The sequence below is a fragment of the Aquila chrysaetos genome, chromosome 5 (genome assembly GCF_900496995.4).
Source record: "Aquila chrysaetos chrysaetos chromosome 5, bAquChr1.4, whole genome shotgun sequence".
Classification (NCBI taxonomy): Eukaryota; Metazoa; Chordata; class Aves; order Accipitriformes; family Accipitridae; genus Aquila; species Aquila chrysaetos.
Genome location: NC_044008.1, coordinates 61,566,351 through 61,806,123, shown reverse-complemented (window position 1 = coordinate 61,806,123; position 239,773 = coordinate 61,566,351). Strand labels below are relative to the sequence as shown.

Genomic DNA, 239,773 nt, shown 5'->3' with positions numbered 1-239,773 from the left:
GCCCAGGTTCCCCCGGCTCCCCCCGACCGCCACGCACGGTCCGGTCCCACCTGCCGCCGACCGCAGCCCGCGCAGCGCCGCGCCGCCGCCGCCGAGACCGCAACTGCAGGAGGCTCAGCCAGGGGCCCGGCCCGCAGGCACCCGGACGAAGCCGGCCCGCGCAGTCCGGCCGCGGCATCGGCCCTGTTAATGCGGGACCGCGGCGGGCGCGGCGGGCCCGGGGGGCAGCGGCCGGGGGGGGGGAGGCGGTTGGCGGCGGGAGCCCCGTGGCGGGGCTCGGCCTGACCGGCTATTTTTGCAGCCGGCCGGGCTAATCCCCTGAGCGGCTTCCCGGCGTTAGGTAAACGGCGCGACGCGATGCGCTCGGCGACGGTCCCGGCCCGGCGGCCCGGCGATGGGGCAAGTGGCGGGAGCGGGCGGGGCAGGCGGCGACGCGGCCAGGGGCGGGCTGGGGGCCGCTGGGCGCACCGCCGCCGTCGAGCCCCGGGGGCGGCACGGGACAGAGGCTCGGCAAGGTAGCAGGAGGGCGGCGAGGCGGGCCGGGACCGGGTCATGCAGGGACCCTCTCCCGGCTGGGGCTCCCCGGAGCGGGAGCGGGGCCGGCGGGCGCCGCGGGGCACCCCCCCCGGTGGGGCAGGCGGGGTGCGGTTCAGCTGCCCCACACCGCCATCGCACGTTGCGTCGGTGCGCGAGGAGGAGCCCGGCTCTTCTACCGGCCGGGCTGGAGGGCGCTGGCGGCCCCGGGCCACGGCGGCTTCGGGCCGCTCTTCGCGGCCGAGGCGGAGACGACCTGACGGGTGAGGCCCGCGGCGGCCCCGGGGAGAGCCGGGCCTCGGGACCCGGACGGCTCTCCAGGGCGCCCCCGCCCCGCAGAGGACGGCTGCGGCGAGGAAAGCGGCGTGGTGCGGGATCGGGCAGGGGCGGGCCGCGACCCAGCGCCCGGGCCAGGAGGTGTCCGTGAAAGGTGCTGGCGCCCTGGCGGGCGGGCGGGCTGGTGGAGCGGGACCCGCGGCTCACCTTCGTGCCGGGAAACGGCGACGTCGGAAGGGCAGTCCCGGCCGGGGGCGCGGTGAGGGCTGAAGCGCCCGCCGGTTGCCGCGACCGGCCAGCCCCATCCCGTGCCCGCGTCACAAGGCCCATGGAGATGCGGCGTCCCCACCATGCAGCCGAGGAGGTATCTTCTTCATCGACGCTTTCCCTACGGATACGGCCGCGGGCAGGTGGGCGGACAGGGGCAGGGGGGGGCCGGGGCGGGCAGGGGGCTTTGGGAGGGGGGCAAGGGGCCGTGGGCGGGGGGGGGCAGGGACAGGTAGGGCCGGGGGCCGGGCAGGGGGCTGGGCAGCCGGCCTGGCCCGCAGGAGCCCGACGTGCCGCCCGAGGCACCGCTTGACCTGTCGAAGTGACGCTGCTGGAGGTGCGGACGCCCGACCGCAGCCGCTGCCGCCCGCCACCCGCATGAGCATGGGCTCGCCAGCGGAGGGAGCTGGGCAACTTCACTTCGCGCGGGGCGACTTGCGGCGGCGCTAAAACAGAGCATGTTGGGAGCTCAGATGTCTCTTCTCTCTCCCCAGCTTCCCCACCATCTATTTTGCTCCAGCTGGCAAGAAGCAGAGTCCAAAGAAGTATGAGGTGAGTCTTTTGCTGCTCTTGCTGCTTTGTATAGAAGTGAAGTAGCATCCCGGTGTCCAAATAATGCCGAGCATCTCTGGAGTTGCAGGTGGCACTCTGTCCCATTAGTTACCCTGGGAACACAGCCGGTGGTACCTGCTGGGAATGTTCTGCTGCATGCTGCAGGCCCATGGGGAGAGCTCTGTTTGCAGTCACCTTGGCCTCTTGCCTGGCACCTGAACCCAACCCCCAGTGAAGGGGAAGCCCACAGGGAGTACAGGCACTGCCTTACTGTCTTGTGCTTTCTGCAGGGCGGCAGAGAAGTGAGTGACTTCATTAGCTACTTGAAGCGGGAGGCAACCAACACTCCTGTGCTGCAGGAGGAAGATAAAACCAAGAAATCCAAGAAGAAGGTGAAGGAGGATTTGTAAAGTACCCACTCACTATCTGGTCAGGATGAGCTCCATGTGAATTGGGGAAGCACTGGGCAGACTGGGGCCAGTTCTGGGTTGTGGAGAGCCAGTGACCATGTGGGCCAAGGGGACCCAGCTGCTGTATCTAGTTCTGTTTAATTTCCTGCCGTCTCTTAGCTGCACTGTTGTGGGGCTCCCCAGACTGGTTTGTTTTGTGGTTTGGGGGGGGGTGGGGGGTAGGGTTATTTTCTAATTTTTTTTGTACATTTGGAGAAGTGAAACAATAAAATGACCCCCTTAAGACCAAGTGTGTTTGTCCTATGGAGACCTGTCAAACCTAACACCAGGATCCTGCTCTTCATAGGCAGCAACCTCCTACTGTGAGTCTAGTTTCCTTCAGTGAGCCTTTAGAAGTCTGTTTGTAAATATTAAGTTCAGCCTTTAGCCTGTTCTTCCTCAGGTAAGGCGAGTCCTTCCAGACCATACATAGTAGCAGCAGCTGTCCCAACATGCTGTGCTTCAGGTGCTACGTTTATGCAGATTGTGGGCTTAGGGACTCTGGTCACAAATGCTTTTGCTGTCTGTATGCTGCCTCAGCGAGTTTAGAGGTATGTGGTACTTAAATCTGACTGTTGGATCTAGACAAGTGCAGGCATACAGAGCAGTCTGGCATAGGATTTGCTCAGCAGCATACAAGCAGCAGGAATAAATCAGCTTTTAAGCTGGTGAAAAAGTAGTCAAGTGTAGGGGAGGGGTGCTACTAACCACATACTCAACCCAAACGCAGGTAGGGCCAGTACTGAGGGTGTTTCTCACAGCCAGTAGGCTTGTCTGTGGCTTGTATGTGGTTAGGACAGTTAAGACCAGTTAATTGTAAGATCATTACTTCTCTTGGTAGAAGGCAGGCTGGTAGCTGTGGCTTTCTCTTCAGGAGAGAGAGGAATAGGATCCTGTGCTGCAGTCAGATGGTGTGGGCACCAACCATCCTGGGGTACAGGCAGTCCTAACTTCCTTTGGCCCAGAATGCGCTGACTGGGAAATGCAGGAGCGAGATGGTGGGTGAACACACACGGGCTGTTGCCCCAGCTATCTGAATTTTTTGGGCTGCATGTGCATTGAAGTGAGGATCAGCAGACTTGTAAGGCACTGCTGTGTTGCAGCAGTTGCCATGGTAAGAGCCAGTGCTTGCTTTCTCTGTGGATTCCTCCCCCACAACTCCAAAGGCTGTGTACCAATTATTTATTGCTGCTGGAATTCTCCAGGTACAGTAGATCATACAGTGCTTAGCACATGGTTCTGTGTCTACAGCAGCTATGCAGTACAAGAATTTCTTTCCCAGCTACATTAGTAGTATCTTAAACTGCATCTACCTTTTGCACTCTGCTGCTGGCTAGCAGGTGCTCCATGTCCCAGAATAGACATCAAGACACCTTGCAGGGGGAAGCATATGTGTGACATTGGGTGGTCCTGGCGCCTCAGGCTGGCAGGACCCCTGCACCTGGCTGCAGACTTGAGATGCTAGCACAAGGAACAGGGGAATACAACAGGGCCTGCTTCTGACTGCTGATGAGTACCTTCTGTAAAACCAAACTGGAGCACTCCGTCCTTAATGAGTACTGCCCTGTGTCAGGCAAGGCAGAGCCAAGGGGAAGCTTTTCTGATCCTCGCTTTGCTCCCTAGTCTGTGACTTCAGAACTGGTGGCAGATGGGCCCTAAGCACAAGTAAAGTTCTTCAGCATGTTTGGCCCAGAGCCCTGTCTTGGTAAGTGTTGGTGCTAGTGCCCGAACCAGTGGGGGTGAAGTAAGCACAGGCTTGGTGAAGCTTTCTGGCAAGAGGGACAAAGGACCTGAGCAAGGGCATTGTGCTGGGGTGTGCTGGTGACTGTCCAGGTACCCCTTACTGTGTGCTGCAATTAAAATGAAGCTAATGAGGCTTCAGTTGAGGAGAAGCAGACATCTGAGGAAGGATTCATAGGTTAACTCAGCAAACATGATTGACACAGGCCTTGCTTTCAGCAGCCACCCCCCAAAGGTTTAAGTAACGCATCCACGAGGGTTGGCTCAGGCCTTAGCAGAGGGTTGCTGAGTGCCTGGCTCTGCCTCTCCTCTGCAGCCAAGGCCTCCTGCTCTCCTGCAGGGAGCAGAAAACAAGCTGGCTGCAGGCAGCTGGAGCAGCCCAGCAGCTGGCCTGTGCACTAGCCACACGTGGGCTGTGGGGCACTGGGATAAGCACTGATGGCAGCAGGGCACTCCTGAACCCTGTCCTTAATCTCATGCACCCTCAGGGATTTGTTTCCTCCACCACTTCAGGGACAGGTCCTGATAAGCAAGGAAAAGAATTGCAGCAACGGTTTGCCTAGGAGCTCCCGCTTCCTTCAAACTGTAGAATCAGGCTTTTGATATGAGACAGCTTCTGGTGGAGGTATTCACAGCGCTGCTTCTCCTGCTGGTAGCTAGGATAAGTCTAGAGGGGGAAAAAAAAAATATATATGGATCAGCTATGGGAGGGAACCTAGTCCCTGCCCTGCATCCAGCCTCACCTTCTTGAAGTGGCTGGACTCACGCACAATTGTAGCTTCAAGTGCCTGAAACCCAGAAGCAGCTGGGTGAGCAGAACTGGAACATGGCTGTGTCGTGCCATTATGCCCCAGGTCTCCCTCTTGCCTTGCGTTCCTCCGTTCCTTGTTTCAACATCTTCATTTTGGCTCCCAGTTGAATAAATTTCCAGCTCACGTTACCAATGCAAGCGTGCAGATTGCAGTACTCTGTGTAGTCTGCACTAAAAGCTGCCTCATAAGCTCTGCACTGCTCCACTGAGGAGATGGTACAGTATTTCCTGCCGCGACCAGGAGAAGCTTGTTCTCCCTGGGCCTGCAAGACCTCTGCAGCAGAGCAGAGCCCTTGCTCTTGGCAGGGCAGGGGGCTGGCGGTGCTGTCGTCTTGCCGAGGCCCTTTGGTGTGAGGGACAGCAAGTAGGCAGGGCTGCGACCTGGCTGTGCCTGGGGCCCGGCTTGCAGCCCTTTTGCTGCTGTTGTTGGAGGTGAGGCAGGTAGCTTGTCTCAGCCTGCCTGATGCTGTGGGGCTGGGCCAAATTACACTAAGCCAATGGGGAGCCCCACAGCAGTGAGAGCCAAGCTCTCTTACCACAAGTAATCTGGGATCCCTGCTAAGGAGGAGCTGCTAGCCTGGGACCTGGCACCTGGCAAGGAGCAGAAGATCACGAGGGTTATAAAGCTCTCTGGAGCACCTCTGCTTCACCTCGGCCAGGACTTGTCCTGCCCCTGGGCTCACTGGAAGGCCCCTTCTCCAAAGCTAAGACTGCAGTCACACGGCTCTGGTGGACATAGAGCCCCTGGCCCACCGGCGAGATCTGAGGGGCCTTTCAGGGACCCCTGGGGGATGCTGGCATGCAAGGCGCGAGGGGTGCCCTGCTTGGCCACGCAGCTGCAGCAGAGATGGCCTCAGGTCACGAGGCTGGGTGGTTCACCCAGGCTTGCACTGTCCCCATATTTGCCCTGGCCTCCCAGCCAAAGCCTCTCTGCTTGCCAGGAGTCCTGGTTTGGGCGACCCACCTCCTCCCAGGGCTCCCTCGGGTCTGGTCCAGCTTCTGCATGAGCTGGCAGGGCCGTGCACCCTGGGGCTGTCCCTGGCTGCTTGCCCCAGGCACCCCTCACCTCTGGGGGCAGAGGGGTGCTGCTCTGGGCTTGGGGCACTTTCCTCCCAGTCATCGCCTGCCTCCTCCTCGCTCTTGGGGCTCTCCAGCTCCCCAGCATGGCTGCTGGGGGGCAGAAGCCCAGCTTGCTGCTGGCCCTGTGCTGCTGGGTGGCCCGCGCTGAGCATCTGTGGGCAGCTCCGGTGCCACTCTCATGAGCCAGGGCCAGATGCCAGGGCCCAAGACGTCTTGCTGGCTCTCAGATCTGAGAAATCTAGCAGTGCCAGGCGTTTCTGAAAGACAAACTTGCTCTGCCACAGGCCTGTCCTGGGCCCCTGTGCTGGGACCCGGCGCTGGAGGGTCCCCTGCCAGCTTCAGCCCACACAGCCCAGGGCTGCTGCTGCATCCCTCACTTCATGTCAGTGCTCGGGCGTGCCCTGTCCTTTGGGCTGTAAGGGGTGGGGGGGGGTGTCACAGCAGGGCCAGCCCCCCCCCACTGCTGCACCATGCCTCCGGTTGGCCAGGGCACAAGGCAGGGGCAGAGTCCAGAGCTCGGAGTGTTTGGGCTGGGGGGCAAGGGGGGCTTTGCTGGAAAGGAGGCGCAGGGAGGAAGAAGCCCAATGCCTTTGGGAAGCAGGTACACTGAACTGGGGTCTCCCCACCCACACCCCCCTGGGGGCTTTCTGCTGCTGGAGCTCATGAGCACCTACCACCCCCAGAAGGTTTCTGCTGGTGGCCTGAGGGGAGCTGGGTTCCGGCGGCTGCTGCAGAGGCACCAGGAAGGATGGGGCCGAGGGTCTGCGATCCTGGCTCCTGGGCATGACAGACAGTAGAGACCAGAGACCAAGACTGGGGAAAGTGTCTCCAAATGCCAAGTGCCTGGGCAGCAGAGGGCTGGGTCCAGTCTTGCCCGAAGGGTGCTGAGTACGTGGGAGTAAATGCATTGTGCCCATGGCCAGACCCCAGCAGCAACCAAGCACCCCCAGACCCTGCTGCTCTCACTGCTGCTTGTCCCAGGGCTCCCGCTCTACCTGCGCTGCAGCAGGGCAGCCTGCTGCCGCTCCTGCACCGTGTTCCCTGGCCAGTTCTCTGGCACAAGGGCCCCCTTCAGGGGGTAGCAGCAGCAGGCAGCCGGCTCCAGCTCGGCGACCTGGGGGGAGCGCAGCCAGGTGGGCATGTTGCAGTGCTCTCACACTCGAGCAGGCACCGCAGCCGGCACCCTCACCTCCTCCAGTGCTGCCAGCAGCCGTGCCCCACTGCGCCTGCCCGCCGGCATCCCCTCCAGCCGCCGCAGGAGCTCGTGCTTGCGAAAAGGCCGCAGGGCCCGGGGCTGAACCAGGCTTTGAAGAGACGCCCTGGGGCTGGCTGTTGCAGGTCTGTGGTTTCTGCTCTCGGGGACATGGCAGACAGAGCCCTTCCCTGGCAGGCCCGTCACGCTGGCCTTGGGAGCCGTGACACCTTTGCCTGCGGACACATTGGAACAGAATGGGGTCAGCCCCCGAGGAGAATCACACCAGGTTCTGCTTTCCTCCCCCATCAGTCCTGGCACACAGACCCCTGAGCCTCTGCGCCCCCAGCCTGCCATGGCTGCCCCCCCACCACTGACGGGACAGGGACACTACAGCTCTCCCGGTGCTGCTGCTGCCTCCTGCTCACTGGTGCAGCCTGAGACCCCCAGACGTGCGGAGCTGCTGCCCTGGCCACGGTGAGCAGCAGCTGCCGCGTTGCAGGGCCAGCTGGTCCCGGAAGAGGCAGCACTGTCATCCCAGGGGGAAAGCAGGGCCCCCGCAGCCAGCAAACCCCAGCCTGGCAGGGAGCGGAGGCTCAGCACCCGCTGTCATTCAGGCCAGGGCCACCCATGGCACCGCACTAACTGGAGCCAAGTACGGCTGGATCGGGCTCAACAACTGCTCTGCTGCAGGACTCCTCTGCCAGGGACACAGGCTCCTGCAGCAGTGGGGAGCAGCTTCCCCAGGCACAGACTATGATTTTCTCCTGGATACTGCCCAGGCTGTCCAGCTGGCCCTGACCAAGCCTGGGAGAAGACAACACCTCCTGCCAGCCAAGCCCAGCCTGCCCCCCTGGCCCCATGCAATGTCCAGAGAAGGCCCTGCAAGGTGGGCACCCTGAACAAGCAAGGAAGGAGGGAATCCATCCCCAGACTGTCTCCAAAGACCCTGTCTCCAGGGCTGATGCTGCCCCGGCACTCTGGATGCCCGTACAGGGACCAGGAGCTCAGGATGCCGTGAGCTCGGGGAGGGTGTCGGGGACTTCTAGACCCCGAAAGCACCAGGCTGCTTGGCCAGGGCCATCGGGGACCGTGACGAGAAGAGCGGGAGCGAACCCGACTGGTGGGAGCGCACCCCTGGGCAGTGCTCCCACCCGTCTGTGCCTGTGGCTCTGCCAGCGGGAGCAGGGCTGGGGCTGACCCCGAGGTGGTGCCGCTGGCGCAGCGCTGAGGGGACCGGAGGGCCGGCGACCGGGACCGCGGGGCTCAGCAGGCTCACCGGGGCACGGCCAGCCGCGCGCACTCGAAGCTGGCCCCTCGTTCGTCCCGGCTGCAGCGGGAGAGGGAGAAGGCGAAGAGCCGCGGGGGGGGGTCCCGGGGCCTGCCGGCACCGTCAGGCACTGCCGGCGGGACGGGCCGTCAGGGCCGCGGCCCCCCCCCCGAGCCTCCCCGTTCCCCCGGGGCGCGGCAGATCCACCCTGCGGGGCGGCCCGCCACCCCCCGCTCCCACCGGCGGCAGCACCGGCGCCACCGGCACGGCCCGGCCCGCGGGGACCCGGCCGGGCCCTCCGATCTCCCCGCTACCCCGATCCACTCACTCCCGGCCTCCCTGGTTTCCCCGGTCCCCCGGTTCCCCCACGCCGTGGCCGCCCTGGGTTTCCCGGTCCCTCCCATTCACCCCCCCCGGCCGCCCTCGGCTCCCCGGTCCCCTGGTCCCTCCCGGTCCCCGCACCCCCCGGCTGCCCGGAGTACCCCGGTCTCCCCGGTCCCCCACTCACCCCCGGCTGCCCTGGAAGGCGATCGCGGGCCCGGCGCCCCCTTCAACAACAGCGGGCACCGATGAGTCCCGCCTGCGCCCGGTTCCCCCGGCTCCCCCCGCCCGCCCCGGTCCGGTCCCACCTGCCGCCGACCGCAGCCGCGCAGCGCCCGCGCCGCCGCCGCCGAGACCCGCACGTGCAGGAGGCTCAGCCAGGGGCCCGGCCCGCAGCCCCGGTACCGGAGCCGCCCGCGCAGCTCCGGCCGCGGCATGGCCCTGACTGCGGGACCGCGGCGGGCGCGGCGGGCCCGGGGGGCAGCGGCGGGGGGGGGGGGCGGTGGCGGCGGGAGCCCCGTGGCGGGGCTCGGCCTGACCCGGCTATTTTTGCCGCCGGCCCGGGCTAATCCCCTGAGCGGCTTCCCGGCGTTAGGTAACGGCGCGACGCGATGCGCTCGGCGACGGTCCCGGCCCGGGCGGCCCGGGGCAGTGGCGGCGGGGGGGGGGCGCGCGGAGGGGCGGGGGCTGGGGGCGGGGCGCGCCGCCGTCGAGCCCCGGGGGCGGCCCGGACCGAGGCGGCAGGTAGAGGCGGGCGGCGAGGCGGGCCGGGACCGGGCATGCCGGGACCCTCGCCCGGCGGCTCCCCGGAGGAGGCGGGGCCGGCGGGCGGCCCGGGGCCCGGTGGGCAGGGGGTGCGGTTCCGCCTGCCCCACACCGCCATCGCCGTGCCGTCGGTGCGCGAGGAGGAGCGGCTCTTCTACCGGCGGCTGGAGGCGGCTGGCGGCCCCGGGCCCCGGCGGCTTCGGGCCGCTCTTCGGGCCGACGGCTGGAGCGACCTGACGGGTGAGCGCCCGCGGGGGCCCCGGGGAGAGCCGGGCCTCGGGCGACCCGGGACGGCTCTCAGGGCCGCCCCCGCCCCGCAGAGGACCGGCTGCTGCGAAGCGCGTGGTGCGGGACGGGCAGGGCGGGCCGCGACCGCGGCCGGGCCAGGAGGTGTCCGTGAAGGTGCTGGGCGCCCTGGAGGACGGCGGGCTGGTGAGAGCGGGACCCGCGGCTCACCTTCGTGCCGGGACACGGCGACGTCGTGCAGGTCAGTCCCGGCCGGGGGGCGGTCGGGCTGAGCGCCGCCCGGTTTGCCGCGCCCGGCCAGCCCCTCCGTGCCCGCGTCGCAGGCCCTGGAGCTGGGCGTCCCCACCATGCAGCCCGGGGAGGTCTCCTTCTTCCTCGCCGCTTTCCCTACGGCTACGGCCGCCCGGGCAGGTAGGGCGGACAGGGGCAGGGGGGGCCGGGGCGGGCAGGGGGCTTGGGAGGGGGGCAAGGGGCCGGGGCGGGGGGGGGCAGGGACAGGTAGGGCCGGGGCCGGGCAGGGCTGGGCAGCCGGCGCGCTGTGCCCGCAGGGAGCCCGACGTGCCGCCCGAGGCACCGCTGCTGTTCGAAGTGACGCTGCTGGAGGTGCGAGACGGCCCCGACCGCAGCCGTGCCGCCCGCCACCCGCTGCGCCTGGGCTCGCCAGCGAGGGAGCGGGGCAACTTCCACTTCGCGCGGGGCGACTTCGCGGCGGCGCTGCGCTCCTACCGCCTGGCCCTGCGCGCCCTCGACGGCCCCGCCGCCGGTGAGACCGGGCGGGGGAGAAGGGGGGGGAGGTCGGGGGCTGAGTCGGGGCGCTGAGGCCGCGCTCCCCCCGCAGCCCCGCCCGGGCCGCAGGAAGAAGAGGAGCTGCGGGAGCAACGCGTCAAGTGCCTCAACAACTGCGCGGCCGCCGAGCTGAAGCTGGAGCGGGCGGGCGAGGCGCTGGCGGCCTGCGAGGCGGCACTGCGCATCAGCCCGGACAACGGCCGGGCGCTGCTCCGGCGGGGGCAGGTGGGTCCGAGGCCCGCGCCCCCCCCACCCCGCTCCTCTCCCCAGCCCGCCCGCCCGCTCCCGCCCGCTCCTCTCCCCGCAGCTGCTGGCGCAGCAGGGCCGGGACGCGGAGGCCGCGCTCGACCTGAGGAGAGCCCTGGAGCTGGACCCGGCCAGCAAGGTGCGGGGGTCCCGCAGGAACCCGGCTCGGGGTGGGGGGGCGACACCGGCACCGTCGGGGGTCCCGCCGGAGCCGCCGCAGCCGCCTCGTCGCCCGCAGGTAATCCACGCCGAGCTCTCGCGGCTGGTGAAGCGCCGGAGTCCCCCGGCCCGCGCCGACCCCCAGGAGCCCCGCCAGGACCGACGCCGCAGAGCCCCGGGTGCGTAGGCGCGGCGGAGGGGCTGCCCGGGGAGGGGCCGTCGGGGGCCGGTCGCGGTCCCGCCTGGCCCCACCGGCGCGGATGGCGCTCACGGCGGTCCCTCCCCGCAGAGCCCCAGCACCGCCCGCGGCGGAAGGAGAGGCCTGAGCGGCGCCGCGGAGCCCGCCCGGAGGAGCCGCCGCCCCCCCGGGGATGGAGAAGAGGCTGCGGGGCCGCCGGTGGCCCGGCCCGGGGGCCGCAGCGGCTCCGGGCGTCGGACCGAGGAGCGGGAAAGGCGCCCGCAGCGCCCCGCCCCCCGCACCGGCCGCCCCGCCCGCCCCTGCCCGCCCCTCCCCGTCCTGCCGCGCTGTCTCCCGTCCCGTCCCGTCCCGCCTCCGCGCCGCCCCGCCCCCCGCACGGCTCACGCCCCAGGCGTCATGGCGGGGGGCGGTCCCGTCATGTCCCGCCCCCCAACGCGTGGGCGCGGCTCTGGCGCCTGCGCCCCAGCTTCCGGCTTTTTCGCCCCCGCCGGCAGAATGGCAGCCGTAGCCCGCGGCCAATCAGGCGGGGCCTAGCCGGAGCGGCGCGCCAATAGGAGGGCGGCAGGGGCGGGCTCGGCGCGGCGATTGGTCGTGCCGCGCCCTTAAAGAGCGGGGCGGGGCGGGGCGCGGGGGGGGTCCAGTGCGGGACGTGGCGGCGGAGCGGAGGGCGGGAGGGAGCGGGGCCATGACGGAGTGAGGGCGGAAGGGGGGGGGGGAGAGGCGCCGGACCCGCCCTGCGGGGCTGGCCTGGGGGGTGGGGGGGGGGGGGGGGGGGGGAGCGGTGGCGCCGTGACCCGAGAGCGCGGGGCCGGGGCGCGGGCTGGGCCGCGGGGCCCGGGCTGGGCCGCGGGGTCGGGCCCCGGGCCGGGCCGTTCTGAGGCGGCCGCGCCGTCGCAGGCGGGAACCAGCGCGAACTGGCGCGGCAGAAGAACCTGAAGAAGCAGAGCGACTCGGGCAAGGGCAAGCGGCGGGACGACGGGCTCTCGGCCGCCGCCCGCAAGCAGAGGTGAGCGCCGGGCCGGCCCCGCCGACCCGCACCCCCCCCCCCCCCCCCCGATCCCCGGTCCCCTCCCGGTGGCGGTGCCGGTACCGCTGCCAGCCCGGCGCCGCGTTCTCCCGCAGGGACTCGGAGATCATGCAGCAGAAGCAGAAGAAGGCGGACGAGAAGAAGGAGGGCGCCAAGTAGCCCGCGGCCGGGCCGGGCCGCCACTGCCCCGGGGCCGGGCCGCCCGCCGGCAGGATGCCCAGCGCAGCCCCGGGGCCGGGCCGCCCCACCGGGGACCCCGGCAGCCCCCTGCGCCTGCCTCGGGTCCGTCTCCTATTAAAGTAGCTTGTGGAGCCCTGCAAGGCCCGTCTCCTCCCTCCGTGCGCCCGGGCGGGGGGGGCTGGGGCTGCCTGGGGAGCGGGAGGGGGCACCGGCGCCGTGCCCCCGCGGCCGGGAGGGAGCGTTCGTGGCCGCGTTTCGTGCTGGTGAAGAGGAGGGATGGACCATGCACGGCTGTTGCGGTGTGGAGCAGCTGCATCTTCGCGGTGAGGAACAAAGATGGGGCCTGGTCTGGGAGGTGTCAGGGGGTAGTGCCTGGGGGGTCAGGGCGGCCAGTGGGACCCCGGGCAGGAGCATGTGGGGAGAGGGGCAGAGGGGCGGTAAACGCCCTGGGGAGGGTGGGATTGCTGGAAGCCTGGAGGGATGAGACCAGGAAAGGATCACAGCTGAGAGGGATGGGTTGCAGTGAGGGTGGGAAGGAGCGCTGGGGCTGGCGGCAGGCAGGCAATGCGGGTCTGGGGTGATGGCGGCTGGGCCTGCGCGTGGACTGGATGGCTCCTGCAGCTGGTGGGACAAGCAGGCGGAGGAGCTGAAGCAGGGTAAGCTGCTTGCTCCGCAGCACCTCTGCGGGCACAGTCAGACTGGGGAATTGTCTACGGAGAGGACACAATGCTGGTAGCAGGCCTATTTCTTGCGCTAGGTCCAGCAGCAGCGTGGAGCTGCCCTTGGGACGCTGAGGTCCAGTCCAGCGCTGTGGCCTTTGCTCTGGCCCACTGTTGTCTTCACTTCCCTGCAGGGCCAGGAGCAGTGGCATCAGCTGGTCCCACCACCCTGGTAGGATGGGGCCCGGTGGCTGCCGCAGGCCCTGCGTGGCCTCAAGCTGGGTGCCACAGCAGGCAGGGCCCCTCGCTGGGCAAGGTGAAGCACTGCCTCCACCACATTGGTGCTGTCCTTGGCGCTGGTCTCTCAGAACAGGGAGCCGTGGGCCTGGGGGGAGCAGGGGGTGTCAGTGGGGTCCCTGCTGCCCTGGGGGCCCTGAGGTCCGCCTGCTCACCATGGCCAGTTGCTGCCTGTGGGCTGTGTGGACCCCCGCTGCCTCTGGCAGGCTGTGCCGCAGGTCTGTCTTGTTCCCCACCAGCATGAGTGGCACCGGCCTCTCGGTGGCCTGTGGGAGGGAAGGGCGGCTCAGGGCTCCCTGGGTCTGGCAGCCTCCAGCTGCTGCTGTAGCCCGTCTCCTCAAGGAGCCGCAGAGCTCTGTCACATGCACCGGCTGCACGCTGTCACACCTGTACCATGCCGAGGAGCAGAGTGCAGTTCCAGACCCAACACAAACACCAGTGAAGGGGAAGAGCTGGGGGGAAGAAATCCTGCTGCTCCCAGAGACTGGCCCCCCACCTTGCTTTGCAGGCAGCCCAGCTCGCTCCTGTCTCGTTCCTGCTCCCCTAGGACTGTCTGGGGCATGGCACAGCCCGGCCCCAAAACTCCTGCCCCTTTCTGTGGGGGCTGGGTGCCTGTTGGACCCTTCCTGCTACCTTAATGTCCTCAATCCACTGGTGGACGCTGAGGAAGCTGCTTGGGGAGCTGATGTCGTAGAGGAGCAGCACGCCGTGGGCTTTGTGGAAGTAGGACTGGGTGATGCTCTGGTACCTGGGGCCAGGGGTGTCACTGCTGTGGGCCTGGGCCAGGCCCACTGCCCCAGGGCTGCTCTGCTGCTGGTGCAGTGACTGCCAGCCTGCGGGGCTGCTGCCAGAGCAGGACCTGGCCCTGACGGGCCTGGCATGGTAGCAGGCACCCCAGCCCCTGTGCTCTCACCTATCCTGCCGAGCTGTGTCCCAGATCTGTAATGTGGTTTGCTCCCTGTCTACCAGCAGCTGCTTTATCTGCAAGTCCACCCCTGCTGGGAGGGACAGTCAGGTGCTGCTCCTGTGCCTCTGCCCCAGCTCGGTGCCGAGGGTGCTGGAGATGTCTCCTCTGAACTTGTTTGTGCAGAGGCGCATCAGGAAGCTGGACATCCCTGTGTCCCTGTCCCCTGCCAGAACCAGCTGGTACATGGGGCAGGGGGATGTGGGTTCCTCTCTCCTCTCACACTCCTGGAGAGACAAGCAGCGGTGGGGTGCTGGCACAGGGTGTGGGTGTGCCCCGGTTCCCCCGTAGCCTGGCCCTTTGCACCGGATGGGGAGTTGCCGGTTACCTCCGGTGCAAAGGCAGGAAGCTTCCTCTTGCTGAAGTGCCTGGGAGAGCCACTGGGTCTGTCTGCTTCACCTGTCAGGGGGCCAGAGGCCTGCTGGGTGACAGATGCCATGGTGAGGGGCCCAAGCCTGGGAGCTGTGGGCAAGCAGCCCTGTGTCCCTTTCCCTAGCCCGTGGTGCTGGGCTGGGGGCAGATCCCTCACCTCGGTGCCCTCGTGGGAGCTGGAGGGAGGACTGTCCTCCAAGCTGTGGCTGCCTGCACTGCTGAGCAAGGAGGCTGTGTCTGGGCTGGAGGCCAAGCTCTGCTGTTGCCCGAGGCCGGCACTGCTGCAGCCCAGGTCTCCATCAGCCCCAGAGGCTGCATCGGGGAGTGGGTGGTGCGGGGATTTCTCCCCCCTGCTCCTGTGCCGGTGGGCAGTGCTCAATGGGGGGGGGGGGGGCTGCAGCCTGCGCTGCCCCTCCACCCTCCATCACTCACCTGCTGTGGGTGCCCTCTGGGTGGGCAGCAGGGGGGCATGGCTGTGGGGCAGAAGGTTCAGCATGGAAGCACCCTGGGGGAGGGTACCTGGGGGGCACTCTGTGGCCTCCAGCTCCAGTGGCTCATGGGGGTCCCAGAGTGCTGGCAGCAGCCCGTGTGCTGTGTCCCCATGAGCCAGGGGTGCTGGCAGGGCAAGCGAGGGCAGCTGAGCCAGCCAGCCGCTGTGCCCCGCAGCATCAGCCAGCACCCAGCATCCCTGCCCTCGCGGGTGCCAGTCCTGGCCCTCCCCTCCTGCATGGGTGCCAGCCCCATGCTCTGCAGCGGCTGCAGGGCTCACTGCTCGCGGGTCTGGTTGCGAGCCGAGCAGCAGGGCTGAGCGCAGGTTGTTCCTCTTGCAGAGGCTCCTGTTTGTCATCCTGGTGGGAGGGAGCTGGGGGGCAGCAGGGGCTGACCCAGGGGAGGGCTGTACCCACAGCAATGGCAGCCTGCAGGCAGCAGCACATCCCCGGCTGTCCCAGTGACTGCTCCCCCTCCACTGCCTGGCCGGGCTGGGACATACTGCAGCATCCTGACGTAGCTTGCGAACGCCAGGTTCTCCTCCGCCATCTCCCACAGGGCCAGATGCTCCCTGCAGGGACACAGCAGCCTCACGGCAGGGCCCCCATGGGGACCTGCCCGCTCAGCGGGCACAGGGGCTGCATGGGGCCTTCCAGCCCCAACCCAGCAGGCACCCCATGCCTGGGGTGGCAGAGGTACCCGTGGAGGTGCTGAGACGGCCAGGGAGTCCCAAGGACACCGAGAGCTTGCCAACAACGGGCCTGGAGGGATGTGCCAGCAGCTCTGGGCAGGCTTTCCAGCTGCCTGTGCTCATGACGGGGCTGAGCAAGGCAGCATTTCCCCAACAGGCGCCTGGCCTTCACCACAGCAGCAGGGCAGGCAGGAGCGCACAGGGTCTGGCAGAGCCTCCCTGCCTGCGGCCGGGCTCGGCGCGGCACCTGCCGGCCGTGCCGCCTGCTCGGCTGCTGGAGCAGCACGCGGGGCTGGCGCTGGGCCACGTGCAGGCAGGGTCTCCCGCAAAGCTGGGTACAGCCCCACCATCCCCCTCCCACAAAATGCCACTTCTTGTGCTGCTGGGCCTGCTCAGGAAAGTCCCCCCGCAGCTGCTCCAGCTCTGCCTGCAGCTGGGAGACGCTGCGCTCGGCCTCGTGCAGGGTGCAATGCAGCTGATCGTTCTCCTGGGCAGGGCGAGACAAGTCCCTGCTGGGGCACAGCCCGGTGCACCGGGGAGCTCTTGGGTGCCCGGGGCTGCAGGGGACTACTGCCTGGGCCCCTGCCCAGCCCTACCTGGGCGATGTCCCCGAGCTGGTGCCACAGCCGCCCGGCTCCCGTCCCTGAGCCCTGCGTGGGTCCCTGCATCTCCTGGGGAGGGAGAGGTGTGAGCCGCAGTGCCCAGCGCAGGGGTGCTGGGCGCTGGGCACTATAGACCCCCATTGCTCCCAATGCAGCCCCCGCTGCTCCAGTTGGAGACCCCACGGTGGCTGCACTGCCACATCAGGACAGGGCCAGACCCCAGCGTCGCCCCGCAGTGCCGCCCTCACCTCCTGCGGGACCGTATCCTGCTGGCTGCGGCAGGCTGGTGGGCACGGGGCCTGGCGGGAGCCCTGGCCGCAGGTGTCAGTCCCCATCTGGCACCGGCCGCCACCGCTGCAGCGTGGGGCCTGTTGGGTGCAGCTGGTGCCGTGGCCCTGCAGTGCTGCTGGGCCCCATGGAACCACCCTGACGTGTCTGCTCTGCGGGTGGGGGCCCGGGGCTGGCCCGTGATCCTGCAGCAGTGCTGGTACCGCGCCCTCCTGGGCAGCAGGGCTGGGCCCCCCCGCTGCCGATGCCCTGGCTCGGTCTGGTACCTGCACTAGTACCCCCACCCAGTGCCTCGGGCTCCCCCCAGTCTCCCCTCCCACTGAAGCACTGGGTGCTGGCAGGTGCCAGGGGCTCCGTCCGTCTGTCTGCCTGTCCATCCATCCTCCCCAGGGCTTTGCCCAGCCACAGAGAGCAGATGGGGTGGAAGGTGGTCTGGGGGTGCTGTGACCACGGTCCCCAGGGAGAAGGGCAGCTGCTGTGGTGGGGGACAGGAGCAGCTGCAGCCAGGGCTGGGCATGGTGCCCATGGGACCCCACGGCCTGGCATTGTCCCCAGCATCCTGGGGCAGGTCCTTGGCCAAGCGGCTTGGGGCAGTCCCTGCTGCCCGGGAAGGTGCTCGTCTGAGGGTCCTGTCCCTGCGCTGGCCCCACTGCCAGGCCAGGCTGGTGCCACGACGCCTGGCAGGCACCTTTCGGGCCAGTGCACCCAGCACCGCGTCATGCTGGAGCCACCCGCGTCCTGGGGGTGGTGAGCTGGCTCCTCCAGGGGCTCAGCTGGGAGCATGCAGGGAGCACCAGCCATGGGCTGAACGCTCTTCTGGAGCCCGGGATCCCAGGCCAGCGCTCCCTCCTCTGCCACCCCCAGCTTGTCCCCCTTCTCCAGCAGAGCTGTCCCGAAGGCACCCTTGGCCATGGCTGCTGCATGGAAGGGGCCTGTGCTGTGGGCACCTCCATGCCCAGCCCCACGGCTGCAGCCTGCATGGGGGCAGATGGCACAGGCTTAGCTCAGAGTTTTATATAAAAATGTATTGAAGAAGTTATTTACAATAAGCACACCATCGGTGGATGAGCTGAGACACAGAGATGGCCAGGGCAGAGCCCTGCTCGCCTGGCAGACCCTGGGCCAGGGCAGCCAGACTGGTAGCCGGTGTGCGGCAGGAGCTGCCTCCCTGCCCGGAGGGAGCCCAGCAGCAGCCAGGGCTGAGCACCCACCACCCGGCTCACTCCGGCCAGCCCCTCGGGTGGCCCCGGCTCAGCGCAGGACCGGTGTCCCTGTCAGCGCCCACCTCCTGGGTCCCCCTCAGGCTCTCAGATGCCGCCGTCTCCTGGGATGGGGGTGAGGGAGTCCAGTGGAACCCAGCGGGGCCAGGGCACAGGCACAGGGCATGGCAGGCACCAGCCCCTGCTGCTGCCATGTGAGCGGCTGGGCACAGTCTGTCCCAGCAGGGACTACGTGGAGACGCTGATGCGCTGCTGAGCGCGTCGTCGCCGCACGACGCGCAGGGCCGAGCTGCTGCGCCGGTGCTGGGGGGAGCCGTGGAGGCAGAAGGGGCTAAGCAGCAGCCACAGGTAGAGCAGGACGCAGGCCCAGCACGAGGACATCTTCACCCAGAAGGTCGACCAGCTGCCGTGTGTGAAGGTGGTCTCCAGCACCGCATTCTCGTAGCTGGTGGGAGAGGGCAGCTGTTGGACGCCCGAGGGATGCCGACACGGGGGATCCCAGCACCAGCTGCACCCACCAGGTCACCCCGTGTCCCAGCAGCTGCGTGGGCCTGGGCACGTCCCACCTGCCATGGAGCCCCCTCAGCCCTGCAGACCCCAGCCTGGCTCACTGCACTGCCATTGGCTGCCATTGGCAGGGGCTGTTGGTTGAAGCGGTGCAGGTCTGCGGGTGCAGAGCCATGTGCTTCCCCAGCAGGCGCCAGCTCAGTGACACCAGCACGGCCTGGAGCAGAGGGCCAGTGAGGCAGCCTGAGCCTCCACAGGGAGTGGGTCGGAGCCGGTGGGGTGTGATGATGCTGGGAAGGGGGTGACAATGCTGGTGGGGCTGCAGGCCAGGCTCAGCGGCTGCACTAGCAAGAGGGAAGGGGAGCAAGAGCAAGGAGGGTTGGGCAGCAGCACGGGGCTCTACCTGAACCAGTTGGTGAGGGTCATCATGACGTAGAGCGAGGCGAGGAAGAACACAAAGTGGAAGGCTGAGTAGCTGTAGACCACCCGGTCTCGCTCATCCTGGATGATGCACTGTCCCCTGGCGGTCTCCTCCGCTTGCTCGCACGTTGGCTCGGCGCCTGGGAGAGCACAGGGGCACGGCAGCTCCCGCACCCTCTCCTTGCCAGCACCCCCTGGGCTGGGACACAGGCACTCGAGGGCAGGCTCTGCCCACCCACCCGGCACCCACCTCTGAGCTCCTCCTCCATCTTCTCTGGGCAGCAGAAGCAACAGGAGGGTTTCTGCAGAGAGAGGAGTGTGGTGGCAACTGCTGCTGGGGCAGGGCAGCCCGGCCCCATGGCCACCACTGCTAGGCTGAGCCCTGCCGCAGGACCCGGCCCTGCCTGGCACTGGGGCTGCCTGACTCTGAGGAGCCGGTGCAGGCAGGGGTGCTCTGTGGGAATTCTCCAGTGCTTGGCTGGACAAACCTGCCCCAGGCCTGGGTCCGGGGCTTGGAGCGGCAGGTCTGGGGTGTCCATGCCAGGAGGACACAGGGCACAGCGGGGGCAGGGACAGCATCCGTACTCACTTTAAACTCAAAGCTGTAGACTTTGACCATCCAGAGGGGCCCGAAGACCTCAGCAAGGTAGGAGGCTTCATTACTGTGCCCAGGAGAGAGGCAGAAATCGTAACATGGGCACCCACCGCCCTGTGCCAGGCACCCAGCCCCCCCACCATGGATCTGACACGGCTGGAGGACACCTGCTGTGCTGTGCCTGGGGTCACCACGCTGCCCCTGCCCATCTGCAGATGTCCTGCCTGCTCTGGGCCTGCCATCCCTCGGGACATCCCCCGGCTCTGCTGGCTGTGCCACAGACTGGGGACAGGGTCCCCTTGCGGTGCCTGTCAGGGTCGCCATGCCCAGAAGGGCCGGTGCTGCAGGCGCCCTGCCTGCCCCATGCCGTGGGTACACGCACCATGCGAAGAGCACGCAGGCGTACATGATGGCGGCCCCCAGGACAGCGACGGTGGTGTCCTCTGTCTGCAGCTCGTCCTGCCGGATGCCCGGGAAGCAGACGGTGAGGTTCTGCCCCTTGTAGAGCACTGCGGGGAGGTGGAGGTGAGACCGGGTGCATGCCCCGGTGGGGGGCTGCCGGCGGCAGGCGGGAGCACCCACCTCTCTCTGGGGGACGGCTGGACAGTGCAGAGAAGGTGAGGTACATCACGTAGCAGCTGATGATTGAGGACTGCAACAGCCCCGACCGCGGCTGCTCTGCAGGGGTGAGGTCAGAGGTGTCACCAGAGCCCCTGGTGTGCCACGAGCTGGCAGATGGGCTCTGCGTGGGCCCCAAGCAGCCCCCTCCCACTGCTCCCTTGCCCCGAGGGACAGGAGGGGCCAGCAGGAGCCCTGGGGAGCCCACAGCCACCCTCCCAGCCCCAGGACATGAATGGCCCTGCAATGCTGCGGCCCATGCCGTGCCGCGCCATGCGGTACTCACTAAGCCGCACGCAGGGCGTGATGGAGATGAAGGACATGATGCCGCAGAGGCTGCCGTTGATGGTGAGCAGTGCCTTGTTGAGGCGGCAGGCGGCCGGGTGGGTGTAGTACTTGTAGAGGAAGGAGAAGGCGGCGGAGGCGAGGGTGTAGAAAGCGGCCGTGGCCAGCAGCACGGCCAGGTACCAGCGCTTGTCCTGCGCGGCGCCCGTCAGCCTGCCGGGAGAGCGGGTGAGAGCCAGCAGCAGGCAGGTGCCCGCCCAGCACCCTGGCACTCACCAGTTCTTGTTCCAGGTGTGCGCAAAGGCGGTGATCAGCACCAGCTGGATGAGGATGAAAGCGAAGCCCCCACAGACGCCCGTGTAGTGCCAGGCTGGGGGGAGAGGGCAAACATGGGGGCTAGCACAGGGGCCACGTAGGTGCCACAGGTGGGGGCCCAGGATGCCCGCTCGGGCAGGGTGGGGGACGCACCTTGGATGAAGCTGTCCTCAGGGATGAAGAAGCTGGCGGCCCAGAGCCCCACCAGCACCAGCACCTTCAGGAGCCAGAACCTGCGGGGCAGCGAGCATCAGGGCGACGGGGCCCCGAGCAGCCCTATCCCTCCGCAGCGCCCGGCAGCCCCATCCCTCGGCAGCCCAGCCCAGCCCTGCGCCCCATCCCTGTACCCGTTGTGGAGCTGAGCGCGGCAGTCGGTGCTGGAGCGCACGTTGAGGAGCAGGGCGGCCTGTGCCAGGTGGAAGCAGGCGGTGCCGAAGCAGACCCGGTACACGGCCGAGGAGCCCACCAGCCGCTCGCAGTCTGTGCCCCCAGGCAGGTGTTTGCACAGCACCACTGAGAAGGGCACCTACAGGCACGGTGAGCGACAGGACAGGGCTGCTGGTGTGCCTGACACGCCTCAGTGCCCACGGCATTCAGCACCCCTGGAGTCCTGACACCGGCAGCATTCCCAATACCTTCTCCATCCCCAGTCCCCCTAGGACCCCCAGCACACGGGGCAAGTTCTGCATCTTCAGTACCCCTGGCACCCCTTCCCTTTGGCACCTCCAGCACCCTTGGTACTCCCAGTAGCCCTGTTGCTCCCAGTATCCCCAGCGTCCCAGTACTCCTGGCTCCCCTGGCAATTCTGGGATCCCCAGTGCTCTTGGGACCCCTAAGTCCCCCTGGGATGCCTGGCACCCCGGCATCCCCAGTGCCCCTGGGACCCCCGGCATCCCAGCCTCCCCATCACCCTGGGTGTCCCAGCTCCTGCCATCACCTTCTCCCTGACGGCCTGGGCCACGGTGCGGGACAGCATGAGGCAGCACACGGCAGAGGCCAGGACATGCAGGAGAGTGTAGAGGATGCGGGTGCTTGTGGACACACGGAGCCCATGGCAGGAGCTGCAGCCACAGCCGCAGCACAGCTGGGGGGAGCATGGTCAGTGGGGACCCCGGCAGGCCAGAGCTGCCCCCCAGCCTGGCCTGGCACCCCCACCCCGGTCCAGCCCTGCCCCCAGCCCCCTCAGTCCTACCTGGCAGAGCAGCGAGTGCAGGAGACGGCTGTGTGCCCGTGTGCCCGCCATGGCCCAGCTCGGCTCCGCTTGGCCCCCACTGCCCTGATGGGATTAGGGGGATTGTCGGCTCGGCCCGCCCTGCCATCTGCTCACTGCTACCTCCTGGCAGCCACCATCGGGGCGCTCTGCAGGGAGCCTGTCCAGGGTCCACCAGTGATTCCTGGCCATGGGGACCCCTGCCTGGGATTCTGGCCCCTCACTGGGCAGGATGAGGCTGCGGCAGCCGGTTTGGGCATGGGCTGGCACGGGGGGCACGTGGTGTCTGTGGGGGTGCCGTCACCTGCATGGCAATGGCTGGTCCCCTTGACAAGGTGCGGGTGTTTGGGCTGTGGCTGCGCAGGGCTCGCCCAGCATCAAGGCTCTCCCTTTTCCCATTCTTCCCCGAAGTGAGGAGTCCAGGGTGGGCAGGAGGCCGGGAGGGGACAGAGCCAGGACAGCTGACCCCAGCGGCCAAAGGGACGGTCCACGACACAGCATTGTCCTCGGCAGCAAGACTGGAGGCAGAGGAAGAGGAAGGGTTTTGGCTCCCAGCATGGCTGTTGCTTGGAGACTGGCTGGGCACTCGGCTGCTGGTGGGAGGCAATGAGCGACTGCCTTTACAGCGTTGGGGGTCGTTTTATTTTTCCCCTTTCCTTCATGGCTTAAAGTGTCTTTAGCTCAACTCATAAGTGGTTTTGCTTTTGCTTTTCCTAGCGTCTCCCCATCCTGCTTGTGGGGGGAGGCGTGAGCGGCTGTGTGGGTGCTCGGCTGCCAGCCGGGGTCAGCCTACCACCGCCCCTTGGGATCCCAGGGAACATCTTGGGCAGGCTCATCCCCACGCACACATCCCTGCATTAGGAGTGGTGGGACACAAGGAGTGGGGAGAGGGGAAAGGGCCCTGGAGGCTGCCGCAGAAGCAGGTGCAGCACGTGGTACAGCAGGCACAGGAGATGGAGGAGCTGGCACAGGAGGCCGCTCTGGGGGCAGGTTTCTTATTTGACTCCCTGGCAGGTTTGCCAGGCCAACGTGGCATGGCCAGACTCAGCCCCAGGCACTGTGGGGACAGGGCAGGTGCTCAGGCTGCCGAGGCTGGAGGTGCCGCAGGGCCAGCGCGAGGCCCCAGCTGGCAACCCGGAGAGCTGGAAGCGGAGTTGGCCCCTGACAGCATGGCCAGCCGATGGCAGAGCCCGGCAGGGACAGTGGCGTGGGGTCTCCAGCTGCCTGGTAAGGCCAATGAGTCAGGCACAACCTGTGCTCACCCACCTCACTCCTGGGCACGCTCCCGGTGGAGAGGGCCCAGAGCAGGGCGCTGCACCGCCCTGGTCGGCAGCACCTGGGTCACGGCGTTCTTTTGGCTACACGTGTACAACGTCCCATGGGCTCAGCGCACTGCAAGGGCAAAGCAGTGCAGGGGCTCAGGCCAGAGAGCTGGGGCGGCTGCTCTGCCCAGTGGCGAGAATGGGGTGGCTGCATCCCACAGGGACGCTCAGCAGATCAGGGTGGGGAGCGCTGTGCCTGTGACACTTTCCCCAGGGGTCTGCAGGCCCCACATCTCCTCACTGCTCCAGCCTGGGCACCCGGCCCGGCCAAGCAGGCACGGACCTGCCACCATGATTTGGCCCCCCAGCGCCACGGGCCGATGGTGGCGTCGATGGCACCGGGGCCGGCTGGCTGCCGAGGCGGCCCCGGCAGCCGTGTGGCCGTGCAGGGAGGAGCGCTCCTGGCACCGGCAGCCCTGCGTGGCCGTGCACGGCAGGGACCCCGGGGCCCACCTGAGCACCCACTGCCCCACAGCCGCCCGTGGCGGGGACACATCCCTCGGCCACGCGCCTGGGTCTGCCCGGGCTTTTGCCTTCAGGCGGCAATGCCTCGGCTCCTGCCCCGGGAGCTGAGGCAGCCGCTCGGAGCAGTGCGGGGCTCCCCCCGCGGCGGGGGTGCAGCCTGTCCCGAGGGGACCCTCAGGGTGCGGGGAGGGAAGCGGCGGTGGCGGACCCGGCTCTCCCCGGCCGGTGCCCCACAGCAGCCAGGCGCCATCCCTGCCGGGCTCCGGGGGCCGCGCTGCCGCTACGGCCTCCGCCGGGGGCCCGCTCCGGCCCGGCCATCCCCCGCTTCCAGGCAGCGCCCGGGGAAGGCGGTTCGGGCCACTCCCGTCCTTCCACCGCGGTGACGGCGGCGGGAGCCAAACCGGGACCCCGAACCCTCCTTCCCGGCCTAGCGCCTGCTCGGCCGGCGGGCAGCGCCCAGAGCTGCGCCCTCCCCGGCCCGGCACCGCCGCGGGCCCGCGTCCTCGGCAGCGGCAGCGCCCGGCAGCCGCCAGCACCGAGCCCCTTGGAGCCGCCCCGGGGCGGCGGGCAGCGCCCGCGGAGCGCCAGCCCCAGCCGCCGGCCCTGCGGGCCCGCTAGGCGCCGCACGGCGGCGGGTCGGGGCCGCTGCCCGGGAAGCCGCCGGGGGCCGGGCTCCCCGCAGGGGAGGGGGCCGGGGGCCGGGCCGGGCCCGGAGTCTGGCGGGCCGCGGGCGGGGCGAGGGCCGGCACCGCCCCCCGCCGCCGCTCTGGCCTGCAGGGGCGCGCCGCTCGCTGGTTCCGGCGGACGCACGTGTCCGGAAGCGGGGCGCGGCGGCACGTGACCGGAAGCGGGGCGGTGGGATGGCGGCGGAGGGAGACGTGGAGCTGGAGCTGGAGACGGAGCCCAACGGCTCCGGGGGCGGCGGCGATGGGGCGGGCGGGCGCGCGGCCGAGAAGCCGCGGAAGCATGACAGCGGGGCGGCGGACCTGGAGCGCGTCACGGACTACGCGGAGGAGAAGGAGATCCAGAGCTCCAACCTGGAGACGGTGCGGCGGGCGGGGCGGGACCGCGACCGGGACCGGGACCGGGCCGGGGCGGGGAGCCGGGCGCTGCCTGCGGGGGCGCCGGGCCGGGCCCCGAGTACCGCTCTTGTACGGCCGCCCCGGTGCCCGCCCTGCCAGTCGCTGCGCTGACCCGCCCGGTGCCGCGCAGCGCGGTGACTGCGCTCGTCCTGGCAGGCCATGTCGGTGATCGGAGACCGGAGGTCCCGGGAGCAGAAAGCGAAGCAGGAGAGGTAACCAACCGCCCGTGCTGGCTCAGGGCTCCGGGGATCGGCCCGGTCCGTACCCCTCCCGCGCCGGGCCCCCCCTTGGAGTCGGGCCCGGGCACCGGCCCACGGCTTCCCGGGCTGACGCCCCAGCCGCCTCCGAGAGCACAGCACACCCCGCGCTGCTGCGAGGGGTCGCTCCCGCCTCGGCAGCCAGAGGTGGGGGGGGGGCTGTCGGTCACCGGAGGTTTGTCTGTCTCTCGCCGTAGGGAAAAGGAATTGGCGAAAGTGACCATCAAGAAGGAGGACCTGGAGCTGATTGTGAGTAGGGCGGGACGCCGGTGGCGTGTCCCAGGCCTTGGGGCACAGCCGGCGTCCGGTCACCGAAACCGCACCCCAGGCCGCGGCTAGTGCGCGCTGGCCTGCGGTGCTGGGGCCAGGCGGCCCCCGCTGGGCTGTTCCGCAGCCGCTGCAGGGGCTGTGGCTCTTTCCCTGCAGATGACTGAGATGGAAATCTCGCGGGCAGCCGCGGAGCGCAGCCTGCGGGAGCACATGGGGAACGTGGTGGAAGCGCTCATCACCCTCACCAACTGAGCGCCGGGCCCGCCGGACGAGCGCGCACCCTCACCGGATGCAGGGCTGGCTGGAGACGCGGTGTGTTCCCTTACCCAATAAAGGCACTGGTGGGAGTGGGCTGTCGCTGTGGTCTGTGCAGCACCGGGCACCTGCCCGGCAGGTCCCATGGGGCATGCGGTGCTGACGAGCAGGGCCCAGCCTGCGGGAAGATGTGCGGCATCGTGCTGGCAGCGCCCCAGCACCCCTGCAACCGGAGCAGGACAAGGCGACCTGCCCAAGTGCCAAGATGCACCATTCTTCTTGCTTTTAACCTCCTGTGGCCCAGGAGCCACAGCAGGAACCTCAGCCTCTCCCATCCTCGGGGAGCGCAGTGCGGCCCCAGGCGCAAGGGAGCACCAGTGAGCCAGGCGCAGTGATGGCTGCCTTCACCCGCCATGCCTGGGCCAGTGCAGTGCCTCCCAGGCTGCGCCAGCCCGTCCTGGCTCACAGGAAAGCACAGAATGGGACAGTCGCATTCCACAGCCAAAACATGTAAGAAAACAACTGCTTTAATCAAATCAGCAACCCCCCCCCCTCAGGTAGAAAAGCCAAGCCCTGCAGAAACGGGGTCACCGCTGTTCCGCACTGAAAAAGGGCCCAAACTGACAAGGGGGAAGGTACAAGCAACAGGGAGATGCTGTGGCCCAGATGGGTATAAAAGTCTCTTAATTCCTCCCAAAGTGGGTGCACTGGAGCCAGGGGTGTTAGACGCGCTCCCACACAGCCCTGTCGGATGCTGCCGAAGCCTCAGGGCGGCCACGGGCCTGGCCAGCACGGACAGGCCATTGTCCTCTACAGCGCCCGGGCAGGGAGCCTGCCAGGTCTCAGCAGCGCCAGGAGCAGGGCACCGCGTTGACAGGGCAGGCGTGGCACGGGCAGAGGAAGGGCTTGTTGCCACACGAGTCCTGCACAGCGCTGAGTCCCTCCTGTCCCTGCCCAGGCTCCGGCAGCTGGCAGAGAAGTGCCCTCCTGCCTGGCCGTCAGCCGCGCCATGCCTTCCTGCCCGCTCCCTTAAGTGGTTTTTCGCTTCTTGGCCGAGGGTCTCTCAAAGACATCCCGTACGCCCGCTGCTTTCTGCTTGAAGAACTTGGTGTTCTGCGCGCTCTCCTGGCCCCAGGCAGAGTCGAAGGAGGTGGTATCCTGGTCCACCAAGTGCGTGTACTTTGTCCGCCCTGAACGCCCGAAGTTCTTGACCTGGGGAGCAGAAGACCTCGTGAGCGGCCGTCCAGGGAGGACGTGGGGAGCCGCTGCTCCCCCCTGCTCCCGCCAAGGAACCGCAACCCCTTGGCGCAGCACCCGGGCCAGGCACCCTCTGGCCAGGACACCCACCTGCATGACTTTGGGCAGGATGGTCTTGTTGAAGTGGTCCTCGAGGGTCGGGGCACTGAAGTCCCTCTTGTACACCTCCTCGTCCTCATCCTGCAGGAGAGGGACACGCCTGCTCAGCCCGCAAGTTTCCAGCAAGTGCCAGCAGCGGGCTGAAGTGGGGGAGAGCCACCAGAAGCCTGTATCGCTGTTCTGCCGGGGGCTGCCATAGTGCTTGCAGTCCTATTAACCTACTACCGAACATGGGGGATGCGAGCACTGTCCCCCAGGCCTGCCTCTTGCGGCCCCTTGGGCCACTTCTCCAGAGCCCGGGCCGTAGCCCACAGAGAACTGGCTCAGTTCCAAGTGGATCTGTCAGCCCAAACAGCAGCACAGGGACAGCTCTGCGGCTCCAGCTCAGCTAGGACCCCTCAATCTAACATGCTCCAGGTGGAACTGCGCCCATCCTGCTTGGGCTCCCGAGGGCGGCTGCAGGCCAGCACCTGGCAGGGCACCATGGCATCACCCTCTGCCACCCTGTTGGTGTCACCGCTCACCCTCTGTTACGAGAGCTGGCTGAGATCAGATCACCGCCATCACTTCAGTCCCGTGCTGCCTCTGACGGCCGGCTCTTGTCCCAGGGCCTCCAAAGCCCCAGGGCACCGCGGGGGGAGCTCCCCCCAGGGAGACGACATCCCCGTGGTCTCCCACAGCCCCGTCAGTGCGCAGGGCCAGCCCCGGCTGCCAACGTGGCCGTGCCCAGGCCCTCACAGCACCACTCACCATGAAGAAGGCGCCACGGTGGTAGTACTTCTGCAGGAACTTGTATTTGCCCTTCACCGCCTTGTTGGTGATGACCTTGCCGTTGGCCCGAAGCTCGGCGCGGCGCTCCTCCTCTGTCAGATTCCGCATGCGCTCGATCTCTGCCTTCTCCTTCTCCATGCTGGGCAAGAGAGAAACCCCTGAGACCCTGCGTCCCCACAGCACCTGCCCGGGAGAGCTGCTGTCGCCAGCCACCCTCCCATACATTTACTGACTCTGTAGGGGAGCAAAGGCAACCCAAGGGTGGGCAGGAGGGGCTCTGGGCACTTGGTCTAAGACCACACTGCCAAAGGGAAGCCTGAGGAAGAGACACCTCAACTGCCCACAGGGCCTGGGGCTGTGGGACTCAGCCTTGCGCCTACACAGATGATACTTACGCTTCCCGTTCCTCACGGTCCCGTTTGATACGCTTCAGCTCGCGTACTTTCCAGGCCTCGTACTCCTCCTCGTCGTTCTCATCATCTGTATCAAGTGCATCCAGTGCTGCCAGTGAACGCTTGTTCTCCTCCAGCTCCTTCTTCGCTTCCTCTTCTACGATCTGCAGTAACGACTGAGCTAAGCTTGCTGTACCAACTGCCCCCCTGCACAACCCCCAGCCCGCCCCCAGCACCTTGAGTGTGTACTTGCGCCTCTCCTCCGCCAGCCTCTTTGCCTCCTGCTCCAGCTCCTTCTGCTTCAGAGCTTCTGCTTCTCGCTCCTGAACTGTGATCCGGTCCTTCCTGCAGGCAGGGACCACAACAGCCGTCAGCCCTTCCATGAGCCAGTGCAGCCCCTCAGCTCCTCACAGACTTCCCCTCCTGCACCACAGCCGCTTTCAGCCTTTGCCCTCTCCAAGGATGGGCCACAGCTCAGGGCTCTCCCCTTTCCGGCATCACCCATGCCGGGGCTACCACGCCATTCCCCTACAGCTGCACACGAGCAATGGGAGACCAAGCCACCGGCTGTGGGGCACGGCCCGCCGACGGCTTCCCTTTGCCACCGTACGGCACTGGCCCAAGGGCTCCTGTCAGACCCTGCTACGACTTCAACCCACAGCCTGATCCCGCAGCAACCCGAGGCGGCTGATACGGGGCTGTCGGTGCAGGGATCGCCCCTTGCTCGCCTGCTGTGCCCTGCCAGGCTGCAACTGTCACTCCTGCCGCCTGGGGAGGTGAACTGCCGCCCCACTGCGAGGAAGAGGAGACTGTGGCAGCGGCATCTGCTTGGCTCCCAGCTCCCATGTCCTTGCCCAGGGCTGACCCACGTGTCACCCACTTGCGGATGAAGACAGGTTTGAGACGCGGCTCCATTTCATCCTCGCTGTCCGTGTACTCCTCGTACTCGGACTCTGACTCGGATTCTTCTCCGGATCGACCCTCATCTTCCAACTCCATCACTTCCATCTCCTCGGTTTTCCTCTCCTGCGCTCGCTGACGCATCATCCCGCGCCGACGCTCGATCTCCTAATGGAGACAAACACAGAGGAGTCAGACGACCAGCCTTGCTACCGCTTCCCTCTCACTCTTCTGTCCAAAAAGTGCGGCGTCTGCAGTGTGGGCTATGAAACAATATGCCCATTGCTCCAGACACACAGTGGGCTCTCCCAGCATCCTGTCCCACGCAAGAGGACAGTAACCCACAAGCGAAGTCACAGCCAGCTGTGACACTCATCCAGCTCTACCAGACAGCCACAGGTCTGTGCAAAAGGCAGCTCCAGCCTGTGCCATTCAGGGACTTCCCTAGGCCCGTTATTCGGCTCTGCAAGCGCACCTCATCATCAATCTCTTCCTCTTCCTCTTCGCTGGTGTCCTCCCGCTCCAGGCGCCAAGCTTCCCCCTCCACCTCTGAATCACTTTCTCCAACCACTTCGGGCTCCACGATTTTACGGTGTCTCGCCAGCCTGCAACAGACCCCAATTACATGACGGCACTTCAAACACGAAAAGGCTGCAAGAAGTTGACTACTCATTAATCGCTCCTAACGAGGCCATGGTAAATGCTGGAACTACTGGGTGGGGGCAGACCCCACAGGTTCTTTTCCAGGATGCTGGAGTGGCCGGGTGCCAGCTGCTCCTCCCTGTCCGTGCTCCAAGTAGGAACAGAGCTCCCAGCGGGAAGCCTCCCCGTTACTGGAAACAAAACCAGCAGCAGCTCCATGGGAGGAGGCAAACGGCACTCAGTTACTCCCTGCCCACTTCACGTGTCACTGTCCCTTCCAGCTACCCTGAGCTCCACCGCACTGCTTTAATTTTTATTTTGGAGCCTGTTTTCACCTGCACCCCCCCAACCGCACCTGGACATGAAGCTATGCCCTGGGAAATGGTGACTCCTGGTTGGAAGGGCCGCTCACAGCAGAGCAGGAACTCAAGGCATGGTGCAGCACAAACGTGAGAGGAGCCAGAGGCTCTCCCGCACTGCCTGGAAAACGTTCTCCACCTTTACCTGGTATTCCGGCAACTCCTCACTGCACTGCAGCAGAGGGGGATCTGGACTCCCCAGCGCCCTGCAAGGGCAGACCTGCAGGGGAGCACGGTGGGGGCACGACTTCTTGCCAACCCCCACACTCACCGCTCCTCCACATCTTCGGCGATGCGGTTCTGGAGGCGCCGGAGCCGGGGGTCGTTGGCGAGCTCCTCCTCCTGCTCCTCGGGCTCCACCTCCTGCTCCTTCGCCTTCTTGATGAACTGGAACTCCTCGTCCTCCTCCTCCGAGGACTCCATGGGCGCGTAGTCGGGTCGCTTCCCCGACACGTACCGCTTCACCTTCACCTTCTCCATGGAGAGCTCACCTGCGGACGCCCGGGCCGTCACCAGGGGCCCCGCGGGCGCCCTCCCCCGCCGCCACGGCTGGGCCGGCCCCGGCCGCGGCCTCCCCACTCACCCTTCTCGTTGCGGACGGGCACGGCGCCCGCCGTGGACTGGATCGGCGGCTGCTTCATGAGGGCGCTGGGGACCGACATGGTGGCGGTGGCGGCGGGCCGAGGCCGGGACAGAGTCGAGCGGCGGCCGCTAAGAACGGCTCCTCGCAGCCGCTCACCCGGAACTGGAACCGCGCTTCCGCCGGAGGCGGAATTCGCTGTCGGCCCGCGGCCGGTGACCGGAAGTAATGCTCGGCGTGAGGGTCACTTCCGGGGCGCCGCGCGGCGCCGGGGGCAGTGGTTTCCCCGGTGCTCCGGGCGGTGGCGGGGCAGGGTTCCCGCGGACCGGCCGGAGGAGCCTGGCTCCAGACCCGGCCTCCCGCCTGGGGCGCGACTCGCCAGGGGCCTCCGGCCGCGCCTGACGGGCGCCGCGGCGGCCGGGGACCCCGGCGTTGGGGCCGCAGCCGCCGCCTGTCGCCGCTCCGCCTGGGCACGGCGGCGTTTCCTGCGGGGCCGGGGTGTAAGCGAGGAATCGCGGAGCCCGTAGCCCCCGCGGGGCCTCGCTGGGCTGCGGGACGCAGCCTGCGCCTGGCGGGGCTGCCGAATTCCCCCAGCGCAGCCTGGGGGAACCGCCGCTCCCTCAGTGCTGGTCCGCGCTGCGGCCTGCCACCGGCGCAGCAGCTCTCGGGGCAGAGCCGGAGCTGGGCGGCTGTGGCCGTTGCCTCCGCCAGCCAGAGCCGAGCCCCGGCCCTCCTGCTCTGCCTGCTGACAGCCGGCCCCACAAAGCCCCGGTGCCGCCGCCTGGCTCCTCATCTGCCAGGCAGCGAGGACGAGCAGTCCTTGCGCAGCTGCATGTCGCCGCAGCCGTCAGGATGGCTGGTGCCGGGAGGCAGGGCTGCTCCGCGGGGGCTGGGGGAGCCCCTGGGCTTCCCAGTGGCACTGGTGGCGGTGTGTGTGTCGGGAAGGGCCGGGGTCATGGCTGCTTCGTGGCAGGCGCAAAGCGTTTTCCGTAAGCGGCCGGCCACTGCCCGCGTCAGCACACGTCAGCACCCAGGAGGTGCGAAGTTTCGCAGAGGAAAGTCGAGGGCAGAGCTGGGAGCGATTGGCTTGCATGAGTTGCCCCTGCTCTGGCATCCAGCCACAGAAGATAACACTTCTCTTGAAGTTGGGCAAAACTGGGTCACAAACCACCGCAGCCACATCTGCCATCCTGTGCTGCCTTCTCGAAAGGAAGAGGTTTTATCTTCCAGGAAGTCTACCCTGCAGCAGGGGCATTTGGGAAGCAGAGAGGCCAGCGCCGTGCCGCTTTAACCCTGCGCTGCTGGGTGCCTGCCCTGCCTCTACCGGAGCAGGTGCCCTCGTGGCCATGCAGCGGAGGCTGCATGGGGTGAGGCCAGCACCGGAGGTGGCAGCTGGGAAACCCCGAAGCAAGCATGCCTTTCCAGTTGGTGGGTCAGCGCTGGAGCGTGATCCCAAAGGAAGCGCAGGGAATTCTTTTCCTTTCAGTGTCCTTGGTTCCAGGCTGGGAGATGTCCTCCTGGGAGGATCTCATTCAGCTGGTCTTGGGGAGCACAGACCCAATTCTCAGCAGCGGTACCACTCCCTTTCTGGGCTGGAGGGTCCCAGCAGTGGCTGCAGAGGTCCTGAGGCTGGCACGAAGGCAGGCTCTCTCCTGGGAGACTCTTCTCGCCCCAGCACCCCTGCGGGCCAGGGCTGGGCTGATCCAGTTGGGTAACCATGACCCTGCCGGGCTGCAGGCAGGGCATGGCCGCCCTAGGTATGGCGGGGATGGGTGGACCTGACCCCTTGCAGCGCTGGCTGGCTGTGCCCGGCTGTCCTGGGCTGGGTCCTTGCTGCGGCACAGGGGGGAGGCTCTCCCTCCAGAGCCTTCCAGGAACTGTCTCAGAAAACCCAGTTCCTGCCCCAGTCAGACCTGCGGACTCTCCCTGGGTCCCCCCTGCTTCAGTGCGTCCTTGCAGCAGCTGGAGGAGCTGGGACAGCCCTGTTAGAGCTGTGTGGGGAGGAGGGATGGAGTGTGCGGCAGGACCCTGGCTCTGAGGGCTCCTCTGGTGCCTTGTAGCTTGTGGTTTGCTTTAACAACCCAGGCATTAGTAGCTTTATAACCCTGCAGCAACTGATGGTCCTTCCCAGGAATAAGCAAGAGCTCATTCATGCCTTTCTGGCCTTTACGCCTGGACGGCAATTAGAGCTCCTGCTCTGCATTTGGTCATCTGATGAGATACTAATCTTGAGGGTTATCACAGCGTGTTCCCACTTAGCGAGTCCTGTGCCACCGTGGCAAGGAGTGAGCTTTGACATAGGACTCGGTGAAGCAATTAGACACACCAGTTAAAGGAAAGCTTGGGAATTGCACACAAAGCACATAATGTCCCGTTCAGGTGAAGCAAAACTAAAGACCTCAGCAAACAGGGAAATGCTTTCACAGCCTGGCTCGGTTCTGTGACCGCAGGCATTGGAGGCCATGGCAAGAACCGGCCCTTGGCCTGTGACGTGTCTTCTCTGCCCTGCATCCCCTTGAGAGGCACAGCCAAGCTGGAGAAACCGAATGCTGGCATTGCCCGAGCTGGCATGGGGGGCCCCAGCCCTGCAGGCAGGGGTGCAGGAGGTCTCCTAGGGCAGGGCCCTGCATCACCCGTCGCTGCACGGGGTGTGCGGGGGTGTCATGGCTCTGTGCCTGCCCTTACCGGATCCCCTGGGGACGCAGCAGACGGACTGCCAAGAGCTGGTGCGGCTGAGGGCAGCCCCAGCCCCCTCTCCCCAGCGCAACGGCTGCTGACGTGTCGGCCCTGCAGCAGCTTGGCAGTCGGCAGCCGGGCTGCGGCAGGGGCGGGGAGCACTAAGCCCCCCATTCCTGGGGTGGTGTGAGGCTGGCAGCTGCTGGCGAGAGTGAGCCCGGAGCCCGGCCAGCGCCCGGCACAGGCCAGGCTGCTCCTTGGTGCTCTGCCAGCTTGCTGGTGAAAACCTGCACCTGCCAGGCTTTGGACTAGATTTGTGTGTCTGTATCTGGGCAGCCCCTCCCAGCCTACCTGTCACTTTTTGGGGCTTTTGCTGAAGGGCCACAGGTGGGCTCTCTGCCTGGGTGTTGCCTGCACACGTGTCTACTTGTGTTCCTGCGCGGAGCCCCCGAGTGCCACAGGCACCTTATGGTGCTCGGGCGGGCAAGGATGTTCCTGCACCCGCACAGCTGCAGTTGTGGGGGGACAGGCGATGGCAGGGTGCGACATGCCACAGCCCAGAGCAGGGCCAGTGCTGTGGCAAGGCTGCGGGTCGATACCTTGGCAGCATTACGGCTGCTGATGACAGAGGCAGATAAAGTTACAGAACCACCCTGTGCCACTGCTGTTTGTGTCTGCAGCTGTACCGCAGGGCAAGGTCAGGGTGTCTGGGATGGGCCTTGAAGTCCCCTGCGTGTGACCACAGTGAGATGTTGTGTCTGGGAGCATGGCTATGAATAGAGCCTCTCCAGCTGGCAGGACCCTGCGGAGCGCAGCTCCCGGCTGGGCAATGGAAGTCCCAGCTCCGGGGGCGCTGGGGCCTTCCCAGGAGCCTGCCGGTAGCGTCCAGCGGTGAGGGGAGGAGAGGAGAGGGACCAGAGAGACTCCAGGGTAAGGGGACTGGGGGCTGAACTGTGGGAGAGGGCACAGGCAGGGCAGAGGGGGGCTGGGGACACATGTTCACAGCACAGCAGTCGCTGCGGGCTCACCCCTGCGCCAGCATAGGCATGGGGGCAGAGCGGGTTGCTGTGCTCCAGGTAAACATTTAGTTACTGATTTGGTCCTTCTGGATGTCCTCTGCCTGCCGTTGCTGCCCGTTATTTGGTTTTCTCCACTGTTTGTGAGGGCCCTCTGCCCTTCCTCTGCTGGTTCCCTGCTCACCGGTCTGTTTTCGCCCGCAGTGGGGTGGCTGCTGGGGGGCAGCACTGCCGCAGTCCTGCTGTGTCCCCGAGCTCCCCCCAGGCTGGGTGTGCCTGCAGGCAGGGGTGCAGCCCCATCACTGCTCTGCCTCCTGGAAAGCTCGGGCAGATGGGCAGTTGCATCACTGTTGGAGCTTGTGCAATCTCTGCAACCCAAAAGCCAAAAGTTGACCTGATTTTTCCATGAAAGTAGGTTTCTATTGATTGTGTGTGCTGCCAGGCCACACCACACAGTGTGCTCAGTGCGGAGGAGCACGGCAGGGTCTCCCCCGGCCCCAGTGAGTAGTTTGGCCCCTGCACCTACAGTGTGGGCTCCAGGGGATGCTGTGGGACATCGCCCGGAGGGCAGGCCTCGTGGGGAGCTGCTGGCTGGCTGGCGGTAGCACGCTGCCCGTACGACGGTGCACTGGGAGTTGCTGTGCCGAGTGGCCTGCTCCTGGTGGTCTACCCGGAGTGGGCTGATGTCTCCAAGCGATAGCCCCCAAGTCACTTAAATGTCCAAGAGGAGGGTTCATGGTCCTGGCAGACGGTGCTGCGGTAGCTGCTTCACCCCCTTAGTGCCCCATAGGCAGGGGCTGAGCAGAGGGAATGCCGAGCAGCCCCCTAAGGTGTGGGGGGAACAGCAGCCCTTCAGATGCAGCCTGACAGCCCTGCTCTCTGCTCTGGCTGCAGCTGGCCCCCGGCCCTGGGGGGCTGCTGGGAAAGCAGATGCCGTTCACATCCGTGGCATTGTGCTGCAGCCAAGTGCTCCCCGGTTACAGGCGTTGTCTTTGGCAGGGGTGCGGGGTCAGCGCGCGGGTCCAAAGGCAGTAGTTTATGTAAGAGAGGGGTGCTTCCTGCCTGCCTGCCCTGCGGCACCGAGATAAGCCCCGTGGTGACAAGGGCCCTTTGTCAGCTCCTCTCCCCTGCGTGACATGTCACAGGGGCCAGGTGCAGCAGCTTGTCACCTGCCCGGGCACGACTGCCAGCGCCTAAAGGAGGCATCTGAAGACAAGGCGCGCGGGCGGGGGCCAGGGGAGGCAGCCCGCCTACCGCCCTCCCTCCCACCACGGGGCCAGGGTCCGGCTCAGGACCTGCCCCTAGCACAAATATCCCCCATATAACTCTGCTGGGCACTCCTGGCTCGGCTGCGCATCTAGGGGCCGGCCTGGGCTCGCTGGCTGCCAGGGACGACTCACGACCAGGCTGAGGTGGCGCAGGGGTGAGTGCTGCACATCCATGGGGTGCCAGGGCCCCCCCAGGCTGCCTGGTGGCACCGTGGCCCCAGAGGGTGGACCTGGGGTACCACAGCCCCTGCGGCCGGCGGTGCCCGGTGGTGGCTCTTGGGGCCGGAGAGCGGGGTCAGCCCGGCCTGAGCCGCTGTCCCTGGGGCGACGCTGCAGCCAGGTGTCTGCCCTGCAAAACTAACCCAGTTTAACAGAAAAACCTGCCCTGTGCCAGATTTTCTGGGCTGTTCTCAGCATCTCAGTTACCAAGGTGACTGTTTCCTGTGCGATTGCTAATGCTTCACGATCTCGATCATGATATCTGAGCGACTTCCTTTTCTCTGTAAGGAGCTGTAGGACTCGCTCCTACCCGGGGCTGCCCAGACCCCTTCTGAGGTGCGGAGGAGTCAGGTCAGTTTGGGTTCTGCTGCTTTTGCTTTTTGCTCTTGACCCGGCTTTTGCATCACTCTTGACATGGTCCCATGCACACAAGGGACAAGAGTCTATTGTTTTTTACGAACGACCGCAGCCAAGATGAGCTGCAATTCACTTCTCACCTTTTCTCCTTGGTGGAAGCCTCTCTCCTGAAACCTGAAACTGGGCTGATGGATTTTCCTTGTGTTGCTGCTTTCCAGACAGTTTCTCCGTCAGGCTGCGTGCTGGCCCGGGGCTGCAGCACCCCGCAATACGGCCTTTGCGGGGAGGCCAGTGCCGCTCCTGTCGGCTTGGTTGAGGAACCCCCTGCTCCGGCGGCTGCCGGGGCTGGAACGAGCCGCTCTGGGTAGGCTCGTGTCCCGCCAGCCCCGCGCCGCAGAGCGACCCGCCGCCCGCCGCACTGGGCACGCGGGGATGCGAGGCGAGGCGGCTTCTGGGCGCCCTTCTCTGCGGGCGCCCTCGCACCCCCCGTCGGGTCCCGGGGTCCACGGGGGGTCTGGGCTCTCACGGGGCAGATCCAGGTCTCCCGCTGGGCCGGCACGGGCGGCCCCGCGTCGGGACGGGGGAGAAGCTGTGCTGAGTCCCGGGCCCTGCCCGGTGTTGGCGGAGGGCGGTTCACCCCCGGCCGGGAAGAGGGGGAGCGGCCCCGGCTCTGGCGGTGCCCGGGGTGGGGTGGGGGGGAGCTGGGCCCAGCGCGGGGCAGCGAGGCCGGGGGCTGCGGCGCGGCGCGGAGAGCTCGGCGGCGCCGGTGCGGCGGCGGGACGGGCGGGGCGGGCGGCGGTGACGGCATCCGGCGGCGCCCGGCGGAGCGGCGGCCGTGCCGGGCCGCGCCGCGCCGGCCGAGCGGGAGCCGGGCAGGGCCGGGTCGAGCCGAGCCGAGCGGGGCCGGTCGGTCGGTCGGCGCGGGGCGGGGCGGCGGGCGGCGCTGACAGCTGCTCGGCGTAAACAAGCGGCCCCGCCGGCCGCCCCGGCCGCCCCTGCCTGGGCCGGGCCCGGCTCCGGGGCGGGCGCTCCGGGCGCCCCGCGGCGTGACGCGGCGCCGCCGACAGACGGGCCCGGCCGCCGGCGGGGCGGGAGCGGGCAGGCCGCGCGGTAAGGGCGCGGGGGCGGCGGCGGGGAGGGTGCTCGACCCGCCGGCGCCGGCGGTTTGACAGCTGGGGCGGCCCCGGCCGGGCGGGATCACGGGCGGCGGTGGCGGCGGGGCCGGGCCGGGCCGGGCCGGGCGGGGGCGGGTGGTGGCGCCGCGGCCGTTGGGCAGCCCCGGGCTCGGGGCACCGCGGGCTGGGCCGGGGGGCAAGGTCTGCCCGCCCGGCGGTCACCCGCGGACGCGGAGCTCTGGCCGCCCCGGCGCCGGCGGGGGAGCTGGGGCTGGGGCTGGGGCTGGGGGCGACCGCGGGCGGGGGACCGGCCCGGCCCGGGCGCGCTCTGGGGCTGGCGGTGGGGACGGCCGGAGCAGCGGCCGCGGGAAGGCGAGGGCGAGGAGGCAGCCAGGCCTCGTCCCGTCGCGCCAGTGGGGCCAGCCCCGGCCCGGCCGCCCTGGCAGCCACCCGCGGCTCTGCCGCCGGACTCGCCCTGCGGGTGCGGGGACGGCCGGCGGCTCCGGCCGTGCCGCGGGGCCGCTGCCACAGCCTGGGGATTGCCGTGTCGCTGCCGTGCGGCGGCGGGGCTCGGCTCGTGGGGAAGCGCTGGTGTCCGTCGGTACCGGAAAGGATCCCGGCCAGCTGCTGCCCTGCGCGTGCCAGATGCGATCGGCAGCGTGCTGCTCCTGGGGCTGTGGGTGCGGAGCAGAGAGCGTGACCTGGGAGCTCGTGGGGACTTGTTTCCCCGCTCGCACCCCACCGTGCAGGTTGGCCTGCAGCAGCCCGAGGCTGTCCCTCCTTCCTTCTGCTCCCAGCGTGCAGGCGGCTCTGGGTGCCTCGGCAGGGTGGCCAGGCCCGCAGCCGGCTAAGGTCTGGTCATGGAAGGGGAGCCGCAGCATGCCTGAATCGCGGCACTGTCTGCGCTGCAGCTTGCGGCGAGGTCTCAGGTGGCTGCCAGGAGCTGCTCTCCTCCCCTGGCAGCACCGCAGGCTCCCTGCTCGCTGGGGCCACTGCTTGCCGGAGGGGGATGGGGCTCCCCTGGGCACTGCCGGCTCTCACCTTTCCCACTGTCTCTGAAACACGACCCGGTATTTCAGGGTGCCTGTGGAGCTCCATGTGCGGAGCTCGCACCGGTGCTGTCGTGTTACAGGCTCCTTTGCGCTGGGTGGGTCACTCCCTGCTCTGCTCCCCACCTGCCTTCCCAGCTTCTTGTGTTTGGCCTCCGACATGGAGCGAGCTGTCCCCAGGCATCCCTGCATGCAGGTCCCTGGGTGGGTGCTGGAGGTGACGGTGTGCCCCTTTTCCTGGTCCCTGTGCCGGTTTCCTTTCTGTTGTAAAGATGAGTCACACCGGTGTCACCATGTTGTGCTCCAGGGGAAGGGCAGAGCTGAGCTGCTGGTGGTGACAGGCAGCACAGCACTCGGCACTGCTACCAGGCACTGCCTGGTTGATCACTGACTGTGGAGGTGCTGGGGCCTGGGGCTCCAGAGAGCCCCAGAGAGCAAGGGCTCTCCCTGGCTTTCCTCATTCCAGTCTCTCGTTTAGCTGGGGTTCCTCACACAGCATCTGTGGGCATCTCCTCTGGTCTCCCTTTGGGACTGGAGAGGCAGGCTTCCCACCCCAGTTGCTCCTAGCTCCGTGCCCAGATAGGCCCGTCCCGGTTGGAGAAGGGGCTCCTGTCTGCTGCAGACCGTGGTGGCAGGAGGCATGGCTTCCCTTGCCTTGCCTCTCCCCTCCTTCGGTGCCCTTCTCCCCTCCTGGTTTGTTTCCTGTGTTTGTAAGCACAGAGCGTAAGTACACATTGGGCAATAGGCAAGGTAAACAGCAGCGGCGTGCTGGGGCAAGCATGCCGGGGCGGGCGCCCTACAGAGCCAGCTGCCACCATGGCTCCTCGGGGCCCCAGGTCCCATGCAGCTCTCTGTGAACCACGGTGGACAGTGGCTGCAGTGTGCCAAGGCCCCCTTGCCCGGTGCCGGAGCTGTGCCTTGGTCGAGCAGAGCCCTTCCTGGGTTTGAGGAGAGGCACCCCAGGGCCTGACCACTCTTCCATCTCTCTGCAGATCGTGCTGCTGTCCCAGACGGTCTGTTCCTGCTGCTGCTCTCTGGCCCGGCTGTTGTGGGCTCGTCCCCATGCTTTCTTGGGCTGAGCAGGGGCCAGCAGGGCAGAGAGGCCGGCGCGCCTCAGGGTGCTGACACAGGGAGGCCGCTGGACCCACCGCTCCTGGGACCCTCCTGCTCCCCAGCTAGAGGAACTCCGATACTCTGATGGATCTGAGACCCTGCTCGCTGCTCCTGCACTGGACTCTGGTGGTTGCCCTCGCTCTCCTGGCGCAGGAGGTGCTGGCCCAGCGTATTTACACCAACACCTGGGCTGTGCTCGTCCCCGCGGGGCCCCAGGAGGCTGACAGGCTGGCCAGGAAGCATGGATTCCTCAATCTGGGCCCGGTAAGTCCCCTGCTTCCCTCTCCCTGTGGAAGTGGTGTCCTCTGCCATCTCTGCCATGGTCTGGGCAGGCACTGGGCTGGGCCCTGGAGCTGGCTCGGGGGCTGCTCTTTCTGGCAGCAGAGCTGCTGTGTTCGCACCCGTTTGCTGCAGCCTTTACCATCCCTTGTGTTGACTCAAGGGTGGTAATTAGCTGGATGGGGCCGGGGCCTTCCCCTGCCAGTGGGATGGTCTGGTGGCATGGCACGGCACAGCACACCCTGCCTGTTGGAGGGGGAAGGAGGAAAAGCCCATCCCAGCGCAAAAAAATTGGGAGTGCTGTGCATTGGTGGAGGAGAGGAGGGCTCCCGGTTCCCGCTGGTGCTCCCTGCAGCGAGCTGCTCCAGTGCGGCACAGCCTTGGCTCAGCTGGAATGGCAGCAGCGCCTGCTGGGTGTCCCCAGAGCAGGTGGTCTGACAGTGGCCGTGTGTCCTTGGCCCTAAGCTGCCCTTCACAGAAGGTGTGTCAGCAGGTCCTCACCACTCTCGGCTTTCTCTGCCCTCGGCCAGTGGAGGGACAGGGCAGCGTGCGCAGCTGTGCTGGACCAGCGCCTCCATCAACCCCCTGGCAGCAGGGTGGGGAGAACGGGGTCATGGCGAAGGAACCGGGGCCCCTTGTGTTTCCTGTGGTCCTAGCTGTTCCTGGCCTTGTCCCCAGTGTGAGGAGCTCCAGGGTGCTCTCCTCCTGGCAGCCTTGGCAGGACCCAGCTTCCCTGTGCTCCAGGCCCAGGGAGCCGGCTCCGCTTTCCCTGGCCGTCTGTGGGCTGTGCGCTCGTTGGTAGCAAGGGTGCTCGCAGGTTGGGCTCCTGAGGCGTCAGCGTGAAAGCCAGGCCTTGGCTGAGAACTGCAGGGCTGGTGGGCCAATGGCCAGGCTCCTGCTTGCCAGTGCGGTGCTGCAGGCAGGACATGTCTCTGTTGGCAGGCCGCTTCTCACAGGCCAGCGCTTCTTGACGCTGCTGTTGTAGCACAATGCCGGCTGCCCCATGCTGTTGGTGCAGGCTGATCTGTGGGGCTTTTCTCTGCCTTGTGCCACAGGCAAGGCACCAGCCTCTGGGCTGGTGGCAGGTGGGGGCTTAGCCGATGGAGCTGGCGCCAGCACGGCTGCCATGACCAAGGCGGGGGCCAAGGGGATCCCATGGGAGCGGGTGCAGCAGGGCTGGCCCAGAGGGACGGCCCCCGCGCAGGCACGGGGAGCTGGACAGGCACTGCTTTGGCGAGGTGAGGCTGGCGCTGGCGGAGCAGAGCCTGCGTGTTTCTGCCAGCCCCTGCTGGGCTGCCTGCGTGCCCGGGGGTCTGTTGCCCGGAGAGTGGGGCGCTGCCGCCAGGCTGGGCTGGCTCTCCGGGAAGGAAGCGAGGGGCGAAATCCCAGAGGAAATTGCATAACTCGTGGCTGCTGTGTCAGGACCTCGCTGTGAGCAGCTGCCGCGAGCTGTGGCGGGCGGAGAAGGTGGCCACCACTGAAGCTGGTGGGTGCCTTGTCCTGCCACTTGAAAGGAGCCCTGCACGGGGTGGTGGGAACGCAGGGCTCCGGGGACAGGGAGCCCCAAGTCCTCTGGGATTTGTGCCAGAAGAGGGAACTCTGTGGGGGCCAGGGCCAGGCCCTACTGAGGGTGTCTGTGCTGGGGGGGCAATGGGGTGGCCTCACACAGGTGCTGTCTGCGGGAAGTGTCTTACGGCCGATGTCAGGGCAAAAGACGTGTTGGGCCAGGGCCATTGCCATGCAGAGGGGACCGGGAGAGCGGCCCAGGACATGTCCCGCTGGGCCAGGTCTCTGCCGAGACCCCTGGGAGCGGGGACAGGACTGAGGTGCCATCAGCCTGCTCCTGGCAGCATTTCCCATCGCACTGTGGTGCCGTGTCCCAGGCCCAGCTGCTAGGGCTGAGGGGCACTGGACTCTGCAGCCATGTCTCCACTGGCCGAGGGGTGCCCGTCAGGCCCTGGGCTGCAGCACAGAGTCGTGCAGGACCCTGTGGCTCAGTGGGGAGCCCAGGCCTGTTTGGGGTCCATCCCTGTGAGGCATGGAGGCTCTGCGCCAGCTCTGCCCAGCAGTGCTCACCTTCTCCCCGCACTGTTCGTTCTGCGGCCAGAGGCTGGCATCTCTCCCCCGGCTCTCCCAGCCCACTCAGCTGGCGGTAGAGCAGCAGTGAGGCAGCACCTGCAGGCAGAGCCCCGTGGGCTGTGGCAGGAGCTGCTGGTCTGGGCATGTTTTCTCCTGTTCTGGAGCCTGTCTCGGTGTCTGTGCTGTGGGATGAGGCTTGGCTGGCCTGGGCAGCCCACTCCTGCAGAGGGGCCGTGGTGGCCTGGTGCAAAGAGCAGGGCTGGAAGGAGCCGGGCTTTCCCCCTCTGGAGGTTTCTGGGCTGCTGTTCCTGGGGGGGGGTGTGCTGCTGGGACAGGATGCGGCAGACAGGCTGCAAGGGGGGGGGACCGGGTGCTTCTGGCAGTGCCCCAGTGAGAGGCCCCCAGGGTCCTTATCTGAGAGGATCCTGGCCTCAGCGTGGGGTCTGGACACTGTCCTCGGAGGCGTGCTGTCCTGGCGTACTCCCTGCTCTGCTGCTGCCTGCAGAGCCAGGGTGGGCAGTCAGTCCCCTGGGTCAGCGGTGCCTCTGGCAGAGAGGTGCCAGGACCTGTGTCTGGTGCTAGTGGCCTTGAAGGGGACCGAAAGGACAGTGCGGGGGAGGCGAGTGTCAGAGGAGAGGGACAGATGTGGTAGTGAGGCGGGAACACGGTGGTTCATGCTGCTGGGGCTGGTGCAGATTGGGGTGTGCGGGCGCTGCCTGCCCCAGCTGGGGATGGGGAGCACCAGGGAAGGGCTTGGCTGCTGATGCTGGCCTTGGGCTGCAGTGGCAAGACACTGGGGCTGAGTGGCCCCAGCAGCACCAGCCCAGGGAGGAGTGCTCTTACCTCCTGTACCACTGGGCTGCAGGTCCCCGCTAGCCCCTGCTGCCACCCAGCACATTGCCTGCTCCTGGGGACGTGGGCAGGAGCATTGACAGGCCACTGGCCCCGGGGCTGGCCCTGGTGGCCATGAGCTGTGGCAGGAGGTCAGGGCAGGAGCGGCGAGCTGGCACCACTCTCCACAGGATCGGTGCTGCCCGGCCCAGGGGGACACAGGGCTGGGGGGCAGCTCTGCCCTTGCTGAGGACAGGGACTGCAGGGATTAGGGTGGAAGCGTGTGGGCTGGCCGGCTCCTGGCTGCCACTGCAGTGTCTGTGCAGACCTAATCCAGTCGGATGACCAGGCAGAACCACGATCTGCGTGCAGGAACAATCGGGGCTCTGTCCTTACCCCTGGAGGGGGTGAGGGGGTGCTAGGGGAGGGCAGTGAGCCTGCAGCTTGCTTTCCCCTCTGCCAGCCCAGCGCAGAGGCTTTTCACCTCGGCACTTCCCCAAATGCTCTGAGCTGCTGGGTGTCCCAGGCTGTACTGGGGGCACACGGTGTGCTGCAGGGAACAGGCCCAGGTCTGTCCCCAGTGGCTCTGGCAGTGCTGGAGTCACTATCCTGCCCTAACAGGCAGGGCTGCAGCTCTGCAGCCGGCTGTACCAGGGCTCCAGCCACCTGCCCGTGCCCCACAGGGAAGGAGTGCAGAGCTGCAGGCCAAGTCTTGGCCTTTCCTCCACTGGCCCAAGGGCAGGAGCAGCACCTAGCTGTCACTGGCACCAGGGAGTGCAGCCCCATGTCATGAGCACCACATCTTGGGGAGCCAGCATGGTCTGCGGCTTCCCTGGATAATGCCAGCTGGCATGGCGTGGGGTTGACTGGCAGGCTCTGTTGTCCCCCACCATGAGCTTGCTCCCCACCATGGTCCAAAGTCCAGGGAACACATGCAGAGAGAAGTGGGGTCCTGAGTTGGCAGCCAGGGGCTTTGCCTGCCCCTTCCCTGCAGACTGACGTGTGCCGGTGCGCTGCGAGCACCAGACTCCCATGGAGGTGGAGCCATGGACACAAGTCCTGACCCCGTTGTTTGGCTGCTGCCATCCTGTGCCGCCAGTGCTGGGTTGCCGTGAGTTGAGTCCATTCCCTTTCCTGCCCACAGAGAGAGGCTGGTGCACGGGGTTCTTGTGCTGTGGGGGGAGCCCTGTGGAGTGGAACAATTCCCCTTGGGTGGGTGGGGGCTTGTCCTGCTGGCAGGCAGTTTCCCCCGAGCAGGGGTGGTGGAGGCCTGGCTTCAAGTGCCGGGGTGCGTTTCCCGTGCCCCGCAGAGCACAGTGGGGGCTTTGGGGTGAAGCGCATGACTTGGAGAGCTGCAGCCTGGATTGCCTTGCTGCCCCAGGGCAGGGTGCCAGTCAGCTGGGTGCACCTTTCCCCCCCTGCTCGGCTCCAGCTGGCTGCGTGGCTGGCCAGGGTGGTGGCACATCTGCAGAGCTCTGATAAGCTTGGGGGCGTTTGTTAGCTGCAGCCACACTGTTTTGCGGCAACCTGGGGCAGCGGAGGGTGAGATGTCCTCTCCCTCGTGTTCCCGCAGCCCTTGCAGCCCAGCCCTGCAGGCGATGGCGCAGCCTGGGCAGCTGGATCCTGCCGGTGGCCACTGCCCAGGCTTTGCGGCTTCCAGCAGGGCAGGGTGGGCACTCAGCTCCCTTCTCCCCAGTCCAGGCAGGCTGCTGGGCTGGGAGGCCCTGGGCGGCAGGGGTGGGGCCGCCGCGGCCAGGCCAGCCTCCGAGACATGCAGGAGGGGATAAGGAAATGACAGCACTAGAGAGGGTTTGGGGTTTAAAAATAACCAGCTGGGCGGCTGCATGGCCTTCTGGCCCAGCCGGGCTGTGCTGGAGTCCCGTCCTGCCCCAGCCCCAGCTGAGCCATCCCTATGTGTGTGGGAGCTGAGCCGGGGCCATCGCAGCATGGCTCCTCGGCTGGTGGCTGCCCCACCTGGGGTTGGATGCCTGCGTGCCCCCTCTCTTTGCTCCGCTGGAGCTGGCTGTGCCCTGATGTTGAGACCAGCTCTGGGTGGGTGCTCCGGTGGGGTGCTGGCCTGGGGTGCGTGGGGAGAAGGGCTCTATGAGTGGCCTGTCTGGAGGAGCAGAGGCTGGCCCAGAGTCTCCCTGCCCTGGCTGGGGCCACCTGGGGAGTGGGGCCTCAAGCCCCCTGGAGTTTCCCCTCACCAGTAGCAGGGGGTGCTGGTTGGCTCTGGGAGAGGAGCGGTGGTTTTGTCTCCTGAGGTTGGTGCCTCTTCCAGGCTGGCTCCGAAAGGCCTGTCCCTCTCTGCCACTGCTTGCTTTAGGTCTCCCTGCCAGGGCAGCAGCTTTGTTAGACAATTCGGGACTTACTGCCATGTGGACGCCTGTGGGAGGGTGAGGTGGGCAGAGGCTGTGTCACTGTGGCCCCAGGGCCTCCCCAGCTGCCTTGTCACCAGCTGCCGCAGCCTCTCACAGGAGATCCTGCCCCACGTACCTGGACATGAGCGCCAGCAGCTGCTCTGGAGTCGGGGCCCAGCCTGCCTGTGGCAGCCCCCGGGGCTCGGGCTTGCAGGTGGGGGGATGGGGAATCAGAGAGACCGGGCTCTCCTGTCCATCCTGCTCCTTTCTCTGTTGCAGATCTTTGGTGACTATTACCACTTTCGGCACAGTGGTGTGGTGAAGCGTTCCCTCTCATCCCACCAGCCCTGGCACAGCCGTTTGGCCAGGGAACCGCAGGTACGTGCAGCGCAGGGGTCCTCCCTGCCATCTGCGGGGGCCTGTCTTTGATCCTGGGCACTTCACACTGCCACGTGAGCCAGTAGTGGGCTGAGCTGCCTTGAACCAGCGCCTGGCATGGAGACCTATGGCAGAGCCGGGTGGGAGCCCAGCACGTGGCTGGCAAGGGCGGGGGGTCGACAGAACTGGCATCACCACCCTGTGGGCTGCTGTGATCGCAGGGCACGGGGCAGCCTCTGCTCCCTGCAGGGCTCTCCGTCCTTGTACGCAGGGCAAGGTGTGCAGGGCAGTGCCGGCAGTGCCAGATCCCAGCGCGGCAGTGTGGCAGGGCTGCCGTGACCTCTGGCCCCTGGCTCCAGCCCAAGGGCCTGGCACGCTGGCAGCGCAGCGGGGCGTGCAGCATGTCGCGGCGGCTGGCAGGCTCTTGGCAGCCTGCTGCTCTGCAGAGCTCTACGCTCTGACCTGCCCGCTCCACTGGAGCAGAGTCTGTTGTGGGACACCCGGCACTGCTGCCCTGGCATGGCTGGACAGGGGAGGCCAGGAGGGATGGTCTGGGTGCTGCGGTGGCTCTGGCAGGGTTGGATGCTCTGCCAGCATGCTGGCAGCTGGCTGTGAGCTCCCCAGGGACAGCCCCTCTGGGCAAGTTGCTGGCCGGAGGGCAGGGGGCCTGGGGAGCTGCTGGCACAGGCGAGAGCTGCCAAGGGGGCAGCGAGGGAGCCCCATGCCCTCTCTGCCCCCAGGTGCAGTGGCTGGAGCAGCAGGTGGCAAAGCGCAGGACCAAGCGAGACGTTTTCATGGAGCCCACAGACCCCAAGTTCCCGCAGCAGTGGTACCTGGTGAGTGCTGGGCAGGGGCTGCACGGTGCCAAGCGAGGAAGGGAGCCGCACAGTTGTGACAGCGAATGCAAGTTCTGGGTATGCGGTTGTGTTATCTGAGGGATGGCTGTCAGGTGGCTGCTGCTGCTGCCAGCCAGGCTGGCAGGGAGGAGGAGGAGGAGGAGGAGGAGGAGGAAGGCCTGAGGCAGCCACTTGGTGCTGTGTGTCCAGGAACACCCCAGGGAAGAGGCTGTGCACGTGGAGCTGTGGCTCCCTGCCAGGGTGCTGGCAGGGCTGGGGAGAGCCTGGGGCTGGGCTAGCGGGGAGCAGCCCTTTGCCTGGCCCAGGAACAGGGTCTGTGCCTGTGCCTGTCTGTGTCGTTGAACTCTGGCACAAGCCTGATCTCTGCAAAGGGAGCCATGTTTACGGGCCCCAAACGTAGTCTGGGGCTCAGCCTCCTTTCAGAGTGGCCCTCCTCAGCCGGCTGTGCCTGGGTCCCCTGGGGTTTCCTCATCCCACGCCACAGCAGAGAGGGGTGAAGGCTGTCTCTTGCCTGCCCTTACAGCCGGGCCTGGGAGGGGTCCGGGCACACCCCAGCTGCAGTGCCAGTGACTGGGCGCAGTTCCTATTGCCAGCACTTCTCTCGGCAGTACAACACAAACCAGCGGGACCTGAACGTGCGTCAGGCCTGGGAGCAGGGCTACACGGGCAAGGGCATCGTGGTTTCCATCCTGGATGATGGCATTGAGAAGAACCACCCTGACCTGGAGGGCAACTATGTAAGTGTGGGGCAATGCTGCAGGGCGGTGTGCTGTGGGAGCCTGTCGGGATGGCTGTGTTTGCTCAGTGCAGCCCTGGAGCTGCAGGGCTCATGCCTGCCATGGCGGGACATGGAAAGAAGTGATGGAGGTGGGAGTCGAGCCTGCCCCCCTGCTCAGCCCAGCCTCAGGGCCATGGAGCACAGGCATGGCCCCAGGGTGGTGGGGCTCAGTGGCCAGGGTGGATGGTCTCTAACAGCCAGATCTGTCTTCCAGGATCCAGGGGCGAGCTTTGATGTCAACGACCAGGACCCAGACCCACAGCCCCGCTACACACAGATGAATGACAACAGGTGAGGCAGGAGGCAGAGGCGAGGGTGGCAGAGCCCAGCTGCAGCAGGGACTCAGTGGCAGTGCCAGCCCTCACAGACTGCAGGAGGGTGCAGGGGTGGTGGCATGCTTCTGCCCCACAGAGAAACACCCTGCCTCCCTTTCTGACACAAGCAGCATCCTTTGGGGCTGCCCAGTGCCAGTCCAGGCCATTCAGTCCCCCTGCTCTGGAGCGGGAGAGTAGACAGAGGAGCCCTGCAGGGCCTTTGTCAGCTGCCTGGTTCAGGAGGAATGGGAGGCAGCCTGGGTGCTGGTCCTTCCAGCTGCGGCTTGTGCCCAGCCCTGTGCTCCTTGTGCCTCATCTGAGCACACTTGGTCCTGTTTTGACTGCAGACATGGCACACGCTGCGCCGGGGAAGTCGCTGCTGTGGCAAACAATGGGATCTGTGGTGTTGGCGTGGCTTACAACGCCAGGATCGGAGGTAGGTGCCACCCTGCCCTGCACCAAAAGCAAAGCCTGCGCTGGGCTCTGCGGGTGCCTCGCGGCTGGAGGAGTGGGCTGTGCTGGGGATCTTGGCACTGCTGGCCACGGCAGCCCTGTGACGGCTCATGGCATGGGCAGCAGTGGATGGGAGGGCTCTCACCAGTGGCACCACTGCCCTGAGGCACGCGGCCGCCCTGCCCCATCCTGTCGCCTGTGACGTCTGCTCTCTGGCCCTAGGCGTGCGCATGCTGGATGGGGAGGTGACTGATGCTGTGGAGGCCCATTCCCTGGGCCTCAATCCCAACCACATCCACATCTACAGTGCCAGCTGGGGCCCTGAGGACGATGGCAAGACTGTGGATGGCCCGGCCCGGCTGGCGGAGGAGGCTTTCTTCCGAGGGGTCAGCCAGGTGAGCAGGAGAGTTTGCTGGGGGAGCACTGGCTGAGCTCCTGCCCCTTCCCCCAGGTTTTCCTTGCTCTGCCTGCCCTAGCTGCTGTCCCAGCCCTCCTGCGATGAGCTGTCTCCCAGCCCATCTCCAGGATCAGGCTCTGTTGGTTTTTCCTGTTCTTCCTGCATGATGGCTCTGAGTCAGGGCTCCTCCCGTGCTGGGTACTTATCTCGCCTTTCTGAGCAGCCCTGTCCTCCCTGCTCAGAGGACTCCTGCGCAGCCCCATGCTGGGACGGTCCCTCCCTGCTCTCCGAAGCCCTGTGCTGGTCCCTGCCTGGTTTCATGCCAGCTGCTCGCCCTCCCTTCCTCTGCCTGTCCGCCCGCTGTCCCCGTGTGCTGTCAGTGCAGCCTGTGCCTTGGCATTGCTGTGGTGCAGCCCACGTGGTTAGCTGTGCCCCATGTTCTGTCTGGGAATCCCTGCATGGAGAGATGCGTGTGCTGTGCAAGGCATGCTGGCAAACCCGCCTCGCAGTGCCATGCCAGCTCTGTCACACATGCTGTGAGTGGAGCTGTGGCTTTTGGGTGCTGAGCAGCCGGTTGGGACTGCTCTGCTGAGCTCCCGCAGTGCTGCCAGGCGGCTGCAAATCCCACACAGGCAGAGTCAGCCTGGGTAATTTCCGAGTGGAAAAAGACATCAGTTTTTGGAAGCTCTCCTTCGACAGAGCCTCCTGCCACCCAGTGCCTTGCCTGTTGGGGAAGCCCCTGTAGCCTCTGCAGAGGTGCCCCAGCACCCTCCGTAGGCATGGCGGTGGTGAGGGATGGCAGTGCCGGGCGCCCAGGCCCGTGGGCCATGACTGGTGGCATCCCGCTGTCTCCCAGTGTCCCAGCTGCATCTTCTCAGTCTTTCCCACTCAGGCTACAAGAGCCCTGGGGCTGGCACTGTCCGCTTGTCCCCAGCTCCAGCCTGGGGCTTCCTGCCCTGCAGCAGCGCGGGTGACACTGGTGCTGGCCCTCACCCTGCCTCTGTTGCTAGGGCCGAGGGGGGCTGGGCTCCATCTTCGTCTGGGCGTCCGGGAACGGGGGCCGTGAGCACGACAGCTGCAACTGTGACGGTTACACCAACAGCATCTACACGCTGTCCATCAGCAGCACCACGCAGTATGGTAACGTGCCCTGGTACAGCGAGGCCTGCTCCTCCACCCTTGCCACCACCTACAGCAGCGGCAACCAGAATGAGAAGCAGATTGTGAGTTGGGGCTGTTGGTGTCTGCAGGCTGGGGGCTCACAGGGGTGGGACGTGCCGTGAGCTGTGGCTGCCATGGGCATCCCTCCGGGAGCCGAGCGGGCTGCAGTGCTGGGAGCAGGGCTGGCCCCACTCTGCCATGCTGCCGCCCTTCGGGTCGCTCCCAGGGGTCGGCCTCATGAGTTGAGGGCTTCTGGAGGGAAGCTCGTGAGCTGCCCCAGGAGCGGCGGCTCTGCCTCGCCTCCTGCGGCCCTTGTGGGGACACAAGCCCCCGAGCCAGATCCTGGACATGGCCAGCGCCCGCCGCACCTCCTACCCCAGCACTCCTCCTTGCAGGTGACGACTGACCTCAGACAGAAATGCACCGAATCGCACACAGGGACGTCAGCCTCGGCGCCCCTGGCTGCTGGCATCATCGCCCTCGCCCTGGAAGCCAAGTAAGGGCGGGCACAGAGCAGGGCTGGGCTAGGGGTGGCCACGCAAGCCCCATGAGGCAGCAGCACCTGGGCACGGACCTGCCTGGGGCTGGAAGGAGCTGGGCGCAGCTGCCTGAGCCCTGTGTCTCCCCGCAGCAAGAACCTGACCTGGCGGGACATGCAGCACCTGGTGGTGCAGACGTCAAAGCCGGCTCACCTCAATGCCAACGACTGGGTCACCAACGGCGTCGGCCGCAAAGGTACCAGGGTGCCGGGGACAGACCAGGGGCTCCCATTCCCACAAGCATCGCTAGCCTGGGGGTGCTGGGGCAGGGCACCCGTGCATCCCTGGGGGGGCAAATGAGGCAGGAGGCCCTGGAGAGCTCCGCAGTGTGGCTGGGCACATGTTCCCCCTCAGGGACACCCAGGAGTGGCACTGACCCCCTTTCTGTCCACAGTCAGCCACTCCTATGGCTACGGCCTGCTGGACGCCGGGGCAATGGTGAGCCTGGCCAAGAACTGGACCATGGTGGGACCTCAGAGGAAGTGCGTCATTGACGTCCTCACGGAGCCGAAGTAAGGGCTGGTGAGCCCAGGAGGGCATCGCCCAGCATCCGCCTAGTGCACGGGCCCATGCAGGAGCCCGAGCGCCTCTGGGCCCAAGGCAGGGAGTGAGGATGTGGGGATGATGTCCGGGGCTGAACTGTCCCCGAGACCCAAGGCCATCCTCCTGTGAGAGCTTGGGGAGAGCCGGGAAGGGCGCCTTCAGCTGTCCGGCACTGACATCGACTGCTCAGCCTGCCCGCTCTTGCTGGGGCCGGGCCGGGCTGGGCGCCGTGGGGGTGTGGGCAGGCTGGGGCACTGCGGTTTGGGAGCAGCCGGCACGAGTCATCCCCAGACAGAGGGGCTTTTCAGGGGTCAGACAGAAGCTCCTTTTATTCCTGTTTGGCTGCCATTGCTGCAGTGCAATGTGTGCCGAGTCTCATGTGCGGCCGGGGCGCTCCCCAGGGGCTCTCGGCGGGGAGGGGGACATCCCTGGGCAGGGAGGAAGCCAGGGCTGGGCCCTGCGTGTGCCTGCTGCTCTGCCCCGGTCCCCTGGGACCCACCCCTGCCCGTCCAGAGCAGGCACTTCTTGCAACCGGTATCCTGCGCTGACACCAGGGCCGGCGCCACAGGCGACTGCCAGGGGGACGGCTGCACAGGAGCACCGGGATGGGGATGGCCGTGCCCATCCAGTCCCTGGCCACACCGTGCAGGGTGTAGCTGGCCTGGCGGCGGGTGAAGAAAGGGCCCATTCAGGGCTGGCATGGAGCGGCGGCTGGGGAGGCGGCACCAGGCAGCGCGTGCTCGGCAGAGCAAACCCGACCGCGGCAGAGCAAACCCGACCGTGCCTAGGAACTGGGGCAGGCCTGCCTGCTGCCTGTGCCCTGTCTGGGAATGGAGAGGACGTGCTGCCAGCCGCTGTGGGATTGCCTCGCCTCCCACTCCAGCTGCCCTGGGACACAGCACCCGGTTCCCAGGGCAGCCACAAAGCCCGGCAGTGGGCAGCAGGGGCTGGAGCACCCTGACGCGTGCCCCAGGGCTTAGGACTGGGCTCACTCTTCCCTGTCCTTGACAGGGACATCGGGAAGCGCCTGGAGGTGCGGCGGAAGGTGGATGCCTGCCTGGGGAAAGCCAACTACATCAGCCGGCTGGAGCACGCACAGGCCAGGCTGACACTGTCCTACAACCGGCGCGGGGACTTGGCCATCCACCTCGTCAGTCCCATGGGCACCCGGTCCACCCTCCTGGCTGCCAGGTAGGTGCTGGGCTGCGGGGTGCCCCGGGGTGGCCTCAGGTGTTTGCGGGACGCTGGCACCCACCTCTTGCCCCTCCTCGTACAGGCCCCATGACTTCTCGGCTGACGGCTTCAATGACTGGGCCTTCATGACGACGCACTCCTGGGACGAGGACCCCTCTGGGGAATGGGTGCTGGAGATCGAGAACACCAGCGACGCCAACAACTACGGTAGGGCCAGGCTGGCCTCACCCCCACCATTGCCTCCCTCCAAGCCCAGGGTGGGAATGGGAGCAGAGTGGGTGCCCAATGTCCCCCCAGCCCCCTTGAGCAGAGCCAGTGACACCTCAGATGCTTTGCAGTGACCTGGCTGGGGAGAGGCTCGAGGCGATGCAGCTGCTCTGGGGCTGCGGCGGTCTGGGGCAGCAGGTGCCCCCCGTGACAGCTGGCCTGGCTGCCCCCTGCCCTGTGGGCAGCCCTGTGCAGGGGCATGGTCCCACGTCGGGTGCTCTTCCAGGTGACGGGCAGCCTGTGGCAGGGACCAGTGCAAGCCCCCTCCCTGTGCCTGTCCCAAGCACAGGCGGTCCCACGGGTGTGTCGGTGGTCCTCACCCCATGTCGTTGCAGGCACACTGACCAAGTTCACACTCGTGCTGTACGGGACGGCCACCGACTCCCCCAGCCTCTCCAACCAGCTGGAGAGCAGCGGCTGCAAGACCCTGACCCCCAGCCAGACCTGTGTGGGTGAGTGTGGGGCTGGCAGGGAGGGGGCGGGGGTTTGGGGTGCAGGCGGCTCCCCCTGCGTGCGCTGACCCTGCCTTTCCCGCAGTCTGCGAGGAGGGGTACTACCTGCACCAGAAAAGCTGCCTGAAGCGCTGCCCTCCTGGCTTTGCACCCGGTGTCCAGAGCACGCACTACAACCTGGAGAACAGCGTGGAGCCCATCGCGCCCCACCTCTGCCTGCCCTGCCACCCCTCCTGCGCCACTTGCGCGGGGCCCGGCCCCAACCAGTGCCTGACCTGCCCCGCGCACTCCCACTTCAGCAGCCTGGACCTCTCCTGCTCCCACCAGACGCAGAGCAGCCGTGCGTCCCCTGCCCTGGCAGACGGCGAGGGGCTGGCCAAGGCCCCCCCTCCAGCCAACCTGCCTGTCCTCATCGCCAGTCTCAGCTGCATCCTTATCGTCGTCATCTTTGTCACGGTCTTCCTGGTGCTGCAGGCACGCTCAGGCTTCAGCCTGCGGGGTGTGAAGGTCTATGCTCTGGACAGCGGGATTATCTCCTACAAGGGGCTCCCCTCCGACATCTGGCAGGAGGAGGGCCCCTCCGAGTCGGACGGTGAGGAGTACGAGGCCCACAGTGAGAGGACTGCCTTCATCAGAGACCAAAGTGCCCTTTGATGAGCCCTCCCGCCCCTCCCTCCTCCCTGCCCAGCACTGTGGGGCCGGGGCAGGTGAGGCCGAGGGGCCCCGGACTCTGCCCCCATCTCCCTCCTGCACCGCAGCAGCCCGGGGCTCCCCACCCGCCGGCATCGTCTCTTGGCCCTGGCCTGGGCTGCCGGGCATGGCCCCGCCAGCACCGTCCCCAGCTCGGCACCGTCCCAGTCTTGCACCATCTCTCTTGGCCCCGCGTCCATCCTGTACCCTACGCTGGGGTGTTTGATGGCAGCGGGGCCCCCGGCGCTCACTGGCCCTGCACCGGCAGCCGTGTCCCCTGCCCAAGGTGGGGGCAGCTGCTGCTGGGGGGTCATGCAGGTCCCCCGGCGTGGGCAGCATGCGGGGTCCCTGGGTTGTCATTGCTCAGGCTGGGCTGGCCGGGGCAGGAGTGGCTGTGCCCTGAGCCTAGCCCATGGCACGGCATCCCCCTGCCCCTGCCGGGCCTCTGCCCGTGTCCCTGGCTTGGCCTGCTGTGTCCCAGCTCCCCGCCACCTCCCGAGGGCCTGTCTGCCTCCACCCATGCCCTTCAACAGCAATAATGGCCAGGCCTCAGCCTCTGCTGCCTGCTTGCCTGCTGCCTGCCCCTCCCACCGTGGCTGTGGCTGCCTGCAGCGTGGACAGGAGCCCCCCTGCACCGGAGAGCATGGGGCAGGGCCGCGCCTTGCCTTGTGCCCGAGGCTCAGCCCCCCAGTGTGGGCAGGGACCCCCTCGCACAGACCCTGCTCTGCGGGGCTGCCCCGGGCCCCCTCTTGTTTTGCCCCTGGGCAGGGCTGGGTGCGCTGCTGGCTGGGGCAGTGCTGGTGCCTGCGCTGCCCCGGCTCTGCCTGCACCCTGCCTGTGCTGGGCAGAGCCCAGCATCCCTGCAGCCCCAGCCCCCAGAGCGCCGCTGCCCCCCCGACGTGCCTTGCCCCCACTTGGTGACAATCCGTTCCGCTCCCCGCCGGAGCCCCTTCCCGGCGCCGCCTGCCCTCGCTGCCCCTTCCCCACGGGCTGGGGGCCGGTGCCGCGAGCCCCTTCACCGTCCGCCGCCGCACACCGGGGCTGTGGCATGGGCTCCCACCCGCCCCGTGCCAGCGCCAGTCCCAGCCTGCCACGGATGGAGCCGCCGGCCGGGGGCCACAGGACTATTTTTCTATAATAACTTTTTGGTGCACAGTAATTTTTTCTTGTAATTTAATCAGCCGGGAGCTGCCTCCTGAGCCTGTTTTTAATTTAATGGATGTGGATATAACACTAGAGAGACTGAGTTATTAAATGTTCAGAACTATGCAAACCAGCTCCGCTGCCTGTGCTCTGTGTGCTGTGGCTGCGGGTGGCCCTGGCCTGGACGGGCAGCCTGGCCCTGGGGGCAGGAGGGTGCTGGGCCGGGGGCTGTCACCTCGTGCTGCTGTGCTGGGCCTGTGGGGTGCCTGGATCTGCTCCACAGCCGCAGGAGGGGGCCTGAGGCTCTGCTGGCAGCCCTGCCTGCAGCCGGGCTGGGGACACCTTGCTGTGGTGTCTGCCTGCTGTGCAGGCAGGGAGCCCAAGCTGCTGTGCTGCCCACCGTAGTGTGACTGCAGGAGCCTGCAGCGCGGGGTGCCCGAGAAGCCCCCCAGGCGGTAAAGAGCCCCCTAGAGCCAGGGGCTGCCCTGCCCAGGCTGCAGGCAGGAGCTGGTGCTGGGCAGGGGCTGCTGTTTGGGCATGCGGTGGGGACTCGGCACCTGGGCAGGGACCGGCCCCCTCACCTGAGCTATGGGAAGCAGCTGCTTATCAGGAACCCACAGAGAGGAAAGCTAATTTGGGAACCGGATGCGGTGTAGTAGGGGTGGGGGGCAAAAGCCTGGGGAACTTGCTCCCATTTCCCACAGCACATGGCTTGAGCCCCTCCACTGCAGCCTGGGGTCCCGCCGAGCTCGCACACTGCAGCCCGTGTCCAGCACCACCCTGCAGCTGGAGCACAATGCCCACGGGGCAGCCCTGGGGGCAGGGATGGCCAGGCTGGACCTGGGACCTGCTCATGCTGTGGCCAAGCCCCAGGCAGAGCCCACCCCAGCCCCACCGGGCCCCTCGCAGCGTCCCAGCCCCCCAGGAGGGTTTGTCAGGGCTGCACTCACTCGCAGAAGCAGCACCTCTCTGCAGAGCCCCTCGGCCTCGCTGCACCCATCTGTGGCTGTGGTGGCTTCCTGTGGTCAGGAGCGAGTTCCCCGTGGCGTCCAGGCGACTGCCGGCACTTCTCGGCCCGCTCTTCCTTTTCTCATGAAGCCGGGGTGGGGACAGGTCCCTGCCGGTCCTCGGCCGAGGGCTGTGTGGGCCAGAGCTGGGCAGCTCGCAGGCCATGCATGGACAGCTGGGTGCTGCAGGTGGGCTGCGGCCATAGGGTGCTGCAGCGACAGCTCCCGCCAGGGGAGTAGGCAGAGGCCGCAGCCCCACTGGGCTCTGGAGGCTGCAGGAGGGTGGACAGAGGATGTGAAACTGGGTGAGCTGTGGTGTGGCTCACAGCAACCTTCCTGCTGCAGGCAGCGCTTGTGGCTTCCAGGGAACGAGAGCTTCTGCACTCACTGTCGCACCCGGAGCCTTGCAGCACAGTCCTGACTGGCCCAGCACTGCGGGGGGGGGGCGGCCCCCTAGCCCCCAGGCTCGGATACCTCCCACCAGAGGTGCCCGGTGTCCCCGGTGCAGCCCAGTGCAGGCAGGGAGGGGACCAGCACCGCCTGTGAGCTGCCAGGGGGTGCTGGAGGATGCTGGGGTTGGGGAGAGAGAAGAAGCAGCCCCTCGGCCTGGCTTGCAAAACACTTGCTAAGCTTGAGACAATGCTGCAAGTCTCTCTGGAACCGGTGGGGCCTGTGGCCGCTACCAGTGGGACCTGCAGCTCAGGCAGAAAACAAAACTATTCCTGGGCAGGCTCCAGGGCTGGGGCAGAGGGGGCTGGAGACAGGTTGGTATCTGCTGCGGGTCGGGGCAGCTGCAGCGCTGGTGCTAGCAGAGCTGCTGTCACCCTCAAACATGCCATGAAAATTACTGTTTCCAGGATCCTGACACTGGTGGTGCCAGGGAGTGTCAGCAGCACTCAGTGCTCGGTGTGGCTGAATAGGGCACAGGGAAAGCGGAGCCCTCCCCAGCAGGCAGGACTCTGTGGAGATGGGCAGGCAGGGCCCCCCCACCGCAGGCAGGACCCCTTGGGGACCAGGGCTGGTTACAGGGTGACCAGCTGGTAGGCAACTGGAGACCCCAGCAGCATGTGGCAGGTCTCGAATTGCTCATCTGGGCAAGTAGCAAATGGGCCGTTAACTGGGCTCCTCTTGCTCGGAGGGGGGGCCATGGTGACTCTGGGTGGGGATTTGTGTCACTCAGCACAGCTGGAGTGCTGCTTGGGGTCTGTGGCTGGGACACCGTGGCAGCCCCTGGCTGTGTCATGCCATGCTGTGCCATGCTGTGCCATGCTGTTACATGCCGTGCCATTGTGCTGCTCCTTGGCGTGATGACCCAGGCATTGCTCAGCTGTGGGAAGGCGCGTCAGCAAAACTCCCGTCTGACACACTTTTCCCCTCAACTTCCTCTAAAAGTGGAATCAGCTTGCTTGTGTCCTGTAGGTGACCATGACACCCCTCTGGGGCCGGGGCCTCCCTGCCAGGCACAGGACGGGGGGCTCAGCACAAACCACCCAGGAGGTCGTCAGGCCAAGCTGAGCAGAGCCGAGCCAGGCTGCGCCAGCGGCGGGGACGTGCAGCGGTGCTGGGTGGAGGCAGTGGCAGCTGCCCCTGCGATGCAGCTGCCAGGGCTGAGCGGTCTCACCGTGGCACCAGTGGAGCACTTGGAGCGGGGAAGTGCCTGGGGCTGCCGCAGGGAGCGGGGTCCTGGCTGTGTGGGCATGGGCTGGTGACAAGAGCTGGGGCACGACTCCATGGCTGCCCATGCGGTGGATGCTCTGTCCTGTGGCCTTTCACGGTCACAAGGGCCAGGCTCAGGGGTGGTGACGGGATGGTCCTCCTTCAGCAGGGCTGCTTGGAGCCCTGGGGACCCCCCTGGGTACCGCCCTAGTCCCTGCAGCCTCTCAGGGAAGCAGGGGCACAGAGAGGGGCTGGGGGACAGGCAGGACCAGGCATGGCTGAAGGGGCTTTTCTGGGTGAAACCCCTGCAGGGATGGGGCTGAGATCAGGCTCCGCAGGGGCGATGGACCACAGCCAGGGCGAGGAAGAGCCCTGGGCTCCTGCAGGGCCAGATCCTGCCAGCGCCAGGCCTTGATTCGAGGCAGCCGGGAGGGGCAGCGGGGCTGGGGGCTGCCCAGCTATGGCGGCGCCGTGTGCCGGCATCGGCCCCAAGCACGGGGACTGGCAGGGAGGGGAGGAAGCACAGGAAATCTCGCAATGGCTGTATGGTCAGCACCGGGTTTCCTGTTCCTCCTCGGGAGCGGGAGCTGCACCAGGTCCAGACTGCGCCGGCCCCAACCCTGGGAGGACACCAGCGCCAGCCCCACGGCGGGGACCTCGCAGCACACACAGGTTGGAGGGGCCGTGCCCCAGTGGGGCACTGGCAGGGACAGGGGACCCTTTTGTGGGACTGGGAGGGGTGTCTCAGCCCTGGCCTTCTGTGGGGTCAAGGGCTGTGCCAGGGGATATCCTGCCCTGCACAGAGACGTGCTCCAGCACCTCCTGCTCCTGCTGTGCCCTTGCCATGGGGCAGGGCACCGTGGGGCCACCGTTGGGACCAGTTTGGCTCCCAACAGCCGTGCTGGAGTCCCAGGTACTGGGATGTGTCCAGGCTCGGCACCTTCTTCTGGGGCTCGTCACCCCGTCCCCTTCCTGCCGGCTCCCCGCCTGTGCCCTGGCCCCCGGGAGCTCCCCTGTCCCGGTGTGCCCGGCCACCCCTGCCACGGGCGCAGGGGTGACCATGCCAATGGGCAGAACGGGGCTGCACCTGGGCAGGGGGTACAGCTGCGCTGCCCTTGGGGATCAGACCCGTGTGCATGGCAGAGGTGACGCTGCTGTTTTTGACCCCACACTTCCTCCTCCCCGGCACCATCTCCACGGGCACCAGCTGCTGCGGAGCTTGGGGCGTGCTCAGCCCTCCCGCCTGCTTTGAATGCGCTTTGCAAGGCAGATTGCATGGGGCAGGGAGAACTCGGCCCCTCGCCACCAGCCGGCCTGGGCACCACGTCCCCGGTGACAGGGCGATGGGGTGGGAGGGTGTGAGATGCAAAGGACCCTAGCCACCGGTGAGGGCAGCGCGGGGCGCGGGGCAGCAGTCGTGGCTCAGGCTTTCCTGATGCTCCACAGCCTCCTCCTGCTGGGGACGGCGGTGCCATGGGCTTTGGGCCAGAGCTGTGGTGCCCGCAGGGGCACAGCGCACTACTGCGGCTGCAGGACAGCGAGCTGCGCCTCCTGGAGCTGATGAAGAAGTGGATGTCACAGCGCGCCAAGAGTGACCGGGAGTATGCGGGGATGCTGCACCACATGTTCTCCCAGCTGGAGAAGCAGGAGGGCCCTGGGCAGCTCCGCACTGGTGACCACGGTGGACAGATCGGGGAGGTAGGGACACCCTGGTGCGGGAGCGCACCCCGCAGAGCCCAGTGCGGTGTGGTACCGGGGGGCAGCCATTCCCACACTGTCCCTGACACCCCATCCCCACAGTCCTGGTGGGTGCTGGCGAGCCGGACGGAGACGCTGAGCCAGATCCTGCGGCAGCACGCAGAGGAGCTGGCGGCAGGGCCGCTGGCCAAGCTGAGCCTGCTCATCCGCGACAAGCAGCAGCTCCGCAAGGCCTTCAGTGAGCAGTGGCAGCAGCTCAGCCAGGAGTATGCCCGGGTATGCAGGTCCTGGCGGAGGGAGCGGGGGGCATAGCCCAGCCCCGCTCCCCTGACGGCATCTGCCTCCCCAGATCACGCAGCAGGAGATGGAGAAGCTGAAGGCGCAGTACCGCAGCCTGGCACGCGACAGTGCCCAGGCCAAGCGCAAGTATCAGGAGGCCAGCAAAGGTGCCTGCCAGCCCAGCCCCCTGCCTCCCCCGTCCCCATCCCTCTGTGTCCCCTCCAGCTCCCCTCACGGGTCAGGGATGGCCGGAGCACCTGGTGCCCTGTGGGACCCACAGTGCAGCCTGCACTGGGTGGGGGGTCTGGGGGTGGGCAGCATGGGGAGAGCTTAGCCTGGCCCCAGGGGAGCCGGGCACAACTCCTGCAAGTTACAGCTTTGGGACACTGTGCTGTGGGTCGGGAGCATCCCTGGGGGAGGTCTGTGACCGCCCCGGCCCCCCTGCCTGCCCTGGGACCCCCACCCAGCCCTGTCACCTCCGTTGGCCCCTGCCCCAGCCTCGCTGGGTGCCTGTCCCCCTCGCCGGCTGCGTGGGGGGATGTGCTGTAGCACTGGGACCGATGCCACAGTGGCAGCAGTGGGTGTTTTCCACGGCCTCTCCACCCAGACAAGGAGCGGGACAAGGCGAAGGAGAAGTACGTGCGCAGCCTCTGGAAGCTCTATGCCCTGCACAACCAGTACGTGCTGGCCGTGCAGGCGGCCACGCTCCACCACCACCACCACTACCAACGGGCACTGCCCAGCCTCCACCAGTCCCTTTACAGCCTGCAGCAGGAGATGGTCCTCGTCCTGTAAGAGCCCTGCCTGCCCCGTGCCCCACTGCCTGTCCCGCGCCCCGTTGTCCATCCCTGGGCAACCCCATGGCCCCTGAGAACCAGCAGTGCTCCCTCCTCCTGCCAGAGCTCCGCCAGCCACGTGCATCTTCCCTGCCCATCGCCTGCCCCGCACACCCCCTGCCCCTCACGCCGCAGCCCTCACGGTGATGCCCTGCAGCACCATGCGGCATGTGGGGACTGGACACCAGGGCTGGGGCAGGGGTGGTGGCGCCTGGCCACAAGGGCCCTGGGCTGGGGGGCACAGGAGCCCGGCAGCCCCCAGCACCCGCGTCCCCACAGGAAGGAGATCCTCAGAGAGTACTACAGCATCAGCAGCCTGGTGCAGGAGGACGTGCTGGCTGTGCACCGGGAAATTGCCAGCGCGATCCAGGCCATCGAGCCGGCCACGGAGTACAGCGGCTTCATCCAGAGCCACAGGTACGGCCCCGCGCGGCTGCAGCCCCTCTGCCAGGCACAGCCCTGCTGGCCACGGGTGCCGGTGCTGGCACAGGGCAGGTGGGAGGCAGAGCCATGCTGAGTGCCCACAGGTATGGCTCTGAGTTGCCGCCGGCCGTGTCCTTTGATGAGAGTTTGCTGGAGGAGACGGAGAGCCTGGCACCAGGGGAGCTGCAGCTGAACGAACTGACCGTGGAGAGCGTCCAGCACTCGTGAGTGGAGCCGGGCTGCGGGCAGGGGCCACCGCCACCAGCAGCACGGCTCAGCACCATCCGGCACCTGTGTCTTTTGCAGCCTGACATCGGTCAAGGAGGAGCTGGCGGCCGCCATGGAGGTCGTGAGCAGCAAGGAGCAGTGGGTGCAGGAGCTGCAGGCGGAGATCCGGGATGCGGAGCAGGGCCGGAGCCTCGGGGAGCGGTGAGGTGTGGCAGGCAGGGGGCGAGGGGCCAGGGGCGGCGGAGGCTGACCGCCCTGTCCTGTCCTCAGGGTGCACTTGCTGGGCAAGCGGCAGGGGCTGCAGGAGGCGCAGCAGCAGCTCGAGGGCTGCCTCTGCACCCAGGCCAAGCTGCAGGCGCAGCGGGACCTGCTGGCAGGGAAGCTGGCAGAGCTGGGTGCTGGGGACCCCCTGCCCGCCCTGCCTCTGCAGGAGGACCGGCAGTCGGTCTCCTCTGTGGTGAGTCCTGCCCCACTGCGCACCGGGAGCTGCAGGGACGGGACATGCCGGGCTCCCGTCACCCCCCAGCCAGCACACAGCTCACGTCTCTCCCCAGGAGCAGGAGCGGAGCAGGGCCACCACACTGGAGACCCTCAAGAACCACATCTCAGGCATCTTCAGCCCCAAGTACTCGGTGAGTCCCCGGGCACCTCTGCCCACCCTGCCCTCCCAGCCAACTGCCTTGCCGAGCCTCCCTGCCCTCAGCATCCCCTGCCCTCTCCTCTCTGCCCCCACAGCCCCCTCCCCTCTGTGCTCCAGCCCCTCCAGCCTCTGCTCACCCCTGCCTGCTGCGCCCTGCCCTGGGCACAGCTTCCAGGCACCGCTGCTGCCCCCACCTCTGGCACAACCCGGGGGCACGGCTGGACTCACTCCCGTCTCCATCCAGCTGCCACCCCCCATGCCCCTGATCCCGGAGGTGCAGAAGCCGCTGTGCCAGCAGGTCTGGTACCACGGGGCCATCCCGCGCGTAGAAGTGCAGGAGCTACTGAGCTGCAGCGGGGACTTCCTGGTGCGGGAGAGCCAGGGCAAGCAGGAGTACGTGCTCAGTGTGCTGTGGGATGGGCAGCTCCGGCACTTCATCATCCAGGCTGCTGACGTGAGTGACCACAGGCAGGGAGAACGGCCGGGGGTGGCCCTGCGCAGGCCCTGGGTCTGCAGTCATGGGGCCCCTGGTGTGAGTGCACAGGACGTGTGTGTACAGTATGAGTTGTGTGCACCCGTCCTTGCACAGTCCACGTGTGGAGCGTGGGGTGTGAGCCCTGCATCGTGCACGTGAATGCCTACTTGTGCATGCTTGCTGTGCCCGGTGTGCATGCATGTCCTGCACCATGTGCGTGCGTGCACACTCATCCACATGTGCACAGCCATGCACCCCAGCACTCGTGAGCACACCCATGTGTGTGTGCAGGAAAGCTCCTCAGCCTCCCCTCCCCACAGAACATGTACCGGCTGGAGGGGGAGGGCTTCCCCACCATCCCGCTGCTCATCGAGCACCTCCTGCAGAGCCAGCAGCCCATCACCCGGAAGAGCGGGATCATCCTGGCCAGGGCCGTGCCAAAGGTGATGGCAGGCAGTGGGGAGGGGGATGAGTCACCTGAGCACGGGGCAACCCTGCCCGTCCCCTTCTCCTGCCCATGGCGCCTGGGGCAGGCTGGGGGACAGCTCACCGCCTTCTGTGTCTGCTCGCTGCAGGACAAATGGGTGCTCAACCACGAGGACGTGCTGCTGGGGGAGCGCATCGGCCGGGTGAGTCAGAGTGCTCTGGTCCCTGCCTCTGTGGGGTCTGTGGGAGGGCAGGGGTTGCCTTGGGCCACGCTGCGGCAAGCTGGGCTGGTGCACCCGTGTCTTTTGGCAGGGTAACTTTGGGGAGGTATTCAGCGGCCGGCTGCGTGCTGATAACACCCCCGTTGCTGTGAAATCCTGCCGGGAAACCCTCCCGCCTGAACTCAAGGCCAGGTTCCTGCAGGAAGCCAGGTCTGTGCATCTGTCGCTCTTGTCCCAGCCCGTCTGTCCATCCTCAGGACTTGGGGCTGTTCAGACCCCACTGGGACTGCAGAATCCTTGTGCTGAGGGCGGTGTCCCCAGGCCAGCTGGGCAGAGCGTCCTGGGGACGGCACAGAGGTGGCTTGTGCCCGGGACAGCCAGGCTCCCCATGCACTCATGGTGCCCTTCCTTGTCCGCACAGGATCCTCAAACAGTACAACCACCCGAACATTGTCCGGCTCATCGGTGTCTGCACCCAGAAGCAGCCTATTTACATAGTCATGGAGCTGGTGCAGGGTGAGCAGCCCCATCCTGCAGCCCTTGCGCCGCAGGGGCAGCTGGTGCATGCATGTGCAAGCTCACCACAGCGTGCCAAGGCAGCTGCCCGCCAGCTCCACAATCCTGGGTGCAGGGGGAGACTTCCTGAGCTTTCTGCGCAATGAGGGGCCGCACCTGCGGGTGAAGGAGCTGATCAAGATGACTGAGAACGCTGCTGCTGGCATGGAGTACCTGGAGAGCAAGCACTGCATCCACAGGTGGGCTCTGGCAGTGCAGACGGGCACCGGGCAGCACAGGGTGAACCCCAGAGCCCTCGCTGCACCCCATCCTATGCCGGGCGGAGGTCCCTGGGGATGGCCAGAGGCATGGCTGACAGCTCTGGGACGTCCCAGGGACCTGGCCGCTCGCAACTGCCTGGTGACGGAGAAGAATGCCCTAAAGATCAGCGACTTTGGGATGTCACGGGAGGAGGAGGATGGCATCTACGCCTCCACAGGGGGGATGAAGCAGATCCCTGTCAAGTGGACAGCACCTGAAGCACTCAATTATGGTATGGGATGCAGCCGGGCACAGCCTGGTGGCCCCGTGGCACAGCTGGGAGCCAGGAGTCCAGGGCACACTGTCCTGCTCCCATGTGCCTGGTCCTGGGGAGGGAGGCAGAGAGAGCTGGGGCACCCCAGTCCTCATGAGCACGAGCATAGCCAGGGCAGTGGTGCTATGGGTGTCCCCAGCTGCCAGCATCCATCCCACCCCATGTCCCCAGGCCGATACAGCTCGGAGAGCGATGTCTGGAGCTTCGGCATCCTGCTGTGGGAAGCCTTCAGCCTGGGTGCCGTCCCCTACGCCAACCTCAGCAACCAGCAGACGCGAGAGGCGGTGGAGCAGGGTAAGGGACGCAGCCAGGGTCCGGCTCTCGAGGGCCACTGTGGGGTCATGGGCCCTGCACGGTGGGTCTGCGGTGGAGCCATGCCCATGGGACAGGCAGGACGGGGCCGGGGGGAGGGAGGGGCTGGTGGCCTGGGCTGCTGTGTCCCCATCCCTGCCACCCCCCAGGCGTGCGGCTGGACCCCCCCGAGCAGTGCCCCGAGGAGGTGTACCGGCTGATGCAGCAGTGCTGGGAGTACGAGCCCCACAAGCGGCCCAGCTTCAGCACCATCCACCAGGACCTCATCACCATCCGCAAGAGGCACCGGTGAGGGGGACCACCGGCCGAGGGCAGTGCCCCGCCGCTCCCAATCAGGACAGCACCGTGTGCCCCGGATCCATCCCGCTGGCAGCATCCATCCCTTGGGCAGGGCCTGCCTGGGAAGCGGGTGCTGTGGGGCGGCCGGACTGGGCTATGCCCCCACCCTGGCCCAGGGCAGGGGGCTCCCGTGCGCCCCGGGGACATGGCACCCATAGCTCCTGCTGGGCTTGATCCTGTATAATAAACAAATGAGCTCTGCAGCACCGCGTCTGTGGGGGCCACGGGGGGACACGCGCCCGGGACAGGGTGCACCGGGACAGGGCACCGGCACCTTGACCCAGCCCCGGGGCTATGGGGGGCCAGGCATGTCCGGGTGCGTCCCCGGGGCCGCGGGGGGACGGCTGGGCCTGTCCCCAGGGCTACGGGGGGCGCGTTCAGGTGCGTCCCCGAGGCTACGGAGCGTTGACCGGGTCTGCCCCGGGGCTGCCGGGGGATGCCCGGGCCTGTCCCCGGGGCCAGGTGGGGGTGGCGGGGCCGACCCCGGGAGCTCGGGGGTCCCGGCCGGGCCGGGCCGGGTCGGGTCGGGCCCGCCCCGGTGGCCGCCCCGCTGCCCTGCCCGGCGGAGCCGCCTCCCGGCAGGGCCGGGGCCGGGCCCGGGGCCGGGCGGGCGGGGCGGCGGGCGGGGCCTGGCCCAGCCCGGCCGCGGCAGCCGGCGGGCCCGGGGCGGGCGATGTGAGGAGCCGGGACGGGCCGCGGAGCCGCCCAGGGTAAGAGCGGAGCGGCCGCGCCCCCGGAGCCGTCCCGCAGTGGGCGGCCCCGGCCCTCCCCGGCCTTCCCTGGCCCTCCCCGCCCCGGCCCGGGCCGCTCCCCTTCCCTCCCCGCGCCGCGCCGGGCCGTGGCGCAGAGGCCCCGGGCTGCCCGGCTCGGCGGGGCCGCCGCGGCCTGCCCCGGCCCCGGCCCCCCCCGCCCCAGCCCCGCGGCGGGCCGGGCCCGAGGCGCCCCTGGGCCCGTGCAGCTCCAGCCCGGGCTATAAATACCCGGCGCCGGATTAAGCGAAGTAGGACGCGGCGGGGGCGAGGAGGAGGATGGCGGGGGGGTCGCGGTGAGGGACGGCGGTGGGCAGGCGGTGGGCAGGTTGGGCAGGTAGGCAAGGGGTAGGCGCAGGGTATGGGGGCACCGGGCTGCGCTGCCCGACCCCAGGTCCCGCGGCAGGGCTCAGCCCGGGGCGAGGGCGCGGGGCAGGAGGCACCGTCCCCTCCTGTCCCGTCCTGCCCTGTCCCCCCCCGGGCCTGTCCCGTCCCGTGTCTCCCGGCGCCCCGTTCCGCTCCTCCCCTGTACCTGTCCCGTCCTCGGTCCCGGCCCTGTGGCTGGGCTGGCAGGAGCACTGGAACCGCTCTGTCCTGATGCAGGTCTGTCCCTGCGGCTCTCCGGGATGAAGCTGAAGAAGCAGGTGACAGTGTGTGGAGCTGCCATCTTCTGCGTGGCTGTCTTCTCCCTCTACTTGATGCTGGACCGGGTGCAGCACGACCCCACGCGCCACCAGAGCGGGGGCAACTTCCCCAGGGTGAGCGGCGGGGCCGTGGGGATGGCAGAGCGGGCAAGGGGGCCAGGGCCAGGCCTGCTCGGGGCCAGCCGGCACAGCCTGAGGCCTTTCGGTTGCCAGGGCCGGGGCTTGTTCCCTGCTGGTGTCAGTGCACGTGGGGGCCAGGACCCACCTGGCAAAGGGCACCGGAGGCTCTCACCGAGGCGTCTGTGTCCCCAGAGTCAGATCTCGGTGCTGCAGAACCGCATTGAGCAGCTGGAGCAGCTGCTGGAGGAGAACCACGAGATCATCAGCCACATAAAGGACTCAGTACTGGAGCTGACAGCCCATGCAGAGGGGCAGCCAGCGCTGCCCCACCACACACCCAATGGCTCCTGGGTGCTGCCCCCTGAGAGTCGCCCGAGCTTCCTCTCCGTCTCCCCACAGGACTGCCAGTTTGCCCTGGGGGGCAAGGGCCAGAGCCCAGACCTGCAGGTGAGGGGCCGGCATCTCGGCCCAGAGGCTCAGGGCCCATCTCTGCTAGTGCGAGGGGGTCCATTCCAGGGCATCCATGGGGTCCTGGCCCTACTCTGTTGGGGGTCTCTCAATCTGGTGTCGGCCCTGAGCCCTGTCTCCTACCTGGCAGATGCTGGCCGTGTACTCCCTGCTGCCCTTTGACAACCAGGATGGCGGCGTGTGGAAGCAGGGCTTTGATATCACCTATGAGCCTAATGAGTGGGACACTGAGCCCCTGCAGGTGTTTGTGGTCCCCCACTCCCACAACGACCCGGGTGAGCAGCAGGCGAAGGTGGGCAGGGGAGGGGAAGGGCTAGCCCAGCCACTGCTGCCCCACACCGCTGGCGGAGAAGGGCTGGGCCCCGCGCAGTGACCTCCCCACTTGCGCTGGCAGGCTGGATCAAGACCTTCGACAAGTACTACTATGACCAGACGCAGCACATCCTCAACAGCATGGTGCTAAAGATGCAGGAGGACCCGCGCCGGCGCTTCATCTGGTCCGAGATCTCCTTCTTTTCCAAGTGGTGGGACAACATCAGTGCCCAGAAGCGGGCTGCGGTGCGGAGGTAGGACTGCCTGGTGCGGGCCCTGCCTGGAGGCAGGGTGCTGTGGGAGTCGCCAGCTGTGAGCACAGAGTGTGTGAGGGAAGGGCCCTAGGGAGAAGGCAGCTGCCGTGGCTGCAGTGCAGCGGCTGTGGGCTTCACACTGCTCACTGTGGGGTGCCTTGCACTGCCAGCAACCTCTCGGTGCCACGAGATGTCAAAACCACAGCAGTGTGGAGTGAGAGCCAGGGTGCTGCCAGCACTGGGGGCCTGAGGGGCCGTGGGAGTCAGGTCTTGCCCTGCACTGCTCCCTGTGCTCACGGGGCTGGGGAACTCCCTCTCGTCGCTGTAACCCTGAACATGTGAGCACTGCCACAGAGCCTGAGCAGTGCCAGCGCCTTGCAAGGCCTAGGGTACTGTCAGGGGGGTGGGTAACCTGGAGAGCAGGATTGTTTGGTGGGAGAGGGCCCCCTTGTCAGCCCCCCTGCCCTGGGAGGGCTGGGAGTGGAGGGCAGAGGGAACATGGGCTGCAGGACACAGCGGAGGGCATTGGCCTGTGTGGGGATGGGCTCTGGCTGGGGCCTCGGCCAGTGTGGTGCTGTGGAGGGATGTCTGTCCGCATGGGGACGGGGTGAGCAGTGGGGCATGGCAGCCAGTGGTTGCAGAGGCTGCGGGTGGGACCCAGCTGGCTCCAAGGCAGGAGAAGGCTCTGCCATGGACACACAGCTCACCGCAGGGCTCTTCCCAGAGCTGATCACATCTTGTGTGTCCCCCTTGCAGGCTGGTTGGCAACGGGCAGCTGGAGATGGTGACAGGTGGCTGGGTAATGCCGGACGAGGCTAATTCCCACTACTTTGCCATGATCGACCAGCTGATCGAGGGGCACCAGTGGCTGGAGAAGAACATTGGTGAGAGCTGGGCGGGATGCCGGGCAGGAGGGGCAGAGTGCTGGATGGGGGGCTGCTTGATGCGCTGGCAGGCACCCACATCCCTGGCAGGAGCCTCCTCACAGGCGGTGCTGCTGGGCCCAGTGCGGGGCTGACAGGTCTCTGTGCCTCCAGGTGTGACGCCCCGGTCAGGCTGGGCTGTCGACCCCTTTGGGCACAGCTCCACCATGCCCTACCTGCTGAAGCGCTCCAACCTGACGGGCATGCTCATCCAGCGTGTGCACTACGCCATCAAGAAGCACTTTGCTGCCACCCAGAACCTGGAGTTCATGTGGAGACAGACATGGGGTAGGGGCTGCTGGGAGGTGACCAGAGGGGACCCTGCCGGGGCGGGTGGCAGCAGGGAACAGCTACCAAGCACTTTCCTGTGCGGATGGCAAGCTGAGCACCGGGCGCAATGTCTCTACCCTGCAGTGGTTTTGCCCTGAGGGACAGCCCCAGGGTGACTCCCCAACTGCCTCCAGGGGAGGCTGCTGTGCTCTCTGTGCTCCAAGTGGGTGAGCTTGTGTGCCAGGTCTGCTCTGCCCGAGCAGCCGTCTCCATGCCCATGTGCCCATGGGCTCCCCTGCTCAGGGATAGGCAAGGGAGAGCCATTGCTGATGCTCATCTGTCCTTGGTCCCACAGATCCGGATGCCAGCACCGACATCTTCTGCCACATGATGCCCTTCTACAGCTATGATGTGCCCCACACCTGTGGGCCAGACCCCAAGATCTGCTGCCAGTTTGACTTCAAGCGGCTGCCGGGTGGCCGGATCAACTGCCCATGGAAGGTGCCTCCCCGAGCCATCACTGATGCCAACGTGGCGGAGCGGTGAGTGCTGCAGGGGCAAGTGGCTCTGAGCCCCATGGCCCTGTCTGGGAGCCAGCCTCACTCCCTGTTCCGCCACGGCAGAGCCCAGCTGCTGCTGGACCAGTACCGCAAGAAGTCCAAGCTGTACCGCAGCAAGGTGCTGCTGGTGCCCCTGGGAGACGATTTCCGCTATGACAAGCCACAAGAGTGGGATGCCCAGTTCCTCAACTACCAGCGCATCTTTGACTTCCTCAACTCCCGACCCAACCTCCACGTCCAAGTATGTGCAGAGAGGTCCGGGGCAACGCAGGGGGCTGGGGTGAGCAGGGCCCCACAGACAGAGGTTGTGGGGAGGCCACTCACAGAGCCCAGTTGGAGGGTGGGCAGTGCTGGGAGGGCTGGTGGGAGCCATGGCATCTCGCCATTGCGCTCAGGGCTGCGCGTGCCATCCTGCAGGCGCAGTTTGGGACGCTCTCTGATTACTTTGACGCCCTGTACAAGAAGGTGGGCATTGTGCCGGGGATGAAGCCGCCCGGGTTCCCAGTGCTGAGTGGGGATTTCTTCTCCTATGCGGACCGGGAGGATCACTACTGGACAGGCTACTACACCTCCCGCCCTTTCTACAAGAGCCTGGACCGGGTGCTGGAGGCCCACCTCCGGTGAGGGGGAGTGGGCTGGGCCCCGGGGCAGGGGTTGTGGGGGGCGGGCACAGGCAAGGGTTGGCCGGGCAGCACCTGGGAGCCCTGGCAGTCCCCCGGTCTGTGCCCAGCTGCCAACGTGCTGGGGGTGGTCCAGGCACGGCCCAGGCAGTGCCAAACCCTCGCCCAGCCCCAGGGCAGCGCGTGCCCCCACCTGCCCTCCCTGAGGCCAGGCCCATGTGCATGGAGAGCGTGCGGACTGGGCTGGCTGCTCCCCCTCTGCCCTCTGTCCTGGCACTGCGGGGCCCGGAGCTTTGGGGCGCCAGGGCAGGGACCCTCGGTGACTCTGTCCCTGCGCAGGGGGGCAGAGATCCTGTACAGCCTGGCGCTCGCCCACGCCCGCCGCGCTGGCGCTGATGGCAGGTACCCGCTCTCTGACTACGCCCTGCTGAGCAATGCCCGTCGCAACCTGGGCCTCTTCCAGCACCACGATGCCATCACCGGCACCGCCAAGGAGGCTGTGGCGGTTGACTATGGAGTCCGGTGCGTGCGGGGGGCCGGGGTACAGCCCTGAGGGGCCTGTCTTGGATGGGGGCTCATGGGCACAGGGCTGGGAGCGTGGTTGGGCGTGGGGGGTCCTGTGGGGGCCCTCTCCTCGGGGGAGGTGAGGGATGTTGGGGGGGATGCTGAGAGAAGATGGGGGACAGTACTGGGTGGCTCACTCTGCCTATGCCCCAGGCTGCTCCACTCCCTCACGAACCTCAAGCGCGTCATCATCAATGCTGCGCATTACCTTGTGCTGGGGGACAAGGACACCTACCGCCATGACCCTGCTGCACCCTTCCTCAGCATGGTGAGCAGCACCCTGCCCCTTGGCTTCCCACACCCCAGCACACTGGGCCATGCTGGGGCAGCTATCCTCGTCCCCCCGGGGAGCACAGCCCTGCCTGCCCACTTAGTGCTGGGTGGGGGCCCAGGGAAAGGGTCCCAGCCTGTGCCTGTGTCCCTGGGCCAGGCTGGCAGGGGTGGTGGGCACACCCCAGCTCTGACCGCTTCTCTCCCCAGGATGACACGCGCCCCAACCAGGACTCCCTCCCAGAGAGAACAGTGGTCAAACTGGACGCCTCGCCCCGGTAGGGGCTGCCTGCCTTGCTCTTGGGGCTTGTGGGGCTGTAGGGGGGCAGTAAGGGGGGTACCTGGGACTCTGTGAAGCAGTGGGTGGGTGCATGGGACCCGTGGGTGGTGTGGGGCATGGGGCACCCGGGATGCCATGGGGCTGGGGTTGCCATCCCTGTGTGACCCCACCCCGCAGGTACCTGGTGGTGTTCAACCCGCTGGAGCAGGAGCGCCTGAGTGTTGTGCCGGTGCTGGTGGACTCCCCACACGTGCGTGTGCTCTCTGAGGAGGGGCAGCCACTGCCTTCCCAGCTCAGTGCGCACTGGGGCTCCGCCACTGACACGGTGCCTGACATCTACCAGGTATGGGGTGCCCCAGTGCCACTGCCCGCCCCCATCCTCAGCTTGCACAGCCCATGCGTGCCAGCCTCCTGCCCTCGCCCCATGGCCAGAACACCCTGTGAGCCCTTCTCTGTGGCAACAAGTGTTCCCACACCACAACACAAGCTCCCACTGCTTGTGAACCCCCAGGCCCACGTGCATGTCCCCCCTCAGCAGAAGCCCCAGAAGTGCCGAGCCGGGGTCTTTGCCCTGCTGACAGCCAGCAGATCCCCACGTGCTGGCTGCTCTCCTGCGGAGAGGCTGGCTCAGGTCTCCACGCTGCCCGCAGGTATCTGTCCTGGCCCGTCTGCCTGCGCTGGGGCTGCGTGTGCTGCAGCTGCATAAGTCCTTCAACAGCCACGGTGCACTGAAGTCTTCCGTGCGCCTGTACCTGCATGGCCGGGACTTGGCCGTGCGCAAGCAGGAGGCCGTACCAGTGCACGTCTTCCCGGCCACCGCTGAAGACTTCTGCCTGGAGAACCAGCACCTGCAGGCCTGCTTCTCGGGACGCTCAGGCTTGCTGCAGGCGAGTGCAGGGGTCTGATGGGTGGTGTGGGGGTCAAGGAGGGGAGGGGGACACAGCACTCCCTCATGCAAGTTGTGCTCACTGCTGTGCTGGCCCACACCCCGCAGAGCATCCGCCGAGCTGGGGAGGAGCGGGAGCAGAGGGTGAGCAGTGAGTTTCTCGTCTACGGCACCAGGACCTCCAAGGACAAAAGCGGAGCCTACCTCTTTCTGCCTGATGGCGAGGCCAAGGTACAGGCATCACCTCTGCGAGCCAGCTGGCAGCTGTGCCCACGGCCGTCTGACAGTCCTGCAGGCAGCAGCCTCAGCGCAGCCCTCCTTCCCCCATAGCCCTATGCCCCCAAGGACCCCCCAGTAGTGCGGGTGACAGAGGGACCCCTCTTCTCAGAGGTCGTCAGCTACTACCAGCATGTCCAGACTGTGGTGCGGCTTTACAACGTGCCAGGTGAGACAGTGCGAGGCTGTGCCGGGAAGGTCACTGGCCCAGGGGCGCTGGGCAATGCTGCCCGTGGGGCCCAGCCCCTCACTGCCTGCCCACAGGGGTGGAGGGCCTGTCCCTGGACGTGTCTTGCCTGGTGGACATCCGTGACCACATCAACAAGGAGCTGGCCCTGCGCTTCAGCACTGACATCGAGAGCGATGACACCTTCTTCACGGACCTCAATGGCTTCCAGGTATCTGACAGCTTGGGGAGGGACAGCAGCTGCCTGCAGGGGGGACGGTGCCCTGCCACCTGGCACTGGCCACCGCGGGAGCCACCTCCAGCTGCTGACCTCTTTCCCTCGGCAGATCCAGCCCCGCAGGTACCAGCGGAAGCTGCCACTGCAGGCCAACTTTTACCCCATGCCCGCCATGGCCTACATTCAGGACATGCAGAGCCGCCTGACGCTGCACACAGCCCAGGCCCTGGGGGTTTCCAGCCTCAGCAGTGGTGAGCTCGGGCTGCGGGGCCGTGCCTCGGGGGGCCTGCTGCAGAACCGGGGCTGCCCTTGGCATGGGATGCTGGGGAGGAGGGTGCTGCGGGCTGGGCACAGGGTGCCCTGGTCCTGCTGTCTCTGGGGGCTCCCCGGCTGCCCCCAGTCCTGTGGGAGCATTTCCATCTGTGGCAGCAGAGGTGGCTGGCTCCTGTTAAAGCCCAGGGCACTGGGACCCGCTCTCTGCAGGTCAGCTGGAGGTGATCCTGGACCGGCGCCTCATGCAGGATGACAACCGGGGCCTGGGCCAAGGGCTAAAGGACAACAAGCGCACCTGCAACCGGTTCCGCCTCCTCCTGGAGCACCGTGCCACTGCCAACAAGGTGCATGGGCTGTGAGGCCGCAGGACGGGGGTTGGGTGCAGTGCCGCTCGCCCAGAGAGCCCAGCCCTGCCTTGGGATGGAGCAGGGTGGAGGTGTCTGCAGAAAGCCACGCGTGAGACTGGATGCAGGGTCTCCTCCCCTCCTGGCCCATGGCCACCCGGCCATCATCTTGGCACTGCACAGGGTCGTGCCGTGCCTGGAACACAGGGGTATGGGGAGGGTGGGACCATGGAGCGGGGTTTGTCCCGCAGATGGGGTGCAGAGCCACACTGCCCTCGTAATTGCCGTGTTTTTGTCCTGTCCCCTTGCTGCTCTCTATGCATGCGCCATGTCACTCATTCAGAGCTCCAGCTTCTTTTCCAAACTGGCCTCCGTGTTTAAAGCCTTGGGCTTCCCCGGCGCCAGGACTGGCAGCCCAGAGGTAACAGCCGGCCTGGCCCCACTGTCTCTCCCTGTCTCGTGCACTAGCTGCTAGCAACTAGCCTAGCCAGGCCCTGTAGCAGGCCCATAGTCTGACCATCGGCTAGCTGGGGTCCGTGCAGGCTGCCCATCCAGCAGCTGCCCTCCTTGTTTGGGTGCTGGGGAGGGGGTCAAGCCTGGGTGGGTGCAGCTCTGAGTGCCCTATGCTGGCACGTGCCTGTTCTCTGGGCACTGCTAGAGAGGCTGCAAGGAGCGGGATGTCCCATGGGCCCTGTCCAGGCTCTGCCTGACCCTGCTGCTCCCCTGGCCTGCGCTGACCCGTGTGATCTTTGGCAGGTGCAGGATGGCCGCCCGATCAGCTTCCCCTCCCTGCTGAGCCACATCACCTCCATGCACCTGAATGCTGAGGCCCTGGTCATGCCCGTGGCCCAGGAGAAGCCGGCCCCACCAGCCCTGCGCTCCTTCATGCCCCTTTCCACCACCCTCCCCTGCGACTTTCACATCCTTAACCTGCGGATGCTGCAGGCAGAGGTGAGCTGTGCCCCGCAAGTGAGGCGGGCATGGCTTGGGCAGGACTCTTGGGGGGGGGGGGTCTCGCACCCGCTGTCCCCAGCATTGCACCTCACACCCTGGTTCCCTGGCAGGATGACTCGCTACCCTCAGCTGAGGCAGCCCTGATCCTGCACCGCAAAGGCTTTGACTGCAGCCTGGAGGCCAAGAACCTGGGGTTTAACTGCACCACCAGCCAGGGAAAGGTAAGACCAGGCTGCCACCTCCACGTACTGCTGGGTCAGAGCTAGACTGGGGCCCCCGGCACGTCTGGTGCCAGGCCTGCCTCCTGCATCCTGTGCTCATGCCAAGCCAGGACGGAGGCTGGAGGTGGCCCCAGCTTGCCCAGCACCAGCGTCCCAGAACCTGTGGCTGGTCAAGAATCCCATGGTGCAGCCGTGTTCTGTGCCTTGCCCAGGCAAAGCTGGAGGATGTTGGTTTCTCACAAAGTGGGTCTGGAGCCTTCCATGAGCCCTGCATCCCCCAGTGAGGAAGGGCAGAGCCTGGGCTGGGCTGGGTCAGTGTGGTGCCCTGGGTGCTATGGGAGGCCTGTGACCTGGCTGCTGGCACAGTGCGTGTGGGGCTGCCCTGTGCACGGTGCTGTGCTGCCAGGCACCACATGCCACTCATCCGGGCCACCCACCCTTCTCCCTCCTCTCTCCCTAGCTGGCCCTGGGCAGCCTGTTCCAGGGGCTAGAGCTGGGCTCCCTGCAGCCCACTTCACTGACTTTGATGTACCCGCTGGGCACAACCTCCAACAGCACCAACATCCGCCTGGACCCCATGGAAATTGCCACTTTCCGCATCCGCCTGGGGTAGCGTCTCCTGGAGCGGGAGAGAAGCAGACTGGCTGGGCAGCGTGGGAGCGGCTGCGTAGCCCAGCAGCACCAGCATGGCCCGGGAGAGGCTGGGCCAGGAGGCCCGTGGCAGGCAGGCGGGTGCTGGGCAGGAGGTGCCGGACTTGCAAAGGCTGCTGCCTTCTAATTTATTAGTCCTGTGTTCTCGGATAGATTTCAGAAGCGAACTGCTGTGGCAGGGCTGTGCAGAGGCTGCCGGATGCTGCCTGGGCATAGAGGCCACAGGCTGGGCACTGCTCCGAGCAGAGCACAGCTGGCAGGGGCAGCGGGCCAGGTTCTGCCACTGCTGGCAGGATGGGCACAGCTGCCCTGCATTCGCACGGCTGCCCAGGAGGGTGCCCACCCCGGCATCTTGGGGCAGAGGCCCATGCTGGCGCCTGGGCTCCCCCTAACCCACGGGACAGCATGGGGGCTGCCAGGAGCCTGGCGGGGTTGGGGCAGCTGGCCGGGGAGGTGCTGTGGACTGGAGACTGAGCTCGCCTGGAGCTTGTAGGAAACATGAGGCTGTTTCCAAGGGCCCTGCTCTGTGTCTGGTTTGTGGTTCTCGCACTGGTTGCATGGGGAAGTGGGGAGACGGGGCAGCACCCCAAGGCAGCGGGGAGGCAGGCTCGGAGCTGTGGCCAGGGCCAGTCTGGGTGTGCTGGGCAGGCTGCAGGGGCTGTGCCGCGCTCTGCCCCATAGGGTCCCTGCCCCACCGGTGCTCCAGGGACTGAGCCAGGCATGGGGCCCCAGGACACCTGTGAGAGGCCGGTGGCACGGCCAGGCCCAACCATGCTTGGGGGCAGGCAGCGCCTGGTGCTGGCAGGAGCAAGGGGGACTGGGTGCAGACCGAAGCTAGGCAGCTCCCTGTGCAGGCAGCAACATCCAAGTTAAGCATGGGAATGGTGTCTCCCAAATTCAGTGCCTTTAGCCCCCTTCCGGTGTGAGCCTGGCAGCCTGGTCTCCACTGGGGCTGCCGGCGGCTGAGGGGGCAGGTGCTGACAGTCACTGGGGACCTCCTGGCACCCCAGGAAGGAGGCCTGGCCTAGGAGGGAGGGGATGGGGGTACATCGTCTGCTGCAGCACCTGCACGTGCACCCCTGAGCTGCTGGGGTGAGCGCCTGGCACAGCAGTCTCCTGGGGCTGGGGGGTGCTGGCTGCTCTCAGGGCTGAAATGCTGGCAGCTGCTGGGGGAGCCAGACCCTCATCCTGTGCACAGGGCTGTGGGGCACTGCCCTGGGGCACTGCTGGCCGTGCTAGGCTGGCCAGAGCTGAGACAGAGGGTGCTCTGGCATCTGAGGAGCCTAGGCAACCTGTCTGCTGTGTGCCCCAGGGGCTGGGGGAAACCATGTCCCCAGGAGCATCCTCCCGGTTGCTGTGGGGACCGCAGGGGCTGCAGAGCTTCCCTGTCGCCCTCGGGGCTAATTACTGTGAAGGAGTGCCAGCAGCCAGGGCCATGGCCACCTGTGGGGAGGGCTGGGTGAGGAGATAGTGCGAGTTGAGCTCTGTCTTTGTTTCCTGCACAGCCTCCAGCACAGCCCATATCCCACAGGCTCAGCCATGACCCCGAGAACGGGCAGAGTGCATAGAGCCAGCATGGACCGGCCCCAGCAGCTTGGCCCCTCGCACTGCCCCAGGGACGGCCTGGCATGGGGCAGCGCAGCAGGGCAGGACCCCAGGCCTGGTGCATGGCTGGGGATGTGAGCACGCTGTGCCGGTGAGCAGGGGACCACGGCCCCGCGCTGGCACTGTGTGCCACCAGTGGCTCTGGCGGAGGCCAGCTAATGGCATAGCTGGCAGGGGGCCAGGCTACTGGCACAGGGCCCGCTGCCCGCTGGGGCTGGGCTGCCAAGGGGCTGCGGCACAGCCTGCCTGCCCACAGCCCCGGGGCCCGGTGCTCACCCCAGCCTGGCCTGTGGCCCTCGCCCGCGACACCGGGGTCACCAGATGGGCTGAGGTGCCCAACCAGGGCCCATGGACTGGCAGCTGATGCCCCACTGCGGGGTGGGGAAGGCGCCTCCCGTCCTGCACTTGGCCCCCGAGAAGCTCATTAGCGATGCTCCCCGCCTCCCGCCCTGGTCCCTGCGGAGCGGGCAGCGAGTGCAGGAGGCTCTAATGGCTCCAAGCGGCTCTTGATGGGCCGTGATGGAGGCGGGAGCAGGAGGGGCTGTGGTTTCTGCCTCTGCCGGAGCCAGAGCTGCCACTGCCCAGGGTCGGCCGGGAAGATGCTGGGTAGGCTCCTACTCTGGCTGCTCCTCGCCACGGCTCTGTGCCCTGGCCTCCTCGGGACAGGTACAGCCCCGTTCTCGCTCCTCCTGCTCCCTGAATGTGTCCTCCGTGTCCCTGCTGGGGCCTTGTCCCTTGTGGACTGCTCCCCAATGGCCCCTGAAAGAGGCTGGGGGGTCTGTGCTGGGAGGCGGTGGTCCGCGCTGGGGATAGGGACCCAGGTGTGGTGGTGCCTGGGCTGGTCCCACTGCAGAATGTCTGTGGGGTGAGAAGTGCTGTCCCTGTGTGGTGGTGGGGAACAGGGAGGGCGTTCAGCAGGGGGAAATCAGGGCTGGCCTGGGGGCTTTCCCCTCCCCTCTGCCACCATCATGCTCCTCGCCCACGTTTGCCCTTGCCAGGGTGATGGGGTGCGCCGGAGGTCACAGCACACATGGGGTCCAGGGCCGCCAGCAGGCAGTGATGGGTGGGTCTGTGCTCAGCCGGTGCTGCCCGTTGGCCTGGAGCCCAGCCACGACCGGAGCCCACTCTAAGGCCCGAGCCGGGGCTCCTGTGCTGTGGCGGTGAGGCCCCACGGGGCCGTGGTGCTTCCAGCCCAGCCCGGCCCATTGCTGCTGGGGCTGGGGAAGGCTCCGCTCTGCAGGGTCCCTGCAAGGGCCACCTCACTGGAGCTGGCAGCCCATCCCAGCGGCATCGCACCAGCTGCCAGCACACCGACTCGCCTCGATGCAAGGGCAAAGCCCAGCCAGCGCCCCACTCATGGGCTCTGCGGCACCCTACAACGGGGGCTGAGCCCTGGCGCTCGCCAAACGCCCGCTCCTTGCCCCAGTGTCGGTGCAGAATCTGCACCTCTGCGAGGGCTACGCGAGCCCCGACGGCCGCTACCACCCCGGCTTCTACTGCCCGCGGCTGACCGACCCAGCCGGCCACCGCTACTGCTGCCGCGCCAGCCCGCGCGCCCTCAAGTCCTGCTGCTCCCAGCTGGCCCTGGAGGCCCTCACCGGGGTGAACCTCTCCAGCCTGGCCAGTCCGGGCCTTCTCCGGTGAGTGGGTGGCAGCCTGGCCGTGGCGCTCGGGGCCACGGTGCCTGGGAGGTGCTCAGGGGCGGCAGGGGCTCCGGGCTCCCGGCACGGCCCCGGGGGCTGGCGTGGTGTCACCCCAGGGCCCAAAACTGGCCCTGGCCGGGCCCTCCCTGGCGCAGGGGTGCCGGTGGGAGGCTGTGGCCACTCCCTCCTGAGGTGCCCCCCCCCCCCCCCGCAGGAACCCGCTGGCCCTGCCCTTTGTGGGGCTCTACGGGCTCCTCGTCCTCCTCCTCATGGCTGTTGACCTCTTGCACTTCTACCGGACCCGCCGCTGCCGCCTCGGCCGCCTCCTGCCCCGCGCCTGCCGCCCGCCTTGCAGACCCCCGGGGAGGCGCCAGCCCCGCTCCCGGCCGCCCTGCGGCCCCCGCGCCCCCGGGGGGCTCTCGCCGCCGCCCCCCGGCCGGGCCTGCTGAGGGGGGGCCGCGGGCAGGGCGGGGGGGGGGTCCGGGGGGTGGGGGGTGCGAGGGGGGGCTGGGCCGGGTCTCCCTGCCTGGGGGTGCAGCGGGGCACGGGGGGGGCGGGCACACACGCACACGAGGTCGCACGTGGCCGGTGCCGGCACCGCCGGGCCGCGGGGCGGCGCTGGAGGCTCCCGCCCCGCTCACGTGACGCGGGCGGTGGCGTCCAGGTTCCCCGGGCGATCGCCGGTGACGTCGCGGGCGCGGCCAGAGAGGCGCGATGGAGGAGGTGGTGAGTGAGCGCCGGGCGGGCCGGGCCTGGGCCTGGCCCTGGCCCTGGCCCTGGCCCTGGCGTGACGGGGGGCCGGTGCTCAGGGCGGCCGGGGGCGGCGGGGCCCCTGTCCCGGGGCCCATCCCCGGGGCGGCCGCTTGGGGGGGTCGGGTCAGGGCCGTGCCCAGGTCCCACCCCCCCCGGCACACGTGTCCCAGCCGGTGCCCGTCGGCAGGTGACGGCGGGGCAGCTGCGGGAGCGGGGCAACGCGCTCTTCCAGGCGGGGGACCACGCCGCGGCCCTCGCCGCCTACACGCAGGCACTGAGCCTCTGCGACGGCGAACCGGAGCGAGCCGTGCTGCACCGCAACCGGGCCGCCTGCTACCTGAAGCTGGTGAGAACGGGGCGGGTGTCTCACCGCGGGGTTCATGCGGGAACCTGCTCGGCTGCCCCGGCCTGCTGGGGCTGTGCTGCTGGCGGCTGCCCCGGCCCATCCGCCTTCGCCGGCTGCGCTGGGAGGCCCTGTCCGTCCCCGGGCAGGGCGCAGTCGGTGCCATGTTTCCTCCGTGCACCTTTTCTCCTGTCCCTGCCCGCTGTCCCGTGCTGCCTCACCTCTTGGGTGGACTGTCGGGGCCAGGGCAGGGCACTCCCATCCCTGCCTGGGCTGTGTGTATGCGCTGGGGCTGTTCCCCAGGCAGTCACAGCGTCTCTGATCTCCCACCGTGGAACTGTTTCTGAGGCAAGGGGGAACACAAGGAACTTCAGGGGCTCAAGTAGACCGGGAGCACTTAAAAAGCATCGGGGACCCTAGGGCTCCTCAGGGACTCCACAAGGGTTGCGTTTTGGGAAGGACAAGATGTCGTCTGGGCTGGCTCACTGTCCTCAGTGATGCTGTTCTCATCCTCAAACCGCACAGTCCTTTTTCCTGCTCTCCTTTCTAAAGCAGCAGGTGCTGCCTCTGCCTGCAGCAGGCTGGGCTGAGCGAGGCCTGCATGGGCAGTGCATCAGGTGTTTCCCCCTTGCTGCCTCTCTCTCTCTCTGCAGGAGGACTACGCCAAGGCAGAGGCTGATGCATCTAAAGGTACTGTCGGTGGTGGCTGGCAGGGGACTGGCCTCTGTGCACTGCCCATCCGGGCAGACCAGAGCAGTCAAGGGGCTTTGCGATAGATCCCCTGCTTGTCCGCAGCCATTGAAGCCGATGGCCGGGACATGAAGGCGCTGTTCCGCCGGAGCCAGGCGCTGCAGAAGCTGGGCCGCCTGGACCAGGCTGTCAGCGACCTGCAGCGGTGCGTGAGCCTGGAGCCCAAGAACAAGGCCTTCCAGGAGGCCCTGCGCGCCCTGGGGAGCAGCATGCATGAGAAGGTGAGCGGGGAGGCAGCGTGGGGGCTGGGGGCTGCTGTGGCTCCCCTGTGCATGTGGTGGACTGAGGAAAGTGGTAAGGGCGGAGCCACTCTTTCTGCTCTCTCTCAGATGAAGACCATGTCCTGCACGGACTCGAAGGTGGCGCAGATGTTCCAGATCTTGCTGGATCCTGAAGAAAAGGATGCGGACAAGAAGCAAAAGGTCTGAACTTGGGAGAGGAGGGCAACGTGGCTTGGTTGGAAGGCAAGGAGGGGAGGAACGGTATTCCCAGGTCAGCACCGCTGGCTTGAACGGTGCTGCCCAGCGGAGGCCGGGCCTCCTGCCAGCAGAACGTGCTTCCTGGAGATCGGGGGTGGAAGGCAGGTGCCTGTAGCCATGCTGGCTGCCCAGCCGGCTCCTGCTGGGGGGTTCCCTGTGAACGGTGGGCTGCGTTCTGGCAGGCAGGTGACCCAGACGAGACTCTCCTTTCCCAGGCTGCACAGAACCTGATTGTGCTGGCACGAGAGGAGGCCGGAGCAGAGAAAATCTTCCAAAGCGATGGTGTGCGGCTGCTGACGCAGCTGCTCGACACGGTTAAGGCTGACCTGATGCTGGCGGCCCTGCGCACCCTGGTGGGGCTGTGCTCTGGGCACCGCTCCCGGGTAGGTCCCGCCGTAGCCCAGCTCTCGTGTGTGACAGGGCCTGGCCCAGGGGAAATCAATGCTGGGGAGGCTGCGAAGCGTGTCAGGCAGGGGAGTGTTGCTGGCTTCTGCCTGCGGCTGGCTGCAGCCCCACTGAGCAGAGAAGTTCTGAGCTGTCACCTGCCAGGCCTAAGTTTGTGAGAGCCTTGTTGTGACAGGGAACCATCCCGATAAGGTGCTGGGAAGCACCAAGGCTTCCCCAACGTCTCCAGCAGACAGTTGTGCTTGTACCTGCAGACCATGGCCATCCTGGCAGAGCTGGGGGCCCCTCGTCTCTCAGCGGTGCTGGGTGTGGAGCACGAGCAGGTTTCCCTGGCTGCCTGCAACCTTCTGCATGTGATGTTCGATTCCCTGAAGGAAGGGCTGCAGAAGGACTTCCGTGGCAAGGAGGATGCGGTGGTGCTGGGTGAGTGCCTGCCACCCTGGCTGGCTGGCGTGGGGTGGGGAGAGCACTCCGGGGAGGCGCTGAGCTGCAGCGGGTTCGTCTCCTGCTGCCCGCCTTTGTCACTGCTCCCTGCCACGGAGCCAGGGCTCTGGTCCAGGGCTAATATGAGATTGAGCTGGGAGGCAGGAGCCCCTTGTCATGGCAGCAGCTCCTGCCAGCCTTACCACGGCAAGGTTGAGGCTGTGCCCAGGGTGCTGACTCCTGGGCACTGTCTCTTCTGGAAGATTCTTCCAAGGACCTGAAACTGTTGATCAAGCACCTCCTGGAGCTGCTAGCGCTGGAAGGGGCTTCTGCGCATGGCCGTGACAACGCCCTCAACCTGCTCATCAAGGTGGTGCCCAGGAAGTCACCGAAGGAGACCAACAACAGCCTGAGCCTCTGGGTGATCGACCAGGGTGAGCAGAACAGCCTGCAGCATCCCGCTGGGGCATCGTGCCTCTCTGCCTCAGGGTGCTGTGTGCCTCGGTTCCACCTGCGCACCCCGTTTTGCTCTTCACCGGGTGTTTGATCTCCATGTTCTCCTAGGCCTGAAGAAGATCCTGGAGGTGGGAAGTACAGTGTGCGGCACCCCGGGCAGCCTGCCCGTGACGGAGAACAGCCGGATGAGTGCCTCGGTTCTGCTGAGCAAGCTTTATGATGACCTGAAATGCGATGCCGAGAGGGAAAACTTCCACCACTTGTGCGAGGACTACGTGAGGTGACCCAAGGCGTCCATGGGGGCAGAGCGGGGGTTCAGTCTCGTACAGCCAGGAGCCTTCTGGGGAAGTAGCAGCCCCCCTATCCCCAGACCTTTTCATTCTTAGTGATAACAGCAGATTGCAGACCCACCAGAGACCCGCTGTGCTGGGCTTCAGCGGAGGGGGCTGTGTGTGGCTGAAGGCTGTGGGTGGGCTCAGCCTTATCCTTCCTGGTGGTCTTCCCCTGCAGGAGCTGGTTTGAGGGGCACGAGCTGGCTGGGAAGCTGCGGGCCATCCAGACGGTGTCGTGCCTGCTGCAGGGCCCCTCGGATGCTGGGAACAGGGTGCTGGAGCTGGAGGGGATCATGGACAGCGTGCTGTCCCTCTGTGCCTCCGTCTGCGAGGCCCACCAGCTGGTAGCGGTGGAGGCGCTGATCCACGCTGCCGACAAAGCTAAGCGTGCCTCCTTCATCACCGCCAACGGTGTCAGCCTGCTCAAGGAGATCTACAAGCACAGCGAGAGAGACAGCATCCGCATCCGGGCGCTGGTGGTGAGCGCACCGGGAGCATGGTGGGATGGGAGGAGCAGCAGCTGTGCTGAGCCCTTGGGTGGTGCTGGGCGGGCTGTGGCTGCAGGGCTTGCAGCGCTGTCCCCTCCCTGCTGGGGGTCTCTCAGAGGCACCTTGGGGTGACCATGGCCATTCCTGCTCTGACGCCCTGCTCCTGACTGCAGGGACTCTGCAAGCTGGGGTCTGCCGGAGGCACCGACTTCAGCATGAAGCAGTTTGCTGAGGGCTCCACAATGAAATTGGCCAAGCAGTGCCGCAAGTGAGTGCTGCCAGCTGTGGGGCACAGGGGAGCTGCAGGGTGCCCCACAGCCTGGGCTCACGGGGCCCCTCTCCCAGGTGGCTCTGCAATGAGATGATCGATGCGGGCACACGGCGCTGGGCAGTGGAGGGCCTGGCCTACCTCACCTTCGATGCGGATGTCAAGGAGGAGTTTGTGGAGGACAAAGCAGCGATGCAGGCCATGTTTCACCTGGCCAAGGTGTGTGCTGAGCGCCGTGGTGGCGGACCTGGGTGGTGGGCACCATGGCACTGTGGAAATGTGCCGGAGGGGGTTGTGGGGCTCACGCTGTGGGGCTGGGGTGTGTGCAAGGGGCCCAGTGGTGCTGGGTGGGTTTGAGCTCTGGCCTGTTCTCTCCATCGTGTGTGTGATGGGTGCCCTGTTATTGCTGCAGTCAGAGGACAGGAGCGTGCTCTACGCCGTTGCCTCCACGTTAGTGAACTGCACCAACAGCTACGACCATGAGGAGCCAGACCCCCAGATGCTGGAGCTGGCCAAGTATGCCAAGCAGCACATTCCAGAGCAGCACCCCAAGGTAAGCAGGGCACAGCTGTTCTCAGGAGCTGCTAGGAGCCCTGGCCCCAGAGGAGAGCGCATGGGTGGGCAGAGCCTTGGGTCCCGAGTGGGGACAGGGCGTCCTTGGGGCCGTCGGGGTGAGGTCAGAGACCTCGCAGCGGATGGCAGCAGGTGGCAGGCTGGTGGCACTGAGCCAAGCGGTGACCTGCCTCTGGGACAGGACAAGCCGGACTTTGTGAAGCGCCGGGTGCGGAAGCTGCTGACGGCTGGTGTGGTGTCAGCTCTGGCCTGCATGGTGAAGAGCGAGAACCCGGCACTCACCAACTCCTGCCGGGAGCTGATCTCCAGGTATGGGTGTGCTGGGGGGGTGGCAGGGAGGGAGCCGGGTTCTGAGGCTGCCGGTGCGCTTACGTGCCTGTGGTGAATGCAAGCTCCCAAGAGCAGAAAGGGGGTGTCTGGGACTCTGGCATAGCCTGTGCCCACTGTGGGTGTCTGGGTGCTGCTGGGACCCACTGCAGTATGTCCCTGACTCCAGCTGCTCCTGCTTTGTCCCTAGAGTGTTCTTGGCGCTGGTAGAGGAGGCAGAGGACCGGGGCGGTGTGGTTGCGCAGGGAGGAGGCAAGGTGAGGGTACAGGCCCTGCTGTGCTGCTGGCCTGCGCCACATAGCAGGCTCTGGGGAGGGCTGGGGCTCTGCAGGGGTGGCTCTTGTTTGGCAAGGACCGCACTGGCTCCCTCGTACAGGAGACTTGAGGAAGCTGAGGCTGCTGTGACCTGGCTGCAGGACTGGCTGCTGTGTCTCTGCATGCAGGCTCTCATCCCACTGTCCCTGGAGGGCACCGAGGTGGGGCAGACCAAGGCAGCTCAGGCCCTGGCGAAGATCACCATCACCTCCAACCCAGAGATGGCGTTCCCTGGAGAGCGGGTGGGTGTCACTGCTGTGGGCTGGGGGTCTGCCAAGCAGGGCCCCTGCAGTCGGGGCTGCACAGGGGCTCGCATGGGAGCAGCAGCAGGGATGGGGCTGTGGCTGGGGCTGAAGGCCACAGGGCTGGTGAGCCAAGGTGGGATCTGCGCTGCAGGAACTGCCAGCATGGGTTTCCCCTTCCCTGGGGTGTGGGAGGTGGCAGGACCCCTGGTGTTCTCCACAAAGGCCCAATGGCTGAGGCCTGACCGTGGGACCAGTTCTGCCTTTAGTCTGGGCTCAGGGCTCCCTGTGCCCCCTTCTCCACAGGGTGCAGAGTCCCTGCCCCTCGCTCGGGGTTTGAGCCCTGCACTGCCATCTCCACAGATCTACGAGGTGGTCCGACCCCTGGTAAGCCTTCTGCACCTTCAGCGCACAGGCCTGGAGAACTTTGAGGGGCTGATGGCGTTAACCAACCTGGCTGGCATCAGCGAGAGGCTGCGGTAGGGGCGGTGGGGCCAGCACGGAGCTGGACCGGGTGGGGGGAGAGAGGGGGCTCTGGCCTGGAGGTGTGCTGCCCTGGGCAGGGAGTGCTCACGCACACCCCACCGCAGGCAGAAGATCCTGAAGGAGAAGGCTGTGCCCATGATCGAGGGGTACATGTTTGAGGAGCACGAGCTGATCCGGCTGGCTGCGACGGAGTGCATGTGCAATATGGCCATGAGCAAGGAGGTGAGGGCTGAGCTGGGGTGGGCTGGGTGTCTGCACTGGGCTCCCAGCCCCCCAGAGTCCCCCTGCCCCTCCTCCTCTTCCTCTGCAGGTGCAGGAGCTGTTTCTGGCCGAGGACAGTGACCGGCTGAAGCTGATGGTCCTGTACAGTGGGGAGGAGGATGAGAAGCTGCGGCGGGCAGCCTCAGGGACCCTGGCCATGCTGACCGCCCTGCACCCCGCCATCTGCAAGCGGATCCCCCAGGTGGTGAGTGCCTGGCAGTGGGGTGGGGGCACCCGGCACCCCCTGGGACAGCACCCAGTGTCCCATATTCCCTCCCACTCCTGTCCTGGAGCTGTGTCCCGGTGCTGGCCCTGGGAGATGGGGCAACCTATCCTGACCTCAGGCTGATTCTGAGCCAGGGCTGGGGGTGTTGGGGGCCAGCAGGGCTGCGGGGAGCTGGCCCCCCCTCCTGCGGGGGGCAGTGCTGAGCATGGCCCCGCTCCCCCCGCAGACGGTGCACTGGCTGGAGATCCTGCAGGCCCTGCTGCTGAGCCCCAGCACGGAGCTGCAGCACCGCGGGGCCGTGGTGGTGATGAACATGATGGCGGCCGAGCGGGAGGTGGCGGAGCAGCTCATGGCCAGCGAGATGCTGGAGATCCTCTCGGTGCTCGCCAAGGACAAGGACAAGCCGCGAGTGGCCCAGGCGGCCAAGGAGAGCCTGGCGCAGGCGGTGGCTTATGGCCTCATCAAGCCCAACCCCGGCCAGGAGTGAGGGCCTGGCGGGGGGCTGCCCGCACACGCTGCTCCGGGCTGGTGCTCGCTCACTGCCCCGGTGGGGGGGCTGCCCAGGGGGGGTCCCGGCTGCCCGCTGGGGCTGGCACACTGCTTCCCCGGGGCCGCGGCTGCGCCCGCCCGGTGCCCCCGGGGCGAGGGGGAGGACGGGGCTCGCCGCTGCCTCTGCCACCGTCTGCCTTAACCGGGGGTGCCGGGGCCCTGCACGGCGGCGGGCCCGCCCGGTGACACCGCACTAAAGCTGCTCTTGGACCACGGCCCGGTCTCCGTCCCTCCCTCCCGCCGCCGCCCCGCCCCCTCCCGCCCCGTGCAGGCCGCGCCCCGCCTCCCCCCGCGCCGCCATGGCGGCTCCGCGCCGCGCCTGGCTCGTCTTCGGCTTCAGTACCGAGGAGGCGGCGGGGGAACCGGGGCCGGGCCCGGGGCCGCGGCGCCTGGAGTCGGGCCCCGAGGGGATCCGCCGCGTCTGGCCCGCCTGGAGCTACGTGGTGGTGGAGACCGGTGAGCGCCCCCCGGGCCGGTGCCCCGGGTCCCCGTTCCTCCCGCGGTGCCGGTGCTGCCCTGTGCCGGCCTGGCGCCCGGTTCCCCCTTCCGCGCCCCCGCGCTGCACCGGGACGGCGGGGTCTCCGTTCCCCGTGGCGCCGGTCCCCTCGGCCTGTCCTGTCCGCCGCATCCCCTGACGCCAGACCCCCGGGATGGAACCCCCACCCTCCCACGGCGCCGGTCCCCCGGGATGTCCCCTTCCCCCCCAGGCGCCGGTCCCCCCGGGATGTCCCCTTCCCCCCGCGATGTCCCCGTCCCCTGTCTCAGCGCCGGTCCCCCCGGGGTGTCCCCTTCCCCCCCCAAGCCCCGGTCCCCCCGGGGTGTCCCCTTCCCTCCCCAAGCCCCGGTCCCCCCGGGGTGTCCCCTTCCCCCCGCGATGTTCCCGTCCCCCGTCTCAGCGCCGGTCCCCCCGGGATGTCCCCTTCCCCCCGCCAAGCGCCGGTCCCCGGGATGTCCCCCTCCCAGCGCCGGTTCCCCTCCCAGCGCCGGTCCCCCGGGATGTGTCCGTCCCCCGTCCCCCGGCGCTGACGGTCCCGCTACGGCAGGCGCGGGGCTGGAGGTGCGGAGCGCGGGGCTGCGGCGGCGGCTGCCGCCGGGCTGGACCGAGGCGCTGCCCTCCGAGACCCACCTGGTGCTGCGGGGACCGGCGGCGGCCCGGGCCTGGCCGCGGGCGGCGGCGCTGCGGGGAGCGCTGCGGGGAGCGGCCGCCTGGAGCCGGGCCCTGCCGCCGCCGGGGCCCCGCCGCCCGCCGCCGCTGCCGCTGCTGCCCGGCGGCTTCGCCACCCCGCGGCCGCCCTTCTTCGGCGCGCTGCCCGGGGGGGTGCGGGCCCGCCGGCTGGCCCTGGGGCAGGAGCACGTCGTGGCGCTGGGCGCCGCCGGGGAGGTCTACGCCTGGGGTGGCGGAAGGTGAGCGCCGGGGGGGGGTCGAGGGGGTGGGTGCAGGCGTGGGGCGCGCCCGGCCCCGCGGGAAGAGTGCGAGGGACAGGGCGGGGTGCGGGGGAGGGACGCGGGGAGGTGGTACCGAGGTGAGAAGGGGATGGGGGGGCACAGGGGGCTGCAGGAGGAGGGGGGCAGCGGGTTTGCCGGGCGGTTAGGAGGGAAGGCAGGAGTGCTGCGGCGGGAGGGGGGTGTGGGATGAAGGACATAGAGGGGGAGGTGATGCGGGAAGGGATGCTGAGCGTGCTGGGGGGGGATGCAGCGAGAATGATGGGGGGGTACAAAAGGGGTGCCAGGGAGGGTGTGGGGGATGCAGGTGAGAGGATGTCGGGGGCAGGGGGGGATGGCACCCTAGGGCCTGAGCTCTCCCTGTGAGCTCACAGGCTTAAGACAGTCCGGTTGGAGTCTGTGTAGTGTTGATTGATTAGCCAATGTGGTAAAATAATCTAATAAAGTGATTACGCGATCAGTAAACTAATTGACTAGTAAACACACCACTCATTACTTCATCATACTGTTATTCTGTGTGGTGTTGCGCATAATTACTGAGCTCCAATTAAGAACTCTTAAGTCCTCTTGATGATATACAACTGCTGTTGAGTTACAGCACTTTCTCCTTTCCCTCCACCCTCCTGCAGTGCCTGGGGTTAGAATGCAAGTCTGTCCCTCTTTACCTTTCCATGCTGCTTGCTGCTACAGCTGCGGGGGGGCTCAGGGTTAGGGTGTGGGGGTGCAGCAGGGACAAAGGTATTGGGGTGCAAGCCCATCCCTCCTTACCCTCCCACGTCACTTGGCATTAGTCCACCCCTCTTGGCTTAGCTCTCCCACGCCACGTCTTCAGGCCAGCAGTGTGATGGAGGGAGGCCGGTGGGTCACCCCCATGCTCTTCCCTGCTGGTCCCAGTTTTGCTACTTGTACCCGACTTTGGCATTTCTCACACTATCAGTAAGCAATCTCAGCCCTGTACATCATTGCTGATGTAGCGGGTGTGCTCTCCGTGAAGGGTGCTCCCTGCCCACCCCTGGCTGCCCACCTCCCCCCTGCTGCACAGTGTTCACCCCTGTGCTGACAGGATCTGGCATTTGCCCAAGCCAGGTCCTGCTGAGCACCAGCATGTCCCCCTTGGCACAGGCAGCCTGGCTCATGGCTTCTGGGGAGCGCTGGCCCTGCTGTGCCCACCGTGCCTGCGCTCCCATCCCCGCTGGGTCCCCCCCTCGCTGGCCCTGTCTCCTCTGTGGGTGCTGGGGCTGTGGTTTCTGTGGGGCCACTGGCTTGTGGCCCTGTCAGGGTGGCCTCTGAGACCACTCAGGTCTCTGCATGACCCCTGATGTCCCTGCGGTCCCTTCTTGCTGAGTCTGCTGTGGTTTTCATGGTACCGGGGCACATACCCTCCTGTCTGGTCCTGCAGCACTGCTCCTGTGGTGCCTGGCCCTATGCGTGCAGGATGATAAAGGAAGGTTGTTGCAGCACTATCGGCACAACCACAGGATGCAGTATCAAGTATAACACAGCCGCAGGTTTTGGGGACTGTCCCATAAACCTGTCACACCAGTGACGTACAATTGGCAGTTCACTCTCAGTCCCCAGCTGAAAGGTTTTTATTCTCTAATGCACTTGCTAGGCCTGTTGGTTTTCCACTCTCAGCTTCTCTCTGGGTGCTTCAATGATGTCGGGATGTTTTACTGTGTGTCAGGCTGGCTGGGTCTCTGGCTGAGGTTGTTGGTACATCAGCTCAGCACAAATCTCTCTTTCCTGTGGGTGAGTGACGGCCAGGTACCGTGTCTGTGCTCTGCCTTATCCTTCACCCGGCTGCTTCAAATCAGTGTAAGGAAGGTTCAGCTCCCTCTGCTCCTGCTCCTCTGTAACATGTCACAAAGGCAGCCACCTGCAGTCAAAGATCAGTTTGTTTCCAAGATGGACAGTGGTACCACACGTCTGTTAGCACTTCAGTACAAGATCCCTCTGCTAGGGAGAGGAGTAAACCCCCTGGGAAAAGCATCAACCCCTGACGCCCTCTTTCACTTGCCAGCAGTTGCACTTGGGTGCAATAAATAGCCAGCAGGATCGTTCAGTTTAGTCTCTTAAAGGTGTTCTCTGTTAGCTCAGGGTTTGCTTTTGCACATGCTGCCCTGGCTGCCCCACATCCAGTAAGTAACGTTTTCCCAGAAGATGACGGAGGGCGCAGCTCCAGGCCATCCCTTCTCTGGATCGCGTGATTTCTACTGCCTGGCGCCTGCCAAGGGATTCCTGCTTCTCCCTTTGCTCCAAGGCTGAGGTGTGGTTACGCATTTGGCAACACAAGGTGCCGGCTCCTACCTGTGCCGCTGTTTGTGTCGCTTGTACGCAGCATTGCAGCCCTTGCGGCTGCGGCTGCTCTGAGTTCCTGCCCTGTCCAGCTCCATCAGTTCTGGCACAGTGGGCTAAATGCCCCCGGGGCCACAGCACGCGGGGATGCATCCTCTCAGTCCCAGAGCTGCGAAGATGCGCTGGGAGCCATGGGCCGTTAAAGCCCTGTTACTGTAGGGCTCGTTTCTGGGTGTAGCTGAGGCATCGCTGGGTCTTGTCACGCTCTGACACCCCCCACCCCCGCTTGGTAAATCCATTGGTTTGTATCTGTACATCCCCAGTACCACAGATGTACGCGTGAGGCACTGTGTTGGGATGCCGGTGCGTGATCAACTCTGAGCACAGTAACTATTAGTTGTTAATATCCATAGGATGGAAGGGATTATGTGTTCCTCTTTCTTTGCTACTTATGGAAAACAAAACCACCAAAGACTGACGGTTGTACTCAGCAGAGCTGTGTGACTTGGCCCATCGCTCTCCCTCAGTGTATCTGATCGGCTCAGGAGCATTTTGTTCCCCCATTCTCTGCTCACTGCTGGCTGGGGTCTTGGCCAGCTGGTCCTCACAGCAAACCTAAAACTCAGTTTAAATCAGCAGTTGATGCATTTGCAGACACTGTATTACCTTGTCCTTCTTGCTGCCCCTCAGAGGAAAGGTTTCTACACTTGTGAACGTGTATTTTAGGATTAACATTTTTGAAAGAAAACTAAATGCCATGGTTAAGCTTCTCTCCATGGCTGAGAATCCTCCAGCATGTCCTTATGCCATGTCCCACAGTGTCACAGCTCTTCTGTATAATGGCTCAGCACTGGCCCTGCTCAAGCCTTCCTAGCCCCTTTCTTTCTGCAGGCTGTGGTTGCCTTTGCCTGCTTGGGCCAGGAGCCCCTTTCCCCACTGCTGCAAATGCTTCCCTGCTTGTCAGCCCTCTGAGCTGCTGCTCGGTGCCTGCAGCTGAGCTTGGGGCCAGCCAAGAACCAGCCCTGTGCTTAGCCCTGCTGGGTGCATCTCTTTGCCCTGGCTTTCTGCAGATATCCCTGTGAAGGAGAGCAAAAATACTTTCCAGTGTTGTTGCATTACCACCGTTTTTGGCATCCTGTTTCGACACTTTGACGATCCCCAGGACTCATCTGCTCTGTGCAGCTGAGCTGTTTATTTTACCTTTCCAACACTTTCAGCTTTTTCAACAGCTTTGACAATTAAAGCCACTGGTGCGCTATATTCCACTTGCTCGCCACCAACCCTCCCAGTCTGTAACTGTCACGTTTCCAGTCCTGTGCGCAGGATGCCTGCACTGGGCATCGTCCTCCCACCGGCACTCGGCTTTTCCCTATTTCTGGACTCAGCTCCTCCTCTCAGCCGTGGCGATTCCTTCAGCAGCTCAGGCTCTGCCACCCCGAATGGTGCCAGAAGCCACGTGCACCTCATCGCCTTCGCCTTCGGCCATGGCTGCCGCCCCTTGGCACTGCTGTCAGCACCAGTGATGGCACAGCTCACCCACGCAGGGTGGATTTTTCATGTGGGGCAGCTCCCCCACAGCGTGTGTGTCTGGGTCCTGCCCTGCGTAGCCCACATGAGCCTGCCCTCCTTTTTGTGCCCGCCATGTGAAACGCTTGTCGTGGCAATTGGTGCCACCCCCACACCCCAGATGAGCCCCAGCTTGTCCCCTCGTGGGATTCCCCCCACTTTCGCTTTCAGACTTGGGGGGCCAAACTGATTGCCGCCACTGCGCTGTTGATTGCTGGCTCAGCACAGCCCAAGTGAGCTCAGCAATCAGTTAGCTGAGCAATGGACTGACTTGTAAACACATTTATCAGTTCAGACTTGTGTCATTCGCTGCACCGTTGCACAGCGATTGCACGATGACATGGACTCCTGCCTCGCGTTGTGCAGCTGCTACTGACCCACAGCCTCGCGTGCTGCAACCCGCCCGCTGGGCCCCAGGGCCGCCGAGCCCCTGCCAGCCTCCCATGGCCCGGCACCAGGGTGCGGGGGCACCCTCCTTCCCCCTGAGGCTGGGCCCTGTGCCCCCGCTGCACCCTCCCCACCACGGGGGGTCCTGGGGGGCTGGGTCGTGGGCAGCAGCAGGCAGGAGGGGCTCGGTCAGGACCGTGGGCTCATGGCGGGGCTGGGAGGTGCGAGGGCTGGAGGGCAGTGAGGTGCGGGAGGTGTGTGTCTGTCTGTCCATGTGTGTCTCCCCACAGGCACGGGCAGCTCGGCCACGGGACCCTGGAGTCAGAGCTGCAGCCGCGGCTGGTGGAGGCGTTGGCTGGTGTGCCGATGCAGGCGGTGGCGGCTGGCGGGTGGCATTCGGCCAGCGTTAGCGGTGAGGGGCCGTGCTGGGTGCAGGTGGTCAGGGCGGCCAGTAGCAGCGTATGGCCCCGGCAGGACCGGTACCCCGTACTGCTGCCCTGTGCCATGCACGGTCGGTGCTGGTGCCCCCAGAGCACTCAGCCGCTGCCAGGGGTTCAGGGCTGAGCTCTGCTCCAGGGACATCCCTGATGTGCTCCCCCCCACCCCGCAGAGACAGGAGACCTCTACGTGTGGGGCTGGAACGAGTCCGGCCAGCTGGCTCTGCCCTCCAAAGCGCTGGCGGAAGAGCGGGCACAGGATGAGGACCCAGGTGCAGGTGAGGGTGCGGCTGGTCGGGCCACGGACAGCAGGTGGTGCCGGGACCACAAGCAGCGCCGGCAGCTAGGTGTGGGGCTGGTGCGGTTCCAGCCTGCTGATGATGTTGGCAGGGCCCGGTCGTTCCCGGGAGCTGAGGGTCGGTTCTTCCCCAGCGGATGCTGAGCTGACACCCCACCAGGAGCAGCTGGCTGCTGAGGACACCGCATTCATTTCCATCCAGGCATTCCCGGCATTGCTGGATTTGCCACAGGACCTGGAGGTCAGCAAGGTCAGCTGTGGGTCCCGGCACACGGCCATCATCACACGTGAGTGCCTGGCTCTTGCTGGCGAGGAGGCGGGCAGCACCCCTGCTTTCGGTGCTGCCCAGGAGCAGAGGGGTGGCTAACACGGCCCGGGGTTCACCAGGACCCGTCAGGGCAGAGGCGGGTGCTGTCTGATGGGTGCTGTCCTGTTTGCAGGAGGTGGCGAGCTCTACACCTGGGGCTGGGGTAAGTGATGTCTTTGCTCTGGGACAGTGCAGCACCCCCCAGGACCAGCCTTTGGTTTCTGCTTCCTTACCATTGGCTGCTATTACTTGTATAACGAGTCATTTTATCAGGGTGAGGTTTCATAGCAGAGCAGTGCCACAGGTTCCTGGCTGGAGCCATTTGTAGGGGGGGGCGCTGCTCTCACATTTCCTCCCTGCCCCCCCAAGGCCTGGGGAACCCTCACCCTGTAAGGGTGACCACGACTGTGGTGTCTGCAGGTAAATACGGGCAGTTGGGACACAAGGACAATGCCAGCTCCGACCAGCCACGCCGCATTGAGTACCTGGTGGCCGAGGGGTTGCGGGCAGAGGAGGTGGTATGTGGGCCCTGGACCACCTACATCTGTGTGCTGGAGCCATGAGGGCCCCAAAGCCCCCCGCTGTCCCCCAGCTGTCTGCAGTGAGGAAGACACAGGCAAGCTCTGCTCCTGCATGCCTGCTGCTAGGACCAGCCCCAGCACCACTCTGCCCTCAGAGATGGGGCAGGCGATGCCCCAAGACAGGATCTGGCCAGGTTTAGCCCACAGGGAACTGAACTCACACACTGGAACTGGACTGGCACCTGACCCTGCCCAGGCTGCAGCTGTACAAGTGCTGAAGACAACCAATGGAAAGGCTGAACATATTTATTACATCTACTTTTCATTACTCTACATTACATCTACTTTACTACTCATTACTCTACATTTACTTTATTACTTTCATTACATCTACATTACTACCACAGTAATGGCTGTGGTGGTGCTTCCTGTTGTATACAAAAGACTGTCCCGGTCCCAACCCCAGCTAAAAGCCATGCCCAACCCTCCCCAGCTGCAAGGCCACACCGGGGGAGCCGTCAGTCACCCCACAGATACACAAACAGCAGCAGCTATATAAACATATACATATTATTCCATTGAACAGTATATACAGAGTTACAGAACAAGGGCACAGAACCTGGAGAATAAATAACAGCAAGTGGGGGACTGTAGTGATAACAAGGTGCAAACTAGTCATGATCAGGGACAGACACATACATACAGAACTTTGTTAACAAAAGTGCAAACAGGCCCCCCAAGCTGTGCCCAGGGCTGTGTCATACTGCCAAAGCACTCGGCTTGCTGTCCTCTGCTAGATCGAAGTGCGAGGGAGGGCAGAGGGCAGCACTGGACGGTGCAGAGCAGGTCCTAGGGTAGGACAAGCTGGTCTCCTTCCCAAGGGCAGGGAAGAAGGCCTTGTCCCACTGTAGCTCACTTCCTTGCTAGTAATGTGTGCTCAGGCACTCGCTGCCACAGGCTCTGCCTCTCCACTGCTCGGCGATGGGGCAGAGGGAGCAGCAGGATACAAGGGGTCAAGCAAAGTCTGCTAATGGAACCTGAGCTAAAGCAAGCCCCCACTAAAACAAGCTTGCTGTGATGGTGAGAAAGGAAGATGCTTATGGACAATAGCTACAGCAATATAGAGGGTAAAAAAGCCCCTGACAAAAGGCACTAAAGCCATAGGTCCTGTCTGTCCCAGAGCATACTCAGCAAGGCAGAGCCCCTGTGACTGAGCACCAATGCTCACCCCAGCCAGCCGGGCTGCGGCAGGAGCCAGCACCCACCGCTGCACTACCCTAACACAATCTTTAATCATAAACAATTGCAAGAATTCCCTAAATAAAAGCAAGTTTTAAAAAGTGTACTTTTCACACCCTATCCCATTAGGCAGAAACACCCCCCCTGCCCCACAGAGAGCCAGGCTGGCCGGAGTAACGCCCGGGACCCAGGTAAAATTTAAACCTAGAGCATGGGACGCTTTGGGCACAGGGAGAGCTGTATAACACTCTGCCCGAGCGGTGACTCACTACGACTACGAGCAGCTGGAGCCTGGCAGGCAGCAGCTCAGCAGAAGGCATTGGTGGTGGTGGAGTTCAGGATGCGGGAAGTACTGTCAGACCTGGAAGCCTTTGAAAGTTCGCGCTGTGGAAACAAGAAGCAGGAGACAGGGATGAGGGGACAGAGAGGGCAGCTGTGCAGATGGGAGCAGGGACAGTACTGTTGCTTCGTGGCTTTGTGGGAAAGCAGGAGCAGCTCCAGGCTGGCAAGAAGGGCAGGGCAGGCTGCTCCTGCTTGTTTGTTTGAGCTCCGCACCCCCCCCCCCCGCTTCAGAAGAGGACAAGAAAACATTAGCATCAAATAGCTGAGAAAGAACTGGGAGCCTGCCAGCCTCCCAGAAGCATGAGTACTCATTACCCAGACAGCCCCAGGCTGGGAACCACATCCCTCTCTCCCGCAGCAGGCTGTCTGTCCTGGGAAACACTGCCAGATCAGTAGAAAGCAAACAGGCTGCCCCTCGGCGAAGGGAGGGCACGCAGGAGGACAGGGACAGCCATGCCCAGCTGCTGGAGGAAGGAAATACCTAGCAGGAATCTGCCTCCATCACAAACCAGCACCCTCCTGGCCCTGAGGCTGTGCACAAGCCTGGAATCACAGCCCAGCTGCAGGGAAATCCTCAGCACAGCCCCAGGGACACACAGGGTGCACCACACACCAGCTTAGCTGCCACAAGGAAGAGATGCTCGTGGCTTTCTAGTGTCAGAAGATGTTAAAGCTTGGGCTCAGCCCATCCTAATGGAAGGGCAGAGGCTGCTAAGGGACCTCTAGCCAGCCAGAGACAGCAAAGTCCTGTCCATCAGCAGAGAGTACGTTCTTCAGCAGCTGGGGCAGCTCCCCAGGCTTTGCTCACCCAGCACACCACAGAGAGACCAGCGGAAAAGGTGGGACAGATGCCAGGGTCCCTTTGCAGGCTCAGCTCAGGGGGGACAGCAAGCAGCGTCCGTGAGTCCAAGCAGGCAGCAGGAAAAGGCTTCCCCCCCTTGGGGGGTCAGGAGGCCCTCCCTCCCCTCTCCCACTGACCAGGTTAGGACAGCGAGAGTGCTGCTGCTGCCAGCTGCCCCGGCCACCATACTGCAGCCCCTCGGACAGGGTAGGGAGCATCATCACCCCCAGAACACACTGCAACAAGTGACGTGGACCCCAGGGGTGGTCAAGGTGCTTGCTCAAGCAGCTGGAGACAGACCCACCTCAGGAGAGTGGCTGCATCACTGCAGCGGGGCTGTTCCAGGGGGCCTGGGTCATGTACAGCTTTGCCCCTGCACAGGGCTGGGAGATGCCCCCGACATCAGCATTTCTCTTGTGTTTGTGTCTGTTCTCCACTGGGCTGTGACCTGAGCAGTGCTTGGCCTCAGCCACCAAATCTCAATTTTAAGTTCTCGATGTAGGGCTGACACATCTGCTGTCACAGGCACTGGCAGGAACAGCCCCTCTGCATGGGGACACCAGGAGGGCTGTGCAGAGCTGAGTCCCTTGGGGTGCTCTGGAAGAGGGGGAGCACACCCCCTGTGCTGCCCAGTGAGGGGAGGTGGGTTTAGAAGAGGTGAATTACCGCAAACTCAGAATAGGTGCTGGCAACAGAATTAACGCTGTGGTTACGCTGGGCAGGGGCTGTGGGGGTGCACCCACCGCTCAGGGTGGTTCCATTCAGCTGGGACACATTCTCCTTGTTCCGTTCCCTGTATCCAGGACGGGGGGGCTTTGCAACTGCACGGATGGGGGTCCGAGCCTGGCCAAACTACAGGAAAAAGTGACAGTTAGACAGGACACAAGAATTAAGTAGACCTAGGGGAACTGTGCTGGCTTCGCTGCCTGTCACTCTGCAGTGCCAGGGTAGTTTCAAGCTCCAGGAGCCCTCCAGGGTCTAGGGCCCAATTCTGATCCCAGAAACATACAACACCACACACATGTTTTGAAGGTCCCCCAAGCTGCAGGCTCAGCACAGAGGAACAGAGGTATGCTAGAAATCTGGGCTGGAAGAAGATTTCCTGAATGCTGATACTACCCTACTCCTCCCTCAGGTCCCAGAAATATCCTGCCAGGATCACAGCAGCCTAACACAGCAGTCTATGGACAAACAGGGGCTTTTGCACCCCAGGAGCTTGGCAGGGGAGGCAGTGAAGCACAGTGTGACAGCAGTCAGAGCTGTGCCATTCCAGCTCACTCATCTCCTCCCCAGCTCATCCTACTGGGCAGGGACACCCTGGAAATCTCCTTACCTTCCCTCCAGCAGGTGGCAACCGAGACGTTGGTGAGTGGTAGATGGTTCCCCCAAAAGCTGAACGAACGGTGCTGTTGGGTGTGGCGCTGGAGATGGAAGTGCCATTGAGCTGAGGGGAAAAGCAGAGCACATGTTACACTGGGAGGAAGCCAGCAGCTGCACCGCTCCAGGGAAACCAAGATGGAAGTCCCAGCTGCACAGAGCCTTCTGCCTCCAGAGCACCACAGTGCAACAGACCCAGTTGTCCCCAGGGAGAACAGAGGTGCCTGCGGCCTGGGGCCTTTCTCTGCATCCGTTACACTGCCGTAGCACCCCGAGACTTCCCTGCATCTCTGCATGGGACCAAAGACAGTCTAAGACAAGGCACAGCTCTAGCCTAGTGACAGCGCTCAGCTCCCAGCGGGGTCCCAGCCAAGCACTTGGGGTCCAGCACATCTACGCTGCTTCGCACAGACAGTTTACCTTCCTTACTTTGCCAGGCGTGTGGGGGCCAAGCACCCGGCGCTTGATGGGTGTCCGTGGGGTGCTTCCATACATCATCTCTGCCTCAATCTGGCGGCTTTTCTTCAGGTGCTGTGTGAGAGATCTGCACTTACAAACCCAAGCACAACAGTTGTGCAGAGCTGTGGAGCACCTGCTTGCCACTGGCTGCCAGGGGAGGGCAGGCTTCTGCCAGCAGGCAGTGCCCTGCGCACAATCTGTGGCATGGCCAAGCAGCAGGTATTTCCACAGAGGTTTACAGGTATCTAGAACCAAGCTGCAGTTCTGGCACAGCTGGGGCCAAGAAAGGGGCTCAACACACACAGACACCGATAGCAATGGACACCAGTCCCACCATCAAAGAAAAGTGACTGCACGCAGAGCTGCTTCCAGGCAGAGAGTGAGGAGACACAGAACCCCAGGCAGCAGCTGGGGCAGTTCCCTGACCCGCGCAGAGCAGGGCCTGTGTTCAATGCAGCAGAGGCTCCTCCAGGTCAGGAGGCAGCACACTTAGCTTTGCACTCACCCGCTCCTGCTTCTCCTTCTCTTTCTCCAGGCGGTATAGCTGCCACTGCTCCATCACGTACTCCATGAACTGCTGCCCCTTCACCAGGAAGGCCCCCTCGTGCTCCTGCTTCCAGGCCTGGACCCTGCTCTCCAGCTCCTCCTGCAGCTGATCAGGACACAAGGGCAGTGTAGAGAGGCTGCCCTCCTGAACGTGGGCATCTCCACACCCAGAGATATCCCTTGCTGGCTCTAAGTGCTGTGCTTTTCCTCAGTCAGTGCTATCTGGAACTACAGTTTCTTCTCCAGGGCTGAACCTACCTTTGAAAGTGTCTTCTGCAGCTTTGCACGCTGCTTCTCTTCTTTCAGCAGATTCCCCCCACGGTTGGCAAAGCGACTGGGGTCAGTTGCTTTCCTCTAGTATAGAAGGGAGGTCAGGAGAGAACCAAACACACTACCCAGTCTCGCAGCCCAAGATACACCCCACAGGATAAAGGCCCTGGAGGAAGCCATGCCTCCTGCGCAGCCCCCCATCACAAACCATACCAGTGCTCTACATACAGCACCCCATCCCCTCACTGACCCACTGTGGTTTCCTAGTGCCTCCCTGGTCTTTCCCAAGAGCACTTTGCACATGGCAGCAGAGGCACGCACTGCTCGGTAACCTAGCACTGAGCCAGGCGGAGCACATTCCTGCCCAGACAATACCTCCAGCTCCAGAAACAGCTTCCAGTTCTCCTCCCACTTCTGGACAGCCTCAAACAGATCTTTGTGTGTTTCATAGTAGCTCTTCATCTTCCCCACCTCAGCGTCATGGAGCTCAAGCAGGGTCTCTGTATAGTCCTCTGGAGAGGATACAATAGCACGCTCAGGAGGCACCCAGGATCCCCATGCCCCTGTTTGCTGAGGGCAGCCTTTCTCAGCAGCTAGCCTGCCAGCAGGCAGCTTGCAGCTCCCACAGGGGAGTCAATGAGCAGGAAGAGCCAGCACCCACCATCGTAATAGGGGCTGAAGCCTTCCCTTTGCTCCTGACTGTAGAAGCATTTGTCCCAGTAGTCAGCCAGCTCTGCCCGGATTGCCTGAATCACAGATTTCATGTTCTGCAGCTTCAGCTCCTCCAGACGGTCCACTTCCAACTGCAGCTGCCAACAAGATCAGAGCACAGACTTAGAGAAGGCAGCATGAGAAGAAAAGGAGCAGAACAGGATTTATATTCTGCCTAAGCTACTTTCCAAGATGAGGCAGTCACCAGCACCAACTCCCAGCTCCTCTACCCGCGAGGGCAGGATTTGGCCTGCTCACCTCGCACCTGACTGCTGGAAGCAGCTCCTCCATTCTAGCTTGAGCAAACAGGAGCGTGAAACCCAGAGTTGCTGCTCCCCAGCCCTCCCCCTCCAAGGGCACAGGAGGGTCCTTACAGCTTTCCTGGTTTTGGCTCTGGACCCAGTCATGTGCACTGCAGAAGACTCTCTCTCCTCCACAGGAATCTGCAGCCTTTCCCAAAGCGCAACGATTTTGGAGCGCAGTTCTGTGCACACAGCTTCATTCAGGGATCGCCGGGCTTCCAGCTACAGAAGGGAAAGCACAGGCTCAGCGCCAGCACAGCCTAGGCCAAAGGCACGAGTACATCATTTGCTCTACTACACCTAGCAAAGCCACTTGCTCATCTTCCAAGATCTCCTTGCAAAAGCTCCCAAAAGGATGTTCTAACACACAGTCTTGCTGAAAACCGAGCCGTTGCTCTTTACGTTGCGATGCCAACTGCTGCCAGGACCCATCAACAGCCTCTACAGCAAGCAATGCTGCCTCAGTGTGCCAACATACCTGCTGCAGCAGATTCTGGAGGGCAGCAATGTTGTCCATGGACAAACAGAAGGCTTCCTCGTCCTCGCACACCACATCCCGCTCAAAGCTTGTGTCTGGAGTGTGGTCCAGCTCCTCCATGAGGAGGATGATTTGCCGCTTGCTGCTGACAAACTCTTCTCGCCTTTGCTCCTGGAAGTGACGAGCAGCATTAGAAACCAGTGAGCACCTTGCGTGCCACCCTCGGCGAGATTCTCACCCCCTCTCTGCTTACCTTCTCAGCGGTCAGGGAGGCCAAGTGGCGCCTGTAACGATCCAGGTCCTCCAGGCTGGGCACGGCAGTGCTGTCAATGCAGAACGGGGTTGTGCAGAGGATGTCACACAAGTCTCGATCTTGTTCTTGCAGGGTTTTGAGCTCCTGCTTCCTGTCCCTTTTCTGCTTTAACATCACTTCCACGCGGGTGCGCAAATTCTTCTCCATCTGCAGAATAGTACTTTCTTCCTCTGCCTAAAAGAGTACAGAAATCAGCGCTTTTCTCCGCAGCTCTTGCAGACCTGACTTGTATATTTAGGCTTCTTAAACAAAGACCTGGGACACAAGCCCTTGTTCCAAGCAAGATGTTCCCCAGGAAGGTGCAAACACAGCAGCAATGCTCAAAATGAGATGCTGCAAGACACCTGGCCTCCTCACAACCATCTCTCAGCACCCAACCTGCGAGGAGCCATAAAGCCTTTGGCTCTACCAAACATCAGGAAAAGGGGTTTTGAACAGACGCTTGCCTTGCAAGCTCCAGCCTCACCGAGGCACCCGGGCAGAGGCCAGGCAGCAGAAGAGTGTTGCCAGCAGGATCCCAGGAGCGAAAAACAATACCTTACCTCAAAGGGGTCCAGCTGGAGCTCCCTGCAGAGGGTGTCAAGCTCCTTCCGACACAGGGCAATGCTCTTCAAGAGGCGCTCCTTCAGGCTCTCCTCCTCTGCAACCATCATGTCCAGAAGACTCTGCGGCACAGGCACGGTTAGAGAAGCGGGTCCCAGGGATGGAGAGCGAGAAGGGAGCACGATGGGAGATTGGGCAAGCCACTGGGGCCACAGATAGAGAACTGCTGCTAGGGCCCAGCAAAGAAAGGGCCAGCAGAAGGGCAGGCAGCACGGGGTGCCCAGCAGCACCAGGCCACACAGGACAAGGGCAGAGGCACAACGACATCCCCGGGTGCCCCCAACCCAAGCAGGGACCTCCGGGTGCTCCCACTAGACCTGGCTGGCCCTGTACTCGCAGCCTGGCCCGGAAGGACCCGACAGAGCCCTTCTGGGCAAGCTGCTGCAAAGCTGCCCTGGCCCCGGGCCGGGCCGGCCCGGGGGGGACTCTCGCTGCAGCCGCAGGCCCAACGACGAGCGTGAGACTCAACAGCAGGCCCGGGGACCGCCCTGTCCCGGCCGCCGGGGATCCCCACCCTCGGCCCTCACCTTGATGTGCTTCTTGACGACCTCGGTGCGCTCCAGGCGCTGCTCCTCGGGGATGCCGATCTCCTCCCAGATGTCCCGCAGCGCCGCCATGGCTCGGTTCAGGCACGACACGGCCTCGGCCGCCAGCACCTCACTGAGGGCACCGGGGCCCGCCGGACATCAGCAGCCAGCCAGCCAGCCAGCCAGCCGCCCGCCCGCCCGCCCACCCTCCCTCCCTCCCGGTCCCGGGTCCCGGGTCCCCGGCCGCCCGTCCCCCTGCCCCCGGTCCCCGTCCCGCACCTCTTCCTCATGGCTACCGCTCCGCTCTGCATCCACCGCTCGCTCCGCGGATTCAAACTCGCCTCCCGGACGCGCTCATTGGCTGCCGCGGGCGACCGCATCACCACACGCCCCGCCCACAACCGCCACTCGGGCCACGCCCTCTCCGCCAACCTTCTCTTCCTACCCGCCGCTCTCGCGACCGGTACCGCCCCAAGCCGGCCGCCAGCCAATAGCAGCGAAAAGTCTTCAGGGCTTCTAACCAATCACAAGCGAGACCGGCGCCGCTGTGTCACGGGTAACGGCACTCCGCCGCGAGGCGCTGGGCGCCCGCGCTCAGGATTTGACAGCAACCACGTGACCTTGCGCGGACGCCCCCGCCCGGGGCGGTGCCCGACCGCCACTGCGCATGCTCCACGCCGCCGCGGTTTCCACGCGCCCGCGCCCCGGTCCGCGATCGCCCCCGGCCCCCACCACACAGGGGCCTCCGCCGGGCCCCCGCCCGCCCCCAGCGCCAGGCCGAGCCGGAGCCGTGCCAGGAGAGATATTTATTGACAAGGGGGGCACGGAGGGCGGCAGAGCCCCCCCAGCCCCGGCCGGGCCTCACGCCTTGGCCTCGATCATGGCCTCCATCATACGGGCGCTGTTGGTGATGGCCGTGGTCAGGAAGATGAACTTGCACCCTGCGGGGGAGAGGCCCCACCAGTGCCCTGCCAGCCCCGGCCGTGCTGTGGGGCAGAGCTGGCATGGGACAGCCTGCCAGGAGGGCCCATGGATCTCGCCACCCCCTTCCCCGCTGGCTCTAGCCACCACTGACCATGGCTACTGCTCGGCTTTATGCCATGATCGCTGGGGGCCCCGAGCTCTTGCCTGCTCCCTGCCCCTCGGCAGGCAGCAGCCCCCCCCCCCCCCCCCCGCTGCGGCTCTTACCTCTCTCCTTCCCCAGAAACCGAAGAGCGGCGATTTCTGAGAAGGTGCAGCCCCCCAGGAAGACGGCAAGGATGACACGCTGGGACTCCCAGGTGGGGTTGTCCTCCACCGCGCTGTCTGGATGGGGCAGAACACTGTCGGCTCCACCAGCCCCAGGCCCACCCACCCTCAGCCTGGCACTGGTGCTACCTGAGACCGAAAACTCATTGCCGTTGAGCAGCCGCACGACCTCCTCCAGGCCCAGCCAGCCCCGGCGCTCCAGCACCTGGGGGACGGGGCAGGGGGTCAGGCTCAGGCCCAGCGGGGCCAGGCTGCAGGTGCTGGGCACAGCTCAGCGGAGGGAAGCACCAACCAGCAGATAAGCACTGCCAGCCCCAGCCCTGGGCAGAAAGACCCCCACCAGCCCCCCCAGAAGGAGGCCAGGGCTCAGGGGGGATGCATGCGGTGCTCCCCAGCAGGTGGGCTCACCTGCTCAATGATCTTGCAGCTCAGGGGGACGTAGGCCCCGCTGAAAACATAAGCCATGTCCCGAGGCATCTTCAGGTCGTACTCTCCATCCACCCGGGGGATCTGCAGAGATGTGCAATACTCAGAGTACAGGACCAGCCTGCTTGGGGCTTCCCCAACCCCCTCAGAGGTGCAGGCAGTTGAGGAGGGACAGACGCTCAGAGCAAGCCTCTGCCCCCACCTCCTGCCCCGCTGCCTTCGGGCCAGGGCCAGCAAACACATGGCCTGGGCAGGCTGTGCATTGGAGGGCCAGGGACGGAAATGTCACCTCTCCACCCCCCCTAGGACCAAGGCCACAGAGCTGCCCCCGCCAGTGCCAGGGAGCTGCACAAAGCCAGCGCTGCTGCTGGAGCTGGGCCAGAGCATTTGCAGGCAGCAAGGTGAGCCCCAGCCCCTGCACAGCCGGAGCACCCAGCCCTCCACCAAGCCGGTGTGGCCCAGAGTCAGGGCAGACTGGGAAGCCTGCAGTGACCTCCTGTCCCAGGGAGAAGCTCCTCCACTGCCTGGAGCAGCGGCAGCAGCTCTGGCCCCGTGCAGTGCATGCCCCTCGGGATGCTGAGCCTGGAGAGGCAGGCACAGGCACAGACTGACCAGAGGTCTTCTGGCACCAGTGGGCACGTGGGCAGAGCGGCAGGCCAGCAGCCCTGCAAGGACATACCAACCCCAGCTTCTTGCTTATGGCTCGAAAATTGCTCTTCCTGGCCAAAGAATTAAACGCATCAGTGATCTTTCCTGGAAAACAAGATGAGGAGAAACAGCCTTGAAGGAGAGGCCTGGAGTCTCTGGATCAATCACAGCCACAGGCTGGGCAGAGGGATGTGCAGAGCTCCTGGCTCTAGAAGGGAACTGGCAGCGGTGCCTGCCAGCCCTGTGGCCCCTGTGGGCAGAGGCAGCACCATCTCTGGGGACGTGCTCTGTGCCTGCAGTGTCCACATTTGCCACATGCTTCCAGCCAGCTCTGAAGCAGCAGCTCCCGACTCCAGGGCTCCTCACAGCCCAGGCTCCCAAGGGACTCACGGGGCAAAGGGCAGGCTCTCACCTGCAGCGCGGTCTGTCACCAGCTTGCTGACTTTGCTCTCCACAGCAGTCAGAGTCTCTCCAGCCGACTGCTCAGTCAGCAGCCCGATGCGCTTGAGGTTGTGGAAGGTCAGCAAGTGCTCAGGCCCGTAGCTCTGGGGAAGGGGGCAGCTGGATCAGCACGGAGCCCCAGCTGCGAGCATGGGAAGGTGGCAGGGTGCCACCTCCGTGGGGGATTCTGCTTAGAGCAACCCCGCAGGCAAAGGGCAGGGGCAGGCAGAGCTCAGGGCTCATGCGGAGCCCATGGAGGCAAGGGCCATCCAGCAGAGACAGCCTGAGCATCCCCAGGTAGTGCTGCTGCCCGGCGCCTTGCAGCAAGCAGCAGGCAGGAAGGGGAAGCCCTGTCCGACACAACACTTGCTCTGCAGTGAGCCCCCAGTCCCTCACCTGCAGGTACTGGGTTTTCAGGGAGCGGTAGTCTTTGGGGATGAGACCTGTGGGGAGCACCAGGGTGAGCTCTGTGCCAAGGCTGGAGGGCCCTGGTGCTGCCCCTCCCTGCCCAGTGCAGCCAAACACCTCACCGTTCTCTGTGATGGACAGGAGGCACATCAGGCGCAGGCTCTCGATGGGGGACACCTGTGTGGGAGCAGGCAGTGAGCTGCCTGCAGCCCCCATGTCCACGCAGCAGGATCAGGCGGCCAGAGCAGCCTGTCCCTCCGGCTCAGTGTGGTCTCACCTGCCGGTCAATGTGCTCCTCTATGAAGCTGGTGCTCTCACGAATGTCGAAGCCCTCCAGCAGAGCTATGGCGGGGGAAGAGGCAGTGTCACTTCACCCACCCCCAGCGCTCTCACCAGCTAACCAAGCTGGAGTCCGGGCTCAGCCTCCCTCCCTGAGCCCCAGGGAATGGGGCAGGCTTGCAATGCTGGGCCTCCTACCCCACCACACGCCAGCCCTCTGAGGATGTGGCTTGACCCTATCTAGGACCTCAAGACCCACCCCAATGCAAACGGTCTGGAAGGACTGTGGTCACGCAGGGGGCACCCAGGTGTGAGGCTGCCCAGGGCTGGGGAAAGTGCGTCGGAGTGGAGGGCAGGGAAGGGAGGAATGGGACAGGAGCAGCAACAGATGCGGGACAGGGAACAGCACTCACAATGTTCAGCCTTGATCATCTCCTGGAAGTCCTGCTTGGTCTTCTTTTTCATGATGGACTCGCAGGCACCAATATCTGCACAGCCAAGAGAGAGGGCCACTTTGGAGGCATAACAAGCTCTGCATATTGCTTGTCCTGGCAGCCCCAGCCCCACTACGGACTCTTGCACATACTAATGGCCTCTGTGACCCTGCCCACTGCTCAGATCATCTGCCCCTCCTGGGGACTAGCAGGGCCCTTCAGCCCCTGCCGCTTTCCCCGGGAGCTCAGGCACCCGCTGCAGCAGCCGAGGGCCTCTCCCTCCCCACCGTCCCAGCCCCAGCTCCTACGCAGGCTCAGCAGGCGATGCTCTTGCTTTAGTCCCTTCAGTTCCTGAGAGACAAAGTTCTTCATCTGCTTGATGTCCATGCCGCGGCGCCGCTGTGGAAGAAAGAGCACCCGGGGAGGTGACCTGGCTGCGGAGGGATGGCACCGTGGGTGTCCCACACGCCAGGGCGATACTCACGTCGTACTGTGCCTGCAGGTTACGTGACTTCTGGCTCAGGAAGCCAAACACGCTGGAGAAGTGCTCGTTCCGAATCTGGCTGAAGACCTGCAGAGAGCAACGCAGCAGTCGATGCCGGGCCCCATGCTCCCCTGTGCCAGCACGGGGCCAGCCCAGCCACAGCCCCCAGCATGGCATCAACCAGAGCTGATGCTTGCCAGCAGCCTGACGAGGTGGTATCCCCACCGGGGCAGTCAGTGCCCCAAAATACTGACTGGCTGGCACAACACACCCCTGCACACAGGGACTCTGCCGACTACAAGAGCCAAGCTGTGCCTGCAGACCACGTTTTTCCGGTCTCTGTGCCCCGACCCTTCCCAACCTGTGCTCTGAGACCCAGCAGCACCCGGCTGCTCCCTGCTCAGGTTTAGGGGAGGAAATGCCCGGCTCAGCCTCCTCCCAGTGCCACCTGGGCATGGAGGATGGGGGGACCCCCTTTCCCCGAGGCATATGAGCAGGACTCACTTTGTCCTGGGCGTTAAGCAGCACCTTAATACTCTTGTCAGAAGAGGTGACGTCTGGCCCAAAATCCACACTCCCTGCAGAGAAGGATGAAGTGCTGCTTTGCCCCAGGGCTAGCAACATCCCCGCATGTGTTAGTCCTGCTGCAAAAGGCAGCAGAGACAGGGGACGCCCGGCTAGCCCAAGGGCTGTCCTCGTGGACAGACTCCAGCAGCACCCCACACCAGGACTGTCCCCATGGGGAACAGGCTCAGCTGCAGCACACAAGCCCTGGGTCCGACAATGCTGGGCACAAACCCCCATGCCACCCTGTTGCCTTCCCCGGTGACCTACCGCACTTGATGCGGAAGGTGTCATCCACCAGCCCCTCATACACCACCTGGGAGCACAGCGCTGTCACGTAGTCCGTGTCTGCAACGAGAGCCGCTGCCCAGGCTGCTCTCACACTTCTCCCTTGCCCACCCTCCTTGCCTGCCATGGCCCTGCCCGACCTCGACTGCTGCAGCCAGCCACCCTGTGCCTCCTGCTGCTCCCTGCAGCCAGCACAGGCTCTCCCTGCCCCTCCAGGCGAGCTGCCAGCCCAAACTGCTCCTCCTTGCCCAGCCCTTGCCCGCTGCCCTCCTCGCTCCAGCCTACCTCTGTCCATGAGGAAGATGTTGCCAATCTCGGGCTTCCTGCCCTGGCCATCAGCCTCGCTTTCCTCCTCCAGGTCCCGCCACACCTCGTAGCTCATCTGTGACAGGCAGAGCATGCCAAGGCCCAGGGGAGCAGCCCCAGGCTCCCACCGAGGGCCGCAGCCTGCCCCAGCACTGGCCCCTTACATGCTGCTGCTTCCCCACCTGGGAAGAAGCAGCAGCGCAGTGCCACTTCTGCGGTGACACAATGCCACTCAGCTGATGGGGTTTGATTCCCTGCGAGCCATAGTCCTTATGGGACCAGAGAGGCTTCCCCATGTGCTGGCCGAGCGCAGGAGTGTGGACCATACCTTGGCACACCTGCCAATCCCATAGGCCTTGCCGAAAGGCCCGTACAGGGAGTTCAGTAACTGCAGGGCTCGAGCGACAGAGTTGATCCATCGGTGATCTCCTTCCTGCACGGACAAGACATGGGAGAGTGAGTCAGGGCAGGCTGGCTGGGAAACAACTGCCACACTGGGGGACTCGGCTGGAGACGGACTGGGGATGGAGTGGGTCCTGGGCTTGGCGCTTCCAGGAGGAACATGCACAGGAACATGCTGGGATGCCCCGAAGCTGCTTGGGAGGCAGCAGAGGAGGGGCCAGCACAGGGGGAGGTGTGTGGAGGAGGGGAGGCATCACAGCCCGTCAGAGCAGCCGCCCCTGGTAAAAGCCACCCTGCGACAGAAGACAACGGCCTCTGGCGAGGGGACTGAGCAGGACGTCATGCATCAGCTCTCTGAACAAAGCTCTTCTGTCCTGAGCCCAACAGATGAGCGAGGGAAAGGCTGCCGCCCTGCAGGGCAGCGTCCCAGCGGGAGTGTCCCACTGACCAAGAAGTAGTCGCGAAAGAACTCGGGCAGCTCCATGCTGATGATGTCTTCGTCCAGGGGGAGCAGGTAGAAGGACCATTCATCGCAGGTAACGTCTGAGTTTGGGACAAGGAAAGATGACAGTTACCCAGCCCTCAGGAGAAACAGCCCCAAGAACCACGACAGCCCCACAAACAGGGGTGTGGGGAGCAGAGAGAAGGGGCCTTTCCACAGGGATTCATGGCAGGACCCTCTCTCCTCCCAGAAGACAAAGGAGAAGCACCGATGCTGTAGTGTGCACACACCTGCCCACAGGCAGGCAGCCAGGCTCAAGGGAACCCGTGGTTCCTGCTTGCACTCCCATCCCTCCCAGCACAGGGATCCCAGTACTGGGATTCAACTGGGATTCTGTGGCATCAGAGCTACCACGAGCCAGCCCTCGGGGCGGGCGAAGAGGCAGGCGCCACAGCTCCACTCACCACCAAAGACTCCTTCTTCCTCCAGCACCATCTCACAAGCATAAAACTGGAAGAGAAGGAGGGACCCTCAGGGCCCAGTCAGGCTCCAAGCGAGCAGAAAAGATCTGGCGACGGAGGGCACCAGGTCATTCCCAGGCATCGCAACATTTGGTTTTAATTAAACATTTCTGGGTTAGAAACAAAGAACTTCTGGTGTCCGTAGAAGGGGTGGAAGGCACAAAGGCCACACAGACACAGAGCGACAGGGTAACTGGCAGCAGAGTGTGGTCAGACTGACCTTTTGGGGGCTGAAGATAATCTTGTACTTCCTGCTCCTCCCTGACATCTTGTCAGCATTGACAATATCTGCGGACAAAAATCGCGCCAACTCTGCAAAGGCTGCCCACTCCCCTGAACCAGCACAACTTCTCTTGTCTGATGAGGTCCAGGGTCCCACATCTCACAGGACCCAAAATACCTCAGGCAGAGAAAAAAAACTCTGAGCATGGGACCCATCTGCCAAGGCTGCGGACCCGCTGAAAGCACTTCTTCAAGCCCACTCAACACCGGTAGCCCAGAGCACCGAGCCCAGCCCAGGCAGTGCGGGATGCTCCCCACGAGGCAGCTGCAGCCTGAGCTTCAGCGTGGGGCCGAGGTGTCACCCATCAACAGCGGGTGACGGACAACTGCCCCTTGGCCGCTTGCACTCACCGGCAATGTACCTCATTGTCTTGATCCGTGGCCGTACGAGGAAGCAGAACCTGCCATCACAGAGCGATGGAGGGGAGTGAGAGGCCCCTTGTGCCCGGCCCATCCCCTCAGCAGCTCTGCCGTGGGACCCGTCCAGTCCAGTGGAGACAAATCCTGAGCTGGAAGAGGCACCTGCCCCCCCGCCTGCCCCCCGCCTCTTGCCACCAGATCCGTGCACCCCTCTGGCCTGGCCCGGCCGTGGGGTGGCTGCACGCCGGCTGGGCAGCCCCAGTGCCACCGCAGCAGGGGACTCACTGGTCGCTGGCGCTGATGGCCGGCCGGCTCTCCACCTTGTACAGCTTGTCCACCTCGTGCTGCTGCAGGGAGAGGCCGGGGCGTGGGCAGGCAGTGCGGGCAGCGCAGGCAGTGGGCAGCTACCCGCCCCAGCCCCCGCGGTACCTTCAGGATGGAGACGTTGGCGATGCGGTCCAGAGGGCTCATCAGGTCGGCCTCGATGAACAGGTCCTTCTTCCCGGGAAGCTGAGGGCAGGCGGGCCGTGGGGCCGGCGCCTCACCGGCCGCCCCGGGGCCGAGCCCCCTCCCCTGTCGGTGCCGGGCCGGCCACCCCCCCACACCTCCTCCCGCCCGGGGCCGACCCCGATCCCGCCGCCTCCCCAGCCCCCGCCCCCGGTGCGAGATCCCCCCCCGCCCGGTGCGGGGCCCGGCCTCGCCCCCGCCCGCCGCCCTCCTGGGCCTCGACCCAGCCACCCGCGGCCATCCCCGGGTGGCCCCCGCCGGACGCCGCCCCGGCCCGGACCTGCTCCAGCAGATAGATGAGCTGGTCCCGCGCCAGCCGCTTCAGGATACCGAAGTCGGGCGGCTCGGGCACGTCGCGGCGGCCGGCGAAGGCCATGGCGGGGCGGCGGGGGGCGGCGGGGAGCGACGCGGCGCCCGGAACGCCCGAACGCGGACGCGCCGCCCGCCGGAATCCCGCGGCGGAACCCCGCGGCGGAAGTGCCCGGCGTCACGGCAACACAAGGAGGCGGGACTCTCAGCTCCGCGCACGTTTATTGGCCGCCGCGCCCCACCCGCGGCTCCCGGCCCTCCCAGGCCCCGCCGGTCTCGGTGCCGGTGTCAGGCCCCGGCGGCGCCAAGGCCAGGCCGCGCTCCTCGAACAGCCGCTGCAGCGCGGCCTCCAGCGGCGGGCTCGTCCCGCGCAGACCGGCCACCACCCGCGCCGCCCACTGGAAGTACTCCTGCACGCGCTGCGGCGACCACCCTGCGGGGACACGCGCGGCCTGCGTCACCTCCGGGAGGAGGGGCTGAGGGGGGGCCGGGGCAGGACCGCGGGGCGGGCGGGGGGCACGGGGGAGACCCGGCGCGTGCTGCACCTTGCGGGGTGCAGCGGTTGAGGTCCCGCAGGTTGTGCAGCTTGTCGGCCAGTTTGACCAGCTTGGCGCGGGGGCTGCTGGCGGGGGCCCGCTCGATCTGCAGCCGCTTCCGCTCCGCCTTGGGCAGCGCCTTGTCGTCCGTCACCTCCTCCACGACGCGCCTCACCTCCTCCCCGAACCGCTCCTCGATCTCGGAGAAGGCGGTGTCCGTGTCTTCCACCGTGTCGTGGAGGAGGGCGGCCTGGGAGGAGGAGGAGGAGGGAGGGGGGACGGTCGGGGGTGCGGGACCGGGCCCCCGCCGCAGCGGGGAGCGGGCAGGGGCGTTACCTGCAGCACGACGATGTCGGTCACGCCGGCCTCGCTGGCCAGGATCCTGGCTACGGCTGCGGCGCAGAGCGGAGAGGTGGGGAGGGGGGCGCGGGGAGCGGGGAGCGCCGGGCCAGGGCAGGGGGCGGGGAGGGGTTCCCCCGGGTGGAGGGCAGTGCCCGGGGCGGCGGGGACGGTCACCCCCGCGGGCACGTCCTGGGGCTGAACCGGAGCAGGCGGGGACGTCCCTGGGGGCTGACAGCCCCGTGGGGCGGGCGCTGCACCCAGGCCGGGCGGGTGGGGTGCTGTGGGGGATTGGGGCCCTGTCCACGGCGGAGCGACGGCGGGGGGGGGGGGGCCCCCGCAGCCGAACTTGGGGCTGGAGCGGTGGAGGGTGGGGGCCCGGAGGCGGGCAGTGCCCTGGAGGGCTCAGACCCCCCCCGGGCGGCAGGGACGCGGCACAGGAGAGGGGACCTGGCTCTCTCCACGGGCTGGGGGGGGGGGGCTCCCGGGGGCAGGAGGGGGGGGTCCCGGGGACCGGTGGTGCTTCGGAGCAGGAGGGGGGATCCCGGGGACGGGCAGCGCTCGGGGGCAGAAGGGGCGCCGGGAGCGGGACGCGGGTGCCGGGGCTGTCCCGGGACGGGCGGGGCTCCGCACCGATGGGGTGGTTGATGAAGGGGGTGCCCTCGGGGTCCTTCCGCCGCTGCTCCTTGTGCTTCCCGGCCGCGAAGTCGGCCGCCTCCAGCAGCCGCGCCGCGTCGGAGCCCATGGCCGGCGCGGAGGAAGCGAGGGGCGGGCGGAGGCGGGTCCCCTGCAGCCGTTTATTGCGCGCCGGGTCCCGGCCCGCCCCGGCCCCGCGGCAGCCGGTACAGCAGCGTGCCGTCGGGGGCGCGCACCTCATGGCCGGTGGCCGGTGCCGCGCTCAGGGCCCTCTCGTCCTGCCGCAGGCGGCGGCGCGGCGGGGGACAGCCCCGGCTCCGCAGCACCCGCCGCACCACGTCGGGGCTGACGCCGAAGCCCTGGGCCAGGCGCTCCGGCGGCCACTCCTCGGGCTGCTCCTGCCGCAGGAACCTGCGGGCACGGGCACGGTCAGCGGGGCGCGGGCACCGGGACCCGGCCCGGCCCGGCCCAGCCGCTCACCGCATCTGCTCCATCGCCTGCCAGGTCAGGGTGCGCTCGGGGGCTCCGCGCTTCCCGCCCAGCTCCCGCTGCAGCCGCCGCAGCCGCGCCGCCGCCCGCCGCCGCGCCCTGCGGGGGAGAGAGATGAGCGGCCCAGCCCCCGGCCCGGCCCCGGTCCTCGACTCCCGGTCCGGCCGCCCCGCACCTTTCGGCCTCCTCCAGCGCCCGGTCCGGCGGCTCCGGTTCCCCGGTCCACGCCGCCGCCGCCCGCCGCGGGGCCCTGGCGAGGAGCGCGGCCGTCCGCAACGCGCGCCGCAGCAGCGCCGCCATGGCCGGGAGCCGGGAACCAGGCGGGGCCGGCGGCGGGGCGGGCCGGGCTCGGCCCGGCGGGGGAGGCGCAGGAGCCCGGCGGGGGTCTCGGCCCCGCGCCGCGGGGGTGCCCGGCGCGGCCGCCCCGGGGGCCCCGGTGCCGGGCGGTTGGTCGGGGGGACGAGGGGCCCACGGTGGGCAGGCAGCGGGGCAGCCTCCCGGGGGGCTCGGCTGCTGCCGAGGAGGGTGCCAGCCCACGGCTTGGCAGCGGTAAAGCTGCCGTGCTGCCTGAGGGTGCGCAGCCGCTGGAGCCCGGCTGGGGCCCAGACTCCGGTCAGGGGGTGCAGACAACCGGCCCCGGGCCGGGACAACCCTCCCCGTCCAGCAGCCGTGGTTCTTCGGCGAGCACCCGCAGGGAGGAAGGCCGAGCGCGGGTGTCCCCTCTGCCACGTTACCTGTGCTTTTCACGCTGCGAGCGTGTGAGGCACCAGCACGGTGCGAGGCACGCGTGTGCTGCACGTGGGTGGCGGAGGAGATGGTTTGCTCCTGGACTGCAGCACAGCTGAAGGTGCCATCGGCTGTGGCATTCCCCGTGCTGGCTGGGGAACCCGGGTGAAGGTGCCATCGGCTGTGGCATTCCCTGTGCTGGCTGGGGACCCCGGGTGACAGCTGCCTGCGTGGAAGGACAGCCTGCCACCTTCACCTGGAAGAGCACAGGCAGATGTGGGGGGCAGGCAGACACCGGCAGCTCTGCGTGTCAGCAGCCTGCTGCCGCCCTCCGTGATGGTGCTGGGCCCTGCCCTTGCTCCTCCCTGCTCCTAAGGCTGCGAACAGCCTAAATCGATGGCGGGGGAGCCGGGGGGGGGTGGACAGGGCTGGGTGAAGGTGTGGGTGTAGTTCTGGAGGGGACATGGGCAGCAGGGAGCAGCATGGAGGGAGGGAGCGAGGCCTGGGGAGGGACTGGGGACCATGCTGCGTCACTGAGTGTCTCCACCATATATCCCACAGCTAATGTGCCCCTTTGGCTGTCCTGTCTGCTGCGCTTCTGACCCGACTCTCAAGTACTTCTGGGCTTCTCGTGCTCCCCCATCCCAGCATATCAACCCTTGGTCCTGGGAAACCACCCACTTTCTTCCTTGCCCTGGCAAATGGGACGCTACCAGCCTCAGGCAGAGACTTCCAGCGGTCACCAGTTCCCAGAGAAGAGTGTGGTGTCCCCTCCACAGGGTCTGAGCACCCCAGGGACTCTGAGTTCTATCCAGCCCACCCGTTCCTCCCACCCCAGCAAGGCCAGGAACATCCACAGCTCCCAAGTGTCTGCCCATGGCTCCGGCTCACTGACTTGAGCCTCCACGAGGCAGCCACTTGGAGCCAAAGGAAGGTAACGCATACTCACAGCCTTCAGCCTTGTTTCCAGTGCCAGGGAGCCACTGGCCTCCTGCCTGCAGCCTCTTGGGTTTGGTGCAGGGCTGGGTAACCGCTGCCATCCGTGCTGCCTGGCCCCGCAGCCAGCCTGTGTCCTGCGCCCGGAGGCCCCGCTTGTGGTAAGGGATGCTCTGGCCTCGAATGGAGAGGGTGCCTTTGGCAGCAGGATCCGAGCCTGGGCCGGCTGGCAGCTTGGCGTTGGCTCTGGCATTGTGTATGAACTGCCGTCCTGAAGATCGGACTGGACCTCCCAGGAGCGAGAGGGAGTTGCGCGTTGTTAAGCAGTGGGTCTCCTGGCCCCCAGGCACCTCCCAGAGAAACTGCTGCTGGAAGGAAAGAAAGCAGCTGCGGCTTAGCTCTGGAGGCCTTGGCAAGAGACAGGAAGGAAAAGTCTTCTCTAGTCATCTACGGTCGCTCACTAAAGCGTCACCCCACACTTTCTTCCCAGGCATGGCACAGTCACCATCCCAGACTCACATCATCTAAGGGGTCACGGCAGCTGCCTGCCTGATCTGCCTACAGCAGTGCTGAGACACTCATCCTCTGCCCATAACAGTGGGCTGAGCTGGAGCAGGGTTTGTGTAAAGACATGCCAGAGCAGGCTGGGAAGACTCAGCGATGAAGGATCTGACCCACTCCCAAATAATCCTTCACTGTTGAAAAAATTAGCGAGATTTTAGGCAGAGTTTGGGTTTCATGTTCTGTTCTGCTTTGGTAGAGGAAAAGGCAGCTGCCATTAGTTCTTACAGATCAAATCCCATCTTAGACTTCCTTTGTTAAATTAAATGGACTATTTCCAATTTCTCCTAAGGTACTAGAAGACTTCTAGGTCCTGAATAATTCCTACAGCTCTGGTGCCTTGACTTTGTCAGCATCCCCCTGAGGTGCGTCACCCTTCCAGCCAGGAGCAGGCCCCCTTTCTGGAAACAGATGGGGCACCACTGGAAGAGGCAATGGACCTTGCGCAGTTTTTCATGAATTGCAGGTCCAGAAGTAGCCCATCCCCAACACAGCAGGCGACAGCCACCCTCAGTGCTCCAGAACAGCCGTTGTCACCCAATGGAGCCCACAGATAACAGACTGCGGGCTTCCTCGTCTGGTTTTAGACCGGTAGCCTGGTTTGGGAATTGGCGTGGCAGCCAAGACTCAGTTTGAGACAACCGTGCAGATCTCCTTTAGGTCCCAACCCTGGCTCCCCTGGTGTAATTCTCTGTGAAGCCCAGCTTTCCTCAGCTGTGTGCCTTGAGACTGTCTGGGATGCAGCAGCAGCAGTGCTGAGGGTTTACACTGTAGCGTGCTCTGGCAGAGCAAGGATGACTCTGAAGGGGGAGCCCCAGACTGAGGGCTGAACCCTCTGGGGTTTTAGGCACATGCACTAACTGGTCACCTTCCCCATGTGGGGAATGGGGTAATGTAGAAGGCAAGATGTTTAGGGAGAGGCATTGTTTGCAGTGCAGAATTCACCTAGTGACTTTTTTTTTAGACAACCCCACACTTCCCTTCAGGCCCTCTTTGCTGTGTGCGCTCCTTTACCATGCTCCTAGCCTACCCAGGAATTCATTTTATTCAGCTAGGAGAATTGCACTACTGCCCTGAAGCAGCAGCTCACACTAAGCTGTGTGCTGGGGACAGCAGTGTCCAAAAGGCAGTATCGCTGTGGTCTGTTCTTTGGAATACTGGGGAGAGGGGTCTTCCGGGGAAGGGTGCTCAGGGGCTCTACACAGCTGACTGGCACAGCCCCAGTGCACCCACTGGAAAGGGACAAAGTAAATATATGAAAACCCACAGACCCAGATGCTACATTGGATCTCATTTAACTGAGCCACACCGGAGATGCTCAATGCCCATGGCTCATTCCTCAGGATCCTCCCGCGAATGACTTTCTCCTGTGTTGGCCTTGCAGGATGGATCTGGGCAATCTTCAGTTACCTGGTGCTTGGGGATAACAGTGCAGGATCTCTGGGTGTCAGCTGGTCTATCAGTTGTGGGGAGCAGCTGGGAGAGCTGATCTATGATGCCCAGGCCTCTGATAAGGTTCTCACGCTGCAGAAGAGCATTTACTCTTTTCTTCTCCTCATCTTCCACAATATCCTGGGGTTGCATAGAGTCGTACTGCATGCGCCGTAGCTTAGGAAGGAAACACCTGAGTTACAGCAAAGTTGAAGCTGTAGTAATGTGCAAGGGAGACAAAGCCACAGACTGCTCCGAGCCCTAAGGAGAATTACAGACTTTGAGGTGGAGTGGGACGAAGATCCTGGTGGGAGCCACAGCAGGGAGGGGACAACAGCGGTGCTTGCAAGTACCTCCCAGCACAAGCTGCCAACTCTCTGGACTTCATGAAGGGGAGTCCAACCTCATAGTCCTGTTCCTTGGGAGACACCCACAGCCCAGCACTGTTCCCAGAGCCATGTTATTGCCTTTGAGAGCCCCGTGAACAGCCACTGACAAAGCAAGGTACCTTTCTATCCCACGTCCTGGTGCTTCTATAAGTGAGGCGGGTCATAGGAGCTGTGGTTTTATTACGGATCTGGGATTTGTCCCCGGCTGACTCTCCATGCAGGTCTTCTTTCCTCTCTGTTTTCTTCTTCCTGGTAATGGCTTCCAACTTTTCTTTCTTCAGGCGAATTTCCTCCAGTTGCTGCCTGCCATACAACAGTAGCCTTAGTCACTGGTACGAGAAGAGCCATAATAGTAAAAGGCTATTATGAAGCCTTCAATCTGAGGACATTTTACTGCAGTCAGAAGTTCTGTAGGGAATAGACTATAATAGAATTGTGCCAAGAAATAGGCCAGGAGTGCTTTTAAAAGAGACTCTCACCACTGTGAGACATGCCCTTGAATTAGGCTGTGCCGGCCAGAAGGGTGGAGGACACTTGCGATACGGTGCTGCCAGAGTCCAAAAGTCAATGGAATATTGCATTTGCCTCTCAAGGCTACATGCGAAAGGAAGTTGCTTTGCTATGGTGACACAGCACATGCAGACTCCTTCCTTTCCACCTCTCACTAGCTTGCTTACATCTGTAAGCAGCAGAGTTGCTCCCAAGAAGGGATCATAAGCAAGCAGGCTCTATGCCACCCCTGTGAGGAGTGGGTTTTCCACAGGGGCAGTATACCTGGCACACTCCTCTCGTGCTTTGGATGACACTGTTTCCTGGAAGAGGGAGCCACTCTGCTTGAAAAACGGCTCATACTTCTCTGTTCCACATGCTGGATAAATGCGCCGGTAACCGCCCAGGTGTGAGTTCTCGTACTTTTCTGCCTGGGACAGCCAGGCAGCCTGGTTGCTCTCTAACTCCTCGCGTCTGCAAACCGGGAGAAAGCACAGGCAGGGAGGGAGCTGCCATAGGAGGTTCCAGGTGCTGTCCTGGCTGAGGGACAAGGGCCTAGCTAGCACCTTCCCCTGTCTTTCCCCGTTTGGGAGCCTGTTTCACATGGGTGCACTGCAAGGAACCAAGACAACCCACACTTCTTCATCTTCTCCGTGTAGAGTGCTGGTGAAGCATTTACAGATCTCTCCCCTGACGCCCAGGCTCACACCCTGCCCCTCAGCCTTTTCACCCAACTAACCTAGTTACAAGGGTAGTTCAGTTAAAATGGGCCTATTCAAGGCATATCTGCCACCCTGCATGCTGCTGGGAGCTTTCCTCACTAGCGGGGAGCTCGGAGCAGCCGAGGCTGCAGGGGCAGGCACAACACAGGGCTAACACACTCAGCGTCTCCAGCCCAGAGTGATCTCAGGTCTCCTAATTGAAATGGGAGCTGGAGGCAGTTCCTGCCTCACCCTGCAGGGCAGGAAAAGCCCGGGCAGCAGGCTAATCTAACATGGCCTCATGAAAGGACATGCAGACAGAGAAGGGGGGGAAACCCTCAGCCCTGGGAAAGGAACCCTGCTCTGGAGAAGGGCCCCGTGCCCCCGGGTGCTCTTGGTCCCTGAAGCAGTGCTGCTGTCCATCCTGCGAGCTTCACTGTGAGCCCACAGATGCTGGCACTGCCTGTCGGCACTGACAGACATGACAAGCAAGGTGCAGCTCAATGGGGATGACTCTACAGGGCCCAGAGCACCAGGCGTCTCAGATCTCCTAGCACCAAGAGACGAGCCCTGGCTCTTCCTTGCAGGATGCAGATGGCTTGGGAGAGCTCTTCCCAGAGGCGGTATAGTGCCACGGCCTCTGGGAGCTCTAATTTGGAGACAGCCAGCCTTGGTTTTATCCTGGTCTGCCATCTTTTCTTTATCCTGCTCTGCCCCATCCTTTCTCACTGGGGATGTGCAGCACTGTGGGGAAGAGCAATACCTGGATGCACGGAGAGTCTGATGGGCCTGGAGGAGCCGTTCCTTTGCCCGCTGTTTGTCTTCCTCCAGCACCTTCCTTTTGTTACAGGCATGCACATTTATCAGGTTGATGGTATCACAGAGAAGAGCATCCTTCACCTCACGGTCTAGGGGAGAGTCCGTGGTGAAGCTGGGAGAGTGGTTCACCTGCCAAAACAAGCAGCTAATCTAACCTGGCAAGTCCCAGCTCCCAGAAAGTGCTGCCAGCAGCCAGCTTGCTGGCCCCAGTCTGCTCCCCCGCACACTTTCCATGGATGTTCTTCCCTGTAATAGCAACAGAAAGCAGGAGGCTGCACGCAGAAGCTGGTTATGTCCTTCTGCAGTGTAATGCCCATCTGCACTACAGGTCATTCAAATCCCACACCCCGCAGGACTATAGGCATGGGGCAGCTATCATAAATTCAAGATGCTGTTACAGGTCAAGGAGTCCTAAGGTTCAGGAAACTCCCTGCTGTCAGAGAGGGTGTACAGGGAACAGGCTCTTAGATCCCGCTTAGCCTACAGCAGGTTGCTTGGCTACTTGTCTTCATAGCCTGTTCAATTTTGTGAACGAGGTGGCCCTTTTTAATCAAACGAGTTCTGTCCCTCCCACCACCCCTTGTTCTGGAGCACCCCCCAGACAAGCCAGCTCTTGGCTGTCTGCTGCTTCCAGAGTTGCTTCAACACAGCAGGAGACTCCTTCCTCACCTCTAGCAGCCAGGGCTTCAACTTTCTGTCTACCAAAATGTCAAAACCCAGTATCTCAAAGCAGGCACAGCCAGTCGTGTGGTTCGGAAAGCAGCTTTGGTAATTGTGCTTCACAACAGGGTGAGCTGAAATAAGAGTCTTTATAATAATATCTTCAATATCTTCCCAGAGTTTTGTTGTGTTGTAGCTGTTATCTGTCATCCAGGCATTCAGGGTGGACAGTTTCCTGTGTGGAGGACAGGAGATGGTAAGAGCTGACCTGTGATAGCATGTTTGCCCCAGGAAAGATGGAAGTAAACCAGTGTCCCAAGTGCAGCTTTCCTGCAGGATGTGCACAGGGCATTGGGGTACCTGGACAAGACAATACCTCTTACTGCCTGTCATGTCATCCTGGACGAAATTTTCATTACGTTTGTTGATAGCATAATTGGTCAAATGCATGCAGATATCATCCTGAGAGAGGAATGGCAAGAGACTTTCATTTACTCTTAACCACAGAGCATAAATAGAAACAGCCCCATTAGCACTAGTCTAGCCACCAACTTCGCCTGCTTCTGCCTCTTGTCTGCGGTGGTGACTTGCAGCAAGGAGTTAATCATGCTGGTGATTCCCTCTCTAGCCAGAAGTTAGAGCTAAAAGAGCTCTACCCTCTCTGCTCCTCTGCCCTTATCTCTGCGAGAGAGCACAGGAGTCAGCTCCACAAATGCCATTCCAACTGTGGCCTCACTGACAAACAAGGGTCTCCTCAGGACAGAAGCTGCAGCAAATTTCTGCAGATTCTTCCTTTTCTTTCACTCACCCAAAGCAAAAGACATCTCCAAGACAGGCACGTAGTGGAGTGAGAGAGGGCATATACATATGCAGCTCTGGGACAAGCAGGCAGATAACCAAAAGCCCGGGGTATCTCGGGGCAGCCCATGACTGTAGCACAGCAATCCAACACTACAGTCCATCCTCTATTGGGATTTTACAGGTTACATACCCCTGCTTGGAGGTGGGCATGGCCATACTCTGCACCTTCCCTTCCCAATTCCTTCCCCTCCCTGTCTCTCCTAGGCTGTTCCACTACCACCAGATAATCCCCAGGTCCCTCTTTTCTGCCTGAAGTGCAGGCAGACAAGGAATGGTGTGGACTTGAGAATGCTCATAAAGGCAAGAAGCAGTAGGAATGTTGCCCAGACACACCATGGGATCTCCATCCTTGCAGGTTTTCAACACGTGACTGGGTGAAACCCCCAAGAAACTGGATCTGAATTTATTGTTGACCCAGTTTTGAGTAGAAGGTTGGACTCAAGACCTTCCAAGGTTCCTTCCAAGCGAAACAATTCCATGATTCTGTGATAACAGCCCAAATGTGGGGCCTGGGAGCAGATCTACTTCAGGCACTCCTGAAATACCTCCTCCTCTGAGGAGGAGGTATAGAGGGAGAGAACAGGAAAGAAGAAAGCTGGGTCCCATGAAACCCACCAGTCCCTGCCTTTTTAAGGTCTGGGATGCCCCTAGGACGAATTAGGGACTAACACCTACAGATACTATGTGAGTTTTTTGGAAACTTTCCTTTTTTACCAGGTTTCTGCTGCTGGGATCGATGTACCTCATGGTGGCAAACCGGGCCAGACCCTCCTTGTAGACAAAAATCCTCAGCGGGTCACAAGATGTGACCAGCACATAGATACGCATGTCAAATTTAAAGCCATCAATGAGGAAAGGCTGTGAGAAAAAAGGCAGGAGCAAGCATGAGCAAACATTGCTAGGCGTGCTGCCGATTCCTTGAGGTTGGCTGCTCTATCTGCGTTGCTTCCTTGGCAGCTCAGCAGTCAGGAGAAAGGCAAGCTTTTGCCGTGCCTCTGCTGTGCTGCAGCCACCCCGGTGCCCCTGGCAGATCCAGGAAGACAAGGGACAAAGGGCAAAGGACACAAGGAGGATGTGGGATGCTGGAAGAGATGGAGGTTGCAATCCTCCACCTGTATTTCAAGACTGTCCCCATTACCTTAGAGATATACTGCTGACAGATCATGTGCTCTCCATGTTTGATCTCCTCTGGATTATGCGTTATGAAGATACCTCTCCCTTGGCAGCCACTGTCTGGCTTGCAGATGAATGTTCTGTTTTTCCTCGCACGTCTGTAGGCCTGGAAATCTCCATAGCTGTGCAAGGAAGGGGTAACTGTTACAAGCTGCAAAAAAACAGCCTCTCTTCTCTCTCATAACAGTTAGGTACTCAAACTATGGTGCTGTGGGCCAGTACAGACCAAACTTCTGCAGCAGAGGAATAGTACACCTATTCCTGATCTACATGAGTTACAAATTGGCCCTAGGTGGGCCCTAGCCCACCGTCTCTCTAGTGGGCACCACATTTAGGGGAAGAGAGAGGTGAACAGGACAAATCCCTGAAAACAGCACCAAGAGCACTCCGAGTCCAGGAAATGCAGCCTGGAAAAGAAAGATGAGAGAACTAGGTCTGTCTTCTCCAGAAATGGGAAGACTGGGAGCACACATGGCAATCACCTTCCTGCACAACACGCTATTAGCAAAATGCAGCAAACTGCAGTTCTCCAAGGCCAGTGCAAACAGGAGAAGTAGTAAGTGCTGATACTTCAGCAAAGATACTTTAGGTCAGATACTAAGAAAATCATTCTGACCATGAGGAAAGTTCAGCTACAGAACAGGTGACAGGAGCCCAACTTCGAGGTCTTCAGGAAACAGCAAGAATAAAATCTGTCTAAGAATGGGTATCTTGTCTCCTTGCAACCACTCAAACTGCAAGTGCTCTTTGGTCTCTTTCAGCTATGTTTCTATCATTGCTTGCCTGTATATGATCAGAGAAGCCAGGCCTTCTGCCCCAAATCTTGAGTAATTCGGTGATGGTTTACATCTAACTGTATATGTACTAGCATAGTGACCTGTGCTGTCCCACTACCCTCTGCCATCAGTGTGCTCCACTGCAGCGGACGGCAGAGATGCAGGGGGCTGTGAAGACAGGTGTCACAGTCGGTGGGGTAGAACTGCCTCATGCTCCAGTCCTGTGCCCTCCCTGGGTGAGCGACGAGCACTGACCCACCCAGTGGGGAAGGGAGCCTGCCACACTGCCCTGCAGTTGCCTTTCCCATTTGCCCTGAGCTGCCAAGAGGCCTTCCATCGAAACACCGATTTACACTTCCCACTCGCCTGCTGCCCTTTGGCTTTCCGGGTGGGTCCTTCTCCCCAGATTTAGCCCTTCGGCACGCGGTCTGTCCAGCAGCAAGCCACACAGCACAGGGGACACTATTCCACGGGCTAATTCAATCTAATTGCAATTAAAGATGTGTGAAACTAGAAACGTGTCTCAACACCCCATTCCATTCCAGGGAAGGTTATGAAGGCCCAGGCCAAGCGATGAGATCTCAGAGAGGTCCCCCATCCCTGCCCTGGCTGTCAAGCATAGTGGTTCCCACTTCCTAATTTCATAGTCCTGTTCTCAGCTGCATTAATGCGTATCACTCACTCAGCTGGCAGGCACCAAGTGCGGGGAAATATATTGTACTCCTTGGGGAAGAGCCTGAGCATGCGGTTAAGGTTGCGAGCCAACAAGTCCTTACGGCAGATCTCTATCATGCCTGGAAAATGGTTGATTTTCTGAAAGAGGTGCAGACAAAAAACAGAATCAGCAAAGGAACAGCAGGGATCCTCCTCGAGACCTGAGGAAAGCCCACGTATGGAGAAACTGGCCTGCAGAACAGGAAGCTGGGCCTGCAGTTGCCTTGAACGTCTGCTGAGGGATAAGATTACGCTACAGCTGCTTTATCTGAACTTCACCCATGTGATTTATCTGCTTGTTCCATCTCAGCCCTGAAGCTCTCCCTCCCTGGAATATCGCAGCTTCAGGGAGCCGTTTGTCATCAAGAACCATTTATTTCATGCTACATTAAAGGGGTTGGCAGCTTTCCAATTCACACTACTGCCAAAGCGTTGCCAATGGCACCGTATCAGAGACACAACAGAAGTAAAGGCTTGTGAACCTGCGCCCTCTGCCACTGATGCAGAGAAGGGGCACAGGTGCTAGCTGGGACACTGCTGTTTCCTTCTGCAACATGCTGGTCCACTAACAGCCCCCATCTCACCCTCCCTCCTGAGCTCTTCCGACTGGGCAGCCTTTGCATGGGAGTATTTACCTGAAACCGCTTCATTTCCATGACACGCTCCAGAGAGACTGAGTAGTCCGTCCAGTACACTGTCCATTCCTCATTCTCTCCTGCTTCTTTCAGCCCGCAGCATAGTGCTGCCCGCCGCACTGTACCAAAGCAAGCACACGACAAGGGGCCCGGCAGAGGATATGAGTACCAGGGGCTGTTAAATCCCCAAAGTAACCAGGACGGAGTGTGGAACAAAGATCTCCAGGCTGCAATTCTACTCTCAGAGATGCAAGGTATTGGCGGGACCCTTCAGGAGGTGTCAGAAACACAAGGTTTACCCAGCTAAACTCACCCCCAGCCTCTGGCTGCAAGTGTACTGGGAGCTATCAGCCCCGTAAGTCCACAGTCCCAGAGCACTTCCTGAACCACAGCAGGCTTGAATCCGCTGTGGGTCTGACGCCACACGGGCAGATACAAGTCTTCTGAGGGTACGAGTTTCATCTTCAAAATCAAGTTATTTGGCAGCAGAACACACAAGCTCTGGAGCAGAAGGTTGCTGCTGGGATGGTTTGTGTTAGTGCCAGTTCTGAGTTTGGCCTCTCACAGGGCTGGGGAGGTGATGAAGGTCAACACATGCTAGGCACCGTTGTGAAACGGCTCTGGTTCCTGTGGCGCCTGTGCTGCCACACCACCTCCTGCTGCGGGTGCCCATCCACCTCCTGTCACCAAACTGCCCAAGCACAGCCTTAGGCAAAATGCACAGCACCTGTCCCTCTGTATAAAAACTGTGTTCCTTGCACAGCTAACCAGGCTGTGACCTTCAACAATGCCAATGCGGTTGCACTGCTACGATAGTTGTTAGCAAATTGGCTAATAACATCCATCAACTGCTAGGAGTCTGTTCTTTTAAGATACAGCTTGTGGCAGCAAAGAAGAGCAAGACAGGAGAGAGGACCAGCTCCCTAGAGCATGTCACAGGAGATGGACAGCAAAGGGAGAGGTTCCGGGTACCAATCCTGCCTGTTCCATCACTGGCCTTATGTTAAACAGTTGAGAGCTCTCACGTCATTTCCCCAAGCACAGGTACCGATCTTGCATTGTAACTGCCCCTAACTAAACCCTTCTCGCCAATCTTAGCAGATGTTTGGCAAATGCAGATGTATGGGGAGGGTCAAGGGCTTGCACTGCTGTTGCACATTTTCTGTCTCTTTAAACCAGAGGGCACCTCAGTCCAAAGTGTGAGAAACTCTGTACTTTTCACAGGGGTCCAAGTCGCTTGCAACCACTAAATACCTAAACCAAAAGCAACTGTGCAGTGGAAATTCGGTAGCAGCACTCCTCCCTGGCTGAGCAGACACCCATAGAGCTTGCCATCTGTCGGTCGGCTGATCTGAAGGAACACCCTGCAGCATCTCGGACTTACCGCTCTCGTACTTGCAGCTGGTCAGATTGATGGAGGGAACACTGGAATTGAAAGAGAGGACAGAACAGCCGCTCAGTGAGGAACCGGGGCCCTGTCCCGGGCACGGGCGGGTGGGAGGGAGACAACCACCTTCCTGCACGCACACAGGCAACTTGCGCTCCACAGAGCTAACGGGCAGATCTGATCTGGAGCCAACACGAGCTCAGCAAGCTGCGAGGCAGCAGGGCAAAGAGGGGTCCTGAACACAGGGTCTTTCCTCGGACGTGTCACGCTTGGGATTATTGGGACAATTTAGGGGAAAGAGCGTTTATTTTCCGATTCAGAAGGTCCCCAGAAAGCCTCTCTGGGGCCGAGGACCAGAGGGCCCAGTTCAGCATTGCCCCTCGGCATCGGGCAGGGCCAGGCCCTCGCTCCCGCAGCCCCGGGGCCGCGTCCCGCCGGGCTCTGCCACCGCGCCCGGGAACGAACGCGAGTCCGCCGGTCTGTACGGCGGGGGGGAACAGGCGGGGCCCGGCGGCGGCACCGCCCCACGCTAACGGCAGAGGGGCGGACAGACGGGCGGACAGGCTCCCCGAGGTCCCGGCGGAACACGGGGACAACGGCCCGGGAGCGCGCGGGCGGGCCCTGCCGAGGGGGGGTGGGGCCGCCTCCCTGCCGCCGCACTCGCCTGCGCTTCCTCCGCCTCTTCCGCGGCTCGGGACCGGGGGGGCCGCTGGCGGCAGCGGGCAGGCCCGGGGAGGATCCCGGGGCCGGCCTCCCGCCGCCGCCGCCGCCCGCCTCCATCGCACCGGCTGCCAGGGTCGCCCCGTTCCCATGGCGACGGGGCCGCACTCGCCGGGCGGGGCCCGCGCGGGGGCGGGGCCCGCGCGGGGCCCCCCCACCGCCCCCTCCTCACCGGCCATAGCGCCGCCGCCGCCGCCAGCCAGAGCGGCCTCGCGCGCCTCCGCCGGGCCCGCCGCCGCGCAGCGCCTCCTGGCGGACGGCGCGGAGGCAGGCGCGCCGGTGCCGGTGCGGGGGGCGGCCCCGGCCCCGGTCAGCCCGCCAGGAGCCGCGCCAGGTCCTCGCCGAGACGCAGCAGCTGCGGCTCCGGCAGGAGGTGCTCGCGGATGGCGCGCAGGGCCTCGGCCTCGGTGATGTCCCGGAAGAGCGGCGCCGCCGGCAGCGGCAGGTACCCCGCCAGCTCGCAGAGCGCCACGTTGAAGGCCGCGCCCGCCTTGGCGCCGAAGCTGGGCCTGCGCGCCCACAGCAGCACCCGCAGCCCCCGCCTGGCCCCGGCCCCGGCCCCGGCCCCCGCCCCCGCCCCCTCCGGCGGGTCGCCGCGGGTGACGAAGACGTTGTAGGCCAGGCCGGTGTCTGTCAGGTGCTCCGCCGCCCGGCAGACGTCCCGCGCCAGCGCCTCCAGGCCGGCGGGGCCGGCGGCGTAGAAGAGGAAGGCGGGCGCCGGGACGTCCCGCAGCAGGCTGAGGCCGCGGGCCGGGCAGAGGGGCTGGGCGGGCGCCGACTCCACCAGCAGCGGCCGGCCCAGGTAGAAGGCGTGCAGGTGGAGGTGGTTGAGGGAGGCGCAGGCCCCCAGCCCGTTGAAGCCCAGGCGGAAGCCCGGGTGGGCGCTGAGCAGCGCCGCCTCCAGCCCCCCGCGGAGCAGCGGGGCGGTGAGGGCCTGCGGCAGCCCCCGGCCCGGCTCCGGCAGCAGCAGGACGTGGCCCCGCTCCAGCGGGCTGACGTTGATGGCCACCAGGAGGTGGTCGGGGGCCACGGCACCCCCATCCCCTCCCCCTCCTCCTTCTCCTTCGTCCGCCGCCCTGCGCAGGCGGAGCAGCACCTCGCCGGGCCGCATCCGTGTGAAGTTGAAGGCCCGGGGGTCGAAGGGCTGCCGGAGGCTGAGGACGGCCTGCGGCGGGCGGCGCTCGGTGCCGCGCTGGACGTTGAGCTGGGCCACCAGGCTCATGGGGCCGGGCAGGACGCGGGTGGGCAGCGGCCCCAGCCGGTACCGGAACAAGCCCCGCTCCATCCTGTCGCTCCAGCCCTCCAGCAGCGCCCGGTCGAAGCGGGAGGGCGCGGAGCCCGGCTCCCCGCCCCAGCCGGCTCCCTGCAGGACAAAGTCCTCCTCCCCGTAGACGAAGTCCTGGGGGCTGGGGTCGCCCGGCGCCTCGCTCGCCGCTGCCATGCCGGGAGCCGGTCGCTCCCGGGCTTCGCCGCGCTGCTGTCAGTCACCGCCCCGGGGCGGTGGGGGCGGGGCGGGGCGCAGGTAGGCGGGGCGGTCCCGCCCCGGGGCGGGGCGTTGCGTTGGGAGCGGCAGAGTGACGTGCGAGGCGGAAGCGGCGCGGGCCGCCATGGGGGGCTCGGCCAGCCTGCTGCCGCGGGAGACGCTGGGCGAGTACCAGGTGCGGGGGCACCGGGAATGGGGGACGGGACGGGAACGGGGGGTGCCCCGGCCCCAGGGCTGACCTGCGCTCTCCCCGCAGGAGCTGACGTTCCTGAGCAAGCAGGAGATCCTGCTGTAAGTGCTACCGGGGGGCGCGGGCACCCGGCCCTGACTGCTGGGGCGGGAGTGCTGGCCCCGGGCCCCCCATACCTCCTGGGCCAGCCCGCTCCCCTCGGCCCCCATGAGGGAATTCGCCTCGGCCGTGGGGGCGCGGAGGGCCCCGGCCCCGCCGCGGGGACTTCCGTTCCCCTCGACGCCAGGCAGGAGACCGGAGGGGCCGCAACCGGAGCCTGGCCCTCGCCCACCGGCGGGGCTTCGGGGGGGCGGCCGAAGGTCTGCGGGTGCTGCGGGGCCGGCCCGGCGGCGGCTCTCTCCCCCTCGGAAGTGCCAGCCGTCCGGGCAGGCAGGCAGCAGGGCCGGCTCCTTTCCCCTCGCTGCCGGTCCTCGGGGTCCCGGGACCAGGTGGGAGGGGAGACACTGCCGTGGCGGGACCCCCCCCCGGGCCGGCTCTGTGCACAGCTGGCAGGGAGCTGTGGGAAACGGGCCGTCTGCCTCGGTGCAGCGCTGGGCAGAGCTGCCTGCACTGCCCGTGCCCAGAGGGCTGCCTCCTGCGCCCCTCATGCCACAGAGCGTCTCTTGTTCTTGCCTCTTCAAGTGCCTACAAGAGGTTCAGTGAACTGCTGCCAAAGGAGGAGAGGGAGAATGCCTGCTCCGCACGGGTTCCCAAGAGCCAGATCCTGACGTTGCCAGAGCTGCGGGTAGGGTGCCTGGCAGCCAGCGGGACTTGCTGCTGCTCCCTGGGTCCGGACATGTTTGGGCAGGGCCATGTTTACCCGCCGTGGTGCCGGTGCTCTGCCCTCGACATGCTGCTCCAACAGTCACCTGGGGAAGCTGTTCACTTACCGCACGTCAGCTGTGCCAACAAACAGCTTCCTCATCCCCGCCCCACCACGGAGGAGCCCGGAGATCCCTGCTGCGTGGGGCTGCTGTCCTGGGGAGGCACAGGACCGGCACAGTCGTGCTGTGCGCAACAGACCAGCGGCAGAGTGGGGTACCCACTCGTCCACAGGGTTGGCACCAGCCTGTGGCCAGTCTCTACTCTGAGGGAGACAGCCTGGCACTGCCCAGCCCTGCCCTGAGCCATTCCTGTGTTGGCAGGCAAACCCCTTCCAGCACCGGATCTGCCGGGTGTTCTCCACCTCAGATGACAGGGATGACAGCATGTCCTTTGAAGACTTCCTCGATATGCTGAGTGTCTTCAGCGACTCTGCTACCTCAGACATCAAATCCTACTATGCCTTCCGCATCTTTGGTAAGGCTGGGGGTGGATGCTGTGTTTGGGGGTCCCTGCACCTCAAGGTGGGGGGCAGGGATGAATCCATGTTCAGGAGGGCTGGCAGTGCCCTTGGAGCACCTACAGGGATGGCAGCTTTTGGGAACTGCTGGTTTGGTGCAATAGTGTGCACCGAGAAGTGTGGCATGGAGCCTGCCGTGTCCTGAGGTCACCCAGGCCCTCTCCTCTCCGAGCATTGGTGCTTGTGACTCTCTGGGGTCAGTGCAGTCCTGCCGAAACATAACTTTCCTCTCTCCACAGACTTTGATGATGATGGGACTCTGGACAGAAAGGACCTGGAGAAACTGGTGAACTGTCTGACAGGGCAAGGCGAGGAGTCCCGGCTGAGCAACAGAGAGATGGAACAGCTCATCCAAAACGTGAGGACTGTCAGGCAGGGCACAGGCTGCTGCACAGTCCTGGCCACACAGCTCACCACTCGCCTTTCCCTCCCCTTCAGATCCTGGAGGAGTCCGACATCGACAAGGATGGCACCATCAACCTCGCCGAGTTCCAGCACATTGTCTCCCGCTCCCCGGACTTTGCCAGGTACGGTGGTCTCCAGTGGCGCAGCTTGTCCTGGGGGGCCTGTCTGGGGGGTTCGCCCGCCCCGATCGCTGTGCTGGCATTGGGGCAGAGCTCTCCGTGGCAGTAAAGCAAGGCTACCCTGTACGAGGTCTCCCGTAACAGCAGAGGGAACTGGATTCCGTGCTAGCTCTGCAGAGAGGTTCTCGTGCACAGGGTAATGCTGCGTCCCTGTAGCACTGGGCGCTTGCAAACTGCTTGCGTGTGACCCAGTGAGAAGGTGCAGAACCTGCCATGTCTTTTGCAGCTCCTTCAAGATTGTCCTGTGAGAGCCCTGCAGGTCTCCAGCAGAACGGCTCCTCCGGCTGTTGCAGCTCTTCGTGGTCGCAGACATTTCTTCTTTTAGCGAGCAGCAGAGGCCCCCGCTCCTCGCCAGCCTGGCAGTGCCACACAGTGCCTTAGGCAGAACACCCTCCTGCTCCCCATTCATGCCTGACAGGCGAGATGGCAGATGTCTCTGCAGCCTGCAGCGGTGGGGCCCTGGGAAGCTGCCTTGCTTGCAGCCACTCTGCTCTCCCAGGATCGGATTTTAACTTATGCAAACCAAGGGCAGCTCTGTGGGTGGGGGGAAGTGCACAGAGGTGGTCCTGGCTGGGGGCCACACTGCACCAAGCACAGCTCCTCTCTGCCCTCAGTACCAATTCGTGCCTTCCACTAGCAGGCAGGGAGCTGCCTCCCCCCGCCAAGTCCCTGCCTGGCTCTCCTGTCTTCCCTGGGGGCCTCCCTGCTGCAACGTGGATCCATTTCTCTAAGCAATAACCCAATGTGGATCCATTTCTCTAAGCAATAACTCAAACGTGGATCCGTTTCTCTAAGCAATAACCCAAGTGGCACTGTAGATGTGCCATCCTGGCAGCAGAGCTGTCCTGCCACAGCTGCACAAGACGCCTTCCTCCCCTGACCAGCGCAGCACAGCCCTGCGGGCAGCCAGGCTCACCCCGCACTGCCTCGGCACTGACCACGCTTGGGGCCTGCTCTCTTTTTCCTCCTCTTTTCCTCTCTGCCCCCTCCTCTGGCTCAGGCTCAGCAGCTGCTCTGCCTCCATTGGCCTCTCCCTCCCTCTGCTCCGGCAAGGACACAAATAAAGGGCTCTGGTTTCACCCTGTGCTCTGTGCCGCCTTTGTCTTGCTGTGGGGACGGCGGAGGGGGCTGCTCCGGCAGTGCTGCGGGACCCGTGCCATGAGGGGTGCTGGGGACACAGCCTCCTGCCAGGCCCCTCTGCCTGCACGCCAGCCACAGCTCCAGGGGACGGGTCCCATGTCCTGCTCTGCTCGGTGACAGCCCTTTCCGTGGGCTGCCTCCCTCCTCCAAAACCGGGGATTGTTCTCAGCAGCACAAAGAGCTCAGCTCTCGAGCAAGAGCCACAAAGGGAAATCCAGGGCAGGCGAGCAGCTACCTTTGCTGCGGGCAGCGCCAGAGCCCTTTGTGTCTGTTCATCCATCAGGCTTTGGCCTGGCCCGCTGCCAGCCACAGGCAACGGCCCTGTCTGCGCTTTGCAGCGAGCCCCTGGCCAGCCCGACCACCCCAGCAGCGCTCCCACCACGCAGGCAAGCCTCCTCGCCGGAGCCGCTCTGCAAGACGATGTCTGGGCTGCAGCACCATATGCCGGGTGGGGCCAGCATGGTGCCTGGGGTCCGGCTCGCCCCGCGGGAGCACCGGGGTGGAGCGGCTGATGGCTGTCTCGGGGTGCCGGCGCGGCTGTTTCTCACGTACTGGCTCCTTGCTCCCGGCGGTGCTGGCCCTTCCAGCTTGGTGCCCCACGGTGCTGATGGTATCTGCCCGCCACGGCCTGTGCCCCTGCAGCCCCGGGGGCCGTGTCTGCTGGCACAGCACCAGCCAACGCCTCCGGTGGCTTTTTTGATGTCCCAGAACAGGCTGGGCAGGAAGTTTGGTGCGCTGGTCCAGCCGGGAGCGAGGTAGTGCTGGTCCCTGGGGGAAAGCCTGCCCCTACACGCCAGCTTGGTGTGGAGCTCACCGCTTCCCCCAGTCCCGTGCTCGTGCTGCTGGCGCTTCCCAGGCACAAAGGTGCATGAGGACTCACGAGCAGTGCCGTAGCGTGGGTCCTGGTCCTGGCTGTCAGCTGTCATGGAGTTGGGTCCTGCTGGCAAAGTGGCTGGGGTCTGCCTGCAGCTGTGCAGGATGGGGATGCAGAGCTGCCTGCGCCCTGGGCTGGCAGTGGGGTCCCATGCGCAGCACAACACCATGGACCCAGGGAAAGCGGCCTGCCACAGCCCCAGGCACTCACTTTTCTTCCTCCCGGTCACCTCTGCCTTGCTCCACGTCTTGTGGTGCTGGGACGGCATCTCCCCATTGCTCTGCAGCCTCCCTGCCTCCACCACTGTGGGGGCCACTCTGCTCTGCCCCCACCAGACTGCCCACCGCAGCATGCACCTCCATGCACAGCCCCAAAACAGCTGAGTGCTGCCTGAGCTTGCTGCCGTGGATGCATGACACCCTGACAGCGGGGTTGCAGGGACTCTCTCGCACCAGCCCTGGGCAGCATCACTGCATGGGCACACAGCCAGCGCCCTGTGGGCCCCTGTGTGCCCCAGCCCAATGCTTGGCCAAGCACATGGGGACACTGCAGACTGCAGGAAATCTGACTGCAAGCACAACCCTCCTGCCCTGTCTGTCCCCACCTGGGCAAGGAGCAGCCGGCCGTGGGCAGGTTTTCCCCCCAACCACAGCAAGAGCTGGACACAATTCCTTTCCACAGAGCCACCAGGATGGTCCCGGCCACAGTCGGCCCCGGGAAGGTGCCCAGCCCTGCCGCAGCTGCACACACACGTCTAAAGGAGACACTTGGACTTTATATAAAAACCACAAACGTTTCTGCACACGCACATGGGGACATGGGGGCGAGTCGCTGCCCAGCCCGGTGCGGGGCGAGCGCCGCTCCCCGTACCCTCCCCGGGACACGATTCACATTTTCGACGTATTAAAAACGAACCAAGCACAGACACACAGCACATGCCGCAGGGTTGCTGCACCGGCACCGCCCGGTCGCACACGTGGCTCTGGGTCCCGCAGTGGGACGTCACAGTGAGTCGGGGCGCGAGGGGGCTGCGGCTGCCCCCTCCTGCCCTCTGCATAGAGGGGGCTGCGGCCCCACAGAGCCGTCAGAGCCGGGGGCCGCACCAGCAGCCTGAGCTGGACACCGTGTCCATCCCCGCAGTGGGGACACCGGGCTGGGGGAAAAGTCCCGCACGTCCCTGGAAGGCACGCAGCACCCCTCACACCTGGAGCTGCCAGCACCGTCCTGAGGAGCGGGGCCGGAGCAGCCGAGGTGACGCCCGGGGACCTCCTGGAGGAGCCGAGCCCCAATGGGACAAGGTGGGGCTGGCCCCAGCGGCTGGGTGGGTGCCACAGCAGGGCACGGGCTCCAGGCATGCACACACAGACAAGACGGACCCCAGCTGCAGCGCCGCGGTCCGGCGAGGCTCAGCAGAGCAGAGGCGGTCGTGGGTGAGGGCTCGGCTCTTGTCCCCGTCACACCACCGAGTCTTGGATCTCGGAGCCCAGGCGCACCCGGGGTCTTTGGCAGGCGGGAGACACCTCCACGAAGCTGTCCCGGACGTGGAGGGGCCTCTTCTCCGACTCGGAGAAGGCGCGTGGGGGACCTGGGGGCTCGTGCACAGGGGTGCTGACGATGTAGTTGTCCTGCAGAGCCTGGTAGCCCTTGTGCTCAGACGCCGCGTTGGGCAGGCTGCTGCCGTTCAGGGGCAGGCTCTCCACCGGCTTGCGGGGCGGCTTCTGGTGCCGGCCGGGGTCACCGGGCTCCAGCAAGGCTTTCATGCCATCACGGTGCCGGTGCAGGAGGAAGAGGGCCAGCACAAGGACAGCGGCGGCAAAGAGCACACACATCACCAGGAACTCAGTCCAGTAGGTCTTGCCATCCAACCGGGCTGCGGCGCTGCCCACCGCTGAGGTGCTCCGGGACGTGCTGACAGTCTCCAGGGCGTCCCGGCCAGCGGCCACCTTCCTGTTGGGGTCCGGCAGCCCACGGGCTGGCTCCTGCACACTCACGCAGTAGCTGGCCATCAGCTTGCGGAAGCCCTCCTCCAGCGACCAGCACTCATAGGTACCTGCCCGCTCGGGGCTGCCCACCAGGATGAGGGCCCCATCGGGCAGCACCAGGTAGGAGGCGTTGACGGGCGCCCCGTCGTGCAGCCAGCGCCGCGAGGCCAGGTTGGAGAGCAGCCGGCACGGCAGCGGCCGTACCGCGTTGGGCGGCAGCTGGATCCGCTGGCATGAGGCGCCTGAGGCTGCAGGGAGACAACCCGTGGGGAAGTCAGCGAGGCCGTGGGGACCCCAGCGGTAGGTGCGAGGGTGATGGGGGGTGCCGAGCAGGAGCCTGGGGCATGTGGCAGCCCCCTGGACACCCTGGGCTGGCATGGCAGCACCTGCAGGAGCTCACCTGGGGGCAGGAGGACGCGGGGCCGGGGCTGGGAGGCGTTGGCCAGCTGGCAGAGCCGCTCCGTGTCAGCATCCTCAATGTCCTGCGCCCAGAGCCTGGGGACAGAATGGGGTCAGGGCAGCGGGGTGCTGTAGGGCGCTGTGGCGGGCAGGGGGATGGAGAGGGGGTGCAGCACTTACTGGGGGTGTGCTGGGGGGTGCAGGCTGGTCTTGCGGCAGGCACCCCGGCTCCAGGCACAGAAGGGGTCCCGCGCCAGCACGCACTCGCCGCAGCTGCGGTACAGGCTGCAGTTGGCGAAGGGCACCTGAGCCACCGCCGTGTAGGTGGCTGCATAGACCAGGCCCTATGGGAGGGGGCACAGCGGGGTCAGCGGGCAGCCCCAGCCCCAGAGCCATGCAGCAGGGTCGGCCCCTGCACACTGCTGCCCTCCCAGGATCCCTGGCCCCCAGCCCATGAACAGGACCTGCCCAATGCAGACTGAGCCCACAGTATCCCCCCGCCTTGCCCCAGCCCCAGTGCGCCTGTGCCCAGCTCCTGCCTGGTCCTGGTCCAGCAGCAGCTGGAGAACGGGCTGGCCAGCGGGGAAGAGGCGGATCTCCTCGATGATGTGCACCCCGTGGTTCACGCGCACAGCCTTGTGCAACCGTCCGTCATCTGCAAACACAAGGGCCGTGCTAAGTGGGGCCGGGGGTACACAGCACACTAGTACTCGCCCCATCGGCAGCCCGCAGCTGCACCCACCTGTGCCCAGGAAGAGGACGTCGTAGGTGCTGTGGAGGCCCTGTGCGCGGTGGACGCCGATCTGCTGGTATCGCAGGCGGCTCTGCAGCAGCAGCGGCTGGCTGCGCACGGGGCTGTCCATCAGGAAGTGGTCCTTGATGAAGTTCAGCACTCGGTCTGGCATCTGAAGGGATGAGTTGATCTTCAGGTGCCGCGTGTGGCTGGTGATGCACTGGGGAAAGAGGAAGGAGCTTGGCCAGGGCACGGGGCAGTGGGCGGGTGGGTGGCTGTGCTGTGGTAGCCGCCAGGACCGGGAGACTGTGAGGGGCTGCCCCACATCCTGCACTCAGGCAAGCACCGAGGAGGCACCTACCGTGCCTGGCCGGGGCTCCGGCACGGGGCCGGTGTCCGTGTACCACTGCTGTGTCTCGCGGTTCACCTCCTTGTAGAGCCCGCCGAAGGCTCGCTGCACGCTGCGCATGGGGAAGGCGCACACGGCCGAGCTGCCCAGGCCACCCTTGTTCCTGGCAGGGGAGAGGGAAAGCCCATGGCAAGATCAGGCACCCCGGCTCTGCCGAGTCCCCCCGCACCACCCCAGGAACCTGAGCATGGCCGGAGCCGACCCGCACCTCCATGACCACCCCATGGCACCACAGGCTGCTCTCCCGGGTCCCCCACCTGCCACTCACCACTGCGAGGTGAAGACCCCGTAGAATAGCGTCTCCCTCCAGCGCAGCTCCCCTGGCGTGAGCACAAAGACGTCCTGCAGCACGTTGAAGGGGAAGCCGTCCTCGGGGTGCGAGCAGAGCAGCTGCGCCTTCAGGAAGGTCGTCCATCGCCGCTGCAGCACACGCTCCCCTCCCTGGTCCCCCTGCATGACACAGTGGGTCAGGGCACGATGCTATGGCTGCCCAGCAGTGGGGAGCCCCACGGGGCTGGGCAAGCAGAGCAGGGGCCTGTCCATCCATGCAGCAGTGCCAAGGCCCCAGTGGAGCAGCCCCGGTGTTGGGGAGGCACAAGCCAAGCAGTGTCTGATGAAACACGACCTGAGAGGAAGACAGGGCTTGTGTCCCCTCTGCCAAGGGGCAGAGGAGATGGGGAAGGGTTGCTGCCACCAATGGGGCTGGCAGGAGCAGCAGGCTCGAGCCACAGCCCCGGGGTGGGCACTCCAGAGCCATAACTGCCCCAGAGGGGTCTCCCACAGGCGCTGGGGTGTCCAGGAACCTGGGCATGTAGACGTGCAGGGTGGGCCCACATCCCCCCCACCCCAGCGGTGAATGACATCCTGGGCACAACCCCCTGCGCACACCCCCACCGCCCTGTGCCCACCTTGCACACACGCGCGATGCGGGAGACGATGGTGTTCTCGAAGTAGTCGAACTCCTTGCCCGTCTCGCTGAAGAAGAAGTAGACCTTGTCGTCATCGCCCTCAGGGTTGCCAGCAGGCAGGCTCTCCCGCAGGTAGGCTGAGCCCACGAAGACTGGGTCTGGGGACACAGGCACCCTCAGCATCGCCCCGCTGCCGGGGCTGGCCCCCCCATCCCCACGCCTCCCCCATCGCGGGGGATGGGGACCCCGACCCGCCATGCCAGCCACGGCTCTCACCCTGCAGCCAGTTGAGGGAGTTCTCTGTCTTGAGGGCGATGCGGCTCTCCTGGCTGCGGTAGATGGTCGGCTCATTGCCCTGGAAGTTGCTGACAGTCCCGGCGTAGAGCTCGCCGTCTGCCAAAGAGACACTCCTGCTGGGACCCAGCACATGCCACCCGGCGCAGCTCTGCTCCCCCGCTGGGGTCCATGCCGGCCTGGCCCCAGTTCAGCCCGGCTGCAGAGAGGGCGAGGGTCCCAGGGTGACATGCCTTACCGACCATGACGGCCGTGGACCGGTACTCGGGGTCAAAGGGGCAACGTCCCTTCCCGTCCTCCAGCAGCACCTTCCCTGACACGTCCCGCTCCAGGCTGAAGCGCTGCACATTCTGCAACGGGACCGGGCTGTGAGCCGGCAGCACCGCCAGCGCCCGTCCCAGCACCCAGGACCCCCACTGCAGGGCCCCGATGGCAGAAGGGGAGCCGCACCCCCAGCGGGACCCCTGTACCCCGTCCCCGCTCCCCGTGCTCACGATGTAGGCGCAGGCCGGGCTGAAGGCACAGGTCCCGCAGGTGTAGAGGTGGGTGCTGTTCAGCTGCAGCAGCATCTTGATGTAGTTGTGACAGTCCCTCTGCAGGGGCGAGAGGACCCGGCTCAGCCCTCCTGCCCGCACCCACCCCAGCACGGGGCACTGCCCGCTCCTGCTGCAGCCCCCAGATGCCCACCGGCAGCGGGGCTCACCTGGGGGTCCTTGCCCTTGAACACGCACTGCCTCTTCTTCTCATCATCAGCGCTCCACGGCAGCTGCAGAGAGGGAACAGTCACCGGGAGCCCCCCATCACCGGCTGGTCCCCACACACCACCTGCCTTGGGCTGGCAGAGCTCGCCCCCAGCATCAATGTCCTCCCCACCTCAATCACACTGGTGAGGCAGCCACTGACTGGGGCCAAGCACCCTGCTGCCTGGGACAGCCGGGACACCTGCCTCCACACTGTCCTGAGCGGATCCCGAATGTGTGGCAGCTTACACAGAGCCCAGACGCTGCTGGGGAGGGGACCCCCTGCACCAGAGCTGGCTCGGTGCCCCCTTCCCTCCCCGAGGGCAGCCCAGCCCCAGGGACTCTGTGGTCCTGCACAGGGCTCGGCCCCCATCCGCGGGCTCACCCTGCGAGCCGGTGCCCCGGGCTGGAAATGGCTGGTGTTGACGGCGATGAGCAGCTCGCGCGCCCCCAGGTAGAGGGTGCCACCATCCGGGCTCAGTAGCAAGGCCGTGTAGTTGGACACGCCGGGCACCTCGAACCGCTGCACGACCCGCTCGGCCGAGTCTGGGGAGGCAGAGCGACAGGCATCAGCCTCGCGCAGCCCACGCGGGTCAGCACCCGACCTCCCGGGGCCCCCGCGCCACGGCTCGCTCGTGGCCCCTCTGCTCGGCACCACCGCCCCGGCCTCGCACCTCGGCCGTGCTGCCCGCACGGAGCTGCCAGGGCTGGATCCGGCTCTCCCCACGCGGTCAGACGCACACAGCACTGCACCGCAGTGAACCGTGCACAGCCGCGATAGCGCCCGAGGGCAGCACCCGCGCCGCTGCGAGCACGAGGCACTGCCTTGTCCCGGCCCCATCACAGCAGCCCTGCCCGGCACTGGGCACCGCAGCCAGGTCTGCGCTCGCCTGGCCGCGCACAGCCCCCCAGGGCTCAGCCCTGCGGCGTGTGTGGCCCAGCCCAGCCCCGTGGGGACCCCGAGCTTGCGGCAGGGAGAGATGGGTGCCGGGACCAGCTGCCTGCCCTGGCTCATGGGGCGGCCCGAGCGGCTGCCCGTGCTAGACGCCAGGGCAGAGGCTGCAGGCTGAGTCACAGAGCACCCGCGCACCCGTCCCGCGTGGGTGGCCTGGCCCCGGAAGCCCTTCCTCTCCCGCAGCCACTCTGAATCAGATGGCCCGGCTGTGTCAGCGGGACACGTCGGGCTGACTCACGCTGCCAACTCCCTCACCCCTGACACCCTGCGCCCCAGGGACGCCCCGACCTTCCCCGACCGCCTGCCCGCTCCTGGATCCCTGCCAGGATGGCCCCGGGGCTCCTGTGAGCCCCCGCTCGGTGCAAGCCACTGTGAGGGCTCAAGGTGCTGCGGTGCCAGACCCTGTTCCTCTTCCCCTCCCTGGTCACTCCATGAACCCCAGCTACCACTGGGTGGGGCGGCATCTCCCCCGTCCCCAGGGGCTCAGCTGGCCCCTGGCCCAGCACCCACCGCCGCTCTCCTGCAGCAGCACAGAGGGAGGGATGCCGACCCCCCCAGGGCATCCTCCTGCCAGGGGTCCTGCGTCCCAGCACCAGGGTCATGACGCCTGCGGCGGGCAGAGCCCAGTGCAGGCAGCAGAGGGGCAGCGGGAGCCCCTGCACCCCACAGAGCTGTCCTAGCCCAGGGAGCTGCAGGAGCTGGTGCTGGCTGCCAGGGGACCTGTTAGGACAAGACCTGCTTCTTCCAGACAAACCTGCTGGAGGCACATCCAGCGCTTCCAGGGGAGCAGCTCACCAGCTCCTCCCTCCCACCAACCGCAAGCCCCATGCGGCCGTGCTCCCCAGGAGCCACCGCTGGGCGCACTCTGCCGTCAGCAGAGCAGCCGGCCCGTGCCCCCTGCCCGGCTCCCTGTGGCAACACTGGGGGTCCAGGTAGGGACCCCCGGGTACTGCCTGCAAGCTGCAGCCCCTGCAGCCAAAGCAGCCTCAGCAAGTGGGCAGAGCTCGGCCAGAACCGGTCTGTGCAGGCAGGGCCGGGCAGTGCGGCTCGACGCGGTGTGGCACAGCATGGCATGATGCCGAGCTGGGCTGTCCTACTGGCTCCCGGGCCTCCCGTCCAGCTTGGCGGGTCCCAGATTTGCTGGTGCCACCACAACCATGGCCGGCAGTCACGGGAGCACGTGGCGGGGCCACGTCCACACCGACGAACCGCAGCGTGCTGAGCCAGGGAGTGCTCCCAGCTGCCTGCGCCTCTCTGCCAGAGCCGGCCCGGCCCAAACCACTGCACCCTCCCTGGCTGCCCAGCCAGCAGCCAGCACAGGACGGGCTCCGCTGGCCGGCAGCAGCTGGATTTAGCCATCTTCTCCTGGCAGCGCAGCCAGCCCAGACACATGTGGGCGGCCCCCACCATGCCACAGCCACAGCGCCAGACGATGGAGCTGGGCCCAGCAGCTGCCGGTGCCGAGGCCAAGCTGCCCGTGGAGTGTGTCCTGCTGCTCACCCACCCCATACCAGTTGCTGGTGGGGCTCTCTGCAGGGCAAGAGGGGTCTGCAGGCCAGACCCCCCATTTGCGAGGGGCTCTGCCTGGCTGAGCAGCCTCTTGGCTGTCCTTCCCCAGCCCCTGCCCCAGTGCAGCCCTGAACCCTGCTGGGGTCACGCTGCTGATGGGGGCTGCAGTGGGTCCCGGAGCAGCCTGGGGCCAGGCACAGCAGAGCAAGGGGCTGTGCAGAGCCCCAGGGATGCAGCTGAGAAGGGAGAGCACCCGCAGGCACCTGGCTGCCCAAACAAGGATGAAACCCCACGGCAGAGCAGGCAGGCAGAGCCTCCGTGGCCAGCTCAGCCCATCCCACGTTTGCACAGGACATGGCTGCCAATGCTGCCCTGCGTGCGGGAACACGAGCACCCCTGGGAGCCCCAGACCCGCTCACACCCTCGCTGTGGGTCCTGATGCAGGGAAGCACGCCTCTTTGCTGCCCGCCTGCCGTGTGTGCAGCCCCGGGGCTCTGTCCTGTCTGAGCAGCACAGCCGCAGCCCTCGCTGCTGCTGCGCCCCACTGCCCGGCGGGCCCCGCTGCCCCGCATCCGCCCACGTCCCCGGGGAGTGCGGCTGCCCCAGCCCCAGCCCCACGGCGGGACACGAGCCCCGGCTTGCCGGGCTGGCTGGGAAGGTGTTGTGCAGCCTCAGCACCGCTGGCTGTCACAAGGCGTTTCCACGCGGGGCCACCCCGTCCCACGGCGCGGGGAGCCCGGGGAGGGGGGGAGGACCGGGTGTGCGGGGGACCGGGCGGGATGCTCAGCCGGCCCGGGGCGGGGGGAGACCCGCCGGAGTCCCCGGAGCCCCGCGGGGCAGACACTCACCGTGGGCCGGCAGACACTCACCATAGGGCAGGCTGACCCGCGGGACGGGCTCCTGCGCCGCCGAGAGCAGCACCGCCGCCAGCACCGAGTGCGCCAGGACCGGCAGCGCCGGCCGCGCCGCCATCCCGGGCCGAGCCGGGCCGGGCCGGGCAGAGCCAGGCCGGGGCCTCCGCCGCCTCCCGCGAAGCCACCCGGGCGCTGCAGACCTGCGGGGAGAGAGGGGCTCAGCTCGGCTCGGCCCGGCCCGGCCCCGGCGCCGCCCCCGGCCCCGGGGCTGCCCGCCCGTTCGGGCACCGGGGCGGGTCGGGGCGGCAACGCGCGGAGCCCAGCCCAGCCGTACCGAGCCAGGCTGTACCGAGCCGTGCCGGTGCCCCGGGCGGGGCGGGCAGCTCGGAAGAGGGGGCGGCCGGTTCCCCGCCGGGACCGCCCCCGCCCAGCCCCGCCCCGGCGGGACCCGCTCCCGGGGCACCGCGGTCCCGTGGGGCACCCGGTGCTGCGAGCTTCCCCGCAGTGCCCTGCCCGGGGCAGGGGCTGTGCCCTGCTCCCGCCCGCCCGCCGAGTCCCAGCCAGCGGCAGCCGGTCACCGTCCGGAGGGGAACGGCGCTTTGTTCCACGCACTAACAGCAGCCGCGGGCCCTGGCAGCTGGGGGTCTCCCCCGCACCCACACTTCCCTCCCTGCAGCAGGGAGAACCGGCTGGCCTGGGACCCCGGGGACGTCTGTCCCGGGAAAGGCTGGCCTGGGGATGTCTGTCCCAGGGATGTCTGTCCTGGGGACAGCTCGGCCCCCAAGGGTGCTGCCAGCGCCCGTGGCCGTGTGGGGAGCACTGCTGCTCCCACAGCCCCTCAGCTTAAGCTTTTCTCCATCTCCACTCTCTGCAGAGGCTCTCCCCGGCCATCCGGCCACCCTGCGTGCAGCGGGCTCTGGTCTCTGCTGGGGGCTGTGGCCTCTGCCCTGGCACAGCCCAGCACTCCCTGCCCTCCCCTGGGGAACAATGGGCTCCCACAGGGCACAGCACCGCCAGGCAGCAGGATGCCTGTGCCAGCCCACCCCACGGGGCAAAGCTCGCCGGCACTGGTGTCCACACAGGTCAGTACCCAGGTACATGGGACACGTCCCTGCCAGCCCCAGTGCCCTGTCCCCGGGGGCTCCCGGACGAGCATGGTCCCGGTGGGGCCGCAGCGTGGGCTGGGTGGCGCGGGCGTGCCATCGAGCAGGCAGTGCTGGGCCCAACCCTCTGCCTGGGCCCATGGTGGGCTCTGCACCCCGACCAGGGAGTGGGGGAAGCTTGCAGCCCCCCGCCAGCAGCACATGCAGACCCCAGAGAACTGCCTGCTCGTCCAGCGGTTGCCGTGGCAACGCGTTATTAATGACAGCTGCTTATTTTGCCATGGCAACGGGGGGAAAAGGGTCTCTCCTCGCAGCAGGCAGCCCTCCTGGGGCCGGGGCTGCCCCACCACTGCCCTCCCCATGTGGGGCAGAGCTTCACGCCATCCTGCTTAGCCAGCTCCGGCCCCGGTGCCCCGGGCCATCGCCATCCCACCGGCGGGGCCCTCTGCGAGCCCCCTGCCTGGGAAAAGCGCTCCCCACGCTCCCGAGACGGCTGCGCCCACGCTCCCATGTTCTGCCCGCTTCGCACTGCCGGATGGTGCCTGCTCCTTGGGCCGTACCTGGTGCCCAGGGGCTGGGACTGCCGGCGGTGCCCCTGCCTCCTTCCTTGGCTCAGCTCCCTTCTTGCTCCTGCTGTGGTTGCCAGTGGCCGACGTTCCTTCCTGGGCCAAGGACAGCCCTGCCAGCTCCACCCCACCTCCTTATCAACACCCTTTGCCCGGGAAGTGCCACAGACGGGACAGGGCTCTGCCTCACGGAGCCCGGCACGTCACCCTGCCTGGGGTGGGAGCAGACACTCACCCCTGCAGCCACGGTCCGCCCTCCCCACGGCACCCTGGGGGTCTCTGGGGGACTCCGGGCACCCGGCCATCGCCTGTGCGTGGCCGTGGCAGCGCCGTGCCAACACCCCGGTGTGATGGCACGCAGGGAAGGGAACCCCCCACGGGGAGGCCAGCTGCTCTCCGGGCGGGCAGGGAGGGCAGGCTGCCCTGGCCCAGGCTGGGCAGTGAGCAGGCAGCGGAGTGAGGCCAGAGCCTGTGCCTTTAAAGGCGGGCCGCGAGGCGCTCCCCACCGCTGCTGGCAGCCAGGCCTGTTTACGACAAACTCCCATTTATCTCCTCCGCCTGCCCACGCAGCTTGCCAGCGCAGGGCAGCGCCAGGGGCACCCTGCAGCACCCTGCCTTGCTCGCACACCCGCGCAGGCGCAGCGCCCGGCCGGGCCGGCATGTGCGTGCCCTGCGCGGCTCTGCAGGTACCTGCACGCACAAGTGTGGCGGCCGTGCCGCCGTCCCAGCCCGCCCTCCGCCTGCAACAGCGGTTGGCGATGGGGAAACTGCTTGGGGTGCCGGGGCCCAGGCAGCACCAAAACCTGTGGCCTGGGGTCACCAGGCAGGCGGGGCGGTGGTTTCTGCACCAAATTCCCACGCCGGCACCCGCCACCCTGTTCCCGCGGGCGGCGGGTGCCTGGGAAGACGGCCGCAGAGCTGGGTGCCGCTGCCTGCGAGGAGCAGGGCTGGGGCTGCGTGCGCCCCGCTGCTGCTGCTGCTGCCTGTGTGCTCACGCCTTCCTTCTGCAGCCTGCCCCAGCATGGGCAGCAGCGCAGGCAGCAGCGCAGGCACGTCCCCTGCTCAGAGACCTGCACCCGGCTCACACACAGCCTACGCGCCCGGGCTCTTCCTCCCGACCCACATCTCCTGGGGCTCGCACGCACGCCCCCGGCTTGGCTTTCTCCTGGAGGCTGCCAGACAACACCAGGCGGTCCCCCCCGACTCCCCCCCCCACACCCGCGGCCTCCTCTCGGCCGCGCACACGCGCAGAGCGTGAGCGCGCTTGCACGCACACCTGCAGCCGCGCAGGCTCCCGGGCCGTGCTGATTCACGCACAGATGCTCCCAGACCCAGCTGCTCAGCGCCAGCAGCTCGGAGAACGCCCCGCGTCCTGCTGGAGCTGGGCTGCCTCTCACGGCACAGCCACGGTCGGCGCGTCAGGGAGGAGTATGGTGCAGGCACGCCGGCTCTGCTTCGCTGCACCCTGGCAGCCAGCGGCCCCAGGAGGGAGGCCTTGCTCAGGACGAGGGAAAGGGGCAGGGGCTGGGGCAGCCTCCAGCCCGTGGCACAGGAGGGCAAAGCCGGGTGCTGGTCCCAGTGCAGGGCCTGCGGGGCATGGCCAGCCGGGCAGGTCACCGCAGGGCTCCCCACAGGGCCCAGGGGCCCCGGGGTATCCTCCCCGTCCCATGGGCACTGGCCGTGCCACCCTGCCCAAGCCAAGGGCCTCCCACGGGGCCACAGCCCTGCTCTCTGCCCCCCCCCCCGCAGCCACATGAAGCCTGGCTGCCCCCATGCCCCGCCGGCCAGCTCCGACCCCACCGCCAGCATCTCCCGGCCGGGGTGCTGGTGCCTGTCCGACGGTGACACTCAGCCAGCCCCATGCTGCCCCACAGCATCCCCTTCACCCTGGGCAGGGCGTACTGTGGGGGGCCCTGGACCCAGCCCACCATGCAAAACGCACCCATCCCATTGCTCCTATCACTCCCATCGCTCCCCGGCCCCACGTTCCTGTGCGACGTCGGGCTCAGCTCTGAGGACTACGGGGTATCCTCACGGCCCAACCTCTCCCCTCAGTGCCAGGGCCTGCCTGCACCGGCACACACACTGCCTGCATGCGCACACTGACTGCCCGGGAGGCCGCAGGACACACGGGGTGCTGCCCTGGGCCCCCACTGCTTGTCGGGCACCCCTGGCACAAGACAAGACAGACAGCGAGCACCCCTTGGAGGGCAGGGACGTGGTGGGCTCTGAGCGCAGGCACTTCTGCACTGCGGGGTGTAGGAACTGGGGGGTCCTGGCTTGGGGATGTGTGACCCCTTCCCAGCCATCCCTGGCCCCACAGAGCCCAAACCAGTGTCAGTCTCCTTGGCCCTGCTCACTGTCAGCACACTGGCACTCTTGCTGTGGTGCTGCCTGGGGGAGGAGGGGGTGCCAGACACCAAAAGCAGCCACAGGACCAGCTGGAGCAGACACTGGGGACCAGTGGGGAGATCCCGCAGCCCATGTGGCCCCAACTCTCCCTGCGTCCCCAAGCCAAAGGGCTACTTTGGCACCTAACAGCATCGCCAGGCACAGCGGCCACACGCCTGGGACACACAGCACATATGCAGCCTGCAAGTGCCCAGGGCACATCCACACAGGCGGGACACGCTACACACACACGTGCCCCATACCTGACACTGAGTGTGCACACATGCCTTCTTACGAGCAGCCCATAACACACGTCCAGAGCACTGCGTGTGCACTTCCGTATCCTCAGCCAAGCACTGTGCGTAACACATGTAAACACACGCACGGAGGCTTACGGGTTGTACACACCCAGGATGGCAAACACACACCTGGAAACACCCCCACGGGGAACAGCCCCACACCGCGGGGCAGGCTGCCGTCCGCGCACCCACCCCGAACGCGCCTGCACCCTGCACGCACACACGCACGTGCACACACATGCACACGCACACAGGCACACACACACTCACACACATACACACGCACCCCCAGGCCCTCTGCCACCCTCTCGGGGAGCCCCGTGCACGTGCACACACAGACCCTTGCACGGGCCCTGTGCACGCACACACACCGCACACCCCGGCACACCCCTGCACACCCGTTGCACACGAACCCTCGCAGGCACCGTGCTCACACACACACACACACACACACACACACACACACACACACACCCCCACCCCCGCACGCAGCCGCCCGCGCACACCCCCTTGCACACACACACGCACGCACCCCCCCCCCCCCCCCCCCCGTCCTTCCCCGTACCCGGTGCGCCCCCCGCCCGCCCGTCCGCCCGCTGCTCACCGGCTCGGCGGCGGGTGCGGCGGGAGCCGCCGGCAGCGGGGGCGGCTCCGGGGTCCCCGCCCGCGGCGGGGCGCGGGGCGGCTCCGGGCGGCTCCGGCTGCTCCGCCCGCCGCTCGCAACAAAGGGCCGCCCCGCCCGGCCGCCCCCGCAGCCGCTCCGACTCCCGCTCCGCCACCGGCACCGGCACCGGCACGGCTCCGGGTGTCCCGCCCGCCGGCCCCGCCCGCAGGGGGTCGGGGGCAGGAGGCCCCCCCCCGGGGGGGGCGGTTGCTCGTTGCTCGAGGCGGAGGGGGGCGGTCAGTCCCAGTTCTGGGGTGGGGGAGCTGGGGGGGGGCCTGGCTCAGTGCCGGGGGAGAGGGAGTCCCGGCGAGGGGCCGGCCGGGGTGATGCCGGCCCCGGGCTGGTGCTGGCCCATCCACGGGAGAATGCTGCTCCCCCCAGGCAAGGCTGGCCACCTGCCCCCCTGCCACCCGCAGTGCAGCGAGGGGCCCAGCAGGGCCGGGGAGCCGGCAGGGAGCGTGGCTTTGGGGGGCAGCAGCATTTGCCGTGCTGGAGGCCCTTCCCGGGTGGAAGCCTGCAGGGAGGGGGGTCTTGCAGGGCAGGGGGGAGGCAGCCCTGGCAGCAGAGGTGTCCTTCCTGCGCAGCGGCTGCGGGGATACCCAGTGCATGTGCACGTGGCTCCAGGCGTCGCCGTGAGGTCCTCGTGGTGACACCCGGCTCCAGGTATTTTGGGGTAGCTCATGGCTGGCTAGGCATCTCGTGGTGACGCTCAGCTCCCTGTGGTTTGGGGTAGCCCATGGCTCCAGGTGTCCCTACGGTGACACGCTTGAAGCTGGAGGCTGCTGGCCAGGCATCAGCAGTGCACATAGCTGCCAGGGTCTGCAGAGAGCCTGGGTGGGCGCATCGCTCTCCTGGGGTGCCTGAGGAGCTGGGCAGCAGGAGCTGATGGCCCTGGCAGGGGCTGGCCAGTGCTCCGGCCCAGGGTGGGCAGGGTGGGAGGCAGCCATGCCCTGGTTGCAGAGGGGTGAGCAGGGCAAGGGGCTGTGCCATGGGGGTGTGACGGGGCTGAGCTGGGCAGGACGCACAGCTGTGCTCCCACGTGTGGGTCCAGCAGGCAGAGCCCCCCCAGCCCCAGAGCAGAGCTGCCAGCACAGCTGTGGCAGCAGTGCCAGCCCTCCCCCAGAGCCAGTGTCATAGGCACTGACCTGCTGGCCAGCGCTGGGCCAAGCAGGGGTCCCGGGGCCAGCCAGCTGTGGCCCCACACCCCCATTCCCAGAGTGTCCTTCCAGCCTGGCTGTGCAGCATGCAGTTTCCATCCCTTCTCCTGTGGCTGAGCGCTGCCATCTGCCCACCTGGGCCACCGAGACCCTTGGCAGCCCGGCTGCTCCACCTGACGTCGCGCCGTGTCCCCGGAGCAGCTGTGCCACCTCGCCTCGTGCAGCACGGGCAGCACTTGGCCATGCCATTGGCACATGCGAGGCTCTGCCGCAGGCAGCTGCCTAATCTGTGCACTCCTGGGCCTGGGAAGGCGTGGGGAGGGGGTGCTGTGCAGGGTCACTGGTAGGAGGCTGTGCCCCTACCCCACAGTCTGTGTCACCCCTGGCCCACGCTGCTGCCTGGCAGCCCTGGGGGATGCAGACTGCTGCCGAATGGGGGGCCACAGCAGCTCAGAGCGGTGCCAGTGAGGGAGGCCCACGTTTGGGGACAGCACTGCTTGCACAAGGAAACAGAGTGCATTGCCCTGCAGGGCACACGGCTTCCCCTCAGCCTCCCTGTTGCCCCCCTCCCACGGGCAGACACGGGGCTGCCTGCAAGTGTGGACAGGCCCCCCCTCTCCAGGTCTTTGCTCATTCTCTGGCTCTTGGTGCCCCCAACCTGCTGGGGCCAGAGCCCTCACAGGACACATCACTCCCTGGAGGCCCAGACCCTCTGCAGCCAGCCCTGCCAGCCCCCAGGGACCCTCCAGGGGCCAGGCGCGCTTGGGGGAAGCTGGTTTGGCAGCAGCCTGGGGCGTGTGGATTGGGCTCCGGCCAGGGATGGACTTCTTTGTTTTAAGGCAGCCCTTCCCTGGGACGGTGCCACATGGCTGCTCTCATCAGCGCCGGTGGAGCCCGTGCTCCGTGGGGGGATGGCCGCCGCGCTGGCGTGACCTCGTCCCTGCAAGAGCCGCGGTCACTGGGTGGCTCTGACCGCAGGGCCGGGAAGAGGGCAGCCGGGGGGGGGGCAGCGCTGCGGCCGGGCGCAGCTGGGTGGCCCCCCTGGGCCCTGTGCTGGGGGGGCCAACACCGCCCACTGCCCTGCTGCAGGGCAGCCCCAGCGGCGCTGGCCGTGCGGCTGCAGGGCTGCTGGCAGGACTGGGTGCCACGGCGAGGGCAGAGGGCAGTGGGAGCGGGAACGCCCAAGACCCCAGCATTGCCCTGGGGCAGTGGGTGCCGGCCCCCCCCGGCTGGCAGCCCCACAGACTTCTGCTCTGGTTAATGTTAAAGCCAGGCAAACGTCAGTGTGCCCGGCCCTGCCTCCCCCCCAGCCCCTCTGCCTGGGGCCGGCAGCTCCAGCAGGACTGTTTTTCCTCCTAGAGCAGGATCTGCCCGTCCCCTGTGGCTAAAAAAAGCCATCGGCTTGGCCTGTGCAGAGGGACAGCAAACCCCCTGGGCTGAGCAGCCTCCTGGCCATCCCAGCACACCTCCTGGCTCCCGTGGACGTTCTCGGGGAGCCCCTGGGGTGCATCACGCCCCTCCTCCCCATGCCGGGGTCAGGCGAGGCAAAGGTGCCCCGGAAAATGGCGGCAGCTGCCCTTCCCCGCAGCCGCCTGTCCCGCTGGGTCCAGCTGCCCTGAGTCACGCGCTGGCAGTGTGTAGGATCGCTCACTTCTATGTAGGGAAAGCCTGAGCCGGCTCCAAGCCCTGAGCTCGGCGGGCAGCGTGTCCCCAACGCTGACGTGCCCGGGTGGGCCACGTCCCTTTGCTAGGAACAGGGACCACAGCAAACCCACCTGCTCCTCGCACCCCACACCAAGCAGAACTGGTGTGTGTGTGGGGGATGCACACAGTGGTGGGGGGGAACAGCTTGACCGACCGCCCTTGCCACCTCATCCCAAGGACCCCAGTGAAAGCCGATCCCCGGGCTCGCCGGTCACCTTGTGCTTTGGCACCGCTTGTACCCAGCAAGTGGCATCTCACCCACCCGGGGGGGGGCACCCTCCCGCCATGTACACCCCCCCCCGCGAAGGGCATCATCCCCCGTGGGTGTTTTGCAGATGGGGTGTGCTGCATGATCGGGGGGGGTGAAGCAATGGCCCGGGTCCCCCCCCTCCCGTGGGACCCCGTTTGGGGCCCGCGCGGGGCCCCACGGGGGGGGCCCGGGCACGCACCGCCCCGGGGCGGAGCGAACCGCGTCCCTGCTCCACCGCCCCCGTCGCGTCCGCCCCGTCGCACCCCGCCATGGCCGCCCGCTACCTCCGCGCCGCCCCGGCGCTGAGCCGCTTGGCCCGCTGCCCCCTCCCTGCCGCCTCCGTGGGGCAGCGCCGACACTGTGAGTGGGGGGTGACCTTGGGGGTGTGTGGGGGGAAGCCCTCGTGTCCTTGGGGACGGAGAGGGCGGCTGCTCCTGCCCCGAGTGGGCTTTGCACCAGTCCCGGCGCACGGAGGGGTTTGCACGCTGGGCCAGCTCGGATCTTTTTTTTTTTTTTGGGGGGGTGGTGGTTTGCAACTGGATCTGTACCCCCTGCTTACAGCCGGTTCCGGGATGGGGCTGGTTTTGCTACCGGTCACGGACCCACGCGGGGTTTTACACCCGGGTCTGGTCCCGGAGGGTTTGTTCTCGGTCCTGGTTCCACGTGGAGTTTTGCACCCCAGCTTGTACCCGCTTTGACCCTGGAGGAGTTTGTTCCTGGTCCCGGTCACATGCGGGGTTTTGCCACCCAATCTGCAGCCAGGTTTGGCCCCCAGAAGGGATCGTTTCTGGTCCCAGTCCCACGTGGAGTTCTGCAGCCCGGCTTGGCCCCCAGAAGGGTTTGCTCCTGGTCCCTGTCCCAGTCGTACGTAGAGTTTTGCAGCCCAGCTGCACCCAGGTCCCCCCCCCCCCGGAGGGGTTTGCCTCTGGGCCCAGTCCCAGTCCCAGCCCCACATAGGGTTTTGTAGCCTGACCCGCAGCCAGGCTTGGCACCCAGAGGGGTTTACTCCCGGTCCAGGTCCCACACAGGGATTTGCACCCCAGCTTGCACCCGGGTCCTGCCCTGAGAAGGCTGTGCACCTGGTCCCAGTCCCGCTCCCACGTGGGGTTTTGCACCCTGACCTGCACCCAAGCTCGGCCCCAGGCAGGGTTGGTACCATGAACTGGCCCAGACCCCAGTAGGGTTTGTGCCTCGACCTGCACCCAAGCGGGGTTTGCACCCTGACCTGCACCCGGCCCAGAGCAGGGCTGGCACCGGAACCCTGCTGGACACGGGACGACTCCTGGCCCCACACTGCGGTGCAGAGCTGTGGGGCCGGGGCCGGCGGGGCTGGGCATGCGCCCCTAACGCCCCGCCACTGCTCCCTAGATGCCGACAAGCGGATCAAGGTGGCCAACCCGGTGGTGGAGATGGACGGAGACGAGATGACACGGATCATCTGGGCCTTCATCAAGGAGAAGGTAACGGGGTCCTGCCTGGGGTGTCGCACAAGTGGAGCTGGCGGGTGCTGTGCAGGGGAACAGGTGGCTGTTGTAGAGGGGACAGGCAGTCCCTGCGCGCTGCCCTCCCTGTCCGTCAGTCCTCTCTGTCTGTCAGTCCATCTGCAGGAAGCAGGTGGTGAGATCAGCGCAGCTTCCGGCGGGACCTGGAAGAGAGGAGGTCCCGGGGAGGGGGGACCATGCCGGACAGGGGGGACTGTCCCACGCAGGCAGCCGTGGCTGGGCTGGGGTGGGGGCCGGGGCTGGCTGTGCCGCCATGCATGGTGCTGCTCCCTGGGTACCCCGCACTGTCCCCCCCTCCGACGCTTTCCTGGCACCCCCAGCTCATCCTGCCCAACGTGGACGTCCAGCTGAAGTATTTTGACCTGGGCCTGCCGCACCGGGATAAGACAGATGACCAGGTCACCATCGACTCGGCGCTGGCCACCCAGAAGTACAGCGTGGCTGTGAAGTGTGCCACCATCACGCCGGATGAAGCCAGGGTGGAAGGTGGGCAGGGGCCGAGGGGCCGAGCTCCCGCTGCAGTGGGGGTGGTGCCGGCAGCGCCGTGGGGTGCTGAGCCCCCCGTGTGTGCCTGGCCACTCTGGGCCAGCAGCGCCTCCCCCCGCACCAGCTCAGATTTCTGGTGGGTTGGGGGCTGCACCGCTGCTTGGGCTGGGGGCCCTGGTCTTAGTGCTGTGGTGTCCCCCCCGCTGGGGGATGCTGCGGGGACCCCGAGGGTACGGGGCTGGGGACAGACCGGCCTCTGCCCAGTGCCACTCACGAGCCTGTGCCGGCTGTCCCTCTCCTTGGCTGGCCCCGCAGCGGGGCTCTGGCAGCAGCCCACGGCATGGAGGAGCAGGGGGGACACTGGCAGGGGCTGGGTGCTGGGCTGGGGTGACTGCTGGGGCTCTGCCTGGTGGGGGGGTCCCTCGGGAGCCTTACCTCTGCGCACCCCAGAGTTCAAGCTGAAGAAGATGTGGAAGAGCCCCAATGGCACCATCCGAAACATCCTGGGGGGGACGGTCTTCCGAGAGCCCATCATCTGCAAGAACATCCCCCGCCTGGTGCCCGGCTGGACCAAGCCCATCACCATTGGCAGGCATGCCCATGGTGACCAGGTGAGCCCCGTGCGGCGGCTGCCTGCGGCACGGGGATGTCTGGCAGCTCCTGCCGGACCCTGCGCGATGCTCTGCCATGCCCCTTGCAGTACAAAGCCACTGACTTTGTGGTGGGCAAGTCCGGGACGTTCAAGATGGTCTTCACGCCGAAGGATGGCAGCGGGGCCAAGGAGTGGGAGGTGTACAACTTCCCCGGCGGCGGCGTGGGCATGGGCATGTACAACACGGACGAGGTAACGGGGTGGGATGGGGGCAGCTGGTGGGGTCCCTGTGGAGCGGCATGCCCTGCCATCCAGGTGGACCTGGGCCAGGCTGGTGGGACGGGGGTCCCATGGGGGTCCATGCACTTCCCTTGCAGTCCATCTCAGGCTTCGCTCACAGCTGCTTCCAGTATGCCATCCAGAAGAAGTGGCCTCTCTACATGAGCACCAAGAACACCATCCTCAAGGCCTATGACGGGCGCTTCAAAGACATCTTCCAGGAGATCTTTGATAAGTACGGACTTGGAGGAGCTCAGGCTGCTGAGGGGCGAGAGCTGCCCCAAGGGGGCTGACTGCCCCGAGGAGGGGGGTGTTGCCCAGGGCTTGGCTGTGGGACCCAGCCTGGGGTGGGCACGGCCAGGCGTGGCTGATGCCTGCCCTGGGCTCCTAGGCACTATAAGACGGAGTTCGACAAGCTGAAGATCTGGTACGAGCACCGGCTCATCGACGACATGGTCGCCCAGGTGCTGAAGTCCTCCGGCGGCTTCGTCTGGGCATGCAAGAACTACGACGGGGATGTCCAGTCAGACATCCTGGCCCAAGGTGAAGCGGTGGGAGGAGGTGGTGTAGGACAGGTTGGGGTGGTGTGGGGCGACGCAGGGTGGGCTGTGTGTGGTCGCCCTTCTGGAGCCACCCTGACACCCGTCCCACCGCAGGCTTTGGCTCACTGGGGCTGATGACCTCTGTCCTGGTGTGTCCGGATGGGAAGACCATTGAGGCCGAGGCAGCCCATGGCACTGTCACCCGCCACTACCGGGAGCACCAGAAGGTGGGTGCGCTCTGCCTGCGGCGAGCTGCCTGCACTGGCTTGCCTGCGGCATGCTGCCCATGCCGGGCTGCTGAGCATGCTCTCCACTCAGGGGCGACCCACCAGCACGAACCCCATCGCCAGCATCTTTGCCTGGACGCGTGGCCTGGAGCACCGGGGCAAGCTGGACAGTAACCCGGACCTGATCAAGTGAGCAGGGTGGTGTGGGGGCACCCCGGGGCGGGGGACACTGCCAGCAGCCACCCTGGTGCCAACCATCCCGGTCCCAGCCATGGTGGGGTCCGCGGCAGAGGGGTGCTGGCTTCGCTGGAGCTGCGTGTCATGCTGCTGTCCCCAGGTTTGCTCAGACGCTGGAGAAGGTCTGCGTCGAAACCGTGGAGAGCGGGACGATGACGAAGGACCTCGCCGGCTGCATCCACGGTCTCGCCAAGTACGTGTGGCTCACGGGGCGGAGCGGTGTGGGGCAGCCGCCTGCCACGGAGGCAGGCTGGCCATGTGGGGCGGCCGCTGGCCTCTGGACAGTCCCTGGGGACTCAGGGCATCTATTTACAGCCTGCGGAGTCGGGCCATGCCTGCGGCCAGGCAGGGGCCACGTCCCACACCCAGGGCTGTGCTGCCCACCCTGGCTCTGCCCCTCCCAGCCGGGCTGGCTGCTGTCTGCGGTGGGGGGTGGCCATGGGACCCCCCTGGCCACGGGACCCCTCCAGCCCCTCTCTGTGTCCCCACAGCGTGAAGCTCAACGAGCACTTTGTGAACACCACTGACTTCCTGGACGCCATCAAGAACAACCTGGACAAGGCCCTGGGCAAGCAGTAGGGGGGCAGGGGGGCCGCCCAGCCCCGCTGTCACCCGGGTGGACGGGGACCCAGCGCCACTTCCAGCTCACCGACACAGCTCAGGAACAGTTGAATAATTTTTATAAGCAGTTTTCTTACGAGTGTTTTTAAAGCCTTTCTAGCAGGGATGTGTAGGACCGGCGAAGGGGCCCAGGAGGGCCCATCCCGCACCGATTCATGTACCCTCCTGCCTCGCGGTGCCAGCAGCCATTAAACACCTCACCGGCCCATGGCGCGTGGTGGTGGCATGGCTCTCGTGGCGCGAGCATGGGGGGATGCCAGCCGCAGGAGGCAGCCAGCAGCTAAAGAATTTGCATTTATTAGAATTATTGCTAAACAACTCTTCAAACTGAGGCGATAAAAAAAGAACTAAAACACAGCAGGGCTTTGCACAAGGGGCGGCTGAATGCTCTGCGTACGCGATGGGGGACGCCAGGGAGCCACGCAGCTGCCAGCATGAGACCCCCTCACCTCATCCTGCAGGGCAAAGCCTGGTGCTGCAGCTGCCCAGGGCTGCCTCCCGGCAGCAACGAGGACCCCCTCGGCTCGGCCTCACCAGCCCGTCCTCCCCCAGCACGGGGGTGGGGGGAACGCATGTCGCAGCTATTTGGTAATGGGACTGAGGTAGCATGGGGGGGGGGCGGCACTGCCGCACTGCAGGAGGGCAGCCGGGCTGCCCAACGCTGTCCCCATCCTGCCCTGAGGCTGGAGGAAGTTGCGGGGGGGAAGGTGATGGCAAGGCTGGGGGGCGCCTTGCCTTGCTGGGTGCTGGAGGGCTGAGTGGTGCCACCCCCCAGAGCCAGGCTGGGGCTTTTGGGGATAGGGCAGATACTGGCCTGCCCTGGGGAGTGTGGTGGGACCTGCGCCTACGGGGGAGGTCAGCTTAGGGGTCCTGGAACCTGTGCCAATGCCCCAGGTCCTGAGCCTGCTGCAGCCTCCCAGGAGGTACCGGTGCCTGCCGGTACCCTGCCTGGCCCTGGGCATGCTCAGGGAGCAATGCTGCTGGTGCTGCTTGGCCCCCTGCCCCACGGCAGGGAGGGTGGACAGCCAGGACGGTGGTCCCAGACCCAGTACTGCCCCAGCTCCTTTCTCCCTCCACCACAGCACCTGGGAGCAGAGGAGGCAACCCCCCCATCCCAAGGGCTGTGCGTCCCAAGCAAAAGCCTTTTCCTGAGCCCCACAGCAGCTCAGGGGGGCGAGGAGTGGGTGCTGGCAGTGCAAAGAGCAGCTGCAGTTTGTTAGCATAGCCCTCAGCCCCCCCACCCGAGCACCATTGCAGCCCCCACTGCTCTTCACGTACAGACCACACACGTTACACAGGTTTACAAAGCACATTGGTTGAAGGAAACTGAACTCAGTGAAAAGATAAATCCAACCACGCGGCACATCTGAAAAAAATAAATTACTTTCAAAATACCATCATTTGCTCAAGTTGAACAGGGTTTACCTTCCTTTAAATACACTGCTCACTACAGCTGCTCTATACCCAGAGCTGCTGCTTCCTCTGAGCTTTGCCATTAGTTTGTAAGAAAATATTCTGTTTTGTATGTGCCCCGTGGCCTCGCGCAGGTTGCCACAGCTTTGCCCGTGCCAGCTCGCAGCTGGTGCCAAAGCAAGTGGGACAGCTCTCGCCTGTCTGGGAGACGGGGAAGAGCAAGAAATGCAAACCCACCTCCTCCCGTGGGCAGAGGGGCTTCTGCCCCACGGGGCACTGGGAGGGGGGAGCAGGGGGCCAGCTGGGCTGCAGCCCCAGCACAGCCATGGGGGAGGACCCAGGAGGTAGAATAATTAGTAATGCTCATCATCTTCTGGGACGTGCCTTCCCCTGCCTGCAGCTTCAAGTGCACTGGACGCTGAAGTACAGGCAAGGGTGAAGACAGAGGCAAGGTCCCGGCTTGCCACCGTGCGGTGGGGTGGGCAGGCAGGCAGGAGCAGAGCGAAGGGAGGTCAGCAGTGGGCAAGAGAGCTGCAGACAACTGGTGCACAGCCCGGTGCTCCCTCTCTGGGGGTGGTAGGGAAGGACCGCAGTGAAGGAGAGAGCTCCACTGGGGCTCTGCAAGGGTCTGGCAGCAGCTTGCAGCTGAGCCCTCGCTGCACCAGTTCGGTGTGCCTGTGGCAGGCAGCGACCGCCGCCCTGTGCCACCTCCAGCCTCTGCTCCTGCCTTCGCCCCGGCAAAGGTTTTTGGACATCCCTGTTTTCTCCTTCACCAAGCTCAGCTGGAGCCCCCCTTCTCCAGGGGTGGTGGTGCAGGTCTGGTTGGGTGCCACAGCCTGCTGGCAGCAGCTCCTCTTACCATGCAAAGTCCATACAGGCCCCTGGCAGCCTCCTCCAGCCTCGGCTACAACATGTTGTAGTACGCCATCTCCTTCATGGCCTGCTCGGTCAGGGCATGCTCATCCGGAGGGTTGCCCACCCCCCCGTAGCCATAAGAGTTCTCCTCCTCGAAGTCGTCCATATCCTGCTGCCCGTCCAGCTCAGCATGGTCAGCCCCGGCCAGGTCCATCATGGGATCTAGGATTTAGCACAGGGACACCTGATGATAGACATGCATGAAGGTCCAAGGGCCAACAGCACCCATCCTCCCTGGGCAGCTCAGGTTTAGAGCCCAAAGCTCCCCAGGAGCTACAGCTCTGCTCAAGCCAGGCCACTTGTGGGGGGCTCTCAACTCAGAGGATCCTCAGCCACACACCGCAGCAGGGATGGGTTGCCGGCAGAGCGCTGCCAGAGCAGAAAGCTGCCATTCGTGTGCTTGCCCCTGACCAGTGCCTGTGCCAGATGCAGGGGTCTGCAGCATCCATCCCACCACGAGGGAGGAGAGGACGGCAGCGCAGGAAAGGCATCCTCCCAGCGCTGTCCCTGCACTTGCACTCCCTGCCTGCATCGCGGTGCTGGATGCTGGCTGAGGCTTGGCTGGGCTGGGAGTTGTCTAAGGTGGGGAGGAAGAGAAAAGGGCAGGAACGGGGGATCCTGCTGGGTCCCCCAGGACATGTTCAAAGCAGGTTTGAGCTGCTGGGGAACCCGAGGGGATGAAACAGCCAGAGCTTGTCTCCAGCTCTGTCCGTACGAAGCAGGGGTGATCCTGCCACAAGACTGCTGATGGAGCATCTGTACTGATGCTGTGCAGAAACCTGCAGCAGGAGCATCTCCCATCCCCGCAGGGTGCCTTTGGGCAGGTGCAGAAGGGGCAGCAGGGGCAAAACCAGCAAGATTTACCCCTCCCACCCTGCAAAACCCTTTGACCAAGATCACAGTCATCACATCACCAGAGGGCACCGTCCTGTCCAGAGAAGCCAAAGCCTGAATGGCTCCTTGAGGAGCTATTTAACTATTTATTTTTTTTTAAATGAAGTTTATTTATTTGTATTTGTACCAAGTTTATTAAGCTTATTCCAGCTCCTGCTTGGTACCTTTCCATGGAGGGCACGTGCTTGGCTGGGGAGACAGCGTTGTCACCACAGGGCACTGGCAAGACAAGCAAGCCAAGGGCAGCCCTCAGGCTACAGGACGTGAGCTTGCCGAAAGGTGCTTGCCAGAGCCGCCACGGCATGGCCCAGCTCCCGAAGCAAAGAGCTGAGAGCCGGGTGCTCCCAGGAGTGGCCACAGCAGGGAAGACCACAGCACCCAGTCTGCAATGGGGAGTGCCAGGTACTGGCCGCAGCCTGCACCTACCTTGGCTGTCCAGGCTGATGTCCATCACCCCATGCTTGACCTTCATGTGCCGGCTCAGGTTGCCCTTCAGGTTGAACTTGCTGGAGCAGTAGGGACACTTGAAGGGCTTGCTCCCTGCGTGCAGGTGCATGTGGCCCAGCAGGTTGTACATGCGGTTGAAGGACTTCCCGCAGACCTGTAGACAGCGTTCCTGGAGTCAGCAAGGGCTCTCCCGCTGCCACCCCCAGCAAAGGGTCACAGCGGCAGGCGCTCGCCTGCGATGGCCGGTGCTGCCACAGGGACATGTGCTTTTCAGAGCAGACCTTGCTCCTGGGGTCCCCCATTGCTCCCACCAACTTCTAAGAGTAATGGGGCCGCTTCCCTCCTCCCTGGCTGCGGTGGGAGGCCTCAGGGATGTTGTGCTGGTATTGCTGGGAACTCCAGCAGATCTAGCGCTGGTCAGAGAGAGGTACTAATTGTCCTTCTCTGTTAGCGGTGCCCACACCCTGCCGGCAGCAGCTGCTCTCTGCTGCGCAGCTCTGAGCAGACACGTCAGGATGAGCTGTTTGCCCAAGCGAACAGAGGGAGGCATCACAAAACTGCTTTCCTGTGACTGAGGGCTCAACCCAGCCTGGCTGGGTTTCTCCTGAGTGCAGCACACCAGGGCCTGAGCTAACCACCCCAGATCTGCTAACCTCCCCGGACCCCCGACGGTACCTTGCATTTGAATGGCTTCACCGGTGAGTGCACAATCATGTGGGTCTTGAGCGTCTGCTTCTGCACAAACGTCTTGAAGCAGATGTGGCACTGGTAGGGACGGACGCTGGTGTGGATCAGCATGTGCCGCTTCATGTTGGCCTGCAGGGTGAACTCCCGCCCGCACACCTCGCACTTGAACTCCTTCACGCCCTGCAAGGGGTTCGGAGAGCCGTGACCATGGGGCAGAGCCAAGACCTGGGCGCAGAGCAGCAGCAGGCAGAGCTCTGCCTGCAGCGGTGGGGGCCAGCGCACAGAGGTGCCAGGGCGGCTCCGGGGTTTCTGACCAGACCCTGCAGGAGCTGGGGACACAAGAGTGGTGCCCGGCATGGTGCAGAGCAGGGACCTGCGCTCCCCAAGGGGCATGGGAGAGGGTCCTCGCACCAAGCTGAGCTTCAGGCACTGTCAGCAGGCTGGACTGCAGGAACTGGGCAGGGGGAGATTTACCCTCAGCTCATCTCACCTTCCCGAGAGTCTCCTGCTCCACTCTCCCTGCCCCTCCTGCAAACGCACAGCGGGCACTACAGAGAGCCTGTGCCATCCCCACACTGCCCCGGGGGGCAATTCCCCCTGCATGGTCCTGCAGCAGGCAGGATCCTGCCTCGCTCCCAGATACCATCGTCTCACCCGCCCTGGAAATGCATTTGCAGCACTTGGAAAACCCAGTATTAGGTCAGTGCTGCTGGAGTGAGAGCAGCTCTGCAAAGTGGTGTCTACAGGAAGGAGCTGGCTGGGGAGCGCAGCCACCATACGGTGGCCGACCCGGCACAGGTACATTTGAGAGCCCTGCCCAAGCCTGGCAGCATGCAGGAGGTGGGCTGCAGGGAGCATGGCTGGATGGGCTCTGTGAGCCCAGCTGTGAGATCCAGCTCTGCTCCCTGGCTCAGGTCAGTTGCTTCCCCTTGAAATAACCCCTGGAAAAGAGCAAACCCCTCACTCGCAGCCCGCTGGGAGGGGCTGCGGCAGGTCTCCCAAGTCACCCTGCCACAGCACCCGCAGTAGGTCTGGAACCTCCCTCCCTGAGGATGGAGACCCCCAGGAAGAAAGGAGGCCCTGCTCATAACAATGCCCTTTCACTGCTAATCAATGACCCCTAGCAAATGCCAACCATGGGCACCGCTGCCCACCCACACCACCCATTTCCCAGGGCTGGCCAGGACTCTGGGGCACTGGGACACCCCTCTGCCCCAGCACCCACATCCAGAACTGGCACACCTCCTCTGGGCATGGCAAGGGCAGCACCCCTCAGGTGCCCGACGTGCCCCAGCCCCTACCTTGTGCGTGAGGGAGTGCTGCTTGAGATGGTGGATCTGGCTGAACTCCATCCCGCACTCAGTGCAGACGAACGGCCGGACATTCTGGTGCTTCAGCATGTGGTTCTGCAGCTGGCTGCGGTAGTGGAAGGACTTGCTGCACTCCAGGCACTGGTACAGCGTGGGGCCCTGGTGCGTGGAGAGGTGCCGCTTCAGCTGGGTGAGCGTGGAGAAGTCCAGCCCGCACTCCACGCAGACGTGGCAGCGGCCGCTCTCGTGCTTCACCTCGTGTGCCTTCAGCTCGCTGGGGTAGGCGAAGCCCCGGCCGCAGAAGCGGCAGCTGTAGGGCTTGATGTCAGTGTGCAGCAGCATGTGCCGCTTCAGGTGGCTGGTCTGGGTGAAGGCCTTACTGCACACCTCGCACTTGTGGGGCCGCGTGCCCTGGTGGGTCAGCAGGTGGGTCTGCAGGTGGCTGGGCTGCTTGAAGAGCTTGTTGCAGTGCGGACAGGAGTGGGGCTTGATGCCATTGTGGCCCAGGATGTGGGTCACCAGGTTGTACTTGGAGGTGTAGGACTTCTCACACATGCGGCACTGCCAGCGCTTCTGGCGGTCTCCTGCCTCCACCAGGTAGGAGTCATCGATCTGCACGTTGATGTCCAGCCGGTCCAGCTGCGCCTTCTTGTTGCGCTCGCTGGTGGCACCCGCCGCCTCTGCATCCAGCTCCCCCGGCTCCTGCCAGGTGAAGCCCTGCTCGCTCTTCACCTGCTCAGGGGACACTGGCGCAGGGGCCTCTGCCTCTCCAGGGGACGGGGCACCAGCCTCAAAGGCGCATTCGGTCTGCAGGGTCCCCACGGTGCCACCATCCGCCGCACCGGCAGGGTCAGGGCCCCCGAGGCGGCACTCGGTGCCCTCCAGCTCCTGGCGCACGTGCCGGCGCAGGTGCCGCAGGCGCCGGGGCTTCCTGCTGAAGGCACCGAGGTCGATCATCTTCATGGCGCTGCTCTGCACCGTCTGCTCCTGGCTGGGGTCCTGGAGGGGGGGCGGGCGTCTGCGCTGCCGCTCACCCTCCTCGTCCCCAGGGACGGACACTTCGTACAGCACCTCGTCCTCCGCCTCTGCCTTCTCGCACTTGACCTTGGGCACCAGCCTCACGGGAGGCCGCTTCCTCCTCCGGGCGTGCTTCTCCAGGGAGGACTCTGCCTCCAAGGCATCCTCCTCCTGCCCATCCCCTGGTGCCTGCCCCTCGCCCTCCGGCTCCCCGGGCTCCACCGCAGCAGGGTCCGGCAGCTTCCCTCCCAGCCCTGGGAAGAAGCCGGAGGGACTGACAGTGGCCCCAAGCAGCTCATTCTCAGACACCAAGCCCAGAACCGCAGCCTGCGCCAGGGACAGCACCACCACTGCGTCCGTCTGGGTCCCGCACTCAGTGAAGCGATCCATCTCTTGCCGCCTGCCTACGCTGTCATGGCTGGGGAGGGAGAGAGACAGCCATTAGCCCTCCCGGCATGCCTGCCACCACACAGCCGCCAGGGATGCTGCTCTGTGAGGGGCTCATTCCAGCCATCACCCCTTTCCTTATCTCCATCCCCAGCAAACCCCAGACTGACACAGGTGTTGCCAGTGTGGGTCCCTGGCACCACACACCCCAGGACATGGGGGCAGCATGGCCTCAGGGGTCTCAGCTGCAGGGGCAGACCAGGGAGCCAGGCTGTGGAGGGGAAGTTTGACTCTGTGTCCACTGTCAGCCTTTCTGGCCAGGCTATTGAACCCCGAGACTGAGGTCTGGCTCCTCGTGTGTCCCAGAGCTCCCTGGCAGCAATTCCTGGGGACAGCCACCTGTGCAGTTTGGGGACCAGTCAAGAAACGTGAACATGCTGCTCTATTCTGTGCTCCTTGCAAGGAGCGAGAAGCAGCAATGAAGGGCACAGGGAGCTCAAGGAACCAAAGCCCAAACTCTCCTCGTTGGGAGCATCTAGAAAGCAGTCAAGCTGTCAGGCTCACAAGCCCAAGTGAAGTGTGTGGCAGAGACTCTGCTTGGCTCAGTGCCGGTGCCTTTGGCACACTCACCTGTGGGGGTCCGAGCATCACTGCAGCACAGGAGGCTGCTTGGGGTCTGGGCGTGCTGGCCCAGGGCAGGCTGTGCTGGTACCCCCCTGAACCCCCTCACTGCTCTGACTTCCCCTGCCCCACGACAGCCAGGCTCCAGCTTCACCTTCCCTCCCTGGCCCATCCCTCTCACCTCACAGCTCCCTCTCATCACCATGGCAAGCACCTCCTCTCCCCTTTGCTTTTATTAACACCTTTCAGCGGCAATCCTTTGTCCCAGCAATAAGCACGCCAGGTTCCAGCAGTATTTCTTCAGGTTTTATAAGTGGTTTGTTTCCATTTTTCCAGCCTCCCTCCTACTGCAGCACTACTGACCAGCACAGCCTGCTTACACAGCTACGAAGTCACTTGTCAGAAGAGGGCTACAGAGTCAGTTAAAATCCCTGTAAAAGCCACAGTTCTCCAGGGCCCCGATACAAACACAGACAAGCAGCAGGCAATGCCCCCCCAGGCTGCAAAGGTTTAAGAGTCCTCTCCCTCCCCCATTGCCCCCCATCTCTGAGGTGGCCCCCAAGTGTTCATGCCCATATCAGCTCTGGGGTGGCAGGCACCACGTGCCCAAGTTACACTGGGAAGAGGCACAGGACATGGACACAGTCAGAGTGGGACTGACCCAACACCAGTGCCACCCTGGGGCACACAGCAAATGGACCACAACAGGTTTATCACCGCTCAGAGACACATCCCCACCGCCCTCCAGGAGGGCTCACGACAGGGTTCTGCAGGACTCCAGTTCCAACACTGTGCTATTTAACTACCCATCCATTTTCAGGAAAAAAGTCAGATAACTGCTCAGGGATGACACACGCAGTGATGCTCATTTGTGCAGGGAGGAGCATATCACCATGGGACTCACCGGCAGGACAGCCTGCCTGGGCATGCTGGCACCACAAGATCCTGTGAGCAAGTCACCCTGATAGAAATGAAGGGAGACCACAAGGAGAGGGATGAGGGCGCAGACATGGCTCCAGGGTGCGAGGCAGCAGCCTGGACCTGTGAGTGATGTGGAGCCTCCAGCACCCAGGTAGGCAACCTGCAGGAGCGTGCCAGAGCCCGCTGGAGAGGTGGCGCAAGAGGAGCTGCTCCAGCACTGCTGTTTTCTGCATCTGATGCTGGTGACAGCTGGGGGAAAGACGATGGTGGAGCTCACATGGGAGCAGCGCATGGTGCCAGTCAGTTTGGGAAATATTGACTTGAAAGGTCAGGTAGACACCAACCAGCTTTGACTAGAAGGACAAATGACCTTTGGTGGAGAAGAAAGGAGCAGTAAGCAAGCACAGGGGAGCACACTGGGAGATCACGGCGATGGCATGGTATCACCACCAGGTACATGTGGGACCACAGCAAACTCACAGGGTTGCAGTTTCAGCAGCAAGTCAAAAGACAAATGAGCAGAAAACTCCACTTTCGCATCATGCCTACAGGCAGTCACCACCAGCCTCACCCAGCAGCTGCCAGGCCACTGGTGCTGGGTCTGCAGCAGTGCCAGGCGCGGAGCACCCCGGGGACAGCAGCTCTGCTCCTGAGCCTGAGACAAACCAGGAGCTCCCTGTGCTCTGGTGGTCTCTGGGGTCCCACCAGCCTGGAGAGCAGAGCACGGGGCACGTCCCCACTGAAGTGATGTGACCGGCATAGGAACAGCCGCAGGGAGGGATGAGGCCCTTCTGAAGATCCGGCATTCCTCACCAGGTGGACAGAGCCTGCACCTGCCCCACCAGCACCAGCCCTTTTAGGAGAATTCAGGGGCAGCTGGCCAGCAATCCGAGGAATTGCTGCCATAAACAACCTGGCAATCTGGGATAGCAAAGCACAGAGGAGCTGCTGCACCGAGTGGGGCAGGCACCACTGCGCCTTGGGGATGCAGTTTTGCCATCCATCCCCAGATCCCTCCAGTTGGTGACCACAGGTTCCTTGGCAATTCAGGCTGGAAAACAGGGAGGGGAGACCATCAGACAAAGCAAAACAGAGCAAAATGAGAAGCAGGCGAGATGTAAAGGCACAGGCAGGTCTGCCAGCAGAGCAGCCCACTGGTAGGCTGGGGAAAGACACACCGGCTGCCAAAACACTCCCTTCAGCTGGAGGGTCGTTCATGCATTTTGTTTTGCAAGTATTAAAACAACACTTTGAGAACATCCTCAAGCTCAGCTTGCTCGTGCTCAGGGGTCCGACAGCCCTGTACCCACCCCAGAGAGGAAGGGTCAGGGTCCTGGAGGGAGGCAGAGCCCTGAGCAGCAGTGCCAAACTCCCCCAGGCCAAGCCAGCCCAGGACCCCCATTGATGGGGTGCAGCCCAGGGCCCCCAGCAGCCCTGGGGCAGCTGGCGAGGATGGGCAAGGAGGTGCTTGGAGAGCTGCCACCAGATGAAAGCAAGGAGGCTGCTGCTTCCTCCTGCGGTGAAGAACGTTCTCCTAAATATAATTACTTCTGCAGCTACAACAAAGAGAAATCCTATGGGGGAGGTAAAACAGGAATAAACTCTAAACCAGATTATGTTGCAGTCCCAGGAGCACCTGCATGGCATGAGAGGCAATCGTGGGCTAAAGAACCACTCTCTGCCTGGAGAAACCTCGTTTTACCAGCTTATCATCCGCACGGTTCTCACTGTGGCACCCACACGGCCTCCACTCTGTGTCCCACCAGCAGCTTGCCAGCCAGGCCAGTTACAGGCTGCAGGGATGAGGAGCGCTGGCCAGAGCACACTGGCCTCTCCCACTGCAAACACACCACTGCAGGCAAAGCCACCACCAGCTGCCTGCTCTTGCTGGTTCCTGCACGGCCCTGAAGAATCTGTCCTGTGCGTGCTCTCACGCCGGCTCTGTGCCCACCGAAACACCAGGTCACAGCACACACATCCCTCTGGGGAAAGGGAAGTGATGGGGAAGGGGAAAAGAACCGGCACGAAAACAGGAAGAGCTAGAGAAGGGGAGAGACACCGACTGCGCGGGGTCAGCTGCCTGGGGGCTCAGGCTGCGCGGGCTGCTCAGCCCCCGCTGCCCTGGATCCAGCCACAGGATCGGGCACCCTCAACCCAGGGTCTGATGCTCCCGGCGAGGGGACCCTCCCGAGGCTGAGCGTGTGACCTGCCAGCACGGCCAGGGAAGAGGAGATGCTCAGGGCGGGGAGGGGGAAGTGGGCCCTGGTGCCTGCGTGGACACTGCTGTCCCCAGCCCTCTGTCCCCTAGCTCCAACCGCCTCTGCCCTGGCATGGCAGCCGGGCCCTTTGCCAGCAGCTCCAGCACCCTCTGGCCATGGCTCCCAGCACCCTCTGGCTGCTCCCCTCGCTCGGGCAGGGGAAAGGGCCCAGCTGAGCACCTCTGCCTGCATGGGCATCCCTTCCCCATGGCAGCCAGGAGGGAGACGGGCTGTACGGAGCCACCGGCCAGAGAGTGGGATCTGGGGAGGCTGCCGGCCAGAAATGGAGGGGAGACCAGGCAAGGGGGGCGGCCTCAGCCCCTCGCACCTCCAGCCCCCGGCACGGAGCCGGGGAGAAACCCTGCGGAACCGGGCAGAGAGGAGATGGAGGAGGATGGGGGGGGAGGAGGAGGAAGAGGATGGGGGGAGGAGGATGGGGAGGAGATGGGGGAGGGGGAGTGCGGAGGCAGCGAAACAAAGCGAGGAGCGAGGGAGGGCGGTGGCAGGAGGAGGAGGAGGGGTGGGAGGAAGGATGGGGAGGAAGATGAGGAGGAAGAGGAGGGAGCAGCCGGCACGCACAGCCCGGCCCCGGGCCCCCCCCCCGGCCGGCCGCTACCCCCGCCCCGGGACCCCCGCGCCCGGGAGACTCCCGGGGGGTCCGGGCTGACCATCGCCCGGGCAGCCGCGGTGCGAGGGCGCGCTGCTGTTGTTGTTGTTGTCATCCTCCTCCTCCTACCCGGGGGGGGGGCCCTGCCTCGGCTCGCCACTCCCTGTCCCCGCCAGGGAAAACAGCCCAAGGCAAGGCACCCCCACACAGACACCCCCGCCAGCTCGCAAGGGCTGGAGCAAGTCCCGCTTTCCTGCTCAAACTTCCCCAACCGGCAGCGGGCCCGTCCATCGCCACTGAGCACCCACCCCGGCCCGCGTTGCGAGCCGGGTCCCAAGCGGACACCGGCCAGAGGCTTGGGTGACAGGCAGCGCAAGGCCAGGGCTCTGGGGCGGCCGGAGGCGAGTGGCAGCTTCCCAGAAGGAGCGTGCGAGCAGTGCCGCTGCCTTGGCGGATCTGCTAATGTAATTCTTGCTGGAGTTGAGGAAGCTGAAATCAAGAGCCTGCTCCTCAGGGTCTCAGCCCAGACAGGGAAGCTGGGGGTCCCTCTGCTCTGCCCTGGTGAGTGGGAAGCAGGGAAGGCCTTCCAATTTGGTCTTGGATTTTGTTTTCCTCCTTGGTTTGGGGCACAGTTGCTATTTCCACATACACTGGATGTCTCTTCCAGTCCCATTAAGATCTCACTTTTCCCAAGGATTTCTCCACAGCCACTTATACAGGACGATAAGCACCCACACGCCGCCTCCTGCAGCAGCATGTTGTTAGCCCAGCTCCCAGCTGGGGACGGGAGGGCACTGCCAGATCCTGCTCCCCATGGCAGGTGCCAGTAAGCACTGTGCAAGGGCAACGCAAGGGCAACACAGGACCTGGACAGCCCCACAGCCAGCTGGCAGCCTCCAGGAGATGAGAGGGGAGAAGGGACACGAGATTGGACCCAACTGTTCTCCCCAAATCTCCAGCACTGCAGAGGGGTCAGCTGGACCACCCAGCACACCTCCGGGTCTCTGCCCCCGAGTACGAGCACCACAAGAGAAGGAAGCTGAAAGAATGACACATCCACATACACTCCCGAGACCAGCGCCGATATGTTTTAAGAACAACCACCCTAAACCAGAGGCTTTTAGAAGAAAGTAAATGGTGGATTCCTACTCCGGGGCACTCCGAGAAAGCGGACGAGCTCCGCTCCTTTGGGCCCTCAATACAAAAATAAAAGCCTTGTGTTACACAAATCGCTCTTCACACTTTTTTATCGAGCGCACAAGCCCTGGTACATGAGAAATGGAGCTTTGCTATTCAAGAGAGCAAGGCCACAACAACTCGGCAGAACTGCTGCTGCAGCTGCACAAACACCGCAGGGAGAGAAGTGGGGAATGGGACAGACGCTTTTGTTTCACTTCTCACTCTCACTTCCCCGTTCAGCCTTCTCCAGTCTTGCAGAGCGGGCTGGAAACACTGTTTCCCAACACAGTGGCAAGTAACAGTGGGTCACGTATTTCAATTCCCCCAGGAAACACCCTGACACCCCGGGGGGTGCAGAGCACCGCCTAAACCTCTGCTCCCCAGGGAGCCGCTTCCAATCTTGCTCAAGAAGCCAAAGCAGCGGCCTCAGAGGGCCTCTGGTCCAGCGCTGCAGCTGAGCACAGACCTGCCACAGCCAGTCCCACATGAAGCAATCGCTCCTGGGTGAAGCCAGGCAATGCACGCCCAGGGCTGAAGCACGCGGAGCACCCAGATGCTGGGCAGAGGCTTGTGCAGCACTTGCACACCTGAACCCAAAACCCAGCCAGAGCTCTCAGCCTCCCGAGAAATCCCAGAGAGATCCCTGTGCAGGACCCCTCCACAGCCCCGGCACAGCAGCGACCAGGCTGCCGGAGGAGCCAAGGGCTGGTGACCGCGGCCGCTTTCCCCCTCACAGGCCCACAGCTGGGGCAGTGCAGCAGAAGGAACTCGCCCTGGCAGCACCCGCTCAGTCCTGACCCACCTCAGCTGCACGAGAAGGGGCAGGGGGAAGGCAAATAAGCACAAATACATTGTCCCTCCTGGTGCCGACAAAATACCACCAGCTGAGCTGTTAAAGACTCATCTCTCCAAAACTGGGGACTCAGGAGCTGCAGCACCACAGCAGAAAGACCCATGGGCAGCAGGGCACAGACGAGAGAGGATTCTGCTGGTCCATCCTGGCAAAGCAACAGTCCCAGCGTTGCTCCAGTGCCAGAGCACCAGGCTGGGTCTCCAGGAGCTGTAAGATGCTCTAACAAGTAAACTCCATCCCTCTGCAGAAAAGGAGACTGTCAGGAGCCTTACAAAGGGCCATACTGCCTTGATAATGCCCCTAGAAAATAAGTAGAGTCTGGCCAGCAAACAGGACATGCCCTTTCTTCTGCCCAAGGGGGACACGCAGGCTGAGTGGGGAAGGTGGGCTACAGGCACACGACCCCAGAGGCAAGCTAGCAGGTTAAGAGTAAGAGGAGGAGTTGGGCAAATCCCCCTCTCCCCCATCTTCCACCCCACAAAGAGCAAACGATGCCAGGCTGAACCTTAAACTGAACTCCCCTTGTGCTTTCCCACCCCAGTCCTGCAAACATCTCCTCCTGCCTTCATGCCCACCATCCCTGTGGTCCTGCACTGACCTCCCCCATCTGTACTCCAGGTTCTTGTGCAATCCAAGATCTGGCTTTCTTTTCCATACCCACAAACTGAACATTTCAGTAACTATTAATCATTCCAAAGCTTGATTTGGAGCAGAGCTCTGTGCCGCACTGGCCAGCAGCGTCCTGCTCCCCTCAGACAGATGGGAGACACTTGTGCAGGAGTTGTGCTGCTGACTTCTGGTTGTGACCCTGTTAGTTCTCCCTCCCATCTTTCAGCTCTGCACCAGGCACAAGCTGCTCGCCTTTTAAGCCCTTTCTCATCCTATCTCTTCTTGCTTGCCAACAAACAAATGCACCAGCAATGACAAATTTCACCACCCCATTTTTCAACATATTCACAACTTTTCAGGGAAAAAAACCTATGCAAAAATCTGCTACTACACCGATTTCTTTCCATCTCTTCCTAGAGCACACCCATGCCTTGCCGACACCCAGCAGCAATGGGGCAGCTCCAGCAAGGCACCCATGTCTTTGTGCTCTTCTGCTTACCTGCTTGCCCCATCCTTCCCTTCGACTGTCTGTTTTCTGGGGGCGAAGTCTGTTATCTATTTCGCTACATACAACGCCAAGATCCGTTTTTGAGGAAGAGTTGCAAGTATTACTGTAAAAAGGCACATGCACGGTAGTGCTGCGGGCTGGGGTTCCAGCTCTGCTGCGGGTGCTGATTTTTTTTTTAAAATGCTCCTGGTTTTGCAGTATCATACCATTTCTGCAGCTTCCTGCCCCCACCCCAAGGGGACAGGCCCTACTGCCCGGTGCCGTATCACACACTGCTGGGGACGGGGTCTGCTCTCCCACAGCTATATGCTCCATACGTCACCTTTACAGCTCTCCATGCTGACTTCCCTAATCCCCTTTTCCAACTATTGTTTTATGTGTTCAGCTCATCCCTCTGTTCCACCTCTCAGATCAGAAAAACTAAATAAATTAAATGTGTTGCTACTGAGATCAATATTAAGACAAGAGCAACTCCTCTTCCTCCCCAGCTCAAGTCTCCAGATCCTTCCCGTGGCTGTACCTGGCAGGTTTTCGCTCAAAGTCAGCCATCCCTGCCCACATACCATAGCTGGGAACTGAACCAGCTTCTGGGCTTAAATCAAAACCTTTAGTTCAGGTTTAGGTGCTCTCCAGCTCATTTGCCGATGGAGACACTCGCCCGCCCCCACCCTTCCTGCACATGGGGTTACACAAACGCACTTGTTGGCATCCCCTCCGAAAGACGTCTGTGTTCTCCTGGTCCCCCTCATCCGCCACTCCCTGGCCACCACCGCCGGTCTCCCTTCTCCGATGCTCGTGGGAAGGACGCACCCGGGGCCACGCAGCAGCTCCCGTCCCTGCTCCGCTGGGGGTTGTGAAATTCAGTTTTCTTGCAGCATTTCTCCTCCCACTCCTGGAGGGTTTTGTCTCAGTGCAATCTCTCTTCTCCTCTTGTCTTTCTCAACGCAGCTGGGAAGAGTCAGGCTCTGCCCTGGCACATCCCTGCGGTTCCTGCCTGCCCCAGTCCCGGATGCCTCCTCAGAGCCTCCACCAGCTCCTCACTCACCTCCCGGTCTTTAAGCACTTAAAGTTTTTGGTTTTGGTTTTTTTGTTACATAGCTTTCACTTCCTTCTGTAATTTTACCTCTCTTGCTTCATCTTTAACGACCCAAACACCTCTCACCTGGGGCCTCTTACACCAGACAGGTCCCCTCCTGCAGCAGGGTTTTGCCCAACAGCCTCTTCATCTCCCAGTACATTTCTTGCTGGATTTGATTTTTCAGCTACTGCACTAGACTGAGCACCATCCATCTCTGGACAATTTTCCCTTCCCTTCCCATTTTAACTCCCTCAGTTTCACTCAGCCACTCCCAAGCGCCTCTACCACCTTGCACTATCATCCCACCCAGCCCCTCCACCAGCACCTAGTGCAGCCAAGCCACAACAGACACCAACACAGCAGCTCTGGAAATGAGACTTTTGGTAATCCTGAATTAAGCAGCTTAAAAAAATTATGTCTGGTTCATGGAAACCTCACCTGTGCACACAAACAAGGTTTGCCTGCAACACCCAGATCTGATGGGGGGAACCAGAGTAAAAGGACCACCCACTCCCACAAAGCACCATCCCAGCTCAAGGCCCATTGAAGGTGCTCCGCAAGGGACCGCAGCTCAAGGTATTAACTATTGCAGAGACCCTCATTTTCTATCAGGCTCCATTTACTGATCAAACACCCTTTGCTCTGCTACTCTTTACATCAGCCCCAGAGGCAGCAGGGTGAGCCATACAGTCACCAAACTTCACCCAGCCCTTCTTGCAGGAAAGGGAGTCAAGGACATCCAAAATCCAAAGGGTTTGAGATTTACCTTTCGCAGCCTTCCCAAGGAGCAGTGACACCCCCACCAGGGCCACAGGAACCCTCCTTACTGCCAGCAGCCACCCTATGTTATCACCGCCTGTTATCACTGGCCCATCAGAGGGTAAGTGCCGGCACATGAGCGAGTGCCAGGGCCCAGCTGGCACCAGAGGCAGCTTATCTCGTCTAACTCACCTCTGCACCCAGATTCTGTGTTACAAGCTGTATGACAAACCCAACAGCAATCTGGGAGGACCTTTAGGACTTGTTCCCTTCTGAAAGAAAACCAATGGTGCAACCCGAGCAATGCAATCAGGCTGTCCTGGGCGGGCAGAGAGCACCTCCCTTAAAGCTCCTCGGCTTTAAACCTGCACAGTGCCAAGTTCCCGGGGCTGCGGGAGCCCAACCTGCGCCCCTGCGCTGGCCGTCCAAGGGGTGTACACCGCAGCTGCAGGAGATGCACCTCCCACACCCTAACTCCAGTGGGCTCCCACCCCATGGAAGGCGCCGTCAGAGCCGGGGGGCTGCCGGACCCCTTTTGCAGGAGCCCTTTGCAGGACCCCCATTGCGGAAGCCCCTTTGCGGGACCCCCGTTGCGGGACCCTGTGCAGAACCCCCTCTGCCGAGCAGACGCGGCAGTGGAGGCAACGTGCAAAGCTCCTGGGGTGCTGGGGTTGAGCCCGAACATAAATAGGGGCTAAAGATGACTGGGTGAAGTTGGGCATGCGGGTGTGATCTTGTAGGGGGAGAAGGTGTTAAATCTTTTCAACAATTTTTAATGGAAAATGGCCGATCAACACATCTGTAATATTTGTGAGAATACCTTTGATTTTATTTTTCTTCCTTACTTAAAAGAAGCTTTCATTTAAATTTAATAAAGGAAAAATCAGTCTTTCATCTTTCTTGCAGTTTTCACATAAAGCTGCTCAAAGCACCCACAAAAATTGTAAACAGAAAAATTTTTTGTTTCCTGAAAATCACAATATCTAAAATTATTCATAAAACTGATCCAGAGTAGTCCTGTATCAGGCCTAAGGATTTACGAGTTCATCTTGGTTTCACTAAACACTGAGCTGTGGCTGAGCAAGGGAAGGATGAGTGGGGTCTCCCGTGCTCTGCTGGGGCCATGAAAGCTTTCCCACGCAGGATGATCCATCCGACACTGCGGGAAGGGCTTGCTGCAGCCAGGCTCAAACACCGGGTACATCCAAGCCCAAACGTCTGTCTTGCTGCACAAGCTCCCATCACCAGGGCTGGTCAAGGTCAAGAGCTGTGGAACACGGGGGGCACGCACCTGAGCCTGGCAGAACCGAAAACACCACTTCTCGCCTCACAACTGACATCTGTTGCAGATAAACTGGACTTGAAATAATGAGCTTAAGTTCTGAGAAACAGGAAAGAGGATGCGTGGTGCTGGGTTCCTGCTACCAAATAAACTCCACATTTTGAAAGAAATCAAAACAATTTTTAAATTCATTCAATCAGTGTCTCCACATTAGATACTATCTAACTCAATTTTTTAAGGAAAACTTTTGTTACTGACTTCTCTAGAAAAAAGAAAAAACTACTTATTGTGAGTTGATTAGAAGGCAGAACTGCTGCCTTCAGCCTCTGATATGCTTTCTGACAAGGAAAGACATACATGGTATGATGTGTATCACGTGAAGTGATTCTGGGTGGAGGAATTATCATCTTTGGGGGCTTTGATTTAAAAGAAAAGAAAAAGAACACAACCTACAATCTGCAGCATGATATAGATAATGTTTTTTAGTAAGATTAGGTGGAAAAAAAATTGGGGAAAATGACGACTTCAGGTCCATATGACAATGTCTTGGGAAGGGAGCGGCACACCCTTTGTCAGATCAAGTTAAACCATTCCCCAATCACTCTGTTGATATTGCTTTTAGTGATTCTTACCCCAGCCATTATATTCCTTGGTGAGAAGTAAATATTTACCTTTTTGAAGCCACTAGGTTATTGGCAAACTCTGACTGGAAGGGGAAAAGGAATGTTTTTCAAATAACTGGAGATTGTCATTTCTGCAGAATAAATGTGTACTGAGCACGAAGCCGCCTGGTCACCCCCCATTGCCACCCAGGGATGCGGGAGCAGCCGGCGCCTTTGAGACCTTCCCAGGAACCAGCCGAAGCCGCCGAGCACAAAACTCTCTCTGGGCTTTGAAATGACGCCCGCAGTGTCATGGAAGGAGGGGTTCTGCTTTGGAAGCACCCCGCTCACGAGCGAAGCTTCACCATTACTGCAGGTTTTCAAGCAAGTTGTTTCTTTTTCCAGCCCTGGCCCCATGCCCCATCATGCCGCGGGCTCTGCCCGGCAGCCCCCGCTCTGGCTGCGGGAGCCGCCTGCGACTGCAATAAATTACACCGGGATTTATCCCGACCCAGCACTCGATTTCTGCTGGGGAACCTTTGCTCCACGGGTAGGGAACCGGGCACCGCTCTGCTGCTGCGAGGAGGGTGGCAGTGCTGGGAAGCCACCGTCCTGCTGCCGGCGAGCGGTGAGCGCCTGCCCACCGAGCACCGGCTCAGTGCAGGCACACGTGGCGTTCGGGCTGGCACCGGCTCAGGCGGCACCAGCCAAGCTCTGGCACTGCCCTTGCCCTTGCCCGCCACCACGGCATGCATGGCACCTCGGTGCCCGTCCTCCCCTGCAAGCAGGTCACCGCTCTGCCCTCTTGGCCTCACCGTCACACACACGCTACCTTTTTTATCTTTGAAATACAGCAGCTGCGTCTGGAAGTGGAATATAAATATTGAGGCCAAGCAGAGGCAAGGGCTCTCCCTCCCAGGTCTGATCCTCTCCCACCTCCCACCAGCCCTCCAGAAGAAGATCCACGTGTTTGACTAGGTATGGGCGCAGTGTGGTGTCCAGTTTCTGAGGAAAGCCTCCCTGCGGTGGGCAAGCAATGTTTCAGCTGATGGAAACGCAGGGTGAGAGGGGTCAGCTTGTGAGCAGCAGTGGATGGCGCAGCCGTTCACTGCGGAGGGACGGAGCCGCGATCCCGAATGCTGTCACAGCTTCCCAGCAGACAGGCACCCACGCTGACTCGGGACATCCCTCCTCCGGCTTCCCTTTCTGCTGAGAATCCACTTTCCTCCTCCACCGGAGACTGAGCCTCCATCCCTCCATCGTCGCTCCCCGCCCCCAGCATCCTCCGCTCCTCCATCCCTCCATCGCTCCCTCATTCTTCCCGTTTCCCTGGCAACGCCCATCTCACGCTGGAGATCTGTCCCCTCTCTCCCTCTTATCTTTCTCCTTTCTCTTTCATCTATCTCCTAATCTCCCTCTCTATTCCAAACCTCTGTCCTTTGCTTCCTTTCTTTCTCTCTCCCTTTTCATCTCCTCCAATGTCTTCTCTATCTTGGGGTTACAATTATTTGAATCTCACTTAAAAAAAATAATCTACTTCATTAACTGTCGTACCACCAGCTTGCTTCCTGCTCCTCCTGGAGCCCACCCGCACGGCTCAGGACCCCTGCCCATGCCTGAGCCCCGATGTGCACCTCTGCCAGAGGACAATAAAGTTACCGTGCTTTGGCAAGGCCCTTCCAACCTTCCTCCAAAGCCCTTCAAACAAAGGGGAAGCAGAATTCTCTTCTCACACTACAAGACGTTCAGGATCGGGCTACCATATCCCCCTCCTGAGCTGCCCACAGGGCTCACCGGCCTGCATTTTGCTGTCAGGGCTGTAGTACAAGGAGTCCCTGCTTTGCTGTATTTTCCGTGCACATGCTATTCGCCCCAAACCTCTGTTTTAGCAGGAGAGGAACAGCCCTGGGCGCACACCCGTGCTCTCTGCCTCGCTTTCCACAGCAGGACCTGGCTGCCGGGTGCCGGGCGAAGCCTTGCCAGCCGGTCCTGAGCCCCGTCCTCCAGCCCCTCTCTAACACAGCCAACACGAAAGCCGGTGGCTCCAGTCCAACGCCTGTTCATGTGTCTTAGATCAGCCCTCAACTTCTACTTTATTTCAAAGCAACCTAGGGGAGATTAAAATTAATGGGGAAAAGATTCTTTCTGAAAATCAGTTTGGCCATGAGATTGGCAGAAGGACGAGAGCCACCCAGGGAGGATGTGCTCCTCCGGGGTCTGGGGGACAGTAGGAAGGAGGAGAGGAGGCCTGGGAATGACTTGGCAGCAGGGGGTCACTTCCAGGGGAACCCCGTTTTGTGGTACGCAGCACAGCGAGGAGCCCATTGGAGCAGGTTCATTACCATGAATGCTGTCTCCGCACCAGGGAAGTCTCCTTAGAAAACTGCTGTGCACAGACAGACTGAGCCACAGCAAATACTGGAGCCAGCACTCCACTTCTGCCGAGGGATCGCGAAACCTTTGCTCCTTGAGCAGCCAAAGCCACACCGAAGCCTGCTGATGGTTAATGCCCAGACCAGCACTTGGGCTGGGAGCACTCACGGCCCCAGCTGCCTTCCTTGAGGAACTCCTGTTGCTTTGCTACATGGCACAACAATGTCTCTTCTTTAGAAGACCAAACTGATCAAGCTTTAAGCCTGATTTATAAGCCCTTCTGTCTAGGCAGCTCTTCTCGAAGGAAGACGACGGAGCTGCTAGGAGAGCTCTGATGGCGAGCTGCTGGTGGCACCAAACTGCATCTGAGGAGCAGTGGCTCGGCAACCAGCCTCGTCCTGCTGAGCGAGGGCGTTTTCCTTAGACCCGACTGGAATTGCTGTGGCCTTATGGACATGTACGAGACCCTTCCTGCTCTTCTGCTGTGGAAGGGCCAGAACCCACAGAACCCTGGTACCCTGAAGCCCCATGGCCATCAGATCTGAGCACAGTGACTCTCCATGGCCAATGGCCACCCTGCACCCCAGGGACCCAGCACCACTCCCCGGCACAGCACTCCAGCACGTCCCACATTTTCTCATGGGCTACTTGCGCAAGCACAACGTTCCCCCTTCAAAATGATGCAAACGTGGCCTCTCCGTCCCCATCCACCTGCCTCCTCCCCAATGCCACGCAGGGACACACACTGCAGCAGAAAGCTCTCAGGATCTTGCTTTCAGAGCTTATCATCACATCATGTCTTAAAATGCTCCTGTTCACTTGCACAGGAGCACCAGCAACAGAAATAGTGATTAGATACAAGTAATTGCTGTCCGAAGGTGCAGGGTGAGCAGTGGCTGGGGGTGAGCCCGGCCAGAGCTGAGGGAGAGGGGCTGCTGCTGCCTGGACCCCACTCTTGCAGCACGAGCACCCACACCCCAGCCGAAACAGCGCCGACCCGCAGACCTCCCTGTGCTTTATGGGGGTCTGGGCGTTTGTCAGCAGTTTGGGACCGATGGTGTTTGTGGTGTGGTGAGGAGCAGGGATAAATCCCACCCTGGCCAGCCATCCCAGTCTCGCTTCAAAGGCTTCGCACAGAAACCTCGCTCTCCCTTGGAAAACAATTTTTGCTTTTAAGTGAAATAAACAGGGAAAGAAAGACTTTCAAGTTCCTCCTTGCTGCAATGACTTCTCTTCGACATACTCCCTTTCCTCTCCGAAAATAGAAGAGCTATTCAAAAAAGATGCGAGAAGAAAAAAAGGAACTGAATAGAGGAAAGAGGAAAGAAAAAATGGAGCCCCAAGGGGGTGGAGAAAAACAGAATGAAAAGACAGCAAAAGTAAAGAAAAGGGATGAAAAATAAAGGAGGGGGAAGAGAGAGACAGACAGAGAAGCTTTGAAAAGAAAGAATGCTCCCAGCCTGAATACAGTGTGCATGAAAAAAAGAGCGCTTGAAAAGAAACAGCCAGATGAAATGACCTCTCATTCACAGCCTGTGCCAATCACCACCACAATGTAAATCCTTTCTTCTTTTCTGCATTCTCTCTCTTTCCAGCGGGGGCAGAGGGAAGAGGAAGAAAGGGGAGTTAATTCTCAGCATAGCAGAAAATAAATCTGCTCTTTGCTAACTCCCTGAAAGAAACACCGAGCTACTTTTAAAATACCTCTCTCAGTAATCACACATGCAGATATGTAAAAAAAAGTAAACAAAATTCCGCACAGAGTGGCTCTGGGAAGGCCTGTCCTCACCATCAGGTCTCCCAGATGAAAAGCCACCATGCTGTCCCTAGGAAAAACCACAGAGCAAATACTCGGAGAAAACAAATCTGTAGAAACAAGTGTGGCCATGAAAAGCAACCGGCGCCACAGATTTGGGTCAAAACCCAAACCTTCCAAAGAACAATGATGCATGGTTGTGATGGACACAAAACTGGGTGCCTGATTCTGGGCCAGGCACTGCGGGTGCCGGCTCCGTTGGGATTGGGGGGTCGAAGAGTGGGCTAGTGCCCAGTGCAGCCCCCCTTGTCCTGCAAACACCAAACTCCTCAGCAGATAAAAGCAACAGCAGACACCCTTGCCAGGAGAGGCCTGATGGGCTTTTACTGCAGGTCTGCAAAACCCAGTACTGTCCCATTTTGTTCAGCATCTTCAGCAGAGGTGGGGGGGTTAACAGACCCTCATGTGTGAAGATGAACCAAAAAGCGCAGTAAGGAGAGAGGCATTGTAACGTGGGACAAAGGGAAAGTAAAAGTGCAGTGAGAAGAAAAGACCGAAGATGGAGCCCACCAGGACAGCAGGGTCCCCCAGGAACAGAGGGAAACCGAGCAAGAGATAAGAGGCACCCTGGGTTCCCGCTGGCAGCAAGCTAGACCTGGAATTGCAATGCTGTCTGATAGCAAAGCAGACCCAGGCGGGAGGTGAGAGTCAGCAGCAGGCAGAGGACGACATTCCCACATGGGAGCCTGTAGAGCAGCCGCTCAGCATCGCTCCTGCTCAGCATCCCCTGGTGCCAGGGGTTAATCATAAACTGCGGGGACCTCAAAGCAAAGCAATAAAAGTGGCTGGAGGTCAGAGGAACTGATACACAATTAGGAGCTCAAGCACCCTTGTATGTACAACCCGGCTGGCTGGTTGTAAAAGGGGAAAAACAACCAAAATGTTATAAATGTGAGATGTGTGCCACCCCAAAGGGAACAGGGTTTGCCCAATGGGATGTGAAACAGCCTCTCGGGCTGAGAGGACCGAGGGAAGATCCCCACAGCAGGAAGACAGTCTCACTTTCAAGAGCATTGCTGTCGTTATCCTTGGGAACAGTTTAATATATTTTTTATATTCCCTGTGTGTGGAGCTTGCCCATGTACAGGCCGTGCTGCCCCCAGGATCGCAGCTGTTGGGCCCGGCTGCCCCTTTTCACCTGGGCTCCGTCCTGCGCTGGGCTGCGAGAATGGAGAAATGGGCACACAGGGACTGCGCGGATCCATTCACAGCAGCCAGAAATTTCCAACCAGAGAGTTAAAAGGCTGGGAGGAAGGTGAACGCTCTAGACTGCACGTCATTTTGCTGACAAGTTCAGTCTTCCCACGTGCTGAGCAATGGCCGGCCGGGAAACGCTCCCCCCGAGCCCCCGTGCCTGGGCAGAGGTTACCCCTCTCACTGCAGGGAAGGGGGAGAGGGCAACTGATGGCCCTGGGGTGAGCAGGGACAGGAACCTCAGCACAACGGCCAGTAGGGTCACGCAAAACCCTCCTCTGCTTCTCAAATAGCTGCTCCTGGTGTTGGAGAAAAGGGGGTCCCAGAGCCCTGCCAGGGCTGCACCTCCGCCCCTGCCCCCCTGGCCGCCCGCTCTCTGCAAGGGATGCTGCGCCCACCGCGGCCGGGCATCGGCTGAGCTCTGCCACCGGTGCCACACCACCGTGCAGCACAAGGACAGACGCCGGACACGGCAGCAGCGCTAGCGGCGGCACCGTGTGCCCGGGGAGCCGGGGCTGCTTCGTACCACGGCGCTCACCGCATCCGCCGTCACCTCTGCTGGGCCGGGTAATATGATAATCATAGCCAAGGGGTTCTAATTTGAGTGTGTTAATTAATCCTCGACTGGATAATCTTTCACATGTAAAACTTGTCAGAGCTTCTGAAGCCCACTATTACTGATAAGTGGAGCCAGGCCCTGCTGCCGGCATGGAGTCTGCTCTGAGGAGAGGGCGAGGAGCTGTCAGGTGAGGGGACATTGCAATCCGTGAACTTCAGATTTTCGGGCTGTTCTGCTTTGGAGAAAACTGCTACCAACCGCACCAGCCCCTGCCAGCCAGCAGCCATCGGGACGTCCTTGAGTGCACCACCACCAACTGCTGTTTGCTCTTACTGAAGGGAAAAGATCCCTGATGAGCCTTTGCAAGGCAAAGTGCAGCCAAAACAGCGCGGAGGAACGCAGGACCTCCTAGCTCAATGTCTCAGGGAATTACCTCCAACACACGAGATCTTCCCTGCAGAACTCACAGGTGACACCAGCTGTGGGGGTAGAAATGTTAAATAACAAACACACTGAGTGCAATTTTCTATAGCCCACAGGTGAAAGGAGGGACAATCAGAGCTTTCCTGCAGCAGGCAGGCAGAGGTACGGGCAGGGGCTGGGGAGCCCCTGGACCCCCTCCCACCCCCACCAGGCACCTGGCTGGGCCCTGAGGGAACGTCCCGCTTCTGATTTCTCTGAGAACAACGCTATTGGACATGCTGCATCATTTTAGGAGCAAAACTGACTGCTTGGCTGCAAACCCCACATTACTTTCAGATCCACAAGGTGAAAAATGTTTCAGATCTTTTTCTGAGCAGCTCAGGAAGACGAGTGTTTGGAAAGCATGGTTCAGGGAAGATGGAGCAGGAGGTACCAGGCAAGGGTTCCCACCGGTGGCAGTTCATGCAGTCTCCGGTCAGGACTGACCCAAGGAAGCGATCGTGCCAAGCCAGATATGGAAAATATGGTATCCCCCAGCAGTGCTGGCCAGGCAAGGTGAATGACGGCCACAGGCATCTGGGGGGAATCTGCCGGTGGGGCACACGCAGCATGGTTGGATTTGTGGGACAGGGGAATGGCCACGCAGCCCAGGGGACATGGGCTGCTCTGCCCAGCTCCAGGGCATTCCCTGCTCTGCCCCGGCTTGCTACTCTCCTCTCGGAGCAATCCTTCCCCAGCCCTGGGGCACCCAGCTCCATCCCCACCGCTGGACCCGCTGCCTCATGGCCACCCGCGGGGGACACCGAGCACACGGTGACGAACAACAGCCACAGCACGGCTGCCTGCCGGCCGCCAGCACCAAGGGCTTCGGTAGCCAAAACCTTGTCCTGGCAAACAGGGACATTGCAGCCGACGGCGTTGCCCTGCTCTGTCCCGCCGGTACCTGGCGGCACGAGGCCATAGCGAGGCCGTTTCTGCCTCTGACTGTGCCTGCGTGCGTTAGGGATTCAGTTGGGAATACAGCTAACACCCCGCATTGCTTTCATTTTCTCAAAGCTCAGCAAACAAGTTTCCAAGCACCAGTGTGTGCACACCGGCCCCGTCCACAGCCACCCTCCGTACACACTGCCGGGGGCCAGGGACGGCAGTTTGTCCTGAATCCCCCAGCCCCGAGCGGCGGCACCGCGGAAACACAAAGAGTCTGTTTCAAAATACCAAACTTTGTTATTAAAGGAAAAATCCTCCAGCACGGAGCCTAACCTGACACAGATGAAAAGTCTGAAACAGTGACAGGTAAAATTCAAGCCAGTGAAGTCAGAGTGACTGATATGGAAAACGCCTCTTCAAGCCAGGAGGCACTGCATCTGCCCTAATGAAGGATAATGAATGTACGGCAGCTACAGGACGGGTGCTTCAGAAAATAAAGGCTGTATATGTAATTTCAGACTACTTGAGAGTCTATGAGAGAGTGAAGTTTGGGGATTTTTTTTTACTTTAAGCTGAGCTACTTTTTATTCCACTTCAGACACATCAGTGAGGAACCTATTGGGGTGATCTCTGCAGAAAGGCTCCCTGCACAAAGGACTCTGCATCTGCTGTCCCTCACATTCCTGGTGACTTCAGGAGAGCAGAAATTTCGATTTTGAAATCTGAGTCTTGAAATGCATCAGATTGGAGCAGGTGCGAGCAGAGGGAAAAGCAGTCCCCAGGGACACCTCTGCTCTCCTGGAGCTCCAGGAGACGCGTCCAGCAGCCGGGTCCCTGGGTGCTGGGGGCAGTGGTCTGCACATTCTCAACAAGGATGGGGTGCGTAGCCCATGTGATTGGATTTACATGCTTGCCACTGGCCACCTACAAACCATAAAAGCATTGGCCTTTCTCCACGGCAGATGTCTTTTCAAACCACAGCAGCCAGAGGACCGCGGCTGCTTGTCTCACGGGGGAAGGCAGAGCTCTTTGCCGGTCTGGAGGAACGCTGCATTAACTGCATACTTCTGTGGGGCTTACACGGCCAAGTTAAAAAGAAATTTTCACTTATTGCACTTACGTTTTTGTGTATGTTACCATGTTCTGAGAGTTCATCTAGCACTCCTAACTCCAAGTGGAGGCTGAAACTTTACACAAGAGCTGCATATTTATTTATTTTTTTAACTGGAGTTCAGAGGACAGAGTTTGGCACTGCCATCCGGAGTGTGACACACCAGCCAGACCGTCAGGCACAGACACAGCCTCGCACACCTGGAGCTCACCCTGCACGATGCCCAGGGCCCTGCAGCTCGCAGCCGTTTCACTCCTGAAACCAGAGCAGATGTCGGGCAAACCTAGGCAGGGAGCTGCGTGGGCACTGGAGGAAATGCGCTCAGAAAGAGCTCACTGGCTGATATAAGGGAAAATGCAGGGCACAAACACTGGCCATGACTGAGGAGGGAGGGAAAGTTTGTACTTTTTACTCATCTTAATAAATATTTTATAATGTAACTACAAGGCTGGTTTTGTCTATAGGCGTTTTGCCTTTGCTTTGGCAGCAGCAAGGGCTGGCTCACACTCGGGTCTGCTTGAACCACCCCAGTCCTCATTTTCATCACAATCTGCATAATTACTGTACTTCACACTCTTTCTTCTTACAGCAAGAAAGTCCTATAAATATACAGAATATTCAGCTGTTGAAATAATTTGCTTATATGTGTCCCTTGTTGATAATCATAAAATGAAACCAAACCACTCAAGCCCTCATAAATCAAGGCTTGCTCTCTGCAGACAAGTTCTGCAATTACCCTGACGGGCTTCACAAGCATGTGCTGAACGGCCAAGGCGTAAAATGGGGAAGGACAAGAAGAAATTCAGCGAAGAGGCTTGGCACCACTGTTGGAAAAGGCTCTTTCAGTTCTGCCTACAGTTCTGTTTTCTAGAAAGTCGTTTTTCTCTGGAGAGCACCCGTGCCTACAAACCCAGGCCTCGGGTCTGCAGCTCCTCTGAACAGTGGCAGAAGCCTGCAATGAGCTGGTCTGCCCACAGCAGCCACGGGTACTCATGAGCAAGGGCTGAAGGGTGAGCCTCTCGCACGGTGAGCGCAAAATAGCCACGGAGAACAGATACCGACATCTCCGGAGCAAAGCCAAGGGGCAAACCAAGGAGGGCAGGTCAATCAGTGCCTGAAAATGGTAACTCTCAGATGGCTCAAGGGAAAAAAAAAAGATTGCAATTGGCACAAAGCATGGAGATATTAAAGTTCATATTTTATGGTGCCCCCGTTTCAGATGGCCAAGGGGTCAGTACTCGAGAGCTGAATGTCCTTTGCGAGGAAGGAGTCTCACAATCCCCATGGATTTGTGTCCTGGCTGGGAACGGGAGCCAGCTCCCCGGAATACCTGTCCCTACAACAGTAACTAACAATTCCCAAAAGCAGCTGCTGGCCAGGCCAGTCCTGGACACTTCTGATCTACCCAGCCATGCTCAGCATCTCCCCAGCAAGGTCCAGGACGAGCACGGCTGGACTGCCTGTGGGCTGGACCTACCTGCATCCTCTGCTGGCTCCGCTCCAGTGGGCACGTTACGGCCAAAATCTCCACTCAGACTGTCCTGAACCTTAAAACCGGAGACGTGGTCGGCATTGGGGGAGCAGTGGGAGAGCTGAAGTGGGGGCGTGATGCCAGTGTGCTGGCAAGGGGTGGTGGGAGAGAGAAACTCGGCAAGGGGAAAGAGAAAAGTGCTGAAGCGGCAGCAGGTCGGTGGGCTACACCGATTGCCTCCTCTCCGGGAGAGAACAGTGTATTAAACGTCAAACAAAGGCCTCCCCAAGGGAAAACATCCCAACACCATCCTCCAGCTCGTGCCCTTATTTCCAGTCCTGGCAGTGCTGAGCCCACAGGCACTGAGACACCCCCCGACCCGGAGTTTAACACCCCCCGGCCAGGGGCTGCTCCGGAGCCCTGCCTGGCCGCAGCAGGAGGAGGCAGGGGCTGCCCCCCTGGCCCCCGCCGAAAGGGCCCCAAGACAGCAGCCTCAGCACAGGGGTGTGAGAACAGACTGAGGGTGAAGGAAGGGAAAAACACCAACTAGGGAGCATTTAAAGAATTAAAAATTTGAAAGAAAAAGCAGGGAAAGGACAGAGAGCTCGTTAAACCCAGGATAACACAGACGAGTGATGAGATGTCAGGAGAAAGAGGAGGGACGGGAGAAGTGACCCGGCACCACAGAGCACGGACATGAGACAACACTGCTACCGAGAAACAGGAAAGATAAATTTAGAGGCAGCCAGCGAGCGCTCTTCCTCCTGCAGCTCTGCCCGTCCTTCCTCCCCCTCCTCTCCCTCGCCAGGTCGCCCACAGGCAGGACATGGGCTCCAGCCTGGTCTGGCTTCTGCCAGCGGGGGGCAAAGCCCAGCTCTCCCCCCAGCCTGGCGGTGCTGTCGGCCAGTCCTGGCCCTGCCCAGGGAACAAACCCAGCCCTGCCATGGTGCCGGCTGCGGAGCGGTGGTGGGAAGGATGTTAAAGGCTTCAGATGGACAGCGAGCAGCAAGCCCTAAAGATTTCATTTCTGCACCAACTGTTTGTGGCCTCAGCCTGCAATCCCCACAAAATTCCCCTTTTGAACTACAGTGGCTCCCACGCTGCCCAGCAAAGTGCGTCTGGGCATACAATGCTGAAGCAGAAATATGGTTTCACATACACAAGACATGGAAGTAAAACAATGAACACATCCACGTGCTGCTTCCTAGTTAAAACACATTCTTCCCCAAACTGACGTGCTGAGATAAAGCCTTTAAAGGACTGACTGATATTTCCTTCTTAGTCAAAACCTCTTTGTGTCTGTCATTCGCAGGCTGTGCTGGAGATACTCATGGTTTTGCATGCAAGAGGGGAGCGTGCTGTTTGTCAGGGCACAGGGGCCCACAGAATGATGTGCTGAAGAGCAAGGGGAAACAGATGAAGAATAGAGTTTTGACTTTACCTAAACTCATTCATTCCAATCACTCTGCGTCACAGCATCCATTTAAAACACACTTGCACTGGACACTGCTTTTTGCTGCAGTACTGAAGTCTCCAACCCCAGTGCCCGGCCAGGTACGGATCCACCGGGCACCACAGCAGCACCCGCACCACCGAGACCCCCAGCCTGTGGGCACTTCTGAGGTGCAAACACGCACGCACGCACACGCATGCAGCACTGGGAACTGTTGAGCAGTGCCATTTTTAGGCCATTTTCAGGCCAGAGCTGTGCCGTGTTTGGCATCAATAACCCGTTCCCGGTCCTTTCCAGCCCCCTGCTCTGAGGGTAGGTTTGGGTGCTGCGCCCACCTTCCCCCTGCAGCCCCGGGCAGGCACTCCCAGCCCTCCCCACCCCTCTGCCTGCCCCATCTAGCCTTGGCTGGGGGGTCCTCAACCCACTGGGGCCACCTCCGACTGCCGAAAGCCCAGCCTCGTGCCAGCACCCACAGCTCCTCTTCGGCAGCTCCAACCTTAGGCAGGGCTCCTGTTCAGGCAGCACAGACCAAACCTGCTCCGGTCATTGCTCCCCCTCCACCATCTACCCACCTGCTTCAACTGCTGCTCTCCCAAAGCCGTAAAGATCCCCATTATTAAATGTTCTCCACCAAAATTTGTCTGCTTGCACGTCTGTCCTCACCAGCCTTTCTCATACCTCATGTGTTACACTCCCAGTACATCAGACAGATTTTCATTACTGTGACCCCTGAACTGCTGCAGCCTCTGGGGTGGACTTGTCAGACCGCTGCCCGTCACTCACGCTGTGACCACCTCTGCACCACCCTCTGCCTGAAAACTTTGTGGCATTTCCAGTGGCATCATCCCTCCTGCTTTATTTAGGGAGCAGCATCCCACCCATCAGCACTTCCAGCTGTAGCTGCATCCCAAAGCTCTTCAACTGAGCTCCCGGCAGCAATGCTCAGGTCCAATTCTTGGTTGATTCAGTTAATTTTTAACCTTCTAAGGTGAAGAACAGTTATAAATTTTCCTCCTTTGTAGGTTACTGCTCAGCTACCCACACAAAATGTCACCGTCACCGTGCTCTGCACCGCGCTGCCCTTTCTCTCCTCTGAGCCATTCCTGGAAAGCAAGTATCACTTTTGGGGGTAAAACAGCATTTCACTAATTTCCCACTCATCCCTTCCCATGTGAGTTGTGCATTGCTGAGCCGTGCAAGGCCCGGTGCAAAACCCCGGTGCTTCTGCTCCTCACTGCCCCATGCCGCGCAGGCAGCCGGCTGCTCTTTGCCAACTGGCTCCCTGCTGGTCGCTGCTCTGGGACCTCCCTGAGACCTTGGCAGCCTGAGCAAGTGATGCCCCGATCCTCCTTCATCCACTACCGCACTAACAAATCACACAGATCCTGTGCATTGACGGAGACCGTGCTCTGTGCCGGCTGGATCCTGCCAGCTCGGGACTCCCTGGTGACCCGGGAGTGCGTCTGAATGTACACCGGTCCCTCCAACTCACCACCTGTGAGTGTGAGAGCCCCAGGCTCCCGATCCCACATCTCATTCCCACAGATTTGCACGAACCCAGTGTAACATTTTCGGCCCCTCAGCCTTCAGGAGGGCATTGCCTGTTTCAAACTAAAAATAATGTGTCTTGTTTTTTTAAAATCCATTTGTACAACTTGGATGCCCCCGCAGACTCCTGGACAGACCCCAGGGCTGCAGGATGTACCTTGTTCTAATTTAGCATCCTGCCCCTGCACGGCCTCTGGTGCTCCCACATCACCCAATTATCTCTTTTTTATTTCAGGAGCAAGCCTTTCGAAGTTTCACATGAACTTTCTACAAGTTTTTTCCTTGCCCTACACAAAAGAGCAATCCGGACACTGCCTGTCTCCCTCATTTTCTCTGCTGTGAAATCAGAGGTAGCCTGAGAAGCAAGGAAGGAAGGAAGGAAGGAAGGGTGGGAGATGAGGCTTTTCTTCCCACTTGAGAATGTTCACAGTGATCCAGGAGACCTGGCATCTGAAAAAAAAGAACCTCCCCTCCCCCAGTTACTTCTCCTTTACTAAAAACCCTATGGTACTCTGCAGCGAACATTGTGCAAATGTTCAGAGAAGCAGGAGGAGGGCGATAGCACAAGGGCATCATGGAAGCTACATGCTTTACAGAGACATTTTTACACAGGATGCTTATGTGTTGTTTCTATTTATTTTCATTAGAAATACTTTACTGTCACTCAAATGGTGGACAGAGAGTTGAGAGTAAAGACCAGGAAAATTTAAAATCATGTTTCCCCCCCTTAATTTAAAGTTTGGGAAAGAAACTGCATTACATGCTCATTCTCTCAGCGGGAGAACCCTGCTCCTCCATCGAAACCAGGGCAAAGAAGAGTGGCAGCCTCCTATTTTTTTAAATACAGAAACCCCTCCACAGCTCACTCCAGCAAGAGCACCCTTCCTGATCAACTTCATGCATTTCACTCCACTGCCCCATGCTTTTGACAGAAATTGTTTTTTTAGGGAAAGCCGCACCTAGACACGGGCGGGCTGACGTGGGTCCCTCTCCCGACACAAATGACACAAATGCCACCATGACTTGCTGCTGTTTGCAAGAAGGACCGAGGAGGAGGAGAGCTGTGCACAGGGCTGGAGGAGGAAAATGTGGGACAGCGGGACAAAGGGAAAACACTCATCACTGGATCACAGTCCTCTCTGCCCAAGGTCAAGCCCTGTGGGAAGGGCTCAGGGACCTCAGCAGGGACCGTGACTCATCCCAAGGGCTCCCGGTCGCCGGCAGGCACAGAGGACGGGACCGCGGCACTCCCGGCACATCTTGGCCATCCAGCAACGTTCTGCCGGTCAAACCTGTGCCGCCTCCATGGCAAGCACGCCCCGAGCAGGTATCTGGGACATTTCATGTGTTGCCCTCGCTGCTGGTGAACCCACTCGCCATCTCATAGGAGGAGATGTAACAGGTCGAGGGACCGCCTGCCACGGCGGGCAGCAGAGGGAAGGGGAAGCAACAGCAATAAAACTGGCAGGAAACCCCACGCTCCCAGCCTGTCGGGGACAGCACTCAGCTCTCCCCTTGCCTCTGGTCTGGCCCTGGCCTGGCAGAACACCAAGGACATGACCTGCTCAGCTGATAGTAAGGAGACCATGCTCAAGCAGGTGCTGAATTGGAGCCTACTTCTCAACAAAGAATAAATGTAAAATAAATCTAAGGAGTGTAGGCAACACTCTCACTCACAAGATTTTATGCTGGCACATTCTTTGCAGTACAAAACCACCATTTTGCCTATTCCTTAACATTTCCAGTGGTACAGTAGAGCAGGATGACGTTTGCGCTCATCCCTCTCTACACTGTGTTTCCTAAACTAACTTAAAAATGAAAAACCTTCTTTGCATTGTGGTCCAATAAAACCAACTAAAGCCCCTTTCTCAGAGATTAAACCAAACCCTGCCAATGTCAAAATGAACAAGAGAAGACACGCTACTTGGGCACTGTGGAAGATGCTCCCACTCCCTCCGCTGCAGGTATGCGTGTCTGATCCTCCGAGTCACCTCCCAAGTTTAGGCTGGGAATGCTTTTTGGCGCGTAGCAGAGTCAAGTTACTGTGATCTAATTTACCATTTTATAGGGATATAATGGGATCGCTATTCAAAGAGGGCATTAATGGAAGCCTGCTCACAGAAGAGGAGCCCGGCCCAGCAGATTTGTTATCTGGGCTCTGCCCGTGCCGGCTCTCGCTAAGGAGGATTTGCCTGGCTCCTGTGGGTGGGGAAGCTGTCACCCAGGGGTGGGAGCAGTGGGGACTGGTCACAGCACTGCCGTTCGCTGCTGAAATGGTGTTTGCTGCCACAGCTGCTGCTCCCTAACCGACTGTCCGGAGTCGGTTAGCCCCTGGGGCTCCAAAGGGGACGCTGAGAGGAGTGTCCCTGTTGCGACTTCTCAGGAGTCTCCCTGGGAAAGCCGTGGGCCTGGGGTCTCCCTCCAACCTAAGACGCATTTGTGAAAATTCTGCAGCCAGTCCGGACTACCGGCACAAATCAGACCGAAACTGTGTTTGCTGGAACCGCTGAATATACAGCTTCGTGAGGCTGGTTGAAATCAGTGACATGAGAAGCCACCAAGCCGAGGCCGGGAGCATGGTGTGGAGCGCGTCCCTCCCAGCAGAAGCGTGGGAGCCTGGCCGAGTTCGTGGCGCTGCTGGGTCCGGACCCGGTGGGAGGTCAGGCTCCGGGGATGTCGCCTTCCACTCCCATCACTCCCCCTCCTCTGCCCACACAGGCTGCTTACAAAGAAACTACTAATGATTGACTAATTAATTAATTATAACTAATTTAACCACCGCATCCTGTTGATCAACAGGGAGCTATCAAAGGGCTGCACAGACAGGGAGTCCCGGACCAGCCGCTGTCCCTAGCAGGGAAGCAGAAGACAAAGCAGCCCCTGGCCCGGCAGCAGCGATGCCCCCAGCCCGGGACCCTGCCATGGAGCCATCGGGGGTCCCGACACCGGGAAATCTGGGGGTGCCTCCGTGACGGAAAGCGCAAGCGGGGCCTGCCCGGTGCGGGACGGGGCAGTCTGGGCCTTGCAGAGTCACCCACCCATTTCATTTCAGCTCCCCCCCGCCCGTGGCACTTTCCCTCTGTTGCTGTAAATACGGGGAGCACACCCGGGACAGCCGCCGCCGGGCCGGTCCCCAGCGCCTGGAAACTCTCCCCAAACTTCGGGCGCGGTTTTCGCCCCTGCCCCGGTCCCGGTCCCCAGCCGCCGGCCCGGGCTTCCCCCCCACCGCGGCGGCCCGGAGGAGGGGGGCGGGCAGCGGCTGCCCCTCGCCGCGGGATGAGAATGCGCCGGGTCGGGGCACCCCGGGGTGCTGCTCGGCGACCGCCCCGACACCCAACCCGCCCATCTCCCCCCCCCCCAGCCGCTCCCTGGAGCCCCCGCCGCCCCTCTCCCCGGTGCGGCGGAGCCCGGCCCGGGGGTGATGCTTCGACCGGGCTGCCGCGCTCCCTCCCTCAACAGGTAACGACCGGGCGGCCGGGAGCCGAGCCGAGCCGAGCCGGGCCGGGCCGGGCCGCCCCCCCCCCCCCCCACCCTCCCCACAACTTTATCGGCCCCGCGACCGCGGAGAAAGTTTGCGAGCGGCGACGGGGAAACTTGGCGGCGGGGAGCGGGAGGGGGGGGTGGGGGGCGGCGGACCCACGTGCGGAGCGGGCATCGCCGCCGCCGGTCCGTCCCCCCCCGCGTCCCCGTCCCCGTCCCTCTCGCCGCCATCGCTCCCGTCTCCGTCGCGGGGGGAAGGTGGAAGTGAAAGAGAAGGCGGCGACATCTCGGTGGCCCCGGCTGCGGACCGACGGTCCCCCCACGGTGGGGGGGGGGGGGGCGGTGGAGGGGGGGGGGGGGGAAGCGCCCGGCGGCGGGGACTCACCGTGGGCTCCCACGGCGGCTCCGCAGGACGCGGGGCGGCGGCGGCGGCGGCGGCGGCTCCGGGCCCGGCGCTGGGTGCGCAGGAAGGAAGAAGGAGGGAATGAGGCAGGGCTGACGTGAAGGGATGCAAAACAGCTCCTCCTAACTCGGCCGCCGGCGGCCGCCCTTTATCTCCCCGCCGTGCCCCCGCGTCGTCGTCCCCCCCCCCAAGTTTCCCGAGCACCGCGATCCCCCCCCTCCCCGTTCTCCCCAACCCGCTCATCCCCCGGAGCCGGGTCCGCCCTCGGTACCGGTTGTGGGAAACAAAGCTGCGGGGCGCGGCTCGTCTGATGGTAATGGGGATGGGGGGCTCCCATGGGGACCCCCCCGCGCCGTGCAGGGACGGTGCGGGCGCGGGGTCGGGCTGGCCGCGACCACCACCGGTCGCGGCCAGCCCGACCCCGCGCCCGCACCGTCCCTGCACAGCATCTCCTCCTCTGCAGTGGCCACCCAGGACCCCCGACCCCAGGGGTTATTTTATCCTGGGGATGAATATCCCTTGATTTTGGGGGGCTTATCACCCTATAGAGGCATGCTCAGGGGGGTTACGCGCTGCCTGGAGGAGTCGTGTCCGTAGGAATGGGTGATGGGACGCCGCTTTCCCAGTCGGCTGCCAGGCGTTGCTCTCCTTCACGGTGACGGTAGGTGTATGGGAAAGATGAGCTGTGCCCCAGAAACCTTGCAGGGGTTATGTTATACCAGCCGATGGCAAGGCTCCCCTCTCCCCAAAATAGAAAGGGATGAGCGGAATTAGGGATGTTCCAGAAATCTGAGGGTCTTGTGGTGGGGGGATGCTCTTTACCCCCCCCAGGGAGGCCACAGGCAGTGGTGGAGGGGGAGGCCAAGGTCTACCGCGGTGGGGAGGCAGGATGGGGCCGTGATGGCAGTAGGTGGCAGGTCTCCGAAGGGAGGGATGGGGGTTGTAACATGGCACGGTAAGGGGAAGGGTTGGCAACTGCAAAGTGTCTTACAGCTGTGGACGGGGGACAGGAGCTCTGGCTCCCATCATGAGGAGGATGAGGGTCTCCTCCTCATGGAAGAAGGTATACATGAAGGCAGCTGGGATTTGGCTGGTGCATCAGGAGATGGAGATTCTCATCTCCATGGAAGCAGGTGGAGCTGGACAGACTAATCACAGCAAAGAGTTTGTCTAAAAACGCAGTCCTTTGTCTGGCAGACGCACTTCTCGTTTCCAGTGGTTTTTTGTATTCTGGGGTGAAAATTGATCTCACTGATCCGTTTAAGCTGTCAGCGCCTGTGCTTATGGCTTTCTACATCCACCATGCATGTTGGAGGGCTGGCCGAGCAACCCCTGTCATGTTACTGCTGCTGCTGTCTGGCCGGCCCAGGTCAGGGCACTTTCAGAGACCTGACCCGGCAGACGTGAGCGTTCACCTAAACCAACATTTCTCTCCTCGTGTTTGCAATCCTGCCTCACCCTGCGAGCTTCGCTAAGGACCGACTTTGCTGGCGTAAATATTTGCAAATCTTAAAGGATCATAAACGAGGCCGAAGGAGATTCGCTCTTCTAAATTCCCATGGACGCCCCGGCCGTTGCGTGCGCCCAGAGCACGCCCAGCACGCCGGCGGGACGTGGGGCGTGTGGGGAGCGCCAGGCATTGGTGTGGGGCAGCCTGAGCACATGCAGCAGGACTGGGCTCAGAGGTGGGGAGCAGCCCCCCGGCCCACCCGCCTGTTGGGGAGCAGCCCCGCGGCCGCCTCAGCCAATACGGATGGGGAGACATGGGGGCTGCAGCCACCTCAGCCAATCAGGATGTGGAGACACAATGCCTCAGCCAATCAAGATGTGGAGACACGGGCTGCAGCCACCTCAGCCAATCAGGATGTGGAGACATGAGGCTGCAGCCGCCTCAGCCAATCAGCGTGCTGGGCCAGGAGCACCCACAGCCCCTTGCAGTTGAGGAACACCAGGCACCTGCAGAGGTCTCAGCCAATCAGAGGTGGTAGAAGTGAAGCTCAGCCAATCCGTGTCCCTCAGCGGAGGCCGGTGCCTCCCGCCCTTCCTGGAGGACAGCGGGTGGGATGTCCCCACTGGGCAACGTGGTCACACCCTGCCTGTGGACAGTGCCAGCCTGGGGCGGTGGGGGGTCTCCATCCCCGGAGGCACCCACAGCCCGGCCGTGGCCTGGGGCCGCTGGCTCTGGGTGACGCCGCTGGAGCAGGGCTGGGGGCAGGGAACCCCCAGAGGTCCCCTTCATCTAATGCAGTCTTCAGCCCCCAGCGAGAGAGGTTCTGCCACCAGAAGGGTGGGATCTGTGACCGGAACAGCTGAAAATAGGAGATTTCCTTGCTGCCATCTAAGCTGATTTCTTGATTTCTCGACATACAGCATCCCACACGCAGCAGCAGTCCGTTGCCATGTTTCCTCTCGGCCAGCTTTTGTGGACTCCCAAAGTTCTTCTCCTCTACTTTCCTTACAGGCGAAGTTCTTGGGCTTCTTCTCATTCTTCTCGCTCCCTCCTGGATCCCCTCCAATTGCCCCTGTCCCTGATGAAGCGCAGGGTCCCAAACTGGGCACCGGCTGCAGCCAGGGCTCCCCCTGTGCTCAGCAGACCAGCAACTGCCATGCCAGGGGTGTGAGGTGGCACTTGCCTCCTGCAGCAGCCGCTGCGGTCGCTCCTGGAGGTGGAGACCATGACCCTCTGCAGCCCTGCTCCGCAGCGGCTGCTCATCCCTGCGCATGTCCCAGTCCTCCCGCAGAGCACCTCCTCGCACTTCTCTCTATTGAATCTCAGCTTGTTGGTTTTGGACAACATCTTTAACTTGTCAAGATGGTTTTGAGCCTGGAGCTCGTCCTGCCCAGCGCTTTGGGCCCCTCCCAGCTCCCAGCTTGATGCTGCCTGCGGTTTCGGTTACCCCGTGCTCTGCTCCAGGTCCTCAGGGAAACACAGGCTAGACCAGGCCAGCCCCAGTGGAATTGCCCTCCTCCAGCACAGCCACTCTCCATCGGCGCATCCTGTCGCCCACCGCTTCTGGGGTGGAGCTGAGCCATCACCTGGTGTTCCCGTGTGGGGCACGGTTCGTTAGTTTGCTGACGAGGGCCTCACGTGGAGGCGTGTTGAGAGCCTTGGTGGGATCAAGGCACATGGCATGTACTGCTCCCCTGTCAGAGGAAGGGCTCCCACTGTGCTGGTGTCATCCTCACAGACTGTTTCTTATTGCCATACCATCCCCTGGGGCACGAGAGGTGATGGGCTGGTGCCGTGTTCGGCATCACCGTGGGAGTGGATGCCAGGGCAGGACAGCAGCATGGCCCTGGGGACAATTCACCTCCGTCTTCTAAAAACGGGTGCTGTGGTCACCCTCCTCCAAACCTGGTGCCCCTCAGTGTCCTTTTCCCTGGCTCTCCTCCCTGTTGTCCTGCTCTCCTTCTCCCTTTGTTAATGTTGTTAAATCCCCGCTCACAAACAACCTTTTCATACGAAGGCTGGAGCAATGCAGGTTTCTCTGTATCCTTGATTGTTTCCTCCCTTTCCCCATTAAGTTATGGATCTTTATTTTCCCCTGTCTCCCCCTTCCTTCCAGTACTTCTAAACAGCACACGGAATCCTTTTCTTGTTGCCCTTGATGTCCCTTGCTACTTGTAACTCAGTCACGCCGTGGTCTTTAGATTGTACCTTACGTGCTTCCGCAATTTCTTTACGTTAATGTGGGATCATATGCCCTTTGCTGTTTGCTTTTTGATTTCCTGGTCCTTAAAAAAAACCTGGTGCAACTGCAATTGTCACGTGTGATTCTCTCTCCCTTTCCTCTTCAAAATAACTCTTCAGCAGATTGAGTTATTCAGAGATCTAACAATTGTTTGTCTGTGGGTGGTGCCCGTGCAGCGGTAGAGGTCCTGGGGGGTCACAGGCTCTCTGGGTGTCACCCCCTCCACCGCTGCGGCTGATCACCTGGACGGAACTCCTCCGTGCTGTGCTCCGACCACAGCCCAAGGCTGGCAGCCCCATAAATAACGCTCATCCCCCGGAGCCACCCCGATGGCTCGGCCCAGCGGAACAGCGACGCTGCAGCGGGAGTTTCACCGGGGGTGGCGGGGAGGAGAGCCCACAGGAGCAGCCGAGGCCGCGAGCAGAGCAGCCCCCCAGGCCGTGAGCAGGCCACCCTGGGCACCACGGCCGGCAGGGCTGGCCCGGGCCTGGGGGAGCCGTCGGGCCGCAGTGAGCGCAGAAAATGGCGGGCGGCTGAGCCTCCTCCTGTAAAGGCCTGGTGGCCCGGCCTGGCCGTCCCCATGCAGTGGGCCTGGGGGGGGGCTTCTCCCCTCCCAGCAGCTCCTGCTGAGGACAGGGCAGGGGCTGGTGGGGCAGCGGGCAGAAGGGCTGAGCCGCAGGGAGAGGCGGGGAGAGCCGCGGGGCCGGCCCCGCTGGGTGCCGGGGGGCAGCAGCCCCGCCCGGGACAGGCCGGGGTCTGCTCCGGCCGCCCGCACTGCACCCCCGCAGCCAGGCCCCGCCGGTGACCTCTGACCCCGCCCACGACCACCCCGGCAGGCAAGGGAGCGGGCGCTTTAAGGGGGGGCGTGGTCTGTCGCCAACTCCGCCCCGGCGAGCGGCCACGCCTCCCGCTCGCTCCACCGCGGCGTGGCACCGCGCGGCTCCCGTCGCTCTGGGGCTGGTGCGCCCCCTGGCGGCGCGGCCGGCGGCGGGCCCGGGCAGCTTCTTCCCGGTGCGGGCGGCGGCGGCCCGGTTCTAGACCTGCCCGTGCCCTGCCCCGGCGGGGGCCGCGAGGAACGGTTGCCCCCTCCCCGGTCTGCCCCGGTGGCTGTCGCTGTCCCGGAGAGGGCCGGGGCAGGCCCCGGTCCAGCAGCCCGGCCCCCGGGAGCCCCCGGCCTTGGCAGTGGGAGAGCGGCTGCGTCCCCGCCCGGGCGCCGCGGGAGAAGCGGCTCCGAGCGTCCCCCGGTCCCCGAGCCCCGGCACTGCGCGTTCGGCCGAGGCCGGGCCCCGGCTGCTCCGGGGCCTCGGGGTCCTCGCGGGGCCGCCCGGGTTCGGCCTGCCGGGAGCCGGTCCGGAGCGCCGCCCCGCCGCCCGCCGCCGCGTTTCCGGGGCGGGCGAGGGACTTCCTGCGGGGAGGCTGCGGCCGCTGCCGCCCCGGTTCTGCTCCCGTCCCGTCCCGTCCAGCCGCCGGGATGATCAACGCCATCCTGGTGTTCAACAACCACGGCAAGCCGCGGCTCGTCCGCTTCTACCAGCACCTGGTGCGGGGCCGGGGGCATCGGTGGGGCTCTGCCGGGGCTCTGGGGGGGCCCCGGCTTGCAGGGGTGATCGTGGTGGGGCTGGGGAGCTCTGCCTGCCTCAGCCCAGCGCCCAGGCCTGGTCCCTCGGGATGCGCCGTGGCCGGGTGACCCGTAGCTGCCCCTCCGGCTGCTCCTGTGGTGCCAGGGCTGGCGGGGAGCTGGCACCTGCCGGCTCACGGTGTCCCTCGGGCCAGCGGGGGGAGAGCAAGGCATGTGGGTCCTGCAGGCCGTGACCCATGGGTGTTTGCCCTCGCCTCCTTGCAGGCAGAGGAGGTCCAGCAGCAGATTATCCGAGAGACTTTCCACCTGGTGCTGAAGCGGGATGACCACATCTGCAACTTCCTGGAGTGCGGCAGGTAACCCTCTGCCCCTCTGGCAAGGGGGGGCCCTGCAGTGCTGTCCCCTCGGCCAGGGGAGCGTCTGGGCTGCACCCCCCCCCCCCCCCCGAAACTCTTCACCTCTCTTTGTGTCTCTGCAGCCTGTTTGGTGGCTCGGACTACAAGCTGATCTACCGCCACTATGCCACGCTGTACTTCGTCTTCTGTGTGGACTCTTCGGAGAGTGAGCTGGGCATCCTGGACCTCATCCAGGTTGGTCTCTCTGCAGTGAGGTTCACTGCCCAAGAGCAGCTGGCAGGTACCTCCCCCCACAGCACAGTCCTTGCTGGGTGGCCTGGCCCCGACACCTTTCAGGTGCACTTCGTGTCTGTGGCACCTCTGTGCCGGCCCTTCTGGAAGCAACTGAGAAGCCGTTCAGGGGGCTGCGATGCAGAGGGGGAGCTGCGCGTGCGTTAGCCGATACACAGCTCCTCCACCTGGAAGCAGCGGGGCAAGTCAATCTGAATGAATTTCTTTAAAAAATAGAATTGTAGAATCATTTAGGATGGAAAAGACCCTTAAGATCATCGAGTCCAACCATTAATACAGAGTCATAGAATACCAGGTTGGAAGTGACCTCAGGGATCATCTGGCCCAACCTTTCTGCCAAAAGCACGGTCTAGACAAGATGGCCCTGCACCCTGTCCAGCTGAATCCCCAATGTTGGGGAATCCACCACTTCCCCGAGGAGATTATTCCAATGGCTGATTGTTCTCACTGTGAAAAATTTTCCTGTTGCGTCCAATCGGAATCTCCCCAGGAGTAGCTTGTACCCATTACCCCATGTCTTTTCCATGTGACTCCTTGTAAAAAGAAAGTTTCCATCTTCTTTGTAGCCACCCTTTAAATACTGGAACATGGTGATAATGTCTCCCTTAAACCTTCTTTTCTCGAGGCTGAACAAACCCAGTTTTCTCAGCCTTTCCTCATACAGCAGACTTCCCAGGCATTGGATCATCTTTGTGGCCCTTCTCTGGACCCTCTCCAGCCTGTCCATGCCTTTTTTGCATTGCAGGGACCAAAACTGAACACAGTATATGAGGTGTGGCCTGCCAAGCACTGAGTAGAGTGGGATAATGACTTCTTTATCTCTGCTAGTGATGTGCTTGTTGATGCAACCCAGCATCCTGTTGGCTTTCTTTGCTGCAGCAGCAGCACACTGTTCACTCATACTGAGCTTGTTGTCCACCAGGAAGGATCCCCAGGTCCCTTTCCACAGAGCTGCGTCCCAGCTGGGTAGATCCCAGCCTGTGCTGCACTCCTGGATTATGTTGTCCCAGGTGCAAGACCTTACATTTGTCTTTGTTGAACTTCATAAAGTTCTTGTTAGCCCACTCTTCCAGCCAGTCCAGGTCTTCCTGCAGGGTGGCTCTCCCGAAAAGTCCACTTCCCCACTCAGTTTGGTATCATTGGCAAACGAAGTGTTAACCTAACACTGCCAAGTCCACCACTAAACCATGTCCCTAAGCGCCCACTTCTACACATCTTTTAAATACCTCCAGGGCTGGTGACTCAACCACTTCCCTGGGCAGCCGGTTCCAAGGATTGATAACCCTTTCGGTGAAGAAATTGTTCCTAATATCCAATCTAAACTTCCCCTGGTGCAATGTGAGGCCATTTTCTCTTGTCCCCTCGCTTGTTACTCAGAGATCAACCCCCACCTTGCTACAACCTCCTGTCAGGTAGTTGTGGAGAGCGATAAGGTCTCCCCTCAGCCTCCTTTTCTCCCGGCTAAACAACCCCAGTTCCCTCAGCGGCTCCTCATAGGACTTGTCCTCCAGGCCCTTCACCAACTTTGTTGCCTTTCTCTGGACACGCTCCAGCACCTCAGTGTCTTTCTTGTAGGGAGGGGCCCAAAACTAAAAGTACATTTTAGAAATTGTTTTCAAACACTGCAGAGACTTCTAATGGGACCTTTGCTAAATCCAGCTAATGGTAGGTGTGAGAGTGTTGGCGCAGGAGGTGGCAGGAGCTGCCTGCCCTGCTCGGGTCACCAGCCCTGTGATCATGCATTTCCCATAACTCGGCCCCTTTCAGGCTGTTCTGGTGGGCTGCAGCCCTGCCCTGAATGCAGCCACCAGCCATTGTCCCAGCACTGCAGCAGATCAGGACATCGACACCTGGGGTGTTTCTCCCAGAACAGCTGAGTCCCATGTTTCTGTGCCCTTGACCTTGTGCCAAGGCCCCTTGAGGGGGTGCTGGGTGTGCGGGCAGCACCGCTAGCACCTGAAGACAGCAGTGAGCAGGTACACACTGCTGCTGCGAGGGAGCCTGTCTGGGGCTGGAGGAGGAGCCCTCCACGCTGCCTGGGTTGGACCCACCATGCCCTCCCTTTACAGCTGGCCCAGCCAGGACCAGGCTCTCGTTCCAGCTGCAACCCCTTGCCAAGACAAGCTCTCTCCTCGAGCAGGTCTGAGCTTCATCTGGTTTCTGGGGTGTAGTGAGGACTGGCACTGATGCCCATGTGGCAGTCCCCTGACCCCATGCTGCTGCTGCAGTGCTGGGAGTCCCAGGCAGCCGCTGGGCTGGGCCTGCCTGTGTTTGCCCTGGGAACAGGCACTTTCCTACCATCAAAAGGAGATGGGGTTGTTGAGAGGGTTTTGTTCCTGCTCAGGGTGATACCCTGGGGCGCAACAAGTTTCTGGTCAGGGCTGTGGCTTTTTTGCCTGCAGACCCTGGGGCTGTGAGTGGGAAGCATCTTGCAGTGGTCTTCTGTACTGACCTTCCCTTCCTGCCACCTCAGGTGTTTGTGGAGACACTGGACAAGTGCTTTGAGAATGTCTGTGAGCTGGACCTCATCTTCCACATGGACAAGGTGGGTTGTAGTCTCTGTGTGCTCCTCTGGGCCAGTGCTGTTGTTCACTCCAGCACCTGGCTGCTCCAGAGCCCTGCCCTCCCTAGAGCTGCGCTCCCATGGGCAGGAGCTGGCCCAGCCTTGAGCTCTGGAGCCTTTCAGGAGAGGCTGTTGTTACATTAGGCGTCACTTTTGGGGAGAGATTGAAATCCCGGGTGGGGAAGTTGTCAGCCAGGGGTCTTCATAAACTGCTCACATCATGTCCTTCCTGACAAGAGATCTGAGTTGCTGGGCTCTGTTCTGAGTCCTCCATGGGTAAGGTCTGCTCTCGGCACTTGCCCCCTTGCATTGCTGCTGCAGGGCTGCGCTCTCTGCTGCAGCACAGCCATGGGTGGGAGGGGGTTGGGGGCTGTCCTGGTGATTGCCACTGACACTGGGTAACCATGCGGTCAAGTGACAGGGATCTGCGCTGAGTCTTTGCTCTTGTCTTCTGTACAGGCTGGTGTTGATGGAGCTGGGCAGGCTCTGGTGTTGTGCAGGGGTGTTCTGCCTCTTCTTGCTGTACTGTGGGGCCCCTTGGGAGTCTTGTTAACATTTTAGTAGAGCTGCAGGAAAAAAAAAGGGAATGAACAATGGGAGTGTTTGGAATACACAGCCTTTAATGCTTCCTTTTTAGCTGGACAGAGTTTCTGGGAGGAAACCTGTCCTCTTTGATGATCTCATAGATGGAGCTGAAGATAGCCGGGACTATGCTTAGAGAAAGGAGAGACTTAGCTGACGTGTGCTGGACTTGTGTTGCTGTTGATAAGGGCTTTCTTGCTTTGTTGAAGACAAAACATGCCAACAAAGAAAGAGGAGTGGAAAAAAATCAGTAAGGCTCTAAATGTTCCCTCTCTGTTGGCCATTCCAGCTTCTGAACTCTGGCAGAGAAATGGAGTTAGCAAATCTTAGAAGTTGATCTGGATCAGCTAAATGTACTAGGAACTGGTGAAGTAAGACTTTGATTTCATAATTTGCCTGGCTGTAAGCTTTCAGAAATGTTATAACATTGATTGTCTTGTCAGCAAAAGTGTTCTTATCAAAGCAAGCAAAAGGAGAGGAAGGAGGAAGTCAGAAGGAAGGAGGAGTACCTGCAGGAGAAGTGATGGCAGCCACCCAGATCACCTCTGGCCTCATCTGGGGGAGGGTGTGCTCTCAGTTATGTATTTTGTGGCGTGACCAAGACCTGACAGCTTTACACTCAATCTGCAGCCCACAGGCAGAAGAGATTACCCTGTTGCTTGTCTGTTTTGCCAGCAGTAGCACGGATTGCCCTTCCTCTGAACTATTCTGCCAGGCAAAAGGTTCAAAGGAGATGGGAGTTGGGAGGGTTTCTGATTGGGGAGACCCTGGGCTCGGTCACCCCAAGGCCCTCCTACCACTCAGGCTTGTTTACTGCGTGTCCTGTGCTCCTGCTGCTTCCCAGCCTTGACTTCAGTCCTTGGCCACTATCAGTTGGTCCTCTCGTCTCTCTTCCTATATTTGGCATGTATTTATTTCTCAGATGTGTTGATGTTGAGTGCCTGTGCTTCCAAGCGCTTGGTTGCAGATGGGTGGTGTTGGGGGTGCTGGGAATACACAGGTCTGTCCTGCTGGTCCCTGGGTCTTGCCCCTCAGATGACTGGGCAGGGCTTTCTCCAGCTGTGATGCTGCCCCAGCGCTCCCACAGAACCCTGCCTCTGGGACTTCAGACTGTCAAGAGCAGTGCAGGGCATGGTGCTACCCTCTGCTCTGGCAGATGGATTGCAGAGTTTGTGAGTTCCCGACTGGAATGGGAGAAATGAGGCCAATGTCAATGGGAAAGCATTGATTTGTCGAGCAGAGACTTTGGCTGTGAACAACCTCAACCCAGCAGGTTCTGGCTGGGATTTGGGTGCAGCTTTGACTGGGTCCTGTGATTTTCTATTATTGTCTTAAGATACATGTTACACTCTGTATGCAGCACAGGGTCTGAGAAATGAGACCTGCTGCGGGTTTCAGGTCCCTGCTCTTGCAGCAGGCGGCTGGACTGGGCCATTGAGTCTGTGGTTTTCGGGCACCAGTGATACCAGTGCTTTTAGGCTGTCAGCTTTGGGAGCAGCAACCTCAGAGCTGCAGGGCTTCCTCTTTTGCAAGGGGAGGCTGGAGCCACAAAGCCTTTGGGAGGCTCAGAGGCAGCTGTTGCCCAGCCCCTGGTTGTTCTTTGTACCTTGGAGGAGAAACGTGAGTTTCGCTCAGCAGCTGCAAGGTCCCAGAGAGGACATGGTTTGTTCAGGAAATGCTGTGTTTCAGTTTGGAAAACAAAGCTTGCTTGGGATTTCTGCCCTGTTGGTTTCGGTCCAACTTGGGGTGAAGCCAGATCTTGAAGGAACAACATTTCCTGCAGCCAAGATGCTCTTCTGTTCTGGGGAGCTGCTAGCGCTGTCCGGTGCGGTGTTTGCCGGGGCTGGGCTGAGCTGAGGCTGTCCTGCAGGACAGCAGTTCCAGTGCTGTGGGTGTCCCGGGAATGTGCTGTATCGCCCGTGGCTCGCCCTGTGCAGTGCTGATCCCACACACCTTGCTGCTCCTGGCACTGTTGGAGCAGGACGGGACCCATGGTGAGCATCAGGCTTGCTGTTTGCGCAAAGCTGGGTTTCCCCCTTCTAGCAGATTCTCCGGCTTGCTTTATTTTTCACAGCATTGCCCTGGCCGTATTTGCCACACAGCGTTTACAAGTGCAGCCTGCCCTCATGAAGCCATAAAACGATATAATAACTTAACCATCTTCCATTAATAGCTTATTTCACAGAAGTAACCAGAGACCCATAAATTCATTATCTGTGCTGGGTGGTTGTTGGGACCTGCTGACTTAGCAAGGAAGGTTGGGCTGTGCAGGACGGTGGAGCTGAAGGTGGGTCGCAGCCACCTGGCATGGTGGGGGATGTTTGTGTTTTCCTGGATTGTAAACCAGGATGGGCCCTTTCTCCTTTGGGGTATCACCGGTCCTCCCCGATGGGGCTGGCAGGAGGGAGCAGCTCACTGCCTTGAGACTGCTCCATTTCATCCTTGGATCCAAGCAGACCCTGGGGAAGGGAGCAGACTCTCATAGAGTTTTTGTGCTTTTTCTGTGTGTGTGTCACAGTCCCGTCTTTCCTAAGAGAAAGCAAAGAAGTTGGGCTCTAGCCTGGCTTTCTGGGTAGAAGAAACTGGTTCTGGGAAGAAGTGTCCTGCGCGGTGGCTCCAGGAGGCCCTGGGGTCTCTGCTGCCTTGTGGGCTCTTCTCCAGCATGCTTTCTAGGCAGGGAGTTGCTCCTGGTTGTAACCAGGGTCCCAGCCCAGGGAGGGATCAACCTTCAGATGAGGTGTCAGAGGTGGTGCAGCCAGGGTGTGCCAGCGAGCTGGGTCAGACCTGGCCTCTCCAGGGGCAGCCCTGTGCCTGGTGGTCCAGTGGGCAACGTTTGCTCCTGTCCCTGGGGTAGGTGTCCTCTAGAGCAGAGGTACAAGCAGTAAACGGGGCTGTGGGACCATGTGCTGAGGACCATGGCAGCCCTCTTGCCCTCCGGGCAGCCAGCTGCCGGGGCTGTGTGGGCTGAGGGGAGGATGGGGCTGGATTTGTGTCTCGGGGAAATGCCAGTCCCCAACACGCTTCTGCAGCAGTGGCTGCTGCCACTCCTGGCTGGTCTGTAAGCTGGGCTGGGTTTGCAGCCTTCCTTTCCCATCCCTTCCCATGCCTTCCCTTCCCTGGCCTCGCAGGTTCACCACATCTTGCAGGAGGTGGTGATAGGCGGCATGGTGCTGGAGACCAACATGAACGAGATTGTGGCACAGGTGGAGGCCCAAAGCAAGCTGGAGAAGGCAGAGGTGAGTGCAATGCTGTGGCTCTCCCCCGTGGGAGGCTGATGTACTCCAGACTGTAAGGGGGGACAGCCTGTGGGGTCTGGAGCTGGCGCATATGGGGTATCCCCACTATCCCCGGTCTCTGCCTGCCTGAGTCCTCGGGGAGGGGGCTGGGGGCATCCCTCCCCAGCTGTGCTCTGTGCTGTTTAGGAGCGTAGGGAGCAGCCTGAGCGTGGAAATGCCTGTTCCCATCAAGGTTAATAACCTGAGGTAGTGAAAAGTTTATTGCCCCTGTTTGCACTGTCATTGTGAAGGTGCATCTGTGCTCCCGTCACAGGGAAGCACCGTGCTGCTGCTCCCGATATAGGACCGGGTCCATCAGCAGGGCGGGAGGTGGGCATGGGGGCTGCTCCCTGGCTGCACCCGTGCCGAGCCACGCATGGGGGGACGTGGCTGGGCCCTGGGGCTCGGGGGAGGCAGGGCAGCATGGGGCAGGGCTCGGTTCAGGGATGCTCCTGCGGCAAAGTGCAGGGCTGAGCCGGGAGCAGCCTGGAGCCCCTCACAGAGGGGCTGTGGGGGGCAAGGGGCTGGCAGTCACTGGTCTCTCCCACCGGCAGGGAGGCCTCTCAGCCGCTCCTTCCCGCGCGGTCTCGGCTGTGAAGAACATCAACCTGCCAGAGATCCCTCGCAACATCAACATCGGAGACATCAACATCAAAGTGCCCAACCTGTCACAGTTCATGTGAGCGTCCTGTGGCAGGGAGGGCTGCCGCGGCCTGGGCTGGCTCGGGGAGAGGAGTTGGGCTATGCTGGGTTCCCCCTGCCCCTTCTGGGTCTCTGCCCGTGTGGCACATGGTGAGCCCGGTGTGCTGCCGGGGAGCCTGGGCTGGCTGGCAGAGGGTGGGGAGCAGTGATGGGGCTCAGCAAGAATGGGGTGGTGCTGTCTGCCTGTCTGTCACGTTGGACCTGGGCTCAGTTCTGCTCTCTGGTCTCCCAACAACAAGGGTGGCCTTCTTTCCCCTCCCTGTGGATGGGCAGCCTCTCTCCTCGCTGTGGGGGGAAGAGCCAGGTCCTGTCTCTCCCAGCATTTCTTGGGATTCCCAGTTGTAAAAATCTACCTGTAGCTGATGGCTCCCGCAGGAGCTCTAGGTTGTCATCTCCTCCATCCTCCCTGGGCTGGGCTGTCCCCTGCCTAGCATCCCCACACCCACCCTGGTCCGGCTTGCTGGACCTGGCACCGCAGGCTGGGATTGGTACCAGCCTGGTTGGGGTTGCTCATTGGAGCTGCTGTGAGCTCTGGAGCTGGGGCCGGCATGGGTGGTACCTGCTGGACCAGGAGACGCTGGCAGTGAGAGGGAAGGGAGCTGCCTCTGCCTGGGCTGGTGGCTGGGTCGGGGCCAGGCCAGTCTGGGGCCTCCTGGAGCATGTCCGTGTGTCCTAATAAATCACCATGTGAACTTGTGTCTGCTGTGGGTGCTGCTGGCCCTGTCCCAGGGGCAGCACCGGGAATGGGAGCACCAGGAGGGGGTTGTGGGGTCCGTGGGGGGCCTCTCATGGGGCGGCTGCAGCCCCGGGGGACTCTTGGCTGGTGGAGGCTGGTGTCCGGGCTGTTGCATGGGAGTGGGAAATGGGGCCCTGGACCCCACGTGGGCGAGGGCGTGGGCTCTGGGGTAGGGTCCCTAGCTGCACCCTGCCCTGCTCTCCAGGGCAGGCAGGGGGGACCATGATGGCCCCATGTGGGCTGTGACAGCAGTGTCCCCTGTTTTGGGCCTTTGGAGGCAGGGTCACCAGCCTGCAACCTGCTAGTGCCCGCTGCCCTCCTGCCAGCTTTCCTGCCTTCTCTCGCTGCTGCAAAGCATCCCTGATCTGCTCTCAGGGCAGCTGAAAGCCCTGTACTGCTCGGCTCCACAGGGCACGTGAAGGCTGTGGGGCTGGGGCTAGTGTCCCCCGGAGGCCTGGGGGGAGCGGGGGCTGGTCCTGGGGGTTGGAGTGAGCATGGCTGCAGGGGATGGGCCAGGCGGGGATGGGCCAGGCTGGGAGGTCCCTGAGCTGCGGGGCTTCTCAAACTGGGTGCCCTGTGCCTCTGGCTATGCCATGGCTCCATCTCGCCACCAGCCTCTGGGCTGGTTTGGGGCCCCTTTCCCCTGCTTCCCCTCCGTTGGTGAGCTGAGCTCCCAGGGGCTCTGCCTCCACCTCCCCTGGCAGGGAAACCATGACTCTGCCTGGAAGGAATTTTTCTGCTGTCTCCTTTCCCTGCAGCTTAACCCTTCCCCAGCTGGCCATGAGCCACCACCAGCAGCTCATGGAGGTCAAGGAGCAGGGCAACCTGCTGCTTCCTCTTTTCTGCCAGCCCCCCCCCCCCCCTTCCTCTTCCTCCTGTTGGCTGCTGGAGCAGCGTGGTGGAGGGAGCAGGTGAGCGGTGTTCTGGGGCTGGGACACAGGGTCCAGCAGGCACTGGGGCAGTCGGAGGGGAAAACTCCAGCTTGCCCTGTGGCAAGGAACTTGGCGTCGTGCCCGTGTCCCACTCTGTGCCAGGCCTGGGACACGGGGGTGCCTGGGGGGGTTGGGCTGGGGCAGGTGGCCCTGGCTGCGATGGGCCGTGCCTGTGTCCAGTCCTGCACCATGGCATGGCAGTCCCTGGTGCAGGATGTGTCCGGCCATACGTTCTTCCTCTGCAGCGAGGAGATGTTTGTGCACAGCCACCTCCGGTAATGACTCTGGCCTTGCTGCCCCTTCCCACATCCTGCCGGAGCCTCGGGAGGCCGAGGACCGCGCTCGGGCTGGGTGAGTCCTGCTGATCCCGGCTGCTCCCTTTCCCCATTCCTGTGCAGAAGAGGGCAGAGACGATGGGGTGGTTCACCCCAGGATGAGCTGGGCCAAACCCCTGGACCCCCATGTCCCCACCCATGAGGGCTGCAGCCCTGACCCCAGCAATCACAGGGTTGTGCGGGAGCAGCCCCAGCCTGGCTGGGGCAGAGGCGGCTCTACAAGCCCGGGCTCCTCAGGGCTGGCGTGCTGGCTGCCCAGGGTCCTGCCCAGGGACAGGAGCCCCAAGTGCCCTGGCAGAGTGGAGGGAGGATGCTGCACTGAAGGCGAGGACTCCTGCTGTGGCCAGAGAGCATTCGTGCCCAGGGCAGGGCTGTGAGGCAGCGTTGGCAATGACCCTGTGTGCCCCAAAGGGCCGTGGCCAAGTCACCAGACCCTTCCTGCTCTCTGAGGCTAGCTGGAGGGGCGCAGCATATGCAGGGACGTGGAGGGCAGGGGCTGGTCGGGGGCTCAGTGCTCTCCTGTCCAAGCTGGCTGTGTGGTCTGGAGATGGGAGATGTGGCTGGGTCTTGGGGCTGGCTCCTGGCCCTGTCACCTGTCCCCAGCCAGGCTGTGCTTTGGACCGATGGGTGCTGGATTTTGCTGAGCTCAGCTGGGGTTTACTTGCTGGAGTGTGTCCCCTGACTCTAGGCCCCCCTCCCCAGCAGTGAGGCGGAGGGAAGCAGGTGATGGAGCCCGGCACTGGCCCAGCTTCTCCACAGGTATCTGAAATGTTTACCCTCATCCTGCCAAGCACTGGCTGAGCCCAAGTCCCAGCCCCGTGCCCAGGCTGGCTGTGTCACTCTCCGAGTGGGGAGACCCTGGGGCCCGGCTACCTCTGGTGCTGCACCTGGCAAACCCATCTGAGCCCGGACCGCAGCCCTGCAGGTTGACTACAAGGACTGGGATGTCTCTGAACCCACTGCTGCCAGGACAGGGGGTGCCAGGTGGGGCTGGGGCACAGGTTGCTGGGCTGGGGGACTGAGCAGGGGGCACCCCCAAGCAGGGACACCATTCTCGGTGTGCCTAGGCGCTCCGGGTGCTGCGGGGAGGGGGCAGAGCCTGGCTTGGTTGCTGCTGGGTGATAGTTTGTCCCCTTTCCTGCCACCCCCTGGGATAAGCATGCTGGCCAACGCTGGTGTGAGAGAGGGGACCTGTAGCAGGACCCCGGGGGGGCTCTGGGGTGTAGGTGCCGGGCAGGTGGGGGCGGTTCACCCCCAGCAGTGGGGCACTGCGGTCCCCAGGCTAACCCGACTAACGCCTCCCAGCTGGGGCGGTGGGGGGTCCCGCAGCCCCGGGGGGTCCCGCTCTGCCTTCCCTCAGCAGAGACCCCTCGCCCTGTCCCTGCGCCGGGCGTGCGGGAGCCGGTGCTGGGGCGGGGATCCCCCGCGCCAGGGGCTGGGCGCTGCCCGCCGCTGTCCCCCGCTGCCCTGGCCCCCCGCCCCGGGACGTGCCCCGCCAGCCCCCGGTCCGGCCAGCAGCCCAGGGGTTAAGGGGCCGAGGAGGTTCAGGTTACTTCCCTTGGAGCTTTAGGAGGAAACTTTCCTCCGGCGGGCGGCTGAGCTAGCGGAGCCGAGACGCCCGAGGTCGGGGCGCAGGCAGGGCGCAGTCCTGGGTGCCTCGGTGTGGATGGGGCGGGCGGGAGCCCCGCGGCCCCTCGCTCCCCGCGGTTGAGCGCAGGAAGGTGAGTGGGGAGCGATGCCGCTGCCCACCCCCCGCCGGAGGGGGGGGGGGCAGACCTCGAGCCAGGGGTCCTGGGCGTCCCCGCCCTGGGGGATCGTTGGCTTGGGGCCGAGCGGGGAGAAGGGGCTGCGGGCTCGCATGTTCGGGGCTGCGGGGTTTGTGTGCAGGGGGGGTATGGAGCCCTTATGTGGTGGTGGGGGGCTTTGCGGGGTCCATGTGGTTGCAAGAGGTTATGGAGGGCTCTGGGATGTGTGTGCGCGTGTCGGGTTATGGGGCGTGCGGGGCCAGAGCCTCAAGGGAGCCGTGCGTCCATGCGGGTGATGCCCAACATCTGTGTCCTGGGTGTCTTCGTGCGGGACGGAGCACACGCGTGTCCGCTGTCTGCAAGGGCTCCCCGGAGGAGGCTTTGCAGTAGGGGGAGCAGGAGCCCGCGTGCGCTGGAGCTGGGGGAGATGGGGTGCGGGCTGGCATGGGGTGGTGCCGACAGCCTGGGGAGGGGGCTCAGGGAGGGGCGCAGGGGCTGGCTGGTGATAACGGGGGAGAAGTGCGTGAGGAGGCCAGCACCGGGCTGAGCCGGGGTGAGTGCCTGCATGCCGTGCCCAAGAGGGTCTGTGCGGGGAGGGCCAGCGCCGGGCAGGGGTGCAGTGTGCCTGTCGGTGCAGGATGGAGGGCGTACGGGGTGCCCGGCACCCTCCTGGCTGGCTGTGCCCCCGTCCCGGGGGAGCTGCTCCAGCGGTGATTTGGCACTTGCTGTTCCCCAAACCCTGTGCCTTTGGCCAAAGCAAGGGCTCGGACCGGGCCAGAGAGAGCCTGAGCTGCAACCCCATGTGCAGTGGTGGCCGGCCAGGCTGTGGGGACAGCCAGGCTCCGCAGGGCAGGGGCTGTCTGGGGACACTGCAGCATCCCGGGGCTGCACTGCCAGGTGGGTGCAGCTGGGTGCTGTCGGGGACAGGACATGGTTCCCTGAGGATGCCTCTCAGCCTCTTGCTGGGTTTGCCCCTTGCCCCAGAGCTGCGGCTCCCAGCAGGACCTGCCTTCGTCTCCTCACTGGAAAGATTGGATCTCAGGAAGAGGAGTTTCTATTGCTAGGGTGAGATGCAGCACCTCCCCTCCCCACCCTGCCCTGCATGGGGACTTCGCTCCGTGGGTTTCTGCTATGCCCTGTCTGCCACCCCAGCCCAGGGAAGCCTCTGGCAGAGCTCTCGGGGCTGACCCGCATGGCCTGGGGGGCTTGGACTGCTCTCCCCTGCCAAGGCAGAGCTCTCATGGAGAAGTGTGTGCCCCTGTCCTGCACGCCAGCACCCTGAGCCCTGGTGTGTTTGCTTGGCTCCAGCCAGGGCCCTGGCTGGTGGCTTTGCACTGTGGGGTGCAGGCAGGGCTGTAGCCATGGGACCCCGCCGTCTCCCAGCTGCGTGTTGTGCCGGTTGACAACCCCAGCTCGCCTAGGCTGTGGCTGGGAGGAGGGCTGAGCACGGCCCGTGGTGCATGCAGGCTTCTGGGTGCCCTGTGGCCGGGGGCAGCGGGCACACGCGTGCTTGCGTTCACGGGGCCTGGAGTTTGACCTCCAGGTGTGAGCCAGGCAATGCAACCCTGGACTTTGAGAGGGCTGCAAGCAGGGCAGGCTCCTCCCCAGCATGGTCCTGGGCTCCACTCGCACCGCCCGGACCCCCAGGGCTGCACCCCATGCCCTCCTGCTTTTCCCCTGGTGTGTGGGCAGCCCGGTGAGGTGTGCCCCTGCCAGGGTGCAAGTGCCAGCCCCCACCTGCCCTGGCCTCAGCCCCAGCAGCAGGTCCTTCGCAAGCAGAGTGGCACCCGGGACCCCCTGCTGATGGCTCAGACCCTGTCACTTGAGGGCAAACAGAGTGATGCTGAGCCAGATGCTGGGCTTGGGTGCCAGGGCCACCTGCCTTGCCCCATGGCAAGGTGGGGATGTGGCCATCAGCTGTGACCACCTGCTTTGTCCCTCCTTTTGCAGGGTCAGGCCGGTGCTTGGGAGGGACCCTGGGAGTCCTGACCTGCAGCCCATGCCCGGTCCCATGCTGCCCATCCCTGATGGTGTAATACCAATCTGCCAGTTTTACCCCCCACTGCAGCGGCACTGGGTGTTGGTGCTCCTGCAAGGCCGGGAGGCGGGTGGGTGGAAAGCTCATCCCACCCTGAGCCTCATGGTCGTTTAATACTTCACCCATTAACTTGGACTAATAAACCTCGTGAGAGCGAGACGATAAAAGCCGTGCCAGCCGGGCAGCACCTCCTTCACAAGCACCGCTCCCGCAGCCTCACCATGGCGGCTGGCTTCTTCATCAGCAAGACCGTGGGCATCGTGGCCATCGTGCTGGCCCTGGGGGCTGTGGCCACCATCATCGCACTCTCGGTGGTGTACGCCCAGGAGAAGAACAAGGTGGTGGATTCTGGCACCACTGGCACCACCACCACAACCACCACCACCACAACCACCCCCAGCACGACGGCCGCCCTCACCACTGCCCTCACCACCACCGCTGCCCCCACCACCACTGCCGCCCCCCACTACCCCTGGAACCAGTGGAGGCTGCCGACGACGCTGGTGCCGGAGTCCTACGAGGTGACTCTGCAGCCCTTCTTGACGCCCAATGCCGACAACATGTACATCTTCAGGGGCAACAGCAGCGTGGTCTTTGTCTGCAAGGAAGCCACCAACCTCATCCTCATCCACAGCAACAAGCTGAACTACACCCTGCAGGGGTCCTTCTATGCCTCACTGGAGCCGGTGGATAGCTCCAGAGCGCCCCTCATCAACAATACCTGGCTGGAGATCCCCACCCAGTACCTGGTGGTGCAGCTGAATGGCCGGCTGCGGCAGGGCCGGCGCTACCGGCTCTTCACCATCTTCACAGGGGAGCTGGCTGACGACCTGGCTGGCTTCTACCGCAGCGAATATGTGGATGAGTTAGGCGTTAAGTAGGTGGAGGGCAGGGGGCTGGGGTGGGCGTGGGGCTGGCCCGCGGGTGGCGGAGGGCACGGGCTGGGTTTAGGGCTCCTCTCCCACTGGGACGGTGGGATGGGTGTGGGGGAGCCTCTGTGGCCCCCTGCATCCACATGCCACCCCAGCGGGGATGGGACTGGGGACCGCGCAGGGCGAGCGGAGGGACCCGGGGGGGGTGCCAGCCCCTGCAGAGGCCCCCGGGCGCTGACGAGGTTTGCTTGCAGGAAGGTGGTGGCCACCACGCAGATGCAGGCGGCTGATGCGCGGAAAGCCTTCCCCTGCTTCGACGAGCCGGCCATGAAAGCCAACTTCACGGTGACGCTGATCCACCCCTCCGACCACAGCGCCATTTCCAACATGCCTGCTATAAGTGAGTGGGGCGGGGGGAGCCCTGGTGGAGGGGTCCAGGGGCCCAGCAGGCCTGCAGGGTGACCCCCCTCCCTCTGCTCCCCACAGAGACCCGGCAGCAGGAGATCGACGGGAAGAGCTGGAACATCACTGAGTTCGGCACCACCCCCAAAATGTCCACCTACCTGCTGGCCTTTATTGTCAGCCAGTTCAGCTACGTGCATATGTCCTCGGGGGATGTGCAGGTAGGCTGGGGGTGGGGGGCACCCCCCAACCGCCCAGGGGTCTGAGCCTGGGCAGCAGCTGAGCCCTGCATCTCTCCCTTCCAGATTCGCATCTGGGGCCGCCCCAAGGCCATCGCCGAGGGCCAGGGCAGCTATGCACTCCAGGTGACCGGCCCCATCCTCAGCTTCTTCGAAAAGCACTACAACACGGCATACCCGCTGCCAAAGGCCGGTGGGTGCTGCGGGGTGGGCTGGGGCACTGGGTCGAGCCGCCAGCCATGGTGGGGGCAGGTGGTCCAGCACCCCGGCAGTGGCGCACCAATGGGACTCCTCCATCCCCAGACCAGGTCGGCCTCCCCGACTTCAACGCGGGCGCGATGGAGAACTGGGGGCTGCTGACCTACCGGGAGAACTCGTTGCTCTACGACAATGCCTACTCCTCCATTGGCAACAAGGAGCGGGTGCTGACCGTCATTGCTCACGAGCTGGCCCATCAGGTACCTGCCGTGTCCCCCGCCCACCCTGCTGACTGGCCGGGCCCAGCTGACAGGTTGCTGTGCCCCCCCCCCAGTGGTTCGGGAACCTGGTGACGCTGCAGTGGTGGAATGACCTGTGGCTGAATGAGGGCTTCGCCTCCTACGTGGAGTACCTGGGCGCTGCCGCGGTGGAGCCCTCCTGGAATATTGTGAGTGCTGGGGCCAGCGGGCAGGGGCTGCGGGCACCCCCTCCGCCCCTGCACCCCCGGAGGCTGCCCCACTGCCAGGAGGGTGCACGCAGGGCTGAGGCGGGTGCTGGCACTCACCCCCGCAGAAAGACCTGATGGTGCTGAATGAGGTGTATGCGGTGATGGCAACCGATGCCCTGACCACCTCCCACCCGCTCACCTTCCGCGAGGACGAGGTTAACACCCCGGCCCAGATTAGTGAGGTCTTCGACAACATCGCCTACAGCAAGGTGGGCACGTGAGCCCAGGCTCACGGGGACTGGGCACGGGGGTCCCTGGGGCAGTGGGATGGGCTGTGAGGTGCCCCGCGCACCTGGGGTCTCTGACCTGCTGTCTCCACAGGGAGCGTCAGTGCTGCGAATGCTCTCTGACTTCCTCACGGAGGACGTGTTCAAGGAGGGGCTGCAGGTGAGGCTCTGCCAGTGCCGGGGTGCACCGAGCCCCAATGCAGGGTGGGCTTCCCATGGCAGGGGCATCCCCGGGTGCTCTGCAGGTGTCCTGCACCCCGGACCTGCCCCTGCCCACCCGTCTCTCCTGGTGCTCTCCCGCAGTCCTACCTCCACACCTTTGCCTATGGAAACACCGTCTACACAGACCTCTGGTTTCATTTGCAAGAGGTAGGAGGGGGCTGGCTGCTCTCGGCTACTCCCCCCGACCCAGCCCCTTCCCTGCTGCTGGCCTGGCTCTGGGGGGGCTGCCCGGCGGGATGGGGTCCCAGCCACGCAGCCACCGCACGCTGGGCGAAGGCTGCAGCACCGGCCAAGCCCTGCGCCGCACTCCCTGGCACTGGTGACCCGTGGCGCTGCCCTCCTTGCAGGCTGTCATGAAGAACAATGTCTCGCTGCCTGACTCCATCAGCATCATTATGGACCGCTGGACGCTGCAGATGGGCTTCCCTGTGGTGACCGTCAACACCCTCACTGGCACCGTCAGCCAGAAACACTTCCTGCTGGACCCCACCTCCGTGGTAGAGAGACCCTCCATCTTCAAGTGAGTGGGGTGGTGGGCTGTCGGTGTCAGGGGGAGGAGGCGGGCTAGGGGGGCAAGGGATGGTCCCACTGCCTGCCTGTCTCTGGCACAGCTACACCTGGATCGTCCCCATCACCTGGATGACACGCTCGACCACTGGGAACAGGTACTGGCTGACCAAAGTCACAGGTACGGTGCATCCTGCCCAGGCTGGGAGCAGGGGTCTCGCTGCCACCTCCCCTGCCCCTTGCGGGTGGGGGGGCGGCTCCAGCAGACCCTCCTCTCCCCTTCCCAGAAACCAACAACCAGTTCAAGGTGAGCAGCCCCAACTGGCTCCTGCTGAACCTGAATGTCAGCGGGTACTTCCGTGTCAACTACAACCAGGAGAACTGGGACCAGCTCCTCACCCAGCTCTCTACCGACCACCAGGTATGTGGGGCTGGCTGGGGCTGGGGTGTGGAGTGTGGGCTGTGGGCCCCCACCCCACGCACCCCATGCACCCCACTCAGGGCTGCCCTGAGATGCCAACTCTGCCCTCTCCTAGGCCATCCCCATGATCAACCGTGCCCAGATCATCGATGACGCCTTTAACCTGGCCAGGTGAGCCGTGCTGGCTGCCCCAGGTGCCCACCGGTGACAGGGACTGGTGCGGTGGGCACCCTGGAAGCAGGCAGTGGCTGTGGGGCTGGGGAGCTGACGCTGACCTCACCCCTCACAGGGCCAAGTACATCAATGTGACCTTGGCCTTGAGCACTACACGGTTCCTGAGCCAGGAGACGGCGTACATGCCCTGGGAGGCAGCGCTCAACAACCTGCATTACTTCCAGCTGATGTTTGACCGCAGTGAGGTCTTTGGGGTGATGACGGTGAGCAGTGCCACCTGCCCGGCCCCGGCCCTGCAGTGGGTCCCGCCGCTCGGCAGAGCCCCGTGCTGGGGGGATGGGGGGCAGGGGCTGGGTCTGCACCCAGAGCTGGGCAGGGGGTTGCTGCCGGTGCCACCGGGTGCTGACCATTCTCCCGCCCCCCCCAGCAATACATGCAGAAACAGGTGAAGCCGCTCTTCTACCACTACAAGAACATCACCAATAACTGGGTCACCATCCCCAGTGGCCTGATGGACCAGTGAGTGCCGCATCCCCGGGGATGGGCTGGACCCCCGGGGTCTCCCTAACTGAACCGGGATGGTCACCCCAGCATGTGCTGGGGAGAGGGCATGGCCCCGCCTGTGGCCTGGCACTGGCGGGTTGGTGCCCGACTGCTGCTTGCTGGTCCCCAGCCCTATGTGGCCCCTCTCTCCCCAGGTACAACGAGATCAATGCCATCAGCACAGCCTGCTCCTACGGCATTGTCGAGTGCCAGGACCTGGCCACTAGATACTTCCATGAGTGGGAGAAAAATGTCACCAATAACCCGTGAGTCCCCAGGGTGCCCTGGTGCCACGGCAGGCAGCCAGGCTGGACACAACAAGGGGCTCCCAGCTGAGACGGCTCTTCTCTCCTGCAGAATCCCACCGAACCTGCGCTCCTCCATCTACTGCAGCATAGTGGCCACGGGCAGGGAGAAGGCCTGGGACTTCATCTGGGAGAGGTTCAAAGAGGCCACTGTCGTATCTGAGGCCGACAAGCTCCGCACCGCCCTCTCCTGCAGCCCCTATCCCTGGATCCTCAACCGGTGGGTGCGGGGTCCCGGGCGGGTGCCACGGCTCTGCCCCTGCCAGCTCCTCACCCAGCGGCGTTCCCCCCCCAGGTACCTGCAGTACACCCTCGACCCCAACAAGATCCGGAAGCAGGACACCACTGCCACCATCAACAGCATCGCCAGCAACGTGGTGGGGCAGCCCCTGGCCTGGGACTTCGTCCGCAGCAACTGGAGGACGCTTTTCAGCCAGTGAGCACTGTGGGGGGGGGGGCGGGGGGGTGGCTGGGGCAGGCAGCATTCCCCCGTCTGCCTGTGCCCCTCGGGGGGGGGTGGCACCGTCTCTTCCCCCGGCCGTGCAGGGTCGGGGCAGCCTCGGCCCCCGGTGCTGCTCTGCCCGGGGCCCCCAGCTCAGCCGTCCCTCTGTTCTCCCAGGTATGGGGGTGGCTCCTTCTCCTTCTCCCGGCTGATTTTATCGGTGACCCAGCGGTTTTCCACAGAGTTTGAGCTGCAGCAGGTGAGGCTGGACCCTGGCAGGGTCTGTGGGATGGAGCACCGGAGACCCCAGCCCCAGCAGGAGCGGGGGCACAGGTCTGCACTGCTGGCACCTTGCAACCTGCCCTTTGCCAGTAGCCCTTGGTGGGGGGGGCTCCAGCCCCTGCCCCTTGTGTGCCCAGGGGTCTAGGCAGCTTCCATTCCCGTCCGGGGCTGCTTGGGTGCTGCCGGGGGCTGCCGGCGTGGTGCCAGGGTGCTGCTGGGGGCTGTTGGTGCACCCCATGCCTGCTCCAGCTCCTCTTCTCCCTGGCAGCTGGAGCAGTTCAAGGCAGACAACCAGGACATCGGCTTCGGGTCAGGGACGCGGGCGCTGGAGCAGGCGCTGGAGAGGACTCGTGCCAACATCAACTGGGTGAAGGAGAACGAGAAGACGGTGCTGACCTGGTTCCAGGGAGAGGTCGCCCCCAGCTAACCGCGCGGCCCCGGCCACCGCGCACCCTCCTCCCAGCCCGGCCGCAGGGCTGGCTGGCGTGGGATGGGCTGCATGGACCGAGCCTGAAGCTCCCAGAGCCCACCGCCGCGCAGCCGGGCTGGACCCTCACCCACTCCCCAGCTCCACTCACTCCATCCTCTCCGGCCCCCAGCCCCAAACGCTCCCTCCTGGTGGCCCCCGGGCCCCCCCGGGCCAGCACGGTTGGGGCCTTTGCTGCTTGTGAGGGGCAGGGGCCGCTGCCCGCGGGCAGGGCCTGGTGCCTGTATGACGGGCAGCAGATGGGGGACGGGGGGCTTTGGGCTGGGGGCTGGGGCCCTGCGGCCCTCGGCTGCCTGGGGCAGAGCTGTGCTCTGCAGACTTGTGCAAAGCCCGGGGGGGGGTGTAAATAAAGGCTTGCACATCAGCTTTCACCGGCGGCTCTGGATGCTGGGGGGATGCTGGCTCTGTGGGGCTGGCCTGGGGGGCTGCGCCGGGGCCTGGGAAGAAGCGGCTGGGACCCTGCGGTGGGCACGGGGCGGGGGCCAGAGACGCGGGGGCCAGGGACACAGAGCCCCCCGGGCCATTAAGAGCCTGGTGCTAAGTGGCTCTGGGGGCTTTGCCGACGCCAGCCCCCCGGCCCCTCTGTCTGACGGCTGCCTGTGAGCTCTCCTGCTGGGCCCCAGCCCTGCGCCCTGGACGGGGGCTGGCGTGCCCACTCCCGACTGGGATGGGGACAGGATGCCTCTGCCTGGCTCCCACTCTGGGGCAGCCGCTGCGGGGTCAGGGCGGGAGGCAGCCGTGGCTTCCCTGAGGCACCCGGGCAGGAGGGGGTGCTGGCAGCCAGACCCCGGGGACTGTCCCCCGTGGGCTACCCAGGTCCCCGAAGGGATGGAGCTGGATAGTCCCAGCGGCACAAGGGCGTTTCTTGCAGAGCGAGTCCCAAACCCTCGCAGGGGTTTTGGGCACAGGGAAGGGATGGGACCCGATGGGCGGGTGGGAGCTGCCCTACCAGGGGTCAGTGGGGCTGGGGAAGCCCCCCAGGTGGTGGGTCCCTCTGTCACCCTAGCTCTGGGACATCTCTGGGCTGTGGGGTGGGCTGAGAGGAGGGCATCGAGCCCATGGCCCAGAGTTAGCACCTGGCTGTGTGTGTGGGTGCCAGCCTGTGGGGTGCCCCAGGCCGCCAACCCTGACTGTGTTGGGACACAGCGAGTGAGGTCCTGCAGTAACGAGTCAGGTTGCAGGAGTGCACGGCAGCTTTAATGAGGAGCCCTTCCCCAGTGTCCATCCCGTGTGGCTCTGCAGCATGGCCACGCCACCGTCCCCCATGTGCCTTTTGCGGCCGGGGGTGTGGGATCAGCTCCACCCCCCCAATGCCGTGCTGGGGTGCAGCTGGGCAGGACAGGGGTTACATGGGGGGCTGAGGAGACGAGCCTGTCCAGGGCCGGTGCGCTGCTGAGCTGTGTGGAAAGAGCTGTGTTAGGTGAGTGACTGTGGGACAGCACTGTGTCCCCTGCCCTGCACCCCGTGCCCCCCACCCAGGCTGGCTGTCTGGTTCAGCACTCATCATGCTGTGCCTCCCAGCCCATGCAGACACCCCAGCCACGGCATGCAGGGGGATTTGTGGGTGCAGCCCTGCCCGCACCCCACGAGGAGCATCCACCCCCCTTCCTGCCCGTCCCCGGACTCTCCCCCAACCCCAGGGGGGTGCAGGAGCAGGGGTTGGGCTGGGGAGGGGGGTGTGGGTACCTGGCGGTGCACAGGCAGCTGGGAGCCACGCACGGGGGTCCTGGGGGCCCCTGTGTCCGTCAGTCCTGCCCCAGGAGGCTGTGGGGGGGCTGCAGGCTCCAAGCAGCAGGAGGAAGCTGTCCCAGTGCCCGTGGCCATGGCGCGTCTCCAGGGGGGCTCCAGGGAGGTCACTGCTCCGAGGCTGTACAGTGGTGATGACCAGGACCCTGAGATGGAGCCAGGGGTCCTGTGAAGCTCTGGGGGCGTCCCCGTCACAGGGAGGTAGGGGGGTGACCCCCAGGCCTCCATCCCCGTGTCGGGAGCTCCAAGCACCTCTGGGGGGGTCCCTGCAGCAGGGCCACAAGGGGGTGACCCCCAGGCCCCTGTCCCCATACCAGGAGCCCCATGCAGCTCCAGGGGGGTCCCCACCATGGGAGGTGACCCCCAGCCCACAGTGCCGGGGGGCAAAGCATCCCGCGGGGCTGGGGTCAGCAGGTGCAGGCGGGGGTCTGGCGTCTGGCAGCACCCCAGGCCCTGGGGGCAGAGGGGGCAGTGCCGGGGGGCCGCCCCCCGCTGCCGGGCCAGCGCCTCCTCGCTGAGCCCCAGCAGGGCTGAGAGGTGGGCGATGTAGCGGATGGCGAGGCGCAGGGTCTCGATCTTGGTGAGGCTCTGCCCCGCAGGCGCCAGTGCGGGTGGCAGGTAGTGCCGCAGCTGCAGCAGTGCCTGCGCCAGCCGCCGCATCCGCAACTTCTCCCGCTCGCTGGCGCTCTGCCGCGGGCCACCCGGCCCTCCGCACCACCCTCGCTCACCCCTGCCACCCCGCCACCCCCCAGCCCCTGGCTGCCAGCCCCGCGGGGGACGTGGGGATGCGCCGGGGGGCTTCGTGGAAGTGGTTGGGGAGATGGCATCGGTGAGGTCCCTGGCCTGGTCCCAGAGCAGGGCATGGCCCGCTGGGGGCTGGAGGCCCTGGGGAAGGAGCAGGGCTGGGGGTCTGGCCATGGCTGGGGTCTGCTGCGCTGCCTGCGTCTGGGGGTGCCCGGGCAGCCCTGGCTTTATGCGGGGCTGGGGTGCGAGGCGACACCTTTGCGGCCACCTGGAGGTGTCAAAACCTACAGAGCCGAGCTGGGGCCAGCCAGGAGCCTGGGAATGCCAGGCCCATTTGCAGAGGTGTCAATTCTGACTCCTCCAACCCTTAATTAGCACTGCCCGGTGCTGGGAAGTGTGCAGGGACCAATTCACACGGCCGTGATAGATGCTAACGCGTTGACCAGCCCTGCCAGAGCCCGCACTGCCCCGCACGGCCACTCTGCCGGGCCAGCTGCACTGTAGCGGGCAGCAGGGACTTGACCTTCCAGTGCCAGGACCCTGAGCTGCCAGCCCTGACACCCAACGGTGTCCCCACACCTCCCCTGCTCTCTGCACAGCTCCCAGCCCTAGTGCCTGGGGTCCTGGGTGTGCTCCCAGCTCAAACCAACCGCCCTGAGGGGCTGGGGGATGCGGGGTTGCGCAGCCAGGCTGGTGCACTGGCGGTGGGACCAGTGTGCTCCCCTCCCGGGAGACATCCCCACACCAGGAAATGCTGCCTCGGCCTCCCTGACCCCATGGGATCCCAGCAGACCCCACTGCAGACCCCAGTGCAGCCCCAGCTCTCTAAGCTCCTGGCATACTCTGGAGAAGCTGGAGGCAGACCATGAGTGTTTGTGGGGACCCACCAGGCTGTGCCCCTATGCATGGAGCTGAGGCTCCCTGTGCTGCTTGTCTAGCTGGTGCAAACTCTAGACTGGGCTTCAGGGTCCCTGAGGCAGCGGGCAGCACCGTGGTGGGGTGCTAAGCTCTTTAGGATGCTCCAGGGCAGGGGACCCTGCCCACGTGCATGGGCTGGGTGATGCAGCAGAAGCAGGGGGAGGCAGCTGCTCACTCAGCTCTGGGTGCTCCTGGCTGCAGAAGGCTGTTTGCCAGGATGCTTTTGTGGCACTCACCCCTGGGCCAGGCACAGCCTCTGGGCACCATCCCTGCCAGCTGTCCCCATCCCAGCCAGTGGTACAAGAGTGCACAGCCAGGGCCGGGAGCCATATGGATGTCTGACCCCCAGAAGGTGCTGGAGCAGGGACAGGGGGTCCAAGGTGGACAGTAAGGTGTCCTGGGGAGGGCCCCCAGCAGGGCCCGGCAGGACCCCCTCAGCAGGAGAGCTGGCTGCTCCTGGGGGCACGGGTCCGAGCCAGGCACTGACTGCCTGGGGAGGGTTTTGGCCAGATTTGTCCAGCAGCACCGTCAGGAGCCCTGTGGCTCCGCAGCTGAGCTCCAACCCAGTGCCCTCACCACGTCCCACCCCATGGCCCTGTGCCTGTGCTCTGTCAATATGGGCTAGAGGGATGTGGGGGAGACCCTGAGGGGTGAGGAGCTGTGGCCTCTCCCTAGGGGGGGGGCTCTGACCCCACAGCCAGCACTGTCATGGCCCAGCCGTGCTCTAGCACTTGTCTAAACAGAGAGGGAGGTGGGAAGCGGCTGCCCAGCAGGGCTGCAGAACTCATTACCCAGGAGCTCATCAGCTAATGAGACCCAGGAGGGGGCCTCGGAATGGCGGGGAGCAGGGCCAGGGCAGCGCTGAGGGGTGCGTGGGGAAGGGGCCGTGCCCCAGGCTGTGCTGTTGGGTGCAGAGCACCCTGCCACACTCCCGGGACCAGGCTGCTGCTGGGCCCCCACTGCAGCCCCCAGCCCCAGAGACTGGCTTGGGGATGGCATCAGACATCTGTGCACCCAGAGATGTGCTGCAGGTCCAAGTTGGCACTGGTGCCCTTGGACCTTGGATGGGGCGGTGGCACAGCACTTCCTCCAGCGAGAGGGCAGAGGGACTTAATGGCAATTAACCCTGGTGGTTTTGTGCCATGTCTGCAATGTCTGTGGGAAGGTAATGACCAGTTCAGATGCCAATATCCTCATGGTGCCTGGCAGGGGGTGTGGGTGCTGAGAGCTGGGCTGGGCTGGAGGCCAGGCTGCAGGTGTGACACCTTGGGGTGCCCATGGCTCTGAGCAGCACTGGGCCGGGTGCCATGGCATGCTTGGTGGCAGGGAGGGACTGCAGCAGGTCAGCGCCCTGTCCTGGCTGCCTCTGCACCGCTGGAGGCCCAGGGCCCTGTGACACCCGCACAACGGGGCTTTGAAACGTCGGATGACCCCATCCAGGTTCCCCGCAGGGCCGGGGCACCCGGGGCTGCCACGGGGCTGCGCAGCCTGCCCTGCTCCAGTGAGTGCGGTGAGGATGGCAGGAGCACTCGGCTGGTGGTGAGCGATAAGCAGGATTTATCTCATCACCTCTGTGTCATGGCATTGCCAAGGAAAACTGAACAAGCTTCATGTGACCACTGGGAAACACGAGCCCATGAGCAATGAGGCGCTGGCTCACCCGCCGTGTTGTTCGGCAGCATTTCCCTGGGGAGGGGGCCGGCCCTGCACCCCACTGCTGGTGCCATGCCCCGTGCCTGGCTCCGTGCCCCCCAGCTGGCCCCGTGCCCCCTGCCCAGCTTTGTGGCTGATACATGATATTGGGGGGGGGCTGTGCACACTTGCTATGGGGGTCCCATGCCCACCGCTGTACCCCACGCTGCCATGTGAGGATCACATACCCCGGGGCACGGCGGGGCCGTGCTGCCGTGAGGAAGGGGCCGTGCCGGTGCCGGGTGTCCCGGCCCCCCCGCCCGCTCCCTGATGGGTTTTCCTGCCGGCGGCGGGGCCGGGTTTCCCTGGAAACCTTCGCACCCGCCGGCGCCGACACCTGCGGGGCCTGGGAACGCGGCGGGGGGGCCCCTCCCAGCCCCCCCCCTCCGTGGGGGTCACCGCGCCCGGGCCGCCCATCCCGGCACCCGCCGGCACCGGGCTGCGGCCGCAGCTCCACGCCGGGGCTCAGCGGGCGGCCGGGCTCATTAGGGGCTGCGTGTGAAACGCCATTAGCGGGGGCTGCGGGGGACCTGCCGCGGGAGGGCGGGCCGTGCCCCCCCCCCCCCCCGGCACCGGGCGCGGGGTCGGTGTCCCGCAGAGCCAGGCTGGGCACCGGGATGCCCGGCTGGGGCCATGCTGTGTGGTGGGGGACGTGGACACCCAGAGCTGGCACTGCTGCAGTGCGCACCTCACTGCAGACCCCACTGCAGACCCCCACTGCAGACCCCCACTGCAGACCCCACCGCAGACCCCAACACCGCAGACCCCACCACCGCAGACCTCACTGCAGACCCCAGTGCAGACCCCACGCCAGACCCCGATGAAGGCCCTGCTACAAACCCCACTGCCAACCTCATTGCAGACCCCACTGCAGACCCATTACAGTCCCCATGGCAGCCCCCACTACAGCCCCCGCATGGGGCCCAAGCCCCATCCTCAGGACAGTGTGGGGGGGTGTGAGAGCTGCCAGGGGGTGGGCAGCACAGAGCAGCGTCACACTGCTGGGGTAAAATTCGTCACCCGCGTGTTCAAAGCCGGCTGCTCTCAGCCCCCCCGGCCTTTGAAGTGCTGCTGATGCTGGCCACGAAGGTGCCACTTCACACCTCCAACCCCGCATAAAGCCAGGGCGGCAGGGGGACGCCAGCACACGGCCCCACAGCCATGGCCCACTCGGCAGCCCCCGGCCTCCGGCTCCCTGCCACCGCTCTGCTGCAGGACTGGAGCTGCTGCGGACCCCCGGACCATGAGGGCTACAGCAGCAGCTCGCCCACACCCTCGCCCGACTCCTGCGGCCTCTCGTCTCCTGCCGCTGCCCGGGGACCCTGCCGTGGCCCCGCCGCCCACCGCCTGCGGGGTGGCCCCGGGGGCAGAAAGGGGGTCCGGGGCTCGGGGCCAGGTGGCCCACGGCAGAGCGCCAGCGAGCGGGAGAAGTTGCGGATGCGGCGGCTGGCGCAGGCACTGCTGCGGCTGCGGCACTACCTGCCACCCGCACTGGCGCCTGCGGGGCAGAGCCTCACCAAGATCGAGACCCTGCGCCTCGCCATCCGCTACATCGCCCACCTCTCAGCCCTGCTGGGGCTCAGCGAGGAGGCGCTGGCCCGGCAGCGGGGGGCGGCCCCCCGGCACTGCCCCCTCTGCCCCCAGGGCCTGGGGTGCTGCCAGACGCCAGACCCCCGCCTGCACCTGCTGACCCCAGCCCCGCGGGATGCTTTGCCCCCCGGCACTGTGGGCTGGGGGTCACCTCCCATGGTGGGGACCCCCCTGGAGCTGCATGGGGCTCCTGGTATGGGGACAGGGGCCTGGGGGTCACCCCCTTGTGGCCCTGCTGCAGGGACCCCCCCAGAGGTGCTTGGAGCTCCCGACACGGGGATGGAGGCCTGGGGGTCACCCCCCTACCTCCCTGTGACGGGGACGCCCCCAGAGCTGCACGGGGCTGTTGCTTCCAACACGTCCTCCTGGCTGTCCCCTCCTCACTGCACAGGGGCAGGGGCCCCCCCCGGACCTCCCCGGTGACCCCCTCCTGGATGCGGGGCTGATGCTGCCGGAGTTCGTGGATGCAGGGACAGTCACCCAGGTACGTGTGCTGGTAGGAATCGGGGTAAGCCCAGGTGGCCCCCAGCAAGGGGCTGGCATGGGGTGGGGCTCCGGTTTGCTCAGAGCCCCCTTGGCTTGGGGCAGTGTGGGGACTGGGTTTGGGGTAACAACAGCCTTGTCTGGGGTTGGGAACGGAGTGGTGTCCCCCCCTCCTTCCTGCAGCGGGTGCATGTGGATCCCTCAGCCTGCTCTGATCCTCCCCAGAGCCACCCTCCCTCGTGTTTGTTGGGGTCCCATCAGCTGGGACAGACAGACCTGAGGCCATGGTCCTGTTTGTCCCTGACCAGGAGCCCTCCTGGCTGGTGGGGTCTGTCAGCCCCCGTTCCTGCACCCCCTGAGACCCCAGCCTTGCCATGGACCCCCACCCTGGCCAGTCACCCTCTCACCCACCCTCTGCTCCCCCCAGGACCTCTCCACAGACCTGCTCTCTCTCTTGGAGGCTTTGCTCCCACCGCAGCCCCAGGACTGACCCAGACGAGCCCCCGCTCCCCGGTGCTGGAGCACTCGGTGCCATGCGGCCCCACGACACGCCGTCCGGATGCCTGCAGCTCGGGGGATGGTGTCCCCCCTTGGACCGCTGAGAGGTGGTGGGGACGAACTGCCTCTTGCATGAGCCTGGAGCTGTGCTGGACGTGCTGGGGCAGCTGCGACTGCACATAAAGAAACCCTTGTGCCCCTCTGTGCGTCACTGCGTGGCTGTTCCTGTGGCAAGAGCTGGGCATGGGATGGGGTGCAGCATGCCTGGGCCACTGCATCGGCTCCGGGAGTGGGTTTGGGGCCGGGAGAGGATGGCTGAACTGGTGAAACTCCTGCTCTACAGCAGGGTAGGCCACGGGCACGGGCTCCGGCACGGATGCGGCACCGCCTTGCTGGGCTGCAGTGGCTGGGGACCACAGCATGCGGCTGCGGGGTGGCTGCACACCATTTGGGAAAGCAATTGCAGGGGGGGGGATTGGGAGAGACACCTCCTGCCCTGGAGCCTGTCCCCTGGCCGGGGACAGGGGGGTCACCAGCACCCTCTGGATCCGGCCTTGGGGCTCAGTGTGAGCCGAGCATCACCTGCCCCCATGTTGGTGCTTGTGAGAACCCCCACAGCACAGTTAAATGTGGGTATTTGGGGTCCAGCAACAGGGGAAGGGCTCGGGTGTGGGGCCGGGGCTGACCCCATCGGGCCAAAGGGTAGTGCAGGGGGACTGCAGATGGGGCTCCTCAGCCCCCTTGGTGGCTCCCTGTGGGGTGTGGGGGCCCATGGGGGTCTGGAGAATCCATTACAGGGACCGTGGCAGGGCCTGACAGCTGGGTGCTAATGTGCTGGGGGGCCCTTCTCTGCCCACTCTGGGGGCTCTGGGGCAGGGGGTCTGCAGGGCTAATGAGCCCCACTTATCTGTGAAATGACTTGCTAATAATGTTAATTCCCTCTGCCAGGGGGAGTGAAGCCTTTGAGATGCAAAGCAGCCCCCTTGCCCTCTCCCAGGCTGCAGCTCCCCCCCCTCCCCCGGCCAGGGCTCAAGGGACTTAGGGACACACTCTGTCCGTGGGGACATGCTCTGGCCGTGGGGACAGCCACAGTCTGGGGGAGCAGCTGGCAGAGGCAGTGCTGGGAGAAGGGACCTGTGGGTCTCTGGCCCCCCCCCCAAATGATGCACCCCAAATCGAGGAGCCTTTGTGCACCCCGATGCCCGGGCCTGGCAGCAGCAGTCCCAGCCCTGGGGAGGGCAGGCTGCAGTACCCACCCGGGCTGGGGGCTGGGGCAGGTCCTTCCCCCGGGCTGGGGCATGCTCAGGCTGAGGGGCTTCCTCTCACGGCCACGGGGCATCTCCCACTGCCTTGGGCACCTACTGCCCTGCCCCGGGTGGGGGCTGACCCAGGTGGGTTTCCTGGGGCTGGCAGCCACACAAGGTGCTGAGCAGGGGCCAGCCCTGCGCTGTTAGGATGGGATTTGGGATAAGCCGGTGGAGCGGGAGTGGGCAGAGGGGGACAGAGCTGCCTGCCTGCGGGTGGGGGGTAGAGAGACTCAATCTCAGGCCAGAGCTGTGTGTGCACATGTACGAGCATGTGTGCATCTGTGTGTGCATCAAGAGGAACATGCATTTGAGTGTCTGTGTGTGAGCACTGTGCACGCTTACACATCTGTGTGTGTGTGGGTGGCGTGCGGTGAAGGACCAAGCTGTTCCAAGCTGGCTGGCTACGTCAAGGAGCAACCTGAGCTACCAAGGGCATCCCCCCAGCTGCCTGCTGAGTGGGGCCCAGCAGCAGGCGAGGAGGTGGCTGCAGGTGCCAGTGCAACAGCGGTACCTGCCCCCTCCCCGTCTTTCCCTGGCCCCCATCAGCTCACTGCTGCCAGGCACGGTGCAGATGCAGGAGCCCTCAGCACGGCCACCCATCAGCACGTGAGCAGCGGCCCTGACATGGCCCAGCTGAGCGGTGCTGGGCAGGACACCCTGGCTGGAGGTGAGGTGGGTGGGGGGACCGGGGCACTTGGTCCCCTGAGGGCTCTGGCATCGGGCTGGGAGGGTCTCCATCCCTGTGCAGGACCACAAGGGATGCTCTGGGGTGGAGGATGGATGGGCAACAGGAACGGCCTGGGGTAGGTGGTGGGTCAGGGTCAGCTGAGCCTGTCTCCCTCTGCCCTGCTTCGTGCCAAGGACCCCTGTAGCTCTATGGGGTGTGGGGGGGCTCTGGGGGCTGCTGGGGGCTCTGGAGGAGTAGCGGGGATGCAGAGAGCAGCTGAAGATGAGAATGCAGTGAGCTGGGGTAGGGGCTGTGGTGCAGGCACCATGGCCCTGGGCAGGGAGCAGGGCTCCAGGGTACGGGACCTCCTATGCTGAGCATGACCTGTCCCCCCCTGGAGCCCCCACCCCAGGGCCCCCTCTGGGCAGGCTGCCACTGCCTGTCTGCCTATTGCAGCAGGAAGGGGCCATCCGGACCCAGACCCTGCAGTGGGGAACGCCAGCGCGGAGCCCCCCAGCAGCCTGCCCCCCCCCCGAGCGGGGCTGCGCCTGGAGTCCCCAGGCCGAGGGCAGTGAGGAGCCCCTGCGGCTGCCCACCTTCTCCCCTGCCGCTCAGGCCCGTGTGGCTGTCACCTTCGCCCTCTTCGCCCTCTCCGCCGGCTGCAACCTGGCGGTTCTGCGGGCAGCCAGGGGCCGGCGGGGCGGCCGGCGGTCCCACATCCGCCTGCTGCTGCTGCACCTGGCTGCTGCCGACCTGCTGGTGACGGTGGCGGTGATGCCGCTGGACGCCATCTGGAACATCACGTTGCAGTGGCGGGCAGGCGACCTGGCCTGCCGCCTCCTCATGTACCTCCGGCTGCTGGCCATGTACGCCTCCGCCTTCGTCACCGTCGTCATCAGCCTGGACCGGCAGGCTGCCATCCTGCGCCCGCTGGCCATTGCCCGCGCCCGGAGGAGGAACCGCATCATGCTCTACGCTGCCTGGCTCCTCAGCGCAGGGCTCTCGGTGCCGCAGGTACCCGTCCCCAGGGCTCCTCTTCAGCCCCATGCCCCGTGGCAGACGCCCACCCAGCCCCTGTGCCGGCTCCCAGGGTGCCTGGCTGCGCCGGCTGGGGTTGCTCCCCAGGCTGGTGCTGCCACGAGCCCTGCGGGATGGGGATGGAGAGGGCTTGGAGGAGAGGCAGCCCAGCCGGGCAGCGAAAGAGGGACTGTGGCAGCATGCCCCCTGCACCCAGCTCTGCCCCCCTCCCCGCTGTGCACCCTAGCCCCCTGGGAGCGGGGAGTGGAGCTGGCGCAGGGGCAACTGCGGCTCCTGCTCCCGCTGGCAGGGTCTGAACCTGTGGCTCCAGTGGTCCCTGGCTCGGGACTCTGGTGCCCTGCCTTCGGGAGGCGCAGAGCCCACGTCACCCTGCGGCCCCAGCGAAGAGGCCACCATCCCACCTCTGCTCTGTCTCCAGCTGTTCCTCTTCCACACGGTCACCCTCCGCCCCCCGCACAACTTCACCCAGTGCACCACGCGGGGCAGCTTCCCCCAGCCCTGGCACGAGACCGTCTACAACATGCTTGGCTTCGCCTGCCTCTTCCTGCTGCCGCTGCTCATCATGATCTGCTGCTACGCACGCATCCTCCTGGAGATCTCCCGGCGCATGGGCTCCAGCCTCTGTGAGTGCCTGGGCACCAGCCTGCCATGTCCCCGTGCCCAGGGGGCTTTGCAGGGACCCCGGGGTGAAGGGAGCAGGGGGGAAGCCTGGCTGGGGCTGTGTGGGGAACCCCCAGCCCTCCTTCAGAGCATGGGGTCCCTGTCCCAGCCAGGCCGCTAAGCATCCCCCACTCACGGGCCATGCCCCCACCCCGCCCAGTCTCATCCCAGGACGTGTCGCTGCGGTGCTCCAGTAACAACATCCCGCGGGCACGGCTGCGCATGCTGAAGATGAGCCTGGTCATCGTCTCCTCCTTCATCCTCTGCTGGACCCCCTACTACCTGCTGGGGCTGTGGTACTGGTTCTGCCCACGGGTCATGGAGAAGATGGTCTCGCCGGCCCTTACCCACATCCTCTTCATCTTTGGCCTTTTCAATGCATGCCTGGACCCCATCACCTATGGGCTCTTCACCATCCCCTTCCGGAGGGGCTGCGGCTGCCCGTGCGGGCATGGCACCGAGCCCCAGCCACCCTCCCCAGTCACCGGCTCCTTCCAGTGCTCAGGCTCCTCCCTGCCACCCAAGCGGGGTGTCCCGGGGGGGCAGGAGCAGCCGATGCCCGCTGGGCTGGGGCTGCCTGCTGGGGCTGGCTCCTGCCAGAGCAGCTCCCTGTGAGCCGGGCACGGCCCCGCACCCACAGGGACATCCTGGGGTGCTCAGCAGGCATCGAGGCTGTGGGCAGGAGGGGGCTGGGAATGGGACAGTGAGGGCAGGACAGGTCTGGCAGGGACGGGGTTGCTGCCGCTCTCTTCTGGCACCCCAAAGTGCCTCTGTGGGTGGCAGGGCTGGCGTGGGTCACCCTGGTCCCCTCTCCCCTCTCTGCACCTGCCAAGCTCTGCACAGCCTCTGGAGCAGAGCCCAGCACCACAATAAAGTGTCCCATGGCCACCTCCTGTCCTGCCTGCATCCCCAGCTGTGAGCTGGGTTGGGGTCTCCAGAGCCAGCGCTGCTGGGGACAGGCTGGGCAGGAGCCCCAGCCTGCTGGCTCTGGGGGGTGGCTGGTCTGGAGCCAGTCCCGGCTGCTCCTGCCCCTGCCATGGAGGGCTGCCAGGGTCCCCAGGGACGGGCAGATCCAAGGGCATCCTGCAGGTTGGCCAGGGCTGGGTGCTGCTCTCTCTGCAGTGGCTGCTGGGGCTGTTTGTCCCCCATGGGGCTTCTAGTCCCAGTGGGGCACGGGGCTGGTCCACACCAGTGGCACTGAGCTGGCAGCGGTCCCAGGGCGTCACGCTGCCTGCAGCAGCCTTGCTCCACTCAAAACGGGAGCTCTTGGCTCCTGCCGAAGGTCGTTGCGAGGCACGGGGGCCCAGCTGCTGTCGGCTGTGCAGCTGCTGTCCCAAGGCCAGTGCTGCCGCAGGAGCTGGTGCAGCTGGCGGGGCCGGGACAGGCTGGGGAGGTGGGGAGCAGGCTGCAGCCCCGGGCCTTGAGCAGGAGCTGTAGGTGCCTGGGCCCTTCGCTTCCCCCTGCGCCCTGGAGCAGCCAGTCTGAGCCCTCCCCACGGCACCAGGAGCAATGCTGGGGGTGAGGGATAGCTCATATGAACAGCATATGAGCATCCCCCTCTGGCATCCCCCCAGCCTCGGGGAAGGGTTACTGGCTGGGGTTTGCTGAAGCCACAACTGAAGCAAGAGGCCAACCCCAGACGGCGTCTGCCTGGGGCTCCCTACTTTGCTGCCATGGGTCACTGGGCTCCCTCGCCCCCTTTGGTCCCTGCTGCCAGGGAGGACCCAGACCTAGGGATTTGCCCATAGACCCGGGGAAGCCCCCACTGATGATGCGGCCTCATGCATTAGCTGGCCACGTCAGCGAGGGGACTGCTGGGAGAGCTGCTCCTGCTGAGGGGGTCTCCCTGGCTCTGGCGTCTGGTCCTGTGCCAGAAGCACGCTCAGCCGGTGCGTGGCAGGGCTGCAGGCAGGCAGGCAGGAGGGGAGGGCTGCGGTAACTGGCTGCACCAAAATGTTTCTTCTTGGACAGGAGCCTGCCAAGGGCCAGGGGGGAGACTGGCATCTTCCCAGCAGGTGCCGAGCCCTTCCCTGTAGTGCTGGCAGGGGGTGAGTGCCCAACGAACAGGCAGGGCCTCCTGCAGGCAGGGACAGCCAGCTCAGCAGTGGCTGTACCCGGCTGTCCATCCTGGGAGCAGTGCCCAATAACAGCAGCGCGAACTACGGTCGCAGGGGTTTATTACGAAGTGGCAAAGTAAAACGCCAGCGGTGCTGCTCTGGCTCCCGAGGAGCGATCCTGTGCCCGCTTGAGGGCTGGTGGTGGTGGCTGGCGCACTGGTCTCCCCAGGGCTCTCGCACAGGGTGGTCTCCCAAGGGGTCTTGTGGGGGCCTCTGTTTTGTGGGGGCTCCAGGGAACAGGGCTGCAGTCCCAGGGGCGTGGGGGTTCCTTGCTGCTGCTGCAGTGGGGATGGGGCTTCCTCGGCACGGGTGAGGCAGAGCTGTGCCCGCTCCTGCTGTCTGCTGGGCACAGTGGGATGCGTGGGGTGGCCAAGTGGACTCGTGCAAGTATGAAAATACCATCTTGCACGGGGCATGCCGCTTGCTTTCACGGCAGAGGAGGGCCTGGGAAATGCTTCTCTGTGAGGATGGGGGCTTGCAAAGCAATGGAAACTACCAAGCCAAAAGCCCCTGCTGAAACCTTGGCTCTGTTTTTGAGCCAGTGGCTCCTGGGACGCTGCTGCCGGCTTTGGCCCTGGCCTAGGGAAAAAAGGGGAGCTGTGCTCACCGCTCCTCTGCCTGCAGGCACAGAGCTTGCAGCCTGCAGGGCAGCTCTGCTCCGGGCTTACAGCACTTGGCTAGGGGCAGGAGTGCTCGGAAGGCGGGTGCTGGGTGGGTTGGCATTGCCCCATCCCTTCGCCGGCCTGGGCAAAGCTCCCTGTCCTGCTGGGTGTGCATGGGCAGCGTGTGGCCTTGCTGGATGCCGGGCTGCACCTTGCAGTCACATCAGGCTCTGAAGGTGCCTCAGGCGTCGGACAAGGGACCAGAGTGTTGATGCCAAACCCCAGCGCACCCACCCGCCTCCCTGGTGGAGCTGGCGAGTGGGGACAGACCGGCTGGGCGAGGGGACAGGGCCGCAGGGCAGGCGAAAGCAAAGCGGGAGGTGATGCTGGGGGGATTGGCTGGGGGTTGCCCATGCCTGGGTGACCATTTTCCACCTGGCTCAGCAGTGTCACATCATCCCCTGCTCCCCCCCAGCCACCTCCCCACAGCAGCAACTTGTGAAAAACAGAGGTAAAGCGTGACCCAGGAGAATGCTGCCTGCCCGCTCCCCCCGCGCAGTTCGGGCACAGAGCAGCTGCGGCTCTAGGTGCTGGCCCCGCTGCTGCTGGGTCTCTTCTCGGTGAAGAAGCTTTTGAGCAGCATCACTTGCCCAATGCTGACCACAAAGAGGATGAGGGTTTCCCCGACCGACCAGTATGAGACCCGGCCGTTGAGGTCTTCGGCTCTGCTCCGGTCCTGCGCTTCCCGCAGGCGGTAGTGAGTCTGGGAGTCGATCACTGTGTTCAGAGCCTCGTGGATGGTGACACAGGCGGACTCCATCTAGGGAGACAAGCACGCTCCATTGCTCCTGACATGGCACAGCGCAGGCCCGGCGCTCGCGGCCGAGGGAGCTGAGGACGGTGCTGGGGCACCCGAGAGCAGGACAGCAGCGCCCTGTGCTGCTGGGTCTCTGCCAGCCCCAACCCGAGAGCGGTTCTGCTCGAAGGAGCAATGCTGGAGACCGTCCGGCGGAGGGAGCCTGCTGTGAGCACCAGGGCACAACCGAGAGCCCTGCCGAGGCGCTGGGGGCCAAGAGCAGGGTCTGGGTCCCAGCCCAGGGCGCAGCCATCCCTGCGGGCTCACGCCAAGGGATGGAAAAGCCTTGCTGCACTTCCCTTGTGCGGGACGGAAACTGGGTGCTCAGGCCAGGGGAGGTTCAGACCCAGAGCAGCCCTCCCCGTCCCTCTCTGCCCGCGCCACTGGGAGGAGGATGTGGCCTGCATGTGGCAGGGCGGTTGGCTGGTGGTTGGCACTTCTGCATTCGGCAGAGGGAGAAGGGGATGAGCCCCCAACTGCCGTCCTGTGGGGCCGTTTGGCCGCAAGCGGGAGCTGTGGCGAGACCTTCCTCCCGCGGCAGCGTGCAGTGACCCACCTGTGTCAGGGCGGTGACGCGGTTGCTCATGTCGGGCAGGATCGGTGGCTCATCGCCCACCTGGAAGTCGAAGTAGACGGTTTTGTGGGAGAAGGTGGAGAACTCATTGCTGAAGCAGAAGGTGTAGACGCCCTTGACTTCGGTACGGTGCAGGAAGCTGTCATACTGCTTCTTGGTCTCCTTGTAGATCGTCCTGCCGTTGGGGTCCTCCACGTAGCAGTCCACGTCGTAGTGTCCCCCGGTGATCACCTGCGCAAGGAGACGCAGGCAGCACCTGCCGAACCACATGCCGAGAGCCTCCCGCCCTGCCGGGAGCAGCTCTGCCCGGCCCCGTGCCTGCGTGCACAGCCGTGCCTGCGTGCACAGCCGTGCCCACGGCTGACCGCCACGGGACAGGGGCCCAGGCTGGGGGACCCCCCGGGGAAGCTGTGCCCCACGGTGCCAGCAGCTCCGGTGGGGCGCCGGGAGCTCAGGTGGGGTGCCGGACAGGGGGACGGCCCTGATGGCCCGGGTCAGGGGTTCCCGTGGCCGCTGTGGGCACGTCCCGGTACCGGCTCCGAGGAGGGCACTGCCGGGCCCGGGGCCGGGGCTGGGACCGTCTGCCGGTGCAGCCCGGGGGGGAGGCGGGGCGGGGGTGCGGGGAAGAGGCGCAGCTGCAGGGGCCGGGGGTAGGGGCAGGGGGCGATGGGCACAAGCAGGGGCAGGGCTGCGGGCACGGCAGTACCTGGTAGTCCAGCGTGAACTTGAGGCCGCGCTCCAGCTCCTGGTGGAAGCACTGCTTGGCGCTGTCGGGCAGCTCGAAGGTCAGCTCGGTGCCGCCGGCCCGCAGCGCGCACAGCAGCACGGCCAGCACCCGCATCCCGGCCCGCATCCCGGCCCGCATCCCACTGCTCCAGCCCCGCTCCCGGCCCGCCCCGCCCCGCCTGACGTGGCGCCCGCCCGGCACCGGCACCGGCGGCGCTTCCGCTGGGGGCGGCTCCGGGCGGGGCCGGGCTGCGGCAGCCCCCCCCCCCCCGCCCCGCCTCCGGGACCGGCAACCCCCGGGCACCCCGAGCGGAGGATGGCCGGGGCCGCGGGACCCCAGGCGGCGGCTCTCGGCCCAACGCTGAGCTCTTTATTAATGCAGCGATGATATAAAAAGCCTGTACTGTTGCATGACGTCACCCTCCCACACCTGCCTGCTCACACCTATAGGCGCACGCAGGCGCTTAAATAAATGCATCGAAATATTCCCGTAGAGAAGCGCTGCTCACACGCCCCGGTCCAATGCACAGAATACGGGAAGCTCCTAAGAGGTGACCCACATTCTGCAGGCACCCAACCTCTGATTGCTGGCTAAAGGTGTCAAACGCTGCTTAAAAAAAGACAAACACAACATATCGGAATATTTAGAAACGAACAGAAAACATGAGCAACGGGATTTAAAAATCCACACTCTAAAATACGAGACAAACGTCACTGTTATAGGGAAAATACGCCTGAAATTCAATCTATAAGACATTTGACCTACAGAGAGTATAAACTTTAAGGCTGTAAAAATATAAGCCCACTTTTGCTCTAAACAGCATATTTAAATCTCAAATGCACTGTCAGAGAACATTCCTGTGCAGTTAAAACCAAAACGCGGTGCTGCTTTGTGCAGGAACTGTGCAAAGTTTTGCAACAGCCTGGAGCAAGGCGGATAATGCCCTGGGCATGGAACCGGCTCTTTGCCAGCAGTTTTGGAAGGATGGATGGAAGCATGTGCTGGGCTGATTTGGGCAAGGGCAGAACCCGACATCAGTCCCGGCGGGGTGAGACTGCTGCCACTTGCTTGTCAAAGTGACGCCGACTCTGCAGTGGGCGTCAGGACACGTGAGACTTCATTGAATAAACCCACGGGAGTCGTTCTCGCTTGGCCTCAGACGGGTGGCACAATGTTCCGAGTAGGCTGCAGATCCGAAACACTCGCCGAGTCACCAGCACAGGGCCGTGGGCTGTTTCCTCTTTGCAGCTGGCTCCATGTGGTGGGTTTGGCTGACTGATGGCAGCTCTGGCACACATCCAGCTCATAGTCCCAGCTAAGCACGGGGTGAGGAGTGCTCCCCACTGCTGGCTGGTACCTGGCTGGGGCTGGGGCCGTGGGAGTGGGAGGGGGCTGGCGGTGTGCGGTCTCGCTGCCCTGATGCTGCAAAGCTGCCACATGCTGCTGGTGGAGGCCCCGTCCTGCGGCAGGGTGCTGCATGGCCCTGTCTGTGGGGCTGGGCACCCAGGTCCCTGTGCACAGGGAAGGAATCGCAGTCGCACCCCCACATCCAGCCATGCAGACGTGTTTGCTGGCTCGGACTCACGCTGCATCAGGATGGTGCTGTGCAGAGAGCTGCTGCAGACACCAATGCCACGCAGAGCCATCCTGCGGCTGCCTCCTCCTCCTGCCTGCGTGCGGCTCAGCTCTGCTTCGGTCCCAGAGGACAGTTGTTGCAGCATGGTCAGCAGGAGAGAGGAGCCTGGCTGCGGTGCTGTGCCTGCAGCTTTCCCCTGCTGGGGTGAGCCCCTGACACTCACCATGTGCCATCCTTGGCAACTTGGCATCCTTGCTCCCCCATCGTTGGCAGAATCTTCCCACGCAGACAAGCTGGGAGTGCTCCCTGCCCAGGAATTCAGCGCTTGGAGTTGCTCGTTGTGGTGGGAAATGCCCTTGAACCTTGCTCGTTTCAGAGACAGAGACAAGCCTGTTCCAGATCAGGGCCCACTGAAGCACCGGGTTGCAGCAGTAATGGGATTAGCTCAGCCTCTGGAGTTTCAAAGTGCTTGGAAATCTCTGAGGTGGAGAATTGTCTCCCTCTCCAGCACAGTGAGGGTACCAATACATTCAATTGCTAGGGAGGGGTGTTTCTGCTCTTCCAACCTCGCACAGCATTAAGCTCCTTTCCTTCCTGGTAGGCACTTCACAAATGCATTAGCCCCACGGCTCACCGGCGTGGGGCTCCAGATGGGTTTCTGTGTCAGAACGAGCGGGATGGAAGAAAAGCGGATTGTAAATAACAAGGAATAACTGAACTGCAGGCAGGAGCCTTTGTGCGAAGCCTGACTGTCTCAGATGGTCTGGGATTGATCTCTCAGGTAGTTGCTCCTGGGGTAAGATCCAGAAGTGAATAAAGAGTACAAGAGAGACTTCAGCTGCTTGGGCTAGATGCTCAGGCTCTCCTTACAGCTCTGGCATGTGGGAACAGGAACCTCCTGATTCAGCCCCTGGGCACAGGCCTGACCCCCACGGCTGCCAGTGCTTCCCCAGGGCCAAGTCACCGCTCTGTGCGGGAACCATCACGTTTCTGCACGGAGAGCACTGGTTTGGTAACCTTCCTGGGAAGCAAATGGTGACATGGTTACTGGGCCACTATTTCTTCAAAATCAGAGAGCTGCCGCATCTGCTCCGCTTGCATGGAGTGTCTCCGGAGAAGCTTCCTTTTGGCTCTCAAGTCGCCCCGTCTGGGCGAGCTGGGAGCGATGGGTACCAGGGACTTAAAGCAGGCAGCAAGCGGAGAGGAGGCTTTGCTGTTGGAGCCGATGTCAGGGATCGGGGGGTTGGGGTTCACATTCAGGGGGGGCAGATATCCCGGCCTCGTGTGGGAGATGTGGTCCAGCAGCAGGGTCCCGGACCCTCGCCTCTCCAGCAAGCCGGGCGGTCGGTGCCGGACGGTCGCAGGCGATGTGCCGGCCATGCTGTCCAGGGACTCCCGCGAGCCATCCAGCAAGGCCAGGTGGGAACCGCTGAGCTTCCTCCTCTCTGACGGCACCTTCCCCGCCTCGGTCAGGCCGGGGACACTGGAGACCTGGGGGTCACAGTCGTAGTGCTCGGCGCTCAGCCTCCGCCAGTGCAGCGTGTCCATTGCCGTGGCCGAGCCGGCGACAGTGGAGCCGACGCTCTCCGGCTCTTCGGGGACTGTGCCTCTTCGGGGCAGGCGCTGGTGGGCGGCCTGGCTCTTCTCGTAGGCTGCTTTCCTCGCCAGTGGCCCAGGGGCTGGCGGTGTCCTCAGAGCCTGCTCATCTACCGGGGGGAAGAGAGAGGGGTCCTTGCTCTTGCTGCTGCCACTCCAGGCAAGAGGAGCCTTTTTGGAGAGCGAGAGGTCGCCGATGCCCATGATCACCTCATCGTCTGTGCAGACCCGCGTGTCGTCGCGGTGTGTGGAGGCCGCCAGCACTGAGGGTGCGACCAGACCCCACGGCTCTGACCGTAGCCGTTTCAGCTGGGGCAGGCGGGCTCTCCTGGCTGCGCCGGCTCTCTGGCCCGGGGAGGGTGGCTCGTCGGCAGACCTGGCAGAGGGGCTGTCCCCAGGGTGCGACGGGTGTGGGCCGAAGATGCCACTCTCCTTCTCAGCAGGGGAAGGTGCCGAGCCAGGAGTTTTCAAGTGGGTGCTGGAGGGTGCTGTGCATGTCTCAGGGGGGGCCTTCTCCTTGAACTCCAGCGAGGGGGGAACGTTCAGGTACTGCTTGGCAGTCTTGGTGCCAGAGGACAACTTGTCCATGGTGATAATGATCACCTCCTTCCCTTTGGCTTTGCAGGCGTTCAGGAGGTGCTGCAGCACGTCCTTGTCATCAGCATTGATGGCGTGGACCAGAGCTGATGCTCCTGAGTGGTCCTCCAGGCTGGGGTCTGCCCCATTCTCCAGCAGCAGGGACACCACGTCCCCCCCGGCGCCGCGGATGCAGGCATGCATGAGGGCTGTTTTCCCAGACTTGTCCTGGATGTTGGGGTCAGCTCTGTTGTCCAGCAGGTACTTCACCATCTTGGCCTTGTTAATGCTCTGCTGGTCGACATGCTTGGTGATGCAGGCCACCATCAGGGCGGTCTCCCCTTTCTCGTTGCTCTCATTGATGTAAGCCCCCCCTTCTAGCAGTAGCCGGGTCAGCCGGAGCCGGCCGAGCCACACTGCCTTTAGGAGGGAGTTCCCCCCCATCTCCAGCTCCGTCACCTCATCCATGGCACTGGCCGCTGCTTACTGATGGGCAAAGACAGCGACAGCCAGCAGCTGTGGAAGGAACCGTGAAGGAAGGTGAGGCTTTGCTCCTCAGCCCTGGCTCTCGCCTCTGCCCGGCCTTCCCGGGAGTGTCACGCCCTTGGCACTGCTCTGCATCCCACTACCTCTCTGACCACGTCCACCCCACCCTGTGGCACTAGGAGCCCCCCAGATCCACCCCCCCTGCCCGTGCGCAGCCCCACAGTCCCCCTGCACACAGGGTCTCCTGCCCCAGGGGGTGCTCGGGGGGCAAGGCAGGTGAGCGGCAGCAGGAGGAAAGGCTTGCTCTCCTCAGGGATCTCCTGGGGAGAAAGAGCTGATCTTTGCCAGCTGGGAGATGCCTCAGCCCTGCCCTCTCACAGCCATACCATGCATTTACTTTATGGCATTGGCCCCCTCTCAGTCATCTCATCTTTAGGATGTACTGTATTTTTCTCTTTCGGCCATGGAGCCTCTGGCCTTCCTCTGTTCTAGACATGCCAGCGGACTTGGCTGCCAGTGCCCTGGGTGCATCAGCTGCCCCTAATTGTCCTGACCAGCCTCACCTGAGACACCCCCGCCCCCCACCCCCCCACCTCCACCCCTGGGCTGGGGGTTCTATTTAAATGCAGGCCCAGAACTTCAGTCCTGGTTTGAGCTATGAAGGTGCTGGAGACTTCATCTACCCCTGTCAGACCAGGCTTGCCGCCTTGCCTTGGCCTGATGATCACTGCTGATGGGACCTGTCACTGACTTGTCCCTGCCCTGCCGATGAGGGCTTGTTCCCTGACTGTGCGGTGGCCACCCTCGGCTTGTGGCTCATCTGCCCTTGCGGAGCAGCTCTGCTCTTGCTGCTCCCTGGCAGTATGTCTCAGTTCATCTTGCCTTGCTCTTTTCCAGCTCTTCTTCCCCCGTAGCCGTGCTGACATTTGCCTGGATGCGGCTGATTTCCCCGAGTGCCAGAGGAATCAGAATGGTCCTCATGCTGAGATGGTTTCCACCGTGGCTTCTAGGTCTCTCAGGCTGTAACGCAGAGCCCACTGGAGACAGTGTGAGTATTTCCCATGGCTTCTTGGGCCGGAGCCACGATCTTTGCTTCCTCACTGCCTAAGGAAATGTGAAGCTGCTGTGGTCATGCTGTCTGTAACCCCATGCTGCTTAATGGTGGTGTGAGCCACTTGTGTAGGGGAGTGCTATAAGAGCAGCTTCCACTCACAGCACTCTCTGCAGCAGGACTGGCTCAGGAGGATCAACAGGCATAGTCTCTGCTGGCAAGTGCTTCCCTGCCACCGCCTGGCATGGGCTGGCCACAGGAAATTCAGCCAGGTAAGGCTCACGCGCATTGCTCCACAGCCATGATACTCAACCCGAGTGCCTCATAGCCCTACTGCCTGTGTCCTTGAGGAACAACACCCGTCCCCTGCAGCTCTGAGACCTGGTGGGCTCCACGCACAAGGCAGAGGTAGCAGCTGAGGGACCAGCAGATGCCCAGCACCATGGAAACATTAGAGGCACAGAACCAGACCTTCAGCCTGCCTGTCCAGGGTCCCTGCCACCTGCTTGCCCATGCTCTCATTGCACTTTGCTGCCTGTCCAGCTGTGAGCAGCAGTTGCCACTCCTCAGGCCGTGCCCAGCCCTTCCCCGGAGCATCCCCACCTGCCAGGGGCCCGTCGGAGCCTGCCCGCTTCGCTCCGGAGCTCTTGCCAGCCTGTGCTCAGCAGCTCTCTCCGAAAGCCTCCCCCGTGGTGCGTGCAAGCAGCTCTGCCCTTCCCCGCCAGCCCCTGCCCTTCCTGTCCCGGAGGCCGTGGGGATGGATCCTGCAGCCCTGGGACCTGCTGTAAGTGCTCGCACCGGGGGCGTCACCCCCCACCCCCGGCCACCTCAGAGGCGCAAGCGGTGTCACCCCCCCCCCCCCCCCCCCCCGGAGCCGTGTCGGTGAGCCGCCCACGGCCCCGTCCCCTCGGGGAGCCGGCGGGCTCCTTTGAGCTGCTTCCCTGACCCCTCTCACCTCCCTCTCCTCGCCGGTCGCGTTCCCCGGTCCGCGGTGCCGCCGGAGGGTCCTAGCCCGGGCGCAGCCTCGTCCCTTCCCGCTGCCCGCCGGGCGTCCGCGGCCTCCGCCGCCCGGGCACGCTCGCCCGCGGGGCTGCAGAGACACCGGGGGGGAGAACGGGGACCCCCGGGGCAGGCGCCCCCCGCCCCCCCCGCCCCCCCCGCCCCGGGGGCGGCCCGCTCCCGCCCGGGCCCCTGTCCGCGGTGCTGATGGCGGGGACGGGCTCCCACCGCCCCCGTGCCCGGTTCCCGGTGCCGGGCTACTCCGGCGCCCCCGCCCGCATCGTCCCTTATGTGCGCTCCGGGTGGCTGCGTCACCCGCCGCCGCTGCCCGGTGCTGCCCGGCCGGCGGCGGGGCTGCGCGGGGGGGGGGGGGGGGCGGCGCGTCCGCCCCCAGGTGGGAGCAGGGAGCGGCGGGGCGGGGGTGTCCGTGTGCGGGGGGTGTGGGTTTGTGTCCCTGCACGCCTGCGGGGGGAGGGGGGGCGTGTCCGTGTGCGTGCCGGGCCGTGAGCGTGGGGTGTGTGCGTGTGCCCGTGTGCGGCAGTGGGGGGTGTGCCGGTGTCCGTGCCCACCCGTGCATGGGTGTCGGTGCTGTGCAGGGGTGTGGGGCGGGGGGGGGGAGAGGGGAGGGGAGGCTGGGTGTATGCCGGTGTCCGTGGGGATGAGTTTGTGCAGGGTGGGGGTGCGCACACATCGGAGGTGCCTGTGTCCACGCTGGTGTGTGGGTGTGTGTGGGTGTGTCCCCATGCATGTGCAAGGTGTGTCTCTGTGCATGTGTGGGGTGTGCTGTGGGTGTGTGTCCCTTTGCGGGGCGGCATCCCTGTGTGTGTGTGTGCCCATGTCTGTATGTCCTTGCACATATGCGTGTACCCACATGCAAGGATGTGTCCACGTGCAGGGGGGCGTCTGCACTGGGGTGCCCATGTCCTGTGGGTCGGTGTGCCCACATGCGGGTGTGGAGCTGTGCCACACGTGTTCCCTGGTGCCCGTGTTGTGCCCAGGCACTGAGGGTGGGCGTGCGCTGGTACACATGTGCTGCCAGTGCCCCTGTGCCCGCCGTGGTGCTGTGTGCCATGTGGGTGTTACAGTGCCCAGGTGTCACTGTGAGGACCAGCCAGCACTGGCATGGGCTCCCCAGAGAGGCTGTGCTGTCTCTGTCCTTGGAGATTTTCCAGACCCAGCGGGACCCAGCCATGAGCAAACTGGTCTGAGCCCATGGCTGATCCTGCTTGGAGCAGGGGGTCAGACTAGAGACCCCCTGGGGTCCCCTCCAGTGTCAATGACCCTGTGGTCCGAGTGCACCTCTGGGGTACCCAAATGCTCGGTGTTGTGCAGGGAGAAGCCAGAGTCCCTGCATGCTGCTCTCCAGGGCACAAAGCTGCCCTCAGTGTCAGTGGGAAGTTTCTGGGACCAGTGTCCTTCTGCTGCCCCTGGGCAAACCTCTCTGGTCCCTGAATCTCTCATCTGGGCAGAAAACTGCTTTCCTGCAGGCTCCAACCCATTTTACTCTGTGGCTGCTGAGAAGATTGGCTCTTCAGGAGCAGTCCCAGCAGAAACAAGTAATTGGGTGGAAGGTGGGGAAATGGTCATAAATGCATAATAAACACACTGCTACACATGGCTCTGTAATTTAGCAGACTACTGCTGCCTGTAACAGTATTCATCATAGCACTCTCTTAGATTAGATTAACATTAGGGGAAATTTCTCTTGTGATTACTAAAATATAATCCAAAATTGCAACCTTCTTTAGTAAAAGTTGATAATAACAATAATCAGAGCGAGCAGAGAAATTAAGTAGGTCTTTACATTAGCAAGCATTTAGTAAAACCTTATGGCAGCTTCTTTGCTAACTCTGGTAACACAGACTTCTCAATAGTTTGCTAAATTGGCCATATAAGCCCTGAAAATGTATGTGTTTGTCCATTCATTTTCAGATGCATGCACGCACACCAGATTATTCATTCAGATGACCCCAAGCAGGTGGTTGGGTGCTCAGGGGCCTGGGCTGGAGGGGCCCCATCTCTCATCCGTGGGGTCTCCCTGCAGCACCTGGGCTGGCCACATCATGGAGGGCAGGAGATCTGCCAGCAGCTTCATTGAAAGGTTTGGCGGGGTTGTTTCAAAATGGGGGGGGATTGCTTGTTCCCAGTGTGCAGCATGAGCTGCTGCACAGAGACAGCTGTGGCTGGAAGCAGAGGGCTGCTGAGACACAATGAGTCACGCACAACCTTCTCCAGGCTCTAATTACCCCTCCTGGTAGCTCTTCTCTCAATTAGGAGAGTGTCGGCAACAAGTGATGGGGAGCCGAATCCCCCTCACCTGCAACTGACCCTTCCTCTTCTGCCGACCTTGCAGTTCCCATTAGTTATCGTCCGTGTGCCGGAGCCCAGGCCAGCTCCTGGCCGCAGTGCTGGGCTCTGCCGCTCACTGCCTAGGTGGCTGTGGTGCTGCTGGGGCTGGTCCTGGCTGGAGAGCAGGGATAACCTTTCCTTGCAGATGTTTGGACTCAAGAGTTTGCTTTCCTGCTCCACCAGCTTGAACTCACCAGCTTCCAGGTGTCTGTGGGGTGGGAGATGCCCTGGCTCAGCTCCCAGCAGGGAGGGATAAGCATGGCAATGCCAGCTCTGTCTCCCCATCAGCTGCCTGTCCAGAGAGGAACTGCCACGGCAGGGTTGCCTGCAGACAGTGTTGCCCACAGGCTGCCCACGGTTTGCTCAGGAGGCAGGACAGGATGCGGGCTGCCCTCGTGCCAACTGGGGAGAGCCCTGCCTGGGCTGTGCTGCTGGGACCACGGCCTGGGGGTGGCTGTGGAGCCGAATGCTGATCATAACCTACCTTCTTTCTACACAAGTAATTTCTGTGTTTGCCTTCTGCTTCCTCTTTTGCTGAATAATTCATAATGAGTGATTAATGGAGATGCCCCCCCCCCCCTTCCTATTCACACATGATCACAGGTTGCATTTTTTCAGAGGTATTAGTTATTCATAATGATTTGCTGAGTAATGTCTGCGCTGCTCCTTAGGCTGCAGTTTACTCCCTGATGGTTCACTGTGGGATCTGGGGGAACTGTTCCTGCTCCCTGCCCAGGTACCAGGACTCTGGGCACTGTATGCCCCGTGCTGGCTCACTGGGCTCTGAGTATGAAGTTCAGTTGCTGTGAAAATGAGATGGGATGTGCCTAAAATGGGAAATTTAGGTTAAATGGGCAATAGGTTAAATAGGAGACTTGGGCTGAATATCCCTGCTCCTCCCTTGGTTTACTAGGAGCAGTGAACATGAAGGGGGCTTGGCTGAACCCAGGGACGTGTAGAGATGCCTGCAAAGTGTCATCTGTGTTTTCTCAGCTTTAACCCTACTGTCCTTCTGGATAAGCATCTCTGTCACCTCTGCTGTGGGACCAACATCAGTGTGGCTCACTTTTTGGTCTCTGCCAACACAGGTACAAATCTCAGTATGGTCTGAGACCTCCAAAAAATGATCAGACAGGAGAGTGAGTGAGACAGAGGCAGGGGTGGACCTGGGGGCAGCAACACTCAGCTCATTTGCTGTTTATAACCCAGTGCAAGGTGTCTGATTTCTTTCTACGTCCTTGTCAGAGCTGCTGAGAGAGGAGAAGCTCTCCCAGCCGGCATGCTGAGGGAGGGCAGTGGTGGAGCCCTGGGAAGGTCATGCCTGTGCTGTCAAGACCAGCTCAGCACCTCATGTGGCTTCCCAGGGCTGGCAAGGCCAGCGAGCAAAGGGCTCTCCAGGAACCACTGCTGCCAGTTATCCCGGAGAGCTGGGACCTCCAAGGAGGGGAACGGGAACAGCCCCTGCCTGCTGCAGGAGGGCCTCTGGATCTGCCCCAGCCCTGTCCTGGCTATGCAGAACCAACATGTTCACCCACCTTCATCCTCCTCATCTTCCTCACAGCATCTGTGCCATCCCTGAGGGTGCCATGGCAACGGGGCTGGCAGGGGTGGCCGCTGGAGGAGAAGCTGCAGTTCTGATGCAAGGGCTCTGAGCCCTTGGTCTGATCCTCAGCGCTGCAGCAGTGCCCTGGACAGGCTCGGGTCTGTGGGATGGTGTCCAGACCCTGCCAGTTTGGGGCAAGACTGGGATGGAGGTGGTTTTGTGGATGCCCGGAGTGCCATGCCACGCATGCTCTGGGCCTGGCTTTGCTCTGCCTAAACTGCCCTGGCAGGCTGCGGAGGGCTGGGCACTGACCTGGTGGTGCTGCCAGTGTGAATGGGGCAGCAGCACAGGGGGTACTGGTCCTCAGAACCCTTATCCTGGCAGAGGGGCTCCTTCTCCTCTGTGCTGCCTTCCTCCTGAGCAGGGCAGAGAGAGGCAGAGGTGACAAACTGACACTGAAGAGAATGGCAGAGATGTAGAGTGTTTCGCTGGGCCACTCCAGCAATATCTTACCATAGACAAGCTGTTGGGCAGCTCTCATCTATTTTACAGCTTTCTGAAGCTATAATTAAGAGTCTGGCCCAGCCGAGAGGAGGAGGCCGCTGCTTTCAGCTGCTTGCTGGCACTGTAATGGGCCTGTCTGGCTTGCATGTGGTGCAGCTGTGATCCCCAGGGGCGTTCAAGCAGAGGCTGTAGTGATGCTTCAGGAGGCTGAGTCTGTGTGTGCAGGCTCAGGGACAGGATGGCAAAGGGGCAATCACGGCCCCGTGTGCTTCTAAAGCCCTGGGAGGAGCTGCAGCAACTCAGCCTGTGGCTTGTCAGAGCCTGGTCTATCTCCTGGGGAAGGGGGTTCTCCCAAAGCACCGGCTCCCCAGCTGCCTTGAGACTCCCATGGGAGCAGCAGCTGCCCCAGCAGTGGCGGGGGGGGGGGGAGTGCAGACGCAGGTAGGACGTGAGCACAGCCTCGCTGCTCTGGCTTCCTTGGCTAAATAGGGACCATCTCCCTGGGGGCTGCGTGGTGCTGGCGCTGGTTCTATTTTGGGTGTTTTGCAGAACAGCTGGTGATCATCCCTTACACCGCACAGAGAGGGCTGTGCGCAGCTATTTCTGCCAGCTCATCCACGCACAGCCTCTTTTTATAAACATGCTTCCCTGGAGAGATGAGCGCAGGTGATGGGGGGAGCTTTCAGCTCTGGCATTTCAGAGGTGACCACCGGCTCTGCCGTGAATGCTGCTGCTGCCCTGTGCCCTGGCTGGGGCATGGCCTGTGTCTCCTGACCCACAGGGCAGAGTGAAGCACAGGGCCTGGGGTTGCCCTGGGCACAGGGGGGTCCACATGCCCGGCACAGGGCAGCCGGAGGTCCCAGCCCTTCAGTGTGCTCGTAACTCACAGCAGTCTGTGATTTGGCCCTGCTGTGGGCTTGTCCCATGCCTTGCTGCTCCAGGAGGGATGCTGCAGGTGTGTGTTACTCATTAGGACTGATGATGGCTTTATAAAGTTCAGGGTCAGGCTCTCAGCCCTGCCCATGCTCCCCAGGGAGGTGCAGCCTCTGGGGCCAGCAGGTGCCTGTCGTGCTCCTCACGGGGGGGGTTTCATGGGCAAGGGGGACCAGCCATATCCACAGCATCCGGACATTTTCCCTGCAGACCTGAGCAGGGCCAAAGCCTGGTGCAGGTTTGCATCTGCTTTAATTTTTACCTTGATTTCTCCTGCTGGGAAAATTAAGCAAGCAATACTATTTTCCCATGGTGTAATGGAAATTAATTAGCTAATATCCCTGATGGCCTTGGCTAGTGATAGCCCTGCCCCTAACACCTTGTCTGGCCATGCAGTGCTGCACCTGTGCTGTGTACAGCTGGCTCCATGTCCTCTCCTGTCCCTGGCTTTGGCCAGAGGGTCAAGCTGGCTCTGGGGAAGAACAGCCCCAGCACAGGGACATCACCCAGGCACGGCTGCACCTCGGCCAGGCTCGGGGGAGGCAGCAGCTCACCCTTGACCTGGGGGCACCAGAAGCGATGGAGGAGGCAGCTGTTTGCTCCCATGTCCTGTGGCATTGCCCCTCAGCAGGGCAGGGGGATCTGGCAAAGCTCTGCAGGGCTGGAGGGGATGTCCAGGGGGATCAGCACCCCACTCCTGCTCCAGCGCAGCTGTAACCGAGCCCTTCTCCCATCTTCAGAAAGCTGCTGCCCCTTTATTTCTGATTGTTGTGGGTATTGCAGGGCTGGACACAGGCTGGCAGAGGGGATGAATCCTGCACGTGTGCTCTCTCATCTCCAGCTCTGAACTCCTGGGCCCCAAACCCTTCCTGTGACATATCCTGTGTCGGACAACAACGTTTCCCTTCTTGCTTTAAAAGCAGCCCAGGTCTAAGCCTCTCCTGCCCAGGGATAAAGAGCAGCGGGGCTGGATGGGGAAGGCATGACAATGGGCTGCAGGGGCAGGCTCCTGGGGTTCTGAAATGCTGCTGTCCTCCTCCTCCCCCCATTCACATGTCCCCCTCTCTGCTGGACCCATCCATCTTCCCAGGCCAGGCTGTCCTCCAGAGCTGTGGTGGGGCTCTGCCCAAAATAGTGGCCTCCTGCCCTGTGCGTTATTGGAGGCAGCTGGTGATGCAGTGCTTCCGAAAGAGGCTGCATCACTGCGAGTGGGTCTGATGTCTCTATAGCAACCGTGGGGTAAAAATAGTGCTGGAGAATTTCAGAGCTGTCAGGGAGAGCTCCTGGGATGCGGTGTTTGGGGGAGCAGGGGTTCACCGGGGGAGCAGGGGTTCACCAGGGGAGCAGGGCTCACCATGCTGCTGGGAGCTGCTGTCCGTGCCAGGGCTGCTCCAGGGGCACGTGCAGCGAAGGGAAGAGGGAGCAGGATGTGGGGCTCGGGATGCGAGCGTGGCAGCGCAGAGCCCTGGGCTGCTCCCGCACCGACCCCCGCCTGTCCCCTCGGCCCCACAGCGCCCCGGCTCTCCCAGTCCTGGCTCCTGGCCGAAGGCACGGTGATGGGCTTTTGCGCACTAGGGGATCTCGGAGGTGAACAAACATAAAGGATTTGCTGTGCCTGGAGCACACGTGAACGGTCACTGCTGTCTTGTTCAACTTGGATTCAAGGCTGTCCTCCCTGCTGCCGTCCCGTGTTGGATCAGCAGCTCTGCAGCTGCATCGGCCATCATGGACCTTGCGGGTGGCTGCGCCTTGCTGTCCCCCTCCCCGTGCCTGGGGCTGCCCTGGTTCTGCAGACAGCCGTGTACCCCAGGCAGGGGCTGTGGCTTAGACCCCTCTGGCCTCTGTGTGATGGCGTTTGCTGCCCACCCGTGTGGAGATTGGAGGCTTTCAAAGCTCCAGCATCAGGTGAACACAGAAGCAGCCTAAATCCCACCGGAGGCCCTTGGGGGACAGCAATTTTCAGGGCCAGCCTGAGGAGCCTCGGAGGGGTTTAGGTGCTCGACTCCAAGCGTCAGAGTTGGGGATCTCCAGCTACACCAAAGCCAGCCTGGGCTCACCCCAGGTTTGGGGCAGGTCGGGGGGGGCACTCATCCCCCGCAGTGATTCGCATAGGGGGGCACAGGAGAACC

The 239,773-nt window shown here is 63.8% G+C and overlaps 27 protein-coding genes and 1 long non-coding RNA gene across 82 annotated transcripts; 16 read left to right on the top strand and 12 right to left on the bottom strand.

Moving 5' to 3' along the window:
* Window positions 1-1,533: 1,533 nt before the first annotated feature.
* LOC115341392 lies at window positions 1,534-2,328 on the top strand. The gene is made up of 2 exons (XR_003923382.2): window positions 1,534-1,629; window positions 1,920-2,328. It is a non-coding gene; the product is annotated as an uncharacterized LOC115341392 (long non-coding RNA).
* A 6,943-nt stretch (window positions 2,329-9,271) lies between these two features.
* LOC121233304 (peptidyl-prolyl cis-trans isomerase FKBP8-like) lies at window positions 9,272-10,860 on the top strand (the record flags this gene model as incomplete). Its single annotated transcript, XM_041123476.1, is given in 9 exon segments — window positions 9,272-9,497; window positions 9,578-9,589; window positions 9,592-9,692; window positions 9,694-9,744; window positions 9,827-9,938; window positions 10,006-10,266; window positions 10,342-10,514; window positions 10,597-10,674; window positions 10,774-10,860. Coding segments are annotated over 9 exon segments (1,101 nt in total), but the record flags the coding sequence as incomplete, so codon positions are not given.
* A 718-nt stretch (window positions 10,861-11,578) lies between these two features.
* SERF2 (small EDRK-rich factor 2) lies at window positions 11,579-12,240 on the top strand. Its single transcript, XM_041123475.1, has 3 exons — window positions 11,579-11,586; window positions 11,771-11,899; window positions 12,016-12,240. Exons 1-3 carry the CDS (start codon window positions 11,579-11,581, stop codon window positions 12,077-12,079), a joined length of 201 nt encoding a protein of 66 aa, XP_040979409.1. The 3' UTR covers window positions 12,080-12,240.
* Window positions 12,241-17,475: 5,235 nt separating this feature from the next.
* SERINC4 (serine incorporator 4) lies at window positions 17,476-21,720 on the bottom strand. Of its 2 annotated transcripts, none has more exons than XM_041123877.1 (12): window positions 21,615-21,720; window positions 21,360-21,506; window positions 20,770-20,948; window positions 20,576-20,655; window positions 20,384-20,477; window positions 20,109-20,320; window positions 19,787-19,882; window positions 19,587-19,713; window positions 19,199-19,271; window positions 18,860-18,911; window positions 18,593-18,749; window positions 17,476-18,127 (listed from the first exon to the last, which is right to left on the bottom strand). In XM_041123877.1, exons 1-12 carry the CDS (start codon window positions 21,663-21,665, stop codon window positions 17,911-17,913), a joined length of 1,485 nt encoding a protein of 494 aa, XP_040979811.1. In that variant the 5' UTR covers window positions 21,666-21,720; the 3' UTR covers window positions 17,476-17,910. The 2 variants fall into 2 exon arrangements, with proteins under 2 accessions (XP_040979811.1, XP_040979812.1); XM_041123878.1 differs by having other exon boundaries at window positions 19,611-19,713.
* Window positions 21,721-24,234: 2,514 nt separating this feature from the next.
* Window positions 24,235-25,375, top strand: HYPK (huntingtin interacting protein K). Of its 2 annotated transcripts, XM_030014275.2 has the most exons (4): window positions 24,255-24,465; window positions 24,658-24,713; window positions 24,956-25,007; window positions 25,185-25,375. In XM_030014275.2, the coding sequence occupies exons 1-4, from the start codon at window positions 24,280-24,282 to the stop codon at window positions 25,278-25,280; spliced, it is 390 nt and encodes a 129-aa protein (XP_029870135.1). In that variant the 5' UTR covers window positions 24,255-24,279; the 3' UTR covers window positions 25,281-25,375. The 2 variants fall into 2 exon arrangements, with proteins under 2 accessions (XP_029870136.1, XP_029870135.1); XM_030014276.1 differs by lacking the exons at window positions 24,658-24,713; window positions 25,185-25,375 and having other exon boundaries at window positions 24,235-24,465; window positions 24,956-25,015.
* Window positions 25,376-25,794: 419 nt separating this feature from the next.
* On the bottom strand, window positions 25,795-30,469 carry MFAP1 (microfibril associated protein 1). Of its 2 annotated transcripts, XM_030016053.2 has the most exons (9): window positions 30,287-30,469; window positions 29,975-30,194; window positions 29,178-29,307; window positions 28,683-28,870; window positions 28,039-28,147; window positions 27,806-27,966; window positions 27,390-27,549; window positions 26,631-26,720; window positions 25,795-26,495 (listed from the first exon to the last, which is right to left on the bottom strand). In XM_030016053.2, exons 1-9 carry the CDS (start codon window positions 30,363-30,365, stop codon window positions 26,313-26,315), a joined length of 1,320 nt encoding a protein of 439 aa, XP_029871913.1. In that variant the 5' UTR covers window positions 30,366-30,469; the 3' UTR covers window positions 25,795-26,312. The 2 variants fall into 2 exon arrangements, with proteins under 2 accessions (XP_029871913.1, XP_029871912.1); XM_030016052.2 differs by having other exon boundaries at window positions 27,806-28,147.
* A 4,840-nt stretch (window positions 30,470-35,309) lies between these two features.
* Window positions 35,310-68,096, top strand: FURIN (furin, paired basic amino acid cleaving enzyme). 3 transcript variants are annotated; one of them, XR_005932514.1, is made up of 17 exons: window positions 36,722-36,929; window positions 38,976-39,360; window positions 44,925-45,023; window positions 45,764-45,859; window positions 46,489-46,617; window positions 46,873-46,949; window positions 47,320-47,408; window positions 47,648-47,820; window positions 48,833-49,045; window positions 49,379-49,479; window positions 49,615-49,718; window positions 49,917-50,034; window positions 51,077-51,256; window positions 51,342-51,466; window positions 51,862-51,978; window positions 52,064-53,462; window positions 68,081-68,096. XR_005932514.1 is itself a non-coding variant. In XM_030015162.2 (16 exons), the coding sequence occupies exons 2-16, from the start codon at window positions 39,181-39,183 to the stop codon at window positions 52,630-52,632; spliced, it is 2,370 nt and encodes a 789-aa protein (XP_029871022.1). In that variant the 5' UTR covers window positions 35,310-35,398; window positions 38,976-39,180; the 3' UTR covers window positions 52,633-53,944. The 3 variants fall into 3 exon arrangements, 2 of the variants coding, with proteins under 2 accessions (XP_029871022.1, XP_029871021.1); XM_030015162.2 differs by lacking the exons at window positions 36,722-36,929; window positions 68,081-68,096 and adding an exon at window positions 35,310-35,398 and having other exon boundaries at window positions 52,064-53,944; XM_030015161.2 differs by lacking the exon at window positions 68,081-68,096 and having other exon boundaries at window positions 52,064-53,944.
* On the top strand, window positions 57,020-63,642 carry FES (FES proto-oncogene, tyrosine kinase). 8 transcript variants are annotated; one of them, XM_041123876.1, is made up of 19 exons: window positions 57,020-57,136; window positions 58,008-58,172; window positions 58,275-58,448; window positions 58,522-58,618; window positions 59,059-59,242; window positions 59,567-59,704; window positions 59,815-59,934; window positions 60,017-60,139; window positions 60,209-60,395; window positions 60,493-60,570; window positions 60,877-61,032; window positions 61,374-61,496; window positions 61,629-61,682; window positions 61,792-61,910; window positions 62,122-62,216; window positions 62,332-62,455; window positions 62,591-62,748; window positions 62,962-63,084; window positions 63,252-63,642. In XM_041123876.1, exons 1-19 carry the CDS (start codon window positions 57,020-57,022, stop codon window positions 63,392-63,394), a joined length of 2,478 nt encoding a protein of 825 aa, XP_040979810.1. In that variant the 3' UTR covers window positions 63,395-63,642. The 8 variants fall into 8 exon arrangements, with proteins under 8 accessions (XP_040979810.1, XP_040979808.1, XP_040979806.1 ...); XM_030016216.2 differs by having other exon boundaries at window positions 57,027-57,146; window positions 57,921-58,172; window positions 60,469-60,570; window positions 60,823-61,032; XM_030016219.2 differs by having other exon boundaries at window positions 57,028-57,146; window positions 57,921-58,172.
* On the top strand, window positions 64,040-73,642 carry MAN2A2 (mannosidase alpha class 2A member 2). Of its 9 annotated transcripts, none has more exons than XM_030015767.1 (24): window positions 64,040-64,151; window positions 64,794-64,948; window positions 65,147-65,401; window positions 65,553-65,697; window positions 65,817-65,988; window positions 66,745-66,872; window positions 67,026-67,199; window positions 67,537-67,723; window positions 67,805-67,982; window positions 68,159-68,361; window positions 68,701-68,883; window positions 69,079-69,193; window positions 69,406-69,473; window positions 69,653-69,818; window positions 70,126-70,362; window positions 70,470-70,592; window positions 70,692-70,806; window positions 70,902-71,035; window positions 71,151-71,292; window positions 71,525-71,658; window positions 72,002-72,079; window positions 72,415-72,609; window positions 72,720-72,833; window positions 73,294-73,642. In XM_030015767.1, the coding sequence occupies exons 2-24, from the start codon at window positions 64,817-64,819 to the stop codon at window positions 73,444-73,446; spliced, it is 3,531 nt and encodes a 1,176-aa protein (XP_029871627.1). In that variant the 5' UTR covers window positions 64,040-64,151; window positions 64,794-64,816; the 3' UTR covers window positions 73,447-73,642. The 9 variants fall into 9 exon arrangements, with proteins under 9 accessions (XP_029871627.1, XP_029871629.1, XP_040979805.1 ...); XM_030015769.2 differs by lacking the exon at window positions 64,040-64,151 and adding an exon at window positions 64,314-64,441; XM_041123871.1 differs by lacking the exon at window positions 64,040-64,151 and adding an exon at window positions 64,333-64,527 and having other exon boundaries at window positions 65,354-65,401.
* LOC115341297 (protein shisa-like-1) lies at window positions 73,637-77,181 on the top strand. The gene is made up of 3 exons (XM_030014016.2): window positions 73,637-75,755; window positions 76,516-76,729; window positions 76,947-77,181. Exons 1-3 carry the CDS (start codon window positions 75,599-75,601, stop codon window positions 77,179-77,181), a joined length of 606 nt encoding a protein of 201 aa, XP_029869876.2. The 5' UTR covers window positions 73,637-75,598.
* A 107-nt stretch (window positions 77,182-77,288) lies between these two features.
* Window positions 77,289-84,623, top strand: UNC45A (unc-45 myosin chaperone A). 2 transcript variants are annotated; one of them, XM_030015831.2, is made up of 20 exons: window positions 77,289-77,458; window positions 77,673-77,831; window positions 78,482-78,518; window positions 78,624-78,799; window positions 78,908-79,000; window positions 79,273-79,440; window positions 79,717-79,885; window positions 80,149-80,319; window positions 80,450-80,621; window positions 80,852-81,152; window positions 81,335-81,429; window positions 81,507-81,648; window positions 81,842-81,982; window positions 82,184-82,311; window positions 82,520-82,586; window positions 82,773-82,886; window positions 83,250-83,365; window positions 83,477-83,594; window positions 83,683-83,838; window positions 84,086-84,623. In XM_030015831.2, exons 1-20 carry the CDS (start codon window positions 77,447-77,449, stop codon window positions 84,344-84,346), a joined length of 2,796 nt encoding a protein of 931 aa, XP_029871691.1. In that variant the 5' UTR covers window positions 77,289-77,446; the 3' UTR covers window positions 84,347-84,623. The 2 variants fall into 2 exon arrangements, with proteins under 2 accessions (XP_029871691.1, XP_040979924.1); XM_041123990.1 differs by lacking the exon at window positions 77,289-77,458 and having other exon boundaries at window positions 77,718-77,831; window positions 78,605-78,799.
* A 47-nt stretch (window positions 84,624-84,670) lies between these two features.
* RCCD1 (RCC1 domain containing 1) lies at window positions 84,671-96,563 on the top strand. Of its 9 annotated transcripts, none has more exons than XM_030015862.1 (7): window positions 84,671-84,864; window positions 85,452-85,812; window positions 90,390-90,511; window positions 90,710-90,814; window positions 90,927-91,084; window positions 91,275-91,304; window positions 96,456-96,563. In XM_030015862.1, exons 1-7 carry the CDS (start codon window positions 84,708-84,710, stop codon window positions 96,462-96,464), a joined length of 942 nt encoding a protein of 313 aa, XP_029871722.1. In that variant the 5' UTR covers window positions 84,671-84,707; the 3' UTR covers window positions 96,465-96,563. The 9 variants fall into 9 exon arrangements, with proteins under 9 accessions (XP_029871722.1, XP_029871721.1, XP_029871717.1 ...); XM_030015861.1 differs by having other exon boundaries at window positions 90,927-91,121; XM_030015857.2 differs by lacking the exon at window positions 96,456-96,563 and adding an exon at window positions 91,562-93,004 and having other exon boundaries at window positions 90,972-91,084.
* PRC1 (protein regulator of cytokinesis 1) lies at window positions 93,040-100,381 on the bottom strand. 3 transcript variants are annotated; one of them, XM_030015851.2, is made up of 14 exons: window positions 99,950-100,381; window positions 99,671-99,803; window positions 99,083-99,205; window positions 98,481-98,714; window positions 98,228-98,398; window positions 97,822-97,971; window positions 97,398-97,545; window positions 97,112-97,248; window positions 96,725-96,820; window positions 96,426-96,572; window positions 95,882-95,992; window positions 95,418-95,528; window positions 94,751-94,936; window positions 93,040-93,285 (listed from the first exon to the last, which is right to left on the bottom strand). In XM_030015851.2, the coding sequence occupies exons 1-14, from the start codon at window positions 100,048-100,050 to the stop codon at window positions 93,208-93,210; spliced, it is 1,926 nt and encodes a 641-aa protein (XP_029871711.1). In that variant the 5' UTR covers window positions 100,051-100,381; the 3' UTR covers window positions 93,040-93,207. The 3 variants fall into 3 exon arrangements, with proteins under 3 accessions (XP_029871711.1, XP_029871713.1, XP_029871712.1); XM_030015853.2 differs by having other exon boundaries at window positions 94,828-94,936; XM_030015852.2 differs by having other exon boundaries at window positions 95,891-95,992.
* An 80-nt stretch (window positions 100,382-100,461) lies between these two features.
* On the bottom strand, window positions 100,462-108,187 carry VPS33B (VPS33B late endosome and lysosome associated). Of its 6 annotated transcripts, none has more exons than XM_030015844.2 (23): window positions 107,991-108,187; window positions 107,633-107,713; window positions 107,489-107,550; window positions 107,195-107,244; window positions 106,782-106,849; window positions 106,505-106,550; window positions 106,047-106,141; window positions 105,525-105,629; window positions 105,176-105,272; window positions 104,873-104,965; window positions 104,543-104,616; window positions 104,039-104,125; window positions 103,863-103,953; window positions 103,534-103,608; window positions 103,119-103,183; window positions 102,964-103,018; window positions 102,830-102,876; window positions 102,405-102,537; window positions 102,024-102,097; window positions 101,327-101,428; window positions 101,048-101,123; window positions 100,859-100,975; window positions 100,462-100,611 (listed from the first exon to the last, which is right to left on the bottom strand). In XM_030015844.2, exons 1-23 carry the CDS (start codon window positions 108,084-108,086, stop codon window positions 100,532-100,534), a joined length of 1,869 nt encoding a protein of 622 aa, XP_029871704.1. In that variant the 5' UTR covers window positions 108,087-108,187; the 3' UTR covers window positions 100,462-100,531. The 6 variants fall into 6 exon arrangements, with proteins under 6 accessions (XP_029871704.1, XP_029871706.1, XP_029871707.1 ...); XM_030015846.2 differs by having other exon boundaries at window positions 104,873-104,950; XM_030015847.2 differs by lacking the exon at window positions 104,873-104,965.
* Window positions 108,188-108,222: 35 nt separating this feature from the next.
* On the bottom strand, window positions 108,223-109,899 carry HDDC3 (HD domain containing 3). Its single transcript, XM_030015866.1, has 4 exons — window positions 109,528-109,899; window positions 108,892-108,947; window positions 108,565-108,805; window positions 108,223-108,452 (listed from the first exon to the last, which is right to left on the bottom strand). The coding sequence occupies exons 1-4, from the start codon at window positions 109,769-109,771 to the stop codon at window positions 108,241-108,243; spliced, it is 753 nt and encodes a 250-aa protein (XP_029871726.1). The 5' UTR covers window positions 109,772-109,899; the 3' UTR covers window positions 108,223-108,240.
* Window positions 109,900-110,011: 112 nt separating this feature from the next.
* Window positions 110,012-123,057, bottom strand: TTLL6 (tubulin tyrosine ligase like 6). Of its 10 annotated transcripts, none has more exons than XM_030015842.2 (14): window positions 122,942-123,057; window positions 122,275-122,315; window positions 120,891-121,009; window positions 120,224-120,354; window positions 118,731-118,887; window positions 118,307-118,450; window positions 117,108-117,193; window positions 116,741-116,966; window positions 116,016-116,200; window positions 114,837-115,025; window positions 114,182-114,365; window positions 113,653-113,850; window positions 111,695-112,049; window positions 110,012-110,118 (listed from the first exon to the last, which is right to left on the bottom strand). In XM_030015842.2, exons 1-14 carry the CDS (start codon window positions 123,055-123,057, stop codon window positions 110,036-110,038), a joined length of 2,214 nt encoding a protein of 737 aa, XP_029871702.1. In that variant the 3' UTR covers window positions 110,012-110,035. The 10 variants fall into 10 exon arrangements, with proteins under 10 accessions (XP_029871702.1, XP_029871697.1, XP_029871698.1 ...); XM_030015837.2 differs by lacking the exon at window positions 110,012-110,118 and adding an exon at window positions 110,448-111,001 and having other exon boundaries at window positions 118,298-118,450; XM_030015838.2 differs by lacking the exon at window positions 110,012-110,118 and adding an exon at window positions 110,448-111,001.
* GDPGP1 (GDP-D-glucose phosphorylase 1) lies at window positions 122,565-124,497 on the bottom strand. Its single transcript, XM_030015864.2, has one exon. The coding sequence runs from the start codon at window positions 124,436-124,438 to the stop codon at window positions 123,308-123,310; it is 1,131 nt and encodes a 376-aa protein (XP_029871724.1). The 5' UTR covers window positions 124,439-124,497; the 3' UTR covers window positions 122,565-123,307.
* A 28-nt stretch (window positions 124,498-124,525) lies between these two features.
* On the top strand, window positions 124,526-127,714 carry CIB1 (calcium and integrin binding 1). Its single transcript, XM_030015867.2, has 7 exons — window positions 124,526-124,655; window positions 124,737-124,771; window positions 125,352-125,454; window positions 125,855-126,008; window positions 126,291-126,409; window positions 126,490-126,578; window positions 126,862-127,714. The coding sequence occupies exons 1-7, from the start codon at window positions 124,605-124,607 to the stop codon at window positions 126,881-126,883; spliced, it is 573 nt and encodes a 190-aa protein (XP_029871727.1). The 5' UTR covers window positions 124,526-124,604; the 3' UTR covers window positions 126,884-127,714.
* A 1,690-nt stretch (window positions 127,715-129,404) lies between these two features.
* SEMA4B (semaphorin 4B) lies at window positions 129,405-142,484 on the bottom strand. 2 transcript variants are annotated; one of them, XM_030016071.2, is made up of 15 exons: window positions 142,396-142,484; window positions 137,448-137,632; window positions 134,500-134,660; window positions 134,078-134,140; window positions 133,869-133,967; window positions 133,613-133,724; window positions 133,357-133,473; window positions 133,081-133,238; window positions 132,441-132,622; window positions 132,125-132,275; window positions 131,773-131,983; window positions 131,570-131,685; window positions 131,211-131,374; window positions 131,032-131,126; window positions 129,405-130,879 (listed from the first exon to the last, which is right to left on the bottom strand). In XM_030016071.2, the coding sequence occupies exons 2-15, from the start codon at window positions 137,548-137,550 to the stop codon at window positions 130,104-130,106; spliced, it is 2,508 nt and encodes an 835-aa protein (XP_029871931.1). In that variant the 5' UTR covers window positions 137,551-137,632; window positions 142,396-142,484; the 3' UTR covers window positions 129,405-130,103. The 2 variants fall into 2 exon arrangements, with proteins under 2 accessions (XP_029871931.1, XP_029871932.1); XM_030016072.2 differs by lacking the exon at window positions 142,396-142,484 and adding an exon at window positions 139,096-139,277.
* A 3,313-nt stretch (window positions 142,485-145,797) lies between these two features.
* On the top strand, window positions 145,798-150,258 carry IDH2 (isocitrate dehydrogenase (NADP(+)) 2). The gene is made up of 11 exons (XM_030014805.2): window positions 145,798-145,926; window positions 146,935-147,026; window positions 147,389-147,554; window positions 148,005-148,165; window positions 148,255-148,398; window positions 148,524-148,660; window positions 148,817-148,968; window positions 149,082-149,194; window positions 149,286-149,383; window positions 149,532-149,624; window positions 149,923-150,258. The coding sequence occupies exons 1-11, from the start codon at window positions 145,836-145,838 to the stop codon at window positions 150,008-150,010; spliced, it is 1,335 nt and encodes a 444-aa protein (XP_029870665.1). The 5' UTR covers window positions 145,798-145,835; the 3' UTR covers window positions 150,011-150,258.
* Window positions 150,259-151,347: 1,089 nt separating this feature from the next.
* Window positions 151,348-185,293, bottom strand: ZNF710 (zinc finger protein 710). 4 transcript variants are annotated; one of them, XM_030014803.2, is made up of 6 exons: window positions 165,378-166,577; window positions 155,710-157,153; window positions 154,397-154,588; window positions 153,701-153,875; window positions 152,325-152,542; window positions 151,348-152,290 (listed from the first exon to the last, which is right to left on the bottom strand). In XM_030014803.2, the coding sequence occupies exons 1-5, from the start codon at window positions 165,425-165,427 to the stop codon at window positions 152,370-152,372; spliced, it is 2,034 nt and encodes a 677-aa protein (XP_029870663.1). In that variant the 5' UTR covers window positions 165,428-166,577; the 3' UTR covers window positions 151,348-152,290; window positions 152,325-152,369. The 4 variants fall into 4 exon arrangements, with proteins under 4 accessions (XP_029870663.1, XP_029870664.1, XP_029870662.1 ...); XM_030014804.2 differs by lacking the exon at window positions 165,378-166,577 and adding an exon at window positions 185,140-185,293 and having other exon boundaries at window positions 151,348-152,542; XM_030014802.2 differs by having other exon boundaries at window positions 151,348-152,542.
* A 4,503-nt stretch (window positions 185,294-189,796) lies between these two features.
* Window positions 189,797-198,893, top strand: LOC115342039 (AP-3 complex subunit sigma-2). Of its 2 annotated transcripts, XM_030015789.2 has the most exons (7): window positions 189,797-189,872; window positions 189,918-190,389; window positions 190,693-190,784; window positions 190,907-191,018; window positions 193,549-193,620; window positions 197,349-197,456; window positions 198,050-198,893. In XM_030015789.2, exons 2-7 carry the CDS (start codon window positions 190,321-190,323, stop codon window positions 198,176-198,178), a joined length of 582 nt encoding a protein of 193 aa, XP_029871649.1. In that variant the 5' UTR covers window positions 189,797-189,872; window positions 189,918-190,320; the 3' UTR covers window positions 198,179-198,893. The 2 variants fall into 2 exon arrangements, with proteins under 2 accessions (XP_029871649.1, XP_029871648.1); XM_030015788.2 differs by having other exon boundaries at window positions 189,815-190,389.
* A 498-nt stretch (window positions 198,894-199,391) lies between these two features.
* LOC115342058 (alanyl aminopeptidase, membrane) lies at window positions 199,392-210,183 on the top strand. Of its 4 annotated transcripts, XM_030015830.2 has the most exons (22): window positions 201,730-201,921; window positions 202,930-203,010; window positions 203,896-204,860; window positions 205,110-205,255; window positions 205,342-205,478; window positions 205,563-205,689; window positions 205,800-205,954; window positions 206,029-206,142; window positions 206,268-206,411; window positions 206,524-206,589; window positions 206,733-206,798; window positions 206,999-207,171; window positions 207,263-207,339; window positions 207,446-207,579; window positions 207,695-207,750; window positions 207,869-208,016; window positions 208,181-208,272; window positions 208,452-208,562; window positions 208,654-208,821; window positions 208,897-209,037; window positions 209,221-209,302; window positions 209,594-210,183. In XM_030015830.2, exons 3-22 carry the CDS (start codon window positions 204,205-204,207, stop codon window positions 209,750-209,752), a joined length of 2,952 nt encoding a protein of 983 aa, XP_029871690.1. In that variant the 5' UTR covers window positions 201,730-201,921; window positions 202,930-203,010; window positions 203,896-204,204; the 3' UTR covers window positions 209,753-210,183. The 4 variants fall into 4 exon arrangements, with proteins under 4 accessions (XP_040979701.1, XP_029871690.1, XP_029871689.1 ...); XM_041123767.1 differs by lacking the exons at window positions 201,730-201,921; window positions 202,930-203,010 and adding an exon at window positions 199,392-201,184; XM_030015829.2 differs by lacking the exon at window positions 202,930-203,010.
* A 1,132-nt stretch (window positions 210,184-211,315) lies between these two features.
* On the bottom strand, window positions 211,316-212,476 carry LOC115341296 (mesoderm posterior protein 2-like). Its single transcript, XM_030014015.1, has one exon. It carries the CDS (start codon window positions 212,474-212,476, stop codon window positions 211,316-211,318), a length of 1,161 nt encoding a protein of 386 aa, XP_029869875.1.
* A 3,597-nt stretch (window positions 212,477-216,073) lies between these two features.
* LOC115341969 (mesoderm posterior protein 1-like) lies at window positions 216,074-217,475 on the top strand. The gene is given in 4 exon segments (XM_041123474.1): window positions 216,074-216,250; window positions 216,287-216,916; window positions 216,918-216,986; window positions 217,413-217,475. Coding segments are annotated over 4 exon segments (939 nt in total).
* Window positions 217,476-219,414: 1,939 nt separating this feature from the next.
* LOC115341791 (putative gonadotropin-releasing hormone II receptor) lies at window positions 219,415-221,770 on the top strand. Its single transcript, XM_030015239.1, has 4 exons — window positions 219,415-219,454; window positions 220,110-220,471; window positions 220,914-221,118; window positions 221,316-221,770. Exons 1-4 carry the CDS (start codon window positions 219,415-219,417, stop codon window positions 221,768-221,770), a joined length of 1,062 nt encoding a protein of 353 aa, XP_029871099.1.
* Window positions 221,771-223,315: 1,545 nt separating this feature from the next.
* TMED3 (transmembrane p24 trafficking protein 3) lies at window positions 223,316-226,219 on the bottom strand. Its single transcript, XM_030015922.2, has 3 exons — window positions 226,011-226,219; window positions 225,287-225,535; window positions 223,316-224,694 (listed from the first exon to the last, which is right to left on the bottom strand). The coding sequence occupies exons 1-3, from the start codon at window positions 226,167-226,169 to the stop codon at window positions 224,458-224,460; spliced, it is 645 nt and encodes a 214-aa protein (XP_029871782.1). The 5' UTR covers window positions 226,170-226,219; the 3' UTR covers window positions 223,316-224,457.
* A 159-nt stretch (window positions 226,220-226,378) lies between these two features.
* On the bottom strand, window positions 226,379-232,565 carry ANKRD34C (ankyrin repeat domain 34C). 2 transcript variants are annotated; one of them, XM_030015921.1, is made up of 3 exons: window positions 232,272-232,565; window positions 231,148-231,369; window positions 226,379-230,295 (listed from the first exon to the last, which is right to left on the bottom strand). In XM_030015921.1, exon 3 carries the CDS (start codon window positions 230,245-230,247, stop codon window positions 228,652-228,654), a length of 1,596 nt encoding a protein of 531 aa, XP_029871781.1. In that variant the 5' UTR covers window positions 230,248-230,295; window positions 231,148-231,369; window positions 232,272-232,565; the 3' UTR covers window positions 226,379-228,651. The 2 variants fall into 2 exon arrangements, with proteins under 2 accessions (XP_029871781.1, XP_029871780.1); XM_030015920.1 differs by having other exon boundaries at window positions 231,148-231,365.
* Window positions 232,566-239,773: the final 7,208 nt, after the last annotated feature.

Excerpts from the sequence above, each read along its gene's own strand:
- LOC115341791 (XM_030015239.1), top strand. The coding sequence starts at position 219,415 with ATGGCCCAGCTGAGCGGTGCTGGGCAGGACACCCTGGCTG. Across the intron at positions 219,455-220,109 it reads TGGGCAGGACACCCTGGCTG|CCGCCGGCTGCAACCTGGCG; the intron begins GAGGTGAGGTGG and ends TCTTCGCCCTCT. Across the intron at positions 220,472-220,913 it reads CAGGGCTCTCGGTGCCGCAG|CTGTTCCTCTTCCACACGGT; the intron begins GTACCCGTCCCC and ends CTCTGTCTCCAG.
- LOC115341297 (XM_030014016.2), top strand. The coding sequence starts at position 75,599 with ATGGGCCGTGATGGAGGCGGGAGCAGGAGGGGCTGTGGTTTCTGCCTC. Across the intron at positions 75,756-76,515 it reads CCCTGGCCTCCTCGGGACAG|TGTCGGTGCAGAATCTGCAC; the intron begins GTACAGCCCCGT and ends TCCTTGCCCCAG. Across the intron at positions 76,730-76,946 it reads GCCAGTCCGGGCCTTCTCCG|GAACCCGCTGGCCCTGCCCT; the intron begins GTGAGTGGGTGG and ends CCCCCCCCGCAG.
- SERINC4 (XM_041123877.1), bottom strand. The coding sequence starts at position 21,665 with ATGGCGGGCACACGGGCACACAGCCGTCTCCTGCACTCGCTGCTCTGC. Across the intron at positions 20,949-21,359 it reads CCCAGGCCGTCAGGGAGAAG|GTGCCCTTCTCAGTGGTGCT; the intron begins GTGATGGCAGGA and ends CCGTGCCTGTAG. Across the intron at positions 18,750-18,859 it reads GATGGAGGAGGAGCTCAGAG|GCGCCGAGCCAACGTGCGAG; the intron begins GTGGGTGCCGGG and ends GTGCTCTCCCAG.
- ANKRD34C (XM_030015921.1), bottom strand. The coding sequence starts at position 230,247 with ATGGATGAGGTGACGGAGCTGGAGATGGGGGGGAACTCCCTCCTAAAG.
- TTLL6 (XM_030015832.2), bottom strand. The coding sequence starts at position 123,057 with ATGGAGGCGGGCGGCGGCGGCGGCGGGAGGCCGGCCCCGGGATCCTCC. Across the intron at positions 118,888-120,223 it reads ACTTGGTGCCTGCCAGCTGA|CTATGGAGATTTCCAGGCCT; the intron begins GTGAGTGATACG and ends TTCCTTGCACAG. Across the intron at positions 118,451-118,730 it reads GTCAGCAGTATATCTCTAAG|CCTTTCCTCATTGATGGCTT; the intron begins GTAATGGGGACA and ends TTTTTCTCACAG.
- UNC45A (XM_030015831.2), top strand. Across the intron at positions 81,649-81,841 it reads CCATGTTTCACCTGGCCAAG|TCAGAGGACAGGAGCGTGCT; the intron begins GTGTGTGCTGAG and ends TTATTGCTGCAG. Across the intron at positions 82,587-82,772 it reads TTGCGCAGGGAGGAGGCAAG|GCTCTCATCCCACTGTCCCT; the intron begins GTGAGGGTACAG and ends CTCTGCATGCAG.
- MFAP1 (XM_030016052.2), bottom strand. The coding sequence starts at position 30,365 with ATGTCGGTCCCCAGCGCCCTCATGAAGCAGCCGCCGATCCAGTCCACG. Across the intron at positions 29,308-29,974 it reads GCCGAAGATGTGGAGGAGCG|GCTGGCGAGACACCGTAAAA; the intron begins GTGAGTGTGGGG and ends GGTCTGTTGCAG. Across the intron at positions 26,496-26,630 it reads TCCTGCCCAAAGTCATGCAG|GTCAAGAACTTCGGGCGTTC; the intron begins GTGGGTGTCCTG and ends TCTGCTCCCCAG.
- LOC115342058 (XM_041123767.1), top strand. The coding sequence starts at position 204,205 with ATGGCGGCTGGCTTCTTCATCAGCAAGACCGTGGGCATCGTGGCCATC. Across the intron at positions 205,690-205,799 it reads ATACCCGCTGCCAAAGGCCG|ACCAGGTCGGCCTCCCCGAC; the intron begins GTGGGTGCTGCG and ends CTCCATCCCCAG. Across the intron at positions 209,038-209,220 it reads TGGAGGACGCTTTTCAGCCA|GTATGGGGGTGGCTCCTTCT; the intron begins GTGAGCACTGTG and ends CTGTTCTCCCAG.
- TMED3 (XM_030015922.2), bottom strand. The coding sequence starts at position 226,169 with ATGCGGGCCGGGATGCGGGCCGGGATGCGGGTGCTGGCCGTGCTGCTG. Across the intron at positions 225,536-226,010 it reads AGTTCACGCTGGACTACCAG|GTGATCACCGGGGGACACTA; the intron begins GTACTGCCGTGC and ends CTCCTTGCGCAG. Across the intron at positions 224,695-225,286 it reads GCGTCACCGCCCTGACACAG|ATGGAGTCCGCCTGTGTCAC; the intron begins GTGGGTCACTGC and ends TTGTCTCCCTAG.
- PRC1 (XM_030015851.2), bottom strand. The coding sequence starts at position 100,050 with ATGCGGTCGCCCGCGGCAGCCAATGAGCGCGTCCGGGAGGCGAGTTTG. Across the intron at positions 99,804-99,949 it reads GCGGTAGCCATGAGGAAGAG|TGAGGTGCTGGCGGCCGAGG; the intron begins GTGCGGGACGGG and ends CGGTGCCCTCAG. Across the intron at positions 94,937-95,417 it reads TGCCACCTGCTGGAGGGAAG|TTTGGCCAGGCTCGGACCCC; the intron begins GTAAGGAGATTT and ends TTTTTCCTGTAG.
- CIB1 (XM_030015867.2), top strand. The coding sequence starts at position 124,605 with ATGGGGGGCTCGGCCAGCCTGCTGCCGCGGGAGACGCTGGGCGAGTAC. Across the intron at positions 125,455-125,854 it reads TGACGTTGCCAGAGCTGCGG|GCAAACCCCTTCCAGCACCG; the intron begins GTAGGGTGCCTG and ends CTGTGTTGGCAG. Across the intron at positions 126,009-126,290 it reads CTATGCCTTCCGCATCTTTG|ACTTTGATGATGATGGGACT; the intron begins GTAAGGCTGGGG and ends CTCTCTCCACAG.
- SEMA4B (XM_030016071.2), bottom strand. The coding sequence starts at position 137,550 with ATGGCGGCGCGGCCGGCGCTGCCGGTCCTGGCGCACTCGGTGCTGGCG. Across the intron at positions 131,375-131,569 it reads TGCTGCTGGACCAGGACCAG|GGCCTGGTCTATGCAGCCAC; the intron begins GCAGGAGCTGGG and ends CCCCTCCCATAG. Across the intron at positions 130,880-131,031 it reads CCGCGTCCTCCTGCCCCCAG|CCTCAGGCGCCTCATGCCAG; the intron begins GTGAGCTCCTGC and ends GTCTCCCTGCAG.
- LOC115341296 (XM_030014015.1), bottom strand. The coding sequence starts at position 212,476 with ATGGCCAGACCCCCAGCCCTGCTCCTTCCCCAGGGCCTCCAGCCCCCA.
- RCCD1 (XM_030015854.2), top strand. The coding sequence starts at position 84,708 with ATGGCGGCTCCGCGCCGCGCCTGGCTCGTCTTCGGCTTCAGTACCGAG. Across the intron at positions 85,813-90,389 it reads TACGCCTGGGGTGGCGGAAG|GCACGGGCAGCTCGGCCACG; the intron begins GTGAGCGCCGGG and ends GTCTCCCCACAG. Across the intron at positions 90,815-90,926 it reads GGATGAGGACCCAGGTGCAG|GGCCCGGTCGTTCCCGGGAG; the intron begins GTGAGGGTGCGG and ends TGATGTTGGCAG.
- LOC115342039 (XM_030015789.2), top strand. The coding sequence starts at position 190,321 with ATGATCAACGCCATCCTGGTGTTCAACAACCACGGCAAGCCGCGGCTC. Across the intron at positions 190,785-190,906 it reads AACTTCCTGGAGTGCGGCAG|CCTGTTTGGTGGCTCGGACT; the intron begins GTAACCCTCTGC and ends GTGTCTCTGCAG. Across the intron at positions 197,457-198,049 it reads GCAAGCTGGAGAAGGCAGAG|GGAGGCCTCTCAGCCGCTCC; the intron begins GTGAGTGCAATG and ends TCCCACCGGCAG.
- GDPGP1 (XM_030015864.2), bottom strand. The coding sequence starts at position 124,438 with ATGGCAGCGGCGAGCGAGGCGCCGGGCGACCCCAGCCCCCAGGACTTC.
- SERF2 (XM_041123475.1), top strand. Across the intron at positions 11,900-12,015 it reads GCCGCCGCCCGCAAGCAGAG|GGACTCGGAGATCATGCAGC; the intron begins GTGAGCGCCGGG and ends GTTCTCCCGCAG.
- IDH2 (XM_030014805.2), top strand. The coding sequence starts at position 145,836 with ATGGCCGCCCGCTACCTCCGCGCCGCCCCGGCGCTGAGCCGCTTGGCC. Across the intron at positions 148,661-148,816 it reads TTCCAGGAGATCTTTGATAA|GCACTATAAGACGGAGTTCG; the intron begins GTACGGACTTGG and ends CTGGGCTCCTAG. Across the intron at positions 149,384-149,531 it reads AGTAACCCGGACCTGATCAA|GTTTGCTCAGACGCTGGAGA; the intron begins GTGAGCAGGGTG and ends TGCTGTCCCCAG.
- VPS33B (XM_030015844.2), bottom strand. The coding sequence starts at position 108,086 with ATGGCCTTCGCCGGCCGCCGCGACGTGCCCGAGCCGCCCGACTTCGGT. Across the intron at positions 104,617-104,872 it reads CACCTTCCGCATCAAGTGCG|GGAGTGTGGATTTTGGGCCA; the intron begins GTAGGTCACCGG and ends CCTTCTCTGCAG. Across the intron at positions 100,612-100,858 it reads GTTTCTGGGGAAGGAGAGAG|GGTGCAAGTTCATCTTCCTG; the intron begins GTAAGAGCCGCA and ends TCTCCCCCGCAG.
- FES (XM_041123872.1), top strand. The coding sequence starts at position 57,948 with ATGGGCTTTGGGCCAGAGCTGTGGTGCCCGCAGGGGCACAGCGCACTA. Across the intron at positions 59,705-59,814 it reads GGCTTCATCCAGAGCCACAG|GTATGGCTCTGAGTTGCCGC; the intron begins GTACGGCCCCGC and ends GAGTGCCCACAG. Across the intron at positions 60,396-60,468 it reads GGCAGTCGGTCTCCTCTGTG|CACACAGCTCACGTCTCTCC; the intron begins GTGAGTCCTGCC and ends CCCCCCAGCCAG.
- FURIN (XM_030015162.2), top strand. The coding sequence starts at position 39,181 with ATGGATCTGAGACCCTGCTCGCTGCTCCTGCACTGGACTCTGGTGGTT. Across the intron at positions 45,024-45,763 it reads GTTTGGCCAGGGAACCGCAG|GTGCAGTGGCTGGAGCAGCA; the intron begins GTACGTGCAGCG and ends CTCTGCCCCCAG. Across the intron at positions 50,035-51,076 it reads GACGTCCTCACGGAGCCGAA|GGACATCGGGAAGCGCCTGG; the intron begins GTAAGGGCTGGT and ends TGTCCTTGACAG.
- ZNF710 (XM_030014802.2), bottom strand. The coding sequence starts at position 165,427 with ATGAGGGGGACCAGGAGAACACAGACGTCTTTCGGAGGGGATGCCAAC. Across the intron at positions 157,154-165,377 it reads TTCGGAGGGGATGCCAACAA|CCATGACAGCGTAGGCAGGC; the intron begins GTGCGTTTGTGT and ends CTCCCTCCCCAG. Across the intron at positions 154,589-155,709 it reads AGCACTCCCTCACGCACAAG|GGCGTGAAGGAGTTCAAGTG; the intron begins GTAGGGGCTGGG and ends AACCCCTTGCAG.
- HDDC3 (XM_030015866.1), bottom strand. The coding sequence starts at position 109,771 with ATGAGGTGCGCGCCCCCGACGGCACGCTGCTGTACCGGCTGCCGCGGG. Across the intron at positions 108,948-109,527 it reads CTTCATCAACCACCCCATCG|CCGTAGCCAGGATCCTGGCC; the intron begins GTGCGGAGCCCC and ends TCTGCGCCGCAG. Across the intron at positions 108,806-108,891 it reads CCGACATCGTCGTGCTGCAG|GCCGCCCTCCTCCACGACAC; the intron begins GTAACGCCCCTG and ends TCCTCCTCCCAG.
- HYPK (XM_030014275.2), top strand. The coding sequence starts at position 24,280 with ATGGCGGCGGAGGGAGACGTGGAGCTGGAGCTGGAGACGGAGCCCAAC. Across the intron at positions 24,466-24,657 it reads AGAGCTCCAACCTGGAGACG|GCCATGTCGGTGATCGGAGA; the intron begins GTGCGGCGGGCG and ends TCGTCCTGGCAG. Across the intron at positions 24,714-24,955 it reads CAGAAAGCGAAGCAGGAGAG|GGAAAAGGAATTGGCGAAAG; the intron begins GTAACCAACCGC and ends CTCTCGCCGTAG.
- MAN2A2 (XM_030015767.1), top strand. The coding sequence starts at position 64,817 with ATGAAGCTGAAGAAGCAGGTGACAGTGTGTGGAGCTGCCATCTTCTGC. Across the intron at positions 66,873-67,025 it reads GTGGCTGGAGAAGAACATTG|GTGTGACGCCCCGGTCAGGC; the intron begins GTGAGAGCTGGG and ends CTGTGCCTCCAG. Across the intron at positions 67,724-67,804 it reads GATGCCAACGTGGCGGAGCG|AGCCCAGCTGCTGCTGGACC; the intron begins GTGAGTGCTGCA and ends CCGCCACGGCAG.